Genomic DNA, 230546 nt, shown 5'->3' with positions numbered 1-230546 from the left:
AAAGTCAGTCAGATTGTCCTACTTTTCAGTTGGCCTGTCTAGTATAGTTTTATTTCTCTTAACAGATACGATCTTGGCTTCTTTTTTTTTTTTTTGAAAAATAGAACACATCTGGAGGGAATGGGATCCCTTGAGTCTCTGATAAAATATGTATCTTAGTGTTGGACTTACAGAGGAAATAAGATTTTCTGAGGAATGTGAAAGAAAACATCTAGGTCCTAGATGTTGGGCGACAAGAGGAAAAGAGGTGAACAGTATTTTGAATCATGCTTTGTAAAGCTTAAGGAAGAATAGGACTGGAATAAACATGGGGAAATATACATTTAACCATTTCCATTATTACACAGAAGAGGAACAGAAGTAGGCTTTTTGTGTTGTTAAGGTGGAATCTGTGATGAAACTTCTCAGTGGTTTGGTCGAGCTACAGCCACTGTTCCATGCTCTTACAGAGTTAGAGTACTGACTGTGTGGCCTTTCTCTAACTACAAGTCGAACAGGTTTGATTTCTGCTTATAGAGTGATGTTTTGTATTGCCTAAAGGTGAAACATGGAGAATGCAATGGCACCCCACTCCAGGACTCTTGCCTAGAAAATCCCATGGATGGAGGACCCTGGTAGGCTGCAGTCCATTGGGCCGCTATGAGTCAGACCCGACTGAGCGACTTCACTTTGACGTTTTCACTTTCATGCATTGGAGAAGGAAATGGCAACCCACTCCAATGTTCTTGCCTGGAGAATCCCAGGGACAGCAGAGCCTGGTGGGCTGCCGTCTGTGGGGTCGCACAGAGTCGGACACAACTGAAGCGACTTAGCAGTAGCAACAAAGGTAAAACATAACCAGAAAAATTAACAAAGATCTTGATATTCTGTAATCCACCTTATTTTATATACCTGGAAATTTCTAAAATAGTTCTTGACAGGGCTGCTTGCTTCTATTTTTTTAATGTTTGATCTAACACGTCCCAGGATTAGAAAGGGGATATTTTAACAGTCTCACTCAACTTGTATTTCTCTGGCTTAAAATATTTCCAGCAACTCACTAAAATGCCTTGGGTATTTTTGGCATTTATGTGTATGTATATGGCATGTTGGGATAGGTTGTATATCTTACTCCCATTGTTTGGGTGAGAATGATGGGAAACTGTTTACTTTCAACAAGGGTGAGCAGACAGATTCTTTCTGTCCTAAAAGTAGACCAGTCTTTGGGTTGGAGGAAAGAGGGCAGGGCATTTCTTAGTGTGAAATCAGTTTCATATCATTACGACCACTTCTTTATCAAATTGTTTTTATTAATTTTTAAGATTGGAATGAAAATCAGAGTTAATATATGAAGTGTTTAATAAACATTGCTACATTAATAGGGATACTTTTAGAATAGGGACTATATATTTATGTGTTAGTATGATCACCACTTAGGCATAGCATTTACTGCTTGGGAAACATTTTTATATGTATCTAATTTAATCATCATAGCAACCCTTTGAGATAGGAAATAATTATTCCTTTATTAATGGTGGAAAAAAATAGGTTCACATTGATTCAGATCACTTTGCTAGGTGAAAAAGACATGGTCTTAGGAGTTCCCTGGTGACCCGAGTAGTTAGGATTCGATGTTTTTGCTGTGGAGGCCCAGGTTGGATCCCTGGTCCTGGAACCATCCCACATGCTGCACAGCACAACCTACGTTAATTAATTGAAAAGAAAAAGACATGGTCTTAACCTCAAAGAACTTGAAGGGAATATGAGGCCCTTCCAAAATAAATAACTAGATAACGAATCTCTGGTGACTATCAAAGGAACTTTAAATATAGAAATATTTGGATTCACAAGACCTGAGTAGGTCACATTTGTCACCAGTTTACTTGAAAACATACAGGACAGAAAACAGCCTGCTAACCCAGCATCATCAAGTGTTCCTCTTCCACGGGAGTGAGTAGCCCTCATGGCAGTTCAAACAGCCATCTAAGCATTATCCTCTGCACATACAGACAAGTGGTAAGTCAGGTGCAAGAGACAAGACAGGTAAGTGCAAGGACTACCTTGGCTTAGAAGCCTTGTATACAGCAGGAGCCACTGTCCATAGACAATGCTTGTAGGTCACTGCAAGAGACGTGCCTCTGTTACAAGAGTCACCGCATTTAGAAAAACAAACCTGTCTCTTACCACCAGTGTAGGTATAAATTACCAATTAGAGGTCATTTTCACCCCAAGTAGTTTTGCCTAATAATACATTCCACCATTATTTTTCCTTAGAAACAGAGCTAGAAAGTCGCTAAGTCGTGTCTGTTCTTTGCAACCCCACAGACTGCAGCATGTCAGGCTTCCCTGTCCATCACCAACTCCTGGAGCTTGTTCAAACTCTTATCCATCCAGTCGGTGATGCTGTCCAACCATCTCATCCTCTGTCGTCCCCTTCTCCTCCCACCCTCAATCTTTCCCAGCTTCAGGGTCTTTTCCACTGAGTCAGCACTTCACATCAGGTGGCCAAAGTATTGGAGCTTTAGCATCAGTCCTTCCGGTGAATATTCAGGGTTGATCTCCTTGCACTCCAAGGGATTCTCAGGAGTCTTCAACACCACAGTTTGAAAGCATCCGTGGTTCTGTGCTCAGCCTTCTTAATGGTCCAATTCTCACATCCATACATGACTACTGGAAACACCATAGCTTTGACTAGACCTTTGTGACAAAGTGATGTCTCTGCTTTTTAATATGCTGTCTAGGTTTGTCATAGCTTTTCTTCCAAGGAGCAAGTGTCTTAATTTCATGGCTGCAGTCACTGTCTGCAGTGATTTTGGAGCCCAAGAAAATAAAGCCTGCTAGAAAGTTAACCCAAGGTAAATTGGTGTATATGGCAGAAAGTTTTGTTAATCCTTTATCCACAAATATTTAAAAAGTGTGAAATGAAGGAGGTAACATTTGAGCTGGACTTGGAAGAATGGCTAAATTTTGACAACAGGAAGATAGGAGTAATGAGGTAGTAAAGCACTGGGGCTATTTGAGGAAAACAAGTGAGCCATGTGGCTGGAGTACAGTAAGTTTTGGAGAGATGGTATATATGGCATAAAGGCCAGGAAGGTTGGTATTGGAGTTCCTTGAACTTGAAGCTACAGGGTTTATTTCAAAGGCTATGCATAGTCTAAAGGTTTTTAAAGCATAACCTGTCAAATCTTTGCATCATGAGAATTAAATTCACTCTTCTGTGTAGGCCAGATTAGAAAACCAGAGAATATAATGTCTCAGAAGCCCAGTCAAGAGACTTTTTCAGTAAACAGGTAAAGTGAGGAATTATATTAGTAAGAAGTCTTAGGATTTGGAGTTTAGAAAGTCTTTTTCACTGGTTTAATATGAAGACAAAAGCCAAATTTGCAGGTAAAGAGTAAGGGAAATAGTGAAATATAAGCAGAGAAGGCAAGGTTCATTGGAAACTTGAAAGAAAAAGGTGGCAATGTACAATGATCTGTTGGAAGGACACTTTAAAAGGCAATTTGTTACTGTAGATAAGGAAAAGTCTAAGATTAAATATATATATATATAGTAATTATATAATTGATGAAAGATTCAGTGCCAGTTGAAATATATGTTTAGGTGAGCTGGTAGAATGGTTACACTCAGAAGAAAAAGAAGATGCAGAGAGTTTGTGTTAGATGATCTCAATCCATTAAATAGGTAAAATTGGTTACCATCTTGGAGAAAGGGAAGAGTAGATACAAGGGCACTGAGGATGGCAGGAAAATGTAACAGCTATGGGAGGTGTGGGGAGGTTAACGTATTTTTAGTAGAACGAATCAGCACATTTTGTGACTTTCACCAGAAGCATTCAACCAATGAGAAAAAGGAGAGAGATATTGAGGGCTTTTTTTCCCCCACAGTAATTCCCTCACCCACAGGCATTTGTTATAGAATATCTAGTCTGTTCCAGGACCTCCAGAACAAAGAACAGGTGGTCAAACATAACAAATAGCAAAATGGTAGATTTAGACCCCCATCCTACTGTTAATTACATTAAATGTAAATAGTCTTAATGCTTCAGTTAGACTGGATCAGTAAAGCAAGACAAAACTACATGTTCAACCCAGTTTAAATAAAAAAATAGGGAATTCCCTGGTGGTCCAATGGTTAGGACTCTGTACTACCACTGCTGGAGGCCCAGTTCAACCCCAATCGGGAAGCTAAGACCCTGCAAGCCATATAGTATAGCCAAAACAAACAAATATTATATGTGTGTGTGTATAAACACAAATAAGTTAAAAAGATGGGAAAAGATAATCCATGCAAACGCTAAGCATGAGAAACTGACATAGTATCAGACAAAGTAACCATCATAATGAGGAATGTTACCAGGCACAAGAGGGCTGTTTTTATAATTATAAAAGTAAATTTACCAAGAGACATAATCTTAAACAAGCACTTAATAACAACTCAAAAATATGAGATAATTTTTTGGGAGGTTCTGATGTGTTGGCACTGCCTCTCATTCTGAATGTTGCACACCTGAGTTCTTGCACCTAAATGTGCAGCTCAAGTGCAGATGTAGGTCTGAAATGGACTTAACAAAGTTTTTCCACATTTTTAACAAACTTCCATGTGCCTACATGTTGAGGGGCAAAATATACCTATACCACACTGCTTTCCATGAGATAACGTAGGAACAGTATGAAAAGGCAAAAAGATAATGACACTAAAAGATGAACTCCCCAGCTCTGTAGGTACCCAATATGTTACTGGAGGTCAGTGGAGGAATAACTCCAGAAAGTGAAGGGACGGAGCCCAAGTGAAAACACCACCTGGTTTTGGATGTGACGTGATGGAAGTAAACTCCGATGCTTTAAAGAGAAATAGTGCATAGGAATATTTCTGTGGAGGAATTTTGTGGAATGTTAGGTCCATGAATCAAAGCAAATTGGAAGTGATCAAACAGGAGATGGCAAGAGTAAACCTGGGCATTTTAGGAATCAGCAAATTAAAATGGACTGGAATGGGTGAATTTAATTCAGATGACCATTATATCTATTACTGTGGGCGAGAATCCCTTTGAAGAAATGGAGTAGCCCTCCTAGTCAACAAAAGAGTCTGAAATGCAGTAGTTGGGGGCAATCTCAAAAACTGTTCATTTCCAAGGCAAACCATTCAATATCACAGTAATCCAAGTCTGCCCCAACCACTAATGCCTATGAAGCTGAAGTTGAATTGTTCTGTGATAACCTACAAGACCTTCTAGAACTAACACCAAAAAAAAAGATGTTCATTATAGGGGACTGGAATGCAAAAGTAGGAAGTCGAGATAGCTGGAGTAACAGGCTAATTTGGCCTTGGAGTACAAAATGAAGCAGGGCAAAGGCTAACAGAGTTTTGCAAGAGTCATAGCAAACACACTCTTCCAACAACACAAGAGACGACTCTCCACATGGACTTCATCAGATGGTCAATACTGTGATCAGATTGATTACATTCTTTGCAGCCAAAGATGGAGAAGCTCTATACAGTCAGCAAAAACAAGACAGGGATCTGATTGTGGCTCAGATTATGAACTCCTTATTGCAAAATTCAGATTTAAATTGAAGAAAGTAGGGAAAACCATTAGACCATTCAGGTATGACCTAAGTCAAATCCATTACTATTATACAGTGGAAGTGACAAATAGATTCAAGGGATTAGATCTGATAGAGTGCCTGAAGAACTGTGGACAGAGGTTCATGACATTGTATAGCAGGCAGTGATCAAGACCATCCCCAAGAAAAAGAAATGCAAAAAGGCAACATGGTTGTCTGAGGAGGCTTTACGAATACCTGAGAAAAGAAGAGAAGCAAAAGGCAAAGGAGAAGAAAGATATACCCATCTGAATGCAGAGTTCCAAAGAAGAACAAGGAGAGATAAGAAAGCCTTCCTCAGTGATCAATCCAAAGAAATAGAGAAAAACAATAGGAAAAATTAGAGATCTCTTTAAGAAAATTAGAGATACCAAGGGAACATTTCATGCAAAGATGGGCACAATAAAGGACAGAAATGGTATGGACCTAACAGAAGCAGAAGATATTAAAAAGAGGTGCCAAGAATACACAGAAGAACTATACAAAAAAAGACCAGATCACTGGTCTAAGTGATCACTCACCTAGAGCCAGACATCCTGGAATGTGAAGTCAAGTGGGCCTTAGGAAGCGTCACGATGAACAAAGTTAGTGGAGGTGATGGAATTCCAGTTGAGTTATTTCAAGTCCTGCTGTGAAAGTGCTGCACTCAATATGTCAGCAAATTTGGACAATTCAGCAGTAGCCACAGGACTGGAAAAGGTCACTTTTCATTCCAATCCCAAAGAAAGGCAATGCCAAAGAATGTTCAAACTATTGCACAATTGCAGTCATTTCACATGCCAGCAAAGTCATGCTCAAAATTCTCCAAGCTAGGCTTCCAACAGTACCTGAACCAAGAACTTCCATATGTTCAAGCTGGATTTAGAAAAGGCAGAGGAACGAGAGATCAAATTACCAACATCCATTGTATCATAGAAAAAGCCTGGAAGTTCAAGAAAAAATCTACTTCTACTTTATTGACTACACCAAAGCCTTTGACTGTGTGGAAACTGTGAACAATTCTTAAATAGATGGGAATACCAGACCACCTTACCTGCCTCCTGAGAAATCTGTATGCAGGTCAAGAAGCAACAGTTAGAACCGGACATGGAACAACAGGCTGGTTCCAGATCGGGAAAGGAGTATGTCAAGGCTGTATATGTCACCCTGCTTATTTAACTTATATTCAGAGTACATCATGTGAAATGCCGGGCTGGATGAAGCACAAGCTGGAATCAAGATTGCCGGGAGAAATATCAATAACCTCACATAGGCAGATGACACCACCCTCATGGCAGAAAGAGAAGAGGAACTGAAGAGCCTCTTGATGAAAGTGAAAGAGGAGAGTGAAAAAACTGGCTTAAAATTCAGCCTTCAAAAAACTAAAATCATGGCATCTGGTTCCATCACTTAAAGGCAAGTAGATGGGGAAAAAGTGGAAGCAATGACAGACTATTTTCTTGAGCTCCAAAATCACTGCAGGTGGTAACTGCAGCCATGAAATTAAAAGATGCTTACTCCTTGGAATAAAAGCTATGACAAACCTAGATAGCAAATTAAAAAGCAGAGACATTTGCCGACAAAGGTCTGTCTAGCCAAAGCTATGGTTTTTCCAGTAGTCATGTATGGATGTGAGAGTTGGACTGTAAAAGAAAGCTGAGTGCCAAAGAATGGTTCAAAACTGTGGTGCTGGAGAAGACTTGAGAGTCTGTTGGACTGCAGGGAGATCCAACCAGTCAATCCTAAAGGAAATCAGTCCTGAATATTCATTGGAAGGACTGATGCTGAAGCTGAAACTCCAGTGCTTTGGCCACCTGATGTGAAGAGCTGACTCATTGGAAAAGACCCTGATGCTGGGAAAGATTGAAGTCTGGAGGAGAAGGGGATGACAGGATGAGATGGTTGGATGGTATCACCAACTCAGTGGAAATGAGTTTGAGCAAACTCCGGGAGTTGGTGATGGACATGAACGCCTGGCGTGAGGTGGTTGGATGGTATCACTGACTCAGTGGAAATGAGTTTGAGCAAACTCCAGGAGTTGGTGATGGACATAGAAGCCTGGTGTGCTGCAGTCCATGGGGGTCATGAAGAGTCAGACACGACTGACTGAACTGAACATAGGAAAGTGCCTGGTGTGAATTAAATGTACAGTAAATAGCAAATCTGACTAAGCATTGCAAAGTAGATAATTGATCTCAAAATGAACAAGAATCATCTTAGGCAGTATAAATCTCACCATCTAATAGAAGGTAGATAAAAGCACAACTTTAGTACAAGAAACAATATCTAATTGTTATAGGAGGGAATACTAGGATGGGAGAGGAGAGAGTTAAGGTGACAAGGAATCATACGTCACAAGCGTAATATCAAAAGGCTAACCAAGCTCTGGACCAGACACAAAGGCAAGTGAATGATGGACTAAGAGATTAGGAGGGGCCGAGGGACTGAAATCAAGAGGACAGCTGGGAGATGGAGAGGTTGGAAGAAACTAGTTGATGGTCTGAAGGGAATTTCAGTGAAAGGAACCTTGCTGCTGCTGCTGCTAAGTCGCTTCAGTCGTGTCTGACTCTGTGCGACCCCATAGACGGCAGCCCACCAGGCTCCCCTGTCCCTGGGATTCTCCAGGCAAGAACACTGGAGTGGGCTGCCATTTCCTTCTCTAATGCATGAAAGCGAAAAGTGAAAGTGAAGTCGCTCAGTTGTGTCTGACTCTTAGTGACTCCATGGTCTGCAGCCTACCAGGCTCCTCCGTCCATGGGATTTTCCAGGCAAGAGTACTGGAGTGGGGTGCATTGCCTTCTCCAGACAGGAACCTTAGAGGGTGATAATTTCTTGTGACTCACTTTCCTTTCTTCTCCACTACATAGTTTGACTTGTAAGCCTGAGCTAAGAAGATAGTTTACCTTTGGAGACAGTAGTGATCCTTTCAGCTACATTTAGAGATCCTGGGTCAGCTTCTCTAGCCCACTCCTTTCTGTTTTGTAATTCAGTGCTTCAATGGGATAGTCAGTTTAAGGTATACTGTGAAGAGCTTGGCTTAAAAGCCTCTTCTGTGCTAAAGGTAATTTCCTTTATGCTTTTCAAGAGAATGGGGAGAAGGCTAATGACTGATTACATCAGTTAACTGAGACAGACCCCGTGTCAACAGATGTTTGAATTTAAGGTTTCTGGACTGTAATTTAAGAGAAATGGGATAGATCATGGTTTCTTCCTGGGAAGCCTGAGATTGGAGGGGTTGCCATGGTAATGCTAACTCCTACCTTCACTCACTGGCATGTGTTGTGGAGTATCTGCTCTGTTCCAAGACTCCCAAAGCTTGGCCAACTATATTGCCCTCTAGTCTTTAAGGGAAGGAGTATGTTTGAGTTTTTAGTACTGCTCCAGGGCGAACAGTGTGACGGGCACCGGATCATGCTAGGGCCCTTCTGTCCAAAGGCCTGTTCATTCCAGAGACTACTTTGTCCTTGACATTATCCTTGAGTTCCAAAGCCTGTTAGAAGCATGGTCATCCACTTCCTTCTACCTATGAAGCAATTCCAGAAAGGAAGATCTCTCTGCTTTTTTAAAATTTATTTTTGGCGGCAATGAGTCTTTGTTCTATGTCCAGACTTTCTCTATTTGTGATGCATGGGCTCCAGGGCAGTTTTTGTGGTACATGGGTTTAATTGCCCTGAGGCTTAAGGGATCTTCCTGGACCAGGAATCAAACCCATGTCCCCTGCATTGGCAGGCATATTCTTAACCACTGGACCACCAGGGAGGTCGCTCTTGGCTTTCACATGTGCCTGAAATTTCCCATAATGGAAAGTTGGAAAGAAAATTGATAACGCAGTTACAATCCTGTCCTGACTACTGCTCCTGTGGATAGAGGTAGCTTAAGGCTGATCATCTGTGGTGCTGGCATCCAGCACTCTCTCCTCACCCCTCTGTAGTGCTTGGCCATTTACAGCACCGAAGTATGCTCTTGCATTCCACCTGCCCAGCTCCCTCCCTGCAACCTGAGCTCCCAGGAGGGCAAGCCAGTGCATTAGCATTCTCAAAGCAGGACACATTTGGATCACGGAGGAAGACTTTGCTCAGTACCTTGGGGCCACTGGAGCAGGAGGAGCTTACTGGTAAGCCTAGCTAGCTGTACTGTGTGAGGCTGGCATTCCCAAAAAACCAAGAGCAGCTTGGGATGTCTGGAGCCACTGAAGCTGTATTTCTGACACATGCTAATGAGCTTCGCTCAGGGGTGTAAACAGAGTCAGCACTTCAAACTAAATTCTGGTGGAATTTAATAACCTATCTCCCTAGACTGCTTCTGGCTGGACATAGTATCAGTCTGCCTCGTCACTTCAGTCGTGTCCGACTCTGTGCGACCCCACAGATGGCAGCCCACCAGGCTCCCCCGTCCCTGGGATTCTCCAGGCAAGAACACTGAAGTGGGTTGCCATTTCCTTCTCCAGTGCATGAAAGTGAAAAGGTAAAGGGAAGTCGCTCAGTCGTGTCTGACTCTTAGCGACCCCATGGACTGCAGCCCACTAGGCTCCTCTGTCCATGGGATTTTCCAGGCAAGAGTACTGGAGTGGGGTGCCATTGCCTTCTCCAAGTATCAGTCTAAGAGGGGGCATTTCCCACCCCTGACAGCTTTCCAATGCCAGTTTTTAAAGAGCTGCCAACTACACCCAGCCTGAGTGTGGGTATTTGTGTTGACACATTGTTCCCGTTAGAGAAAAGCAAATGTGTTTTCTGAATACCCAATTTCAAACTTCTCAGCCGATTCCATAATCTCTCCCAAGCCGGTTGGGAGTAGACTGTCATACAGGGACCGTGAAGAACTGTGCTGGGAGTCAGATGGGCTCATTAGGCTGGCACTGGACTGCTGATTTTTGTCATGCTAATTTCAGACCATTCCTAATCAAGGACCACCAGTTCCCCAGGCAGTTGTGGTCACTGTCTATTTGCCGAATTAGGTCTTTCGTGAGCCCCATAAATAAGACTTTGAGTGCGTGTAGCTGCGTCCCTCAGTTACATGGTCAGAGCTAAGGCAGACAGTGACAGAGACATCCTCATGTAAACAGGTTAACATCTTTGTTTCCTAAGACTAGCCACTCCTCCTGAAAACACTTGCCAGTAATTCAAGACCAAACTCATCACCCTTCCGCTTGACTCCCTCCAAGGCAGCATTTCCTGTCTTGAATAGGGCTGCCAGCCAGCCAGTCATTCAAGCCTGAGACCTGAGTACAATTTACTTCTCCCTCTTTCTCATTTTCCATGTCCTGTCAGTCAGCGAGTCCTGCTTTTTCTATGTCTTCCTGCCTTCATTCATTCATTTCAGCTACTTTGTGCCAGACACAGGGTTAACCTCTGGGAGTACAATGATGAATAAGATAGTCCTGTACTGTCCCTAACATCAGTGCTTATCTGTTCTCCTGTGTGGACCCTGATCACCCTTCCCAGCACCCCAGGTCAGCCCCTCATCAGCTCCCACCAGATTTACTCCGTTTCCCGCCTCCCCGTGTGACTGCATCAGTGAGTCAGCTGTCATTTTTCTTGTTACAAATGACAAAAACCCATCTGAATTACCTTAGCAAAGCTAGAGGAGGTGTTGTTTATTGATGCATATAACCAAACTACAGGAATGGCCAGAGCACAAGTGGGGCTTGGGATCAAATGCAACCAGAAACGTGGAAAGCCCACTACTGCAATCGGGAAAGTCTACTCTTTCTGGTTTCTGCTTCCCTTTCAGTGTCAGCTTCATTCTTTCCACAGACCAGCTTCTTCCACTTGATGGAGAACATGACTATCCATAGTCTTCAAGCTTCACCACTCTATTTTTTTGTTTATAAAGTGAAAGTGAAGTCGCTCAGTCGTGTCCGACTCTTTGCGATCCCATGGACTGTGGTCTACCAAGCTTCTCTGTCCATGGGATTTTCCAGGCAAGAATACTGGAGTGGGTTGCCATTTCCTTCTCCAGGGGATCTTCCTGACCCAGGGATCAAACCCAGGTCTCCTGCATTGCAGGGAGACGCTTTACCCTCTGAGCCACCAGGGATATATATACATACACAAACATATTTTTAATTGAATTATTTTATCTTTAAAATCATGTATATGTACATGGTTTAATTTGACTTTTGGCTGCGCTGGGCCTTTGTTGCCGCATGTGGGCTTTCTCTAGTTGTGGTGAGCAGAGGCTGCTCTCTGTTTGTGGCACTTGGGCTTATCATTGCAGTGGCTTCACTCGCTGCAGAGCATGGACCCTAGGGCATGTCCCCTACATTGGCAGGAGGATTCTTAACCACTGGACCACCAGGGAGGTGCAAGCTTCACTACTTTAGAAAGATTTCTTCTTTCTGACTGAGTGCACAGATCCCAAGGAAATGTTGTAGTTGGCCCAGCTTGGGTCAGCTGGCCTAATTAATAATTCAGCCGTGTGGTAGGCAGTCCCTAGGATGGTCCCCCATGATGGTCCTCCTGGTAGCTGTGCCCTTGAGTAAAGGCCTGCTCTCACGTGTGGACTTATTGATGCTGCTCTTCTAATAAAAAGATACAGCTGAGATGATGGACTCTCACTTCCTATGTTATGTTATAAGAAGGCTGTGGCTGCCATTTTAGGCACGCTGTCTCTTGGATTGTTCACTTGGGGGGCAGCCAGTTGTCATGTTGTGAGACAGTTCGGTAGAGAAACCCTGGTGAGCAGGCTTGGAGGCAGATTATCAGAGGCCTGCCAGAAGTCATGTGAGTGAGCTTTGGGAGTGAATTCTCTGGGTTTGGTTGAGCTTTGAGATGACTGCAGCCCTGGCTGACACTCTGACCGCAACCTCGTGACATCCCTGAGCCAGAACCATCCAGCTAATCCATTCCTGGATCCCAGACCCACAGAAACTATGAGATAACAAATATTAGTTGTTTGCAGTCACTAAATTGTGAGGTAATTTGTTACTCGGTGAAAGAGGACTAATATATTCTAACAAAATGGAAGCTTTATTCAAACCACAAGAGAAGGAACACTTCCCTGGAAAAGGAGGGGACTGTCCTGCTGATAAAAGAACAGATTCCACCACTATTCTTTCCTAGTCCACCCTCTTTCTTGCTGTGCAGCAGAGATTTTTTCCTATAATAAAAGTCTGATCATGTCGGTTTCCTGCTTAGTATTCTTAAAGCTCTCTATTACTCTTAAAATAAAAATCCAAGTTTGTAGCTTGATCCCCGAGGCTCTTTATGATTAGCACCTGTCAAACTTAGCTCCCACCCATCCCCTCCCTGCTCCCACCACACTTCTGACTGTCAGTCCCTTGAGTACACCATATGAGCTCTTGCTTGCCTTTGCACAGGCCCTTCCTTTTATGAGCAGTCTAGTTCTGCAAGGCCCACACATTCTTACCCCTGATCATAGGTTAAGGCTCAGCTCAGTATCACCACATCCAGGAAGATCTCCCCAATCACCTGATCTCTCCACTCACTCCTCTATCTTTTAAGCTCTAGTAGCATTCTCTGTCATGACTCTTAATCACACTGTGTGGCATTGTTGGGGTGATTGTCCAGCTCCCTCAATAATCTCTGCTCTTTGAAGAAGAAACCCGGTCTTTCATATTGGAATCCCTAATGCCATCTAAATAATAGAGTCTCAACATGTTTGTTAGTTTCAAAGAGTTACTCTCACCTGCACTTACCTATTAATCTGGTTTCATTATAAAGTAATGTGGGCTCAGAGGTCAATTCTCATTTTATTACCTCAATGAAGTTCATAAATGAATGAAGCAGACGTGACCCCAATCCATGATACCTTCATGGTGCTTACAGTCAAAACTAAAAACTAATGTGGCTATTACTATGAAGGAAATCATCAGGGTTTTTTGAGAGAAAATAATATTTCAAGTTACTTGAGCTTGCAGAGGCAGAGACCCTCCTTTAAAGCTTGACATTATGCTGTGATCTGAAAAATGAGAAGGAGCCAGCCAATCAGAGTGAGGGAAGCAGGTAACAGGCAGAGGCTCTGCAGTGCAAAGGCCCTAAGCAGGGAGAAGTTGGATCGGTGGTAAGGAATCCACCTGCCAAGGCAGGAGACATGGGTTTGATCCCTGATCCGGGAATATCCCACATGCTGAGAACAACTAAGCCCATGTGCCACAACTATTGAGCCTGTGCTCTAGAAGTCCTTGAACTGCAGGCAATCAGCCCACGTGCCACAACTACAGAAGCCTGTGCACCCATGAACCCACCACCACAAATAGAGAGTACCCACTGCACACCGTAACTAGAGGGAAACCCTCACAGCAACGAAGACCAGTGAAGACCAACGAAGACAGTCCAAAAAATAAATATAAAAAACCAAAACAGTGGAGTAAAGACTGGCAAAGTGACTGGAAAGGGGGAGCAGAACAAAATGAGACAGACAGGAAGGTAGCAGGCAGAGCTCAAGACTCTAGCTCATCACACAGGAAACCCCGGTACAGGGGCATCCCCTAGTTACCTGTTTCTTTCATTCTGGCCAAGTGAAAAGCCTTACACTCACTACTCCCTCTGCCAGAATGCTCTTCCTCTGGCTGCCTCCTAGCACTCACGTCTTACATCAGTGCTAACTCCTATCCTATTTAATAGAAGCCTTTACCCTCCTAGTAACTCAATCACATAGGCCCTATTGACTTATGTGTAACACCTATCAGCATCTCTGAATAATCTGATACATCTTGTGGGTTACTTGTTTTTCACTCCCTCTAGAATGTATGTCCTGGAGGGTCAGGGACCTTGTAGGTATTGTCACTGCTATATTCCCTGTGCCTAGAGCATGGCTTGGTATATAGTAGTAGATGAATATTTATTGCGTTGCTTCGTTCAGTTAGCCAACAGTCTAAATGTCTGTCATGTGCCAGACTTAATGCCGGGTTCCAAGACGAAACAGACATGTTTCCACTCGGAACCCCGACTCAGGACCAGCTTTATGGGTGTGCAGTGTATGCAGTTGTTCAGGGAGCTATGCTTAGAAAGACCCCACACTGCTGTCACTGTTTTTGAGATTCTTAGCAGTTTATGCATTAGGTGACTGCCTGGTACATTTAGAGCTCTGTAAAGGGTAAGTGATGTACAGAGATAGTATGATTCAAGGATATCATTCTGGAGCCAATCATTCTTGGAGTCCTGGTCCTGCTGTTTCCTAGCTCTGTGACCTTGAGCACAACTCACATAACATCTCCTAAACTTGATTTCCTCCTTACAAATAAAGATAATAATAAGGTCAACTCCCAGAGAGTTGGCTTGAGAATCAAATGAAATAATACTTAAAACACTTAGGTCTGGGGACTTCCTTTGCTGTTCAGTGGTTAAGACTCCTTCCAGTGCAGGGAGTATGGGTTCATTCCCTGCCTCAAGGCTGAAAAACCAAAAAACATAAAAAACAGAAGCAATAATGTTAACAAATTCAATAAAGATTTTAAGATGATCCACATAAAAAGTCTTTTAAAAAAAGAACCACTTAAGTCCCATCCTGCATGTTCTATAAGGCAGGTTCCATGGCCCAACCAGCCACGCCTTTCTTTGCTCCACCTTCCTTTGGCTCCTCCCACTCCTGTACACTCCAGGGGTGGAAAATCTGGGTCAATGTGAGTGACTGCTAAGTGAGATGAATATTGAGGAGAAAAACCAAGGAATTATATCCTTCAGGGAAGCAATAATATTTTACTCAAAAATTGCTTGAGCAAAGACTTTGTAGATGTTTGCAATTTGTATGCAAATAAACTAAGGACTCCAACACCAGGAGCCGAGACATGGCCCTGGGCAAAAGCTTCAAGAAGACCAGGGCTTCGACCACAGAGAAGCCTTTGTCAGTTTCTCTCTGCTGGCAGTTTAAACTAAAACCTTAATCCCAAAGCTGCAGTTCTCACTGACTTAGCCTTTAATGTATTCATTAGTATGTAAGGCAGTTTTCTAACAAGGTAGGTGATCCCCATCTGAATTTGCTGCATTATCTCTGCTGTATTATCCTTGTTCTCACATTCGTTGTCTGTTTAATCAAGCACTGATTTGGCATTAACGTGCAAATACTGGGTCTCCCCGTGCCTGCTGAAAAAGTGTTCTCACTGGTCAAACCTCGCCTGATTCCTTGAAAACCCAAATCAATAACCATATTATATAAGAAAGCTGAGAACAATTGACATGCCCCCTCCAACCCTGCTAAGACTACCCTCTCAGAATAGAGAGAACAGCAGCCTTCTTGTTCTTGTTCATTCATTCAACAAGCACTTCTTGAGCATCTACATGCGCTAGGTGCTGTGCTAGGCGCTGTCTCTATCTTCACGCGGTTTGCATTCTAGTGGGAATGGAAGAAAGTCAGGTGATTCGAATATAGCCCTGACTCAAAGTAAGAGGAGGAAATACCGACCCCCAGGAACCTTTAGGAAGGCTCCTCCCCCAGCGGCTAGGGATGGAGGCGGAGAATCTCAGGGAAGTTCCCAGCTTTCTTGCCCATGAATTACATCCTTTGTCCATCTCTCAGATCAGTGCCTGCCCGGACTCCTCTACCTGCAAACTGTGCAATTCTGACACATACCTATCTTGAGCACATGTACCCTTTTGGAGTCCTGGGAAATCTGGACCAGGGCTGGGGCTGAGGATGGAATCAAGGGCTTCCCAGGGAGACTTGTTTGCCTCACACAGAGCTGCACTCATTCATTCATTCATTTATGAACACTTATTGACCACATTGGCACCCCACTCCAGTACTGTTGCCTGGAAAATCCCATGGACAGAGGAGCCTGGTAGGCTGCAGTCCATGGGGTCGCTAAGAGTTGGACAGGACTGAGCGACTTCACTTTCACTTTTCACTTTCATGCACTGGAGAAGGAAATGGCAACCCGCTCCAGTGTTCTTGCCTGGAGAATCCCAGGGACAGGGGAGCCTGGTAGGCTGCCGTCCATGGGGTCACACAGAGTCGGACACGACTGAAGTGACTTAGCAGCAGCATTGACCACATCCTCTGCGTCAAACTCTGGGGGTCCAGCTGCAAACAAGACTAACACTTCTTCCCTCACAGGCTTTGGACACCCCGGTAAACACCATGCCCTGTTTTCTTTGTTTATTCCGGCCCATTCACAAATGTCACCTCGTTCAGCTCTCACTACATCCCTCAGAAGCAGGTAGTTTCATCACTGTTTTACCAGGTAGGGGACTGAGGTTCAGAGAGGTGAGCTGACTTGGGGCAGGTTGCCCAGTTAGCCAGAGGAACAGCTGGGCCACCTCACCGGGCAGAGTGGACCCTGGGCTGGGAAGCAGCTTCCCAACAGGGACACAGGGGCTTCCTCTGTGTAATCAGGATCTGTGGGGTCTTCTCAAGGGGTGGCCCTGTTACTCTCCCTCAGGCCTGCCGAGAGTGGCGAGGCCGTGCCCTGTGTGGCTTCTGCAGACAGAGGACCCTGGTCATCACAACCCCCATCGCCTCTGCTCTAAGCGGCACACCCCACAAGCCCTGGTGCATGTCAGCCAGGGGATGCCGATGAGAGGGGCAGCTTTGCTCTGAGGACCCCAGGTGGAACCCCGCTTCTGCTTCACAACCCTCCCTCGGGCTTCCCATCCTGCCTTCCCCACCAGTCTGAAGCTTCTCAAATCCTTGTTGAAATATCAAGCCCGCTGCTGAATTGGCTTTCTCTACTTCTTGAAGGTCAAAGCAAGTGCCACCAGAAAGGTTTTGGAGCCATATCAGCAAGGTCCAGCCAGGAACAAAGTGGATGCTGAGATTCTGCTTCTCCTCTTTTCCTGGTTGGCTTCCCTCTCCCACGTGCCCCAGCAGAGAAGCTGCTAGGTCTTGTCCTGATGGCTGGAAAATGTCCTTAGCAGCTGGGAAATCCACAGCCTTGGTGTCTGGCCATTCTGGCCTGCCCCAGGGTCCAAAAAACACTCCCCTATCATTCCTGGATGGCTGTACGTGCTTTCTAGTCTGGGACCTGACCACAGACATCTCATTTGACCTTCACCCACATCACCCCCGTTTTTCAGTTGAGGACCCTGAGGCTCAGGAAGCCTAAGCCGCTTGCTGGAGATTACCTGGCTCATAAAGGGCTGAGCCAGAGCTGGAGCGGTTGTTCTCTTCCTGCCAGGCCGGGATGCTCCTCTCCACCCCTGCTGTCGCACAATATAGCAGCCAAGAAATAACCGGGATGGACACACTTGGTTATAAATTTAAAATAAGCCCAGCTGCTTGATGAGCATACAAAGACCCAGGTGCCTGGTGAAAACTGTGGATGAACCTACCGGGCTCTGCAAAGAACCAAGTCCTCAGCCCAGCTGGACGAAGCCACAGAGTCTGGTGTGCAAAAGGAGGGGCCGCCTGACCAGGCACAAGACTAGCATCTAAGGATCAATAATGCAGAACAAAGAACCTTAAGGCCAGGAAAGCACATGGAAGTAGTCCTGGTCAGGATGCAGGGAGACAGCAGACAGTGTATGTAGCAAAGAGCCCTGGCCTGGGGGGCTAGGTCTTTCAGGGGGGTCTCACCTTCCTGACACTTGGCACCAGGCAGAGCCGTCACCAATTGCCCGTTGCTGCGTCACGGAACGTTGTGTTCTCAGGTCTCCTGAGGCTCCCAGTTTCCTACCTTGTGACTCTGGGTGTCTCAGCCTCTCAACCTGTGTCTACATCTGTAGAAGGTGATAGTAGAGCCAACCCCAGCCCGCCCTACCTCTTTGGTGTCTAAGAATCAGCCATGGAAGGATGCGGGTGTAGGGGGACAAAATTTGGGATCCGGGATAAGACTAAGAGCTTTACAAGGGAGCTTACTTTCCTTAACTGCAAGATGGCAAAACAAAAATACAGAAGTTGGTACAAGGATATGAACTAAAATGTGAAAGGCAATGAAGGGCAGGAAGAAGCCTGGACCCTGGGTCAGACTTCATGAGTTCAAATTCTGGCTCTACCTCTGACTTAGCTGGGTAATCTTGGGCAGGTATGTTAACCTCTCTGGGCTTTAATTTCCTAGTTTGTAAATGGGGTGATAATAAAACACCTACCTGATAGAGTTGTTGTTAGGATTAAAGAAGTTGAAATGTGTGACTCAGTCACTGGTGGATAAGTGATAGTATTGGCTATGGAGGGGCTTCGCTGGTGGCTCAGATGGTAAAGAATCTGCCTGTAATGTGGGAGACCCGGGTTCAGTCCCTGGTTTGGGAAGATCCCTTGGAGAAGGGAATGGCAACCCACTCCAGTATTCTTGCCTGGAGAATTCCTTGAACAGAGGAGCCTGGAGAGCTATCGTCCATGGGGTCACAAAGAGTCGGACATGACTGAGTGACTAACACACACACACACACGCACACACATTGGCTATGAATGTCATCAGTTGGCTGATCCATAAAAAGGACTTAATTGTATAACTCATGGTAAAAAGTATGCCCATCCTGTAGGCTTGGGAGGTGTAGCGCTGATTTCCTGATTAATGAATCTTCTGCAGTAGAAACTCTTCTGTAACCAAGTCAGCCATGTGTGATTGGTACTGGGGAAGAAACTCATAAATCACACAGAGCAAGGTTGGCATGCGGCATCTGGCTCAGCGGCAAGCCATGGCCCAGGCTTGTGCCCACCCACCCTCTGCCCCAGAGTCATCCATCACAGCCCAGAGCTCTGCAGCCTGCTTAGCAGAGGCCAGGCCTGCTGCACACAGTGTCAGCTCTCTGACCCTCGGTGCCAGGTGGTAACCCACGCCCTCCAGGAGGACACCAGGAACCATCTCAGTCATCAAACCAGTGGCTCTCAAACCCGAGTGTGCATGAGAATGCCCCAGGGGCTTGTTAAACTTAGATGGCTGGACGCCACTCCCAGGATTTCTGATTTAATAGGTCTGGGTGGAGTTCAAGAGTCTGCATTTCTAGTAAGTTCCCACACATTGCAGATGCTGCTGGTCTGTGGGACCACCTGCACTTCTGTGGAACTGAGTTTAAACCTTGCTATTTGTCCTTGGGCAAGTTTCTTCTCCTGACTGAGCCCCCACTGCCTCATCCCTAAAGAGGTCACACCAGAACCTACCTCACGGAAGCGTGGGCACGAAATGAGAAAACTCACATGGTAGCCCTGTTCTGTTCTGGGATCCCAGGAAATGCTCGATCCCAGGAAATGCCCCCCGCGTCCTCCGTGTTTCATTTTGTGGGGCTCAGAGACTAATAAGCAGGAAGCGTGGAGCTGTGAAGATGCCAAGCTTTTAAAGAAAAGTGAGAGAAAAAATGAACAAATACAGATTGGGTGCTTTCTGAATGCAATGTTCTGATTCCTAAATGCAAAAACACCTTATCACTCACAAAAAAAACAAGCAAAACCCAGCTACAATCTTTCATTTCATTCATTCAACAAGCCAGCATTTACCGGGAGTCCAAGAACCAGGCTCTGGGATCCGGCTGTGGGAAGTACGAGGCTGAAGCAGACACAGGTACTATAGTCACGCTTCAATAGAAGAGAGAAGACAAGATCACCGGCATTAAGGAGGCATAAGGAAGAAGGTGCTCACTGCAGCCAGAGAGGAACATTCAAGATACTGAAGAAACAGTCCAGAGAGATGTTTTCAGGCAGGTGGAAGGTAGGGCAGGTTTCCTTACAGAAGCAGCATTTGTCTGGAAAATGGGTAGCATTTGATCCACGGGGATAAGTAGAGGGTAGAAGGAACACAAAAGTACAAACAGGAGAAGACAAGCTACAATTTCCAGAAACAGGACGCAGGGCAGTTTGGCTGGATTGCAGGGTGAGGGACGCTGGGTGGGAGCTCCCATTTTCTCACTGTGACCTGATTTCACCTTAACAACCGCCGACACTCCCACCCCTAGGGAGAACAGGCTCTGGAGAGCAGCGTCCATCGGGGCTAGAGCCATCCTTGACCGGAAGCAGAGGAGCCTGGAGCTCTGCAACTGCCCTAGAGGGCTGGGGGCCTTCAAGCCACATGGGCCTCAGAGAGCCTCCTGGCTTGCTGACAGCCGCTTCTCACCCAGATGGTGGCAGAGGCCCCAGCGAGGCCCCTTGACTCCTCTCCTGGTTCTGGACTCTCCTTCCCAGCTGGGGGCATTTCTCCTTAAGGGGGAGCAGGTTCTGGCTCTGCTCTGGCCCCCAAACCTGGTCTCCACATTCATCCGGCTCCCAGGGAGTCCAAGGGGCCGCGTGCCTTCCCCTTGGCCTCTTCCTCTCGCAGTGAGGTCGAGGGCCAGTGTATTCAGCGTGCACAGTCTGCAGCCAGCTGGCCTGACTCTCCCCAGCACGGCTTCCCCACTCCACACTCCCCCCCACTTCAGAGCAGTACAAACTTGATGACCATAGTGTCGCCTGGGGCACCCGTCATCACACAGATGAAACTGGGAGTCAGCAGATCTAGGTGGGAGCCTGGACACAAGCACACTTACAAGCACAGGTGATTCCAGCAGGTTATCTGGATGCACCTTGACAGACAACTTATTTGAAAGAAGAATTGTTGAAAGACAGGTCTGATTTTCAGATTGCTTAAGGGGTCAGAGATAACCAGAACCAGGGAGCAAGACAGCAAGAAGAAATCGAGTCTTTCTGAACACCTGCCCGGTCATTTGTATTCATTCTCTCCATATAAGGATCACTGAATTTTCCAGGCCATCTCTTCCCACCTTTTCCTTGGCCCTCCCCAGACTGAGAAAACTGAGCCCTGGAGGAATAGTCACTGGCTCAAGAAGAAGAAGACACATCTGTTTGGGTTTAAATGGCTCCCGTAGTTCTATCTAGAATTCTTCTCTGATTACAGCCTGGTCCACAGCATCACCATGCTGCGTGCACTGGGGGAAAAAGTCAAGACCACTGGGTAATTGCCGCTGAGCCTCCTCCGGCTGGCCAGTATGGCCCGCTGGCTTTATCAGGCCTCACCCAGCCCACGCTTTACCTGGCCCGAGACAGGTAAAGCCCAGAAGGTCATGTCGGTGTAGAGCCCAGCTACTCAGGAAGCATTATGACTCCCTGGCTCCCAGGCCCCTCTGTGGTGCTCCCATAGCTCCTGCCTCCCCTGTGGTTTTATCATCTAGTACCTACGTATCTGTCCGGGCTTCCCCGGCGGCTCAGATGGTAAAGAATCCACCTGCAACGCAGGAGACCTGGGTTCAATCCCTGGGTTGGGAAGATCCCCTGGAGAAGGAAATGCAACCCACTCCAATATTCTTGCCTGGAGGATTCCGCGGACAGAGATGCCTGGCAGGCTACAGTCCATAGGGTCGCAGAGAGTCAGACATGACTGAAGAGACAGCACGCACGCATGCCTGTATCTGTCCATCTCCTCTGCTAGAACAACAGTTCTAGAATGCTTCTGTCTTGTTTACATTTGTGTCCTCACCCTTGGCAAAGTGCCTGACATGCAGCGGGCACTCAGAAAATGCTTGTTAATAGCAGCAATAACACACACTTACTAAGCAGTATAAAGGGCCGGGTACTTCGTGGTCATTAAATAAACCAGTCCTCACAAAACCCTCAAGAGCTATGAGTGAACCCATTTCACAAAGGAGGAAACCAAGGCTGGGAGATGAAGTAACTCTTCAGCTAGCTAGTGGCAGACTGGCATGGCTCTAGGCTGACTGGGGTCTCTGGGTCCCCACTCCTGCTACACCCTTCCCAGCTCTCCAAAGCCTCCACCCAGCTCAGCTGCCCGCAGCCCAACTGCCAGGTCAGGACAGAGTGGCCCCTCCCTGCTCCACCGCAAGGTCTTTGCTAAGAGCCTGACGGTGAAGACCTTTTAAGATGAGAGAAGCTGCCTGGGTCCCCCCCTTTCCTGTTCTGAGGAGGAAAGAGACCGTCGCAGGGGACTGAGAAATACCACAGACACTGAGAACATTCACGAGGATAAAGTTGTGGACACCGTGAACTCCTGCCCTTCCTCTCCAGGTCTCCTTTCCTGTTTCTTTGATGGGAAGAGGACCACACCCCACTGGAAACCATCCTCCACAGGCCTGAGGGCGCCAGACCCATGGGAGGACGGAGATGTTGCCTGGGTAATATTCTCCTAGCGGTGAGCGGAGATACCCATCCGGGGGGAGCCAGGAGTCTCTCCAAGAGAAGCCTTTGTGAAGGCAAGTCACAGAGGCCAGGGACGGAGAACCCCTTGCTGCTGGCCCCACGCAGACTCCCCTCCCCGCCTCCCCTCCCTGGGTGCTCTGGAAGACTCCTCTTTTCTGATGGGTTCGGGTTACATAAGGCCCAAGGCTGTTCGTGGTTAATGGCCAGCCCCGGGGCTTTACTGAATCCTCCAGAGGCTGTTTAACAGCAGACAGCCTTAGTTCCCAGGGGAAAAAAAGAGAAGGGTGAGAGAGAGAATGGGGTGAGAGAGAGAACGGGCCTCTGGAGAGGCTTAGAGGAGGGCAAGAGACAGCACCGCTCAGGAGAAGCCAGCACCAGAGCCCTTCAAGGGTGGGAGTGAAACTAGACCCAAATGGAAGGAACACTGACTCAGCCAGGCCGGGAGGGTGGCCCGAGAAGGCGACAGGCCGTGGGCTAAGCTCCTTGAGAGGACGAGGGACAGACGGACTCTGCAGCCACGTCGTGTGCTTGGAACCGTCACCAGCCAGAGCTTTGCTCCGGGCCCATCGGGGCTGGTGGTCAGTTCTGGAGAATCCCAAATGAGCCACCCTGAGACCAGGTCGGGGTGGGGGTGAGAATGACTGTGTCCTGGGAGGCTTAGTCACGTGCTGGCCTGCCCACTACAGTTGATCTGTGCGCTGAGGCCGTGCTTATTTTCACCTGAGTAGGTTCAGTTTCTGATCACAGAAATGGTGGGGGCTTTCCATTGGTTTCTATGGAAACATTAGACAGAGCATCTGCTACCCAAGCAAACAAGGCTAGGGTGGTAAGACTCATGCTGGAATGACTCGCTGTTCTTACTTAGGAAAATTGCCCCACCTGCATTTTTACTGCTGCCTTCTTGTGTGGCAGGGGAGAGGAAGGGCAGTTCAGAGGGACCAGCTGGCACCTAAGGAAGGAGAGAGGGCTGGAGAAACCGAAAGACAAGCATTCAGAGAAGCCCCTTGGTTTCCACTTCGAAGCCCCAAAGTAGGGTCCCATGATGAGGTCACAAGAGCCTGGGCTCCCGTCCCAGTTGCCCCATCTCCTGGCTTCCCCCAGGGCGGCCAGCCTGTTGTCCAGGAGTCCCTGAGGTCCCACGGAGGGGGACGTAGGTGGAGGAGCAAGCTACCAAGTGCAGGAGGAGGTGAGAGTTGAGCATGCTCAGTTTTCTGGAATACAGGGCGAGAGGGAGATGCTGAAGGGCCTGGCTCTGGAATCAGAAAGGAAGGCACTGGTGCACATGCCCATGTGAGAAGTGGTTTTATTCCAGGTGTTTTTCATAAAGACGAGGTCCTCAGGGACAGCGAGTGGCACATGCTTTGGTCAAGAAGAGGAAAAGCAAAAACAGAACAGGGCTGAGTCCCAAAGGAGGCTGACAGGTGCTGAGCCCGGTCCAATCACAGGGAAGGAAGGGGCCCTCTGAAAGGCTGAATGGCAGTCCTCTTACTTTCAGTAAGAGAGGCCCAAGATTCCCGTCCCAAAGGCCCACGCTACCTGCCGGGGTAGACACACACACAAGGGAGATGGCGATGGATAAACATCTCACAGAGGATGGCAAAAGTGTGGCTCTGGGGGCCAAGGGCTCCTCGCTGTGAGCGCAGGGGGTGCAGGCTGAGGCCCAGGAGCACTGCGGAGAGCCAGGAGGTGAAAGGAAACCACTGAGAGCCCTCCAGGGTGGGTGTGGCAGACCACAGCCCAAGGCTGTGCAGAGGGAGCGGGGCCAAAGCAGTTGAGGCACACTAGGGAAGGGGAGGGGCGCGGCAGCTCCAATCCAGAAAAAGCCAGACCCTCCGGAGACCAGAGGCCTCTGTATGAACCTGGGACAGTCCATGGATCCTCTCCCCAGGACAGTGCATATATGCACACACATGCACTATTTGGGGGACCATTTCAGGAGATTCCTGAGCCCCCCAGAATCTATCAACTCCTTAGGCATTCCAGGCTGATTTGCTTTGGGTAGGAGACAACCCCCACCGCCGCCCCCCGCAGGAATCCTGGTATCACCAGACTTTTGCCTAAGATCACTTGGCCTAAGCCAGTGGGGCGGGGGAAGAGGAATGTTGGAAATATTAATAGCAGAAGCGGTTCCAAGACCAGGCCCTGGGGGAGGGGGAGAGAGGCCCAGTGGGTGTGAGAAGGAACTGGGAACTCTGTACAAACTGGGGCCGCCAGCCAGCCTGCTGGCCGCTGCAGTAGCCGAGCCCCAAGGGCCTCCCTCTGGCAGTGGGGAGTCCAGCCTGGATGACTTAGTCCTCATGGTTTACCGATGCTCCCCGTTCTTACCGCCCTGCGCCCCGACCCCATAATGATGCTGTATTTACAGAGGCAAGGGCTTTAGAGAAGGCAGGAGTCAAAAACTAGCGGGAAGGACGGGGCTGCTCAGTGGTGCCTGTCCTTATGGGGGTCCACCCGGTGCGCCCAGGCAGGGGCTCCGGGAACCCGCTGGTCTTTAAGGCCCAAGGGAGAGGTCTGGTCTTGACACATATCCAAACAGAAGTGGGATCCGTTTAATAAACTGGGTCCCGAGGCTGCCCCTGGAGGTGCTCCTGCAGCGCCCTGCTGAGAACGTGGGAAGCAGAGCGCGGGACTGGAGGCACTGGGCCCTGGGAGGAACTAGGCCCCCGGGCGAGACCAATTCTTTTCCATGCTTTGCAGCTTTTCTGTTCCCATCTTTCTGCAGCTCACCCATCCTTGGCCCTGGCTCCCATCCCTCCCGCACCCAACCCAGCGCCTGCCTGGGACAGACCCCTGAGCGGCTCACTTCTTCCTGTTCCCCACCTACCCACAGGCTGCCCCTCCCTCTGCCTTCCGCCTGCCTCCTGTTCACGGCTGCCCACGCTCTCCTCTTGTGCCCGACCCCACAGGCAGGCCCCCGGGGCCCAGCAAGACTCGGGGGAAATGCAGTCCTCCTTTTCCCCAGCCCACGAGGAGAGGCCCCAAACCACTGTCCAGGCCTTGGGAGGGTGAAGGGCAGTAACAAAGGGCCAGGCTGCCCAGTCGCAGTCCAGTTATCCCCAGGCAAGGCCAGGTGGTGGCCAGGACAGCAAGCAGGGCATTCCCCCTGCGTCCTCCCCGTCCAAGCTTTGCAGCATCGTGTGTCGTGGCAGCGGTGTTGGCTGATGATTCCGGCAGAAATGTGACGAGATGGAGACGGCCCGCTTTATACTCCCCCACCCCAACCCCCTTCCGGTCCCAAAGTCTCATGCAAAAGGTACAGGAGGCCGGGGGCTACGGTCATGTGTGCGGCAACAGCTGCCACTGCTGGGCTGGGATGTCGGCCTGGCACTTGCTGGTCACCAGCTGGGCGGGCTTGGCCTCCAGGCAGAGGCCGCTGACTGAATGCTGGATGAAAGAGGCTTTTCTCCTCCATCTCTGAGGGGAGAGGCAGAAAAGGGGCGGGGGAGAGAAAAACAAGGATTAATAATAATAATAACATCCGTACCCGCACTACACATGGGTGTAAATGGCCCTAGGACACAGTCCCATTTAAATAGTCCGTGTCCTTTGCACTAAAGACAAGAGGCACTGCACCCCACATACAAGCTTTAAACCCAGCCCTCCTGATGTGTTCTTGCTTCCATAGGTTGGCATGAAGTTACTGTCTAGTCAGAGGTCCACAGGCTGAATGGAATCCAGAGGTGGATTTTGTTTGGCCTGCACAGCGCTTATCTAAAGTTTGGCTTAGTCGTCACATAGAAATCTGCCTTTCCAGCTTCCCTTTAGACACAGGCAGTCTCTTTGGTTGCAGCTGAAGATCTGCTGCAGGTGGGGTCCTAGTTTCTGGGTGGGAGGGGCCAGGTACTTGCTGGAGCCACAGTTAGAAGGGAGATGAGCAGCCCCAGTTGCAGGGGGACACAGCGTGGGCAGAGAAGGGAACCATCTGGGAGGTGGAGACAAGGCGGAAGGCGTGGGGGCGGAGCTGCAGGGTCTGGATTTCCCCTAGGAGTGTGGGCTGGGGGATACAGATCGCTGAGAACCAGTCTTTCTTGCCCATGTGGTCACAGTAGAGAGGGATTCCTGGCTTCAAGGTCCTGGGCAGTGGGCAGGACAGGGCCTTTGGTCCCTCTGGAACTCACAGCATCCTACTGCCTGTGGTCTTCTAGTCTCTGACCCCCTGGGAGGGGCTGGCCACATTCCCCGGCTGGCGATGCTGGGCCATGCCATTCTTTCATCCATCTTTCATCTAGTTTTGTTCTATGAAGAATGAATGTAAAGACTGAATCGATCAGTCATGAGGAAGTGCTCCCCAAATCATGTGATTCTCATTTCCTGTTGGTGCCATCAGACAGTCTTGGGGTCCCTCCCCCAGAGTCTCCTGGTCACTAGGTTCTAGCCTGGCCAGAGAAAAAATACCATCTCATGGTGCCCTTCCATCGCCACAGTCTCAGTTCTTGTAGATTCCCTACAAGGGACAGCAGGGAGGGAGCCCTTCATTTCATCAGTGAGGAGATGGAGGCTCAGAGAGGTGAAGAGGATGACACCACTCTACACAGGTATCTCTCCCACAACTGATACCCAGGTGGCCTCGGAAACGGGGTCAACAGAGGACTAGGAACTGAGACCCAGACTTGAGAAGTCACTGGTAGTGGGAGAGTTGCTCACCCTTGTCCTCTGGAAGAGGGGCTCCACTGTTGGGGGCCCTGTAGGACCTGCAGGGCAGAAGGAATGTAGCCAAAGAGATTCCTAGGAGTCCTGGTCAGCATGAAGGGGAACACAGAGAGGGGTGGCTGCCCTCAGAGCTACTGCCTTGACTTTGGCCTCAGCAAGGAGCAGGTGGGAGTGGGCTCAAGGCTTGACTCTCACAGAAGCCAGCACCCCAGGTGAAGGGGACCCTGGAGACACACATCCCTGCAGGGGCAGTGAAGGAAGGGGCTGGCAGGATGTGCTGCAGTGTCCCAGCCAGCGAGCAGACCATGGCGCCCAAGCCTCTCTCTCATACACACACACAGACACACACACATGCACACACACACACACGGAGGCTGGAGGGAGAGGAAGGATCTGGTTGCTTTTCCAGAATGAAATAGCAAACTGCCAGTCATCCCTAAAGAAAGAACTGACCCATGCAATCGAAAAGGGGGAGATAAGAAAACGCTGGCAGCTGACTGAGAGGCCAGGCGCCCTCCTGCCCCTGCAATGCCCTGCAAGCTGGCCAGGATCAGGCACAGTGAGGGCTATAGGGAAGGGGTGGGCAGAGGAGGGGCTGAAGCAGAACTCTGGCCTTCTGGTCCATTCCCGGGCAGATGAGCAGCCCTCCCAGCCAGGAATGGAGCAGGGCTGACTCTGTCGTCGGCTGCTGTGTGCCCTGAGCAAGTGACTGCATCTCTCTGAGCATCTGTTTCTTCCTCAACAGGCGAGCCTGATCTGTCTCCCAGGATTAGTGAAAACAGGGCAAGTGAAAGTTTGACAAGAGGAAAAGGCAGTGTTCACAGGATACTGGCATGCCAGCTTGGAAAGCACCATGGTTGGGTCTCAGTTTCCCCAACCAGCCATCAGTCAGGAGATACTTACTGAACACCTACTATGTGCTGGGGCAGGACTGTGGCCTTAGGAGTCACACTGGGTTTGAATCTCAGCTCCACCCCTTCACAGCGGTGTGATCTGATACATTTCTTAAACTCAAGGAGCTTCAGTTTTTCACTTTTAAAATGGGGTTAGTACTAGGGCCTGGGGCTTCCAGGTGGTGCTAGAGGAAAGAACTTGCCTGCCAATGCGGGAGACATAAGAGATGCAGATTTGATCTCTGGGTTGGAGAGATCCCCAGGAGGAGGGCATGGCAACCCACTCTAGTATTCTTGCCTGGAGAATCCCATGGACAGAGGAACCTGGCGGGCTACAGTCCACGGGGTCGCAAAGAGTCAGACATGACTGAAGCGACTTAGCACGCACACATGCACACACTAAGGGCCAGATTGCTGGGCTGCTGGGAGGATTAGATGAGATGATCTACGTAAAACCCCTGGCACAGGTTCTCAATAAAACCTCACATTTGTTTTGGCTGTACTGGTTGTCAGGGACTAGGGATACAGTGTTGACAAGATAAAAATAGTGAGCCCGCATGGAGCTCACAGGATGCGGGATGGACATTTAACAACTGTTTACCCAAAGTACTTCCTCATGAGGAAAACAACAGACTTGCCTGGATACTGGCTTAGGCATCCCCAGTCCTCACTCTGGAGGGCTTATTTGAATCTATATGTCACACCTTCACTATGTTCCCCTGGGTTGCTGGTCAACCTGTGCCTGGGGGCAAGGAGGCTTACCTGCCTGCCTTCTCTTGGGTTGCACGCCTGCAGTACGACCAGGGATCCTGGGGAGACAGAGGTGGAGGTGGCAGCGAGGCACTTCCCCTGCTGCTGGATGAGATGGTCAGTGAAGAGCCACGCCTGCAAGACAAGGAGCAGAAAGTGGAAGTGAAGTCGCTCAGTCGTGTCTGACTCTGCGACCCCGTGGACTGTGGCCTACCAGGCTCCTCTGTCCATGGGATTCTCCAGGCAAGAATACTGGAGTGGGCTGCCTGAGCCAAAAAATACAGCAATGAATGGATAGATGGGTAGATAGATGATAAAGCAAATACACTGTGTATTTTGGTAGAATTTTCTACAAATACTAGGGATGGGTGGATGGCTAATCACTGTACAATTCTTTCAACTTTTCTATATGTTTGAACTTTTTCATAATAAAATATTGGGATGGAGAAGCTTATCTGGAGCCAGCCAGAGGATGTATGAAAGGATGCTCAAGGAATGGGAAGAAAGATAGGACATGGGAGCAGGGCAGCTGGGGTCAGGTCCGTGCCGGGGGTCTCCACGACCTGTTCTAGTTTGACGTGAGTGCATCAACTCTCATATGTTGGACACGTGTTCACAGGAGTCCTGGACACTCTGATGCCTGTCTGTGCAGGCTGCCCACAGCTGCATCTGGGGAGAGTACTGGGTTCTGTTTGGGTGGCATTTCTGCCCCTGCAAGCAGAAAGCAGGTGGTGCTCAGGGGGCAACTGTGTGACAGGCTACAACGTGGGTGGAGTGTGGCGGGAGCAGACCCAAGGAGCAGAGTGTGAGGGGGCAGCTTGCAGGGTCCTTGGAAAAGTGGGTTTGTGGAAGGTGTAGACAAGAGAGAGGATGAGACTGGGCAGATGGAGGCCCCTAAGCCTTCTCCTGGGCCTGACCCGGAGGTCCCAAGCAACGTACCTGGGCCGCTGGGGGGTTCTTGGCAGACCCTCTGCAGATCCCCATTCCGAGCTGGAAGTTACCAGCTGTGTCCTGGCCCTGGGATTCTAAACAATTAGTCCCCTGCTTAATGATGCCCGGGAGCACTTCCTTCACGGGGACACTGAAAGAAAAGGCAGTGATCAGGCTTGGCCTCTGCCCTTCCCGGAGTAACTCATGCTTACCCAGAGAGCAGGGCCCCCACCCCGAGGTGACCCATGCTTACCCAGAGAGCAGGGCCCAGGCAATCCCAGGGCACCCAGGTCTCCATGGGGAGGGACACTGAGAGGCAGGCCTGGCAGCAGGGGAAGGTGAGCAGGGGATGGTGAGGGAGCAGGGGTCCCCCTGGGAACACTGGGCCTTTCCCCCTCTGGGTTCTGGGCAGCTCTGGGAGCCCCAGGGACTGCTCTTCAGACCAGGCCTGAGAGGAGCTGGTGGGAGAGAGCTCAAACCAGAAGCCAGAGCTCCCCAGTCCTGAAAGAGGAAAGGCTGAGACTCAGATGTGGGCTCAGTGGGCAATCTCGAGAGGATAGGAAGGAGTTGCTTTGAAGAGGCAAATGTAAAATATACAAATATAAAGATGTGTTCAGTCTCACTAATAACTAAGGAAATATGCATTAAAGAGTTACCATTGTTTGTTTGCCATATATGTATATTTATTTATTTTTATTTTATTTTATTTTTTAACTTTACAATATTGTATTGGTTTTTGCCATATATCAACATGAATCCACCACAGGTATATTTATTTATTTTAAAAATATTTATTTATTTGGCCATTCTGAGTCCTGGTTGCAGCCTGCAGGATCTTTGAGCTTTGTTGTAGCCTGCAGGATCTTCAATTACAGCATGCAGTCTCTTATTTGCAGTTTGTAGAATCTAGTTCCCTGACTAGGGATTGAACCCAGGCCCCCTGCACTGGGAGCATGGAGTCTTAGCCACTGGACCACCAGGGAAATTTCTATATATTTATATACATAAAATATTTAAGTGTATATATATAAGTGAAAGTGTTAGTTGTTGAGTTGTGTCCGATTTTTGCGACCCCATGGACTGTAGCCCACTAGGCTCCTCTGTCCATGGGATTTCCCAGGCAAGAAAACTGGAGTGAGTTGCCATTTCCTTCTCCAGGGGATCTTCCTGACCCAGGGATCGAACCTGGGTCTCCCGCATTGCAGGCAGATTCTTTACCATCTGAGTCACCAGGGAAGACCATATAATATATAAACAATATACAAATTATACATTTAAGTGTATGTGTGTATATATGCATATATACATATATGTTAAATATTACTACCTAGTGTTGGCAATGGCTTGGGATTGGATCTTTTCATATCCCACAGATGGGAGCATAAACTGGCCCACCTTTTCTAGAGGACAGTGTGGTACTATGTATCAAAGGCCTTAAAAGTGTGCATACTGCTGCTGCTGCTGCTAAGTCGCTTCAGTCGTGTCCGACTCTGTGTGACCCCATAGACGGCAGCCCACCAGGCTCCCCCATCCCTGGGATTCTCAAGGCAAGAACACTGAGTGGGTTTCGGGGAGCGAGCTCCGCCCCTGGCAAAGGTCATGAGGAAGGAGGCTTGGCATACGCAAAGGCGGGATCAAGCCTCAGGAGTCTCCCTGGAAATTCTTGAGCAATCTACCCCCAAAACCAGAGTCTGCCTACTTTCTGCTTTGTGCTTTCACCTACACCTCCGACTTTACGGGGGGCTGTCCCCCACTACCTCTCTCTGAAAAAAGAGTTAGCTTACAGATCCAGTTAATAATTCCTGGGTGTGACAGTGTTTCAACCTACAAACTCCTTTGGAAGTCCTCTAGCCTGCCTGGTTAGGTTTTTCCGGCCACATGTGATTGCTCAGAGCCTCCCAACTGTGAGAGGCATGAGATGTTCTAAACTGTCTAAATACAGATTCCTTTGAGCAGTTAAAAGATTGATTAGAAATTGTATTGGTGAAGGGATTTTCACTTGTTGGGCCAATGTTTGCTGCTAAGTTTCCATATCCCTTACCTGCTGTGTCCCTGGCAGTGTATTGATTAATATAATTGGTGTAAGTAGTAGCTTTAATGTTTGTAACCTGGGACCCTTGAGTTAATTCTTTTTCTTATTATAGCTCACCACACCTTTGCTCTGTAGGAATGTAACTTCATCTAATGCTTTTTGGAGGCTGGCACCTGCCTTTAGAATAATCACCTTTAGAGAAAAATAAGTTTCTTAAAATGTTAACAGGCCTCCGGGCCAGAAGATGATGCAAATCACCTAAACTTTTGCATATGATAAGTTTGCAGGAAGAAAGCCTGGCTTACTGCATGACTCTACCCCTTCCCCCATTATCCTCTATGCATAACTTAAGGTATAAAAACTACTTTGGAAAATAAAGTGCGGGCCTTGTTCACCGAAACTTGGTCTCCCCATGTTGTTCTTTCTCTTACCTTCTGGCTGAATTATTCAGCCTCTTTTCTCCACTGAATTTTCCTACTGAGCTATCCTCATTCTATTACTCTTTATATCCTTAATTAACGTTTAATTAAGCAGTTGTTTCCTGATCCTCGCCGACGCTGTCCCCGATTCGAATTCCCTGGATCCACCGGGGCTGGACCCCGGCAGTGGGTTGCCATTCCTTCTCCAATGCATGAAAGTGAAAAGTGAAAGTGAAGTCACTCAGTCTTGTCCGACTCTTAGTGACCCCATTTTGACCTAATGATCCCACTTCCTGAAACTTATTATTCTAGGGCAATAATTATAGATGGGTGCAGAGATTTAGTTTAAATGATACTCATTCAGAGTGACTGGTTATACTGAAAACACTGGAAATTCCTAGATATCCAACAATAGGTACAGGACTAAGTAAATTCTGACTCATCTGTCGAAATCCCTTCAGCCATTAAAAAGGACTCTGAGAAAGAACATCTGGTAATATGGGGAAGTGTTTATAAGATACTGTTAAGTAAAACAGGTAGGTTTTGAAAAGAGTGTATTATTAGAACATTTTATATGCACAGGAAAGTATATTTAAACACATACACATACATACGCATACACACACACACACACACACAAGCTCAAATATAAGACACACTGCCTTACCCCATGGGTAATAAACCCAAATGGGATGCTGGCCCCAGCTGACACGGGCTTGTATTCCTGGGTTTAGAAGGTTATATATGCACTTGGATTATGGACCCACAGGTCAGGTGATGGGAAATCAGTGGGGCTTATAGTCTGACCACATGCCTAATTTATCTGTCTCTATCACATCTGTTGAGAAGAGAACCTGGTTGCAGGTGCAGATCAGAACAGTGCTGGCAGTCTCTGATGTGGACATCAACCAAACCAGGTCTCCCTTTCTCAGGGCTGACAGGAAGCCCCTGGAGCTCCAGAACCAAACCGCTCTCCTGGAGGCTCGTGGAGAACTTTCCAGTTTCTCTACATATTCCTGACAGCAGTGCCCCTTCAGAACTGCTCCCCTGTCTCTTGCAAGAGGTCATATGCAGTTCGAGAACAGAGGCTGCGAACTGTTGGCCCCCAAGCTAAATCAGGCCCTGGACAGGTTTTGTCTGACCTGCACAGTGCGGTCGTTGGTGCTTTTAATTAGTTGGCAGTATTTCAACATTACACAGAAAAATCCAGCTTCTCTCAAAAATACAGGAAGGTCAGGTCACATCAAACCTGCATTCTGGTTCAGCACTAACACATTGTCAGGAGCAGCAGCTGTCCACCCTATGGGTGGGGCTTGCCCATTTCAGTTTGCCACAGTCCCCTCCACTCCCTATTGTGTCCTCACTCACTTGACTTATTTACATTACCTGTCTGATCACTGTAGGATTTAAGTTTGCAACCTGCTAGGTGCAAGACTGTTGAGAGGCAAAGCTCCACCCCCCGCCGCTTCATCCAGGGGCAACGGACTGTATTTCCCCTCTACACAGAGGCAAGGTCCCGCGGGGCCCTCTTTGAGAGGCCAAGGTTGTTCCAGACCTTTCTCTTCTCTTCTCCTCCCTACCTGCTGTTGCTTGGGAAGATGTGCAAGATGACCAACTTGCAGAGATTGAGGTGGGCATTGTCCAAGTGTGGCAATGGTCATTGACACCAAAGCTTGCCCACTGATGCTTATGGAGGAAACCTGGGGCTCAGGCAGCAATCTCAAGACCAGATGCAGGGGCTTCCCCGGTGATCTAGTGGCTAAGACTCTGCGCTCCCGATGCAGGGGACCTGGGTTCGCTCCCTGGTCAGGGAACAAGATCCCACATGCCACGACTAAGGGTTTGCATGTGCCAGCTAAAGATCCCACATGCCACAACGAAGCCCTGGTGCGGCCAAACAAATTAAAAATAAATAAATAAAGACCAGATGCAGCTCCTGAGGTGTCTGATGTGGTAGCAGCCCTGGAGCAGCTGGGATGCCCATCACCACCCTTCCCCTGCTTCCTGGCAGAGCCAGGCTAAGCTCCCCTATTTGCTGGCAGCCCTCTTAAGTCCGTATATGCTTTCCTCTCTGTGGACCACCTCGAAGCTGGGCTGCCAGGGCTCCCATTAGCCCTTATGACGCCTTTCTAGAAATAGCAATAGGCATCCTTTTTTCAAGACACTTCACTTATGTTAGAAAACCATCATAATATACTGATTTTGTTAGAAGACTTTTACTATCATTTGCCAGGAATTATTGTAATAAAGGTACAGTACTGTGTGACTAGCACCCTTCAAACGTGGTGTGCTTGTACAATGCACAGCCTGCACAACTGTTCCTGACCATCCTAATAAAAGTATATATAAGCAGTTGCTGAAGCCAGCCACAGAACTCTGATCTGGAAAAGCGGCCAAGCCATAGCAGGACTGCAGGCAGGCCTAGGAAAGCACAGGCCTCTCCCTTCAGCCTCCTCAGTCTCCTCACTGACCACGTTCAAGTGTGGCCCAACTACTGGGATCCCGTGTGGAGGAAACTTGGTATCATTTGGGCCTGTAAAACTCCTTTCTGTCTAACAATCTGATTCACTCCAGGCCCCCGAGAACCGAGGCAGAACATGAAGGAACAGACTGACGATGAGTAACCTGGGTAAGAATGAACTGCAGTTTCTACCTTAATAGCAAAAATTCATTTTTTTTAAGCTTCCACATGGTGACAAAACAAATAAGATGACTTATGCTCCTCATTTAGCGCGGCTGGTTTCATCCACTCTCCTGTCTTGTGATGGATTCAGACTGATGCTAGTTATAAACCATCAGTACTTCTTCCTCTTGGTCCTCAGGGGATGACATGGGGCACTGTGTGAGGACTGGGGTGTGGGAGGATCCCCTTCCACGGCTCCCTAACTCCTGCCTGAGGCTCGAGTCCTTGGCTCCAACCAGATCATACGAACTCTGACAGAACATAAAGACGTGACTATGCTTGGTTTGCTCAGAAATGGCACGTCTGAATAAAACTATCCTTTTCAAAGTGGCCACTTGAGGAAGCTGTTCATTTATTATACTTTCATAAACTAATGTTCTTCCCTTCACAGCCATCGTCTAGGGAGTTGGGGCTATCCAGGCCGCCAACTTTCTCCAAGGATGCTGCTGCCGTTCAAATTGTTTTGGAATTCCTTGAGCATTGCTCACAGTCAGTTTATTCTTGTTACTTGTTTCTGTCTTGTCACCCTGTGTTTGGGACCCAGAACTGTAATATCTGGGTTAATCAACTAAGTTATTCATTGGACTTGGTTATAACCTAACCATGGCTGTTTTCCCAAAATCAAATCTTCCCTCAAAGATTTGCCTCCTTTGAGGATATGCAGGCTCTGAGCGGTGGAATGTTCTGGAAAATCATGACAGCATCCTTTGGGAGACAGCTGTTCCTGAGATGACAGTTCTAGAAGGGAGAATGCTAATTTCAAAGTTATTACTGAGCCTTATTGACTATGCAATTTATTTAGTTAAAAACACCTACAGATCTCCCTGGTAGCAATCTGCCTTCCAACGCAGGAGAAGCAGGTTCCATCCCTAGGCAAGGAACCAGGATCCCACATGTCATGGGGTAACTAAGCCCTTGAACCACAACTAGCGAGAAACCTGGGTGCCAAAAGGAAGGACCTGTGCACCAAAACAAGACCTGGGACACCAAAATCAAATAAAATAAAACTATTTATTGAGTGCCCATTCTGTGACAGGCATTGTTCTAGGGGCTGGAGATAAGGCAGTGAACAAGACAGATAAATTCCTCTTGCCTCATGGAGCTTACTGTCAAATGTGGGAAGATGACAATAACATTAATTGCCCACATAGAAGCTCCGTGACGATAAGGGTGACGGAGGAAAAGAAGCAGGGAGTGCTGGGGAAGGGTCAGTCTGCAAACGCAGAGGTCAGGGGGGTCTCCTGCAGGAGGGACAGATGACTCAAGACCTGGAGGAGGTAAGGAGTGACATAGGCAAGATGCTGAGAAGGATGCTGAAATAAAAAGGATCGACTCTGCCCAGCCTCAGGCCCCCAGTCATTACAGCTTACTGTCCTGTAGCCTACATACATACACCATTTGCATGTTGGCTCCTCATTTGCTCATTCTACCCTGGGTCGCCAAGATCTCCTGGAGAAGGCAATGGCACCCCACTCCAGTACTCTTGCCTGGAAAATCCCATGAACGGAGGAGCCTGGTAGGCTATAGTCCATGCGGTCGCAGAGTCGGACACAACTGAGCGACTTCACTTTCACTTTCTTTCCTCATTTGCTGAAGCAAACATTTCCCCATGTTTTACTCAGTTTATGATTATAATATTAATTGACACATAATATTTGTTTAGGTCAATGGATCACGATTCACTAAACCCGGCCTCTATTGTTAGTTGTGTCTATTTTTTTCACAGCAGAGAAGCCAACAATGGTCATTTATTTGTCAAAGGGTTTTTGCTTGTTTGCTCTATTTCCTTGGGATAAACTCCCAGAAGGGAGAGAAGAGAGTCAGAGGAAGTGAATGTTTCTGTGGCCTTTGCTACATAATGTGCTGTTGCTTTCCTAAGGGGACAATGCTCATTTCTTTTTTTCAAGATTATTTTAATTGATTAATTTTGGCTGTGGGTGGGCTCCTAGTTCCCGTGCCCCCTTCAGTGGAAGTGCAGAGTCTTAACCACTGGCCAGAGAAGTCCCAACAATGCCCATTCCTAGCTCTAAGGCCCAGTCTGTTAAACTCTTCGCTCCTACCACACCTCACTCTTCACTCCTGGTAACATCCTCCAGGTTCCTCCAGACCCGTCACATGAAGACAAACACCAACAGCTAGAAAGAGCCAGGCTGCCTGGGCCAGGGAGAGATCAGGGTCAAGGGTCCCCATGCCGCTGGCCCCCACCCAGGCCAGATGCAGGAACTGCAGGTGGCACTCACGTGAGCTCTGGGTAGACGTTATCCAGGTACCAGCGGAAGGACTTGCAGTTCATCTTCTTCCTCTGCTCGATCCGCGTGGCCACGCTGGAGAAGGAGGAGGAAAGGCTTAGCAGTGGGAAGAAGCCTGGGAGGTCAGCCCCCTCCCCGGGGGGAAGGTCCCTTTTCCCGGAGCTAGCTATCCAAGTCTGTCCTCCAGCCTTACTTCATTCTCTGACCTGCAAGCTCGCCCCACGGCTCCTGGCCATGCCTTATATCTCTCCTCAAACTGGAGCCAAGCTTTAATCTCGGCTTCTTCCTCCTTGAGACCTCAGGGAGCGTACCATGGCCTGGTGCTTATTTTCACAGACAGAGCAGAGCCTTAATGTACTAGCAGTTTTCCTTCCCTGCATTCCAGCTGAGCAGAAAGCGTCTACCACAAGAAAACCATGTTTCAAACATTTTTCCAAAAATTGAGCAAATAAGAACCGTCTGATGTGTTCATGGACATCTTGCTCAGCTCCAGGGATCATCATGGCCACTGAGAGAAGACCAGCACTACCCTCTGAGCCTGTTTGTTCTCAGTAAAGTTGGGGTACAACCATCCACCTCCAAAGGTTTTTATGAGAGTCAAATGAACAGACATAAGTGCCTAGCACAGGGTAGGCCCTCAGCAAATGTTACTTCCACACTAAAACAAAGAGTGACATAACTTTTATTCTTTAAGGGATAGATACAAATAAATAGAGGAAAATTCATTGATGGTCACTAATAATGTTTTCAAACATTTCTGACCACAACATTAAGTAAGAAATATATACATCTTACACTGTGACCCAGTATACCCATGGGCATATATGGACATACAACTAAAATAAGAGTTTCACAAAACAGTATCTATCCTCAACTGCAATCAGCTGTTACTTTCTGTTCTAATCTGAAATGTTCTAGTTCTCTATCACTTAAAAAAAAAACACTGGTCACGCCATACTCAATTGATTTTGAAAATGCTTAATTAGACTGTAGTCATAACAGTCCAGGGCAGAATAGCTCACAGATCACCGTCAGATTGACACAGCAAGGAAGCCAAAACCCCCAGTGTTTTCTGCAGACAGCCCTCCTTAAGCACTTCCACAGACATCCATCCTGCAGGCAGCTGGTGGACGGGCAGTGCTTGCATAAGTAAGCCCTCTCTGGTGATTTCTCCCCACAAGGCTGCTGCTTCTTCCAGGACCAAAACCTTGTCTCTGTCTCCTACACCCTACAGTCTCCAAAGAGCCCAGGGGTGTGGGGTTCAGTTGCTCAGGACACCCTGAAGGCTTCTCTGGAGTACACATGATTTAGTATTTCACTAAGGTTGTGAGCAAAGGCACAAGGCTAGGGAAGGGGCCCACCTGCCGAAGGCCTTCCCGATGGCCGACGGCCGCGCCTCATAGTAATACTGCTTGAACTCATCCATCCACACCTCTGCGGTACGCTTGGTATTCCTAAAAGGAGAGGAAGAAGCAAAATAAGGTCACCAGGTTGGGGACAGAGTTAGGGTTGGGATCCAGATCAGCTCTGAGCAGAACCGGACGAGGAGACGTTCAGGAGTGCGTGCAAAATGGCACTGATGTGGGAGTATCCATGAGAACAGTCTTTTTGGAGGATAATCTGTCAGCATCCATCAAATCTGCGGGAATGGATACTCTCTGACACTCCACTTGGAGGAATCTATTCTACTGAAACACCAGCACGTGGGCAAAGGGATGTATACAAGAATATTTGTGTCATAAAACATTGGCGACAACCCTAAATGGCCATCAATAGGAGAATAATGAGCTACGTCCACATGGCAGAGTACTAGGCAGCCTTGAAAAAGACCGGAAATGATAGGCTTGAAATCTGTTAAGAGTAGTTTCTTTTGGATAGAATAAGCAGATAGGTGTAAGACTTGGTGAAAGGGACTTTCACTTTTTTCTGTCTATGTGATATGAAGAGTAAAAATTATAATGTACAGTGTATGTACAGATATATATATACATATATACACACACACAATATACATGGATACAGCTTGAAGTTTTAGTGACCATGTATTACTTCCATAATTATAAAAACGGTAAAATGGAATAAGGGAAGCAAAACAAAAGGCCATTTGATAAGCTAGACTCGAGGAGCCCCCTCTGCCAACAAGCAAGTCTGACGAGACAAAGACGCGTCCTCGGAAGAGGAGAGTGCTCATGGCACTCCTCCCACCTCCCCTTGCCTCCACCATCTGGAGAGTGGGTGAGGGGGTGGTCTTCCAGGACCTGCCCACTCCCTTTCAAGATGAAGTGCACGCTGTGGCTGGGAACACAGATGGGCAGACGCTGACCAAGTCAGAGTGAGGATGCAACATCCATGACCAGTACTTGGGACCCAGTGTGTGGAGGGCCGCTCCCAGTTGGTCATTTCACCAGTTTTCCAAGACCTTCATGAACAAATACAGTCAAGACAAGACAGGCCTGGAGGAGACGCCTCCAACTTCATCTTTCCAGCTCTGAAAGTACCAGGATCCCAGAATGGAAGGGACAAACAGGGAGACTAAGACTGGGGTAGTTGCTCAAATCACAGGAGTCACCGACAGGGCTGGGCTCTAGGTGTCCTGGCTCCTAGTGTGATGCTCTCTGCACTGTGACCTACCTGATGTAGGTGAGGGCATTGCCCTCGGGGAAGTTGTACGGGTGCCGTTTCCTGAAGACGTGGCCCACCCGGCTGCAGGGCACGATCTCTAAGCTCCCGCCGCACATCCACACCCGGAAGGACAGCTCTGCAGAGACAGCAGCCATCAGGAGCGGCTGGGGCCCCTTGGCAAATCCCCACAGAGTGAAGGTGGGAAGGAGCTGGCTTCCCTTGCCTTTGGGGTCCCCTTGGAGGCGCATGCTGGGCTGGAGCTCCTGGGGTGCACCCACTCCTTGCATGTGTTCCTGATTGCTCCCTCCATAAATGTGCACACACACATCCCACAAACCCCCTCCACACACACACACACCACATACATACCCTCCACACACACATACCCTCTACACACATACATTCCACACACACACATTCCACATACTCCCTCCACACACACACACTCTCCACAGACACTACACACACATACCACACATCTCCTCCACACACATACTCTCCACATATACATCATACATACACACCACACGTACTCTCCATACACACATCCCACATGCGGACCCCCTCCACACACACCACACACATTCCCCACATCTAAGCCCTGGCAGAGCAGCAGGAAAAGTTCTGAAGGAACACCAGGACCATGAAGAGAAGGAAAACTGACTTAAAGGGCAGCATCAGTTATTTCCAGCCTCTGCCTAGAAAGTCCTATCCAGACATAAGCTAAGGATGAACACATCTGCTTGTCAGAACGGAGAGGCTAGAAAACCAACACCAAGCAAATGAAAGGCTGCTCCAGTTGGCATTTTTCTGGCTGGCCCAGACCGCCCTCTTGGCCCTCGTGGTCTCTATTTACAGCTACCACTGGCCCTACTGGGGACTTCCCAGGTGGTCCTAGTGATAAAGCGCCCGCCTGCCAATGCAGGAGATATAGGAGACACAGGTTTGATCCCTGGGTTGGGACGGTCCCCTGGAGGAGGGCATGGCAACCCATTCCAGTATTCTTGCCTAGAGAATCCCAGGGACAGAGGAGCCTGGGGGGCTACAGTCCCTAGTGTCACGAAAAGTTAGACACGACTGAAGCGACTTAGCACGCACACACGCGTGTGTTGGCCCTACAGAGACACACTTCCTGTTGGTGGTGGTGGTGATGCTGAAGGAGCTCTCACAGATGACCGGTCCCTAGCGGAGCTAGGAGATGCTAGCGGTGGTCATCCTGCCTCCCAGAAGGGGACGTCACAAGTTTCTCACTCCGTTCTCCACTCAACAGTCCTTCTGTCAACTTCTGGCAAGCATCCACCTTGGTAGCTGGCTGAACCTCACGTAATCTCCTCTGATTTCTTCCTCTCTTTCATTTTAACCCTACAGAGGACTCAGGACTACCTCCTGGCCAGCCTGTGTGCACCAGGCAACTTCCCGATATGGTCCTGGGACCAGGACTGGATATTTGGCATATCTGGACCTGCCTTCAGGGTTGGCTATATTAATGGGCTTCTCTAGGTCTACTTGCTAACTGCCAGGCCTCTCTCTTCTCCTGGTCAGAGCTCTGCAACTGGTTCAGCAACTGAGATTCAGAACTAGGGACAGAAGATCTGCATTCTAGTCCCATTTCTGCCAGGCTAACATTGTTACACTATTAATAGTTAGGGCTTCCTTGATAGTTCAGTCGGTAAAGAATCCGCCTGCAATGCAGGAGACTCTGGTTCAATTCCTGGGTCAGGAAGATCCGCTGGAGAAGGGATAGCTTACCCACTCCAACATTCTTGGGCTTCCCTTGTGGCTTAGCTGGTAAAGTATCCACCTGCAGTACGGGAGACCTGGGTTCGATCCCTGGGTTGGGAAGATCCCCTGGAGAAGGGAAAGGCTACCCACTCCAGTATTCTGGCCTAGAGAATTCCATGAACTATAGTCCATGGGGTTGCAAAGAGTCGGACACGACTGAGCGACTTTCACTTTTATCCCACATACCCCTTATTGTCATATTATTGTTTACTTATTGTCATTACTAGCAACAATGGCAATAACAAAAGCAGCTAACCATCATGCATTTACTGAGCACTTTGTGCTCTTTATGGCTGATGTCTAATTCTCACAGCTACCATATGACATTGGTGTTATGATCCTTGTGTTTTTAATAAGGACTATGATGGACAGGGAGGTCTGGCATGCTGCGATTCATGGGGTCGCAAAGAGTCGGACACGACTGAGCAACTGAACTGAACTGAACTGGTGAAGCTCAAAGATGTTAAATAACCTCTCCAAGGTCACCCCCCGACTCAGTTGCAGAACCGTAATGTAAAGTCCATACTTTGTTCAGCAAGTCCCATTATTTGAACCAGATTCTTTAGTATATTCAGCAGATTTTTACCAAAGACCTATTTATGACCTATCAGATACTGTTCTAGAATCCCTCACACTCTAGTAAGAGAAGACAAGAAGTAAAATAAGAAACAAAAATGCAAGTAGACAAGAAAATGAGTAGAATACATGGTCTAGTTGTGTTCGACTCTTTGCAGCCCCATGGACTATAACCCTCCAGGCTCTCCTGTCCATGGGATTTCCCAGGCAAGAATACTGGAATGGGTTGCCATTTCCTCCTCCAGGGGATCTTCCCGACCCAGGGATCGAACACTGGCTCCTGTGTGTCTCCTGCACTGGCAGATTCTTTACCACTGAGCCCATAATGTCTGTCTGATGGTATTATAAGCACAATGAAGGGGACAGAGCACGCAGAAAACTGGGGACAATGAGTGGAGTTGGGGGTGGGGCCACAATTGTAGTGAAGCTGATTAGGGGTTTTCCATGAGAGGAGACAGCTGAGTTGAGGCCTGAAGAGGGGAGGAGGAGCCACGTGGCTCTTGGGGACAAGCACTGGAGGCAGAGGGACCAGCAAGGGCACAGACCTAGAGGTCGGAGCGCAGTCGGCAGGGGTGAGGGCGAGGTTGGTGGGGTGTCTTGTGCGGGAAGGGCAGATGGTCTGAGGACTTTGGGTTTTGCTCTGAGTGACATGGGAGCCCTTGTGGGGTCTTGAGCAGCAGAGTAACATGATCTGATGCAACTTTAAAAAGATGCCTAATGAGAATCCCAAGGTTTTCACATTTGCCACCCCCGCTCAGGGCGGCCTCTGAGCGCCTGCCTGCATTTGGCTCTCTCAGGGGAAACAGGAAGGAGTCTCCGTTTGGGCACCTCCCATCCTTCCACAAAGGAACAGAACGAAAAGCCCAAACCCACCAGCGGTGGAGTCTCCTGGCTCAAAACTGGTCCCAGCAGTTGAATGTCTGAGCTACAGGGCTAGCCTGGGAATTTATTTGAATTTCTTCGAAGAAACAAAACCTTCCCTAGAACCACTGTGTGGTTCACCTTTCAAGTTCCCCCAACCACTGAGCCCTGGCCTCAGGCAGAGTTTAAAGTTAGCTATTTGATCGTTGACTTGTTTCTCTATCAGGCCCCAGCCTTTAAAAAAAAGAAGGAAGGGAAAAAGAAAAAGGCCTCTGGACACAGCAGAGATCCTTAGTTTCGCAGCTCTCTGAGACTTTACAGGAAACCAGCTTTGCCAAAGCTCCCTTCCGGCTGAGACCGAGGATACAAAAGAGGTCACTTTGGCCCAAAACACATGAAAGGAGGTCAGAATGGAAGGGTCACTGCACCCCAGTTCCCAGCATTGACTCCTCCGAATGCCTGCCTAGAAACCATTTCCAAGAGTAAGTTACAAAGGGGAGAAAATTCCATGCCTGTTCCCACTCCAGCTGGTTCTGAGTCAAAGCCCCAGTGCCCGTCTGCCCCACTGTCCCAGTCCGAGAAGGAAGACAGACCTGGTCCTCCCAGCCCAGAAGCACAGACCGTGACTCGGATCACACCTCACCACATTGAAGTGATCCCTCCAGCAAAGGTGCTTATCCTACACCTGTCAGATGTGGAGTTTGCTGACTGAGATCTGGAAGGTGGCATCCACCTCAGTTTGCCCACCTGTCAGATGGGTGAGATACTGGCCTGTTTACTTCTCAAGAACCCGGGTCAGGATGAAAAGAGAAGCAGTGGGAAAGGCTCTGCAAAGGACTGAGTGGGTCCGGGAACAGCAAGGACGGGCCTTTGTCTTTTATGGGCTTTTTCGTATCTCTCCCCCCAGCTCCTGGAGAACCTCTGGGATTGTTCTCTGCCCTATTCCACACTGCTCTTCATTTGGAAGGCTACTGTGTGGGCCACACCCCTGGCTTCCTTCCTGAGTTAGGACAGGTTCAGCCTGCAGTCAGGGGGAGAGTGAGGGTGGATGTTCATCCCCGACAACTTCCACCTGGTGCGTGGGCTGACTGCAGGCACCCCAAGACCATAGCTTGTACTGGGGAGTGCTCTGTCCCCATCTTTCAGACCTAGAGGTGGCTGCACCTCCCAGAAGTCACGCACCTAGCCCTACCCTGTCCCTTGTGGTTCCCTATAATTTTTCCACACCACGCAAACAGGCTCTTTCATAAACCCCTACATCAAGTGTTCCATCTGTATCCAGCCTTTGTCTCATGAACCTCAGCAGCAACCCTTGAGGTTCACTGGCTCTTCTCTTTCGTTGTGGGGCTAAAGGATTCCTATGGTATCGTGTATGTGTGTGTGTGTGTGTGTGTGCACGTGTGCTCAGTCATGTCCAACTCTTTGCGACTCCACGAACTGTAACCCACCAGGCTCTTCTGTCCACAGGATTCTACAGGCAAGAATACTGGAGTGGGTTGCCATTTCCTGTTCCAGGGGATCTTCCCAACCCAGGGATCGAACCTTAGTGTCTTAGCATCTCCTGCATTGCAGGCGGATTCTTCACCACTGAGCCACCTGGGAAGCCCTATGACTTCATAAATAATAATAATGGCCATCAGTATCTTCATCCATCCTCTTCCTTAGTGCTCATGACAGCCTCTTGGGGAAACTGAGGCTCCAAGAGGCTTTCACTTACCAAGAGCCAAACAGCTTGTAGGTGGTAGGGCCAGGGTTTGCACCCAGTAATAGGGTCTGACTCTATTACTTATGCTGAACCATCACCCTCTACTGCACACCACCTCTCCTTCAGAGTTTCTGGTAGGGAAGCAGCCACATAGCTCCTCCACACATGTCTAGCCACGTGGCCACAGGTTCTCCCTGACCACCTCATTGCTTTGTTTACTAGATACGTGGCTCTGGACAAATTACTTAACCTCTCTGTGCCTTAGTTTACCAGTAGAAAGGTACTTCAGAGATTCATTGTGAGAATTTAAGTAGTCAATATGTATGAAGTCCTTAGGGCCTTACACATAGAAAACACTCAATCTGGGTTTGCCTACTATTGTTATTGTGGTTATTCCCCAACTTACCAAAATTTTCTCCCCCCCAGATGTCCATCTGAGCATCATACTTTCCCAAGTGGTTAAACCAGGACTTGTCAATCACGAAGATTCCTCCAGCAATGACAGGCGTCCTGGGAGCAAGGAGAGGAAAGAGGTAACACATTAGAATTTGAGCCCCTCTAGATGGCCCCAGGGCTCAGGCCATTTACCCTACGATCACCCACTTGCAGAGTCACTGGGGCTGGATGTCTGGCCCGTCCTTTGGTCTATGATCTCTCTCCCCAGGGCTCAGAACAGACTCAGCCCTTAGATCATGCACCTCTAGGAGCCCTGGTGACTGAACCAGCCCCCAGCACCCTCCAAAGCCTGTGACTCAGGGAAGGGATGGGTCTCCCCAGAACCCACAGCAGGTCTGACCTTATGGGCTTGGTGGGGTCTGTCCGAGCAATCTTCTGCTCCAGAGGGATCTGCTCCCACTTGAAATGCAGGCTCCAGTCGAATCCTAAGGGTCAGAGTGGGGTGGGGATGGGGCTTAGGGCTCCTGTCCCCTCATTCTGCCCCCTGATAGTCTCAGCTTGCAGAGGGCCCTGGGCGATTGGTGTAGTCATTCCTTCATTCAGAATGAGACAGATCCCTGTCCTCATGGAGTTTCAATCTAATGGGTAAGACAAAGACTTACAAAGATAAATCAATAAATGGATAATCTGTCAGTTGGGGTGAAAGTGCTAAAAAAAACAAAAGAAAGAAAGAAAAGACAGGAGACATGTCCATGCTATTCTAATAAGTGTACCCAGGGAAGACTCTGATGAGGTCACATTTGAGTAGAAACCTGAATGAAGGACTGATCCATGCAGACCGATGGGAAAAGGGAATTCGAGGTGGGAGAACAGCAAGTGCCAAGGTCCTGAGGTGATTTCCCAAAGGAGAAATGCCTGGCTCCCTCCCATTCATCCTCAGCATCTAACTAAAGACTGTGTCCATTGGAAATCTGAGCCCCAGAGAGGAAATCCACTCTGCTCATTAGCTCCTGGCCACAGATTCTCTAGGGCCGCTTGCCCAGTAGGCCTTGCTGCACTGATGGAAGGGGCCTACATCTGCCCTGTCCAACATGGTGGACACAAGTCACATGTGGCTATTGAGCACTTAATGTGCTGCTGGGGCAATTTAGGAACTGAGTTTTGAATTTTACTTAATTTTAATTAACTTAAATGTACATAGCCCAAACCCAAAGTGGCTACACAACATGGCTCTAAAGTCTAGATCAGAGCTGTCCAAAAGAAATACTTTGCAAGCTGGAGATGCAAGCCACATATGCAATTTAAATTTTTCTAGTAGCCATATCTAAAAGTAAGGACATATGAAATTAATTTGAATAATGTATTTTTTATGCAAGATCATCCAAAATACTATCATTTCAAACTGATGATCATATTCATAATGAATACAAAAAATTACTAATGAGATTTTTTTACATTTTTCAAACTAGGTCTTCAAAACCTGGTGTGTATTTTATCTTACTGCACATCTCAATTCACACTGAAAATGGAGTCACATTTCAAGAGCTCAATAGCTAAATGTGGTTAATAGCTACTGTATTCAGCCAGGTCTACACCATTTTCGGGGGTACAAGTCAGGAATCCATGCAAAGTTGAGGGTTCCCCCTTCCCCACTCCCAAGATAGTTGTCATATCATGTTCTTCTGCCAGGACTCGTGCCCATCCTCTCTGGGCTAGCTGTATTTGAGAAGGATATGTCAACGTTTGGGGGCAGGGAAAGATTGGAGACTAGCTTGACTCTGCCCTCATCATGCCAGGAGCCTCCCACTGCCAGCTCTGGTCCTTCGTCCCCAACTCCACAGCTCTATACAATCTCCTTTCATTTTCTGGAGGTAAAGGGCAGGGAGATGCTGTCTCATTTTCTGGAGATGCTCTGGACCTACCTCCACGAAGATCAGCAGATGCAGCAAGGTAAGCGAAATTATCTAGACTGATGACATCAATGATGGGGCTCACCACGCGGGTGTGGTCCTAGGGGAGGACACATGAGGTGGTGTGAGGTCAGGGACTCTGTCAAAAAAGCCCCGACTGCCTGTTTGGTGAAGTTCTCTCAAGGCATGAGGTACCCAGCACCTCCTGAAGGACATGTCAGGCTCCCAGGAGCTGTCCTGCATCACCACACCAGGCTCACAGAAGGTCCCACTTGGGTCTCACAGCTACAATGCTCTCCTAGCCTCTTCCTCTAACACCATGTTGAGCCCTGCTGGGATCTCACCTCCTCAATGAAGCCCTCCCTGATTGCTGCAGGCAGAGGATTTCTTCCTCTTTTTAAGCTGCTCTCGCAATTATAATCCAGACAATTCCTGGGACAACGAATCAGATGTTGCCTGAGGTGGCTTTTCTGTTCCTGGTTTGAATGGTTGTTTTACTAACTGTCGTCCATTTTTGCACATGTTGGTGTTGAGTCTTCCCAACTGGACCACCAGCAGCTTGAGGGTAGTGACCCTGTTGTTGTAGTTGACCCTGGGGAACCTGGGTGGCACTCCTCTCATGCCACCCAGGCATGAGAGGTCAGACTCATACTCTCTTCATCACCTCCTAGACACAAATCCACCTCCAAAATATTGGTGGGTAATGCCAATTTTACTAAAGGGTTTTTTCCTGAGGTGGGGGATGTGGAGAGAGTGGTGGTGGTGGATTTTTATCATATACCACGTGCAAAACTTAATCGCCCTTCATCAGTAGGATGTCTGCTCTCTTCTTTTCTCCCTCCATGGAGGGACAAGGAACAGAGCCTCTTCTTTCTTCTCTGTCTGCACTGACCCTCAAAATGCTCTTGTCTGCGACTTTGAATCTAGCTCTGTCCCTCAGTTCACACCCCGTCTTAGGATGACAAAACTGTGGGACGTGGCAGATCAGAGGAGACCATCCATGGTCTCACAGTGTTCCGTGGGGGCTTCACTTTATCCTTTTTATAGACTTGTTTTTGTATTGAGATATAATTCACACTATATAATAATTTTATTAGACATAATTGACATACTATAAAATTCACCATTTAAAAGTGTACAGTTCTGTGGTTTGTAGTGTATTCACAGGGTTGTGTCACCATCTGCTGCTGCTGCTGCTGCTGCTAAGTCCTGTCAGTCGTGTCCGACTCTGTGCAACCCCATAGACGGCAGCCCACCAGGCTCCCCCGTCCCTGGGATTCTCCAGGCAAGAACACTGGAGTGGGTTGCCATTTCCTTCTCCAATGCATGAAAATTGAAAAGTGAAAGTGAAGTCGCTCAGTCGTGTCCGACTCTTAGCAACCTCATGGACTGCAGCCTACCAGGCTCCTCCATCCATGGGATTTTCCAGGCAAGAGTACTGGAGTGGGGTGCCATTGCCTTCTCCGTGTGTCACCATCACCACTATCTAAATCCAGAATACTTTAATCACCCCAGTAAGAAACCCTGTACCCACTAGCAGGTACTCCCCCATTCCCTTCACTCCAGCTCCTGACAACCACTAATCCACTTGTTATTTCCTCAGATTTGTTTACTCTGGACATCTCATACAAATGGAATCATATAATTTATAGCCTTTTGTGACTGGCTTCTTTCACTGAGCATGGTTTTCAAAGTTCATCCATACTATAACACGCATCAGTACTTTATTCCTTTCTTATGGCTGAATAGTATTCCATTGTATGGCTGTATCACATTCTGTTTACCCATTCGTGAGCTGACAGACATTAGTTTGTTTCATGTTTTGCCTCTTTGGAATAACACTGCTCTGAACACTTGGATACAAGTTTGTGTATGGGGTATGTTTTCATTTCTCTTGAGTATATATCTAAGAGAGGAATTGCTGGGTCATATGGTAACTCTATGTTTAAACTTTTGAGGAACTGTCAGTCTGTTTTTCAAAGTGGCTGCCATTTGACATTCCCACCAGCAACGCACAAAGGCTCCTATTTATCCAAATCCTCACCAGCAGTTGTACTGTCCATCCTTTGAAGAGCCCTCCTAGGAGGTATCAAGTAGTATCTCATGGTGGTTTTAACTTGCATTTCCCTAATGACTTAATGTTGAGCATCTCTTCATGTGCTTGTTGACCATTTGTCTATCTTCCTTGAAGAAACATCCATTCAAATCCTTTGCCCATTTTTAAATTGGGTTCTCTGTCTTTTATGGTTGAGCTGTAATCACTTCATCCTTGGTTCCATGTGTCCAAATCCTCCCCATTCTAAAGAACAGTGGGTGCATGGGAAGGCCCTCTGCTTGAGAACAATGTCCTCTCCTCCCTCCTTCACAGGCTTCCCAGTCTGACCCACCACCCTCCACTCCTCGTCACTCACCCAGGAGGAAAACAACACCACCCATTCACAGAAGGAGTTCCATGGCTCACCCACAAGTGAAGTCCCTCAGGAGGGAGCAGATCACGTAGTTTCTAACTCTGCCTGTCCAGCTCTCAGAGACAGTTCATACCCTCCCCACCCACAATGCCAAGAACATGGTGGGAGTGTCCTGAGGGACAGAGGTCCCCCAGGGATAGACAGACTTACCTCCTTGACCCGCTGCAGCATGGGCTGCAGCCACTCCGTGTTCACTTCGCAGTGGCTGTCCAGAAAAGTGAGGACGGCAGCTGCCGCCACGTCTGCCCCACGAACTCGGGAGCGGATCAGCCCTGAAGTGGGAGGGACACGGTGGTGCTGGGTGGGACTCAGCCAGTTTGCTCAGCCGTCCCCTCAAAGGCTCAGGGCTCTCTGCCCCTTAGGGCTCAGGTTTCCTCTGAGTTACTGTGATTTAACTTCTCTTTGTATTTGCTGATTTCTTCCCTCTTTCTTCCTTTCTCTTATCCACCCATCCATCAACCTCTGAATGCCCCCACTCCCCAATGTAGAGGCCAGACACTGGGCTCTGGGGACACACTGATGAACAGTCAAGAGTTTAGTGAACAGAAGTGGCAATAAAGTGTGGTTTGGTACCTAAGGGGAACTAGAAACCAAAACCCTTTCCCCTTCAACATGGAGGAACCTCAGGGCGCTCCTCTCTGGCTGCACTATGCTGTATGACTTGCAGACAGTCTTCCAGACTAAGACCGGCTGGAGTCAGAGCTCTCTGCTTTATCAAATCTAAATGCCTTTCTCTGGCTTCGAGCCCCTCCATCATCTGTCCTCACCCCACTCATTCCCTGTGCTGACCAGGTCTGATTCTCCCAGGGAGGGAGACTAAGAAAAGGAAGGTTAAGAGGCTGGCTCTGAGTATGGGCCCCCTGGCTGGGGGTGAAATCCTGGCTCCTCAGTTCATCACTCCAGGCAAATTACTGAACCTTCTTACACCCTAGTTCTTTTATCTGTAAAACAGGATGAAGGGCTGTTATGAGGACTGAGTGTGAGCATGTGAGCAGAGATGAGAAGGTAGGAAAAGCAGGAAGAGGCTGTTAGTACTACATGTACCCAGGCCTGACTGATGCCTTTGCTCAGAGTCTCTGGGCCTAGAATGCTCTCTCTTGCGCTCCATTCATCTCTCAACACCCTCACCCAATCCAGGCTCCCTCCCAGATCACTCCCTTCTCCTTTAGCTCCCTACCCCTACATACTTACACCAGCCTTGGAATCCATAATAAACTCTCCGAGGGCAGGGACCACGTGTAAACTTCTTTTGTGTTCCCTAGAGTGTCATGCACAATCCTATGCCATAGTTGATGCTCCAAGTATATCTGCTGTATATTGCCCTGTGCTTTTCTCAAAGCATTTAATCCTTACAATAACTGTGCAGGGCAGAAAGAGTATATTATCAGTCCCATTTCTCAGAAGAGATAACTAAGGTGCCAGAAGTAGAGCTTCTTGCCTACAGTCATGCTGTGGTAAGGGCTGCTCCAAGACAGCAGGAGGGTCTTTCCGCAGACCTTGGTCTTGCCACTAGGCATGCAGCAAGACTTCATTTGGTTGGTATAACAAGGCATCAAAAGGGAGCAGAAGTCTAGACCAAAATGGGTCTACAGTAGCACCCAGGTTTCGAGGACATACCTTCCCGCCGGTCATTGCGTAGGCACTTGACCTTGGGGATCCTGGTTAGCAGCAGACAGTCTTCGGCTGAGGGTGGAGAGAAGGAAGCAAGACTGTTCAGATATGGACATCAGTCCACATATACTTTGACCAGGCCCAGGGAAAGGGCTGGGGAAGGCGAGGTATGATCGTCTCCATGGGGGACAGGTCATCTCCCCATCCCCTACTCCCAGGACAGACGGAGGAATGCCTGTACTTGTGGCATAACCCCCAGGGGGTGCCACAGAGTACCAACAACCTCTCCAGTCCAACATCCTCTGACCTAGATTGCGTGTTAAGTTGCTTCACTCGTGTCGGACTCTTTGCATCTCTATGAACCGCGGTCCGCCAGGCTCCTCTGTCCATGGGATTCTCCAGGCAAGAATACTGGAATGGTTTGCCATGCACTCCTCCAGGGGATCTTCCCAACCCGGGGATCAAACCCACTTCTCTTGCGTCTCCTACATTGGGAGGTGGGTTCTTTACCACCAGCACCACCTGGGAAGCCCATTTTGTGGGGACGATATTCTGCACACGGCAGCTGTGATAATGAAGGATGCTGTGGATGTTTTATTTTTTAAAATGTCATCCCATTGGTGTCCCATCAAAGCAGCACCACTCCTTTGGCACCAAGGAGCAGAGCCAGGAAAGGCACTTAGTACAGACTGAAGATCCCGGTGAGGAACAGACATCAGCCTGTGGTGGCCAGGACTATTTCAAGAGTGCCTCCCTCAGCATTCTGGAGAAATGGGGTGTGAAGTGGTGCAAAAAAAGAAGACGGATACTTACGATCTGAACTGAAGTCATCCACTAGAATGATCTCCTGGATCAGGCTGGCAGGAGTTCGGTTCAGGACGCTGGAGTAGTGACCAAGAGAGATGAGCCCAGATTTAGGGGCCACCTTCTACTTCCTTCTTCCTACCATCAACTCCCTCACCCCCCACCTCGGGGGGCCAGCACACTGGCCATAGGCAGCTGCTAGCAAACCCTTCTTGCCCTGGTCAGTGACTGAGGGGCAGGATGTTCCTCAGGCTCCTCCAAGCACCTGCCGACCCTGCTGCCTGGACCCTCGGGCACTTGAAATTCACCCCAGGTGGTGGGTGGGGACTGTCCTAGTTTAGTTGAGGCAGGACCCATAGCTGCTCTGGCTGCCTGGGCTTAACAATGGCAACAAGGCCAGATCCCTGCTGGCCTGGATGTTGCCTGCTTTGGAAAGCTGGTGAGGCTCCTTCTGACCTGATGGGTCAGGATGGGTGTTCTCAGAAAGCACCCCCACCCCAGCTTTTCCCTCCCAACAGCCCTCCTCTTCCTTCACTCCCCGTGAAGAAAGCCCAAGCCTCTTTAATCCTTGGAATACCACTGGGTACTCCATTCCGAATCCTATTCTTATCTATGTTCATTAAAGAAACAGGTGATTAGAAGTCAAACTTGACCACAGGGCCAACCTTAGGAGGACAGAAGGGGTATCTCTCTCTGAATTGCTCTCAGGTACCCACTGGGCTGGCACCCACCCACCTGGAAGTGAGGCCCCACTTCCATCCTTGCCTCCATCGGCTCCTGGCCCCTGCGTTTCTGCCGTGTCCTGGGGACCTGACCTTGTGTTTGTGCATCTCACTAACAGCTGGACTTCTTGGGTCCTGACCCTGATTCACTAACCCCAGCTTCTCAGAAGGGCAGAAACCCCCTCCCAAGTGCCCACCAGTCTTCATGCTTTCTGGCCACAGTGCCCATCTCAGTGTCCCTTGCCAGGGCCCAGCAGATCCCCGAGGCCTGGGGGAGCAGCACCACCGAGACAAGGGATGAGGCAGGGCTCACCTCTTCACTGTGCGCAGGAGCGTAGAGCGGGCTTCGTTGTGGAAGGTGATGATGACGCTGGTGGCCGGCAGGTCCGAGGAGTAGGACACGGATGGACAACTGAGGAGAGGGCAGAGAGCACACAGGGCATCTGTGGGACATCCTGGGGGCATCCGGGCTTGAGGCTTCTCTCTGTCCAGTCTGCTGCCCTTGAGGCCAGGCGCAGGCCCTGCCCCCCGAAACCCACGCCCACCCTACTCAGGCTGTCCAGCCTGGAGTCCCCCGAGGGACAGCACAGGCTGGGGGAAGTTCCCAGGCCCAGGGGCTCTTCACCCTAGTCCTAGGATCACTCGGAGCCCCACGGTCACTGACGTGCTAAGGGAGGCTCTGACGTGTGTAGGCACACAGACAGAACCAACCTGGACCAACCGACAGAACTCCCTGCCCGATGCAGCAGCCGAGACAGAAAAAATGGCAGCAGGGAGAAGAGGGAAAATGGCCTTTCTTTGTCTCTGTAGCTTCTTCCTTCTTGTTGCCTGTCTCCTGACATCTGGTGGGATCTAGGGAGGAACTGCCCGCATCCTGCCCTCCCGTGAATCTCTCCCTCTCACTGCCAGCGTGAACAGCCAGGCTGGCAACAGCAAGTAGGGTGCCCTCGCTCTTCCCAGGGTCCCTGGGGCACCTGAGGGGTAAACTGAAGTCTCTGAGGAGACACCAAAGGCAGTTCCCCCCAGCCCACTCCCTCCCCCAGCAGCTCTGTGCTCCCACCTTCTCCAGACACCACATTTTGGGCCCCCTGGCTCCCCTGTCTTCTGGAAAGGGAATTAAAACAATCCATCCCCGCCAGCCTCCAACGCTGTCATTTCTGAGAATGCTTCTGTGAATGCATTTACTCGTGCTCCTGGGGCCGGCGGGAAGGCAGCCGCAGAGCTGGTTTTCATAGCAATCTTCTTTATTACAATTGCTCCCTGACTATTCCAGCCACGACCATTTTTTCATTACAGCATTCATTCCACTGACAGCGGCTTACGGCCAAATTCCCAGGCCCATTTCCTGTCCAGCAGAGCAGACAGGGTCAGACAGGCAGGAGTTCCACTAGCCTGGGACCCCCACAGGAGAAGTCGTGAGAGGCCTTAAAATAATTCCCCTTGAGATGGGGTATGGGGGAGGAAGAGGGGTGGAGAAGTTCATCTCTGCCCGGGAAGCCAGGCGTTCCAAGCGCCTCTCCTCCCGGAGGCTTGTGGATTTGGGGGCTGGAAGGGGCTTGGTCTGCTGAGACGGGGAGCCCTGGAAGAAGGGGTCAGCCCCCTGCACTGACCTCTAGGGCCCCCGTTCTGTATCTCTGAATCCTAAGCACCCAGGAAGGAGGGAATGTGGATAGTGATGCCCATTCTCCACCTGAAGGTGGCCAACCTGCCCACACCCCATCTGGACAGTGGACTTGACCTTCTCCCACACGCCCCCTTCAACCCTCTCCACCCTGCATTTCTCTGGGAATTGTATCTGTGATGATAGGAATTCATGGCTCCTAGGGACCAGGAGCCTCTGAACAGCTTTGTCTCTCATCTGTGCTCTGAGTTTGGGGCTGGTGGGGTCTTCTCTGAGGTGGAGCCTCTGAACAGCTTTGTCTCTCATCTGTGCTCTGAGTTTGGGGCTGGTGGGGTCTTCTCCGAGATGCTGGTAGGTCTGTCTCTCATAGTTTAGGTATCATTGGAAGACCTCCCTCAAGGGGGCTCCCTGGATTCAGGGCTGCATCAGGACCTGGCCTGACAGTCTGGGGTCCAACAGGAGCTGTGGCCTGGAAGGGGAAGAGCGTGGCTCACCCCACACCCCAGGGTCCGCCAGGGGAGGCCCTGCCCACCACTGCCAACACCTTCTTTGCTGCCCCTACAGACATACGTGTGCAAACACACACACACACACACACACACACACACACACGCATGCACCCCCTGATCCATCTCAGGCTTCTGAGAAGGCTGGGCAGAAGCACTGGGGCAAGAGGAGAGGCCTTCCACCAACCACCACTGGCCTGGATTTGAGGAGTCTTGTTTTAAAATGTGTGTAGCCCCAAGAGGAATTCCGCCCTTAAGTTTCCTGGTGAACACCAGAGAAAGTTCAGAGTCGGGGAGGATGCGGGGAAGGGCAGAGGGGATGCAGGCCAACCCCGCAGTGCCCAGATTTGGGTCAGGGGAGCCTCCAAGCCCTGAGGTCCTGGTCTAGGGCCTCTCCCATCTACCACGCCGGGAGAACAAACAGCAAGACTGGGAGGCATTTCTGGGAGTTGCTGAGGAAGGGTGGGAGGCAGTGGGGCAGGCAGAGAGCAAGGAAAGTGATGCCTGTGGGGTGGTGCACAGCACCCTACTGTTTGCACAGGGCAGGCAGGGCTGGCGGCCCCGCGGGCACCACCAGCCAGGCACCAGGAACTCCAGGCTCACCCGCCTGCTGCAGACCTCCCCCTGATCTCCTGGCCGGTCACTCTCGCTTGGACTCTGGACTGAGGTACTGAGGGGCCTCTGTGGCCTGGCCTGGCCAGGAGACCCTCAGGAGATCAATGAAACTAAGAGGAGCCAGGAAAACAACAGATAGGAAGGGTTTGTATGTCTCAGGAGCTGGACTGAGTCTGAGGAAATTCTCCTCATTTCTTAAACCCATGTGACTCAAAGAAAAGCCAACTGGGGTCGGCGCTTCCCTCCACCTTTCTTTCCCCACCAGCACAGCAGAGGCCACACCTGTAATGGCGGGTGTCCCGGATGGGCCGGTCAGGGCTCAGCTTGTCGCTCTCCAGCTGGTTGAAGGCATGCTGCCTGTAGGGGTCCTCTCCAGGCTTCAGCTGCTTGGCTGCCAGGTACGCCTTCTCATCAAAGCCTCTGGAGGGTGTTCCTGTCACCTGAGACAAAGGTCAGCATCAGAAAGGCCACAGGCAAGAGGACAAAGGAGCCACTGCGTGGTAAGTACTTATGACAAGGCGGGAGCCAAGCATCACCTCATTTGTACCTGAGCAGGAGATTATTATTTCCCCCATTGTACAGGTGAGGAAACTGAGGCTCGAGACAGTACCCCCACATGTGGGGGCAGGGAGTATCTGGGAACTCTCTGCACTTTCCACTCAATGTTGTGTACCTAAAACTGCTCTTAAAATGTAAAGCCCATCGGACTTCCCTGGTGGTCCAGTAGTTAAAGAGTTTGCCTGCCAACGCAGGGGACACAGGTTTGATCCCTGGTCCAGGAGGATCCCACATGCTGTGCATCAACTAAGCCCGTGCAGCACAACTACTGAGTCCATGTGCTGCAGCAACTGAAGCTCGGGCGCCTAGAGCCCACCCTGCAACAAGAGAAGCCACTAAAATGAGAAGCCCCAGCCCTGCAAGGAAGCGTAGCCTCCACTTGCCGCAATTAGAGAAAGCCTATGTGCAGCAGTGGAGACCCAGTGCAACCAAAAATAGTAAGTAAATCAATATTAAAAAATAAAAATTAAAAAAACCTATTAATAAAAAAGCTCAAGGTCAGAGCTAGTAAGTCTCAGGTTTCTGGAGTCAAAACTGGTCATTCTGACTCGGAAGCCCACACTCTTGACCAGCGCTCTTTGCTGAATGTGGAGATGGTGACACTTTGGAGGGCACCAGATCCCCCAAGATAAGGGGACCACTGAGGGGACCACCAACCAGGCTGGAGGTCACCAAGCAACCGTCAGATGGACAGTCTTCTAGGTATGAACTTGGGCTTGACACTGGGGCTAGGCATGTAGGAGGTGCCTGATCAGTGCAACACCCAGGGCTTGGACAAGGTTCTGCCCAGAGGACCACCTGTGAGGATAGGTGGTGAAGCATCTTCTCCAGGACTCGTGCTTGCTGTTGAAATGGCCCACGTCAGACCTCTGGGGTCCCGGGTGCTAAGTGCTGGGAAGTGATGGATGGCGGTTGCTGTGGCCCAGCCCCCCTCCTCTTAGCCACACCCTGCTCTGTGCTCCCAAAGTCCCCCCATGAAAGACACTGGGGAAGGACACATCTGAGATGAATGGTTGGGTTGATGGATCCTGACATCTCATTATTTGAGCCACACTGCTGCCCGATGGTCCCTAGAGTGCCCGGAAATATCACAACTGTGAGTCCATCTCGACTCCACCAGGCAGGAGCTGTGGGCCCGCAGGGGCAGCAGGAAGGTGGGTGAGAGCTGTCCAGAGATAGAACCCCTGCATAAGAATCCTGCCACAGGCCTAGTCTCTAGAGGGATGGTCCCAGGAAGGCAGCTTGGCCTGCGGAGAGGAGACCAATGTGTTAGGTGATGCTGGGGGGCTTCCACCAGCAGCCCAGGACCTCCACGTTCCCCTGAGAACCTAGAGCTCCAGGGAGTGCCTGCTTCTTTTAGGGCTGCCTCTCTGTAGTGTTCCCGCCTCCTAGGAGCCAGTCCTGAGCTCCCTGAGGTCAGAGCCAGTGAGGGAGATTTCCTCGGGTCCACTGGGCCCAGCCTCATGCCACACACATGCTTCAGATGGTGACGAGGCTGTGGCAGCCGCGCTGTGGTGTTCTGATTTGGTGCCATGCCAGGGGCTGGGCAGATGGGTTGGAGTCCTCATGGACTCAAAATCCATTTCAGGAAAGAGAGAAGGAGGCATGGGAGGAGGAAGAGGGAAGGAGAGAGAAAGGGAGAAGGTTCTGGCTTGAACCTTGAATTGCTAGAAGGACCCAAGCTGTCAACTGTGAAAGTGGGAATGAGGGTTCTTTTGTGTCCTTCCCACCCGGGGAAAGAATGGGTGGTAATTATGCCCCCCACTTCTTCTCAGCCTAGGGGTCAAGGAAATGGAAATCAGCCTCCAGTTGATGGTAGAGGAGCTAAAATAAGAAAAAAAAATTGCAGAAGCTCTCATAGGGAGAGTATGTTACCAAATTATCCTGCAAGTCAAGTGAGAGAAATAACCATCCCATGCTTATTTATTTAGGACTTATGGCCACCCTGTGGGCTCAGGAAACCCCCAAGCCCTCATCCCACACTCACCCATCACCCCAAAAATATTGATCGAAAGCCACCCATCTACCAGGCACTGGGACACACTTCTAGAAGTTCCAAACATCACCTGATCATTCATTCATTTTATGGATGCTTGAATCCACGCACTCCTTCATCCATCCATCCATTTATTCAGAAAAGCTCCACTGAGCACTTCTTTGCACCAGAAAGAAGAAGGATTGCTTCTGACACTGTCCTCTGCTGCCTTCCTTGCCTCATTCAAAGCTTCCTTGGGGCCTCAGAGAACGTTGTAGAAGAACATCTCTAGGGAAGTTCCTCTCGGGGCCTCAAAACTGAGCTGCTGCTGGTGCTGCTAAGTCGATTCAGTCGTGTCTGACTCATTGTGACCCCACAGACGGCAGCCCACCAGGCTCCTCTGTCCGTGGGACTCTCCAGGCAAGAATACTGGAGGGGGTCGCCATTTCCTTCTCCAATGCATGCATGCATGCTAAGTTGCTTCAGTCGTGTCTGACTCTGTGTGACCCCATAGACAGCAGCCCACCAGGCTCCTCTGTCCACAGGATTCTCTAGGCAAGAATACTGGAGTGGGTTGCCATTTCCTTCTCTAAAACTGAGCTACACATCTTCAAAGATGCATCAACTGTTCCCTTCCTCAGACCATCACTTCTGATGGTCCTACCCTCCTCCGAGGTTAGACCCTTCACCCGTGACACACCTTTGTGAAGAAGGGCGCCAAGGAAACACAGGCCTGCTCCCTCTAGAGGTCTCAGCTCTGCTTTCCCATTGACCCAGCATCCACAGGGTCTGGAGCTGAAACAGTGGCCCTGAATCAGCTGAGTGGAGGGGAGACTGAGGAAGGGTAAGATGGAACTCTGCACCCAGCCCCTCCCTGGCCTCAGCCCAGTCACCACCCGGAGCTCTTCTCCTGGGCACCTAAGCAGTACACACACACCCCCCATGGCTCACTTCCCTCCAGCTCTTGAACTCTCCTCTCCCTCTGGCCCTGGCCTTTGATCCTGAGACTTCCGGGCCATGACCACCTCTAACTCCATGCCTCAAAATGAATTCTTCATCAGTCCCCAGAGCAGCTGCTTCTGCTGTGCTTCCTGAGGCGGACATGAGCAGTCCCACCCTCTGGGTCCTCCAGGTGATAAGTCCAGGGGTCACCCTTGGTGCCCTCCCATTCCCGGCTCCACAGTCTGATGCAGACCCCAGCCCTGGGTCCCACAGGCAGCTGTTGATGCACATCCCACTAGTGTTGAAGCAACAGGTTATTCACTGAGAGTCTCGTTTGTGTTAACACTGTGCAAGAAGCTGGAAGGATGGAAATCAAAAGGACAGCTCCCAGAAGAGAAATCTAGGGATCTAGATTGCCCGCTTCTCCTCTCCCATCCCACACAGGGCATGGCCATGCAGGATCATGAAGAAGCCTCCATCCTCAAACTTAGATCACCAGTGGCTGGGGAACTGGCCATGGGACCTCATCCACCCTACCTCGGCTGGGGCAAGAGTCCTGTGATGGCACAGGAACCAGGCCCTGGTTCTCCCAGCCACACTGCCTACAAAGCACACTGGCGAGGAGTAAAGCATCCTTTGGCTCTAGGCTGCGGGACCATAAGGAGCTATATCTCAATCAGCTTCAGGGACCCGAGATGCTGGACTCAGAGCCAGCAGGAGCGACAGGAGGTGGATGAGGGCACAGGGGCTGTCTGTGGAATTCTTATACCACAAGCCACTGACATCTTGCTTTATGTCTCTTTCTTTTGCACTAAGTTGTGGGCTCCTAGCACCTGGCACATAGTAGGTATTAAGCAGATGTTTACTGAATAAAAGGATGAATGAGTGAGTGAATAAATGAATGAATGGGTGAATGGATACCTAGACAGTGTCCCTGCTCTCACCTTACTTAAAATCATCTGATGAGAAAACCACAGTGAACCTCTGACATAGCACATGGCCCCCAGTGGCTTTTGCCCTCCCTGAGGACGGGCCCCAGAGCTCACAGTGGCCCAGGAGACTCCGGGAGCCAATGCCCTGTCCCCTTGTTGGCCTCAGCTTCTACTGTTGCCCCTCTCTGGCTCTGCTCCAGTCACACTGGCCTCCTAATGTTCCCTGAGTCTGCCAGTACCCTTCCCCTCTGCCCCTTTGTTCATTCTGCCTTCTTTCCAGAAGGCTCTTCTCCCAGATGTCTGAATAGCTTGCACCTGCACCCCCTGCAGGGCTCTGCTCAAACCTCACCTCCTTGGTGAGCCTTCCCCAACCACCATCTGTAAAACCCCAGCCCCACACTTGCCTTCCATCCTTCCACCTGCTGTTTCTCCTTACAGTGCTTAGCACCATCGGATATTCTATGTGCATTTTGCTTATCAATGTTATATCGTTGACTGCTTCTTCCCACAAAAATAAAACCTTCACCAGGGCAGGGATTGTCTGTTTCATCTAATGCTGGATCCTGAAGCCCAGAACAGTACCCAATGGGACTCGAAGACAATGGCTAATGAGTATGTGAGTGATGGAGTGATGAGCTGTCATGACCACAAGCATCTCCTGCCCCCACACCACACTCCCCACACTCAGCTAACACAACACTTGGAACTGTAATCGACCAAGACGGTGGCAGGGTAGTTTTTGCCCATTTTAGGGATCTCCTTACTCACATGCTTCTGGCAGGGCTGCTAATCACTTCCCTCCCACCTGACCAATACCTCAGTCACCACCATGAGGTGAGCACAAGACCCAGGCTAAGCTGACCTTGTCACTGCACTCCCAGACACAGGGGACTGGTTCAGAACAGTCATTTGACTTAATCTGGGCTGATAAGAATTGAGACTGAGTGCTGAAGAATTGATGCTTTCGAACTGTGGTGCTAGAGAAGACTCTTGAGAGTTCCTTGGACTGCAAGAAGATCAAACCAGTCAATTCTAAAGGAAATCAACCCTGAATACTCATTGGAAGGACTGATGTTGAAGCTTAAACTACAATACTTTGGCCACATATGCAAAAAGCCAACTTATTGGAAAAAACTCTGATGCTGGGGAAGATTGAAGGCAGGAGGAGAAAGGGGCGGTAGAGCATGAGATGGTTGGATGGCATCACTGACTCGATGGACTTGAGTTTGAGCAAACTCCGGAAGACAATGAAGGACAGGGAAGACTGGCATGCTGAAGCCCATGGGGTTGCAAAGATTTGGACATGACTTAGCAACTGAATAACAACAATAATCAAAATCCACCCTGAGACTTTTCTATGACGTCTTTTTGTTAGCACTGCTAAGCCTGGGAAGTGGGAGTCTTCCTGCCCACAGAAATCTTATCTGGAGAATGAAACCAAGAACAATTAATCAGACCCAAGACATGGAAAGAAAGAGCTCCAATGATATTCTTTGGGGTCCCTGAAGCCAATTATTTCTGATCCAAATTCAGTTTTTTTTTTTTTTTTTAATCTTTCTATATCTGTCTACCTACCTACCTTTTTTTTTTCTTTTGAACCAGTTTGAGTTGGCTATTCGCTCAAAAACAAACCTTCAGAGATATCAGTCCTTTGGTCCTTCCAGTGAAAAGAAAACCACTCTCCAAAAGTAAGAAACAAAACTCAAAAACAAAAACCAACAAATGGGCCACCAGTAGCAATGACGCAGTTTGGGTGAAAGCCATCCATTTCAAGATTTTCAAGCTAGTCTCTGCAATCTGGCCCAGGGACTTGAGCCCAGAGCGGGGTGAGGCATTAGTAGCCTTGTCGAGGAGGCAGGGCTGTGTCAGACTTCAGGAAGGGTGGGGGTTGGGGGGAGTCCCCATCTGGACCGTGACTTAAGAGGCCCTCGAGCTGCCACTGTAAGCTCCACTGTTGAAGAGATTAGTGAGTAACAGCCTGATGAGCCTCCCACAGCCCTCCAGCCTCCTCCTGAGAGTTCTTGGTGTTGTTTAAGAAACAGCCTCCCCTCTAGTCTGTGTTTTCAGGAAGTGGCAAATCCAGCACTTCCATGTCCGATAAGGTCAATCATATCTTGAAATTGTTTAAGCTGAAAGAATGACTCTGCTCTATAAACTGGGGAGAATTATTTCTCATTTTTTGGAGACTTTTATTTTCAGTCCCTTACTTCAATTAAACTTTGAAAACCTGCCTGACTTGCATCAGTTTGTTCTTTTTTTCCACCTAGATTTGCTTATTTCTTCTTGACTGCTAAATTTAGGAAACAAACAGCCAAGGGGAAGTTTTAAAATAAGAAAGGAAAATATTTTCCATGTCATTTTCATCAAAAACAGTTCAACCCAAATCTCCAAGCCTTGTAAATTTTCTTTTAAAACATACACATATCCCTAAATTTTAGATTTAAACAACTCTAACTCCTTTTGAATAACTGCTGCCGAATTTCCTTTTACGACCAGTAAAACAGGTACCTGCTGGGTTTGCCTTTCACTAAATTGACTGGAACTGCAAATAAAAAGACTCTGGTCCTTTTTAATGGATGACTCTTGACTTTTTTTTTTTTTTCCTGAGGCTGCTTTAAACTCCAAACACCTGGTGAACAAAATATAATTCCCAACCACTCCCGACTGCCCTGGGAACAAAAATCTCATCTGATGCTGTGTCTCACATTAAAAGACTGCCATTCATTAGGAGAGCTGGGAAACAGTGCATGAGTCACCATCTCTGAGAACACGGTCTTGCGTTCCACCTCTCCCAAATGAAAAGGCGGGCCCCCTGAGTGTCTCCGCATGCTGCTGGGTTCTGGGGAAGCAGCCAACTCCGCTTGGACTGCCAGTGCTCCTGCCAGTGCTCCTGCTCAACCAGACAGGATGCTGAGGGCGGCACCAGGCTGGCAATCTCAGCTTGGGCACAGGGGAAGCTTGCCTGGGTTACTGAGCGCCTGCCCCAGACATGTCCCCATCTTCCCTTTCAAATTGCATGTATACCAAGTCGTGTCCAACTCTGTGTGACCCTGAGGACTGTAGCCCACCAGGCTCCTCTGTCCGTGGGATTCTCCAGGCAAGAACACTGGAGTGGGTTGCCATTTCCTTATCCAGAGGATCTTCCTGACCCAGGGATCGACCCTGTGTCTCTTACATCTCTAGCATTCGCAGGCAAGTTCTTTACCACTAGGGCTACCTAGGATGTCCTTTTCAAAAGTAGTCATTTATTATAGGATTACCAGCCTGGGCTTCGAAATCTGATGGCCCTGGGATTGAATGCCAAGTGCTTACTGCTCTCTGGCCTTGGAAAGTCACCTAGCCTTTCTGAGCGTGCTTCTTAATCTGGAAAATGGGGATTACGGTGAGGATTCAAGAAGATAATGTAGATGATGGGTTTAGCACAGTAACTGGCATATAAATTATATATTAATTATCATTAGCTTGCCTGCCTTTTTAGCAGTGGCTCTCAACCCTGGCTGAACATTAGAATCATCTGGGAAGATTTTTAACATCCTAACATCTAGGTCCTACCAAAGACTAACTACATCAAAATCTCTGGAGGTGAGTGGCAAGCATCAGGGGTTCTTAAGGCTCTCCAGATGTTCCAATGTGCCACCAAGGCTGAGCTGCTGCTTCCAGCGAATGCAGGGAGGTGAGCGACTACTAGTCACAAGCTACTGAAATTACAGGACCAAGAGTCTGGAGGGACCTAAGCCATCTCCCCTGACCTCCTCCCAGGAGCAGCACTGTGAGTCTGGTTTTCTGGCCTCTATTTGTACTGACCCAGAGTTTCACCATCAGCAAAGCCAAATGCAGGTCAGCTAGAGCCTCCAAGATTACTCTAGAAATGCCACCTTGTAACACTTATGTTTCCAGGCCTGGGAGGTTCTAGTTCAATTACATACCAAGGAGCCCAAGGTAGGGGCTGCCTGGGAAGGTCACTTTGAACTTCTAGTTAGATTTCCCACCATGGCCTGACTTCTCCAGGGTGCTGATAACTGCAGAGCTTTATGACATCAGTGGTCTCACCAAGAAAGGGAGTGGGGGCACATTACCCATTCTGAATTAGGGTCCTCCATTCAAGGATGGGACAGGGCACCAGGTCCACTGTTCCAGACCACCTCTGCTCAGATCCAGGAATATGCCAGTCGCAATCAAGCTCTCTGGGTCTCATTTCCCACTCTCTGCTCAGCCCAGAGGCCATCTAGGGATGGAGGGATTCTAAGGGTGGTCCATGCTAGCAATGTGTGGTGTGAAAGCTCAGTTTCCACCTGCTTATCAGCTTACCCAAGTTGAGTAGAGCATTCCTGGGTCTGTAAGGGGTACCAGAACTCTGGCTGACCCTTCCAGCCACCACTGCTGCAGAGTATGAGGAAAGATTAGGCCTCTTCTAATCTGATACTATCTGCTCACTGAGAGTCTACAATGACCTGGATGCAATCTTCAAGTAGTCTTGCCAAATAGGTGTTTTTTTAATCCTTATTTTACAGAGGTGGAAACTGAAGCCCAGAGAGGTAAAATAACCAGCCCAAGGTCACACAGCTTCTGACTGGCTGGGTTGGGACTAGAATTGAGGTTGTCTGGCTGCAAAGCCTAAGGACAAAGCTTCCTCGGGGTGCCTTCAGACTACTCCGGGGCCAGATGAGCTTGGCACCCGCCTTCCGACTCTGAGTCCCTCAGCTCCCAAGCAAGCTGGCCTTCAGTGCCTGGACCACAAACAGGCCCTGACAAGCACAAGTTAGGGGTGGCCTCCCTCCTGGGCTCAGGGTTCAGAGCATCAGTTCATGGCTTTAATGGGGACCTGCCCAGTGCTGTCATCTCTTGGCCTGACATGAGGATGGAAACATTTCTTTGCTTAGGGCTAGAAAGAACACGGAAAAAATGAGAAGTAGAAGAGCTTGTATTACTCAGACCTAAATAGCACATAACCAGATTTCCTCAGGTCAGCTCAGGCTCTCCTTAGTCTTTCCAGCCAGGGACACCCTCAGGGTCTTGATGGACTTCAGCTGCAGTCACAGTTCAAGGGGGACAAAACTGATTTCCAATCAGATTCCTGTCTGCTGGATTGTATCAATCCTCCAAACAACATTGCCACGCTCTGTGGCTGAGAGCAAGGAGGCCAGCAAAGAGAACTGCTGTGACGGCTCTCAGGGCTCCCCAGGCCCAACACACACCCTCCCCGCCAACATGCGGTATAGGTCCCCACCTCGTTCTGCTCCAGTAACCAAGTGTAGTATGTCACTGTTTGTAAGTTATTGCACTTCTGGTGTTTTATACTCCGAATCTATTGAACTTGAACTTGTCAGATATTAATTGGAAAAATAAAGCAATAATGGGTCACGTAACAGGGCTTTCCTGGTGGCTCAGGTGATAAAGAATCTGCCTGCAATGCAGGAGACTCGGGTTCCATCCCTGGGCTGGGAAGTTCCCTGGAGAAGGAAATGGCAACCCACTGCAGTATTCTTGCCTGGGAAATCACATGGACAGAGGAGCCTGGTGGGCTACAGTCCATGCGGTCACAAATAGAACACTGAGGGTTACAGTAGCCTCCACTGAGATTGGGACCAGCTGGGCCAGGATCAAATTCTATCCATTAGACTCAGCAAGGCCCTGACCACGGGGTGGGCACCTTAGTTTGAGACACTTTTCAGCACAGAGAGCCAAATTAGAGCCAATAGTGGCTGAGGCAGTACATTATTGGCATTGTGGGTCAAGTTCAGAAATACATTACCTGTTGTTCATGACTAATGTGATTAAACAATTAGGTTAGACCCATCAGTAGGAGAAAGCAGGACAGAGACAGACGTTTAAAATCAGGTTAAACGGAAAGAAAAAGGAGGCAGGGAAGGGGAACTGGAAAAAGCAGTCTGCCTCCTGGGTGACTTTCTTAAAGAGCCACTGCCAGGGTGGGTACAACTTGTCCTCTCAGCAGGACCATGCCCCAGGACTGGCCCTCCCCTGCAGCCCAGCATTTTATTTAAGTACAATATACTAAGTGGCTGTAAAGTCTGGAAACAGGGATAATAGTAATATTTTTTAATGGATAGAGACATTTTGATGACTTCTGGGATACGCCAAAGATGTGGTTTTATTCAGTGAGAAATCAGAGACACAGATCATCTGATTACAGATGGATGTGTTGGGATCCAGGGCAGTGCGGTCTTATGTACCGTATTCGTTGCAGCTCTGCACAGTGCACCGAACCATACGTTGTTAATGAGCAACAGCGAACAACCATTTCATGCAATCTAAATGAGCCACTTACTATATATGCTCATCCATGTTTTCCTAGATGTCCACCCCGTGGCTAAACAGAATCTTAAAGAGAAAATGCAGTTCATTCTTGAAAAAGCTTCAGTGATATTAAGATACACATTTTCCCTGACTTAATCTACAAACTCAGGGCAATCCGACTAACAGCAAATAACAACTGTGTTGGGGGTGGGGGGGCAGTGGTAAGGATTCAGCTAGGAGAGTTTAAACATGAGTGAACAAACAGTGAAAATCTGAAAAAAATTAAAGATAGAGAAATAGACCTACCAGATATTAAGACATATCAAAGACTGTAGATTTTGTATGGCAAGACACTACTAGCATAATACCAAACAGATCAGTAAAAGAAAATGGAGAGATCAGAAATAGATCCAAGTAAATATGAAGGGTTGTCATAAGATACAGTTGCATTTCAAATGGCAGGGGGAAGGGGAAGGATGTGCTATTCAGTGAATGATGTTAGCAACGCGACGAGATGCCACAGAAACAAAGAAAGCTGAATGCATTTCCCAAACCAAAATTAATTCTAGGTGGCTCAAAAAATTTTAATTTAAAAAAGGAACTGAGAAGTGTAAAGAGAAAATTGCTTACTTTTTATTCTATTTTTTGGCAATCTTCAACATAAAATTCAAATGTTATTTTTAAAACTACATAAAGACTTTTAAAACTAGAAATACCAGAAATTCAAGATACAAATATCGCACTGGGAAAAAAGTATATTAGCCAAATATATGCCAAAGAACTAACTTCTTTAATATACAAAGAGCTCTTATGAATCAAAGAGCCAACAATTCACAAGAAATGTAGACATACTACAAACTACAAATGGTGGAGAGGGTGCAGAGAAAAGGGAGCCCTCCCACACTGTTGGTGGGAATGTAGGTTGGTGCAGTCACTATGGAAAACAGTATGGAGTGACTGATTGAGGGACAGTCTCTCAGGAGGTACCTCAAAAAAACTGAAAATAAAACTATTAATACCATATGACCCAGCAATCCCACTCCTGGGCAAATGTCCAGGTACAACTATAACTCAAAAAGATACAGGCACCACTATGTCCATAGCAGCACCATTCACAATAGCCAAGACATGGAAGCAGCCTAAATATCCATCAACAGACGACTGGATAAAGATGTGGCACATATACACGATGGAGTATTATTCAGACATAAGAAGGAATGAAATAACATGATTTGCAGCAACATGGATAGATCTAGAGATTATCATACTAGGCCAGAAAGAGAAAGACAAATACCGTATCAGTTCAGTTCAGTTCAGTCACTCAGTCGTGTCCGACTCTTTGCGACCCCATGAATCGCAGCATGCCAGGCCTCCCTGTCCATCACCAACTCCCGGAGTTCACTCAGACTCACGTCCATCGAGTCAGTGATGCCATCCAGCCATCTCATCCTCTGGCGTCCCCTTCTCCTCCTGCCCCCAATCCCTCCCAGCATCAGAGTCTTTTCCAATGAGTCAACTCTTCGCATGAGGTGGCCCAAGTACTGGAGTTTCAGCTTTAGCATCAGTCCTATGATGATATACCATATGGTATCACCTATATGTGGAATGTAAAATATGACACAAATAAACCTATTTATGAAACAGATACACAGATGTAGAAAATAGACCTGTGGTTGCCAAGGTGGGCTGAGTCGGGGAGGGATGAGCTCAGAGCTTGGGGTTAGTAGACGCAAACTCTTCCTGGAATGGATGCACAACAAGGTCCTACACTATAGCACAGAGAACTGCTGTCAACATCCTGGACAAACTATAATGAAAAAGAATATTTAAAAGAATATAGGGACTTCCCTCAGTGGTTAAGAATCTACCTGCCAATGCAGAGGACACGGGTTCAATCCTTGGTATGGGAAGTAGGATCCCACATGCCACGGGGCAACTAAGCCTGTGCACCACAACAACGGAGCCCACAGCCTAGAGCCTGTGCTCTGAAGCAAGAGAAGCCACTGCCATCAGGAGCCTGTGCACCACAACCATAAAGTAGCCCCTGATCACTGCAGCTACAAAAAGCCTGTGCACAGTAATGAAGATGCAAAACAGTCATACATAAATATTATTTTAAAAGATGCCACCTAATTACCAGGCTTCAGTTTCTTAAAAATTAAAAAAAAAAAAGAAATGTAGATGTAAAAGTTTGTATACATGGCTGTAAACTACCACCCTGCTTATTTAACTTATATGTACATCATGTGAAATGCTGGGCTGGATGAATCACAAGCTGGAATTAAGATTGCCAGGAGAAACTTCAAGAATTTCAGATATGCAGATGACACCACTCTAAGGGCAGAAAGTGAAGAGGAACTAAAGAGCCTCTTGATGAAGGTAAAAGAGGAGAGAGAAAAAGCTGGCTAAAATCTCAACACTCAAAAAACTAAGATCAAGGCATCTGGTCCCATCACTTCATCCCAAATAGAAGGGGAAAAAATGGAAGCAGTGACAGACTTTATTTTCTTAGGCTCCAAAATCATGATAACTACACCATGAAATTAAAAGATGTTTGCTCCTTGGAAGGAAAGCTATGACAAAACTAGACAGTATATTAAAAAGCAGAGACACCACTTTGCCAACAAAGGTACATCTAGTCAAAGCTATGGTTTTTCCAGTAGTCATGTATGGATGCGAGAGTTGGACCATAAAGAAGGATGAATGATGAACTGATGCCTTCAGACTGTGGTACTGGAGAAGACTCTTGAGAGTCCCTTGGACTGCAAGGAGATCAAACCAATCAATCCTAAAGGAAATCAATCAACTCTGATTATTCATTGAAAGAACTGATGCTGAAGCTGAAGCTCCAATACTTTGGCCACCTGATGTGAAGAGCTGACTTACTGGAAAAGACCCTGATGCTGGGAAAGACTGAAGGCAAAAGGAGAAGGGGACAACAGAGGATGAGATGGTTAGATGATATCACCAACTCAATGGACATGAATTTGAGCTAACTCTGGAAGACACTGAATGGCAGGGGAACCTGGCATGCTGCAGTCCATGTGGTCACAAAGAGTCAGACATGACTTACAATTGAACGACAGACATAAAAGGTGTCAACAAGTAGTCTGTAGAAATATGACATACAAATGACCAACAATAAATGATAGATGTTCAATGTCACTGATTATTAAATAAATACAAGTTAAAACAAGATACAACTTATTGCCAATTTAGTAAGTCAGTTCAGTCGCTCAGTTGTGTCTGACTCTTTGTGATCCCATGGACTGCACACACCAGGCTTCCCTGTCCATTCCAACTCTTGAAGCTTGCTCAAACTCATGTATCACGTCGGTGATGCCATCCAACCATCTCATCCTCTGTTGTCCCCTTCTCCTCCCACCCTCAATCTTTCCCAGTATCAGGGTCTTTTCCAATGAGTCAGCTCTTCACATCAGGTGGCCAAAGTTTTGGAATTTCAGCTTCAGCATCAGTCCTTCCAATGAATATTCAGGACTGATTTCCTTTAGGATGGACTGGTTGGATCTCCTTGCAGTCCAAGGGACCCTCAAGAGTCTTCTCCAACACCACAGTTCAAAAGCATCAGTTCTTCGGCACTCAGCTTTCTTTATAGTCCAACTCTCACATCCATATGTGACTACTGGAAAAACCATAGCTTTGATTAGACAGACTTTTGTCAGCAAAGTAATGTCTCTGCTTTTTAATATGCTGTCTAGGTTGGTCATAGCTTTTCTTCCAAGGAGCAAGCATCTTTTAATTTCATGGCTGCAGTCACCATCTGCAGTGACTTTGGAGCCCCAAAAATAAAGTCTCCCACTGTTTCTATTGTTTCCCCATCTATTTGCCATAAAGTGATGGGACTGGATGCCATGATCTTAGTTTTCTGAGTGCTGAGTTTTAAGTCAGCTTTTTCACTCTCCTCTTTCACTTTCATCAAGAGGCTCTTTAGTTCTTCTTTGCTTTCTGCCATACTGCTAAGTCGCTTCAGTCATGTCTGACTCTGTGTGACCCCAGAGACGGTAGCCCAGCAGGTTCCCCTGTCCCTGGGATTCTCCAGGCAAGAACACTGGAGTGGGTTGCCATTTCCTTCTCCAATGCATGAAGGTGAAAAGAGAAAGTGAAGTCACTTAGTCATGTCCGACTCTTAGCGACCCCATGGACTGCAGCCCACCAGGCTCCTCCATCCAATGGACTTTTCAGGCAAGAGTCCTGGAATGGGGTGCCATTGCCTTCAAGGGTGGTGTTAATCTGTGTATCTGAGGTTATTGATATTTCTCCCAGCAATCTTGATTCCAGTTTGTGGAAATTAAGTAAATTCAAAGATAATTATTACTATAATGTATTTTGAAAGCTTGAAGAAATAGGAGCCCTTATATGTTGGTGGATTATCAACCAATATGACCAAGGCTGACAACATCAGCATTTTTAAAAAATATTTACTTATTTGGGGTGTCAGGTTTTAGTTGCAGCACTTGGGCTTTCCAGTTGTGGTGCACAGGCTCCAGAGCACACAAGCTCAGTAGTTGTGGTTCGAGGGCTTACTTGCCCCACGGCGTGTGGGATCTTAGTTCCCTGACCAGGAATTCAACCCACATCCCTTGCATTGCAAGGTGAATTCTTAACCACTGGACTACCAGGGAAGTTCCAACACCAGCATTTTAAATGCTATTAATGCCATTTGACTCAGTAGAAGTTTCAAATTTATATAAACATATACCTGATTTTCCTGAGACAGTCCTAGTATTATTTCCTGAGTGTACTCTCAGGACCCCCTCTGATTTAGAATTTGTGTTAGTTTATGTGACAGATTATATGATCACCTTACATTTCTAGATATTAACTCTATAATTAAACTCACATGAGTATTTGAAATGTACAAGTACCTTAATTACAGTATCATTTATTTAAAATACTGGAAACAATTAAAATGTCCATCAGTAGAGGACTGATTAAATTACAGTTTATTCTTACCATAGAATTCTAAACAAATGTTAGGAGGAATAAGTTATGTATGAATATTGTGATTCATTTTGTATAAAGAGTTCATAAATATATGCATATATAAATGCATAGATCTATTTGCAAAAATATATAGTAGAGTGTCAGGCTTCTTTCATAGCTCAGTTGGTAAAGAATCTGCCTGCAATACAGGAGACTTGGGTTTGATTTCTGGGTCAGGAAGATCCCCTGGAGAAGGAAATGGCAACCCACTCCAGTATTCTCACCTGGAAAATCCCATCGACAGAGGAGCCTGTCAGGCTACAGACCATGGGATGGCAAGAGTCGGACACAACTTAGAGACTAAACCACCACCATGGTAGAGTGCTAAATAGTGGTCATTCCAGCAAGTGGCACTTCCAAGAGTGGGCTGGAAAATGAAGGAATTTTACCTTTTCCTTTATACAAATAAATACAAAAGTATTTATTCTTTTCAGTTCAGTTGCTCAGTCGTGTCCGACTCTTTGCGACCCTATGAATTGAAGCACACCAGGCCTCCCTGTCCATCACCAACTCCCGGAGTTCACTCAAACTCATGTCCATCGAGTTGGTGATGCCATCCAGCCACTCATCCTCTGTCGTCCGTTTCTCCTCCTGCCCCAATCCCTCCTAGCATCAGGTTCTTTTCCAATGAGTTGACTCTTCGCATGAAGTGGCTAAAGTATTGGAGTTTCACCTTCAGCATCAGTCCTTCCAATGAACACCCAGGACTGATCTCCTTTAGGATGGACTGGTTGGATCTCCTTACAGTCCAAGGGACTCTCAAGAGTCTTCTCCAACACCACAGTTCAAAAGCATCAATTCGTCGGTGCTCAGCTTTCTTCACAGTCCAACTTTCACATCCATACATGACCACAGGAAAAACCATAGCCTTGACTAGATGGATCTTTGTTGGCAAAGTAATATCTCGGCTTTTCAACATGCTATCTAGGTTGGTCACAACTTTCCTTTCAAGGAGTAAAGGTCTTTTAATTTCATGGCTGCAGTCACCATCTGCAGTGACTTTGGAGCCCAGAAAAATAAAGTCTGACACTTTTTCCACTGTTTCCCCATCTATTTCCCATGAAGTGATGGGACCAGATGCCATGATCTTCGTTTTCTGAATGTTGAGCTTTAAGCCAACTTTTTCACTCTCCACTTTCACTTTCATCAAGAGGCTTTTTAGTTCCTCTTCATTTTCTGCCATAAGGGTGGTGTCATCTGCATATCTGAGGTTATTAATATTTTTCCCAGCAATCTTGATTCCAGCTTGTGCTTCTTCCAGCCCAGCATTTCTCATGATGTACTCTGCATATAAGTTAAATATAAGTTTAACTCTGCATATAAGTTAAATAAGCAGCCTTGACGTACTCCTTTTCCTACTTGGAACCAGTCTGTTCCATGTCCAGTTCTAACTGTTGCTTCCTGACTTGCATAGAAGTTTCTCAAGAGGCAGGTCAGGTGGTCTAGTATCCCATCTCTTTCAGAATTTTCCACAGTTTATTGTGATCCACACAGTCAAAGGCTTTGGCATAGTCAATAAAGCAGAAATAGATGTTTTTCTGGAACTCTCTTGCTTTTTCCATGATCCAGCGGATGTTGGCAATTTGATCTCTGGTTCCTCTGCCTTTTCTAAAACCAGCTTGAACATCTGGAAGTTCACGGTTCACGTATTGCTGAAGCCTGGCTTGGAGAATTTTGAGCATTACTTTACTAGCCTGTGAGACGAGTGCAATTGTGCTGTAGTTTGAGCATTCTTTGGCATTGCCTTTCTTTGGGATTGGAATGAAAACTGACCTTTTCCAGTCCTGTGGCCACTGCTGAGTTTTCCAAATTTGCTGGCATATTGAGTGCAGCACTTTCACAGCATCATCTTTCAGGATTTGAAATAGCTCCACTGGAATTCCATCACCTCCACTAGCTTTGTCCATAGTGATGCTTTCTAAGGCCCACTTGACTTCACATTCCAGGATGTCTGGCTCTAGGTGAGTGATCACACCATCATGATGATCTGGGTTGTGAAGCTCTTTTTTGTACAGTTCTGTGTATTCTTGCCACCTCTTCTTAATATCTTCTGCTTCTGTTAGGTCCATACAATTTCTGTCCTTTATAGAGCCCATCTTTGCATGAAATGTTCCCTTAAAAGCCAGATGAAACTTAATTCTGTACCTAAAAGAGTTGAGCTAATTACTATCATCATCAACATAAACATTTTCAGAGTGAATTTCAGAATAAATAAATTGATGAAAAGTAAGCCCTTCCTCAGCTGTAACAATCTGGGGCAGAAGTTTCAGATGGAGAGGAGAAGAAGGGAAGTTTAAGGGAGGAAAAGTAATTTTCCTCTATCCTTCTGAGATCTTAGCTGAGACCCTTGATATAAAAGAGATACGAAGGATTCTGGGACCCAATTCCAAGGTGCAGGGGGTTTTCCCCAAACCACCAATGAGCAATTCTTGGACACCAGCTGGGTGTCCTACCATTCAATTCAATCCTGACACCATCTACCTAGAGGTGGTATCAGATTCCACAGGTTGAGGGCTCAGTCCCACAAGACTGCCTTCCACTTCAGACACAATTGCAAGCCCAGACTGTTACTTGTGCTTCTGACCTACTGGCTAAAAACCACAAGTTCCTACAGCCCCCTCACTGGGTTCAATTAATTTGCTAGAGCACCTCACCAAATTCATTAGATTACCAGTTTATTACAAAGGATATTGAAGGAAACAAATCAATAGCCAGATGGAGACAGTACAAAAGGTGAGGGAAGGGGTGGCTGTTGCAGGAGAATTCAACATTCAGATGATGCTTGAGACCCAGCTTGATTTCTCCCCAAAGTGAGACTCAACAACTAAAAATGGGATGTGGGGAAAATGCTAAGAAGCCAAACCCTGGTCAAGGCCATTAACCTCAACTGTACTCGAGGAACCAACCCCGAAAATACACTCTGAAAAGATTGGTCCTCAGGCTCATGGGCGACTGGTGTCATTTCCTTTTTGTTCATTCTATTCATTTTTTGCTTTTTTAGCCTTTTAAAGGGCTTCCCAGATGGCTCAGTGGTAAAGAATCTGCCTACAATGCAGCAGACATGGGTTCGATCCCTGGTTTGGGCAGATCCCCACATACCGTGGGGCAACTAAGCCCATGCGCCACAACTACTGAGGCCAAGCTCTAGAGCCCATTCTCCACAACAAAAGCCAACAAATGAGAATTAGCCTCCAACTAAAGTAAATAAATTTTAAAAAATAAAAAATAAATAAAAAAGAAGCCCATGCATGGCAACTCGAGAGAATACCCTGCTTGGCCACAACTAGAGAAAGCCCGTGGGCAGCAGTGAAGACCCAGCACAGACATAAAAAAAAAAAGTGTCTGGTGTTGAGTGCTTAACTTAGTAACTTGGTTGAAAAGGGCAGGCAGGCCAAGGAGGGCTGTGAAGAGCTGTCGGTCGAGTTTCTCAGGCTAGCTCACAAGCCACTCTGCAGAGCCTGGGTTAACTTCTGAGTACAGCAGTTTCCACAGCTGCAGAAAGAAGGTGATGACACTTACCACCCAGAAGTATCAAGTGTGTTTTATACAATCATCACATCCGGGCCACAGGAGGCCCTCACGAAATGATTGTATAAAAGAAGGGGGGTTGAGCAAGATGGACCCCGAGGCGTCTTCCACCTTGAACATTAAACGAACTATAACTATATCCATTCACTTCATCATTCTTCAAGACATATTTATTGCAGACTGTAGAGAACCTTTAAAGAGCCAAGAGCGTCTTCTTATGCGACCTTGATACACAGTAGGTGCTCGGGGGTGTTTGCCACATGAGCAAGGTGTACATTGTGTCCCAGAGATCTCAGTTCGGTGGGAGCTGGAGGAATGACCAGCAACTCTGATTAAGTGTCACCAAAATTGTCCGTGCTCCTTCTGGGGCCTTGAGTTTGGACAGGAGGTAAGAATACAAAGGCTATCTAGAATGGAGAAGCTGCAGGAAGCAAGTTAACCTGAGACCACCACTGGTAACTTCTGCCAAGTGCATGGACTAGGCAGATGGGCCTAGTTTGGGTCCAAGAGGAACAGAAATGTGTGTTTTATTGTGGTTTGAGAGTCATTTGTGGAAAATGACATTATGGTGGGTTTATGACGGATTGTGCTTTTCTTCCTCGACTAATATCTTTGACTCATATTAAGTTGTTTTTAAGTTTCCTGAAAGTTATTAAATTAGCACCTTTTTGGAAAACAGTCCAGCAGTACATTTCTAGTGCTATATCTTTTGGCACATGGCCTTTTCTATTTTATTCTGTCCATTATCTTCCCCTAGTCATGGCAGGGTACCAAATGGGCTCCAAATCTCCCATATATTCAGAATATTTAAATTTAACCTTTGGAAGAAAGGAGTGATGTATAAATATGCCTTCTCATCTCATATTCCTGTTTTAATCATATAATTGCATGCGTGTATGCTAAGTCGCTTTAGTCATGTTCAATTCTTCGTGACCCTATGGACTGTAACCTGTCAGGCTCTTTTGTCCATGGGATTCTCCAGGCAAGAATACTAAAGTGGGTTGCCATGAGCTTGTCCAGGGTACTTTCCCTGCCCAGGGATCGAACCTGTGTCTCCATCCTAAGGAAATGATTAACAAAGGTTCCATTTATAATAGCAAAATTGTGGAGGAAAATCCCATAAATTTACAGTAATAGGGAATTGGTTCAATAAATTTTGGTATACCCTTTCAATAAAACACATTGCAATTTTTCTTAAAAGTTGTAGAAATGTATTTTTGTAACACAGAAAGATGTTCACCATACACGGTTATGTGAAAAAAGCAGGCCACAAATTAATATGTGCATTAATTCCATTTTTGTTTATCTAGATGTTCTAATTTGTCTTAATGAATAATTATTACCTGTGAAATCAAGAAAAATACCATTAGCAGTATTAGCCATGAAAGCTGTGCAGCAGCACAGAATATTACTTGTACAATAATGGGAGGAAAGAGCAGGATAAAAATTGTATATTCTGTGATTGCAGTTATGTAAAAATTATGGAGCTTGACAAGAAAGGCATATTGAAAAATAAAAACAGCTATTTGTTAGGATGGGGAGATTATGGGTGATTTTCCATCCTTTTGGTTAATACTATGTTTATGTAATTTTTCTTTTTCAACTGGAGAAAAAAAACTTCTAGACTTTTTCCTCTAGCCTCTCCCCTGCTTAGAAGGGTTGTCTTTAGGGAACGCAAGGCTGCTTACTAAAAATAATGCCTTAGAATGGGCCTAGCTCTTTGCAGCTTCCCTTACTTCTGCTGGGTGAAGTCTGTCATGAAGAGTCCTTCTGTTTTAACCCTGTACATCTCTACCCTACTGCTTCTCAGACCTGACCCCTGAACCCAAGCACCCAGATGCTACTGAGCTAACCAGCCTGTTTTGGCTTATTTTAGACCCCATGGATCAAACTTGCCAGCTCTGAACCTTAATGTCTCAGGGTCTTGCAGGGGCAGAATGAACACCTAATATACACCACTGAAAGTGGATGGACACGTTTAACATCTCCTGGAACACGATGCTTGCATACACAGCTCTCCAGAGTGCATTCCTTTGGGGAAAACAACTTGGCAAACGTATTGAAAGCCTTTAAAGCATTTTCAACGCTTGGTCTGGCAATTCTGATCCTAGGGTGATATAAAATAATAAGTATATGAAGATATGGGTACACAGATATACCGTTCAATATATTTCATACCAGTAAGACATTGGAAATAATCTCAATGTCCAACAATGGGATGTGATAAGGTTGCCATGTAAGATGCAGGTTGCCCAGACCAATAAAAACACAGTTATATAAAAAAATGATTCATTTTTATCTGAAATTCCAATTTACCTGGATATCTTATATTTTTATTTCCTAAATCTAGCACACATTCATATAATAGAATACTACGTTAAAACTTGTAATTTTTAGAGCGGTGGCTTTCAAATTGTGTTTCTTCTTTCCCTATGCTCTAGCTAGAACATCTCATCTTTTATTTATTTTATATTTTAACCTTCTGTATAACATTTGGTTTGAAAATAAGGGTTCTGTTACCAAAAGGAGGTTGAAAAACACTGTTTTAGAAAACTATTTAACAATGGGAGATGGTGGTTTAAAATAATAAGTAGAAAAATTGATGTTAAAAATCAGTATGATTCTAGGCTTGCATATGTATTCATGCTCACTCGTGTCAGACTCTTTGCAACCCCAGTGACTGTAGCCCACTAGGCTCCTCTGTCCATGGGATTTTCCAGGCAAGAATACTGGAGTGGGTTGCCATTTCCTTCTCCAGGGGATCTTCTCGACCCAGGGATCAAACCTCCATCTCCTACATTGGCAGGTGGATCCTTCGAGCCACCTGGCAAACCCAGGTTTGCATATACACAGGCACTTATGTGAAAGAGAGGATGAGAGAGTGTGAGAGAAAGATCCAAACACTCTGGAAAAATCCTTAAAAAAAAAAAAGTTATTATCTCTGGCTGTTGGGATTATAGGTGATTTTTAGTTTTCTAGAAGATTTTTTCAGTTTTCTATGCTGAACTAAATGCATTCATTTTGAAAAAATTACTATTAGAAATATCTATGCTCTCAGATGATATACGTATATTACATTATTAAGCCTCTGTATGTGTGATTCTTCAATTTTGGAGTCATGAACTTTGGGAGCTAATGAAATCTCTCTGTCCTAGTCTTAGAAGGTCTCACAGAAAATTCCACATACAACCCCCTGCTGCATCTTTGCTTGTTAAGAATCCCTCCTTTAGACTCTAGATTGCCATTCATTTACTCTAACTCCTCACAAAGCTACTTTGTCCCTGTGGCAGTCGTTCTTCAACTTTCTGAGGCAGTGGTCTCATACCTGCTCTGAAATCCTACTTGAAGCTGTGGGGAAAAAAAAAAAAACACATGAACCCAAATGCCGCGGCTGCAGGCGGTTGCTGAGGCTCACAAACTCCCTGAGGTTCATTCTCAGACTCCAGGTCAGAACCTCTGGCATAATCGCAAGCTTTTGGCACTCACTGGAGCCCTGACTTGGCTAATTCCCTTTAGGACCAAACTGGTTAAATATAGACTTTGAAAAAAGGGACAGAGCCAGGGATAGAATGTAGCTCAGCACTCCCAGGGCACTGTCACACAGCAAGCACTGCAAAAGCACTGTGTATGAGGGTGTGTGTGTATGTGAGAGAGAGAGAAAGAGGGATGTAGAAGAGTTTCTTGCATCCTGGGTGCTGCCGAAAAGCATTAGAGTTGAGAGAATTCCTCAGACAGGAAGAAGAACCAGAAGGGAGATCCAGAGTTGGTACCTCTTGCTTTGTATGATCTGTGACCCTGGCATGGATGAAAGGGGCAGGGAGAGGGTGTGGGAGCGGAGTACAGAGTATTGTGTCAACTCCAAGTTTGCCACCCACTCCTTTTAATAGCTCTTAAGCAGCTATTTAAATAACATGAACCAACCTCTTTTATGGCCCTGAAAACCAAGCAGGGGGGTGCAGGAGCAGGGAGCAATTGACAAGGCCTGGGGAGAGGGCTGGGAGCCTGGGAGGACAGCCCCATGAAGGGCAGGGTAATTTGGCAATAGCTATTGGAATGTTGAATGCGCAAACCCTCCTATCTCAAAACTCTACATCTTGGCATCTCTTTAAAAAAAAAAAGAAAAAAACAACTTAACCTACCTACCCCAGGAGGCATGGGCAGGGTATTGTTTTCAAGCACGGCACCCAACACAGTTATCTCTGATCCATTATACATTTTAAACAAAAACATAATCACCAAATGCTATGAACATAATATGAATTTATGTTTCTTTTCCAAGGGAACACACAACAATATTCTGCACAGGGAAAGTTCCAAGCTCAGGTTAAAGCTGCCTCATTTTTTCACCTCATTTCTATGAACTCACAGGATCACAAGACCAGCAAACGCCTACAACAGCCCTATACTGTGGCAGGCATGGGCTTGGAAACTCATGAGAGACCAAAACGGAGGTCCTGCCATTGGGAACACCAGGTGCTTTTTCTCTTTGCTTTTATCTTGACAAAAAGATCTTAAAGTTCATTTGAAAGAATAAACATCTGAAAAGACCCCTGACCTCTCTAGAATAGACCACTCTCCACACCCACACCCCCAAAGAAGACAAACGACAACGGAACAGATCTGCCTTGCCAGTTATTAAAACTAACTCTAAAGCCGCTATAATCAAAGCAATATGGTACTGGCTGAGGAGAAGACAAGCAGATGAGTGGAACAGAATATAATCTAGAAATAACATATATGAGAGCTCAGTATATGACATATCAGCATTCTGATTCAGTGAGGAAGATAGTTTGACATAGTGTTGACACAACTGGTTACTCTCATGGAAGAAAACAAAATTAAGACTTCTCTTCAACACAGATACTACAATTGATTCCAGATGACTTTTAAATATAAATATTTAAAAAACAATAAAAACATTATAATAAAATTAGAATAAATGAACATTGAGGATGATTCTTTTGGAAGACAGGAAGCCTTCCTTAAGCCATTAAGGATAAAGTAAATAGATTGGCTTTTATAAAAAGTAAGAATTTTCCTATGGAGAGATACTATTAAGTTCAGAAGACAAATAACATCCTATGATTTAATAATTCACTATTTATTCCACACTTAACAGATAAAAGTTATTCTCTGAAAATATGAAAAAGACAACCCAAATAATAACTAAGCAAAAGATATGGACAATTTCATCAAAGAGGAAATACAAATTGCCAATGAACATATGGAACAACTGATAGGGAGAAAATAAAAATAAAACAACATGTCATTTTCATCTATCAGGTGGGCAAAAATCAAAAAGAATAATAACATCCAGACCTGATAACTGGGTGCAGGAAACATAACTAGCAGAAGTGTTCGTGTCCACCACGTGGTGGAAAATGATTTGGCAAGGTGTATTTAAATTCAAAATATACAAAACTTTCACCAGAGATCCCAGTTTGGGAACTTCATGCAACAGAAATGAAAGTATGAGTGTGTAAAGTCCTACGTATAGGAGTATTTATTATAGCATTATGTATACTGGCAAAGATTTAAAACACCGTGGCTCAGAGGTTAAAGCGTCTGCCTGGAATGCGGGAGACCCGAGTTCGATCCCTGGGTCGGGAAGATCCCCTGGAGAAGGGAGTGGCAACCCACTCCAGTACTCTTGCCTGGAGAATCCCATGGAGGGAGGAGCCTGGTAGGCTACAGTCCATGGGGTCGCAAAGAGTCGGACACGACTGAGCAACTTCACTTCACTTCACTTCAAATGCCTATTAGTGGGGAATGGGTAAACCTCTGTTAAGGCCACTCCAAAGGAGAGGTAGACCTAAGCACACTGTCCTGAAGAGATGGTCCCAATATTTTACAGGGAAAAGCAAGTTGAGGAATCACATATAAGGTGATTCCAATTTCTGTGTAAAGAGAGAGCAAGGGAGCGAAAACTTGCTATATATGTGTGTATGCGAAGATTATGGCATCTGGTCCCATCAGTTCGTGGCAAATAGATGGGGAAACAGTGGAAACAGTGTCAGACTTTGTTTTTCTGGGCTCCAAAATCACTGCAGATGGTGACTGCAGCCATGAGATTAAAAGATGCTTACTCCTTGGAAGGAAAGTTATGACCAACCTAAATAGCATATTGAAAAGCAGAGACATTACTTTGCCAACAAAGGTCTGTCTAGTCAAGGTTATGGTTTTTCCAGTGGTCATGTATGGATGTGAGAGTTGGACTGTGAAGAAGGCTGAGCACCGAAGAATTGATGCTTTTGAACTGTGGTGTTGGAGAAGACTCTTGAGAGTCCCTTGGACTGCAAGGAGATCCAACCAGTCCATTCTGAAGGAGATCAGCCCTGGGATTTCTTTGGAAGGAATGATGCTAAAGCTGAAACTCCAGTACTTTGGCCACCTCGTGCGAAGAGCTGACTCATTGGAAAAGACCCTGATGCTGGGAGGTATTGGGGGCAGGAGAAGAAGGGGACGACAGAGGATGAGATGTCTGGATGGCATCACTGACTCGATGGACGTGAATTCCAGGAGTTGGTGATGGACAGGGAGGCCTGGTGTGCTGCGATTCATGGGGTCGCAGAGTCGGACGCGAATGAGCGACTGATCTGATATGATCTGATCTGATGCATTTCTATGAGCATAGAGAAAAGAATAGGAAATTCCATGTAGACTCAGGGAGATGGGATTGGAGTGGGGTGGGGAGAAAGGGCAGGAAGAGAGAATTTTAACTTTTTCTTTAGATAGCTCTGTATCATCGGACCTGCTAAAACAGGCGTATGTTGCTTTTGTGACTTTTAAAATCAATAATCCTTTCTAAAGAAGAAATAATATGGGCTTCAATTCTTGATTCTGCCCCTCATGAGCTGTCTGACATGACATTCTTGCTATAAAATAGGCACAGTTCCTGACTCTCCTCAGGCTCCCGGGAGGATTAAATGAGGTCATGTGAGCAAATTGCTGCCCTAGAGACCAACAGAGGAAAACAAAGCCCAGCAAACATAGGTACTTCATCTGAGGCTATGAATGAGGGAGTGGAAATAGGGCTGTCAGAGTTCCCCAGTTCTCAGGGAAGCCACTGGGGGAAGCTGCTCTTTTCTATTGGAGGCTCTACCAAGCTCCGGGAGCTTCCCCAGTGGCGCAGTGTCTGCGAATGCAGGAGAGTTGGGTTTGATCCCTGGGTTGGGAAGATCCCCTGGAGAAGAAAATGGCAACCCATTCCAATATGTTTGCCTGGAAAATCCCATGGACAGAGGAACCTGACAGGCTACAGTCAATGGGGTCACAAAGAGTTGAACACAACTGAGCTACTGAGCACGCACACACACACACACACACACACTAAGCTCCAGTCCTTCCTGTATCCTCCAGTTGGACCAAGGTTGGGGAACAGCCCACAGCCCTAAAACCAAGCACTGATAATTGGCTTTCTCAGGGTTGAGCCTCCCAATGTCCTCAGCCTCTGCTACTGAGCAGTCACTCCTTCCTTCCCCTGTCTGGGAAAGACACCATCCCAGGGTGTCCAGAGTACCAGCCACCTCCTCCACTTCCAGCTTCCACCACCCACCAAGAGCCTAGTCCTCAGCCCTCCTCCCATGGGCCCCAAACTGACACCCAGGACTTCAGAAGCCAGTGAAACTCAGGAGATGGCCTCTGGAAGCAGCCCACCCTCCCTCCCTCCAGCCTCACAGCGGATGCTCTGACCAGTCCACAGGTGCTCCATGACCATCCCCCACATCCACATGCCAAGCTTCTCCTTCAGACTTCAAACGTCACCCTGGACCCTGAGTGGGCAAAGGCAAGAATAGCTTTCTGAGAGATCAGAGAATGTCACTTCGATCCCTAGTGACTCCAGAGGTAGCAAAGGAGAGAATGGCTTTACTCTAGTCAGAGTTTCTATTCCGAGTCTATACATTTGTATGAGTACCTGGGTGCATATGTCTGTGTACCGGCTTTTCAGGTGGCTCAGTGGTGAAGAATCCACCTGCCAAACAGGAGATGTGGGTTTGATTCCTGGGTTGGGAAGATCACGTAGAGAAGGAAACGGCAATTCTCTCCAGGATTCTTGCCTGGAGAATCCCATGGACAGAGGAGCCTGGCAGGCTACAGTGGTGGTGGTGGTGGTGGTTTAGTTGCTAAGTCGTGTCCGACTCTTGCGACCCCATGGACTGTGTGCTCAGGTATACTGCTGGGTGGCACAGATGCCCCATGTATATACATGGGCTCAAGCTGTTGAGGATGTGGGCATGTTTGCGTGCATCAGGACGTACATGTATGTATGTGTGCACACACAGGCGGGCTTGCTTATGTGTGGCACGTGCATGTCTACCTTAAACATAAAAGCTCTTTAAGAAGGTGAAGGGGTTCACCCCAAAGGTTAGAGATTTGCTTATTTTGGCATGGAGTTTTTTTGTGGGTAAATTTCTGAACCTTTTGTGACACATGGCTGCACCCTAACTTCCCTCCCTGAAGTCTGCACACATATGTGCTGAAAGCTACCACCTGGGTCTTCAGCCCTTCATTTTGCTTCTGGGGCTGTCTGAATTCTTTCATCAACCAAGAACTCCTCCAACAGATCCTGAAACACAGCCACCTTGGTGTCTTAGGGACAGAATCCAGGGGAGGCCCCTCTGGCACTATCCTCTGCCACCTCCACCCCCAACCTGACAGCCGCACCAAAAAGCTGGAGGTTCTCGGCAGCCAGCCCAGGGCAGAGTGAGGCACAGCGCCTGGAGATAAGGGAAGAAAGGAAAGAAGAATGGAAGGAGGGGTTTACTTGCTCCAGGACTAGCTGGGGGGGAAAATCTGCCCATCTGCCCTCATTATCAGAGCCCGCGTCTATTAAGTAAAGAGGGAGGTCTATGCCTATCAAAGGAGGGCTTGTGAACCTCAAGAATATGAGGTAGTCCAGCCAAGGATACACAAAGATATGAAAAAATCACAGAGCATCTTCCATTCATTCAAAGATTTAGGAGCTAGGACATTATTTTTCTATAATACAGGATGTAGGCACAAACTTCTCACGCATCTTTAAATGAAGCAGGAGACTCCCACAGCTTTGTGGGCCTCAGGTATTGCCCCAGATTCCCAGAGGGATGTATCCCTTTTCAGAAAGGTGACAGGTTCTGAGGACAAGCCCTGGGAGCCCTGCAGGGGTGCATTCCAGGATGTCAGTGGTGAGGGGAGTAAGTGGCAGGGCTGTGAGCTCTGGAAGGGCCACCAAGGACCTGGCTCAAGAGTATTCAATATGCTTTTTTTTTTTAGAGGCTCTATGTAGGGTTCTGGGAGGCAGCCAACGTGGAGCTGAGTCCCAGATCCTTGTAGTGGGCACTTTGGATAACTTCACCCAGCCTCAACCTCTGTACCTGCAGAATGGGGACAGAATCTGCTGCATGACGGCTTTATGAGAATTCACTGAGATAATTCCTGCAAAGCACAGTGCCTGACACTCCCCGGATCCCAGCCCTGTTGGCTCAAGCCTTTGCTGCAAGAGCATCACAGTTCAACTTCTCTCTCTGCGCTCCCAGCATCCCTCACTCCCTTACAGGTGTTGGTCCCCAGGCACTCCCAGCATGCAAATCTCTGGCTCAGAGCCAGTTTCCCGGGAACCTAAGAGTCTAGGCAAGATCCCTTAGGGAGCTAGAGAAGACAGAACACATAAGAGGACAAGCCCTGAGCCCTGGCCCTCCAAAGTTTAAGGGTCAGGGAGGAGGAAGCCGCAGCACAGAGAGGGGAGGGAACGGCCTGTGGAGTGTGGTCTCTCAGAAGCCGGGTGACAAGGTAAAGAGAGTGACTGACAGTGCCAAAAGCAGCTGACAGAAAAGGAGGAGGACTGGGAATTAACAATGCGATCTAGTCACATGGGGGGCTTCCCTGGTAGCTCAGACGGTAAAGAATCTGCTTGCAATGCAGGAGACCTGGGTCCAATCCCTGGGTCAGGAAGATCCCTTGGAGAAAGGAATGGCAGCCCACTCCAGTATTCTTGCCTGCAGACTCCTACGGACAGAGGAACCTGGAGGGGCTACAGTCCCTGGGGTCACAGAAAGGAATCTGACACGACTGAGCAACTAACACTAGTCACGTGGAGGTCCTCGGTGACCTTCACAAGAGCGTTTCAGAGGAATAGTAGGAACAAAAACCTGACTGAAGTGGATCAAGAAAGAATGGAAGCACAGACAACTCTTTCCAGTTTTGTTATTTCAATAGTAGCACAGAAACAGCATGTTGCTTCCCCAGGGCCGCTGCACACACTGAGATGGGTCCCTGGAGTGGACACTGGCCGTGTCTACCTCGGTCTCGACCTTGCACAGAAGTCCTGCATGCTTCGTCCAGATTTTCCGGTTGTTCCCCAAGGGAAGGCTGCTCCAACACCTGATAGCTGGAAGCAGTAGTGCAAGACCTTGGCCAGACACTCCTAGGTGATGTGGAGAGCGGAGTCTCAGGGTGTCTGAGGACACAGGGTGTAGCTCTCATCCCCGGGCCTACCTCTGCAGGACAAAAGCTTCCAGCCCTTCTCTGGCATACCCTCTGCCGCAGCCCAGCGCCACAGAAGATACCCAATAAAGCCTGTACCAGATCTTCCCACTGGGCCCCCAAATTTAGTTTATTAAATTAAATCTTCTGCCAAAAAGACCACTTACTCACAACAGCTGTTGCCATGGCAACCAAGCAGCCAGCCTGCTGTTCGAGCTAACAGTTACAAGCCTCCCGCGGGCTATTTGGCTCGGTGAACCCAGGGGAAGGTACCCTAAAAGTGTCTGAGAAGCTGGAGCACGGTGGGGGGGACGTGGGAAGTGAGAGAGGGGGACGCGAAGGGGTTTATGAGGTGCCAAACTCAGTGCTTTTGTAATTGTTCCTTGTACTCAGTCACTTCAGTTGTGTCCGACCCTTTGTGACCCTATGGACTGTAGCCCTCCTCTGTCCCATGGCTCCTCTGTCCGTGGAATTCTTCAGGTAAGAATACTGGAGTGGGTTGCTATGCCCTCCTCCAGGGGATCTTCCTGACCCAGGGATCAAACCTGTATCCTCCTGCGTCTCCTGCATTGCAGGTAGATTCTTTGCCCACTGAGCCACCTGGGAAGTCCTATAATTCTTCACCAACAGGCTGAGGCTGGGGAAGCTGTAAATAACTTGTGCCAGCGGGGTCCCCAGCTTTCTCACGATGTAGCCATTTCTCCAGTAGTACCTGCTACACCCTCCACTCTCTTTCTGGACGCTCAAGGAAGGAGGGGCCCTCCAGGGGCTGAGAGGGGACCACACAGAGCCAGGAGAAAATCCTGCAAAGGAAGGTGAAGCACTGAGCCTGGGACAACCCTGCCCTGAACAGAGTGTGCTTGTGGGCCCCAAGGTTGTCCTTGCGACGTTGGAACCCCTGGGTCCTCCTGACTGGTCCCAAGAGAAGCTGTTTGAACCAGTCCTGAATGTCTTTCTTTTTAAAAAAAAAAAAACCTATCAAAGATATTATTTATTTTTTTAATATCTATTTATTTATTTTACTTTTGGTTGCTTTGAGTCTTAGTTGCAGCATTTGGAATCTTCCTTGCAGCCCACGGGCTTAGCTGCCCTGCAGCATGTGTAATCTTAGTTCCCCAAACAGGGATTAGTCCTGAGCATCTTTAATCTGAAGTACAGTATAGTGACCAGGAACTTTGCAGTATACAGATAGGAGTTCAAGCCTCAGCTCCTTCACTTGCTACCTATTTAACATTAGGCAAATTACTTAACCTCTCTGAACCTTCGGTTTTTCAGCTGTAAAATGCAAGCATAGTACCAAGGTCACCAAATTATTTCCAGAGTTAATTGAGGTTGAGCCCATAAAGTATGCAACACACAAGTGCCTGGCACACAGCAATCTCACATTAAGTGAGGAGTACTGTGTTTATTACTGCTATTGTTACCATCATCAATGATAATTATGTTGATTAACAGACATAGAATATTGAAGACATAATTGAGAGACTTAAAAGAACGGAGGGGAGGGGGGTTCAGGATGGGGAACACATGTACACCCGTGGCGGACTCATGTTGATGTATGGCAAAACCAATACAATATTGTAAAGTAATTAACCTCCAATTAAAATAAATAAATTTATATTAAAAAAATAAAAGAACTGAGAATGATAAAAGCAAATCCAAGCACAGTATATACATTAGCTATCATTTTTATTTTAAAAACATGTTAACAATGGAAAATAGTACGAAGGTTCCTCAAAAAACTTAAAGAGTTGCCATAAGATCCAGAAATCCCACTCCCACCCAGACAAAACTATAATTTGAAAAGATACATGCATCCCTACATACATAGCAGTACTATTACAATAGCCAAGACAAGAAAACAATTTAAATGTCCACTGACAGATGAATGGGAAAAAAAAGATGTGAGAGATATATATATATTCATGGGCTTTTCTGGTAGCTCAGCTGGTGAAGAATCCACCTGCAATGCAGGAGACCCTGGTTCAATTCCTGGGTCAGGAAGATCCCCTGGAGCAGGGATAGGCTACCACTCCATTATTCTTGGGCTTTTCCCTGGTGGCTCAGACAGTAAAGAATCTGCCTGCAATGTGGGATACTTGAGTTCTATCCCTGGGTTGGGAAGATCCCCCGGAGGAGGGCATAGCAACCCACTCCAGTATTCTTTTTTATTATTATTATTAATTTATTTATTTATTTTAATTGGCGGCTAATTACTTTATAATACTGTAGTGGTTTTTGCCATACATGGACATGAATCAGCCATGGGTGTACATGTGTTCCCCATCCTGAACTTCCCTCCCACCTCCCTCCCTATGCCATCCCTCTGGGTCATCCCAGTGCACCAGCCCCGAGCACCCTGTCTCATGCATTGAACCTGGACTGCTAATCTGTTTCACATATGATAACACACATGTTTCAGTGCTGTTCTCTCAGATCATCCCACCCTCGCCTTCTCCCACAGAGTCCAAAAGACTGTTCTTTACATCTGTGTCTCTTTTGCTGTCTCGCATATAGGGCCATCGTTACCATCTTTCTAAATTCCATATATATGCATTAGTATACTGTATTGGTGCTTTGCTTTCTGACTTACTTTGCTCTGTATAATAGGCCCCAGTTTCATCCACCTCATTAGAACGGATTCAAATGCATTCTTTTTCATGGCTGAGTGATACTCCATTGTTGGAGAAGGCAATGGCATCCCACTCCAGTACTCTTGCCTGGAAAATCCCATGGATGGAGGAGCCTGGTAGGCTCCAGTCCATGGGGTCGCTAAGAGTTGGACACGACTGAGCGACTTCACTCTCACTTTTCACTTTCATGCATTGGAGAAGGAAATGGCAACCCACTCCAGTGTTCTTGCCTGGAGAATCCCAGGGACAGAGGAGCCTAGTGGGCTGCCCTCTATGGGGTCGTACAGAGTCGGACACGACTGAGGCGACTTAGCAGCAGCAGCAGCAGTACTCCATTGTGTATATGTCCACAGCTTTCTTATCCATGCATCTGCTGATGGACATCTAGGTTGCTTCCATGTCCTGGCTACTGTTAACAGTGCTGAGATGAACACTGGGGTACACGTGTCTCTTTCAATTCTGGTTTCTTCGGTGTGTATGACCAGCAGTGGGATTGCTGGGTCGTACGGCAGTTCTATTTCCAGTTTTTTAAGGAATCTCCACAGCTCTCCATAGCAGCTGTACTAGTTTGCATTCCTACCAACAGTGTAAGAGGGTTCCCTTTTCTCCACACCCTCTCCAGTATTTATTGTTTGTAGACTTTTTGATAGCAGCCATTCTGACTGGCATGCAATGGTACCTCATTGTGGTTTTGATTTGCATTTCTCTGATGATGAGTGATGTTGAGCATCTTTTCATGTATTTGTTAGCCATCTGTATGTCTTCTTTGGAGAAATGTCTGTTTAGTCCTTTGGCCCATCTTTTGATTGGGTCGTTTATTTTTCTGGAACTGAGCTACAGGAGCTGCTTGTATATTTTTGAGATTAATTCTTTGTCAGTTGCTTAGTTTGCTATTATTTCCTCCCATTCTGAAGGCTGTCTTTTCACCTTGCTTATTGTTTCCTTCGTTGTGAAAAAGCTTTTAAGTTTAATTAGGTACCATTTGTTTGTTTTTGCTTTTATTTCCAGTTACTCTCCACTCCAGTGTTCGTGCCTGGAGAGTCCCCACGGACAGAAGAGTCTGGTGGGCTACCGTCCATGGAGTCGCAAAGAGTCGGACACAACTAAGTGACCAAGCACAGCACAGCATATACATATATATAAAATACACTGTGTATAATGGAATATTGCTCAACCATTAAAAAGAATGAAATAACGCCATTTGCAGCAACATGAATGGACCTCAAGATTATCGTACTAAGCAAAAGACGACACATGATATGACTTATCTGTGGAATCTAAAACATGACACAAATGAACATATCTACGAAACAAAAGGAGAATCGGGGTCTCCTGCATTGCAGGTGGATTCTTAACCAACTGAGCTATCAGGGAAGCACATTCACAAATATAAAGAACAAAGACTTGTGGTGAAGCAGAGGGATAGATCAGGACTTTGGTATTAGCAGATGTAAACTATCGTATAGAGAATGGATAAACAACGAGGTCCCACTGTATAGCACAGAGAACTATGTTCAATATCCTGTGATAAACAGAGGGGAAAAGAATATGAGAAAGAATATATATATATATATATGTATAACTGAGTCACTTTGCTGTACAGAAATTAAACAGAGCATTGTAAATCAACTATACTTCAATAATTTATTTTAAAATGCCAACAGTGGAATCTTCAGGTGATGGCACTATGCTTTCTTTTTTTGTTTGATTTTTGTCTTTGCAAGTTTTCTGAACAGAACAGGTATTACTTCTGTAATTAGAAAAAAAATGCTTTTTTAAAAGGTTAGAGATAAACATTAAAAATGAGCTACAGGCTAAAAACCATTGAAGAATATACTTTAAATGGATGAATTATACAATGTGTGAATTATATTTCAAAGAACTGTTGCCCAAAAAAAGCCTTAAAAACGATACAAGGTAGGCAGGAAATAACTCATTAAAAAATTCTTAACAAAGAACGTATAAACTAAAGCAAAACAAGAAGGACAAGAAAGAAAGAAAATGAGGCAAGAGCTGACAAGCAACTATTAGGTAAAAGTTTGAAACTGGGTAACGTGCTGTTGGTGAGGCAATGGGGTTGAAATACTTGCATAGATTGCTGGTAGCTGTGAAATGGTACATCTGTCAAACAGGACAAATCAATGAAAATTACAAATGCTACAAATGTAATACACCGTCTGGCCCAGCAATTCAGTTTCAGAAATCTATAGATATTCTGTGTAAGTGAGAAATGATGGATATACAAGTTTACAGGCCATGGCATTGCCTTGGACAGTAAAAAACTGGAAACAGCTCAGCTGTCTACCAGAAGGCGGCTGTTTGTCTAAGCTATGGTGCAGCCATACAATGGGATAGTATGAAGCTATAAAAATAAAGACACAAGAATAAGGAAACTATCTATATTCTGATATGAAAAGATTTTGAAGCTATATTATTAAGTTAAAACCACCAAAGTACAAAATAGTGTTATAGTAAACATGCTACCATTTATAGAAAACGTAGGCAAAGACTACATATTCCTGTTTTCTTACATATGCATTCTGGAAGAATACATGAAAATAACAGAAGCTGGAGGGCACAGCTGAACAGATGGGGAACAGAACTTTCCAGAATGAAACGTTTCACTGTCTATCTTTTCATTCTCTTTGATCTTAGAATCTTATGAATATATAACTTATTAAAATTGAGTAAAACTTCACATGCTTAAAGGAAGAAGTTAAAGACGGCAATGACATGTTTTCCGGGAGAGGTCTAGATGAAACAACGGTGGTAGATGTTAACACTAAATCTTGACGCTGATTGATGGGTCTGTGGCAGTTCACTGTGTGTTTGAGAATTTTTCACAGTGAATTATCAAAAACGTAAAAGATATTCATAATAGCCAAATGCTGGAAACAACCTAAATGTTTCTTAGCTAGTAAACAGGTAAACAAAATATGGTCTATCTATACAAGGAATACTAATCATAAACAAAATGCAACAATCAACTGATAAGCAAATTGCAAACTGGATGAACCTCAAAAACATCACACAAAGGGAACGAAGCCAGACACACGACCATATATAGTATGTGTATACTATATATATATAGTATAGTATATATATTGTATAGTATAAACTATGATTCCATTTCTACGAAATGCCCCAAAGGGCAAATCCACAGAAACAGAGCGGATGAGTGGTTGCCCGGGGCTGGGAGTGAGAAGGAAAAAGTGAAAGTGAAAGTCGCTCAGTCATGCCCCGAGTCTTTGCAATCCCATGGAATAGTCCATGGAATTCTCCAGGCCAGAATACTGGAGTGGGTAGCTGTTCCCTTCTCCAGGGGATCTTCCCAACTCAGGGATCGAACCCAGTAGATTCTTCACCAGCTGAGCCACAGGGAACTCCAGTATTCTTGGGCTTCCCTTGTGGCCCAGCTGGTAAAGAGTCTGCCTTCAATGAGGGAGACCTGGGTTCGATCCCTGGGTTTGGAAGATCCCTGGAGAAGGGAAAGGCCACCCACTCCAGTATTCTAGCCTGGAGAATTCCATGGAGTATACAGTCCATGGGGTTGCAAAGAGTGAGAAAGAGAAATGACTCCAAATGGGCAGAAGGGATCTTTCTGTGATAATAGAGATATTCTAAACTTGATTGTGGTGATCTGTGCAACTCTATACATTTAGGGAAAGTCATTGAATGAATTTCATGGTGTGTAAATTACACCTAAGCAACTTTAAAAAGTGAAGGGATCGGGGCTACTAAGGGGTGGTAGTGGTTAGAAGCAAGGGTCCTGGCATTCGACTCACTGGGTTAAAATATCAGCTCTCCCAGTGCAGCTGGGCAAGCTACCTCCTTCCAGTGTCCATACCACAGAGTGGGTCTGTAGTAACTAATGCTTACTATTAATGCCAGGCATGATTCCAAATACTTTACATATGTTTTTCCCGTTAATAAGCCTTACAATTCTCCCTCAGTGATCATTTAAATCATTTTTACAAATGAGGAAATGGCACAGAGGGGTTAAGTGACTAGCCTGCCCGGTCACACAGCTAACCAGCAGAAGAGCAGGTAACCTGATTTTAAGAATCAAGTGCTTTAACCACCTGACTGCACTACCTCCCAAAGACACTGCCTAACTCAGGTTCTTATGAGAACTAAACAAAAATAATTAATACAAAGTGCTTGACCTAAATTAAGTGCTCAGTAAATGCTAGCCAGGGAAGAAACCACCATCTAATTGACTCAATGGTATGGGTTTGTCCAGCTGAATTTTGAAATGTTCAGACAATAAAAAGTCAACCCTGTTTAAGAAATAGTCTGAAAGGAAAGTGCTAAACCCTGCAGAGTAGCCATAAAGAAATCTCTTTTCTATCTGGTTTAGAATATTAACGGATGGAGAGAGTAGAGAGAAGCCAGTGCTATTCCTAACGTGCATTTAAGTGCTTGAGTTTCTTGCAAGGCAATGGGACAGTGTGCTGAGGAGTTTGGAGCCCAGTCTTTGGGGCAAAGCAGAACCAGTTTGACCTCAGCTCCTCAACAAATTTGGCCAGCCAGTGACAAGATATTTAACTTCTATTATGTCTCATCTTCCTCATCTGTCAAACAGGTTTTTAAAAAAAGGTCCAGCTTGGGGGATGTGAGGATTACATACTGTAACATGTATAAAGTGATCAGCCCAAGTTCATGACACGTACTTAGTACTTAATAAATGGAAGTGCTTGTCTTCCATCTAAGTTTCTTATCACCTACAGGTATATTTCTCATTGTAGATCATTAAGGGAGCATTGCACTTGTCGTTTGGTTGCTAATCGTGTCTGAGTCTTTGCAACCTCATAGACTGTAGCTCCAATTCTTCAGGCTCCATTCTTCAGGCTTCATGCTCCAAACCAGGCTCCATTCTTCGCTATCTCCCAGGGTTTGCTCAAATTCATGCCCACTGAGTTGGTGATGCTATAAAGGAAGATTGACCAAATGTCTTGTGCTCCTAGCACTGTGATCTGACCCTCTACATTGGGACAAGGCTGCCCAGTGGGCCAGTCCTGTCCTTAACCTGCAGGGGAGCCGGGAACTGCAGCCACTGTCCCCAGGAGGCATCTGCCAGCCTCTCCATAGGGCCTGCAAACCAGATGGGTGACGGGAAGCCAACCCCTCTGAAGACCAAAGGAGGAGTGGCTTTAAGTACGCCTGTGAATTTGGCAGAAGAAAGATTATCATGATTAGGAGAGAATAATTCTCCATCTCCCCAGAGAGCAGAGACAGAGCAGCTGGGTCTAGGCTGGGCCAAGAGGCTGGCCAAGTTAGGCACAAAGAAGGACTTCCTGTGACCTTAAGACCAGCGAAGGGTGTGGAAGGAGCTCTGCCTTGGTGTCTTCAGGGGACAGGGGACAGCTGAGGGGAAAATACTCTACCCTGGGCCCTGGAATGGCGCTCCCACTCTCTGCCCTGCCTGCTTCGGTTTCCATCTTCCCTCCCAGGAGGAGCAGTGGTAGTGGTTTAGTCGCTAAGTCGTGTCCAACTCTTGCGACCCCATGGACTGTAGCCCGCCAGGCTCCTCTGTCTGTGGGATTCTCCAGGCAAGAATACTGGAGTGGGTTGCCATTCCCTTCTCCAGGGAGGAGCAGAGGCATGGGCGGTACCATCAAGCAGCTAACCTACTTCTTCCCTCTGTCCCAGAACACATATCATAATGGGAATCAAAGAGGTGCTCTAGCCAACGGGCTAAAAGCACTAACTTAAGAATGAGACAAGCTGTGTGGGAGCCCCAGCTCTGCCACTGACTAAACTGTGCAGCCTTGGGCAAATTACTTAATTTCTCTGTTGCTGTTTAGTTGCTCAGTTGTGTCCAACTCTTTGCAACCCATGGACTCAATCCACCAGGCTTCTCTGTCCATGGGATTTCCCAGGCAAGAATACTGGAGTGGGTTGCCATTTCCTTTTCCAGGGGATCTTCCCAATCCAAGAATCAAACTCCTGCATTGGCAGCCGGACTCTTTACCACCGAGCCACCAGGGAAGCCCTAACCTCTCTGTAAGCATAATACCTATCCCGCAGAGATGCTGGGAGAAGAAAAGGAGATCATGTGTGTAAAATGCTCAGGCCGGTGCTGGGCACAGGGTTACTGCTCCACAAATAGCTCTGTTATTAAGCTAGTGTTGAGGCTGAGACAAAGCCAATCATGGGTCCCCTTCCCTGTCTTAAAGAGGAAGCCGGCAGGATACCATCTGGGCTCTGCCCGGGAGAGCATCCAAACCCCTTCCCAAGTCCGCAGTGCCTGTGGGGTTCTGCCCACCAAACCGACCACAGTGCCGACTCTGGTTCTTTATGCTTTTATAGCACTTGGACAGTTGGTGAAGCCGTTTCATATACACTGTCTCATCTGATAAGCCCATGTATATTATAATTGCAATTCTACAGATTAAAATTGGAGAGATTTAAGGTGTGGGTGGATTCCACAGCTGGTGAAGGGAGACTAAAGCTCAGGGCACTGAACTTGTGTTCTATATCATTCAGGGTCTTCCTGGCAGAGGTGAGGGTTTGTCCTGCCCTGGCATACATTCCCTCTCCCGCCTGAGCTTCAGGGCCCTGTGGTCTGTGAGCTCAGGCCTGGAGGCCAGGGTCAAGGTTAGGGCTTGGTGCATGTCTGTGGGAGGGGTGTCCCCTCTCACTGCGCTGACCAAGAGCAGGAGAAGTGGGGACAGGCCCTGTCTCACTGGGTTGTTTCTCACCAAGCCAGTGGTCCACACAGCTGGTCACCTGGGATCACCCAGTGTAGACACATGGGAAATGGAGTTGAGTCCTCTCAGGAGATTTGGGGAACAAACCTCAAACATTTCTATGAAAAAAAATTTTTTTGGTCAGAATTTTAGGTGATTTTTATTTTCCTTATCTCATCTGTATTTTAAACTATTTACAGAGACTATAATTTTTTTTATTGAAGTATATATGATTTACAGTGTTGTTAATTTCTAGTGTATAGCAAAGTAATTCAGTTTTATATACACACATATATATATTCTTTTTGAAATTCCTTTCCATTATAAGTTATTGCAAGGTACTGCTCTATGTAAATTTTCAAAATATTAAGTCTTATTAAAAAAAACAACAACAAAGACCAACCCTTCCTTTAACCATTGAAGTTGAGAATTTAAATATGAAAATAGGGTCACTGAGCCCCCATGGGTCTGGAAGTCCCTCTCTCCCTCCCTGTGGGCACAAGCCCCTCCTTCGAGAATCACAGGCATCCATGGGCCCTGAGAGCTGCAGGGATCTTGGGGGCCCTGAGATCTGCATCTGAGAATCACAGGAGCTCCATGGGCCCCGAGAGCTGCACGGAGCCTTCCCAGTTGAGGCTTGCATCTCTAACACAGTTTAACTGTCATCAGTAACGTAAGCAGGGGGAGTTCCCTGGTGGTCCAGTGGAAAGGACTCCACACTTCCACGGCAGGGGGCATGGGCTGGACCCCTGGTCAGGAAACTAGGGTCCCGCATGCCTAGTTCAGCCTAGTGCAGCCATAAATAAATAAACAAATAATAAAATAAATGATGGAACTGGGATGGAGGGTTTGGGCAATTAATTCTTTCCAGATAGAGCTGAAACAGCATTTTCATCCTCCATGCTCATTTCCAAGGGCTGGTCATTTTCTGAGACCATCACCACTGGGGTTGAAATTCTGTTCCCAGCCCAGAGGGAAAGTGTACATGGAATTGCCCTCTGCAGGTCTGCCTGAAGGCAGGTGCTCTCGGGAGCCACATTCTTAACGTGAATCTTTCAATCACTCTCCACCGCAGCATCTGGAGGTCAATTGAGAGCCTTACTATTTTTATAATCTTTTCATTTGGTTCTGTCAGTTTAAAATCATCAACAGTAAAAAAATAAAAATAAAAAATAAAAATAAAATCATCAACAGTGAAACCAGAGGGTAAAGCCCATGTCAATGTCTGGGCTCCTCTGGGGAAGCACCAAGGACGGATTCTGGGAGCCCGCCCCTGCAGAGCTGTTCCCCATGCACGTGGCCTGGGTTCAATTCTCATATCTTGAGACAATTTTCTCTTCCCCCGCCTTCCTGTTTGCCTGCAAGGCCATCCAAGTTGTTGGCTTCCTGAAGCAAAAGGTCCTTCTCCTGGGAGCATTGAATCCGGTAAAACTGCCTCTCAGGGACCTTGCCAAGATCAAGCAAGATGATGTGGGTCAAAGTGCAAACTTGAGAGTATCTACAGATATGAGTTCTGAGGACAAAGATGCACATGTGGGTACGTAGCAATAGCTGGCACTACGGCACTGTCTCTTGCTTTTAAGAATCTTACACATTACATCACTGACAATGACCAACAGAACATATGTTCATATTAAATTAATTAACAAAAATAGCTCAGAACGATTTCTACATTGGATATGGAAGACAGCTTTTGTTTTGGGAAGCTCAGCATTCATTTCCCCTTCTGAGGATCACTCTGGTTTCCTTTTAGGGAATGGCCTCTTATCTCTGAAGGCAACCTCTCTGGGAAGGTAAACCATCCAAGGGTCTCCCCCGACCCACCAACATCACTACAGAGGCCAGAGGGGTGCCTGCAGGCCTCTTTGGAGACATCTCACTTCTTCCCACAAAAGGGCAACCCTCAGAACTTAAGTGGGCCAACAAGGCCTTTCCAGGCCTCAGGCTTGAGACCAGCATCAGAGAAGTATAAATGGTGGGGGGAAAAAAATGTGAAAGTGTTAGTTGCATCTGACTTTGCAATCTCATGAATTGTAGCCCACCAGGCTCCTCTGTCCATGGAATTCTCCAGGCAAGAATACTGGAGTGGGTTGCCATTCCCTTCCCCAGATAGATCTTCCTGATCCAGGGATCGAGCCCAGGTCCCTGACATCACAGGTGGATTCTTTACCACCTAAGCCACCAGGGAAGTTGTAGATGGTGAGCCTTCTGGCAAAGTAAACCCTTCAGAGGTTTTGATCACCTGAAGCAGCTGGCTCCCAGCCTCTCAGGTATCATCATAGCAGTATATTCACCTACAACTGAGGTCCACAATGCTAACAACCAGAAACTCTAAAATGGAGATCCCATCAAAGTGATGACTTCCACATGGGCTTAGCCACTCAGCTTCTCCAAGGCCTCCAGCACCTCAGCATCCCTCAGGTGCTCCAAAGGGAAGATAATTAAGGGCCTCTATCCACTGGCCAGAAAAAAAAGCCGTGCCATTGTCAGACCCAGACATGAGCCTGGACCACATGTACTCTTTCTCTAGGTGCTGACTTCTCCAGACCTTGGGTTGAGTTTTTAAGTTTCTGAGGCTGTGGAGACCAACTATTTTCCAACCCACAGAGTTCTGGGCTGATGGAAAGCTGCTGGAACCTTCTGGTCCTTGAGGATGTACCCTGCCAAAGGCCCATGAATCTCGTCTCCAAGTGATTCCAGGTGGGAAACTAGTGAGGTGTGGGGCCACAATTCTCTAGGCCAGCTAGGTGCTCACTCAGCTCAGGAATAAAGGCAATGCCACTGGCCACAATGGGCCTTGGGGACACACTGGTGCTGGGGTTACTGGCTGGAGCGCTGGGATCTCCGGGGCCTGACATGATGGTGTAGGAACAATTTAGTAGCATCTCCACTAGACTCACCCACCACCAACTGCATCAGAGGGTTCTTGACAGCCGGCTGTCAACCCATTCAGACTGCTTTCTGGTTCACCCTAATGCAGAACAACTGCCCTGTGGCTTTGAGAAAAGGCAGCGTGGTAAAGGCAGCGTGGTGTAGGGTGAAGAGTTGTGGCCAGGAGGTTGGAAGCCTGCATCCCAGCCCTCGTCTGCACAAACAAGCTGTGTGGCTTTTATTCAGGGGACACCCTCTCCAGCCGTCACTTCTTCCCTGTAAATCAGGCCACCAGGTGGCCTTCCAGGTCCTTTCCTCAGATCTGACTGGCTGTTCTAGGTGTGGCTGGAAAGCAGGGGACCCGAGTAAGGCAGTGGCACTTTGGCTAGTTTGTTGTGGACGTGCAGGGTCACTGATTCCAAGAAACATTTTGGCATCTTAGCACCACTGTCTTCCAGGACACGGGAGACTTCAGGGACAATCCAGAGCTCCTGGTGCTATGGAGGCTTTTCTGTGAGTCCTCAGAGTTATCTTGGAAGGAAAGCTATGACAAACCTAGACAGTGTATTAAAAAGCAAAGACATCACTTTGCCAACAAAGGTTGGTATAGTCAGAGCTATGGTCTTTCCAGTAGTCACGTACAGATGTGAGAGCTGGACCATAAAGAAGGCTGAGTGCCAAGGAATTGATGCTTTCAAATGGTGGTGCTGGAGAAGACTCTTGAGAGTCCCTTGGATAGCAAGGAGATCAAACCAGTCAATCCTAAAGGAAATCAACCCAGAAAATTCATCGGAAGGACTGATGCCGAAGCTGAAACTCCAATACTTTGACCACCTGATGTGAAAAACTGATTCATTGGAAAAGACCCTGATGCTGGGAAAGACTGAAGGCAGAAGGGGAAGAGGGTGACAGAGGATGAGATGGTTGGATGGCATCACCAATTCAATGGACATGAACTTGGGCAAACTCCTGGAGATGGTGATGGACAGGGAAGCCTGGTGTGCTACAGTCCACAGGGTTGCAAAGAGTCGGACACAACTTGGTGACTGAACAACAACAATAACCCAGAAGAGGATCAAGTGGAGAATTTTCTACTGGATTTGGACCCTACAATTAGGATTTTCAGTTAGTGTATCTCATTTAGAGTTGCATCATTTCCAAGCTATAGTTTCGCCTCAGTCCGAACACAAGAGGCAGTGTGATCCAAGAGAAAGAACTGTGGCGGCAGAAAAGGCCGGGTCTGTGTCGGCTCTGCCACCCAGTAGATTGCTGTTTGCCAGGTCACTTCACCTCTGAGCTGTTTCCCTCGACAGCAGAATGAAAGAATTGGACTTGACTTTACTCATTTATTTATTATGTATTCCCTATAGCACTGCTGCTGCTAAGTCGCTTCAGTCGTGTCCGACTCTGTGCGACCCCATAGACGGCAGCCCACCAGGCTCCCCCGTCCCTGGGATTCTCCAGGCAAGAACACTGGAGTGGGTTGCCATTTCCTTCTCCAACGCAGGAAAGTGAAAAGTGAAGGTGAAGATGCTCAGTCGTGTCTGACTCCTAGCGACCCCATGGACTGCAGCCCACAAGGCTCCTCCGTCCATGGGATTTTCCAGGCAAGGGCACTGGAGTGGGGTGCCATTGTCTTCTCCCCCTATAGCACTAGACACAGGAAAACAAAACGTCCAGGGCCATAAAAGGGAGGAAGCAAGTCACTTTCCTACTCCTGGTTCGGGGACAGTTGTCATTACTATGCTAAATTTCTAGCTGAAACAAAAGGAAGTACTGTGCACTGCTTCATTCTCAGTTTGCTTAAAGAAAGCTTACCCATCAGTCAGGACACACTTCTTTCCTTCCCTGAATTCCGCAATTCACCGTCTTGTGTTTAACCAGTAAACATGTACTGAGCAGCTAGGAGAGGCCTACTGAGCTGGGCCTACAAGAGCAAGCACACCTGAGGGCATTTTACCTCGGGGATTCTCCCACAGTGGAAATACAACAATGATGCCAGTGCTGACGGTACCAAAGATGCCAAAAGGGGCTCTATAAAAGTGAGGGTGGGATTGTTGTCGTTTAGTCGCTAAATCGTGTCCGACTCCTTGCCACCGCATGGATTGTAGCCTGCTGGGCTCCTCCGTCCATGGGATTCTCCAGGCAAGAATACTGGAGTGGGTAGCCCTTTCCTTCTCCAGGGGATCTTCTGGACCCAGGGATCAAACCCGATTCTCCTACACTGGCAGACAGATTCTTTACCAGTAAGCCACCAGGCGCAGTTGTAATTCTACAAAGATCAACAGCGAGCAAGATCACAAATCCTGGCCAGGTATGCCCCTTCCTGGGGACCTGGCTTGATAAGGGGACTTGATCTCAAAACCAGGAGTGGTGAGCGACTCACACATCCTGGAGACTCTCAATTATTCATCAGTTCATTTCAGCTTTTGACAAGAGTTAGGGGCTGGATAAGAGATGCTCAGCATTCTGTAGCAGCCCCGGGGCACTGGTCTCCTGTGTCTCTGACTGGAGAGAAAAAATTATGCCAGGCAGAGCCTGCCCACTCACATACCTTTTCTTTTTTTTATTAAGACTTGCATTTTATTGTAAAATTTTTCAAACATACTGAGAAGTTGAAGGAATTATATAACACTCAGGGAATTATATAGTGAACACTCTGCTCAATTCTACAACATTTTGCTATAGTTGTTTCTGTCTAGCCCTCCATCTATCCTTTCATTTGTCAATCAATCCTCCTTAACTTTTTGATATATTTCAAACAAAGCTGTAGACCTCAGTTTACGCCACCCTCTCAACACTTCATGCATGCATGAAGTGCATATCATTAACTAGAGTTCAAAATATATTTAAGGTTTTGGGTGCAGATGAAAAATGCACAAATCTTAGGCATAACTTAGATAAATTTTGATAAATGCATACACCTGTTCATTCAAATCCCTCACCAAGAAATACAACATCAATACCACTCCAAGAGAGTGCCCTTGTCCACCTCGTTTTTAAGAGACCCATCGCCCACCTCATCCCTAACCTATGTAACCTGTGCCCCATGACTCTGGGTGCTTTGCCACAGTCCAGGGTGGACACTGAGCCCTAGGCAGCCCATCTAAGTGCTAGCTAGTGACCTTTGACCTCTGTGGTCAGGCTCGGGGGATGAGCTGGGTCAATCTGAGGCTCTCACGGAAGGTAATAAGGTAGGAGATAAATGTGCTCTTGGGCTGGACAACTAGTGTTTGTCAAGTGGGGTAAAACTCAAGCTTTGTTTTCCCCCAGTCACCCCAAGGACAAACTGGTGTTCTGCTAAAGTGAAGAGATAAGATGACCAATTCTGAGGTCAAGGAAAACTTCCCTGTCAGCACATATGCAGGAAGGCTCCTTGGAGATCAAAAAGAGAGGGGGCACCCCATAATAAGTGTGGACATACCCCCACCGCCTCAGGGGTGGGATCCATCTTACTAAAAATTTGCACATATGTATTGGGGAGGGTCCTGGAGAAGGCAATGGCACCCCACTCCAGTACTATTGCCTGGAAAATCCCATGGACGGAGGAGCCTGGTAGGCTGCAGTCCATGAGGTTGCTAAGAGTCGGACATGACTGAGTGACGTCACTTTCACTTTTCACTTTCGTGCATTGGAGAAGGAAATGGCAACCCACTCCAGTGTTCTTGCCTGGAGAATCCCAGGGACGGGGGAGCCTAGTGGGCTGCCATCTATGGGGCTGCACAGAGTCGGACACGACTGAAGAGACTTAGCAGCAGCAACAGCAGCAGCAATGGGGAGGGTCCTAGGGAAGGTCAGGTGTGAAAAAAGAAACAAGGTAATTGGTCCAAGGTCAACGAAGACAGGAAGGTCTGTCCTATGTAAGTGGTTTAAATCGCCTCTTCACTGTAGTCCTCCTCATTAGAGAGGCCGCCCAGACCCTTTCTCTCCCAGTGAGTACTTCTGCTTTCTCTTTTAAATAAGCAAACTGCTTCTCTGTGTGCTCTCCCACTTGTTCTACTGTGTCTCTAATAACAAACTTTGTACCTGGTTTTATAGTTTTTGCCTCCTTGAAACATCTTGCTTTCAAACAAGGGGCAAGAGTCAGGGCCATTTTGCTTCTAGCCTCTGGTGGCTCAGTCAGTAAGGAGCCTGGTGGGCTATGGTCCATGGGGTCACAAAGAGTCGGACACAACTGAGTGACTAACACTTTCACTTTCACTTCTAGCCCCTAGTGGACTAGTAGCTAGGATTCCTGGTTTTCATCCAGGCTGTGTGTGTGTGTGCTAAGTCACTTCAGTGTCTGACTCCTTGCGATCCCATGGACTGTAGCCCACCAGGCTCCTCTATCCATGGGATTCTTTAGGAAAGAATACTGGAGTGGGTTGCCATGTCCTCTTCCAGAGGATCTTCCCAACCCAAGGATCGAACCCATATCTCTATGTCTCCTGCACTGGCAGGTGGGTTCTTTACCACTAGGGCCACCTGGGAAGCCCTCTCATCCAGGCGACCCAGGTCCTGGACAGGGAACTAAGATCCTGCTCCAAGCCACCACTCACTGCTGTCTCTGAGATCAGCGGAACACTGAGAGACCACACTGGTTGGGCAAAGACACTGAGCTGCAGGCCGCAAAGCAGATCTGAGGCTGGGTAAGCAGGATCCTGGGCCACATGCCCGTAGAAGTACAGAGAAGCCAGGGCTAGCAAGGAATACGAGTGTGTATCCAGGAGAACAAGCCTCAATGTGAGAACAACCCGGTCCCTGAGGGAGGAGGAGAGAGAGGGCCTAGCTCCCTTCAGTTGCAGCTGCAATTCCAGGTGTCCAGGGTCTGTGGAACTTGGGGGCCTCTCCTCCATGCAACTACCACAGCCCCCCAGGAATGGAAATGCAGACAATGGTGTGTCAGACGGTTAGGAAAATGAAAGGATCTTTCTTACATGAGATCCTGCTTCTGTGTGGGATGGGCTGTAGGCATGACCTAAATGTCCCTGGAAAATGATGACAACAGTAAATGACACCTGCATAATACGTGATAACAAAGCCAAGCCCATACTACACGTTCTAATGCGTCATCTCACCTGATCCCCACAACTGTCTTCTCCTATGTGAAGAAAGCACTTTACTTTCATTGTCCCCATTTTGCAGTAGAGGAAACAGCCGCAAGACAGAGATGTAATCGGCCCAAGGTCATGGTTAGCCAAGGAACCTGAGCTGTGGTACAGAGCAGGGGTCCCGGCGTGTGCTCACGTGTCTGCTCAGAGGAGGCCCCTGCATTGTGTGCAAGGCTGGGTGGCAAGTTTTCTGCCCTGGAGCATTTGTCACGAGTGCACAGGCATGTAAAGAGCCTCCCTGCTCTAGCTCGCAACCATCCCCTCCTCAGAACACACCAGACAGGGCGAATCACCTGAAGTGCAGCCCAGGAGCTGACCCAGTGTTTGGGGTTCCTTAGGTATATGCAACTGTGTGCCAGCATCCATCCGACCCTGCTCCCCGACAGCTGCAGTCCTCTGTCCTTGCTGACGGTGACAACCTGGGGGACTCTTGAGGCTGGAAGGGGGCAGGATGGCCCACCACCAGCGTCAAGAAACTGACTGTGTTCCCTGTGGCTGAAGAGGGGGCAGCCCTTCCTAGAGGAACTGCAGTGGGGTTGGGTGGGAGAATAAAGAGATACAGGTCTCCACAGCCCCTGCCAGCCCTGGGAAGTCAGGATGACTCTAGCCCCAGGAGAGAATCAGAAAGATATTCAGCAGGGCAGGTGTGAGTGCCCCAAGACAGGAATCTATTTTTCCCAACAGGACAGGGCGTGGCTGAGCTGAATCATTCTTCCGAGGTCCATCCTCCCCTGGCGCCTATCTACGCCTCTGCCATCATCTATTCTCCCACCTGACTGGAAGCACCTTGAGGACAGGGAGCAGGATACTGGTTCACCTTTGACTCCTTGGTACCCTGCACAGTTCCTGATGCATTGCAGGTGCTCAGTGAACATGTCGTAGTGAGTGAAGACACAACACAGTGAAGCGGAGAAAACAGGGGGATAATAATGGTAATAGACTTAACATAGCACTTAGTAAGTGCCAGGCACCACTCTAAGAGCCCCACTTATAGTAAACAGTCAGATCTTCATGACCAGCCTGTGACACAGGGACTGAGGCACGACAGGTTAAGTAACCTGCCCACGATGACACAGCTAATAAGCAGTGAAGCTAGTTTTAAGGGCTTCCCTGACAGCTCAGCTGGTATAGAATTCGCCTGCAATTCTTTACCAGGAGACTTCAGCTCGATTTCTGGGTCTGGAAGATCCCCTGGAGAAGGGATAGGCTACCCACTCCAGTATTCCTGGGCTTCCCTGATGGCTCAGAGAGTAAATAATCCGCCTGCAATGTGGGAGACCTGGGTTCGATCCCTGGCTTGGGCAGATCCCCTGAGGAAGGCATGGCAACCCACTCCCGTATTCTTGCCTGGAGAATCCCCATGGACAGAGGAGCCTGGTGAGCTACAGTCCATGGGGTTGCGAAGAGTCAGACACAACTAAACACCTAAGCATAGCACAGCTGGACTTGAATCCAAGGCAGTTAGACTTCAGGGTCCATGGTCTTAACTCCATTGATGACCATCACCCCATCTAACCTATCCTGGAAAAGCTTCCTGGAATATTATACCAAGCTCCTTACCGCCTGAGTCCGAGAATCAGGACTTGTAAGAAGCCCGGCGTGAATCTCCCAGACACATCAATTTCCTTTCAACCAAGACATGGGTGATACAGCCCACAAAGGGCCGAGTTGTGAGCAAAGAAACAGCAGCCTTACCAATAATGGTCAGCTTCCCGCTGATTCAGTCAATGTTGACTGGTAGGTTCCAGGCACTCTCCTGCATGATGACACAGACATGCTCTCTCCTCTCAAGGATCTCAAGTGAATGACATTTGTGATGTGCCTGTGCTTTGCCACGTGTGTATAGTATAGCTCTTTTTTAAAATTTCAAAAGCAGAGACATTATTTTACCAACAAAGGTCTATCTAGTCAAGGCTATGGTTTTTCCTGTGGTCATGTATGGATGTGAGAGTTGGACTGTGAAGAAGGCTGAGTGCCGAAGAATTGATGCTTTTGAACTGTGGTGTTGGAGAAGACTCTTGAGAGTCCCTTGGACTGCAAGGAGATCCAACCAGTCCATTCTGAAGGAGATCATCCCTGGGATTTCTTTGGAAGGAATTATGCTAAAGCTGAAACTCCAGTACTTTGGCCACCTCATGCGAAGAGTTGACTCATTGGAAAAGACTCTGATGCTGGGCGGGATTGGGGGCAGGAGGAGAAGGGGACGACAGAGGATGAGATGGCTGGATGGCATCACTGACTCGATGGAGGTGAGTCTGAGTGAACTCCGGGAGTTGGTGATGGACAGGGAGGCCTGGCGTGCTGGGATTCATGGGGTTGCAAAGAGTCGGACACGACTGAGCGACTGAACTGAACTGACTGAACTGAAAATTTATTTATTCTTGATTGTGCTTATTTATAATCAATAATTTATTATAAGATAATGCTTTGCTTGGGCTTTCTGTAGTTGTGGCCAGTGGGGGCTACTCTTTGCTGCATGGGCTTCTTATTGCGGTGGCCTCTCCTGTTGTAGAGCATGGGCTCTAGGGTACACAGGCTCAGTAGTCATGGCGCACAAGCTTAGTTGCCCCGTAGTATGTGTGCAATCTTCTTGGACTAGGGATTGAACCTGTGTCCCTTGCACTGGCAGGCAGGTTCTTATCCACTGTGCCACCTGGGAAGTCTGGTGTATCTCTTTCAGTGTAACCCTCCTGACTAATTACGCCACTGCACAGATGAAGAAACAGAGACTTAGAGAGCTTAGAGAGGTCCAGTCACCTGCCCCATGGTAACTACACATATTTACAGGTAGCTGCCTGGCAGGCCATACTCTGGTGGTACAAAAGGGGGCTCTCAGGTAAAGGGGATGAGCTGGAGAGCAGGAAAGAACACATAAACAAGACCATTTCCAGGAGTGATAAGTGTGGGGAAGGCAATAAAGCAAGGTAAAAACCCTGGAGAGAGGTGCTGTCACGGTCAGCTCTGGGGTGGGGATGCGGGCGCTAGGCCAAGAGGCCACCTATGCAGGGGACCTGGAGCAGGGCAACTCGACGCGCTGATGCAGACAGGAGGGCAGTGTGGCCACGGCACAGAGAACAGAGGCAACAGTAAGAGGTCAGTAAAGTGGAAGGTCCAGCCCTGGGCATGGCCGACTGCAGGCCCGGGGGGTGCTCCAACACACACCGTGTCCAAGCAGATGGTACACAGAGGAACAACGCAAGGAATCGCCTTTAGAGGACAAGCGTGGTCCCAGGTTCCAAGCCCCTGTGGAGGGTACTGACCTCACTATGCAGCTTGAATTGTCCGCACGTGAAGTAAAACTCAGCTAGCAAGTGCAAGCTCGTCTTTGTCAATTCTGACATCTCTCTGAGGTCCTCTGGGGCAAATCCCCACCACACAACTTATGGAAAATTAATAGTCCTAACACCTGGTCTTTGACACACTCTGTGTATGCAAGTGCTCAGCAGACCAGCAGGAAGTGATTTCAGAAGGAATATCATTTCTCTAATAACTATCTTGGTGTCTTGGGGTTTAGATGGGCCCTGGGGACAGGCTCAGCTGCAACACCCATGTGCTGGGACAGAAGACTGGAGTGATGGTGGGTGATGAGTTGTTGGCTCCCTAGGACTGTGAAAACTCAAGTCTCAGTAATGCCATAGGCCTGAATCCCGGGAGAAGAGAGGAATGTCAGTGTCTTGAGCAGCCAGGGTGCCCCAGCTCACAGAAACACGTGGAGCCCAGAAGGATGTAGAGCTAGGCTGGTGTGAAGACCACACAGCCCTATTTGCAACAGAGCTTTTCCCACCGCCAGAGCTCCCAGAACCCTGCAAAGTGGAGAGGGAAGACCAGCAAGGAACTGGGGTCCAACAGCTTTGGAATCACCCCTCTTTTCCTCCCTCTTACTCTAGGGATTTAACTGGGGGCTTCAAGTGAGACCTCCCAAACCTAACAAGTCTGGAGCTGAAAAGGATTTCCCTCTTCTGTATGAGTCCACCGTGAGCAGCCCAGATGCCTGCTGCAAGTCCCAGCATTGCAAAGGATTGGCTGGAACAGCAAACAGGTCACTCGCTCTCTGGGCCTAGCTTCTTCATCTGTCAAATGGAGACGCTAACAGTCCTTAGCTCACAGAGTCAAGTCAGAGAACATGAGTCAAGTTCTTTACCCTGGGCCCAGCACCCAGGAGGCCCTGTAGGTTTAGAGTGCTCACCATAAGCAGGCACGATGGAGGTCTGGTACAAATGCTAACCCAGTCTGCCCAGGTATGCAGGATTAGCTAAGAAGAAGCAATCTCTGGCTAGGCTGGGTTCATGACACAGTGGCAGGTGTCCGGGCACTCGGGGAGTGGCGTGGGCATGGGACAAAGGCTCTGAGTTTTTATTAGTCATAAGCTGCCCAAGCTGATTTCTACATTTGCAGACAATTCAAGTTGCATAGTGAGGTCAGTACCCTTCACAGGAGCTTCCCTTGTGGCTCAGTTGGTAAAGAATCCACCTACAATGAGGGAGGCCTGGGTTCAATCCCTGGGTTGGGAAGATCCCCTGGAGAAGGGAAGGGCTACCCACGCCAGTATTCTGGCCTGAGAATTCCATGGACTGTATAATCCACGGGGTCGCAAAGAGTTGGACACGAACGACTGAGTAACTTTCATTTTCACTTTCCGCCCAAGCTGATATTTTTCTCCTGAACTTGGATGATGGAAGCTGGACCTGCCAGCCCCTGTTTTTCCTAAGAGTCACAACTATCATTGGGAACTTTGCAAATAATTGGTGCACAGGGTTGGGGGTCTCCATAAAGGCCGTATCCTCTGCTTCCGCCCCAAAGGGAGGGAAGGGGGAAGAGAGGGTGAGACTCCTCCCAGAATGATGAGAGCCAGGCCTCTCAGGGAGCAGGAACAGCCTGGAAATAAAGAGCCTTCGGCCTCTGGGTTTGAATTTGTTCTGACCTCACCCTCTCATCCCCTCCAGTTGTGGAGCCTGGGGCAAGTCACTCAACCTCCAAGAGTCTCATTCAGTCAAGGAGCTTCTCTTGAGGTAGACAACGCACTGGGTGCCTCAGCTCTCTTATCTGGTAAAAATAGTAAGAATAGGAGAACAGGATGGCAGTTCTTCAAAATATTAAACATAGAATTACCATATGATCAGCAATTCCATTTCTGGGTATGTACATGGAGGAACCGAGGGCAAGGTCTTGAAGAGACTTGAACACCCACGTTCAGAGCTGCATCTCCATTATTCCCCATAGCCGAAAGCTGGGAACAACCCAAGTGGCCGTCAATAAACGAATGGAAGAGCAAAATGTGGTATATGCATATAATAGAAAATATTCAGCCTCAAGAAGAAAGGAAATTCTGACATGTGCTATAAAATGGAGGAACCTTGAGGAAACTATTTTAAGTGAAATAAGCCAGTCACAAAAAGATAAAGACTGTATGATTCCACCTATGAAGAGGTGTCTAGAATAGGCACCTTCATTGACACAGAAAGTAGAATGGTGGTTTTCCAGGGCTGGGGAAGGAATGGAGATTCAGTATTTAATGGTGTTGAGTTTAGGATGATGAAAGGTTCTGGAGATGGATGGTAGCGACAGTTGCACAACAGTGTGAATGTACCTAATGCCACTGGGTACATCTTTAAACGGTTTATATGGTGAAGTTTATGTTATGTGTATTTTACTACAATTGAACGTAAGAAAATAAGAAGTCAATATAAAAGCATCAGTATTGCCATATTTGTTACCTAGGGAAGGTGGCACCCCGGGAAGTGCCAGTGGACCATTCCAGGCTGGGCGCTCCTGTGGTCAGTGTGGCTTGGGGACAGAATCAATATTTGGCTCAGGGCGGAATCCCAGGGTCTGCCCCCACCCACCCAGTCTGATTCTTGACCTACTTCCCCGCATTCCAGGCTAAAACCTTAGAAAATGACAGAAATGCTGTGCCTTTGCAGGCCACACCTCCTGTCTAATGTCCCCTTTCTCTCCATGTCCAGCCAAGATATGCTCATCTTTCAAGTCTCCGCCACCAGAAGCCTTCAATAGTCATTTCCCCACAAGACACACAGATGGCCAATAGGCACATGAAAAGATGCTCAGCATCGCTGATTATTAGAGAGAGGTAAATCAAAACTACGATAAGGTATCGCCTCACAGCAGTCAGAATGGCCATCATTAAAAAGTCTGCAAATAACAAATGCTGGAAAGGGTGTAGAGAAAAGGGAGCCCTCCTACACTCTTGGTGAGAATGCAAACTGGCACAGCCACTGTGGAAAACAGTATGGAGGCTCCTCAAAAAAGTCCAAAATAGAACTACCATATGACCCAGCAATCCGGAACATACATCCGGACAAAACTGTAATTCAAATAGATACATGTACCCCTGTGTTCATAGCAGCGCTATTCACAATAGCCAAGACATGGAAACAACCTGAACGTCCATCCACAGATGAATGGGTAAAGATGGGTGTATACATGCAATGGAGTACTACTCAGCCATAAAAAGGATGAAATCATGGCATTTGCAGCAACACAGATAGACCTATTATCACCCTAAGTGGAGTAAGTCAGAAAGAAAGAGACAAACACCATATGATATCACCTAGATGTGAAATCTAAAATGTGACACAAGTGAACCTATGTACAAAACAGAAAGAGACTCATAGACTTGTGGTTGTCAAGGATGGAGGGGAGTGGAGGAGGGATGGATTGGGAGCTTGGGATTAGCAGGCACAAACTATTATATATAGAATGGATAAATATATATAGAATGGATAAACCTTGTTTATCCAAGGTCCTACTGTATAGCACGGAGATCTTTATTCAATATCTTGTGATAAACCATAATGGAAAAGAATTTTAAAAAGAATGTATATATTTGTAAAAAATTTTTTTCATTGAAGTTGTCTTATGAAAAGAATGAGGCCTTAGCCACATCATCATGCCCTCAGTAAGGGCTCTGCTTAGTGCATGCCTTGTGATGGCACCCACAACCTTCCCCACTCTCACCACTTCCCTTCCAAGCCCAAGCAACCGGAGGGCAGGAGGCGGGGCTCATTCACTCTTGCACTCTAAAGTCTAGCTTTCTGAATGGAATTGGACATAACATCTACTGAGCTCACTTGCCATGAATGTTGTTTTGAGAGGTTTATATGCAGTCAATCATCAGTTCAGTCAGTTCAGTTCAGTCGCTCAGTCGTGTCCGACTCTTTGCAACCCCATGAATCTCAGCACGCCAGGCCTCCCTGTCCATCACCAACTCCCGGAGTTCACCCAGACTCACGTCCATCGAGTCAGTGATGCCATCCAGCCATCTCATCCTCTGTCGTCCCCTTCTCCTCCTGCCCCCAATCCCTCCCAGCATCAGAGTCTTTTCCAATGAGTCAACTCTTCACATGAGGTGGCCAAAGTACTGGAGTTTCCAGCTTTAGCATCATTCCTTCCAAAGAAATCCCAGGGCTGATCTCCTTCAGAATGGACTGGTTGGATCTCCTTGCAGTCCAAGGGACTCTCAAGAGTCTTCTCCAACACCACAGTTCAAAAGCATCAATTCTTTGGCGCTCAGCCTTCTTCACAGTCCAACTCTCACATCCATACATGACCAGAGGAAAAACCGTAGCCTTGACTAGAACTCAAAAAGGCAAACACTACTGTTATCCTGGGCTGGGATTAAGGTGAGGGAAGCGAGGCACTCAGCCTAGGTGCAAAACTGTAAAGGGGCACCAAAAAAAAAAAACACTTAGGTATCAACATAGATAATATTTTACTGAAATATCTCCTTAATTCAAATATCAACATTTTAAAGACAGGATGCAGCTTTGCACTTACAACACCTGCTGCCCCCTAATCCCAGCCCTATCTGATTATGTCTTTATTTTCCTATACTTTATTCAACAACTCCATTTCTAGGTATTTATCTAAGGAATTCATCAAGGCTATGTGTAAAGAGTTACCTACAAGGATATTATTCATTTTCATGCTGTTTACAAAAATAAAAAACAGGAGAACATTTGGTTGAACCATATGAGACTGCCAACGTTTGATTATTTCGGACCTAAGAAAAACAATTTCATATTGTTCAGTCTAATCTAAGTATCTATCATCTATGAACTGTGATTATACAATCTATGGACCACTCACCCTCTGGAATTTCTAGGCAGCCATTAAAAATATTTGGAAGAAGACAATGACATAGAAAGGTGGCAAAGAAAGATAAAGTGTTATATGAAAAGAGCCAGGTACAAAACAGGATAAAGATGTTTGATTTCACTAAGAAAAAGCCACCAAAAAAGATCTGAATTAATTATTCACCAAAATGTTGATAGTGGCAAGCCTGAACGGTAGGTTTGGGGGTGATTTTCATGTCCTTTCTGATTTCCCATCTCTTGTATATTAAACATGTACCATGTCCGAAGGGAGAAAAAAGAACAATCAAAAATAATCTGCAGGTCTTTGATCTCACACTTTTCTCTCAAAAGAATTTTCATCCCCTCACCCTGAGAGGGGGGTAGGCACATCCATTTTTATTTATTTATTATGTATTTATTTAATACTTATTTTGGCTGCTTTGGGTCTTGGTTGCTTTGCACTGACTTTCTCTAATCTTCCTGGACCAGAGATCAAACCCATGTCTCCTGTATTGGCAGGTGGACTCTTATCTGCTATGCTACCAGGGAAGTCCGACACATCCATTGTTCCTATTCCTGTCCTTTCACAGATGGGACTCCCAGTTTCTAGCATCTGATCCTTTGCTGACCCTTCTTTTCCTCCAGTCCCTTGCATCCCCAAACTTAGATTTTGCTGAAGAAAGTGCTTTCTCTACCACCCCCATCTCCCACCCCAGCACCCCTGCCCCCAGTCCCCACCCTCCAGATCCCCATGCCTGTCTTGGGGCTGGTCTTCAGGTACAGAGCACATACACCCCAACATCCAGCATAGAGAATGGATAATCACTTTGCTGCCCGCCAAGGCAATGGCACCCCACTCCAGTACTGTTGCCTGGAAAATCCCATGGACGGAGGAGCCTGGTAGGCTGCAGTCCATGGGGTCGCTAAGAGTCAGACACGACTGAGCGACTTCACTTTCACTTTCCATTTTCATGCATTGGAGAAGGAAATGGCAACCCACTCCAGTGTTCTTGCCTGGAGAATCCCAGGGGCGGGGGAGCCTGGTGGGCTGCCGTCTATGGGGTCGCACAGAGTCGGACACGACTGAATCGACTTAGCAGCAGCAGCAAGGCAAGTGAAAACAATGCTGTGTGGGTGACAGGCTTTGGTGGTGGGGGGCGAGGAGGAAGTTTTGTCGTCCACCACCCTCCTTCTCCATCCTCATGCAGTTGAGACCCAGCAATCCTGAGGTGCCAGCTTTTCCTTTTCCTTTTAAAATGTTTTTAGAATTAAGAGGGGTTTTTTAATTCCAAAACATACAAAGATTAAGAATCACCTACATCGCCCCCCAAATTAACAACTCAACATATTATCAGATTGGCTTTAAGCTTCTCTCTCTTTTTAAGTTAATTTTTACTGGAGTATAGTTGCTTTACAATGTTGTGTTAGTTTCTGCTGTACAGCAAAATGAATCAGCTATATGTTTACATATATCCCAGCTTTTTTGGATTTCCTTCCCATATGAGTCGCCACAGAGCACTGAGTAGAGCTCCCATGCTCTACAGTAGGTTCCCACGAGTTATCTGTTTCATACATGGCATCAATAGTGTACATACGTCAATAACAACCTCCCAACTCATCCCACCACCCACTCCTTCCCCCTTGGTGTCCGTATGTTTGTTCTCTATCTCTGTCTCCATTTCTGCTTTGCAAATAAGATCATCTAAGCTTCTCTCTTCTATTAATATTTTAAAAACCTGAAATAACACTACAAAGATAGTCGGAACTCTCTGTTGGTCCCCTCCCCCGTCTCCTCCGGGAATGGGCTGTGTATCTTCTTTGGTCCATTGTTATACTTTGAGATATACAGGCACACATACACACACACTTTCAGGAACAATAGATGGAATTGTTTTATATTACTCAAATTTGCATAAATGTATCATACTATGCCATCTGCAATCTGGTTCTCTTTTCCCTTCTAACATCACGTTTTTAAGCCTCTTTCATGCTGATGTGTAGTGATCAAGTTCATTTATTTTACTACCACAAATAGTCCATCCCAGCTGGGTAGGTCTGATGCCTTGGCATGGTACTCTCTGGGGCACAGGTAATACCAAGGCTTTCCCTGACTTCAAAGGTGCTGCTAATTTGGAGAGACTAAGCCAGTCACAGGGAGTCTCCCCAGCCCACAACCTTCTAGTCCATAAAACCTTTCAAACTTGCCCAGCCCCTCGTCTTTTCTCCAGCTCCAACAGATGCCAAGATCACCAGGTCCCACCCCACTCCTCTGTCTGATCTGTGAGTATCTCTTGACCTTCTTAGGTTCCCCATCCTGATTTCAAGATATGAGGGAATTAAGATCCTTCACAAATTCTGCTTTCCCCTTGTATGCCATGCCGTCAGGCGGTGGGCATCCTGAGAAGTCAGTGTTTCCTCAGGTTTGTGTTGCCAGGCTAACCTGGCCACATCCTGGCTCTGTCAGCAGGTAACCCACCCTCTCTGAGTCAGGTTCCTTGTCTGTAGAATGGGGACAGTAATACTCAGCTCACCAGCCTGCTAAGACAGTTAGAGGGGAAATACATGAAACACAATTGGCAGGCTCCTGGGACGTTGCAGGCAGAAGAAAAAAGGTTTCTGTCTCTGCCCTTTTTGTTGGTCTCTTCTCAGACCAACAGTCACAGAGGTCTCTCAAAACGTAAGTCAGACCTCATCACTCTGCTGCTTATGTGAATCCCTGGGTTAGGTCAAGAAGGCTTTACAGTATGCATCTTGGGCTCCTGGTTTGCTTGTTCTGGGGAAAGCCAGCCACCACCCCCTGCAGACTGTCAAGCAGGCCTATAGAGAGGCCCACGTGGGGAAGAACTGAGGCCTCCTGCTAACAGCCAGTAGTAACCTCACCGGAAAACCCCAAGCTAGAACCACCCAGGCCAAGCCACTCCCAAATACCTGACCCACAGAGACAGGGAGAGACAATAAATGACTGTCGCTGTCTTATGTCATACATTTTATGGTGATTTGTGATGCACGCAGCCTTAAGTAAATAATACGGAAATGAACTTATAATAACTTGTATTGTTAACCTCTGTGCTAACGCTAGTATAGTACTTACTATGCGCTTGACACTAATCCAAGCACTTTACGTCTCTGCAATTGAGTGCATATTTTATACTTGTAGCACATTTCAGAGCAACCATCTGAAATGGAGACTATGAGTATCCCCATTTTACAGGTAAGACAATGAAGGCACAGAACTTAGCTTAAACAACTTGCTAGGGACAGCAGGGCTTGGAACATGCACCTTGACACTGGCTCCAGCGGCTGTGCCCGCCACCGCTGCCTCATGCTGCATCCCAAACAAAGCCACAACCAGAACTCTGGTACCAAGAAGAGGGGAGTGTTCTCAGATTCACAAAGCCTGCTTTTAAAGGAGGGAAGAGGAAGACGTGAAAAGGCAAAGAGGCAACTCTCTTCTCTTCGCCCAGACTCCCCAGGTTTTACCCTTCTCCAAGATGGTTTTAACCATCTCCAATGCTGCCAGTACTCTGGTCTGACTCACCTCTACTGAATAAGTGAAAAATGTTACTAAAACTTGGCGCAGTGTTTTAAAGTTCTTGTCACATCTCCTTAGTTAGGGTTCGAATCCCTGGTAATGACCAGTTTCTCCTCTGCACAAGTCCGCAAGCCTCATTCTTGCTTCTTCAAAGTGGCCAATATTTTTAACGCATATCTTTCAAGTGGAGCGAAACTGCTCAAAGAAGGCAGCTCTGTGGATGTAGGATCAGGAAACACGGTGTACATTTCTACAGCCCCCTTCCCTGCCCTTTACAGACATGGCTAATCAACTGCCTCTTTCCTATCAGTCTGGATGCAGCTTCAGAACCCTTCTCCCCACAGTGCTCCAGGATGCCACTTCCACAGGTTCTGAGCTGCCAAGTAGAGCTGAGACCTATTTGTCATTCTGGCTCTAACAGGACAAAGACGAAACACCAAAAGCAACAGACTGGAACTAATCTCTCTAGTTTCCAAAGGAGTAAAAGGCTCCCTGCCTCCACTGCTATTACCCGCCTCCAAAACCCATTTTCATCACAGCGAGAGCTTAGAAGGGATTTTTAAAAAGAGAAGACACGGCAAGAAACATTGACCTTGGTTTTAATGATGGTATAAAGATGAGGGTCCAGGCTGGGAGCTGTCCGTGCCCATAGATGATGGTGAATTAGGAACTAAAGAGTCAGCAGCAGCTGGACCAGAAGGCACACATCCTGAAGTCAAGGTAAACTAGGAATGTAGCCATGTCCTTTACACATAACCTTCTGCTAACAACCCCCCAGCACTTCAGTAAGCAGTCACGAACACATGTAACGAGAAGCGTGGTCCAAAGAAACAGAATACAAGCCACATAAAGTAAAAAGAAACAGGTAAAATTAACTTTAATAATATATTTTATTTAGCCCATTATACCCAAATATTAGCATTTCAACACATAATACAAAAAATATGAGTGAGGTGCTTTCATTCTTTTTTTCTTGGTACTAAATCTCTGAAATCCAGTGTATATGTTACACTTACAGCACATTTCAATTTAGATACTAAACTTTCACCAGAAATACTTTATCTATATTGAGATTTCATAAAATTTACAGCCGAAAGTGTGGATTCCCTATACTGAAACGCTTCTAAACACTCCTAGGCATTTTCCAATAGCTGAAATGAGTGTCTGATTTTATATTTAGATCAATTAAAATGAAAGAACATTTAAAATCTAATTTTTCCACATTTCGAGCATGCAATAGCCACATGGCTACTCTACTGGTTAGCACAGGTCTGCACCCTGCAGGGCTCTCCCTACCTGTGGGCCGCTGTCATCTCCCATCAGCATCCCTGTGACTATACTCAGGAAACTTGGCTTGGCTCTTCTGAATACTCTTGCTCAGGCTGGGCCTCACAACAGGTTTCATTTTCTGATCAGGCCCTTTATTACTCTCTCTGCTTGGCTTGCCAAGCAGCTTTGTCCCCATACAGGCTTTCAGATCTCCCAGGCCCCAACCTGGCTCTGAACCCCTGCCCAGGTGTGGATCAGGGACCCTGCTTGACTGGAAGGGCTGTCTAGGTGATGCTGTGTTCTCTACTTTGCAAAAAACCAGGAGTGGGCAATTTGGGGGTACATCCAGGGGCAAGTTCATTTCTGCTCAGTGTTTTAGAAGAAGGCCCTTGTCATTTCCCTGCTCCTATAAGATGGCACCAAGCCTGTACTAAAGCTTTACTGTAGGCAGCTCTGCTCTCTACCTGGAATCACTCTTGGCTTATGACTCCAAAAGGCCCATCGCCTTCCCTGGGCCCTGCAGTATGTGTGCTCTGTCCCTTGGTTCCTTCTCTTCCTCTGGACTCATGGCTTGGTTGGCTGTCGTTCAGTCCTATCACTTTATCCCTTCAAGGCACCAACACCAGAGCAGACATCACTAATCGATCACAGGTTCTTTCTCCCTGAGTCTCAGGCTGGGCTCTACCCCAAACCCTGGCATGATGCCTCTAGCCTCCCACACTCCTTCCAGCTTCCCCCAAGCATCCAGTAAGGGATTTCACAGGAAGGGGAAAAGATGGCTTCCAAGCCAAGAATCTGGTCACAGACTTGTGAGGTGCCAGAAGCTAAGGGCCCTGGAAGTGACTTGGCAACTTTGGAAGGCAACACTCATTCCCTCTGGCAGTGGCATCAAGGCCAGACTCCCTTGAAATGAAAGACCTTGAAATGTCAGACGCTCTCCCCAACAGTTTGTTTAAAGAAGCTAAAAGCCAGAGCCACTGTGAGAAGATAAAGGGATGGAAATCTGAAGTCTAAATGGACATGACTGACAGGGGTCTCGGACTGTGGGTGACCTGAACCACAAAAATAGAGCACCTGCGGGTTGCTGGGCACACGAAGCTGCATCATACCTGGGCACTGGGGAAGCACTGAGCATCAGGGCACACAGCCCCAGGCCCAGGCAGAGCCCACTTCCAGAAAGCAACCCCTTCATCCACCTCCTGCCTGGAAAAAAAACAGCTGTGCGGGCTTGTTGATTCTGCCAGTGCTCAGGTCTCTACCCTCCATGTCTGAGGGAAGGCTCTAGATGCTTCAGCCTCCAGGATCTGTTTGTACAGAAGTGGGCAGGAAAATGCAAGAATTCCAAGTTCCCGCATTGCCAGAAAACATCCTCTCTCCAGAGTCCCAATGCACCTGAAGAGAACACGATGAACCAGATGAAGAAACAAAGGGGTGTCTGATCAGGTACCACCGCACAGCGGAATTCTCCCTCCCACACAAAACTCTCCCCCAGAGCCCTCCCCCGTCCTCCCCTACTCCAATATTTCAACAAGGGCCCCATTATCTTTTGTTTTTTAAATCTCTTCAGGCACTAGCACCCTCTGTTCCCCCCCACCAGCCTCACCACGCACACATACGCCTACACATACACACCTACACACACACACACACACACACACACACACACACACACTCAGGACACACAAGTACCTCACTGATCTCACACTGTAGGGAAATGAAGTGTTCCAGCCACAGCACATCTTTCAAAAAACCTAGGTTTACCTCTTTAAGAACCAACACTTACTAATATATTTGACCACACTGCTGGAAATTTTTCTGAACTGAATGACATAAGCTCCCTGACATCCCAAGCCGGTACACTGAATGTAATTGATCACTTCCTGATGACTCAGGGACATGTTTCCGAGCCCATCTTTGCCATGGGCTAGAGGGCCTAATGAACTGGACTTTCACCTCGGGCCATTTTCCCCCTCGCTTACCCTGCAGACATACTGCCCTGGGCTTTGGCTGTCTGGAACACTTTCTCCTGAGATGTCTGCCTGGCTTACTCTTTCCATTCTGCTGTAGCTATAGCTCAAACACCATCTTATCCAGCAGGCCTTTCCTGGCCATCCTTCTCTCATCTTTCTGTCCCCCTTTGCCACTTTATTTTATTGTTACAGTATTTCCTATCACCTAACACATAGTAAGGACTTCCCTGGTGGCTCAGATGCTAAAGCATCTGTCTACAATGTGGGAGACCTGGGTTCGATCCCTGGGTCGGGAAGATTCCCTGGAGAAGGAAATGGCAACCCACTCCAGTACTCTTGCCTAGAAAATCGCATGGACAGAGGAGCCTGGTGCAGGCTACTGTCCATGGGGTCGCAAAGAGTCGGACATGACTGAGTGACTTCACTTTCTTTTCTTTCTTTAACACACAGTATATTTATCTGTTTATGGTCTGTCTCCTCCACTAGAATGTAAGCTCCTTTAGAGCGGGACCTTGCCTGTTTTGCTTTTCCCAGAGCCTGTAACCATCCTGGCACACAGTACATGCCCAGTAAATAACTGTCAAGTGAAGGAATAAATGGTGCCTGCAGCGTTTCTGACCAGTGTGCACCTGGTCAGAGGGGGAAGGGGATGGCTTCATCTTCACACAGCTGGTTGGTCCTCTGCTGTCAACTGTCACTTCTCGGTATATCAGCAGCTCCTAACAAGGCTCCAGCTTGCTCGCTCTAATCTGCTGTATATGTAACCTATGAAAAGCTGAAGGTTACCAAGAGACAGACAACCTTCTGAACTCCTTAAACTGATTTTTACAAACAATGTGGGTTTCTAGGCTGTGGCCAAATTCCAAGCCTGTCTTCTGAATAAAGTCCAAGAGCTTGAAGCTGTGATTTCTTTGCTCAGGGGTCTTTGCAGCCTCATTCCGCATTGCTGAGAGTCTGAAGTCCACCCGAGACACTCCCGCAGACGTGTCTGTGTGCCTCCCGGACACACACGGGAATAACATAGGCTTCTCCTTCAGCAGAAGGCGAGCTGCACCGTCCCATCAGTGTTTTGAGAGAAGAGAACACAATGGGTTTGGTCCACTTTATTTCTTGTGAGAACTGGCTTCACGCTTTTCTGAACACAAGTGGTCTGGTTTTTGTATGCCTCACCCTCTGGCCTTATTCTTTTTAATGCCAGCACCATCAGATCATGAGTCCTGGCTTGGGGCCACCTCACTCTGGCAGGAACGATCAACAGGGTCAAAGGTGGTTTGAGCTGAGAGCGACCTCAGAGATCCCGTAGTTCAAGTCTCATCTGACAGATGAGGAAACTAAGGGCCTAGAGATAGGAAATGACTCACCTAAGGACACACAGCCCCCTGGGAGCAGAGCTGAACCTAGGAGAGAAGGTCATCTGTCCTTTATTCTGCATCTTCTCTCCACCCCTCACCCTCTCATCCCTGGCAGCCAACATCTGCTTCCATCCTGGGCCATTCTGTTCTGCCTGTGGGGGAAATCCCACAACAGCAGGGCTCACAATTCAGAGCATATTAAGAGATGTCACCTCCTCTCCGAGCTCTGAGACAATGCTGTCCCGATCTGCGTGGAGCCATACCTCACTTTATGGAATGGCAGGAAGATGGCACTGGTGCCTTCAGGCTAAACTTGGAGCTCTTCCTAATGGGTCCAGAAAAGCGGAAAGGCTATACCTGAGGCAGGCTTGCCTCCGTGTCTCCCCAGACAAGGCCTGAGCCTTATCTTGCCTACAGAGTATAATGATGCCCTGTCCCCAAATGTCCCCAGTCTGCCACTCCTGCCTGTTCTGAAATGTTCACAGAAGTCCTCCGATTGCCTTGCTGTCTCTAACCAGATACTGACAAAGGGTGTGGCTGAAATTCACGGTGTTGGGGAGCCAGGCCTCCTCCATAAACATAGCTCAGGGCACTGCCAGCCGGCACCACCCTGGAAAGCAATGGTCAGGGCCCCCAGGGGACAGGACAGGCCACCTGGAAACTCTCCCCAGGCTGGATGAAGGAAACAGAAGTGGCATATGCAAAGGTCAGATTCAAGGGGACTCAGGTGGGTGGAAAACCTCTGTGGACCTTGTTCTGGGGAGCAGGAAAGATCCTGAAGACCAGCACTTCCGACGCTGTGGCCTTGCCTCTGACCAGCCTCGGCCTCCTTTCCTTCCCTTCTTGGCAGCTCCAAAGGAACAGGGAGGGGACAGCACAGTGGCAGTTATGGCTTTCTTTTCGTCACTCTCCTCCCTGGCCTCGGGGGGTTCGGCCAGCCCTGCTTCCCTGGGTGTCAGGCCTCTGGTGGTATAATAATTGGGCCCTATTTCCAACTCAGTTACAGAGCTGCCTGACACCTTTGGAGACAGTCAGGACCACGAGCCTCTTTCTCCTCCTCCAACTGCTGCCGGAAGCAAGCACTGACCTGACAACAGGGAGTGTGAAGAGAAACCCTGGCCAGCTTTCAGACTATTCCAGGGACGGTCAGCTCAACAAAAAAGTGTTCCTTCTGGTAAAAATAAATTTCCCTCTCTCTGCAACTTTCACCCATTAGCGTGTTAGTTGCTCAGTCATGTCTAGCTTTTTGTGAACCCATGGACTGAAGCCCACCAGGCTCCTCTGTCCATGGAATTCTCCAGGTAAGAATACTAGAGTGGGTTGCCACTTCCTTCTCCAGAGGATTTTCCTGACCCAGGGATTGAACCCAGGCCTCCTGAACTGCAGGCAGATTCTTTACTGTCTGAGCCACCAGGGAACCCACTAAGCCCAGTTCTATTCCTTGGAGGCCTACAGAATAATTCAAATAAGTCTCTAGCCTTTTCTGTTAGCTCAGTGCTAAGCATTGATGTGGGACTCAGAAGCATGAGACATGGTTAAGAAGTTTACACTTTAATCAAGGAGTCAAGAGTGATTTTATTCAGTCGTTGAATATTTTTAAAATAATTATCTTGATTGGCTTTATCATTATAACATTAATAGATGTTTATTACAGAAAATGCTGGAGAAAGCCAAAAGTTGGACGGGAAGATTATCCATAATAATACTTTTCCTCCTGCTAACATTTTGTTCTGTATGGTTTTTGCATTTTTTTTTTCCCCAACAAATGTTTATGGAGTGAATGCAAAGTAAGGTGCTGACCTAGGTGCTCTCCAGGAAAGACATGCTAATGTATCAGACTTGGATCTTACCCTGAGGATGCTTCAGAGAAAAGACAAGAGCATGGGCTTCAGAGGCAGACACACCTTCAGATCGAGCACTTAACTCGGTGCTAGATCACGGGCAAGTCACCGGCTCCGTCTGAGCCTCAGTTTACTCATGTTAACTGGGCAAGATAATGGCGCTGACCTCATTAGGTTACAGAAAGGAATCTAGGAGGTTCAGGCCTGCAAAACACCTAACACGGCACTGACGTGTCCCACGAACGCGGTCACCAGAAACATAACACAGAGGCAGCAGTGATCACGGAGGCTAACAGGCGTAGATCAAAGACTACAGAGTTCAGGGGAGAGAAGCTGAGACCGGTTCCAAAGCAAGCTACACACCGCCTGGGGCGGCACCAAGCATGCTGTCTGGTTCAGTGAACCGCCCGCGTGGACTCATCACCGACCTGAGTCTCACAATTCTGCCCCCCGCTCCTTTCCGAAACCCTTGGGTCTCCTGTCTGTTTAGCCTCACTGTGTCTTTGCCCCTCCTTTTCACATGGTGAGGGGGAGGTGTTTCAGGTCTCAAGAAGCCGACAGGGATAAATCTGCAATCTTGTAACTGTAATGAACTGCTGGGCTCCAGGCTCCCCTCTGACCCAGAGGGGTTTCTTCCATTACAGCAAGACAGTCCCAGGGCCCAGCCAGGCCCATCAGTGCCCTTCCACGCCCACTTTAATGGCACTTTCAGACCCCAGGGCTTCCTGTGCCCACAGAGCTGACAAACACAGTCACCAAAGAGGAAAGCCAGGCCCAACACCCTCAGAGCAGCCGGTGTGGGAACTGCTGTTACAACAGCAGCGGAAGGACGAGCAGAACCCTGAAACTCATCCTGTGTCTTCGGCACTCGGGTCTCCCAGGAAGGGGACTCTTGGGCTGTCAGGGCCCTTACCAGTCATGCGGCCTCAGTGTGGTCCCCAGGTCCTACAGACAGGTCTCAACATGATCCAGGCTGGGAGCCCAATAAGAGGAAATTGGGTCCTTTCAATTCAAACATTTTGGCAAAAAGAACTGGGGATTCTCCCTCCCCACCCTCTATCTTGTGTGGTACCTACACAAATTAAATATAACATCATTTTCTGTCATTTAGGCAAATCATAATTCCCACAGTTCTGAAATGCACACATTATAAATAAAATATAAACCTATCCAGACTGAACTGAAGCCTCTGCTCTCAGAGAACAGTGCTGGAAAAGTCATCATCTATATTCCCTTCTGCTAGGTAAGCAGGGATCCCTGTGCAGGCTCTAAGGTTACCAGGGGAACTACTCCAGACAGGGGTAGCCCCTCAATTGGCCATAAATCTTACAACTTTGTTCAAAAGAACTCCCTTAAAGCCATTTATCTGCTTCTAGAAATGAAACTATCATCAACTTACCCAAGGGTCAACACACCTTACAAATCATTTCACCCAAATTTATTTATTTAAATAAATCCCAAACATAGCAGGGCTTGTGAGACTTAGTTCCTGGACCAGGGATCAAACCCATGCCCTTGGTATGGAAAGCGCAAAATCTTAACCACTGGGAATTCCCTCACTCAAATTTAACATACAAAATAACTAAGGTCCAGAGATACAAGTTTTTGTCCATGCTCACTGAGCAGTACCCCAAAGGTAGGATAAAGAACTCCGGCTTGGGAAAACTCTTGCCTAAAACCTCCATGGTTTCAAATAGGAGACCTTACAAAGAAGTACACCTATCCTAAAAATACCCACAATAGACAGTCTTTTAAAAATATGTCTGTAAAGTGAAATTCCGTGTAACACCTTAGTATCCCGCCCCCCTCTCCATGCCTAATAGAGACTTCACATAAGGAAAACCAAACCAATCACAAATGTTCTTCCCGGCTGTGAGGCCCGAAGACTGAAGGCCAGCTGTGTCTGCTCCACCTCCTGCTTTGGCTGCTGTCCAGAGCTAGCGAGCATCAGTATAGGTTCAAGTGGATATCCTCAAATCCACTGTCTTGCCCATAAAGCACAGCATGGAGAAAATCACAGACCCTGCCACCTCGCAAGCAGCCATTTACTGATGAAGTCAGTATCTCTCTTTCTTTAGTTTGACAGATTCCATAACCAGTTTTGCACATCAAAATTTATGACACATGGGCTGACAGCAGGACAGAATATTAAAAATCAGGACCTCCCCGAGAAATCTGGGCCATCCCGTTGCCATGCCGACACCCCACAATGCCAAACAAGTGTCTCCAAGGTCCAGAAACAACTTGGCTGGCTTCAGATCACCCAGACACTGTGAAGCCAGAGCTGCCTCCTGGCCCAGGCTGTTATGCAGACCCTCCCTTTCCCAGCTCAGCTCTCTGATCCCCCAGGGGAGGGATGATGATGCCTGTCTGAATTTTCTTAGCCTCTGTCAGCAGAGCTGGCTGCATCATTCCCTAAGAATCTGAAAATCCATGTGCGGTGCGTTCTGGCCCAACTAGACAGGGACATGTTTTGAAATGGCAAGACGACCAGTGAGAGGTTAACCACGGATTTCAGACAGAAAGCAAATCTTCAGCTGCACCTGCCCCTTTTAAGCTGAACAAAGGGTTTATCTCCCGGAGAAGCTGAACATACATTCCTCTAGCTCTCTAGTTAAGAGTCAGGCTGGAGCTGGAATAAAGTATTAGTGGGATATGAAGCTTGGATCATTGATGGCTCCCAGAGATGAGCAAAAATCCTTCTTCACTCATTTAACAGTACTTCTAAAGTCTTGCTGTGCTCATCAAGGTGGGGTTGCATGAAGCTTCCTGCACAGTCCCTGAGTGATAGCTGCCACTCAGTGAAGAGACAGGCCGATAGCTGAGAATCCCAATGAAGTGAAATACCCCAGAAGATGGGAATGCAAGGCTGTGTCAAAGGCAGGGTGTGACTGGGGATCAACACCCAGGGAACAGACATCCTGGGCTTAAAGCCTAAGAACAGCGAGGGAGCGGGCTATGCCTAGAGTGACCAGAGAAGGCTCTGCAGCTCACTGCGAGGAACTTCCACTCTTCCTCTCTTCCTGCACCTCCATTCCTGGCTCCCTGTTTCTTCTTCATACTTGAAACCCAGCTTCCAGTTCACAGCCCTCTTCTAATCTGCTGCAAGTCCAACCGCAAGGGAACAAGGAGAGGACGTTCACTGCAGCCCCCATGACCTCCAATTTCCACCCCCTCAAAATGAGTGCCACCCACATTCAGCAGAGCCCCCGCAGCCCCTGACACCCTCCCGGGCTCTCAGTCTGAGTGGCCTGGCCTGGATTTTGAAGCACAGGCACCTGTGATGAGACCAGCCTGGAGCTCTGAGCAGCAGTTAGCTTCTCTGTGCTCTTCCCTTCCATTCTCCCTCATCCCCTCCCCCTCCTCCTAGAGCTCAGACCCTCCTCCCATCACGTCACCACAGAGAAGGACAGAACATTTGGGCAGTCTGCGCCTCCCCTGCCACTCCAGCCCGCCTACCCTGGACCAGAGCTGGCCCTCTTGGAGAGCAGGAACGTGGCAGCTTGGATGAGTCCTTGCTGTGGAAGCTCCCCCGGGGGTCTGTCAGGGGCCGCTCCTGCTTTGCCCAGTTCTGACTCTGATCTGTCTGTCCACCCAGATCCCAACTCTCCGGGATCTTGACCCAGGAGGCTTTTTGCCTCATCAGCCTGTCTGTCCAAACTTCCACAAGTGCTTTGGAAACAGGGTGCTAGCGGCAAGGACCCTCAGCCCAGAGCAGAGCGTTTCACCTAATCAGGGCGCAGTCCCAGGGAGTTCGACCAGAGCGGGAGCTGGGCATGGGAGAGTGGAGCTGGGGGAAAACCCACGGACCCCAAGGTCTCCTCAGGCACAGCCTGGAAATGCTCTTTTGCAGGGGATAGCTACTTCTTTCCTGGTAGGTAACAAGACAACGTAATCTGGGACAGGATGGGAACACGACAGCCCTTCCACACAACGACAACCTCCCTACAGACAACACTCGGTTTTCCTGGGGTTCAGCTGCCTTGGCACGAAGATCTCAGATTCTCCTCCGCACAAGCCTTCGCCCTCCTGACCCTGCGCCTCCCAGGGGGGCTCCTCAAGGCTAGGCCTTTCAGAATGGCCACGCTGCTGCACTCCCCCACCCTCAGCCCCACACTCCGCTCCCCCAGGCGGCCCCGCCCCTCCGCCCAGATCCGAGGGTCGCCCAAGGGTCTCGCCCACCATCCGCCCCCATCCGAAGGACGCGTCCTGCCCGAGGGCGCCTCTCGCGGGTCCCGGAACCTCCCGTCTCAACAGGTGCCCCTGCCACACACTGCTGTCACCCGGGGCCCAGGAGGAGGCGGTGACAGGCACGCCCCAGTCCAGGCCCCTAGCGCGGGAGGGCACCCCTGCACCTCCATCGACGCCCCAGCCATGCCCTGCCATTCGCACTGACGTCGCGGGGCTGGCCGCAGACACTGCTAGTTCACCCGTGGTGATGGACTGATGTTGGGGCGAGGGACGCCTTCAGGACGAGACCTTTCCCCGATCCAGAGAACCCTGGGAGTAGTCATAGGGAGTCCTCATGACAAGGTTCAAGTTGACCGGGTCTGAGAAGGGGGCTCGAAGTCCAGCACAGCCCCTAGCGACCGTGCCTCACCCAGCGTCCCCAATCCATGTCCTTTGCCCCCAAGAGACTAGGGGGAGAGCACGGCCACCCACGCGCTTAGCAGCGTGCGGTTCCCACTGCCCGCTTGCGGTGCGCAAGGGCCAGCTGCCTCCGCCGACGGGTGAGGCGGAGGTAACCCCTAACCCCCAACCCCCGGCCCCTGCTCCCCGGGCCCCGCGGCGCAGTGCCGAGAGCGCCGCCACGTTCCCAGTCGCGCGCGCACGCCGGGCCCACCAAACTTGCAGTACTTTCTCCCAGCCCCCACCCGCTGTCACCCTCCCTCCATCCTTGCGCCCTGGCCCCGCTAGCCCGACAGAGGTTGCCATAACAACGGACAGGAATGCTCCAACGTATACAAAGCCGGCGGAGCGCGGCGGGCACGCAGCCCCCGGCCCGGCCCCGCGCCCTCTGCAGCCGCGCGGGGCTAGGACGCGCGCCGCGGCTCCCCGGCCGCCCACCCCGAGCGCAGCGCGTACTCACAATGAGCGGGATGGTGCGGTCCTCTCGGAGCTGGTCTGGCCTCCCGCCCGCCCTCTTTGCGCCCCGGCCGCCGGAGGATGCTGCGTGGGCTCGGTTGTCCTGCCATAAGTAGTAGAAAGTGCCCAGGATCCAGGCTACGGTCAGAATGGCGATGGCATTGGCGCGGATCTTCCTCATGGTGGGCGGGCGGACGCCCGGAGTAGGGGCCCGGGCTGGCGTGCTCTCGGGGCCGGGGCGGGGGCACTCTCAGCCCCAGCTGTTTGTTTTCGCTCGCGCGGGGCTGCTCGGTCCTGCAGAGCAGAAAAAGGAGAGAGGTGGGGGGTGGGGGGGTGATAGGGAGAGACAGGAGCGCGGAGCGATCCTCACGGTCCTAATGCCCTTTCAGCCCCAGGCGCGCGCCTCCCCCGGGCGCCCATTCATTCGCTCGCAGAGCCCGCCCAGCGCTCCAGCCCCGGCGGGTTGCCGGGCCGCTGCGCCCGGGGAAAGGAGCGCAGCGAATGCGAAGCGGCGCAGGAGGAAGGCCCGGCGAGGCAGACGCCCGCGGCGGAATGGCGACGGGCCAGAGCCAGTCTCGACTCCAACTGCTCCGCGACCGAGCTCACGGCGCCTGCCCCCGCGCGGCCCGGGTCTGTCCCGCCTACCTCCACCCACTCCCGGACCGAGCGGCCCTGAGTCACCGGCTGGAGATGCGCGACCCCGGCCGGAGCCCGCGCCGCGGAGCTGCAGTTCTGGGGCTGCGCTCTGGACAGGGTTTAAGGTGTGTTCGGCGAGTCCTTGGGAAGGGGCAGCTGGGTGCGAGGAGAGTCTGGAGTTTGCACCGGGATCCTCCGCAGCCTAGGATGCCGAGCCGCCAGAGGGCCCGCCCCGAGGAGGGATTGGAAACCGGTGCACTTGACATTCGAAGAGAGCGAAGGGGAAGAGACGCGGCTTCACAGCCAGTGAAAGGAGATTGTGGGTACAACCACCTCACCTCATCCGTTGTCCTGGGGCTCCCAGCGTTCACGACGCTTCCCTCCACCCCGCCTCATTGTCCGCTGGACAACTCCAGGGTATCGTCATCACCGTTTCATCAGGAAGAAGGGAGGAGGCCAGAGAGGCTGGAAGATTCGCCCGAGGCCACACGACTAATTAGTGGCAGAGCCCAGTCTAGAAACCACCTCTCCGTCTGACACTTAAAGCAAAGTTCAAAACACGGTGCTGAGAGACACGGACACAGAAACCAGTGAGATTCTGCCCCGGCTGTATGTGAACTACTGTCACTTCCGAGCAGAAAGCAAGGTGGACTAAGTTCTAGGAGACCAGGATCAGGCATGAAACAGACATTCAGGGAATAGATATTAAATTAACTAACCAAGCAGAGGTCACAGAGGAAGAAATACTGTACCGCAAGGCAGTCTTAAGGAAAGGCTTCTTAAAGAAAGTGGATAAATTCTTCGAATAAAGTCTTAAGAGGCAGGAAAGGGGAGGACAGGGCAGGGTGTGAGCTCCATCAACAGCCTGAGCAAAGGTCCAGAGGATGAAAGTGCTTGATGTTTTCAAAGAAGAGAGGTACCTGGCGGTGCTGGGCACCAGGATCTGGAAAGGGTGGGAGTTGAGGTTGGCAGGCTGAGGGAATCTGGACCCAGGAGGCCCTTACATGTGAGAGGCAGGGTTGTCAAGGAGTTTGTGTCCTGCTGGTGCTCCTGGACACTGGCTGGTCTGAAAGACCACCTCAGGTCCTGGCCTCTAAATGAAGCTGGCAGATGGTATGGTCACAGCTCATGCTTTATCCTACCACCTCCATCAGCACCCCTCCTTCCCTGTTTCTCCAGCAGCAGGACTGAAATGTGCATGTAGTAGATGCTCCATACATTTCCATTGGAGTGAAGTAAATTGAAGGAAGAAAACCTGAGTAGGTTTTCTGGCTGCAGAAAAGTCATCATTATAACTGCAATATCCTTTCCTCACTCTGAAGTCTCACCATGAGGACAAATCCAAAAATGACCCTACCAAGAATGTGACCCTAAGAAGGGTCATGGACAAAAAAGGATCTCACCAAGAGCTCTGTAAGAGTAGCAGGGAATCTGAGGCAGGAGGAGATGGTAACAGGAGCAGTAGGAGAAGGTGGGGGGATACCTGCCAGCCTTACTGTCCCCCGTCTGCCCTGCCTGGAGAGTTTAATTAGACTGCAACAGGGACCAGGATTCATTTCCACAGACCAAGAAAACCGCTATCCAGCCACTCTCTGGTTTCTGCAGGAATCATGGGGCAGATCCAGGGGTCATGTTCTCTCTGGGAAGCCAGGGAGACCTTGCTCCTTAGCAATCAGGCCCCACAGGCATCTCCAGACAATGAGAAAATGTTAGGGAACTGCCATCCTGGTGTCCCCACCTCCGTCCAGGCTCTCAGGTCAGCCAGATGGGAAGACTCAGAGAATGGCCTTCTGTTGCTATAGGCTGCTCCCTCCATCAGCCTGGTCTTTGCATGTCTAGTTGCCTTCGGTCATGAAGAACCGGGTGAGAGGATGTGGAATCCAAAGACATCCCATCAGCACCCTTCAGCATGGGGGATGAAGCTGGATCAGGCCAAACTGAAATCAGGCTGATGGGTTTCTGATGGCTCCAGAAGGAGGGCTCCATGAGAGGAAGGGAAGGAGGATCTGGGATTTGTCAGGATTTCTGCAAGTCTCACCCCTTATTCCCCAGGGCTCAGTGGGGAGGATGCCATACATCTGCCCCAAATTATCACTGCCTGGTAATTCTGTCCCGAAGACAAACTTCCCCATTCAGTTCAGTTCAGTTGCTCAGTCATGTTTGACTCTTTGTGACCCCATGGACTGCAGCACGCCAGGCCTCCCTGTCCATCACCAACCTCCCAGAGCTTACTCAAACTCATGCCCAATTGAATTGGTGATACCATCCAACCATCTCATCCTCTGTTGTCCCCTTCTCCTCCTGCCTTCAATCTTTCCCAGCATCAGGGTCTTTTCAAATGAGTCAGCTCTTCGCATCAGGTGGCCAAAGTACTGGAGTTTCAGCTTCAACATCAGTCCTTCCAATGAATATTCAGGACTGATTTCCTTTAGGATGGATGATTGGATCTCCTTGCAGTCCAAGAGACTCTAAGAGTCTTCTCCAGCACCATAGTTCAAAAGCATCAATTCTTCGGTGCTCAGCTTTCTTTATAGTCCAACTCTCACATCCATACATGACTACTGGAAAAATCATAGCCTTGACTAGACGGACCTTTGTTGGCAAAGTAATGTCTCTGCTTTTAATATGCTGTCTAGGTTGGTCCCCACTCAATCCTCATCAAAAAAAGAAAAAAAAAAAAAAACCAAAACACCATAGGAGTGTAGCCTCTCTGGGGGGTGTTAGACTTCACAGGCAGCCCCTCTTTAAAAATAAGCACAAGAAACTTCCCTTGGGGGTGGAGGGTGGGGGCAAGTGATTTCATGCTCATTTGACCCCCAGAAATTTGATATAGACAGAGGTTGAGTGATGAGTCATTAGTCACAGGCACACTGGAAGAGTTGGGAACTCGCAGCTGCCACCGTGGCTACAGTGCATGGTCATTCTTCCAGATTCTAATCCCAAATAGACACAGAGCTGAGGCTCAGCCCTCCCTGAGATGGATTTCAGTGTTCAGAGATGACTGGGAACATCGTTCCCTCTCTGGGCCTAGCTAGGAATGACTCCACAGAACCATAGAAGAAAAGCAACACCTAAGAGACTTAGTGGTGCCTAACATCAGTGAACTTCGAAACCAACAACGGTGATAATAATAGCTACAGTTCGCTGAGTTCCTAGCAGGTGCCAGCTGCCGGGCCGGGATCTCACACACATTATCTCTAAAGCCCCTGAAAACTGCAGGTGGCTCAGGGAAGCTCTCAGTTGCAGAGAGTCACACAACAGGTGGGCAGAGGGGCTGGGTTCAGTCCCATTTTCTATACCAGTGTCTGGGCACCAGTGCCTGGCTTCTGAGGCCACTGGGGAGTTTGCAGGGTGGTCAGAAGTCCTGTGTGCAGGGACCTCACTTCGTGCTCTGGGCCTCCATTTTCTTTTCTGGAAAAGAAGGGATGTAGAGAGATGACCTCCAGGTCATCCATTCTGGACTCCAGCTGTGCCATTTCGGACTTGCAGTTCCTTGGGCATTGTTTTTCTTGTGACATCCCTCTTGGACACTGTCCCCTTCTCTTTAAAAGTGCTGAAGCCCATGTAAGCTGGGCAAAGTGCTGCATGCTCCTGGCATTCCAAGAGGTCCCAGGGAACTGTCTGCCCCTGTGAATTTGATGCATGGATTTGAGGGGGGGGGGCGGTAACAGAGGGCAGAAAGGATATAGGTCAGTGTGAGGCCCTAGCTCTGGAGTTCAACAACGTGAATTCAAGCGCTGGTGCTGTCACATGTGAGAGTGGTTTGGGCAAATTCTTACTCCCTCTCTTAGCCATGGTTTCCTCAACTAGAAAATGGGGCAGTGACACCCCTTAACTTGTAGCATTGTTGGGAAGGGTCAGATGAGATGAACCAAGTAACACCCAGTGGTTGGGAACCACTGGTCCTCTGAAATCCCATCCTCACAGGCCCTGCTGCTGGCTGCCGGGGTGAGGGGACTCTGGAAGGGCCTGCCAGGCACATGCAGGGGACTGCTCACCGGGGCTGCAAAGAACAGATCCCAGGTAGGCCTCTTCAAGGCCCGACAAGGATGACTGTCCTGCCCCACAGGTATGTGGCTCTCTTCCAGGCCCTCTGCTCAGCGGGCTGGACGGAGGAGAGGGGAGAGGCAGCGTGGGGCCCCAGCTTCTGCAGGTGTCCATTCTTGCCAGCACCGCCATTACCCTAGAGATGCTGGGTCACCTCCGAAGCCTCTTGCCCTGCCTGCAGCTGCAGCAGGGGCCCAGGAGGTGGGTTAATCAGGGGACTGACTAGACTCCCATGTCTGCTGTAAGCAGGAAAGAGGAGGCAGAGATGGTGAACAGAAGGCATGTTACCGTGAAACAGGCACTGTGCCGATAACCGGATCTCAGAATGCTCTCGATGACCCTGTGAGGAAGGCTTGACACTCTCCATCTCACAGATGGAGAGACTGAGGCCGGCAGAGGTCACCCAGCCATCAGGTGGCACAGACGCTACCCACTGCCTGCTGTCCCCACTTAACATACCAGCTTGTCTGAGGAAAGGTTATTTATAAGTTAGGTTTCTACAAGCCATTATACGTCAAGGAGGGGACCTGGCTCTTTGAAGGAATGAGAAGTGTTTTTTTTTAATTATTTTTATTTTTTTAGTTTGGGCTGCATGGGGTCGTCCCTGCTTCACATGGGCTTTCTCAGTTGCAGGGAGCGGGGCCACTCTCGAGTTTCGGTGCGTGGGCTTCTCATTGCGGTGGCCCCTCTTGTTGCGGAGCATGGGCTCTAGGTGTGCCGGCTTCAATAGTTGCAGCCCATGAGCCCAGATGCTCTGCAGATGCTAGATGCTCTGCCGAATGTAGAATCTTCCCAGACCAGGGATCCAACCCGTGTCCCCTGCTTTGACAGATGGACTCTCAACCACTGGACCACCAAGGAAGTTCTCGAAGAGTTCTTTATCGGTGATCATTCTATTTGACTGGAGAAGGAAATGGCAACCCACTCCAATATTCTTGCCTGGAGAATTCCATGGACAGGGGAGCCTGGTGGGCTTCAGTCCATGGGATCGCAAAGAGTTGGACATGACTGAGCACACAGTACATTCTATTTGACTGAGAACATGGCTTTTTATATCAGTTTCTGCCCCTGGAGTGTAAGCTCCCTGAGGGCAGGGGTTCTTGTATGTTTTGTTCACCTGTCCCCCCAGTTGTTGGTGTACCATGCATACTTGTTGAGTATTTGTTGGTGGAAGAAAAGGGGAAGAAGATGGGGAGGAGGGTACTCGGCGCTTCTCTGTTAAAGCGAGGGCCTGAGAGACGGTGCAGGACTAGAGCCCAGAGAAAGGGCATGACCCACCTGGGTCAGTGTGGGCTGGTGTAGTGAGTAACCCAGGCTTCCTCACAGGACTTCCGCAGCAGCAGCTGTCTGCCCCCCAACCGCAAGGCCAGGCACTAAGCCCCGCTGCCCCAGATGATAGGGTGAGAAAATCCTCTATGGTCCCACCAGAAGTCAGGGGAGGAATGACCTTGATTTTGGTGACAAACTGCAGGAACTACAAACATTATTACTGATCATGAGATGACCCAGCTGCTACATTTGGGAATAATAGGACTGCAGAGTCTGAGGGCTAATTAGAAATGTGTCAAATGCTTTTTCTTAACAGCAAGGAATTCCTTCAAAGGAGAAGTGCATAAATAAAGCCAGCTAGTCAGCAGGATTGGTCCCGGAGGCAAAGCCCTTTGCAAGCCCTCCTTGACCTCCCCATCTCACTGCCTGTCTCCTTTGCCCTGTCCCCTCCTCCTCAGCCTCTGAGGATCTGAGCAGCACAGGTCCTCAGAGAGGACCAGATGGCCCCAAATGTCAGGCCACTGCCTGTTACATGCCTCTGTCTTGCCTTTGAATGAGCACTCCTCTGAGCAGGGCCTGGCAGTCTTCTTTTGTGTATCTCCAGTGTCTAGCACAGCGTTGGGCATTGTGGCAGCGCTCACTAAGTGTCTGTGCGATGAGTGAATGAATGAATGAATATCTAGGGTGGCAATCTGCTGCTACTCCTCATTCTGTCCTAAAATGTCACCGAGACCATTCTAATAGTAAGCCAATGCCTGTTTTCCCATTAGGGTGGTATTTCCAGCCTTTCTTTCTTTCTTTTTTTTTTTTCCAATTTAAAAATGGTATTTATTTGTTTGGCTGTGCCAGGGCTTTAGTTGTGGCACGCAGATTCTTAGTTGCAACATGTGGGCTCTAGTTTCCCCACCGGGAATCAAACCCAGGCCTCCTGCATTGGGAATGTGGAGTCTTTTTAGCCACTTGCATCACCAGGGAAGTCCCTTCCCTTTCTTCTTGAATACCTACCACGCCAAGCCCTTCTAGGTGCCAGGAATACAAGCATGAGCAAAAGCTGATTCCAGCTCCTGAGGAGCCCAGTCACCGATATTAGGGCAATAGGCACAAATGGTCACCACGCGGTATAATAGACTCTATACAAGCACAAAGGCGCCTTCGTCATATGGAAGAAGTCATCTGAGAGCTGAGTCTTTTAAAGGGTAAGCAGGTGGGGAAGATAGTGGTCGATCGTTTGGTGTGTATGGGGGAGGGGGTGGTGATGGTCACCAGGTTAGAGAGATAGATGGGCCAGTTAACAGGCGTCTTGTGTGCTGTTGTAAGTAGTTTGGACTTATTCTGGAAAGCCATGAAGAACTACCCAAGATTTTTAATAGGGAATGACACGATCAGTTATTAGTTTTAGTGACGAGGCTGAAGACCACTGGCAGGGGGGCACAATGACATTGCAATAGTCCGAGCAAGCAATGCTGTGGGCTGGACTAGGGCAGAAACACTGGAGCAGAAGAGAAGGAAGGTAGACTCAAAGGATTTGGTGACCAGTTAGAGGCGGAGGTGAGAGAGACGATTTGAGGATAACACGTCCATTTCTTGGTAGGAGACAAGTGCTTGGTTTAAGGTAACCACTAACTGAAAGAGAGAGCACAGGAGGAGGAGCAGATTTAGGAGACATGTTCTACTGAACTTGAGTTCTCTGTGATCCACCCAGAAAGGAAGTTTTAAATCCAGGTCTGGTGCTCAGGAGAAGAGTGGAAGAGGTCAGTTAAGCAGAGAAAACCATAACACAACTGGGGCAGAAACAGCTGGGAGGCTACCTGTACCCAGCACCTAGGAACGGGGGAGATGGCATGTGCACCAGAAATCAGGACCTCTGGATTCCTCGTGTGAAGACAAAGAGACAGAATTAGCTTTTTCCCCTGTCAGATGCCCTGTTTCAAGGCCCTGGACCCAAGTTCTTAGTAATACTCATCTTTTTGTCAAGGACTTCATCATTTGGTACATGTTAGGACAGACCTTTCCACCTAGGTCTGGAACAAAATTTGCCTCATAAACAGGTCAGTGATAAGACCAGAGAGCATCTGAATTGAAAAGAGGCCTTAGTCCTGCATTTCCTTCCATCTAATGGTGCCTGTCGGAGAAGGCAATGGCACCCCACTCCAGTACTCTTGCCTGGAAAATCCCATGGACGGAGGAGCCTGGTGGGCTGCTGTCTATGGGGTCGCACGGAGTCAGACACGACTGAGCACCTTCACTTTCACTTTTCACTTTCATGCATTGGAGAAGGAAATGGCAACCCACTCCAGTCTTCTTGTCTGGAGAATCCCAGGGACAGGGGAGCCTGGTAGGCTGCCATCTATGGGGTCGCACAGAGTCAGACACGACTGAGGCGACTTAGCAGCAGCAGCAGCAATGGTGCCTATAATTGAAACCTCCATTTTCCTTGAGAACTAGGAAGTGGAAATTAAGGGAATGTTCCCAGGATTGGTATACATTTTGAAGCTTTCAGCAGGCTGAAAATACCCGTCGATATATTTTGAAGTGTAATTTCCACTCCCTTACCAGCCAAAATAATTGAACAGGAAGAAAAAGCTGTTAATGCAGGAGGCATATGACATCAGATCCACATTGCCTGCAGATTTACCATTTCAAAGCAATTGAGGGTTTTTACAGCCAATGTTTACAGTCATACATGTCCCCGCTCACTGGAGCCACCCTCTGAAGCCAACAAAGGGCCCATCAATCTGGCTTGGACACTGAAATTGTTCACAGTGTCTGCAGCTGATGTCAAAGCAGAGAGAATTTTTTAAACTTATGATGCTATTTTGTCAGTACATAAATCGTAGGGTGTTTCGGCCTGGTAGGTGGTATAAACCGCTGGGGCTGCCAGTACTCACGGAGCCAGTGGAGGCAGGGCTCCACAATGGCCTGGCCAGGTCCAGCTTCCTTTCTCACTTGGCATCCCTGACCCCAGGTTCCTGCACAGATTGTCCTCTTACTCTAGTCCGAAGTGATTTGTGCCTCTTGCCCAACCAAAAATGCCTGCCTCTGCCTCCAGCCCAGCGACAGTGGATCCAAGAGGTGTAGATTCTTCAGCAGAGGGTCATGCCGCTTCTCACAGTCTCTGCTGGGCTTGGCAGGAGAGACAGACAATAGACTTTATAGGTGTTCATCTTCCGTCTGCTGCCAATGCCTCTGCGTGTGTGTGTGTGCACGCACATGCTATTTTTCAGGTCTTCAACTTCAGATCTTTCCTGGAATTACTGATTTCTTTCACTATATTTGTGTCCAAAGGAAGTTTCTAAACCCATGTCCAACATTTGCCTTTCTTTCCATTTCATCACTTATCTTTCCGAAGGCCCTTACCTACAGACAGAGCATCTGGTATGTTCTTGGGCACTTGGAATGATTAGGAGGCGACAAGCTGGGGTTTTAGTCCTGGTTATGCCATAAGCCAGCTTGGTGACCCTGGAAAAGTCACTTATCCGAACTTCTTTCTCATGTTTAAAATGAGGGGTTTGGTACAATAAGACTCAGCAGGTCCTTTCTAGTGGTAGCATCTTATTGTTCTGTTTACTTATTTTAATTTTTTAAAACCATTCTGTGCCCCAGCAAGAATTATTGGCAATGAACTGAGATGCAATTTTCTTCATTATCACTGGGTCCCCTGGCACACATTACATATATACATACGCATCCAAACAATTGCAGATGGTCCATTGCCTGAAGAATCTGAAAATTTCCAGGATATAGAGACCTAAAAAGGAGATATTGGAAGAATGTGCAAGAGATTGTTACATCCAGGGATACCTCTGAGGAGGGGACCTTGAGGTGAACAGGAGTGGGAGATTTCACTGTATATTCATTGTTTTATAGCTTTGGGATGTTTTGCCACATGCACTCATCACCTCTTCAGTGTAAAACTTTTTTAAAGCAAGAGTGTTTTCCTTTCTCTTTCTTCTACCGCGGGCCCCTCTGCAGCTCAGCTCCTAGCTGGGGAGGAGGAGCCCCTGGTGGGGCTGGCGTCAGCCTCTGGAAGCTGCCCCTAAGCCCAAGCCCTCGCTGGCCAACAGCCCAGCTCCCCCGGCGCCTGAAGAGGGTCTGCGGACGCACAGTGCTTCCGGCTGCCCTTGCTAGTGGCTCTCCGGCTGTGCTGTCAGAGCTGGTACAGAACCTCCATTCAAGGGCAAGCCCTGATGACTCCAGCAGCCAGACAGAGGCAGAGGGACCTACGAATTCGGCAGAGAGGGAAGTGCATCCAGCCTTCAATCCACCAGATCTGGCTATTCCCTTTCAAAGACAGATCGCCTTTTGTGGTGTGTTTTCTGCTGCTAATACAACATGAAGACAGAAACATGAAAGAAAAAGAACAAAAGGGCCAGAGATGAGTGGTGAGAAAGGGTTTCTAAGGCGCCTCCTTCTCCCCACGCTGCCCGCCTCTGCTGGGCAGAGCTGGGCTGTGGTCCCACGTCCCTGGTTTCTCAGCCGCGCGACCCAGCTCCTCCTCATGGCATCCACCCGGCCTTCCTCTTCACCTCCTCTTCCGACTGTCCCCTTCAGTGGGTGCTGGGCCGTCCACCCCTCCTGTCCATCTCCTCCTCCTCCGGCTTGCCTACTGCACTGCCACTCTGCCCAGCAACAGCTGCCGCGGCTAAGGGCAGCTTAGACGTTTCCCAAGACGAAGGCTGCTACCTGCCCCACCACGTGGGGTTGCTCAAGGTAGGTTCCTCCAAGCCTCCCTTCTTTCTTTCCAGGGTCAGTAAAGCCCGGGTGAGGCCAGGAGGATGACTGAGACGCGGAGACAGACAAGGAGCCGCAGATGGAGATGCACTCTTGGGAGAGATGAGAAGATACAGGGCGTGAGGAAAAGCAGCCTCGGGGAAGGAAAAGGCAGAGAGCGAAAACCAACAAAAGCGTAATAAATCCGAAAACCAGAAGGGCCTGAAGAGAAACTGTCCAGAGAGAAGGGGTGTGAGGTCAGAAGGGAGAAGCAGGAGGGGTGGGGATGGAGGCCGAGGAATGGCGCAACAGAAATCTCTCAGGAAGGGTCACTCACCTCCCGGAGCTGTCGGGCTTGTTGGCTGCAGCGAGCCGAATCTATTTAAAAACACACCAGGCATTTTGCCTCGTTCTGTTTCCCTGCCCAGAAAGGGCTGGAGCCAGAGGCTCAGGGAACCGTTCCAGCCTTAGGACCCTGCACGGGCCACAGGGCTGAAGACCCGCTTGCCCTTTCTGGGAATCACCCACCTTCGCTTGCGAGTTGCGGGGGCCACTCAACGCGCAGCATCCTGATGGCAGTCCCTAAGGTTACCGGTGTCATCCGCTTCCCACTGGGAAAGACTCGACCATGTCCTTCATTCTGTCTTCAAGCTAGTTGAAAAGCAGATGCTGCTCAAATGGACAGCTGCTCTAAAGGGATGCTCCAAGAGAGCTCCCTGACCCGTGGGAATACACTTAACGATGACTGGAGGGGCCTGGGGTGGATTGGATTACAGCGAGACAAAGTAGAGAATGTGAAAGGACATCAAGGATAAAATGGCCCTGGGGAAACCATATGGGACTTGAATGGGAAAAACCTGTGCATCTTTTGGAACGCTCTGACCTGGAGATGATCCGACTCCTCATCCACCTGGCACAGAGGGGTACAAAATTAGAAGTGGCTAGGAGTAGTGGCCAAGGAAAGCCATCCGTGCAGACTTTGTTTTCTCCCCTGCTGAGAGGGTGGGTCTGAGAGGTTCTTCCTTCCCTGGCTCTGGAGCCCATTATATTGTGTAAAATACTTTTCAAGGCTGAATATAAGTCCTCTGCTCTGCATGAGATTTACATTCTTGAGAAACTTAGTGTACAAATCACACCAAATTTTGCTTGCCACAGGAGTTGGCTTTTCAAAATAAATTTGAGGTCAGCCCTATGTTTAAAAAGGATGGCTTTTGAAGGTGAATAATCATCCTGGTTCATGTTTGTAACTTTGGAATTTTAAATGTCGATTTGGGTGGTCATGGCAGTTACGGGGGAGGGGATGGGGTGAGGGGGGCTGCCTAGAGATCCATCTACAGTTTCCTTTTAAGTTGCAGTGAAACAGTACGTTAAAACAAACCCAAAACCTAAGTAGATAAGTGTGTTGCAGGAGCTACTGCTGAAGAAATAAGACATTAAAAAAATTTATTACAGAAACTTTTAAATATATATTAAAAGAAGTAGAAAGCCTAATGTAAAAAAAACCCAGCCTAGACACTTAACAACTCATGGCCGATCCTATGAGAAACATGGACTTTGGGCCAGATGACAGATCCAGAGGATGAGCTTTGTATAGTGTAAGACAAATAGGTTGGTTCTACTGAGGCTGCAGGATCCAGATTGCTATACAAATGCCCTAGACCAGAGCCTAGAAGACTAGAGCTTAGAGTATGAGGAGAAGGGCAGAGACATTCTTATTTAGCAAAGAAACCTAAGACTTAAAAGCAAACTCACACACATTCGCATTCCATTTCTGCCCCTCTGAAGGATGCACAATGCACAAGTCATAGTTAACAGTGGTTACTGTCAGGAAGGGAAGGACTGGGGAGGAGGTCCTTGTTCATTATATGTTTAAAAACAAATTTTGTCCTACGTGCACGTAATATTTCTTCTTAAAAGCAACTTGTTAAAAACAAACATGAAGCTTCGCTGTACCCAGTTCCCCTGGGAGTGACAAAAAACCTCCAGACTGCCTGGACTCAGACCACCAATGTCATCACATTTTGACCTGGATTTGCTGTGTTACACTAATCTGCTCAGCCACCTGAATGTACACCCTCCCAACCCCAAGCTGTACATCATCAGGATGTATGTTTCATGTAATACACAAACTCCAGCCCTTCATGATTACATGAATTAGTCGCTATGTTTGACCCCAGGGACTAGAGCCCACCAGGCTCCTCTCTGATCATGGGATTTCCTAGGCAGGAATACTGGACTGGGTTGACATTTCCTTCTCCAGGGGATCTCCTTGGCTTAGGGATCAAATCCATGTCTCCTGCATTGACATGTGGATTTTTTACCACTAAGCCACCAGGGAAGTCCCCTAATGACATAGGTGTGTATATATATATATATATATATATATACCCACACACACACATTTGTCAAAATTCACCGAGCTGTACTTGTAAGATTTGTATGCTTTATTGCATTTTCACTATATTACACTCCAATAAAGTATTATTAACAGCAGCAAACATTTCAGCCCTTGTGTACAAATAAACCAAAGAATCACCATTTGGGGGTTTATTGGGTTGGTGGTTCAGAGAAAACAGTTGTTTTGAGAAAACAACATGATGTGGACTTTCTGCAAAAACTTGCTCCTTGGAAGCTACCGCGACAGCATGTGCTTTTGGTTAAGCATTCCATGGCTGAAACGCAACTCGATGCTAAAATGCCGAGAGGATGAGGCAAAATCTTGGCCAAGGTCAAGCTCTGCTGATGGTTTGAGGGGGGATGGCAGCCAACTCTCTGCACTTGTATAACATTTAAAAAAGAAAAACTAACCCCAAGTCATCTTCTGTTCCGTTTCGGAGCCAACTTTAGTCTTGCTCATTGTATCCAAGAACTCAGAGGAAGCCATATGGGCTACAGCTCGGGCTGACCAAACCTCCAGGGCCAAACATACAGATCTTGATTGGAAAGGAACTGAGCCAACTGACTGGGGCTCCAATTGGCGCTGTGAGATGTAACAAAGTGAAGTGAAAGTCGCTCAGTCATGTCCGACTCTTTGCGACCCCACGGACTGTCCATGGAATTCTCCAGGCCTAAACACTGGAGTGGGTAGCCTATCCCTTCTCCAGGGGATCTTCCCAACCCAGGGATCGAACCCAGGTCTCCCCCATTGCATGTGGATTCTTTACCAGCTGAGCTATCAGGGAAGCCGGAGATAAAACAAAAGATGTCTACATTTTAGGAGAGGGGAGAGATATATACGTTAGCCTCCTTTTTGGCAATCTGTTCGTTGATCCAGAACAACAACAAAATGACCCCAATATGGTAGAAAAAGGGGGACTCATGTCTACATTGAAGTGATTATTGTGAAAAGAGCTTCAAGTTTAGCATACTTGGTACAAAATTTATGCAACACAAAGCCAATACACCATAACCTCTTTGGGACCGAAATGAAGCACAATGATGGACTGGAATATGTATCTTTTGCCAGGTCACAGAGAATGGATACACAGAGGGCAAAATGTCTCTTGGTAGCTTATAAAATACAATCTTTACATTTTGCATGTGTCTGTCTCGCTGGTGGCCAGAAAGGTAAGCAGGACAAAGGCCCAGGTGGGTCAGGGTTATAGAAAGGCAGGCCCTAGAGACTTCTCAAGTGTCCCTGGCAGTTAATTGTCTTAGGACGCATGGATGGAGAACAATGTGTTAACACAGTGGACCCCTCAAATTTTCTTAGGTAGTCCTGACAGCATAAAAAGAGAATATTAACTTACTGATTTAACGTTTTCCTTTCCAAGTGCCCAGTTCTATTCAATTCTCTCTCTATGGCACAGCCTCAACATCTCCGATCTTTAAATGAGAAACCTTGTTTTCTTCCTCCCCAACATCCTCCCATTTACAACACTTGGCAAAGATGCCTCATTTCTATTCCATGCCAATTTCTTATTAAGCCTTACGGCACTGGCAATGTGGGTGAAGATAAAGATTTCTCTTCTTTACTGTCAAATAGTGAACGGAATAGAAATGTGAGTTCCTTAAGGCCACACTCAGTGCATCTCTGGTGAGAGGAGTACTTTGACCCCAGGTGGAGCTCCGGATGGAGGGAGCAGGCTTGGCCCTAGTCAGCAGGCTGAGAGGACACAGCGTGGCATCCTGGCTTCCTCACCCCGCTTCCCTTCATGCACAGCTGCATTCCCGGGGCTGGGATGGGATGAGAATGTGAAACCAAGCAGAAGGTACACAGCACCCACGGGAGAGCGCCACATCAAACAACAGGGGGATGTATTACAGAATGCCACGCTAGTAGGCCCCTTACGGCACAGCTAATTCAAACTCCTAGTTTTATCGGTACAGAAAGGAATCCAAAAAAGTTAAGTGATTGGTCCAAAGACACATAGCTGATGGCCAGAACCAGACACTATCACCAAGGCCTCTTGATCCTCCAATACACTATACAATTGAGTTTGAAGTAAAGTCAAAGTCACTCAGTCGCGTCTGACTCTCTGCAACCCCATGGACTACACAGTCCGTGGAATTCTCCAGGCCGGAATACTGGAGTGGGTAGCCTTTCCCTTCTCCAGGGGATCTTCCCAACCCAGGGATCGAATCGAGGTCTCCCACATTGCAGGCGGATTCTTTACCAGCTGAGCCACAAGAAGCAAAATATAAAGGTAAGTCCAAAAAAGAATACATTTGAATCCGTTCTAATGAGGTGGATGAAACGGGAGCCTATTATACAGAGTGAAGTAAGCCAGAAAGAAAAACACCAATAAAGTATACTAACGCATATATAAGGAATTTAGAAAGATGGTAACGATAACCCTGTACGTGAGACAGCAAAAGAGACACTGATGTATAGAACAGTCTTTTGGACTCTGTAGGAGAGGGTGAGGGTGGGAGAATGGCATTGAAACGTATAATATCATATGTGAAACAAATCGCCAGTCCAGGTTCGATGCATAATACAGGATGCTTGGGGCTGGTGCACTGGGATGACCCAGAGGGATGGTATGGGGAGGGAGGTGGGAGGGGGGTTCAGGATGGGGAACACGTATACACCCGTGGCGGATTCATGTTGATGTATGGCAAAACCAATACAATATTATAAAGTAATTAGCCTCTAATTAAAATAAATTTATATTTTAAAAAAAAGGTAAGTCCATGGACTATGCTCCCATCCTCCCCCACCAACCAAATAAATGTACATTCTTTAAAACTGCCCATGTCCCAGTCTCCTATTTCTTTCCACCCCTACCAGCTCACTAAGCTCAAATTTCGGATTCTCATCCAGGACTTAATAGATACCCTGGTGGTCTGAGCAGTCAGAATCCCAACTTTACCCCAGCATGTTGCAACCTGAGAAGGGAGATCTTTGGGAAGCAGGTGTAGCGTGTAAGTAGCCTCTAACAACTCAGGAATATCTGGACCACACATCACGTTGATAACGCTGACTGTAAACTTAGCGGTTCTTGAAGCTTATGCTGGCAGGAAGGCAACAGGCTACCCATCAGGCAAAAGAGAAAAAATCAAGAATTAAAAGCAAATAAGGAAGTTGCAAGGAGGGCAAACGCCTTGAGTTCGGTCTGGAGGATGTGAGATTAACTATCTCCACTCAGTCCGACAGTGACCTTCTAAGGCAAGTACCACTGCCTTAGAAGAGGGAACACCCAGGAAGTGTGGACTAGGGCTTCCAACACTCCCTCTTCCTGTGCACAGGAAGTCAGCTCCTGCTTATCCCACAGGATTGCCCATTTGGTGACTGGGTGCCAACAACCAAGTTGGACACAGACAAGGCTAGTGAGGAGGAAATAATGGTCTAATGTACTTCCCACTTTCCCAAATAACATGTTGCTAGTTAAGTAAGGGCCGTGGTGCCACAGGCAAAGGCATCTCCCTGGTAGAGTGGGTGGAACAGGTACTTTTGAACAAGTGGAATGATCATTTGGCTGCGTGTCAGTCCAGCTCCATCACCTGATGCAAAACTGCCCCAGGACTGGGGACAGACGGAAGGTATTTGCTCCAGCATGAGGGGGCAACTTGGGGAATACCTAAAAAGAGTAAGTCGGTTCCAAAAAAAGTATTTTGAGGATTCCAAAAAATGTATAATTTTTACATTATCCAATCAAGAGTCCACTATATGAGAACTGGGGCTTCCCTGGTGGCTCAGTGGTGAAGAATCCGCCTGGCGGTGCAGGAGATGTAGGTTCGATCCCTTGGTGGAGAACGTCTCCTGGAGGAGGAAATGGCACAACACTTCAGTATTCTTTTTTTCTTTTTTTTTTCACTCCAGTATTCTTGCCTGGGAAATCCCATGGACAGAGGAGCCTGGACGGCTACAGTCCATGCGTGCTCGCTAAGTTGCTTCAGTCGTGTCCAACTCCTTGGAAATCTATGGACCGTGGCCTACCAGATTCCTCTGTCCATGGGATTCTTCTGGTAAGAATATTGGAGTGGGTTGCCATGCCTTCCTCCAGGGGATCTTCCCAACCAAGGGATCGAACCTACATCTCTTAAGTCTCCTGCACTGGGAGGCAGGCTCTTTACCACTAGCGATACTAGGGAGCCCCGGTTGTAGTCCATGGGGGGTGGTAAAAACATCAGACATGATTTAGTGACTAAACAAAAACAATACAAGAATAATTCTTACACCCTCTTACAGTTTATCTCATCCAAGAAAAACTGATTCTCAACTGCATTCCTGAGGGATGAGGTACTCTAAAAATGACCAAGTAAAGAACAGAAAAAACGAGACCAGAAAGAAGAATCCTTTTAAAATACGTAATAATTAGCAAACTAGTAAACTGAGAAACTATGGTACCTCTTAGAGGATGAGACATAATGAATTGAAAAAAATAGATGAATGAATGAAAAACTCAGAGAGGTAAGATAACAAAGAATTTAAATAATAGTCAAATGTTAGGGCCCCAAACATTAGAATAGGAAGCTGAACAAAAGCTCTTTCTGTCTGCTGGGCTCCTGAGAGTCTAAAATGAGGGATTAAAATGGCTTTATTTCAACAGAACACATTTTGCCATCTGATCTCTGTCTGTGACATGGATAAGAATAAGTAACTTATGGCTGCACTCTTAAGAGGGAAACAAATCCCTGAATATCATGCTTTGTTCGCTTTAGGATGGCAAATCAGTAATTGCTTGTTTATCCGTGGGGGGGAAAAAAGGCCATAACCTTTATTTTAAAATAAAATTTTTTATTTTTAATTAATATTTTTTACAATTTTCTTTTAAAACAAACAGTATTTCCAAAAATCACTGCTGCAAGGAGGAATGAGGCAAGGAAGGATGGGAGCAGAAGGGAAGCAGAAAAAAGACTCTGAGGCTGCAATCGTAATGTTCAGGCACATCAGAGGGGCCTTTGCTGTGACACTGTCTGCTCACTGCTGCTCACAGAGAAGGAAACTCAGCGAATGCCCTAGGGCGTGAGGGAAAGGGTCAAAGGCAAACATTCCCATCACAGAAACCCCTAAAAATGGATATCAATTTGTACTCACTCCAGCAACATGCCTCCCCCTCCTTGCAATCCAATTTCTAAGGTTCTAACCTAAATAAGTTAGCCAAGTTATAGTCAAAGATTTACACACAAAAAAGTTCATTGCATACATCATTGATATTAGCAAAGGATCCAAAGCAACCAAAAATTTCAACAGTGTGGGCATGGATAATAAAGTAAGGTAGAGTTACTGGAAATCTACTTTCAAAGATTTAAAGAGACAAGAAATTACTTATGATACCAGGTTAAATGAAGGAAAAATAGGATACTAAGCTATATATATGACTCTCAAGCCTGTTTAAATACTACACACAATATATGCATTTTTAAATACTGAAAGGAAATTCATAAACATACCTGCAGAGATTAGGTTTGTTCTACACGGAGGGATGATGGATTTTCATTCTTTCTTTAGATTCATCTCTAACAAGCATACACATGACTTTTATATCAGAAGAAAAAATTATTTAAAAATATGCCTACCCTAAAATGACTCATTTGAGATAGCTATTGTCAGTCTTAGGGACAGGCTGCTAAAGTCCAAGGCTGATTTAAAAACACGAAAAGATTCAAATCTAAACAGCGTGTGTTCTAAAAAGGACAGAGATTGCGTGTGCCATAGTCCAGATTTTTCCTCTGTCTTGGCTGCTGGCTCTGTGATATTAAGCTCTGCAGGGAGTTCTACTGGAGAACCCATTCCTTCTACCCTCAGCAACCACAGCTCCTTAAACGACCTCTTAGGACATGATTCTCACCTCTAAGTGTGAGGATACAGGGAAAGAGAAAGGGAGTGCCCTACTCTCTTAAGAGAAAGAGGTTTTTCTTATAAAACTTATCAAAATGACTCAAAACCAGATATACACAATCTGAAACATAAGTCGTGAGTTATGTCCAAGGTTCGGGTATAAAAGCCACTTATTTCTCAAGAATGCTTATAAAGCAAGAGCTACAGGCGCCCCCTTGTGGCAAGCTTGACTACTACGACGACCACCCATCAGTTTGGTCCTCTGCCGCGGGCTCCAGTGAAGTGACAGCCCCATAACAACCTAGTGTGCTGAACACAGGGCCCCCAAAGCAGCTGGTACTATTTGTTTTCAAGAGTTTTTGATTTAGACCCCAAAAACACCTATTTGAGGACGAGTGGGAAGGGAAGAGGAAAAAAATGCAAGATGTGCATGTGTGGTGGGCTGCTGTCCAGGGGTCAAAGCTAGGGGTGGGGGTGGGAGGCGGGGTGGGGTGGGGTGGGATGGGATAGGGGAGTCTGTGCATACATACCATGGGCTTCCCACGTGGCGCTAGTGGTAAAGAACCTGCATGCCAATGCAAGTTAGACATAAGAGATGTGGGTTCGATTCCTGGGTGGGGAAGATCCCCTGGAGAAAGGAATGGCAACTCACTCTAGCATTCTTGCTTGGAGAATCCCACGGTCAGAGGTACCCGGCAGGCTATACAGTCCATAGGGTCTCACAGAGTCGGACACGACTTAAGTGACTTAGGACACACCATGGGCTGCCACACAGCAGGGACCTATAGGATAAAGATCTCCTTCCCCAAGAGTATTCACTGATTTTACAAAGTTATAAAGCAAAAAGTTTTACATTTACAATTCATGAACTTTGTGCTTAGAAGTTGTTTTACTTATCAATGTTAGAGCAGCCATCACCAACTCAGGCACAGCTCCAAAACAGAGTTCCTGTTGAATTATGGCCATAAAAAATTTTTTTAAAGCTTGTTAAAATCTTGTAAGGTAAGAAAGTTTTCCTTATACTTTAAAAAAAGATCCTAATCACTAATAAGTTGATTTCATGCTCAAAGTGGTGGCCTCACATTTAGAAAGATGAGAAACACCACCGTTTTGAACATCAAAACGGATTAATTAATCCCAGTGTCCCAGGCAAGATGGGAGATGGAGAAATCCTCTCACTGCAACCTGACCAAATGGCTCTGGGAGAGAATTAAAGAGCTTAAAAGAGGTCAGTATTGCAAATCTGATAGAACACAGAACACTGAAGGGACCAGATACTGATTCTGAGAAAAGATAATCTTCCTCTCAGAAAGGGATTACGCTAAAAACCCTGACGTTCTGGGCAGGATTGCAACAAACAGCCAAAAGCTGAGCAAATCATCCAAGTTCTCTAGGGAGGTGGTGCTCGTGCTTCTCTGTGGCCCACCCAGGCCTCTTTCCAAAAAGAATCCCCTCCAGGGCTAGGGTGAAAACACGTGGCAGGAAGCTGCTGCCTTGGCCCTGAACAAGTAAAGGGGAGCATTTTCAAGGATGTGTATTAAACCCAAGCAGCCCAGCTGGGCCAGATCCCCATCCAGGTGAGCTCCAGCACAGCATCAAGCCAAAGAACTTCTAATCATGAGGCTGAGCTGGGAGTATGAATCCAACCCCCTTCTACCTCTCCAACCTCTAGAAGAACGTTTTATTTTTTTCTCCCTCCTAACCAGATGGGATTGAAATACTTGACAGCTCCTGTTTGAGATAAACCAACATGCTGGACAGGGAAGAAAAAAATATTAAAAACTTGAGAGTCTTGACAAGACACTTCAGGAAGAATCCTTCATGTGTCGCCTGTACAGGGAAAGCATTATAGGGAGAGGGGAAAAATATGAAGGCCAAGGTTCCCGTTTGTCCAGAAAAGGGTGGAATAGAGAATTCTCACTCTGCCCAGCTGAAATTCAAAACCAGGAGCACCCCTGAAAGCAACAGCCTTGCTCCACCAGAAGCATCCTGGGATGATCACGACGGGTTAGTATTGTGAGTGTGTCACCAGAATCTGACAATGACATTAAAACAGGAAGAGGTGACTTGGCACCCCCCGGCTCCAGCTTCCCAGGCGTCCTAACCCGGAAGGGAGGCGGCGATCACGACAGCTTGATGGGAAGGTCCTCCCCGTATTTCCGGAGCAGCTTCTGATGGTTGTGGTCCACCGACCACTGCTGGGGCAGGTGCCGGGGCTGCATGGAGTCCAGGAAGTGCTGCCGCCAGCGGCTCTCCAGCTGCATGAGGGAGCGCAGCCCGCCCTGAGTGTGGCGCTGCACCACCTTCAGCCCGTGAGGAATGTAGTTTTCATTGGAAATCCTGCCAAGACACGAAGGACAAGGGTCTGAGGAAAGCAAGCACAGGACAGCATCTCAACAGCTCCAGGTGCTGTGGGCCAAGGGGCTGCCATGGGGTACAGAGAGAGGCTATGGACTCCTGAGGGGTGGCTACTTTGATGCTTTTAAAAACATCTTTCCCATATCTGACTTTCTAAAAATAGTTCGAACATACTAAGCACAATCAATCCCAGAGAAGGCATCTGGGGATTCTGAGCTATACTTATGGGAAGGCCACTGCACAATGCTCAACCCTACTAGCGGGGGCCCACTGCCTAGCGGATGACGGGTGGAGAACAGAGGTCTTTCACTTACTCAAGGGTTTCCTTCCTATCGGCTCACCCTTCTTTTTTTTTTTTTAATATTTATTTATTTGACTGCACTGAGTCTTAGTTGCAGCACGGAGGATCATCAATCTTATTGCAGTGTGTGGAATCTTTAGCTTCGGCCTGTGGGATCTAGGGCTTCCCTGGCAGCTTAGATGGTGAAGGATCCATCTGCAATGCAGGAGACTCGGGTTCAGATCTAGTTCTATCAGATCCAGGGATAGAACCTGGGCCCCCTGCACTGGGAGCGCAGAGTCTTAGCCACTGGACCACCACGGAAGTCCCTCGCCCTTCTTTTAAGCTACTCATTCTGATCGATACTTAGTCTTTATATGAGCTCTTCAATCAGCCCACATGTTCCGGGTTTTCATCACAGTGTAATACTTGAATGTAAAATAAAGGCGACATATTTCTTTGGTGCCTTCATTCTCATACAAAGAAATGCCAAACCACATCCACAAGACGTGTTTTGGTCACAACGAAATGCTACCGTGGTTGCTCAGTTGCACAGCTCGTGCTGTTTAATGAGAAGATGAAGCCCTGCTTCCTTTCTCACTAAGATGCCTTGTGAACAGTGCCACCAGCTCCTGTGAATGAAAGGCTTTCTCTGTCTGGGATTCAGTTCTTCTCCCTGCGTCTACACCCCACTCTCAATCCTCCCCATCAAGCCTGTTCGTGCCCTCCAGGTATTTGTGGGGCATTTTCTTATTTAGCTCACAAGCATACCATTAACTTGCCTAACTTCCCTCAAACAGCTGTTCTTCTTGGTCCTAGACATCCAAGCCCAGCACCCTCCCATCCAAGGCAGCAAGATGAATTTACTAGATAGGCTGGTCACCAAAAGGGGAAATGTAGCTGTTTTAGGAAATACATTTGGGAACTGGTTAAAGGAGCCTGTCTCCTTAATTTGTAATATAATCTTAACCTTAATTTTGAGGTATCTAAAATAAAGTTTGGAAAATAGTCTTAAGAATAATTTTTAAATCTTGAAAGATTTAAAAAAATACAGGATACAATGTTAGCAGAAACCAATAAGAAATCTAAATCCTACCTCACAGGGTTGTTATAAGAAATAATTAAGGCAATTAATATAAAGTTTATTAACTGGGCTAAATAGATTAGCATATCTATAAAAATTTGTTCAATAAATATTTGTTGCTATAATTAAGTTTATGGGGGTATTTTTAAAAAATAACAAAACACTATAGGCAACCAGCAGGACTATCAGGACTTGTGAACTTATCAATTACTTCAATCCCTGGAAAGAACTGACAAGTTGGGAAGCAAACTATAATAGGCAGCCCAGAGTTTTTATCATCTGGGCCATGTTGCCATTCATTTCTCAGGACTATAAAATGCCTCTCATCTAGGGACACTGAATTAAATGATATGAATTCAATGAATTCGACTAGGTACTCAGGGGGAAAGAGAAAGCAAGCAAGGAAGTAAAAACATAAAAAGTAATTTAAATACTAACAGCAATCCTGGCCAACATGCCATTCAGCAGGCCAATACCCTGGAGGGCAGGTTAGAGACAGGAAACATGAACCGCTGTGTCTCAATTCCCACCGACCTGGATATGGGAAAAGATGCAAAACCACACACACTGTACTTCACAGGCGACTCCAGAGACTGGAGGGGTATTTCTTGACTCTGATTTTCCTCTTATGTGCTGACCAGAAGATTTCCTTCTGCAGAGAATGCATAAGGTTCAACTCCAGTGCCTTTGAACTCTCCTGCTCATTATGAAAATGGCTGGACATATGGATATGATCTTAAAAGGTCAAGGACAGAAGGCAAGTCTCCTCTAGAAAGTTAATCAGCAAACAGATTGCTCTGTCCTAGGTGCTTGGTTATCTTGAGCCACACAGACTTAGTGGGGTGAGCCCAAGGCTGCCGCAGGGTACCTGCTTCTGCCGTAAAGGCACTCAAACCAAGCAGCTGGCGTAAAGACTCTAGACCAGTCCTCACTCCCCTCTGAGCAGGACCGCAGATCATACCTGGTCTCCAGGCTGGCTGCCTCCTGAAGCATCTCCTCCGTGACCCTGTCTGTGCGGTAAAACTCTCGCAGCCCCTGCAGCAGCTCCTCCTTCCGGTGCGCAGGCAGGCTCTCGGCGTTGAGCAGGGCCCTGGCCCCCGAACGCACCTGCCGGCGCTCAGGATCCTCCAGCAGGCGCAAGCCCTCCTCGGAGCCAATGGGGGCCTGGAACTCCCTGGCCAGCTGCTGCTTCAGGTGGATGTCGTAGTAGTTGGAGATGGCGTGGCAGGAGGTGCAGAGCAGCAGCACATCGTGGGAGTTATGGTCCTTCATCTCGATGGGGAAGTGCTTCCGGTACTCGTGCGGGATCACGTTCTTCCTAAGGGAGCCGGCACAAGGCAGCGCGCATTAGCCGACAACACAGACGGAGCACGGAGTCGGCAGGTGCCCCACTGGGATTCTGATCTGGGCCTAAACACGACTGAGGAGCTGGGGCCCCGCAACCCAACAGCCATGACGTAAAGGCCCGACTACCTATTCCAGTCTCCACCCACCTGCCTACGGCCCTTGGGTCCCCCTCTCCTTGAAGTGAGCGCAGACCACCGGCTCCCCAACTCCTCTGGCAAGCCAGGGGTAGGACGAGGCTAAGAGCCACCTCTGGGAAGGCTGTGCTCCCCAACGGAAAAGTATCTGAGAAATGAAAAGAAATTCTAATGGCCTTTAACATCTGGAAAATAACTCTCTCAAAGCACGCAGCAGGTAACCACTACTCCCGAAATTTTGGAAGCCTGGTGACCTGTAAGAGCCCGTGTCCTTCATCTGAAGAATCCTTTACCCTCAAATTATTTCCCTGGTTATTCATCGAAGTCCATCACTGTCTTCTAAGGAAAACTAAGCTCTCAGGGAAAACTCCTGGCCACCACAACTGTTTGTCTCACTTTGCAAGGAGAGATAGGAGCCAAGTGAGTTACCACTCCTCAGTAGCCAGGGAGAAAGCCCAGGTGTCTGCGTACCCGGGCCCAGTGGTAACGTCACCTTCATTGCCTGGGGACCTTGACGCAGAATAATCTCAGACTATTCCAGAGGGTGCCTTCAGGTCACCTGGATACTGATGTACGCAGGGTCACAAAGCCTGTGAGCCACTCAGGGGAGGATCGCAAGGACACAGAGAGGCAGCTTCTGAAGGAACTGGTCTCCGTTCCTTCATGAGCAAAAGGGCACGACTCTCTTCATGACAAACTGTTTTGACAAGCGTGTTTCATTCTGAAAACCAAAAACTGGCTCTGGTGGGGGGCAGGGGGTCGTGGCAGGCACCACTACAGCAAGGCCAGGCAGAGTGTCGAAGCTCTCGGGGACACTGAGATGCCCCCTGGGGACAAGTCTCTAAGCCAAAGGGGCAGCCTCAACCAAGCCCGCCGAGGGCCCTGCATGTGGCTTGAAGGGCTACTTCCATCAGAGGCAGACAAGAGGGCAGCCCCACCCTGCTGGACACTTACCGAATGTACGAGTCTTTCTTGCCACACACCACACACAGATTCTCTTTAACCATCAAGTAGTAGTCTCCCGGGGATTCTGGTCTGCCCGCAGGTTCAAACTGCAGCTTGACCACAAAAGGTTCTTCGCTCACCAGCTCTTAGAGGAAAGAGGCAGCGTTAGAGCATGACTGCCCGCCCACCTCTCCCCCAGAAGAAGCACCACCTCAGTGGTTCTCTGCTGTATTCTGGGCAGAGATCACTATTTCTGGGCTTTGAACAGCTCCATCCCACGTGTCTCTAGGGCTCTCTGCCTTCTATGCATCACAACCCCCTCCCTTATCTCAGCCCCACTCCAGTCAGTACCCACATGCTCCCAATTATAAATCAAATATGACGGCTGAATCTCAAACCTCCGATGCCTTTGTCCAGGTACCACTGAGCTTTTCTTCGATCACAAGTGCAGAGGGGCTGTCCATCTGGAGCGTGGAGAAAGCAGTTATCGTACAGAGGTGATTTTCTGGGGGGAAGGGAGAGAGAAATCTAAAATTTGGAGCAAACTATTGATCAAGGTATCAGCTACCTTCCTATATTCTGAGTGACCCAAGCCATTCATAGGGTCATACGTTACATTTATGGGGGGAAAAAAAAATGGTGAGAAACCATGTTTATTCCTCCATCAACAATGGGCTAGGAAAGAGAAATTAAAGTGAATTAGTTTATACCATTAGTTTTTATATTTATAGATTGGGAAATTAGTGTTTACATGGTTCTACCATCAAAGCAAGCAGGAACAGAACATGAAGAAACTTCCCTGTAATCCCTTGATTAAACCAAGTCAATTAAAATTCAAGCTAAAATGATGAATGCCTTGTGGATTTATTTCTGGCCCATACGCAATACTCGCCTCACTCTAATCATCTAATTCCTAAAGGCATTTTGCTTAGAGGAACCAAACTTCCACTCCAAAGTATTTATTAGTCATCATTCTGCAATAGAGACATAAAAATTTCCTGTACAGGAAAATTCTCATTGACTAGAGAATAACATAAGTTTAGGGTCTGGATACCATTCTAAATAACCAAATACCAAATGAGTAAGAAATCAGATGATGCATTTCTCCTGAAAAGTCTGAGGCACTTCATGTTACTTTGCTCTCCTGAAGCAAGCAAGGAATAATAATTATACCCCCTGGTGGCTCAGATGGTAAAGAATCTGCCTGCAATGCAGAGGATCCAGGTTCAATCCCTGGGTCAGGAAGATCCCCTGGAGAAGAGAATGGCAACCCACTTCAGTATTCTTGCCTGAAGAATCCCATGGACAGAGGGGCCTGGAGGGCCACAGTCCATAGTGTTCACAACTGAGTGACCACACTTTCACTTTTTTCATCTATAATAGAATACAGATCTAAGGTTGTATCGAGGTCAGTGACGAAGCTAGGCTAAACACTCCTCATTTCCACTGCTCAAAATAAAACAGTAGAAGGGTAAATAAAAGGGAAAAGTACACAAATAAAGGCTAGCTCCAAATGTCCCTGAAGGAAAGGAAAAATAAAAATCCTTGGAGAGCCTTCTTCCCAGACCCAGGGTAAAGCATCATGCCTTTTGCTGCAGGCCGGGGAACTAAACCTACCAGACACAGAAAAACTCAGTTACCTGGCAGAATAGCCCACTCCCAGGGGCTTTCTTTTATGTTTTCTGGGGTCTCTCCCTTGCTGGTTGCCTGGCATCATTCCATCAGCTTTCGACTTCTTATTTCTTGTCTTCTGCTGAGATTCTGTTGCTTCCCCATTAACCTCTTCTCCTGATCGGCTAAGCCCTTTACTTCGGAATGGGATATCTACCACATCCTGACATTTCTCTAAGATTTTTCTCCAGACAATGTGGTCATCGTTTTCTTCTAGAGTCGAATTCCTAGAGAAAGGGTATCCAAGAAGATGGAGAAAGAGAGCCACTGAAATCTGGGCATCCCTGGCAGCATAAATTACCTGAAGAGAAAAGTCAGAGATCAGTAGAATCCAGAAGGCGAACCAGAGAGAGCAAGTTCAAAGTCAGTCACAAAGACAAGAGACCGCTTCCAGATTCTAACTCAAGATGCACAGTAACTCAGGCACCATCTACTCCTTAACACCTTTTCATTCCAAAGAAAATTAAAACTAGACAAAAAAAATCAAATGGTATAATGAACCCTCATGTAACATAGATAAAATAATGACTTATTCTACATGCTTGAAATTCCTATCTATACAAATCAGTGAAGTTTCCTTCTATCTGCTATCTGTCTTCTATCTTCTGTTTTCTATCTTCTATCTGCCCAAACCTGCTGGACACATTTTCTTCCAGCTTGGGGTAGGGTACTTATCACAGGTCTGACAGCTAGTACATGAATTTCACTTCGGAAATGGTGATCATCTAGAAAAACTAACACCAAGATTCATTACGAGGCCTGTGTGACTACTGATCAGAAGCAAACTGCTGTACACATCAATACGATGTGTAAAACAAGAAAAACAGCTTCAAACATGGACCTCAGATCAAAGTCACAAGGGTCCATCTCTGGAATTTATGTATTTAACAATAGTAAGTCATTCTCTCAAGCAACTAGGCACAGGCAAGCTGGTCATAAATAAAAGTAGTCAAAACTATTAATTTTATTAATAGCTCTTCCTAACAAAGCCTCTTGAAAGTGAAAGTGGAGAGTGAAAAAGTTGGCTTAAAACTCAACATTCAGAAAAAGAAGATCACGGCATCTGGTCCCATCACTTCATGGCAAATAGATGGGGAAACAGTGGAAACAGTGTCAGACTTTATTTTTGGGGGCTCCAAAATCACTGCAAATGGTGACTGCAGCCATGAAATGAAAAGACGCTTACTCCTTGGAAGAAAAGTTATGACCAACCTAGATAGCATATTGAAAAGCAGAGACATTACTTTGCCAACAAAGGTCCGTCTAGTCGAGGCTATGGTTTTTCCAGTGGTCATGTATGGATGTGAGAGTTGGACTGTGAAGAAGGCTGAGCACTGAAGAATTGATGCTTTTGAACTGTGGTGTTGGAGAAGACTCTTGAGAGTCCCTTGGACTGCAAGGAGATCCAACCAGTCCATTCTAAAGGAGATCAGCCCTGGGATTTCTTTGGAAGGAATGATGCTAAAGCTGAAACTCCAGTACTTTGGCCACCTCATGCAAAGAGTTGACTCATTGGAAAAGACTCTGATGCTGGGAGGGATTGGGGTCAAGAGGAGAAGGGGACGACAGAGGATGAGATGGCTGGATGGCATCACCGACTCGATGGATGTGAGTTTGAGTGAACTCCAGGAGTTGGTGATGGACAGGGAGGCCTGGCATGCTGCAATTCATGGGCTTGCAAAGAGTCAGGCACGACTGAGCGACTGAACTGAACTGAACTGAACAAAGCATGTAAGGACTTTAATTAAAATTCCTTTAATTCACCTTTAATAATCAAGCCTGGTAGATAACACTATTAGTATGGATCTTTTTTCTGTGTGTACTTTTAGAACAACAACAAAAAAAAACCCAGAATACTAGAAAAAGAAATTTGGATAAAATTTTCCACATAGACTTAACCATCTACATATCTGTCAGCAAGCAGTCTTGGAAAAGAAGGTGTTGGAATGTGAAGAGTGCAGAGTACTTTTTTAACAAATTATTTTCAAATGATAAGGAATCCAATGCACTTTCAATGGTGCATTGAAAATTGAAAATTGAAATTCCAGCACAAATGGTGCTGGAATAGCTGGGTATCTACATGCAAAAGGATAAATTTGGACTCCTACTTCAGACATCACACAAAAATTAACTCAAAATGAATTATGAACCTAGGTGTAAGAGCTAAAACATATGATTCTTCAAAGAAAACATAAGAGTAAGTGTTCATGACTTTAGGTCAGGCAACAATTTCTTAGATATGACAGCAAAGGCATCAGGAATAAAAGAAAAAATGGATAACTGGACCTCATCGAAATGAAAACTTTCATGCTTCAGATGATCCCATCAAGTAAGTGAAAGGAAAATTTGCAGAAAATGGGAGAAAGTATTTATAAACTATATATCTGATAAGAGATTAGCATCCAGAATATATAAAGAATATGTATGCATACACACACATTGATCTGTTAAAACTCAACAATTTAAAAACAAACGACACAATTAAAATGTAAGCAAAGGATCTGAATAGACATTTCTCCAAAGAAGATATAACATTAGCCAATAAGCACATGAAAGATGCTCAGCATCATTGGTCACTAGGGAAATATAAATTGAAACCAAACCAAACACAATATGGAAAATTGGAACCCTCATATATTGCTGGTGGGACTATAAAATGATACCGTTACTTTGGAAAATAGTTTGGCAATTCCTCAAACAGTTAAACATAAAGTTATCATATGACTCAGCAATTCCATTGTAGGTTATTTACCCAAGAGAACTGAAGATGTATGTCCACATAAAAACTTATACACAGATATTCAGAGTGGCATTATTCATAACAGCCTAGAAAAAGGAAAGCAACTCAAAACTCTACCAAATGATGAACAAATAAACAAAATGTGGTCTATCCATACAATGAAGTATTAGTTAGCAATCAAAAAAAAATGAAGTACCAGGTCCCATGAGTTACTGCAATCAACTCATATTACTGCTTTGTTTTACTCAGTGTACAGAGTTTGGGTTTTGACAGGTGTACGTTATATAGTGGCTAAATCACAGAGGATCTGGACCTAGTAATATCAGGGGTGGCAGAGGTTGGGGGCAAAGTGTCATCAGGCAAAAGAGGGATTATGGGAAAATCTACATATTAAATAATGAGATAACCAGCACCACCTCTTCCACTCAGCTACCAGAATATAGGCTGTGGGCTTATACTTCTTGGGTAGAAGACTAGAAGATTCATGTCTGGAAAAACTGAGTGGCCTGAGAGAAAAGTCTTACAGTTACTGACATTTGATTATAATTTATAGTTACTGATAATAAAACCCACTAGTCAAAAAAATTTGGTTATATGTGCTGTGCTCTCATTCCATTTCTTTAAATGTCATTATGGTTATAATTTTAAAAAAAAATAAACATTTTGAATGAATAAGAGTCTCTGGAAATTCTGAATTTTCATAACAATATGGATCACAAATCTGGTTTCAAATTTGGTGGCAATTAACCTTTTCTCCCCAGTGTTTTATTTTGAAAGTTTCAAACCTACAGAAAAGAATGGCAACTAACATTCACAGCTGCCAACATGTGCTTTCTCTCTTTATACACATACACCAAATACTTCTCTTCTGGCTGAACACATTTCCATATTAAGTTGCAGCTACTATGATACTTCATCCTTAAATACTTTAGTGCATATCTTCTAAGAACAAGGACATTCTCCTACATAAGCACACCACTGTCACACCCAAGAACTATAACACTGACAAAATACAATAATACACGGTTGCATTCTAATGTCTCCAACTGTCCCAAATATGTCTTTTAGAGATGCTGCATGACTCAGGATTTTTCGTATATTTACAGAATTGTGCAACCTTCATCATATCAATTTTCGAACATTTTCATCAGCCCAATAAAAATTCTTATATCCTTTAGCAGTCATCCCCTACTTGTTCCAGTCCTAAGCAACCACAAATTTGTTTTCTGTCTCTACAGGTCTGCCTGCTCTGAACACTTCATATAAATGAACTCATACAACATGTGATCTTATGTAACTGGCTTCTTTCACTTTTTAGCATAATGTTTTCAAGACTCATCCATGTTGTAGCATGTACCCTTTTAACTGTTGAATAATATTCTACTGTATGGATATACTGTATTTTATTATTCATTCATCAATTGGCACTTGATTCAATTGGCCAGTAGATTCAATTGGTGCTTTAATGTCTCCTTCATAAATAAAAATGGATACGCAAGGATCTAAACATTTCAAAAAAAATCTTTAACATGAAAGTCAAAGACCAAATCAAACATTTAAAATTAGAAATTCAGAGGAAAAGGACGCAATTCAGGAAGGAAAAAAAAAAACTTCAGAACCTTCAATACTCTAAGATAATAGAAGATATTATCAAACAAAAATGAAAAGTTATTTTAAAGGTGAATATTCAGAGAAGACCAGAAGCTCTTATAACAATAGGGATAATTAAAAATTTGAGTGACATATTGAAAGATAAACTTGAAATTTCCCAGAAGATAAAACAAAAAATATAGAGATGGAAAATCAAAGAGAAAACATTTTACTAAGACAATAAGAAGATTAATTCAAGGGATCCAATATATATACAATATGAATTCTAGAAACAAAAGAAAGGGAAATTTCCTAAGAAATGTTATGAGAATGATTCCCTGAACTGAAAGACATAAGCTTCCAGATCGAAAGGGTCCACTGAATTCTAAGACTATAGGGGAAAATGTCTCACACTAATGTATATCATCATGAATTTAAAAACTAAGAATAAAGAAGATTTTCCAGAAAGAAAAACAAGTCACATACTCAACATCAACACTGGAAGCTACAAGAAACACTGTCTTCTAAGTTCTGAAGGAAAATGATTTCCACCCTAAAATGCTATCCTCAGCCAAAGCATCAGTTAACAGAGAGGAAACAAGTATCTTTTCAGATGTGCAGGGCGTCATAAATTAACCTCTCATTCTCCTTTTCTCAGGAAGCTATTTTCAATGTACTCCACCAGGACAAGAAAGTAAAAAGACAAGATCTGTAAAACAGAGGACCTGCTATAGCAGAGAGGTGATGAGAATTCCCACTCTGACGGTAAACACAAACAGGATGAGAGTCTGGCAGGCAGGGCTACAGAGCAACCGGTCCTGAAAGCAACAGGAAGACCAAGGACTCCTCGAGGGCTAGCTCCAAGGGAAACTTAAATGACTAAGTTACCTGACTGTGTCTGAACCAGCAGAGGAGAGTCTGGAGTAGACATAGTTAACAGGTATACAGAAAACTAAGCAAATGAAAATATGAATTACTACTCCTGGGAAATCAAAGAGTTGTATAAGAAAAATACTTAACTGCAACTGACTATGTGGAGCAGCTATAAATAATATCAATATAAGTAGATATTAATCTGATAAAAATGACGATTTACCTCTATTGGGAGCATGGGGGAGGGAATAAGTATCTGGGGATACAGGAATTGCAAGAGCACTAAATCACGATTTCCACAGCAAGAAGTGAGAAAATAATATGTAGAAAAGGAAAGAGTAATATATGCATGCAATTTTAAAATATAATGATAATTATCAGAAAAAAATGAAATTGGTTGCCTCTGAAAAGAAGGAAGAACAATTAAGAATGGGGGAGGAAGGCAGGAGAACTACTTGCTGTTCCTTATAATAAGTCTTATAACACTGTTTTTTTAAAGTATGCATTTTTATTCATGATAAAAATTTTACATTTTTCTGAAATCCCTGGCATATAGTAAATGCTCAAAAAAAAAAAAAAAAAAAGAAAGAACAGGGAGTCTTACCCTTTTATTCAAGCAGCATGTACATTATTATAGAGCATTTATCTTGAGTATCATCAAGGAGGCTATTTTAAGGCATTTCCACCCAACATATATCATTTTGAGGCTTAGAGTTTTTTAAATAATTATACTTTACAAGCAATGACTCTTCCACTCTTCAACTACTCTGATAAGAGAAGTACCTGGTCCTCAGTAAGATTCTCAGCATCCCAGTTGCTGCAGCGAAGCAGAAGGGACTTGTCAAGAGGAAAGTTCAAAACAGTCTCAGAGAGTGATTTCAGGCTAAGCCCATTAGAGAGCAAATTGTTTCTACAAGAAATAAATAAAATCAAGTGTCAAAAATGGGCAAAGGACAAGAATAGGACAATCAAAAAAAGGCATATAAATGGCCAATAAACAAATGAGATACTCAATCTTACCACATCAAATAAAACAAAAAGTGTATACAATTTTAAACTCTCTCAGATTATGAAGATCTTTAAAAATAACTAAATCTAGTATTGTGGAACATGAAGAATTACAGTCTAATCTAAAATTTGTGAGCTGAACATTTGTTCAATCTTTATGAAAAAGTTTGTCAATAAATGTTGTTTGTTGTTCAGTTGCTAAGTCGTGTCCAACTCTTTGTGACTCCATGAATTGCAGCACACCAGGCTTCCCTATCCTTCACCATCTCCCAGAGTTTGCTCAAACTCGTGTGCATTGAGTCAGTGATCATATCCAACCATCTCATCCTCTGTCACCTTCTTCTCCTCCTGCCTTCAATCTTTCCCAGCATCAGGGTCTTTTCCAGTGAGTCAGCTCTTCCCATCAAGTGGCCTAAGTATTGGAGCTTCACCTTCAGCATCAGTCTTGCCAATGAATATTCAGGGTTGATTTCCTTTAGGATCAACTGGTTTGATCTCCTTGCTGTCCAAGGAACTCTCAAGAGTCTTCTCCAGCACCATAGTTTGAAATCATCAATTCTTCAGCACTCAGCCTTCTTTATGGTCCAGCTGTACATGACTATTGGAAAAATTATAGGTTTGACAGTACGGATCTTTGTCAGCAAAGTGATGTCTCTGCTTTTCAATATGCTGTCTGCTGCTGCTGCTACTGCTGCTAAGTCACTTCAGTCGTGTCCGACTCTGTGCGACCCCACAGACGGCAGCTCAACAGGCTCCCCAATCCCTGGGATTCTCCAGGCAAGAACACTGGAGTGGGTTGCCATTTCCTTCTCCAATGCATGAAAGTGAAAAGTGAAAGTGAAGTTGCTCAGTCGTGTCCGACTCTCAGCGACCCCATGGACTGCAGCCTACCAGGCTCCTCCATCCATGGGATTTTCCAGGCAAGAGTACTGGAGTGGGGCGCCATTGCCTTCTCCAAATATGCTGTCTAGGTTTGTCATAAACCTAGGAATGTCTAGGTTTCCCCATTTTTCCAAGGAGCAGGCAATCTTTTAATTTCATGGCTGCACCCACCATCCACAGTGATTCTGGAGTTCAAGAAAATAAAGCATGTCACTCTTTCTATTTTCCCCTCATCCATTTGCCATGAAGTGATAAAACCAGATGCCATGATCTTTGTTTTTTGAATGCTGAGTTTTAAGCCAGCTTTTCCACTTTCCTCTTTCACCTTCATCAAGAGGCTCTTAAATTCCTCTTCACTTTCTGCCGTTAGGGTGGTCTCATCTGCATATCTGAGGTTGCTGATATTTCTCCCAGGAACCTTGATTCCAGCTTGTGATTCATCCAGCCCAGCATTTCACATGATGTACTCTGCATATAAGTTAAATAACCAGGGTGACAATATACAGTCTTGACTCCTTTCCCAATTTTGAACCAGCCCGTTGCTCCATGTCCAGTTCTAACTGTTGCTTCTTGACCTGCATACAGATTTCTCAGGAGGCAGGTAAGGTGGTCTGGTATTCCCATCTCTTTAAGGATTTTCCACAGTTTGCTGTGATCCACATAGTCAAGGCTTTTTTAGCTATCAAAATTTTGAACAGGAATCTTCTGTGATTTGATAATTCTACTTCTAGTAAATTATCCTCAGGCAAATGTACATAAAACAATCTTCATTACAGCACTATTTATAGTAGCAAAGAACTGGAAACAATCTAACACCCTCAATAGAAGACTAATTAAATATCCATGCAATTAAATTCCATATAGCTGTTAAAAATAAGGATGTGGATCTATATTGATGTGAAAAGACGTCCATGACATATTAGCGAAGTAAAAAGAGATTATGAAAGAAAACATATGTTATGAACTCTTTGTATTAATATATATACAGTACACAATAAATGTGTGTATGTGACTCTAGGTATGTGAGAGAGAAGAAGCACAAAGAGTTAAGTAGAAAGATATTAGTCAAATGTTAGTGATGCTATCTCTAGGTGTAGGGTTTGGGGTGATCAGAAATCCTTACATTTTTTATATTTGAATTGGCTAGTGTTTGTGCATTATTTTTCAAATTTGAAAAATATGATCCTTCACTGAGGGAGTGAAGATACCATAAAATAAAATAATCTTCTACTCTTTTAACACTTTCTGATTAAAATAGCTGCAGGGAGGTGAAAAAAAATTAATTTAGCCAAAGATCGGAGAGTTCAAATAAAGGTTAATGTAAAATTAAGAATATATCAGTCCAAAAATAAAAAGAACAAATCAGTCTACACAAGTGGAGCTGACTTCCTGGTTACCAGGTGAGAGCTTAGAAGTTTTAGAGGAAGCTAGGAGATGAGGTTCCCGTCAGTGTTAAAATATACAGGACTCCCTCGGTTACTCTGAAAAATGAAATCATTATAATGATAAAGAAAAGGAAGTCTTTCCTTACAAAAACAAGCAGTAACTTGATGGATTTCATCACCCCCTAACAGCAGCACTGACTAAAAAGTTTAAAAAGATCCAGATATACTTAAGTAAAATATATAAGGTCACGGTTCAATTCACGGAAATGAAGACTTTGAGGTAGACAAACTACTTTCTCTTTAAAATCTTTTCATGTTTTCCTTTATAATAGTAACTATAAAAGAAATGAATGCTTATCGTTAAAAATACAGACAACAGAGAAGAGTAATCGGTGAAAAGTAAAAGTCCTCCACCCCCGCACTTCCGCGCCTCAAGGATAATGACCCTTATGAGTTATGCTGTGGCCCTTCCAGACACATTCTACAGATAAACAAGCAAAGAGGTGGCTAGATGGAAGAGCAGATACAGTTTTTTAGATTTGCTCGGTGTTGTTCTGAAACTTGCTCAATCACTTAATGCACTGGGGACCTCCTTCCATGACAGTAAATACTTACTTTATCCTTTTTCATTTTATTTATTTTTTTAAATTTTATTTCTGGCTGCACTGGATCTCGGTTGCTGAGCATGGGCTTTCTCTAGTTGCTGCGGGCAGGGGCTGCTCTCTAGCATCAGTGTGCAGGCTCCTCACTGCAGTGGCTTCTCTTGTTGCGGAGCACAGGCTCTATGCAAGTGGACTTCAGCAGTTGTGAGGTACAGGCTTAGTCGCTCTGTGGCACATGGGATCTTCCAGGACCAGGGACTGAACCTGGGTTCCCTGTATTGGCAGGGAGATTCTTGCCACTGAACCACCAGGAAAATCCTTATTTCAATCTTTTTATTATCTATCCAATTTATCAAGCCTTGGTATTTTGTAATTTTTGAAATCATTACCCTCATTGAAAGACAGCACTTGGTTTTTATTAATTCAATTCCATTTAGGTCATTAATCTTTTTTCAAATGTCATATTTGGGCAAGCTTCACATTTTTTGAGGATGACTTGAAAACAAGAGGCCATCTTTGCCACTTCAAAGTTTCACTAGGAAAGATTCCAGAATCATACACAACAGTCTCAATAAAGAATTATCTTCTGCACAGAGTCGGACATGACTGAAGCGACTTAGCAGCAGCAGCAAAGAGCATGAAGAAAAGAGAACAGCATTACCAAGAAAATTTTTGTTCTTTTCCAAAGTCAAATGAAAGTATCAACCTCTTACAGCCGACATCAGGGACAACCTATAGCTAAAAGTGTTAAGTATAATGTCAAATTTCTTCTACTATAATGTCAAAATTTTTATATTTTACTACTAAAGTATTCAATAATAAAGAATGTTTAAAATTTTGTAAGATTTCATTAAAAATTAAAAAGCTGAATGCTTCATTCTTATATCTAGAGAAGTTTACAGTAATATTCCACTTTGGCCAAATTTTTATTTTGACACTTGGCCATTCTGCATTTAGCCGTGTAAGTAAGGGTACTTATAACTTCTATATACTTACAATGCATGGGTGTGTGCTCAGTTGCTAAGTCGTGTCTGACTCTTTTGCAACCCCATGGACTGTAGCTCTCCAGGCTCCTTTGTCCACGGGATTTTTCAGGCAAGAATACTGGAGTGGGTTGCCATTTCCTTCTCCAGGGGGATCTTCCTGACCCAGGGATTGAACCCACGTCTTCTGCATTGCAGACAGATCCTTTACCGCTGAGCCATCAGGGAAGCCCATATACTCATAAAGAGGACTGTAACTGGATAGAAAGTGATCTGGAAGGACAAACCAATTGAATGATCATAGTGCTGAGGGTGGTAGTAATGATAAGGATGATGACTGAAATTTACACAGCACTCTGACTATATGTCAAACACTATTTCTAAATTCTTTACATAGTTTAACCCGTTCAATCCTCACACCAATCCTATGAGATGGGAATATTGTTATTTCTACTTTTTACAGACAAGGGAACTGAGGAACAGTGAGGCTCAGGAACTTGCCAAAGGTAACACAGCTGGTAAGAGGAAGATGGGGACTCCCACCCACATAGTCCGCTCCAGAGTCAATTCCTGGCCACTATACACACGTCCTCTAATAGCAGTAACTGTGGACACTATGGTGACCCAAGGACAAAAGAGCAGATAAAACCAAGGAGGGTCTTGGAAAGCAGGAATGGAAAAATCAGACCCTTATTGCCTTTCCCTCCCCCATGAGGTAACTATTAATGGAGCAGTATAACCTGTCTCCCCTCCTACCCCATAGGGAGGAGGTATTTGCCTTAATCTTCCCCCCACCCAGTATACGTACCTCATCCAATCAGCAAATGACCCGCAAGACCCCTATCCCACTCCTTGTACCCTGGGTATAAAAGTGGACTAAGGATCCCCAATCAACTTCGGTTCCCTTGAGCTGGTCCGTTAACAGCGTCTCCCACTCTAATAAACTTAATTTCCCTCTCATTCTGTCTCATGTTTGGAAAAATTCTTTTCCAGCCCACACCCGGACCACGACAGGCACCTCTGGGGAGCCAGTGCCAGGGGGAGGAAGGCCTGATGAAAAGCAGCTTTTGCTGGTAAACTCCAAATACTTTTACAGAGCTAAAAAAAATTATACAGTAAATATTTTAATATATTATTAGAAAAAATTGACACTTTATGAGTTTTACTTACTAAGCCAAATTACTAAGCCAAAATAGAATTTCATTTAATACTAAAAAAATTATGATAAACATAGATTTTAATCAGGCTTTCTCTTGATTTATCAAATCCTCCAAACTTTTAGTATCAGTGCCATGGAGAAAGTCAGGGATAAAGGCTGTTTCAGTTCACACTATTAAAATGTGGACCACAAATATACATGAAAATATACCTTTAAAAGAAGGTAGAATTTCCCTAATAATAAAATGCCAAGGGAAAGGACAATCTCTTCCTCTCGGTGCAGCATTAGGTTTCATTATTTTTGGCCTAAAGCATGGTTTGTACGTTCAAATGTTTATCAGGATGAGTCAGGGGTTACAGCAGGAGAGGTGGGGACTCTGGCAAATTGAAGAAAACACGCTCATCTAAAGAGGACAGTGCTGCCCGCCAACTGTTACCACCCAGAACTGACTTCATGTAGTCAAATCACCCAAGAGAAGCTAGAAATACAGATTTTTACATTAAATCTTCTGGACTTATACTAAAATTCCCCCAAATATCATACAGGCAAAAAAAAAAAAAAATCTGCAACTCTAATTTGCCCAAGGAGCTCATCAGTTTACAACCTGTAGCTTATAGAGACACCTTATTAATGTTTCACTAAAAAGACCAGTTCTAGGTAGCTAAAGTTTTACCAGAAGGTGGAGTATTTCCTCACAAATTCAATAGGCATCTCGGATGCCTCTAAGCTTCTAAAGAATTTTAGAGGCTTCGTTATTGAGTCTTAGTGACCTACAAGTTTTGCTAAAATATTCGCCCCACAGCTACAGGAAGCCAAGTGTTCATACAAACCACACCTCTGCCTCATGGCCAGGTAGCGGAGGTCCAGGCATCCCTTCACGACGAGGCCATAATCCTGCAGAAGCTTGCTGGCGTCTTCTGAACACCCTACTCCGACTTTTAAAATTGTGCCGTCTGCCAAAATGTCCAATAATGTTTTTGGTAGTGTTTTTCCTCCACAGATCAGCTTGGGCAAGCGAACCAAGACACAGAAGCCACTTGGAGAGGCCATCTGAAGGAGTGACAAAGGACTGGCTTTGCCTTCGGAATTCACCTGCAACAGAGGAAAACAGGGCCACACTCACACCCAGCACGGCACCAGGAACAACGTGGCACTGCGGCAAAAGCGTCTGAGAGGCACATCCTTGACTTCCCCGAGAGAAGAGCTGACCAGTCTGGCTCAAACCTAGGGATGAGCCTTTGCTAACAAATGCAGTGGACTCCGAAGCAGCAGCCTAAACAGGTTCCTGAGGGCTGAAATATGAGCAGGCCTTAAATAGTGACCAGCTGACCTGGAGGAGCACTGGAACACACACACTGGCACAGTCATGTGAGACACATTGGTTTTAAAAAGCTAAGGAAATGAGTGCCAAATGAGAATACAACATAGACTCTTTAACGTGCATGCTAGTAAACTGACTCATTTATAGGGCATCACGGGCTGAAGATCTGATTTTCACAGAGAGGCAGGAAATACAGTACTAACAATAAGCGGGTACCTGCCAATATAATAAATCCTTGCAGCACAAAGTGCTTTCTCAGCATTTTATGTTCATGAGCTGTTCATAAAAATGTATACTGAGCATAAGCTAGGATGCTTATATCTTAAGAGATAAAAATAACTTTACATATTAACTGATTTAGTTTTTTTTGAAGTAATAGATAAATTGGAGAAAATGCTTACAGCTAAGGAAATTATTCCTAGAAAAGTTTACATACAAAACTCACATTAATTCAAGGCCCCCTAAAGCTATCCACGGAACCCAAGTTAAGCATTCAATAAATTTCAATCCTTCTCATTTTTCAGGAGAAGAAAGGGAAGGCCTACAAATGAGGTAAATTGCCTAAACACGGAGAAATTGGGGCAAAGTCAGAACTGGAACCTGAGTTTCCCAATCTGTAGAATGTAGAAGAAATAGTCTAGATCAAGAATCATAAAATCAGGAGGGACTTCATCCTCAGCTTCTACTTCTATGCTAAGTAAAACCATGGTTTAACTCACAAAAGCTTTAGGAGTTCCCTTCTCAGGCACTGCTTTATCAGTGAGCGCTACTCCATATCCTCAAATAAAACCAGGTCAGTTTGATCTCCAATGTGTCTGTTTCTTGGGGCTCAGCCAAAGTCAACAAGATCTAGAAGAAATTCAACTACTGGCTCCTGTTCTATAATAATTCACCTGGATGTGGCCAAATCACCTTTTTTTTTTATTAGTACATAATTCCCTCACTGTATAATACAAGGTTTCTCCAAGAAAAAGTAGAAAATCTCCACTTCTAATATTTAGCACTGCTGCTGCTGCTAAGTCGCTTCAGTCGTGTCCGACTCTGTGCGACCCCATAGATGGCAGCCCACCAGGCTCCCCTCCCTGGGATTCTCCAGGCAACAACACTGGAGTGGGTTGCCATTTCCTTCTCCAATGCGTGCAAATGAAAAGTGAAAATGAAGTTGCTCAGTCGTGTCCGACTCCTAGCGACCCCATGGACTGCAGCCTTCCAGGCTCCTCTGTCCATAGGATTTGCCAGGAAAGAGTACTGGAGTGGGGTGCCATTGCCTCCTCCGTTAGCACTGCTAATTTGATATAATACTCACTGCTAATTCCTAAGGCCAGGGATCTTTGAAAATCTTTTCAATCAAGTTCCACTGTCTAAAATACATTAAATAGATAGATAAGTTATCTTTTTAATACTGTTTCTGGATTGTGCTTAATATCTACTGAATGATAATTAAGGTTTTTCCACTAGGAATCCAAATGTTTATGATTCCAATAGGTACCCAATTTATACTGAATATATAATTGGAGGAATAATGCTTCTAGCAGAATCAATTTGACATAAAGAATAAGCTATCTAGTTTTAATTTCTTATATTTCATCCTCTGCCAACATCTTTTTGCCCTGACATCACTTACTACCCATGGAAAACAATGAAATTCTTGGTTTACCAATGCTATATTTAATAGGAAAAAAATACACCATATTTTAATTTTGTTAGTCTTATGCAATCCAGTGGTCAATGTCTTTTTTCTTCTTTTTGGATTAGTCAACTCATAAAAAATATTTGGGACATACACAATAAATATACACATGCATTTTAAATCGTATAAATGTGGTACTATACTAATGATATAGATGTTATTGAATAAACACAAGAGCAAAAATTTTAAATGGATGATGCCATCAATCATTGTAAACAAAATTTCTAACACTTTTCCCATATTTCAGTGATTTACTTAGAATTGGTTTAGAGATTATGGAAAAGTCTGTGATTCTTTAAATGACCCCACGATGGCAGCAGGGAGCAAAGAAGAATCTGAAACCATATTTATGGGCTGGAACAAAGTTAACTAGCGGTAAAGAATCTGCCTGCAATGCAGGAGCTGCAGGTTCGATACCTGGGTTGGGAAGATCCTCTGGAGGAGCGCATGGCAACCCACTCCAGTATTCTTGCCTGAAGAATCCCAGGGACAGAAGAGCCTGGGGGGCTACAGTCCATAGGGTCGCAAAGAGGACACGACTAAAGCGACTTAGTGTGCACACACATTGAGCACCCCCTCTGTGGAGTTAATGTATCAGTTAAATTAGACCATGGCTTTGAGACAGGAATGAGCTTGTCCATTCGGGTAACAGAATGAAGGCCCAGTGAGGCTGGAAAATAGTAAGAAAGAGGATGGAAAGAGAACAGGAGACAAAATGAGAGATGCTGAGAGGCGAAAGAATGTGAGTCATTAAGAACACATAAGTAATTAAGACATCTTGGTTTTATACAATGCAGTGGAGGCTTTTTTTAGGCAAGGAACTGAGATGATCAAGCATGCATTTTTAAAAGATCACTTTGCTAACTCTGTGGAGAAGGGATCGTAGGTATATAAGAGTCCAAGTAGGGAGGCCAGTCAGGAGGCATTGCAAAGGTGCAGATAAGAAATACTTGAGGCTTGGACTAGGAGGGAAATAGAGGAGATGTAAAGATGTAGACGATGTAAAATCTATTTCAGAGCTAGCATTGGTAATACTTCCTAAATGGAAGGGAAGGGTTAATAGTAAGGAAAAGGGAGGTGACTTCAGGCAAGCCTGAAGCCTAGGCCTGCAGAGGGATGCTCTTGGGAAAATGACCTTCACTTCATTCAGTCTTTATTACACTAATTATTTGCATCTGTTAAGCAAGGTTGTCTATAGTCAGAGACTCCAGAAAAAATCAGGCAAGAGTCAGGGGTCAGAAAGATATTTAACATCTCCATCCCCTGCCTCCAGGAGAAAGGCAATAATAGCTTCTAAAGCATGGCAGAATCCTCATTTTGTACAGAATTTATCCATAGTTGCACATCACCATGGGTAACTCGGGGAATCTGGAAACACATACCTCTATCTGGGAGAATGCTGTGTTATTTCCTGCTTTCTATAACTGCTTCTTTGAATTTCCATATATTTTGCCAATAAAGAAACTTAACATTCTATAACTGCCTGTTTGTGTCTGATTTTCAATCATATCACTTCTGTTAGACAACCTGTAAGGGGGAGGATGTCTCTCTGATTTTAATCTTAAAGGTGGAGAAGACTAGGGATAATACAAGTGTGGGAAGAAAAATCAAGAGCTCTGTTAGGAACATATTAAGTCTGAGATGACTATTAGACATTCAAGGGAGGATTCAAGTAGATAGATGGATATAAAGAGCTGGAGTTCTAATTTTGAAAGTCTTCAGCTTATCATGACACTTAAAGCCACAAAACTACATGAGATCCCTTAGAAAAAGAATATAGAGGACATAAGTTAGAGATGCTGACCCACAGATATGTTTAATATTTTTTTTTTGGTCTCCACATTTTAAAAATGGTGTCAGAACTTTTAAATTAGTGGAGCTCACATTTTAAAAAATCTATTATGTTGAGTTTCTTTTTAAAGAACTGGACAATCTGGCAACACTTGGCTTGAACTGCACAGCAGCTTCTTCATTTACATAAGACACAAATTCTCTAATTCACCATAATGTCTTCTCAACACTGAAGCCAACTGTCATTTCCTATTTATCATTGTAGCTGTAAACCACTGTTTCTCCAATACAGAGAAATATTTCTCAGTCCATGTCCCTATCAAAAATAGGAAAATGGAAAATAGATCATAGACCTTGTGTTTAAAGAAAAAAGGAAGGGAACATATTTCTTTATGAAATTGAAAACTATTCCTATGCCTTCAAAAATGCAAAACAATCACTCTACATCATTCACTGACATTTCTTATCTGGACCTTGTAGGCATCTGAGTTTGAACTGGGGTGGGACAGAAGAGACCAAGCATAAGTCATCTCAATATTTAGATATGAGGTAGAAGGGGGATCAGAAAAGGAAAAAGAGGAAGACTAGGGGCTTCCCTGGTGGCTCAGTGGTAAAGAATCCACCTGCTAATGCAGGAGACATGGGTTCGATCCCTGGTCCAGGAAGAGCCCACATGTCTTGGAGCAGCTAAGCCCATGAACTATTGAGCCTGTGCTCTGAAGCCTGGAAGCTGCCACTACTGAGCCCATGTGCCTCAACTACTGAAGCCTATGCACTCTGGAGCCCGTGCTCTGCAGCAGCAGAAGCCCCCGCAGCGAGAAGCCCTGCACCGCAACTAGAGAAAAGCCTGCGCGGCAGCAAAGACTCAGCACAGCCAAAAACAAAAATGAATTAAACAATTTTTTTTTAAAGAGGAAAGACCAGTAAGATAGGAAATAGGAGAGTGTGATGGCATGAAAGCCAGAGAGAATGTCTCGTGCAGGAATTACACAGATGCTCTGGAGAGCTAGCATAACATGATTCCAAATAGGTGTCCACTGGATTGGAAAACAAGAAAGCCATCAACTTCATCACTTTCAGTGCAGCAGTATGATAGGATGTCAGATTAGAGTAGGTTGAAGAATAGATGGAGAATAGCAAATTATACTCAGGCAAGTAGAAGAAAAGAAATAATGAAGAGCACAAATTGGTGTAATAGAACAAACAAACAATAAAGACCAACAATGCCAGAAGCTGATTTTTTTGAAAAGACTAATAACATTGATAAACACATGGAAGGAGTAATCAAGAAAAAAGAGAGAAGCAAATAAGCAATGTCAAAAATGAAAAAGGAGCCGTCCTCACATATCCATCTGATAGGGAAAAAAAATTGTTAGAGGATATTATAAACAATACATCTGTAATTTAAAATTTTGAAAAAAAAAGATTTAGATTAAAAATATAATTTATCAAAACAGACATGAAGAAATAGGAAACATGAATAGCCTCCAAACTATCTTAATATTGTATTCATAATTCAGAAACCTCCCTTAAAAGAAAATTCCAGATGGTTTCACCAGTAGATTTTAATCAAACATTTAAGGAAAAAAGAATTGACAATCTTACACAAACTTTTCCAGAGAACACAAAAATAATGAACATCCCTAACCTATTGTATGAAGCCAGCCTCATACTTTAATCAAACTCTGACAAGGTAATTTCTAGAAAGTAGAATTATAAGCCAGTATCCCTCATGAATATAGATTTTTTTAAAAAACACTAGCAAAATGAAATCAGCAATGTATAAGGAGAATAAGACATCATGACCAAGTTGGGTTTATTCCAGGAATTTGAAAATTAATGTATTTCATCACAGCAACAGACTAACGGAGAAAAACGACATACTCATCTCAAGAAATGCAGAAAAGGCACTTGATAAAATTCAACAACTATTCATGATTTAAAAAAACCTTTTAAAAAGTTGAAGTATAATTGATTTATAAAATTGTTAGTTTCAGGTGTAGGGCAAAGTGATTCAGTTATATATATATTTCAGATTAATTTCCATTATAGGTTATTAAAAGATATATAATAAACCTTTGCTGTTTATCTATTTTATGTATAACAATTTACATCTGTTAATCCCACACTCCTAGTTTATCCCTCCTCCACCCCCTTTTCCCTTTGTTAAATAGAAAACTGATTTGTTGTCTATGTATGTGAATCTATTACTGTTTCGTATATAGATTCATTTGTATCATATTAGGTGATATCCTAGAATATCTGCCTTTGTCTGACTCAGTATCCTCTGGGTTCATCTATGTTGCTCCAACAACAATATTTCATTCTTCAAAAAAAAAAAAAACTTCTAGTGAATTCCCTGGCAGTCTGGCGATTAGGACTCCATGCTTTCACTGCCAAGGGCCTGGGTTCACTTCCTGGTTAGGGAACTAAGATCACACAAGCGACCAGAAAAACAAAACAACATAAAAAATCTTAAGTACCAAGAATAGGGACTTCCCTGGTTGTCCCATGGTTAAGCCTCTGTGCTCCCAATGCAGGGGGCCCAGGTTTGGTCCCTGGTCAGGGAACTAGATTTCACACGCTGCAAGGAAGATCCAAGTACTACAACTAAGACCCAGCACAGCCAAATAAATTAAAAAGAAAAAGAAACCAAGAATAGAATTGAATATATTTAATCTGTAAACAAACCTTACTGCAGGTAACATTTGTTGTGTTCAGTTGCTAAGTCATATCCGACTAGGTGAGACCCCATGGACTGCAGAACGCCAGGCTTCCCTGTCCTTCACTATCTCCCAGAGTTTGCCCAGACTAATGTCCATTGAGTCGATGATGCTATGCAACCAACATACTCAATGAGAAAATGTTAAAAGCTGTCATTCTACGATAGGGAATGAATCAAGGATGCCTACTATCACCACTCATACAGTAGAGCAGGAAAAAAAATACAAAGTGTAAGGACTGGAAAGAAAATTCTCACTTCACAGATGACATAACAGTTTACACAGAAATCAAAAAGAATCTACAAGTAATTAGAATTAATAAGTGGGTTTAGTTAAGTTCTTTAATAAAATGACATTTCTATCTATCAGAAACAACATCTTTTAAGATTTCACTTATAATAGAATTTATTAAATCTCAGAAAACTACAAATACATTACTAAGAGAAGTTAATGATCTAAATAAATATTTTTATATTAGAAAACTCAATATTAGAATAAGGTCAATTCCTCACAAACTGATCTATTAGATCCAATGCAATCAAAATATCAAGAATTTTTCTTTGTTAGAACTTGAAAAGTCGATTCTAAAATATTTAAGGAAATGCAAAGGACTGAGAATATCCAAGACCTTCTGGGAAAATAACAAGATAGAAAGTCTTGCTGGGACTTCCTTGGAGGTCCAGTGGTTAAGACTCTGTGCTTCCACTGCAGGGCGGGCACAGGTTCAATCTCTGGTCAGAGAACTTAAGATCAGGACAGGAAAAAAAAAAGGAAGTGTTGCTGTCACAGATATCAAGAGTCATTACGAAGCAACCATAACTAAGACAGTTTGTGACCACCGGTGGAAGAACAGAAAATTAGATTACTAGAGTGTCCAGAAATAGATAAACTCATATACAGATACTTGTTTTATAGTAAAGTATCATTGGAGAAGGAAATGGCAACCCACTCCAGTACTCTTGCCTGAAGACTCCTATGGACGGAGGACCCTGGTGGGCTACAGTCCATGGGGTCACAAAGAGTCGGACACGACTGAGCAAATGCTTAGTAGCACTAGTTAGTATCATTGCACAGCAGTGAAGAAAAATTTTATCTTTTCAACCAATGGTGCTAGGACAACTGAATATCCATGAGGGGAAAATGAAACTCAACTATACCTCACATCATACACACACACACACACTCAATTCCAGATAGAGTATAAAATCTAAATATGCAAGGTTAAAACTACAAAACTCCAAGAAAATAATATAGGAGAGTACACTCATGACTAGAGAGATAAGGTAAGGCTTGTTATACAGCACTATATAGATTTTTTGATCATCAAGCTTTAAAAGAATGTAAAGGCAATCCACAGAATGGGGGAAGACATTTACAACACATTTAACTCACAAAGCGTTCATAACTATAATATAAAAGAACTCCTATAAATCAGTAAGAAAAAGGAAACTTGATTAAAAAAAAAAAAAAGGAGGCAAGTGACTTGAACAGCTACTCCATTAAAAAAAGATATCCAAATGATCAATAAAATTTTTTTAAAAAGATGCTCAATCTCAGGGCTAATCAGGGATATGCAAATTAAAACCACAATAAAATATTACTACACATCCATTAGAAGAGCTAAAATTTTAAAATCTGATAGTACCAGATATGGACAAGGATATAGGACAAAGGCAGTTTTCATACAGTCTTAGTGAGAAGTTAAATTTTTAGAACCACTTCTGAAAACAGCTGAAAATAACGGGTACACTCATTACTACTGATGAGGGTAAACTAGTTAAAACCATCTGGGAATACAATTTAGCATTATTTATAAGAGTTAAAGATATACATAAAACTCCAAGACCCAGGACTCCACTCATAAATACTGTACGCCCAAAAATAAGTGCATTTGTTCACTTCACATTCTTCGAAACAGCCCCAAACCGTGAACAAACCAAAAGTTCATCAACATTAAAATGGATGAACAAATCAGGATATATTCCCACAATGGCCATATGGTAATGAAATCAGTCACTCACAACAACAGTAAACATCACGAGCATAATGTTGGAACAAAGGAAGCCAGACACAAAATACACACTAGATATTTTCATTTACATTAAACTTTAAAAGCAGACAAAACTTAACTACAGTGTCTAGGGATGCATGTTTAAGTAGTAAAAGTATAAAGAAAGACAAGAAAGTAAATACCATAAAATCAAGATAACAGTAACCCTGGTGGGGGGGACAATGATTACAAGGGGCCACAAGGGGAGCTTCTGGGGTGGCTAGCAAATACTGTTGCTTAACCTAGTCTCCAGTTACACACTGTTCTCTTTAGATAAACCATCTAACTGTTATATTAATATTTTTGTTCCAGGCACTTTTCTTGATGTGTTTTATTTCACAATAAAAAAAAGGTTTAAAAAAAGATTCAAGGAGTAAGTTAAATAGCAGATTACACAAAATGAAAGAAATAAAAAGGGAACTGAAAAGAGACCTGAAGAAATTGTGCAGAATAAATCCAGAGATTAAGACATGTTTAATATAAAAGAGATTACAAGACATGTAGGAGAGCAAAAAAGTTCAGAATATAGCTGATCAAATTTCAGCAAGAAAGAAGAGGTGAAAGAGGAGGGGTGAGAAGAGGAGGAAGAGAAGAAAAAACAGGGTGAAGGCAGCCTTCAAAGAGAATTTAGAACTGAGGTGCAACACCAGTCACCATATCCAGATCTCTCTCTGAATCCCAAGCAGGAAGTACAGAAAGACAACAACACTTAGTCTCTCTTAGATTATTAGTGAATCTTCAGAATCAGCAATTCAAAAAGAAGATATTAAAAGTGTCTACAAAAAATCTGAGTACGTATAAAGAATCAACATTTAGACAGACAGTTACTTTCAACAGCAACAATGGAAGCCAGAAGACAGTGGAAAGCGACCTTGAAACTGATAAGCTGCTAAACGAGAATTTTGTATCCAGTGAAAATATCTTCAAAGATCAAAAGCAAAATAAGGACACTTTCAGAACAATGGGGTTCCCTGATGGCACAGACAGTCAAGAATCTGCCTGCAATGCAAGAGACCCAGGTTCAATCCCTGGGTCTGGAAGATCCTTCGGAGAAGGGAATGGCAACCCACTCCAGTATTCTTGCCTGGAGAATCCCAAATTCAGAGGAGCCTGGGCGGGCTACAGTCTATGGGGTCGCAAAGAGTCAGATACGAATGAGCAACTAACCCTTTCACTTTCACAGAATAATAATAATTAATTTACTATCAATGAGCCCTCAAAAAGTGAACTTCTAAACAACAGCCTTAAAGAGGATGATGCCGGAAAGTTCTGAGATACAAGGAAAGATGAGCAAAGAAAAAGGTAAACACTTTGGTAAATCTAAACAAATACTGACTGTATAAAACAAGGACAAAAATAATAACTAAGCAAATACACAAAAGCAAACGAAAGAGAAAGGGAATCGGAGATGGAAGAATGGAAAGGAGGATGGATGAAGGTTTTTCTGTGGCAGCAATCAGGGAAATGCAATCACACCCGAAGGGAGGAGTGGCATCAGCAGAAGTTCAATACACTGAAAGCTAAAACAAAGGGGGTTTTGGATTATTTGCCACTTTAACTCACTCTGCTGTAGTAAACATATCACTATTAAATCAATAGCTGTTACTAACTATTCACTTCATCCTACCCTATTGTTTCTGCAGTTACACTTCATTTGGTTGGAATAATCAAGGTGTTTGACAAATGAGAATTTTCCTAATCTACTAAAGCTCAATGTTTACTAATGCTTTCTTCTATTGTTGCTGGTGTAAACATTTCTAAAATAACATAGAAATATGTTAATATTTCTAAAATGACATAATTCTTATACACAATCAACTAAAAATTCCCAATCCTTTCCTGATGGCCCAAGGTCACTGGTATAAACTACTACTCAACTATTGCTGATATAAAGAAATCCCCTCAGTAGCTCTGTAAGGCCTTGTGTGAATACTAAACTTTTCCCACAGCATCAGGTGTTCTCTTCTTGGTCATCACTGTATTGGCGTCTTTAGTTCCTCCTACCACCTGTGATCTGATTTGGTGGCAGCTATTCTGCTTGGGGCCTCCTTTGATTACATTTCCTGGCTCCTAACTGTACTCCAGATATCCAGAACACAGAGATAACAGAATCTTGGCAAGGTAGTATGCTGAATTAATAAGAGATGTGGAAAATTCTTAAGAGATAGGAATAACAGACCTCCTGACCTGCCTCCTGAGAAATCTGTATGCAGGTCAGGAAGCAACAGTTAGAACTGGACATGGAACAACAGACTGGTTCCAAATAGGAAAAGGAGTATGTCAAGGCTGTATATTATCACCTGATTATTTAACTTACATGCAGAGTACATCATGAGAAATGCTGGACTGGATGAAGCACAAGCTGGAATCAAGATTGCTGGGAGGAATATCAATAACCTCAAATATGATGATGACACCACCCTTATAGTAGAAAGGGAAGAAGAACTAAAGAGCCTCTTGATGAAAGTGAAAGAGGAGAGTGAAAAAGTTGGCTTAAAGCTCAACATTCAGAAAACTAAGATCATGGCATCCAGTCCTATCACTTCAAGGCAAATAGATGGGAAACAGTGGAAACAGTGACAGATTTTATTTTGGGGGGCTCCAAAATCACCACAGATGGTGACTGCAGGCATGAAATTAAAAGATGCTTACTCCTTGGAAGAAAAGTTATGACCAACCTAGACAGCATATTAAAAAAGCAGAGACATTACTTTGCCAACAAAGGTCCATCTAGTCAAGGCTATGGTTTTTCCAGTCGGAGAAGGCAATGGCACCCCACTCCAGTACTTTTGCCTGGAAAATCCCATGGATGGAGGAGCCCGGTAGGCTGCAGTCCATGGGGTCGCTAAGAGTCAGACACGACTGAGCGACTTCGCTTTCACTTTTCACTTTCATGCACTGGAGAAGGAAATGGCAAACCACTCCAGTGTTCTTGCCTGGAGAATCCCAGGGACGGGGGAGCCTGGTGACTGCCATCTATGGGGTCACACAGAGTCGGACACAACTGAAGTGACTTAGTATAGCACAGCATAGCATAGCATGGTTTTTCCAGTAGTCATGTATGGATGTGAGAGTTGGACTATAAAGAAAGCTGAGTGGCGAAGAATTGATGCTTTTGAACTGTGATGTTGGAGAAGACTCTTGCGAGTCCCTTGGACTGCAAGGATATCTAACCAGTCCATCCTAAAGGAAATCAGTCCTGAATATTCATTGGAAGGACTGATGCTAAAGCTGAAACTCCAACACTTTGGCCACCTGATGTGAAGAGCTGACTCATTTGAAAAGACCCTGATGCTGGGAAAGATTGAAGGCGGGAGGAGAAGGGGACGACAGAGGATGAGATGATTGGATGGCATCACCAACTCAATAAACATGAGTTTGAGTAAACTCCGGGAGTTGGTGATGGACTGGGAGGTCTGGCGTTTTGTAGTCCGTGGGGTTGCAAAGAGTCGGACATGACTAAGCAACTGAACTGAACTAAGAACAAGCTAATTCTCCTTTAATCTTATCCTCTATTTGACTACTCAAGACCTCTGGAAAAGTGGAAAATACTTGTTTCAGTTTTGCTTTTTAACTTACCCACTCACAGTCAATTCCAAGCACTGGAAAATCTTCTATCTCACTCCTAAGTGAGGGCTCAATTTGATCCCACTCCGCCTCCTGAGACACAGTCATCACCTTTGCTCCGAGGATCCTCTCTTCCCATGAGGCTCTGGGGGCAATGGAGTGCGGCTGGTCCTCTCCTGGAGCGGGCAGCTCTCTCCCGCCTGGCACTTGCTGCTGCTGCTGCTGCTGCTGCTGCTGCGACAGCCGCCGCCGGGTCACCGGGCTCGATTTACTCCTCCGGCGCTGGAAGCCCTTCCACAGGACAAACCCTCCGACAGCCACACCAAGAAGGGTGGTCACTGTCAAGGCCACTAAGTGTTTAGACATCTTCAACTTTCCTGCTGTTTAGGAAAGCATATCACTAACCCCGCAATCTGAAAAACAAATGGCAACACTATATTTACAAACAGAATTTGAAGCTACACGGAAACAAGTACCCCCTCCACCCCGCAAAAAAAAAAAAGGTTCCATTCACAATCCACGTAACCACAAACTTAAACAATCGCCACAAATTTCTATGTGAAACAGTGCTATTTTAATTTTCCCCCCTTTTGGTATGTCCTGTACTCTACTTCTGGGCTTCCCAGATGGCTCAGCAGCAAAGAATCTGTCTGTCATTGCAGGAAAATGCAGGAGAACAGGGTTCGATCCCTGGGTAGGGAAGATAAGCAGGAGAAGCAAACAGCAACCCACTCTAGTATTCTTACCCGGAGAATCCCACGGACAGAGGAGCCTGGAGGGCTACAGTCCACAGCGTCACAGAGAGTCGGACAGGACTGAGCGATTGAGCACACACGCAGGTGCTCTACCTGTATCTCCATCCTCATCCAAGGAAAAAAACCCTGCCCTCTATCAGTTGCCCAGGGCTCTCTTAATCCTACAAAATCAAAATAGAAAAAATCTAGACTCTTACTTCCGCTTGCTGATGTAATGTGAGTAAATTTTAGTTAATGGGTCTTCCTTGGGTTGTTTGTGCTTAAACCCTCAATTTCTAACAGTTGAACAGAAACATCTGCTTTGCAATTTGAAAAATCTAATCACCAGCAAGTTGGTGGGGAGACTTTTACTTTTCTAGAAGGTGTGAGCTGTAGGGGATGGAACACACAGGCCTGAGTAAATGTGGACTTTCTGTTGTTTCAGAAGTTCTCAGTAGTTCTCCCATAGAAAACACATTCAATTACTGAGGATAAACTAGGGCAATGCAAAAGAGAAGACAGGCTAGAATGAAAAAGAGCAGAACTTAGAGAGCCAAGAGGGGGCTGCAATTTGAAATGTTCACAAGGTCAAAACAGGGTAACATAAATAAGTGAAGCAAGCCAAGTGCAAGAGAAAATTGACACAGATGTCCTATTAAATATGTAGGCACTGTCTTCCTTTCTATCACAAAATAGTTTCTTCTACATTTTTCATATGTGAAATAAAATTCATTATTTTAGGGCAAGACAAGAAAACCAAAAAATTTTTTCTGTCCTTTGGCCTCCTCTCTCTTCCCACTGTGCATCATGTATCTGCACTATGCATTAACCTAAACTTGCCCATCGGCAGAAATACCTGCTCAGTCATAAAGAGCAATATTCTCCTAGCATCAATAAGACAACTCCTCAGAGATAACATTCCTTCTTGATCTCACAAGGGATCACATGGCACTTAGATCTTGGTAATATAAATGGGCAATAATACAACATCTGATGTACAGCCCTAGGTCCCAAAAATCTTTTATAACTGTGCCTTGACTTCTCAGTGATGGAACAATTCTCAGCTTTCTGAGATGTTCTTCCCAGGTTACAATCCTCCAATTTGGCTCAAATAAAACCTTTCATTTCTTCCTTGGATTAACTGATTAACTTTTTTACCAATACTTACAATATGGTTTTTGACCACCTATCTTTTGCTTTCCTATTTTTGATAGAAAACATAGGTATATACTACTATTTCTGTACTATTTTTAAAACAACAGTAAAAGTGGAACAATAGGGAACGGCTATCCACTCCAGTATTCCTGTCTGGAGAATTCCAAGAACAGAGCCTGGCAGGCTACAGTCCATGGGGTCGAAAAGAGTAGGACACGGCTGAGCGACGAAGACTTTCCCTTTCACAAGGGTAACAATAAATGCCAAGTGGCCTTTGGACTCCATAATGGAGGGAAAACGTGGGAGAGCAATCATCGAGCACCAGCTGCTGTGCTCTTCCTCACCTATTTGCGAAGTAGACCCAGTATATTCAGATTATCTTGATGACTTAAGAGAAGTTAGATACCTGAATTTTATGTGAAATGTCACCGTTTTCAAGTGTCAGCAACAAATTTAGTTTCTGACACCCTGCCAGCAAAATAAAAAAAGTCTGAGGTTTCAATAAATTTTAAAAATAATTTAAAACTTAAACTATTTTGGGTTCTGGGGCTATCCATCTGTAGTCTCTGACCTAAAATCTACACTGTTCAAAGACACAGCAATTTGCTAGACCCCACCTATACTTTTCAAATAGCCATGTATAAATGTGAGAGTTGGACCATAAAGAAGGCTGCTGTGCTTAGTCACTCAGTCATGTCTGACTCTTTGCAAACCCATGTACTAAAGCCCATGAGGCTCCACTATCCATGGGGATTCTCCAAGACAAGAATACTGGAGTGGGTTGCCCTGCCCTCCTCCAGGGGATCTTCCCAACCCAGGGATCGAACTCAGGTCTCCCACACTGCAGGCGGATTCTTTACCTTCTGAGCCACCAAAGTAGCCCAAAGAAGGCTGGGCACCAAAGAATTGATGTTTTCAAATTGTGGTGCTGGAGAAGCTTCTTGAGAGTCCCTTGGACAGCAAGGAGATCAAACCAGTCAATCCCAAAGGAAATCAACCCTGAATTGGAAGGATTGATGCTGAAGCTGAAGCTTCAGTTCTTTGGCCACCTGATGCAAAGAGCCGCAAACTCTAGGGGATAGTGAAGGACAGGGAAGCCTGGCGTGCTGCAGCCCATGGGGTCGCAGAGTCGAAGAGGACTTAGCAAATGAACAACAATACTGCTCTGTGACTCTTGGTTTCCATTCAACGTGTACTTGATTTTGTTTCAGCCACACCACATGGCTTTTGGGATCTCAGTTCAAGACCAGAGATTGAACCCGGGCCACCAAAGAAAGCCCAGGATCCTAACCAAAAAGCCACCAAGGAACTCCCAATGTGTACTGTTTTTATCAATTTTTATAAGTTTCAACAACAAATTTTTTTAAATACTTTAATATTTACAACAACTGATCATTATGCCTACAGAGACATTCAGCACTGGAGAGAAAATGGAATCACAACAGTTATTACAGTACTAATGAAAACAATAAAATGGCTATGCTTCTCTTAAAATACATTTTTGCAGAAAAATAACAATAACCTCAGATATGCAGATGACACCACCCTTATGGCAGAAAGTGAAGAGGAACTAAAAAGCCTCTTGATGAAAGTGAAAGTGGAGAGTGAAAAAGTTGGCTTAAAGCTCAACATTCAGAAAACGAAGATCACGGCATCTGGTCCCATCACTTCATGGGAAATAGATGGGGAAACAGTGTCAGACTTTATTTCTCTGGGCTCCAAAATCACTGCAGATGGTAACTGCAGCCATGAGATTAAAAGACGCTTACTCCTTGGAAGGAAAGTTATGACCAACCTAGATAGCATATTCAAAAGCAGAGACATTACTTTGCCAACAAAGGTCTGTCTAGTCAAGGCTATGGTTTTTCCTGTGGTCATGTACGGATGTGAGAGTTGGACTGTGAAGAAGGCTGAGCACCGAAGAACTGATGCTTTTGAACTGTGATGTTGGAGAATATTCTTGAGAGTCCCTTGGACTGCAAGGAGATCCAACCAGTCCATTCTGAAGGAGATCAGCCCTGGGATTTCTTTGGAAGGAATGATGCTAAAGCTGAAACTCCAGTACTTTGGCCACCTCATGCGAAGAGTTGACTCATTGGAAAAGACTCTGATGCTGGGAGGGATTGGGGGCAGGAGGAGAAGGGGATGACAGAGGATGAGATGGCTGGATGGCATCACTGACTCGATGGACTTGAGTCTGAATGAACTCCAGGAGTTGGTGATGGACAGGGAGGCCTGGCGTGCTGCAATTCATGGGGTCGCAAAGAGTCAGACACGACTGAGCGACTGATCTGATCTGATCTGATCTAGTTCATTAGAGCCTGTGGCCCTACCCAATAGCTTGTAGGCACCAACGTTGGGATGCCTCAGGCCAAACAACTAACTGGGTGGTGACACAGCCAGGCTACCTAAAGACTTCCTGAGCCCACAGCCCCCTCCAGACACTAAGAGGCAACTAAGAATTTGCATATGTGCATGCGTGCTCGTCCAAGGTAAGGAGCAGCGGCTGCGCCTTGCTGGAGCAGCCGTGAAGAGATACCCCACGTCCAAGGTAAGAGAAACCCAAGTAAGACGGTTAGGTGTTGCAAGAGGGCATCAGAGGGCAGACACACTGAAACCATCAGAGATCAGATCAGATCAGATCAGTCGCTCAGTTGTGTCCGACTCTTTGCGACCCCATGAATCGCAGCACGCCAGGCTTCCCTGTCCACCACCAACTCCCAGAGTTCACCGAGACTCACGTCCATCAAGTCAGTGATGCCATCCAGCCATCTCATCCTCTGTCGTCCCCTTCTCCTTCCTGCCCCCAATCCCTCCCAGCATCGGAGTCTTTTCCATACTCACTGAAACCATACTCACAGGAAAGTAGTCAATCTAATCACACTAGGACCACAGCCTTGTCTAACTCAATGAAACTAAGCCATGCCCATGGGGCAACCCAAGATGGGCGGGTCATGGTGGAGAGATCTGACAGAATGTGGTCCACTGGAGAAAGGAATGGCAAACCACTTCAGTATTCTTGCCTTGAGAACCCCACGAACAGTATGAAAAGGCAAAATGATAGGATACTGAAAGAGGAACTCCCCAGGTCAGTAGGTGCCCAATATGCTACTAGAGATCAGTGGAGAAATAACTCCAGAAAGAATGAAGGGATGGAGCCAAAGCAAAAACAATACCCAGCTGTGGGTGTGACTGGTGATAGAAGCAAGGTCCGATGCTGTAAAGAGCAACATTGCATAGGAACCTGGAATGTCAGGTCCATGAATCAAGGCAAATTGCAAGTGGTCAAACAAGAGATGGCAAGAGTGAATGTCAACATTCTAGGAATCAGCGAACTGAAATGGACTGGAATGGGTGAATTTAACTCAGATGACTCTTATATCTACTACTGCGGGCAGGAATCCCTCAGAAGAAATGGAGTAGCCATCATGGTCAACAAAAGAGTCCGAAATGCAGTACTTGGATGCAATCTCAAAAACGACAGAATGATCTCTGTTCGTTTCCAAGGCAAACCATTCAATATCACAGTAATCCAAGCCTATGCCCCAAACAGTTAACGCTGAAGAAGCTGAAGTTGAATGGTTCTATGAAGACCTACAAGACCTTTTAGAATTAACACCCCAAAAAGATGTCCTTTTCATTATAGGGGACTGGAATGCAAAAGTAGGAAGTCAAGAAACACCTGGAGTAACAGGCAAATTTGGCCTTGGAATACGGAATGAAGCAGGGCAAAGACTAATAGAGTTTTGCCAAGAAAATGCACTAGTCATAGCAAACACCCTCTTCCAACAACACAAGAGAAGACTCTACACATGGACATCACCAGATGGTCAACACAGAAATCAGTTTGATTATATTCTTTGCAGCCAAAGATGGAGACGCTCTATACAGTCAACAAAAACAAGACCAGGAGCTGACTGTGGCTCAGATCATGAACTCCTTATTGCCAAATTCAGACTGAAATTGAAGAAAGTAGGGAAAACCACTAGACCATTCAGGTATGACCTAAATCAAATCCCTTATGATTATACAGTGGAAGTGAGAAATAGATTTAAGGGCCTAGATCTGATAGATAGAGTGCCTGATGAACTATGGAATGAGGTTCGTGACATTGTACAGGAGACAGGGATCAAGACCATCCCCATGGAAAAGAAATGCAAAAAAGCAAAACGGCTCTCTGGGGAGGCCTTACAAATAGCTGTGAAAAGAAGAGAAGTGAACAGCAAAGGAGAAAAGGAAAGATATAAGCATCTGAATGCAGAGTTCCAAAGAATAGCAAGAAGAGATAAGAAAGCTTTCCTCAGCGATCAATGCAAAGAAATAGAGGAAATAGAGGAAAATGGGAAAGACTAGAGATCTCTTCAAGAGAATCAGAGATACCAAGGGAACATTTCATGCAAAGATGGGCTCGATAAAGGACACAAATGGTATGGACCTAAGAGAAGCAGAAGATATTAAGAAGAGATGGCAAAATACACAGAAGAACTGTACAAAAAAGATCTTCACCTCCCAGATAATCACGATGGTGTGACCACTGATCTAGAGCCAGACATCCTGGAATGTGAAGTCAAGTGGGCCTTAGAAAGCATCACTACTTGGAGAAGGAAATGGCAACCCACTCCAGTATTCTTGCCTAGAGAATCCTGTGGACAGAGGAGCCTGGTGGGCTGCTGTCCATAGGGTCACATAGAGTCGGACACAACAGAAGCAACTTAGCATGCGTGCCTTGGAGAAGGAAATGGCAACCCATTCCAGTATTCTTGCCTGGAGAATCCCAGGGACAGAGGAGCCTGGTGGGCTGCCGTCTATGGGGTCGCACAGAGTCAGACACAACTGAAGCGGCTTAGCTGTAGCACCAGCAATGCCACAAAGTGAAAATATAGGTCACTAACTACAAACCACCAAACGGTTCCATTTCCACTTAAACCAAGGTCATACACTTTATGTCTGAACTTTTTTTATTTTTTGTTTCATTCGTATCTTGGTAGTCTTCCCTGCTTTCCAATAAAGTTTTTCTATGAGGGCTATTAAAAAAAAAAGAAAGAAAGAAAGCATCACTACGAACAAAGCTAGTGGAGGTGATAGAATTCCAGTTGAGCTATTTCAAATCCTGAAAGATGATGCTGTGAAAGTGCTGCACTCAATATACCAGCAAATTTGGAAAACTCAGCAGTGGACACAGGACTGGAAAAGGTCAGTTTTCATTCCAATCCCAAAGAAAGGCAATGCCAAAGAATGCTCAAACTACAGCACAATTGCACTCATCTCACATGCTAGTAAAGTAATGCTCAAAATTCTCCAAGCCAGGCTTCAGCAGTACGTGAACTGTGAACTTCCTGATGTTCAAGCTGGTTTTAGAAAAGGCAGAGGGACCAGAGATCAAATTGCTAACATCCGCCAGATCATGGAAAAGGCAAGAGAGTTCCAGAAAAACACCTATTTCTTCTTTATTGACTATGCCAAAGCCTTTGACTCTGTGGATCACAATCAACTGTGGAAAATTGTGAAAGAGATGGGAATACCAGACCACCTGACCTGCCTCTTGAGAAATCTGTATGCAGGTCAGGAAGCAATAGTTAGAACTGTACATGGAACAACAGACTGGTTCCAAATAGGAAAAGAAGTACGTCAAGGCTGTATATTGTCACCCTGCTTATTTAACTTATATGCAGAGTACATCATGAGAAACGCTGGACTGGAAGAAGCACAAGCTGGAATCAAGATTGCCGGGAGAAATATCAACAACCTCAGATATGATGATGACACCACCCTTATGGCAGAAAGTGAAGAGGAACTAAAAAGCCTCTTGATGAAAGTGAAAGTGGAGAGTGAAAAAGTTGGCTTAAAGCTCAACATTCAGAAAACAAAGATCATGGCATCCGGTCCCATCACTTCATGGGAAATAGATGGGGAAACAGTGGAAACAGTGTCAGACTTTATTTTTCTGGGTTCCAAAATCACTGCAGATGGTGACTGCAGCCATGAAATTAAAAGACGCTTACTCCTTGAAAGGAAAGTTATGACCAACCTAGATAGCATATTCAAAAGCAGAGACATTACTTTGCCAACAAAGATTCGCCTAGTCAAGGCTATGGTTTTTCCTGTGGTCATGTATGGGTGTGAGAGTTGGACTGTGAAGAAGGCTGAGCACTGAAGAATTGATGCTTTTGAACTGTGATGTTGGAGAAGATTCTTGAGAGTCCCTTGGACTGTAAGGAGATCCAACCAGTCCATTCTGAAGGAGATCAGCCCTGGGATTTCTTTGGAAGGAATGATGCTAAAGCTGAAACTCCAGTACTTTGGCCACCTCATGCGAAGAGTTGACTCATTGGAAAAGACTCTGATGCTGGGAAGGATTGGGAGCAGGAGGAGAAAGGGACGACAGTGGATGAGATGGCTGGATGGCATGATTGACTCGATGGACGTGAGTCTGAGTGAACTCCAGGAATTGGTGATGGACAAGGAGGCCTGGCGTGCTGCGATTCATGGTGTCGCAAAGAGTCAGACACTACTGAGTGATTGAACTGAACTGAACTGAACTGAATACGTGCTCAGTTGCTTCAGTCATGTCTGATACTGTGTGACTCTATGGACTGTAGCTCACCAGGCTCCTCTGTCCATGGGATTCTCCATGCAAGAATACTGGAATGGGTTGCCATGCCTTCCTCCAGGGTATCTTCCCACCCCAGGAATCGAACCTGCATCTCTTAAGTCTCCTGCACTGTCAGGCAAGTTCTTTACCACCTATGCCACTTGGGAAGCACAAGAGTTTGCATGCCCCAACTAAAGATCAAGCATGCCACAACGAGGAAGACTGAAGATCCCATGTGCCACAACTAAGATCTGGCACAGCCAAGTAAATAAAAATATTTAAAAATTAATTTAAAAAATATCTTTAAAAAACTTCATTCCCTGAAAGAGTGGGGGTGGGGTGGGGTGCTTCCCTGGTGGTCCAGTGGTTAAGAGTCTGCTTACCAATGCAGGAGACATGGGTTCAATCCTTGCTCCAGGAAGATTCTACATGCTGCAGGGCAACTAAGCTGGTGTGCCACAACTACTGAGCCTGCGCGCCTAGAGCCCACGGTCTGCAACAAGAGAAGCCACTGGAATGAGAAGCCCAGGCAGCACATTGAAGAGTAGCCCCTGCTCACCACAATCAGAGAAAGCCTCAGCAACGAAGACCCAGGACAGCCAAAAATAAATAAATCTGAAAAAAAAAAAAGAACTACCCTATGACCCAGCAATTCCACTCCTGAGTGTATACTCCCAAAAAACTGAAACACTAATTTGAAAAGATACATGTATCCCAATGTTCAGTGAAGCAGTATGTACAATAGCCAAGACATGGAAGCAACCCAAATGTCCATCACCAGATGAATGGATAAAGAAGATGGGGTATATATACACAATGGAGTATTATTTGGCCATAAGAAAGAATAAAATAATGCCACTTGCAACAACATGGATGCACCTGGAGATTACCATACTAAGTGAAGTCAGACAGAGAAAGACAAATACCATATGATATCACTTAAATGTGAAATCTAAAAAAATGAAACAAATGAACTTATGGGCAAAACAGAAACACACCCACAGAGAAAACAAACGTGATTACCAAAGAGGAAGGAGGAGTAGGGATAAAACAGGAGTTTTGGATTAATATACATACATTACTATACATAAAATAGATAACTAATAAGGATCTACTGTATAGCATAGTACATAAAATATACTCAATATTTTCTAATAATCTATAAGGGAAAAGCCATATATACCTGAATACAAGTGTAAAACTTTTGAAAACTGTAAAATACTATAGAATATAAAGATTCTTTCATTCAATTTAAGGAAAGAGAATATGAACAGAGTTCCCCCTAAGAGGACAACCCCTCAAATCTGCACTCTGGACTGAAAACAGGGGCTGAGTTCATGTTATACTTACAAAAGGAAACTCTTAGCCAAGAAACTAAAACCAAAGATGAGTTCTGTTAGAAAAGGACAGAGCTGATCATAAAACTGTTTCCACCATGCAAGAAACATTCAGGACTGGCACGGAAGATCAGTCCCTACAAGAGTGTTCACAAATTAAAGAAAACAACACAAAACCCCAAACCCTAAAACCAATAAAAATCGCTCACAGAACCAGAAAACAAACAAACAAAAAAAAACCACAATCATATCTGAGATGTGAAAGAGACTTCAAAGTAACAATCAGGGAAATTCAGGAAAATAAAATCTAAAGCATGAACAGGAGACAACAAAAAGTAGAATTTCTAGATATGAAAAACATTTGTTAAAATTTTTTTAAAAACTCAATACTCAACAAACAGTGGATCAGAGAGCGAGAGAGGAAGAGTTACTGAACTGAAGATAAATCTGAGGAAGTCACTCAGAATGCATCACAAAGATAAAGAGATTAAGAAATATAAGAACAGACACAAAGGATGGATTCAGAAACTCAATATCCACAAAAGGAAGATTTGGAAGATGAAGGAGGTCAGATTTGGTACAGTTCTCTGAGTCCAAGTTGGATAAATTAAATATATCCACAAAAAGACTTGTATAAGCATATTCATAACAGCTTTATTCATAACAGCCCCAAACTGGAAACAGCCCAAGTGGTACATCCATACAATACAATGTTAATCAAGAATAAAAAGGAACTTATTACTAATACATGCAACCTGGATGAATCTCAAATAACCTTAGGCTGAGTGAAAGAAGACAGATATAAAAGAGATACTATATAGTTCTATTTATATATAAAGAACATCTATTTATATATATATTTAGAACAGCTAAAACTAATCTATGGTAGAAAAAAAATCTGAACAATAGTTGCCTCGGAGAGGTGGGTGCAGAGAAGAGACATTTAAGCCGTGCACTGCATGACAAAAAGGAGCCAGTTACGCCCAATTCCAGGGAAAAGCATTTCAGATAGGAAGGAAACTTCTGAAATTGTAGTAAAGTTCCGTATGTTGATGGAGCTGTGGGTTACACAAGTGTATGCAATTTTTTAAACTTAGGGATATTTCTGATTTTTCTCCTGTTGGCTTGACTTATGAATTAATGACTGCTGGTTCATTCACTGTCTATCTTTCCCACCAGAATGTAAACCCCATGAAAATAGGGACCTCAAATGCTTCTTCACCTTAACTGGCTTCTTAATTTATATATAACTATCTCCAGCAATTAGCACAGAGCGGATAACAATAAACAGTTACTAGATGAATAAAACAATTCAAGGTATTATATGCTAACATTTTATGATAGATATTTCTAATTCAATTATCAGACTACAAAACTGTTTATTCACATGAAACTAAGAAAAATGTCTTCCCTTATTGAGCTATGATACTATAAACAAGCAGTATGGTTCAACACTGGGCTAGGAGTGAGAAAAATCAAATCTTGGGTTATAAATGGAATGTCTGTGTCCCTCTGAAATTCATGAGGAAATCTCAAACTCCGGGGCCTCTGGAAGGTAATTAGGATCAGATGAGATCATGAGGGTAGAGCCCTAGTGAATAGAATTGAAAGTGAAAGTGAAGTTGCTCAGTTGTGTCCAGCTCTTTGTAACTCCATGGACTGTAGCCTACCAGGCTCCTCTGTCCATGGGGTTTTCCAGGCAGTAGTACTGGAGTGGATTGCCATTTCCTTCTCCAGGGGATCTTCCCAACCCAGGGATCGAACCCGGGTCTCCTGCATTGTAGACAGACACTTTACAGTCTGAGCCACCAGTGAATAGGATTAGTGCCAGGAAAAAGAGACCTTGTTTCTCTCTGATCTCTGCCACTATGGATACAATAAGAAGTTGTTAGCAGCCTGTAGCCCAGAAGACCCAACCATGCTGGCAATCTGATCTTGGACTTCCAGACTCCAAAACTGTTAGAACTGGTGTCTCTAAGCCACCCAGTCTGTGGTATTCTATAAATACAGACTAAGATACCTCGCTAAGGACTGGGCTCTGGGATCCAAAGCTTTCAATGCTTTACCATCTTCAGTGACAAAGGATCTGCCATTCTTTTTTAAAAAACTGTATTAAAAATTATATAAAATAATAGCATAAAATAACTGTTATCACGTCCAACTCTTTTCCAACTCCAATTGGAAAGACTTTTTTTTTTTAAGGACTGATTTTTTATTTTATTTTATTTTATGATATTATACATGTTTTAATGCCATTCTCCCAAATCATCCCCCCCTCCCTCTCCCACAGAGTCCAAAAGACTGTTCTATACATCTGTGTCTCTTTTGCTGTCTCGCATACAGGGTTGTCGTTACCATCTTTCTAAATTCCATGTATATGCATTAGTATACTGTATTGGTGTTTTTCTTTCTGGCTTACTTCACTCTGTATAATAGGCTCCAGTTTCATCCACCTCATTAGAACTGATTCAAATGTATTCTTTTTAATGGCTGAGTAATACTCCATTGTGTATATGTACCACAGCTTTCGTATCCATTCATCTGCTGATGGACATCTAGGTTGCTTCCATGTCCTGGCTATTATAAACAGTGCTGCGATGAACACTGGGGTACACGTGTCTCTTTCAATTCTGGAGAAGCATGTTTTTTTAAGTGGTGCTTTTTAGAGATGGGCTTCCCTGGTGGCTCAGACTGTAAAAAAAAAATATCTGCCTGCAAAGCAGACTTGGGTTCAATCTCTGAGTTGGGAAGATCCTCTGGAGAAGGGCATGGCAACCCACGCCAGTATTCTTGCCTGGAGAATTCCATGGACAGAGGAGACTGTCAGGCTACAGAGCACAGCATCGCAAAGAGTTGGACATGATTGAGTGACTAACACTTCATTTTCACTTTTAGAGATAGGCAAAGTAAGTTTCCCACTTTTTCCCACTTAACACTTAAGACTTATGATTATATTCCTGAAAGAAATCTCATTTTAATGAATTAAGCAATAAGTTAAAATGTTCAGAGAGCAGCAGAAGGTCAAGGATAAAGACATAAGCCCCAGAGTCAACACCCTGGGCCTCTGCCACTTGCTATACTGTTGTTGTTGTTTTACTCCGTTGTGCTGTCTCTTTCGTGACCCCATGGACTGCCAGACTCCTCTGTACAAGGGATTTTTCAGGCAAGAATACTGGAGTAGGTTGCCGTTTCCTTCTCCAGGGGATCTTTCTGACCCAGGGATTAAACCCTCGCCTCCTGCATTAGCAGGCAGATTCTTTACCACTGAGCCACCATGGAAGCCCTGGTGGCTATATAAACTTGGGCAATTCACTGAACTGCTAAGTCTCAGTTGCCTTATCAGTAAAATGAGAAGGATAGTACCTACCATGTCGGATTATTGTAAGGCTTAAGTAAGATGACGAAATAGCTTGACTTAGCATATTGGCTAGCACTTTAGAGTTCAATAAATGTTCAATATGACTACTACTGGGTTCTAAAACCACAGCAGTCTTATTAAAGGGAAACAAAGAACTAGAGTTAAAATCTAAAAGCCAAATTCAGCTCTCACACAGTTCAAGATTTCTTTCCTTCGTAATCCTGACAGATCATGACCTGATCTCTACCTGAATACTTCCAGAAACAGAGTTCATTACCTTAAGAGGCAGTTTTTGTTGAAACGTTCTTGCATTCTGTAAAAGTTCCCTACATGGAAATTTTTCTCTTTGATGTTCAGTCTGGCCTCTGAAATGACAAAAGTGTTTACTCTTTCCTAAGAGCTTGTGAAATATGTGAAAACAGCTCTTACGACTTCCCTTGGTACATTCTACTTAATCCAATCAGTCTTCCTGGGACCTAGTTTACAGACCACTCGCCATTATGGCTAGATCCTTCTGAATGGCTCCAAGCTTGCCAATGTATCTCTTAAAATGTGGCACCCAGGTCTGTATTCAATACTTGAGACATGGTCTAATTGGTGTAGTCTACATTGGTACTATTACTTCCCAGGCTCAGGGCCCTATATTTTATTTACGCTGGATGAAATGATAGGTGTTTGAACAGCAGAATCGCACTGATGATTCATACAGAGTTTGTGGTAAGTAAAGTTCACTGAAATCACACTGAATTCCCCATTTTCTATGCTTGTATACTTCGCACTCAATCCAAAATTTTACGTTTCTTTCTTCTAAATTTCTTCTTGTATGTTTCAACCAAACATTTTATCCTTTGAGATTAATCTGGATTTAAAAATATATATATTTGTTCATTTATTTATTGCACAAGGGCTTTCTCTAGTTGATGAGAGCAAGGGGAGAGTGGGGGCTACTCTCTTCCTGTGGAGCACAGGCTCTAGGGCATGGGCGCTTCAGCAGTTGTGGCCCACTGGCTTAGCTGCCCAAGAGGGATCCTCCTGGAGCAGGGATCAAACCCGTGTCCCCGGCATTGGTAGGGGGATTCTTAACCACTTATCCACCAGGGAAGCCCCTCAATTTGCATCTTGATTGTGCCTTCCCCCCCAACTTACAAGTTTTTGTATAGAAAAGCGAATTTTTGTTTTCTGTGAAAATAACATCTTCTAACATGTGTTTTTATTAATTCATTTTTCAAATTTATTTTTGTATTTCACACTACCTTCATGGCTAATAATGCTAAAATCAGGTTATGTTAAAGCAGAATACTTAAAAAAAAAAACAAAAAACAGAGCATTATTGATTTGCTTCCATTGAGAAGGGCTCCCTCAGACCTGGAATTCCCAAGCAGCCAGGTTCCCACTTATTATTTACCATCATGTGGCCTGTGAAAAAGAAAATCCTAATAGGGAAACTGAAGGAGCAAGTAGGGTACCTCCATATGAAGGAACTCTTGGCAACATTCAAAACAGTTCTTAATTCATTTTTATATGGACAAATTTTGTGGGGTATTTTTCCCCCCAGTCAAGGGATTCATTCAGTAAACACGTACACAGCCCTTTCAATAAACCAAACACTGTGCTGGACTCTGAGTAAAAAGAGTTAAAAGGCCAATCTGCTTTCAAAAATGCAGGATTCAGAAAAGGAGAAGTGGGTACACTGAACAATTTGCAATATAGTGAGGTAACACAAACCACAGAAGCACACACGAGCACACGAGTACAGGATGGCCAAGAAGAGGAGTGGGAATTATTAAGAGAAACACTTGCTGAGAGGGGTGAGCTCTGAGACTGGTACTGGTGTTAACAAACAAGCAAACCAGGGCCTTCCCCGGGGGTCCAGTGGTTAAGAATACACCTTCCAGTCCCTGGTCGTGGGACTCAGACCCCACATGCCTCAGGGCAACTAAGCCCTCACACCCGACTAGAGAAGTCTGCATGCTGCAACGAAGACCCAGCACAGCCAACAATAATAAATAAATATATTTTAAAATTAAAAAAAAATTTTAATGAGCAAGCATTCTCTAGGTGCACCAGGCAGAAAGAAGGGCACTCCAGGCAGAGGGAACAACAGCACGTGCAAAGATAAGAAAGGCACGAAGCGTCATGGCACAAGCGGAAAAGTTCAAGCAAACTTAACATGCACCATAAGCGCAAAATTCTGAATTCCAAAGACTGACTCTTAAAAAAAAATAAAAACTATCTTATTGATAATTTCCATATTGTTTTTTTTTAATACTCATTTTTGGCTGTGCTGGGTCTAAGCTGCTGCACAGGCTTTTCTCTAACTGTGTTGAGCAGGGGCGACTCTTCAATGCGGTGCGAGGGTTTCTCATCTCGGTGGCTTCCCTTGTTGCGGAGTACGGGCTCCAGGGCACTCGAGCTTCAGTAGCTGCAGCTCCCGGGTTCTAGAGAACAGGCTCCAAAGTTGTGGCACACGGGCCTGGCTGCTCCGCAGCATGTGGGATCTTCCCGGACCAGGGATCAAGCCCGTGTCTCCTGCACTGGCAGGTGGATTCTTCACCACTGAGCCACCAGGGAAGCCCTTCCATATCGACTTTTAAGGTGACCTTTTATTTCATTGTAGTAAAACATACACAAAATTTACATTTTAACATTTTTAAGAGTATCATTCAGTGGCATAACTGCATCCACAAGGTTACGCAATCATCACCACTATCCATTTCTTTCTTTTTTTTTAATTTTTATTTATTTGGCTGCATCATGTCTTGGTTGTGGCAAACAGGCTTAGCGGCCCAGCAGCTTGTGGGATCTTAGTTCCCCAACCAGGGATAAAACCTGTGCCCCCTGCATTGGCAGGCAGGTGCCCAACCACTGAGCCACCAGCGAAGTCCCATCCCTATTGATTTCTAGAACTACTTCATCATCCCAAACAAACTCTGTACCATTCAACAGTAACTTCCCATTCCTCCCTCCCCAACTCTCAGTAACCTCTATTATACTTCCTATCTCAAGTAATTCCATACTGATTTTTTATATCTCACGTTGAAATGATAGTTTGGATCTACTGGGTTAAACAATACCTGTTAAAATTAAGTTCACCTGTTTCTTTTTATACTCTTACTGTGGCTAGTAGAAAGCTTTAAATTATGTATGGGGCTCACATAATATTTCAACTGGACAGCACTGTGCTAGAGCATAATGTGTAAGTAAGGAGACAGAGAGGAATGATGCTAGAGGGAGGAGATACAGGTCAAGTCATGAGAAGCCCTATATTACCTGGTAAGATAAGACCTTACAGGTAACGGAGAGCGAGTAAGAGACTTAGAATCAAAGTGACAGGTCTAGGCTCATATTTCAAAGAACACTGTGGTCACTGTGCATGCGCTAGACTGGATGAGGGCAACGCTAGAGGCAGGCAGACCCATTAGATTAAGACTCACAATAGCAGAGCCAAGATGAGAAGAAGATTCAAATCAGGGCAGAAGAAGGCAGAATGCAAAAGAACACTAGTTCCTATCAGAACACTGGCGTCGGAGTAACCTGGATTAGTAAACAAGTCACAACTTTTACAACTTAGAATTTTGAAAGTGTGATGAATAGAAAACTAATAGCTTCCCAAACCCATTATAAAAATATGAAGGAAAATCTCATTCATAATAGAAATATACACTATTTTAAAACTACAAACCACATGTTTTTAAACAAATATACACACAAAAACATTAAGTATAAACTCAACAAGAAATATGTAAGATCAACTGAACTGATCTGAACTGAATACGAAGAAACAAAGAAAACCTTACTAAAGGTATAGAAGACTGGAAGAGCAGGGATATAACAGGTGTCACTTACAGAGCACGTTATCAAGTGCCAGGCTCTTTACACACATATGCCTATATATTTATGAATACATTACTCATTTAATCCTTTTTAACAATCCTCTACAGAAGGTACTATAATTACTGCATTTTTCTTTAATAAAGGAGAGCAGATACAGAAATACTCCAAATGTACTCTAGAGCCCACACGCCACAACTAGAGAAGCCTGCATGTTGTAATGAAGACCCAACGCAGCCAAAACAAAAAAATAATTAATGCTGAAAAAAGAAATACTCAGAATAATGTAAATTAAATGCAAACTTAATTGAAAAAAAATTTTTTAATGAATTGATGATCAAGAAAGTGAAAAAAAGCCACAGGATGGGAGAAAATATATTTGCATCATCTATCTCATGAGGGCGTGTATCTAGAACATATAAAAAACTATTACACTTCAATAAAAAAAGAACAACCAATTTAAAACAGGCAAAGATATGAATAGACACTTCTTCAAAGAACATACACAAATGGCCAATAAACACGTGAAAAGATGCTCAACATCATTAGCTATTAAGGAAATGCAAATCAAAACCACAATGAGATACCACTTCACACCCACTAGGATGGCTTTAATTAAAAAGACAGCTAATAAGTGCTGGCAATAATGCGGAGAAATTAGAATCCTCATATACTGTTGATGTTGACATAAAAAGGTACAGCTGTTTGGAAAATAATCTGGCAGTTGCTCAAATGATTAAACACAGAGTTGCCACATGAGCCGGCACCTCCACTTCTAGGTATATATCCAAGAGGAATGAAAACACGTGTCCACACAACAGTTCATAGCAGCATTATTCATAATAGCCAAAAGTGGAAACATGTCCAGCAGCTGATGCACAGATAAATAAAATGGGGTATATCCATAATGTTATGTGATTCCCCCAAAAGATATGTTAATGTCCTAACTCCCATTACCTATAAACATGACTTTATTTGGAAATGGCCTCTGCATACCTAATTAAGTTAAAACAGGGTCCTGCTGGAGTGGAGTGGGCCTTTAATTCAATAACTGGTGTCCTTATATGAAGGCGAGAAAAGACTGAGACAGACTTTCACAAAGAGAATTACAACGTGAAGACAGACACTCTGGGATGAAGGCCAGGTGAAGACAGAGGCAGAAGTTGGAGTTATGCAGCTGCAAGCTAAGGCATGCCAAACAATGCCAAGGACTGCTGGCAAAGTCAGAAGCTAGAAAAGAGGCAGGAAAGGATTCCCCCGTAGAGACCCGAGAGAACGCACTCCTGCTGGCAACTTGATTTTGGACTTTATAGCCTCCAAGGCTGTGAGAGAATATATCTGTTATTTTAAGCCATCCAGTTTTCGTTACTTCGATACTGTAGCCCTAGGAAACAAATACACCACAGAATGGAATCTTATTCAGAGATAAAAAGGAATGAATACTGACACATGTTGCAACATGGATGAACCTTGAGAACATTATACCAAGTGAAAGAAGCCAATCACAAAATCGTACAAAAATTGTACAATTCCATTTATACAAAATGCTTAGATCTATAAAGGCAGAAAGATTAGTGACTGTCTAGGGTGTTCTTTTTCACTTTCATGCATTGGAGAAGGAAATGGCAACCCACTCCAGTGTTCTTGCCTGGAGAATCCCAGGGACGGGGGAGCCTGATGGGCTGCCGTCTATGAGGTCGCACAGAGTCGGACACGAGTGAAGCGACTGAGCAGCAGCAGCAGCAGGGTGTTCTTTGGAAGGAATGATGCTAAAGCTGAAACTCCAGTACTTTGGCCACCTCATGCAAAGAGTTGACTCATTGGAAAAGACTCTGATGCTGGGAGGGATTGGGGGCAGGAGGAGAAGGGGACGACAGAGGATGAGATGGCTGGATGGCATCACTGACTCGATGGACGTGAGTCTGGGTGAACTCCGGGAGTTGGTGATGGACAGGGAGGCCTGGCGTGCTGTGATTCATGGGGTCGCAAAGCGTCGGACACGACTGAGCGACTGAACTGAACTGAACTGAGGGCTAGGGCTAGCAGCTTCCCTGATGGCTCAGATGGTAAAGAATCTGCCAGCAATGCAGAAGACCTGGGTTTGATCCCTGGGTCAGGAAGATCCCCTGGAAGAGGAAATGGCAACCCACTCCAGTATTGTCTGGAGAATCCCATGGACAGAGGAGCCTGGTAGGCTATGGTCCATAGGGGCTACAAAGAGTCGGACACGACAGAAGCGACTTAGCATGCACAGGGCTAGGATATTGGGGAATGGGTATTGATAATAGGTATGGGCTTCTTTGGGCTTTCCAGTTGGGTCAGTGGTAAAGAGTCCACCTGCGATGCAGGAGCCGCAGAAGACGCAGATTCAATCCCTGGTTGGAAAGATCCCTCAAGAAGGGAATGGCAACCCACTCTAGTATTCTTGCCAGGATAATCCCATGGACAGAGGAGCCTGGCAAGCTAGAGTCCTTTCAAAGAATCGGACATGACTGAAGCAACTGTCTTTGGGGGATGATAATGATGTCCAAAAATTAGGCTGTAGGGACTTCCCTGGTGGTCTAGTAGCTAACACTCTGCACTCTCAATGCAGGGGCCAGGGTTTGATCCCTGGTTGGGGAACTAGATCCCACATGCTGCAACTAAGCCTGGCACAACCAAATAAATAAACTTTTAAAAATAAAACAGAATTAGGTTATAGCAACGGCTGCTTAACTGGAAATATACTAAAAAATCACTGAATTGTGTACTTTAAAGAACAAATTATGTGAATTACATTTCAATAAGACCATCTTATTTTTAAATGCAATTATTTTTTTATTAATTTTTATTGGAGTACAGGTGCTTTACAATGTGTTAGTTTCTTCTTGTAGAGCAAAGTGTATCAGTCATATGTATACATATGCCCACTCTCTTAGATTTCCTTTCCATTTTGTTGCAGTCACCAAGTCGTGTCTGACTCTTTTGGGACCCCATGAACTGTAGCCCGCCAGGCTCCACTGTCCATGGGATTTCCCAGGCAAGAATACTGGAGTGGGTAGTCATTTCCTTCTCCAGGGGATCTTCCCAATCCAGGAATCAAACCCATGTCTCCTGCATTGGCAAGCAGATTCTTTACCACTGAGCCACCAGGGAAGGCCCCCCCACCGCTTCCCATTTAGGTCACCACAGTAAACTCACTTAAAAAAAGAAAAAAACTACTTGACAAGCTGATTCTAAAATTAATCTGGGCAAGAAACTGTAAGACTACCCCCAAAACACTGATTAAATAATGAGTACATAAGCTGATAAAGTATGACTTCCAATAAAATAACAATAAAAATAATCATGAGGGACTACTTACCCTACTAGATACCCAAGTATAATACATACTTAATGTAGAATGCTATGGTATTGGCCCAGCAAAATAGAAGATTCGGACATAGGACAGAAGAGCGTACAGAAAAGACACCGTGTGGGTGAGACATTAGTACGTGATAAATGTGGTATTTTAGATTAATGGGGCACGGATGGACTGATATTCAGAGTGACACTGCTTGGAAAACAAGAAAAAGGCACACACCATTCTCTCTCTCTCTGACACACACACAAAGGAATTAGAGAAAACCTCTAACATGTAACAATTTACAGGAGAAAACAGTGGTAAGAGAAAGCGCGGCCCCAGGGTAGCACAGGGTTTTTCAGCCTCAGCACTACTGACATTTTAGGCCAGAAAAATTCTTTGCTTAAGGGCTTTCCTGGGCACTGTGGGGTATTTAGCAGCATCCCTGGCTTCTACCCACTGGATGAGAACCAAAATACATCTCGTGACATTGCCAAGTGGCTCCCAGAAAGCAAAACAGCTCCCATTTGAGAGCCACTGGGATTAGGAATGAAAGCCCACTAAATACACAAAGTGAAAGACTGATACATTTAAACACAGACTTTGATTGATTGATTCTACAAAGATGCCACATGGTTAAGAGATAAGAAACAACTTCAAAATGTTGGGAATAAATATTTCAAATGTATATGAATGATAAAAGATTAATATATAAAGCATTACCATATATAACCAGACAACCCAAAAGAAATGAGGCATTTCTCAAAAGAGGAAGGAATACAAATAGCCAACGATCATGAAAAGATGCTCAATCTCACCAATAACCAGGGAAAAAGAAATTAAAACACCAAATTAGAGTCATTTCCCACCCATCAGATTGGCAAAAGCAAAAAAGGCTGATACCATTAAATGTTTAAAAGAGCTGGGAAAGCAGAGATTATTATACACTGCTGGTGGGCAGTTTGGCATAAAATATCCACACCCTCCCACCCAGCAATTCCACCTGCAGGTTTCTATCTTTGAGAAATGCTCACTCAAGCTCACAGACGCTGTGGGAGGATGTTCTCTGCCACACTGTGCCTAAGACGGAAAAACTAAGCAACCTATGGAATTATCTCACATATTATGGGACTGTAACATGTTCTGGAATTTACAGAGCAAGTAGACCAAATATGGCAGATGTCTACTTATTAACAAAGAAAAAGTTCCAAGACCCATTTTTAAGCACAGGAAGTTTAGTTGTTGAAGAGGTACAATATGCCACATTGGTAAAAGTTTAACCCAAAATTTTACACATGTATCTGTACAAACACGTGTCAATAAATGTAAACCAAAAAAAAAAAAAAAAAAGAAAAAACATGCCAAACTGATAACAGTTTTTACCTAGGGACAAAAGATTAAAAAAGAAAAGATGGAGATGGAAAGAGGTCAAAGAGGATCTATTTTGTGTAAATGACATGGGCTACATGACATGGGCTACAGCTAAAACAAATATAAAAGAATAAATACATTTTTTAAAAGCAAACTCAACTTGACCAAAATTCATAATTCCTTCCCTTCTCTTAAATAACCCCTTTTCTCTCGAACTTCGCAACTTTGATATTACAAAACCTTTCACTGCAGTTGCACGGTGTAAATATTTTAGTGTTTTCAAGAAATGAGTGTCTAAGGGAGTTTATGTTCGTTAATATATCAAAAGCTTATAAAAGTTTAGGTTTCGTTTATATTTTAACAAGCATGTATCAATTCTGTAATAAATCAACATTACGGTTCTAGTCCTGATCTATATTCCAGGGTTTCGAAAAGAAAAAGAGGTGCCTCCCAACAAGGTCCATAGCAGCGGGTGTGGTCTGGGAAGAAAGAGGTGGTAACAATGGGGGCGGGCGTAGGTCCCCACGAATCGAGGGCACGAAACTCATCTGTGGACGCGTGCAACACGCAGCCCCTAAGGAGCTGCCAGATGTTGCGAGCGGTGCTTCCTTTGTAGCTAACTGGGTCAAGAAGCCAGGAAGGTTTGGTAGGTACTCCTTAAAGAGAGCAGACGCGGGTCCGAGGAGGCGGCCCCGGAAGGCCACCGGGAGCCAGCGATCGAGGTGACAGCCCCCGCGGCGCACCTAGGTGCTGAACTGCCCCCGCCACCGGCGAGGAAGGCGGGGAGAGGGGCAGGGCCAAGTCGCTCGGGGACAACGAGGTCCCCGCAATCATTCGCCCCCGCGCACGGTGACCTCGCCAGCATCTTGAGCCCTCTCCTCAGTCCGCACGGAAAACCGCCTCCACCATTCGCACAGACCCGGAGAAAAGCTTCGCCGGCCGCCGAGCCTCACTTACCTGCGGCCCTGGACCCGACCCGAACACCTGCGGCACCCCACGCTGAATATCTGGAACCTCTGTGACCACCTGCGCGCACCCACCCGAATCCTCTAGGACGGAAACCACTTCCGGTTCCGTGACGTAACCCGAGCAGGGGTGTACAAGTGGGCGACGCCATCTTGTACGGAAGTAGCTGCGGTCGCTAGTGCCTTACCAGTTTCTACAGTGCTGAACAAAAGCTTTGTTAAAATCGGAAAGTCTTAACATCTTTTCGGATAAGTGGTGCCCTTTTTTTTTTTTTTCTTTTCCTGGGTGATATTTTTGTTTGTCTTGGTTTTAAGGAAGGAAGCCTCTGTAACCGTCACAAATGCAATCTGGGATTTGTGACTAACTGTCCTTACTAATTAGCTCGGGTGGTGTTTCTCCACCGCACTGATTTTCTTAGTTGTTAAATGAAAAAGGTAAACAGAAGAGACACTTGTTTAAATAATACATTCCTCATTAGAAGTGCCTTTTATACTATATGCATTATAATACGTATGCCATCTTTTATAACAAGAACCACAATACCTTCCGTTTATATTTAAAAACTTTCATCCAGTCTTTATCAGTAACTGACATTTGTGAGGCACCTTATGTGTGTTTTATGTGCTGTTGCTTTGTCCTAGAATGTGTAAAATAGAAATGAGATGTGCATAAACAATATAAGGAAAAAAAAAAAAACAACAATATAAGGGATAATAATAGCTGCCATTTGGGGACTCTGTGCTAATAGTATGCTAGGAACTTTGCAAAACGTTTTACCTATTTTATCTCATTTAATCCTCATAATCTCATGAGAGTACTATTATTAGTGCCATTTTACATAATGTAAGAAAGGTTAAATAAATTTCTCAAGGTAATTCAGCAAGTAAGAATTGGAGCTGGTATATCTGCTCCCATATATATATATATATCAAAACAGTATATCTGATTGCAAAGCTTGTTGCCCTCATCGCTACATCGTTTGGCTTCCAGTACAGGAGAAAAGGTTCTAAGTTCCATTACGTAATGACCCATTAAGGGAAATTTTCTGGCAGATATACAGCATTAACCCTCTGCATTTTCATCTGCTCCATCCTAAAACACCTAAAAAACAAAAAAGTAAAGGGGAAATGCAAATTAAAACCTCAGAGAAGGACTTCTTGGGTGGTTCAGTGATTAGGAATCTGTATTGCAATTCAAGGGTTGTGGTCCATCCAGTTTTGGGGACTAAGATCCCACACACCATGGAGCAAGCCCTCGTACCACAACTAGAGCCCATATGCCACAATGAAAGATCTGGCACGTGGAGATGAAGATCCCACAAATAACATATTTAAAAAAAAACCTCAGTGAGACACCTTTACGCACCCACGTACGTGCGTGCATGCTCAGCCATTCAGTCATGTCTGTTTGTGACCTCCATGAACTGTAGCCCGCCAGGCTCCTCTGACCATGGGATTCTCTGGGCAAGAAAACTGGAGTGGGTTGCCATACCCTCCTCCAGGGGATCTTCCCCACCAGGATTTGAACCCATGTTTATTAAGTCTCCTGCTTTGACAGGTGGGTTCTTTACCACTAGCACCACCTGGGAAGCCCTTACATACCCAACAGAAAGGCTAAAATGAAAAAGAGAGAAAATACAAAGTACTGCCAAGACTGTGGAGCAACCAGAACTCTCAGGCTACTGCTGCTGCTGCTGCTAAGTCGCTTCAGTCGTGTCCGACTCTGTGTGACTCCAGAGACGGCAGCCCACCAGGCTCCCCCGTCCCTGGGATTCTCCAGGCAAGAACACTGGAGTGGGTTGCCATTTCCTTCTCCAATGCATGAAAGTGAAAAGTGAAAGTGAAGTCACTTAGTCGTGTCTGACTCTTAGCGACCCCATGGACTACAGCCTACCAGGTTCCTCCGTCCATGGGATTTTCCAGGCAAGAGTACTGGAGTGGGGTGCCATTGCCTTCTCCCTCAGGCTACTGAAGGGAACATAAATTGGCCCAGTCACTTTGTTAAACTGTTTGGCAGGATCAGCGAAAGCTGAAGCTATGCATAGCCAAATATGTGTACATATGTTCACTTAAAGGACATGCACAAAAAAAGCTTATGCTTATACTTAGTAATAGCATTAAATTGGAAACTATGCAAATACCCATGCTGTTAGAAGTCAGTGTGTAGGACCTTATAATAAGCAGGACCTTATTGGGCCTCCCAAGGACAGAACCCCTTGTTCCCCATGTTCTCTGCCTGCCTCTTGTCTGTAGAAAAACCTTAGCCTTCTACACTTTACCTGAATTCTAAAGAATAAAATTAATCAGAAGTGAGAAAATGCAGAAAGAAGGGGAAACACTCAAGCAAGACAAAATAATAATGGTTTAGCCATTAAACAAAGTCAAGGACCTTCAGTTACTCCTCAAGGGAGGAGGAGAAGGGGGCAACAGAGGATAAGATGGTTGGATGGCATCACTGACTCAATAGACATGAGTCTGGGCAAACTCCAAGAGACAGTGAAGGTCTCAGAAGCCTGGTGTGCTGTGGTCAATGGGGTCTCAAAGAGTAGGAAATGACTTAGAAACTGGACAACAAAGGTTATAGATAATATTCTAAGCTATGTCCTTTGGGCTATTTTGCAGATCCAAAACCCCTAGCAGGTAAAGAAGTTAACTATATGCTGTAATAAGCATTAGATCCCAGACCAGTTGTAAAAGAAGGTTGATGTTGACTCCTGATTACCTCATCACCAACTAATCAGAAGAATGTCCATGAGATGATCACGCACCCCACCCCAATCTCCCTCACCCCATCTTTAAAAACTCTTCCCTGAAAGCCCTCAGGGAGTTCAGATCTTTTGAGTCCTAGCTACCTAGATTCCTTGGCTTGGTGCCCTGCAATAAATGCTGCAGTTGCTCCACTACAGCCCTGTGTCAGTAGATAGACTTTACTGTGCACAGGTGAGTGGACAGAAGTTTCTTTTGGTAACAAATGTAGCGCTTACTCTTAGTGGAGTAAGGACTCTGGAAGAGAACATGGGAGCTTCTCGCTAATAATGTTCTGTTTCTTAATCTGAGTGCTGATTTACATGTGTGTTCAGGTTGCATGTTTGTGGACACTTTTCTGAAGGTATTTATACTTCAATAAAAAGTGGGGCTTTTTGTGTGTGGGGCTGGCGGGGGCGGGGGTGGGGAAGGGGCTTTTATTTAGAATGAAGGTAAAGGAATGAAAAGTTTATAAGACCAAAGAAGAAAAAGAACAGGAGAGGAGACAAATAGCGGTATAATTTTAAAAGACAGAAATTAGAATGGAAGGATACATCATTTGAAGGGTCCCGTAATAAGCTGTCTATATCCACAAGCAATCACCCTACATTTAAGGTCTAGTCAACAAGCTCCATCTGTGCATAAATAATTTCCAGTCAACTTGTTAGTATCTCACGCTTTGTTTTAGTCCCTTTGTACTGTAATTAAAAATTACTATTGACTGTGCTAAGTTGCTTCAGTTGTGTCTGACTCTTTGCCACTCTATTGACCCCAGACTCCTCTGTCCAAAGGATTCTCCAGGCAAGAATACTGGAGCGGGTTGCCATTTCCTCCTCCAGGGGATATTCCTGACCCAGGGATTTAACCCAGGTCTCCTGCATTGCAGGCAATTCTTTACTGTCTGAGCCACCAAGGAGGTCCCTATTGGATGGGCAGCTTATAAACAACAAAAATTTACTTCTCACAGTTCCGGAGGCTGAAAAGTCCATGATCGAGGTGCCAACAGATTTATTGCCTGGTGAATGCCTACTTCCTGTTTTATAGACCAGGACCAGACTGTGTCCTCACTTGGCCTAAGAGATAAGGCGCTCTCTTGGGTCTCCCTTATAAGGTACTAATCCTACTCACGGTGACTCCACCCTCATGTCCTAGTCATTTCCCAAAGGCCTCCCCTTCCTGATACCATTACGTTGGGAGATAGTTTTCAACATATGAATTTTCAAAGGACACAAAACATTCAGCATACTGCACACTTAAACATGAAAAAACATCTAAGACACACAGTAGTTGCAGGCAGATTCTTCATTGAGCCACCAGGGGAAGGAATATGTATAGAACTCTTGCACCCAGCGTTTTGAGAGAGCACATACTTTAAAAACAGAAGATTTAAGCAAATTAATTTTGATTTAGGTCATTGAACAACTTTATACATATTGAAAAAAATGCTGTTAAGAATCTTTTAGTAAAATATTTTAAAAATTCTCCAAATATATGGAGTTTTTAAAATAATCATTTTTGTATTGTTTTTAACTTAATTGTAATGTGGTCAGACAATACAGCTCTCATTCTCTGGCCACAGAGGAAAATGCTGTAAAAAATCTTTTAGTAAGATTTTTTAAAAATTCTCCAAATATGTGCTAGTGCTGGGCCATTTCAGTCATGTCCGACTCTTTGCGACCCCATGGACAATGTAGCCTGCCAGGCTCCTATGTCCATAGAATTTTCCAGGAAAGAATACTGGAGTGGGTAGCCATTCCCTTCTCCAGGGGATCTTCCAGACCCAGGGACTGAACCTAGGTCTCCCGTGTTGCGGGCAGATTCTTTACTGTCTGAGCCACCAGGGAAGCCCCCTCCAAATATATGGAGTTTTAAAAATAATCATTTTATTATTGATTTTTAACTTAAGTGTGATGTGGTCAGAGATTCCCTGACCACATTACACTTGTTAAAAATCAATAATAAAATGATTATTTTTAAAAACTCCATATATTTGGAGAATTTTTTAAAAATCTTACTAAAAGTTAAAACAAGAAATCCCAATTAAAATATATAATATTAGATTTGAGAAGTAAAAAAATGCTATACATATTTTTAAAATTTACACGATACATGTAAACATATGCTTTTTACACTGGAAAATAAGAAATACTGAAAATCAATTATATAAGTGACTAGCTAATACATTAGAAAGAAACGAGAATAAATTCAAAGTACTACAAGGAAGAGGATAACAAAATCATAGAAAAAATTAGTAAAATAGAAAAAGACGTGATTCATATGGCCAACAAAACTAAGATTAGATCTTTGAAAGTCACTCAGTCGTGTCTGACTTTTTGTGACCCCATGAACTATACAGTCCGTGGAATTCTCCAGGCCAGAATACTGGAGTGGGTAGCCTTTTCTTTCTCCAGGGGATCTTCCCAACCCAGGGATTGGACCGAGGTCTCCCGTATTGCAGGCAGATTCTTTACCAGGTGAGCCACAAGGGGAGACCAGATCTTTGAAAACACTAGTGAAAAAAGTTCTGTGAGTCTGATCCAGATAGAAGAGAAATAGCAACAAATGAATAATGTTAGGACTAGAAGGGGAAATATAACAAAGTACAACAGAGATACAAGAAATCAGAAAATATAATGAACAAATTCATTTCAAAAATGTTTTATACAAAAGAAGAAAAGACAAGTCACAGACTTGGAGGAAATCTCAGCAAAATACATAGTTAATAAAGGACTGTTATCCAGATTATAGAGAGAACTTTTGAAATTCAGTAACCCAATTAAAAAGGGAGCAAAAGATCTAAATAAACATCTCAAAGAAGTTATATGATATCCAAGTAAGCATATGAAAAGATTATCAACTTTACCTGTTGTTTGGGAATTGTAAATTAAAACAACAATGAGATACCAGTACTTCATTGAATCACTAAATTATATTAGAATGGCTAAAATCCAAACACTACAACAGCAAGTGCTTCTGAGGATACCCAGCAACAGTAACTCTCATTCATTGCCGGCTGGAATGCAAAATAGTACAGTTCCTTCTGAAGATAATTTGTCAGTTTCTTAACAAAGTTAAACATAGTTTTGCCACTCAATCCAGCGATCATGCTCATAGATATTTACACAAATGAGTTGAAAACGTAATCCACACAAAAACTTGCACATAAATGTTTACCACAGCTTTTGTCATAAATTGAAAGCAACCAAGATGTTCTTCAGCAGGTGAATGGGTAACCAAACTGTGTTACATCCATACAATGGAATATTATTCAATGACAAAAAGAAAAAAAACTATCAACCCACAAGAAGGAATCTTAAATACACGTTGCTAAGTGAAAGAAGCCAATCTGAGCAGGGTACATACTGTGTGATTCCAACTACTGTACATGACATTCTGGAAAAGGCAAAAGTGTGGTGACAGCAAAAAGATCAGTGGTGGCCAGAGGGCTACCCAGTGGTGGGGAAGAAGAGCGGGTGCACAGGTGGAGGGAGCACTGAGGATTTTTAGGGCAGTGAAACTACTCTGTATGGTACTGAAGGACATGGAATTCTGTATGGTTCTGTATGATATGATGCATGTGTCAAGACCCATAGGATTGTGCAACACGGGAAAATCCTAAACTATGGACTTAAGTCAGTAATAATGGCAATATTGGTTCATCAATTGTAGCAAACATACCACACCAGTGGAAAATGTTAATATTATAATAGGGAAGTTGTGTGGGGTGGGCTTAAAACTCAACATTCAGAAAATTAAGATCATGGCATCTGGTCCCATCACTTTATGGCAAATAGGGAAAAAATGGAAACAGTGAGAGACTTTATTTTTGGGGGGGCTCCAAAATCACTGCAGATGGTGGCCGCAGCCATGAAATTAAAAGATGCTTGCTCCTTGGAAGAAAAGCTATGACCAACCTAGACAGCATATTAAAAAGTAAAAGATCCATCTAGTCAAAGCTATGGTTTTTCCAGTAGTCATGTATGGATGTGAGAGTTGGACTGTAAAGAAAGCTGAGGGCCAAAGAATTGATGTTTATGAACTATGGTGCTGGAGAAGACTCTTGAGAGTCCCTTGGACTGCAAGGAGATCAAATCAGTCAATCCTAAAGGAAATCAGTCCTGAATATTCATTTGAAAAATTGATGCTGAAGCTGAAACTCCAATACTTTGGCCACGTCATGCGAAGAACTGACTCATTGGAAAAGACCCTGATGCTGGAAAAGATTGAAGGCAGGAGGAAAAGGGAATGACAGAGGATGAGATGGTTGGATGGCATCAGCGACTCGATGGACATGAGTTTGATCAAGCTCCAGGAGTTGGTGATGGACAGGGAAGCCTTGAGTGCTGTGGTCCATGGGGTTGCAAAGAGTCAGACATGAAATGAGTGACTAAACTGAACTGTAGGGGTTGGGGGAAAGGCATATAGGAACTCTGTACTTTCTATTAGAATTTTCTCTGAATCTAAAACTGCTCTATAAATAAAGTCAATTAGTTACAAAAGAGCGAGTGATCATGCTATGAACTGCTTGATTTATCTGAAATGTAATTAATTGATTCCAAGGACAACTTAATGCCAAGCACAGGGATGTCATGTCCAGAAAATTCAAGAGGAACTGTGGCAAAAGTGCTAGTGGCCTACCCAATATCCATTCTCCTCTCTACTTAGTAACAGTAGTAGGTATATTACATGTATTAAACAATACATTTTTCTGTCTCCATTGTGATTAGGTATGGTGGCCATGTGACTAAGTTCTGGCCAATGAGGTATAAACAAGTTATAAATAGGTTTTTGCATTTGACTTTGGGTAAAGTTATTAAAAAGGTCCTTTTTGGTGGTAGGGGGTGCTTTTTATCATTATCCTTCTTGCTGAGACTAAAACCTGATGGCTAGAGCACCACAGCCCTCTGCCACCACAGTGGCACCTTGAAGATGGAAGCCACATGCCTAGAAAGGGGGAGTGGAGAGGTTGAAGAAGCCTGGATTTCTGATGTCTTCTGCAGTTTCTAAGTTTAGGTTACTTCTGGACTTCTTTTACATGAGAAAATTAATTTTTTTAAGTCATGCAGTCGTCTTTGCTACTACCAATAGAACCCAATCCCTAAGTGATACAGGAAATGAAAGATACTAATAATGAATGCACATCACACAGGTCAACTAAAAGCTGCTGAATACGGTGCCTAGTAGATGTACAATAAAGGTGAAAAGCATTTATTCGATTTGTTTAGTGTGTTGAAGATAAAGGTCAAAACTTAGAGGAAACCACTAAATAGGCTTATTCAGTATCCTGTTTCCTTCCATTGAAATTCTGTCATTCCTTTCTGCCCACTGATCCCTTCTATAAACTTTTCTAATATTTTAGGTATTATACAGATTATAAAAATATGCAGCTATGCACTCAAGAAGCTTACAAGCTAGCTGGGGACGCAAAAAAAAGACTTTACTGTCAGCAAGTGAGAAAAGGCATCCTTTCTTGGTGGTTTAGAGAATCAGAACTCTTTTTTCTCCTAAGGAAGTGGAATGAGACTATCTCTTGGGGAAAATGCCCATATTCATTTAGAAGAAATTCATGAAGGCCCCTTAGAGTAAGGGTGAGATATATACACCCCCACAGTGAGACAAGTTCATCTAACAACAGGGGTTGAAAGCTGAATCTTCCTGGAAGAAAGACATCTGGGAGGAGAGACTGTGGAAGAGAAAGAGTGTTTAAAATGTTCGGAGATTGGATTTTAAGTTGCTTATGAGAAGTGTGTGCATGTTATGCAACCTCATCTCTTCCTCGTAGGTAAGTGTCCATAACGTCTGTATCATTCTCTAACGTTTTTGTTCCAGGAGATTCATTAGAGGAATTTGAACAGGAATTGAATTTTGCATCCAGGTTTGCAGGAGGAAAAGACAAACATTATTTATGGGGCTTTTTTGGATCTGGGGGTAAAAAGTAGGGTAGACTCTAACATCTAGGTCACAGAGAAAAGAGCACAAAAACAGACCTCCAGTTAAATGATGGATTGAGCCATACGTAACTCCACTTCCTCCTGAAATCTCTCTTTAAAAATGGGAAAACACAAACCTTCAAGGTAAAAAGATACAGAAAAAAAAAGAAAACCCCCTAAATGAGAAAAAAACAGAAGCTATTTATTCAGAACTTGCTATAGGAGGGAGTCAGCCACCATCACTTGTGTTTGGCAAAGACCCAAAGGCAGGCAGAGAATTGGGGAATCTTTATAATGAAAAAATGAGAAGGCTTTAGATCTATTCTGAATGGAGGTCATTGTCCTGGGGAAGTTCAGTTCAGTTCAGTTCAGTCTCTCAGTTGTGTCTGACTCTTTGCAACCCCATGAACCGCAGCATGCCAGGCCTTCCTGTCCATCACCAGCTCCTGGAGTTTACCCAAACTCATGTCCATTGAGTTGGTGATGCCATCCAACCATCTCATCCTCTGTCATCCCCTTCTCCTCCTGCCCTCAATCTTTCCCAGCATCAGGGTCTTTTCAAATGAGTCAGCTCTTCACATCAGGTGGCCAAAGTATTGGAGTTTCAGCTTCAACATCAGTCCTTCCAATGAACACCCAGGACTGATCTCCTTTAGGATGGACTGGTTGGATCTCCTTGCAGTCCAAGGGACTCTTAAGAGTCTCCTCCAACACCACAGTTCAAAAGCATCAATTCTTCTGTGCTCAGCTTTCTTTATAGTCTAACTCTCACATCCATACATGACTACTAGAAAAACCATAGCCTTGACTAGACAGACCTTTGTTGACAAAGTAATGTCTCTGCTTTTTAATACGCTGTCTAGGTTGGTCATAACTTTCCTTCCAAGGAGTAAGTGTCTTTTCATTTCATGGCTGCAATCACCATCTGCAGTGATTTTAGAGCCCAGAAAAATAAAGTCAGCCATTGTTTCCACTGTTTCCCCATCTATTTGCCATGAAGTGATGGGACCAAATGCCATGATCTTAGTTTTCTGAATGTTGAACTTTAAGCCAACTTTTTCACTCTCCTCTTTGACTTTCATCAAGAGGCTCTTTAGTTCTTCTTCACTTTCTGCCATAAGGGTGGTGTCATCTGCATATCTGAGGTTATTGATATTTCTCCCAGCAATCTTGATTCCAGCTTGTGCTTCATCCAGCCCAGTGTTTCTCATGATGGTGGTATGTACCTAAAATGGAATATTATTTAACCTTAAAAAGGAATGTAATTATAATACATGATACAACATGGATGAAGCTTAAATATACACTATGCTAAGTGAATAAGCCAAACACAAAAGAACAAATAGTATATGAGTTCACTTATATGAGGTAGCTAGAATAGTCAAATTCATGGAGTAGAATGGTGGTAGCCAGGGGCTGTGGGGAAGGCATGGGGAGTCATTGCTTAATGGTAGACAGTTTCAGTTTGGGATGATGGAAAAGTTCTGGAGATAGTGATCACAGTTGCAAAGCAATATGAATGTAGTTAATGCCACAGAACTGTACACTCACAAATGGTTAAAATGGGGACTTCTCTAGTGGTACACTGGATAAAAATTCACCTGCCAATGCAGGAGACACCGGCTCGATCTCTGGTCCAGGAAAATTCCACATGCCGAAGAGCAACTAAGCCCTTGTACCACAACTACTGAGCCTGCATACTATAACCACTAAAGCCCTCAGGCTCCATAGACAGTGCTCTGCAACAAGAGAAGCTACCACCGTGAGAAGCCTCTGCACCGAGAAGAGTTGCCCCTGCTCACTGCAACTAGAGAAAGCCTGTGCACGGCAAGGAAGACCCAGCGCAACCAAAAATTAATTAATTAAATTTAAAAAGAGAAAAATGTGTTAATGGTTACAATGGTTCAATTTTAAGATATTTATTTGTGAATAGCATTGAAATATGTATATTACCATATGTGAAATAGATCACCAGTCCAAGTTTGATGCATGAATCAGGGTACTCAAAGCTGGTGCACGGGGACAACCCTGAGGGATGGGATGGGGTGGGAAGGGGGTTCAGGACAGGGGACACGTACACCCGTGGCTGATTCATGTCAGTGTATGGCAAAAAACACTACAATACTGTAAAGCAGTTAGCCTTCAATTACAATAAATAAATTAATTTTTTAAAAAGATTTTTATTTGCCTAGTAATTTAAAATAGGATTAAAATGATAACTTTTATCTTATGTGTGTTTTGCCACAATTTAAACAATTATGTATTTATTCATTTATTTAATTTTACGTTTGGCTGTGCTGAGTCTTTTTTGCTGCATGGGTTTTTCTCTCGTTACAGTGAGTGGAGGCCACTCTCTAGTTGCAGTGCATAGGTTCCTCATTGAGGTGGCTTCTCTCATTGTACAGCATGGTCTCTAGGCACACGGGCTTCAGTAGTTGCAGCATATGGGCTCAAGAGTTTTGGCTCACAGGCTCTAGAGCACAGGATCAGTTGTGGCACACCGGCTTAGTTGCCCCTTGGCATATGGAATTTTCCCAGATCAGGGATCAAACCCACGTTTCCTGTGTCTCCTGTATTGGCAGGCAGATTCTTTACCACTGAGCCACCAAAGAAACCTTGCCACAATTTTTAAAATTGCATATTGGCTAGAGACACTTTGAATTGTATTATATTAGATTCCAGGTTTCTCAAACTAAATTTATCAACACAACAGATTTTTTTCACACACTACAAACTACCTCCTCTCTACTCCTCACTCCACATCTTTCTCCACTACTCACTTGGTTACTAATACTAGAAACGTGTGAAATGTTCTAGAACCCTTCCTTTCCCTCATTTTTGTGTATGTTATCTAATCCTGGTTGTCTAACTGTGCTGGTTGTGAAGAAATTGTTCCTCAGCTTCAAACTCTCCCACCTCTACTCTCTTTTTTGGTGCTGGGCTAGGTCTCTGCAATTTACATATTTCCTTTGCCAGTCTGGCTCTCCGTTAACTTCTGCCAATAGTGGGAGATCTGAGGCAGGAATGAGAGAAAAGGCTCTTGCTCCTTCTTGTTCACTTCCTGTTTCTATCAGTGTCACCCAGGCAACAGTTGTCCATGCCAGCAGTAACAGTTGGTTCCATCTTTGGACTTCTTTCCATATTCCCAGAAGGAGCTTCATCACATTCCTCAGAGACACCAGTACCAGCCAGCCAGCCACCTTCCTCAGAGGTCTGAGTCCTGAAATGCAGGCCCTCCCCTGAGCCACGGAGGTACCAGAATAAGTCAGTATAAGACAGCGTGTTCTCCTCAAGGTCTGCATTCCACCTCTCTAAGGCCCCTCCTTCAAGTGTTTGGTCCCAATATTCCCAACCTTGACCTTTATTTCCCCATCTAATTTTTGCAGCTACTACTTTCCTGTTTCATTTTCCTTTTTCAATTCTCCAATACCTGTGATAGCACTAATAACTCTTTGTGTTAGTTTCCTCAGTTAAATAACTGCTGTGGTTTCTGTTTCCGCATTGAATCCTAACTAATAAGAAAATAGTCCTAAGCGTGGTTCTAGGAAAGAGACTTTCAGGTATAGGATTTGGGGTTGATTTGATCATACCCTTACATTCAAACTCAATGTTGAGCAATTAATCAATGGGAAATGAGATGCAGTAACATAATAGATAATCAACTTATCACTTTAAGTCTTTTGTATTGAAGTGCCCACTAAAACAAATGCTTTGGAGCCATGCTTGACTATTTGATGGTAGTGGTGATTATCATGGGGCCTCAGCAGTATTATCATAGGTGGCTCAGTGGTAAAGAATCAGTCTGCCAATTCGGGAGACATGAGTTCAATCGCTGGGTCAGGAAGATCCCCTGGAGTAGGAAATAGCAATCCGCTCCAGTGTTCTTGACTGGAAAATTCCATAGACAGAAGAGCCTGGCAGGCTACAGTCCAAGCGGTTGCAAAGAGTCAGACATGACTGGGTGATTGAGCAGGCATGCACACAAGCACGGTGACTATAGGTTGGGAGTAACTTTATTTTCACGCACTGAAGAACTTACATAAAGAAATGGAAAGTCCAAGTCATTAAACATTCGGTTCAAGGTACAACAAAAGCTTCTATGGCAGCCCTAAAAGAACCCTTTCCTTTTTGTACCTGGACTAAAACAAATAAAAGTTTTATTGTGCAGTTTTCAAAATAACAACAGAAGTTATCTCATAGCCTTGCCAAAACTCTCTAGTGAAAGACAGAGCATTACTTGGGAAGAATATAATACTGAAACTTGGAATGGGGACATTAGGACTGACTCAAAGCTAAGATTCTAGAATGCCCAAATCTCTCCAGTATCAGTGGAAACAGCCCTCATCCCTTGCTTAAAGTCCTGTAATTATATCATCTAAAGGATGCCTATTTCCCTCCAGTTTCACTCTCATCACTCACTGTTAACTGTAGGGTTTCTCGGTGCCTGTGGATAATTCTTTGCTGTGAGATGATGTCCTGTGCACTGTAATATATTTAGCAGCGTTCTTGACATCTACCTACTATATTCAGTAGCACCTTCTCCAGACTGAGTTGTGACAACTGAAATTATATCCAGACATTTCAAAGTGCACCCCAGGAGGAAAAAATCATACCAGGTGAGGACCACTACTCTAGATTCATAACTAGGGTCAGATCTCAACATTTTCCACAGATTGACTGGGAAGAAATCATTTTTGCTTAATATTGCAATACTTTGCTGATTTATATTTGCAGAAACTTGGAGAATGTGTGAAACAATGGATCCTTCCTTTCCAAGAAGGAAATAAAGAAGATAGAATGTAATATTAGATTTGGTTGAATTGTTGATGTGGGCACACTTATCACCACTCTAGATTTAATGTGTTAACTGTGCAGCTGGAAATGGTTCTGATAGTTGGTTGAATGAAACTTCATTTTCATGGTGGCCTATATTCAATAAAGTTGAGATGCAAAACCTTCTGGCATAACTTAGAAGGAATCCAAAGTCTTAAGAAGACAGAAAGGTTGGAGTGGCTCTATCATGTATGAACTGCCACCTCATCACTATTGCATCTGAGAAATCCCAGAGGACACTCCCTTCTCTAATGCATTGAGAAATATATCAGTGAATGGGTACCAGTGTGCCTGTTAACTATTTGGTGACTGTTTTCTCTAGACAGGTTTGGCGGAGGGAGAAGGTATAGTTGAGTCGGGTTTCTGGATTTCAGTGGAGAGAAGAGATGGGATCCTGGAGTAACAGAGGTCAAGTCAGTGTGAATGAAGAGACAACGTGTGGACTTTCTTCCAAAGAGTATAGTAGGGAACAAGGAGGAAAAAAGAGTCACTTTACAGTGCGAAATCTTGACAAACACTACCTCATTGAGGGAATCAAGGCAGTAAGTCATGATGACAGTACATACTTCCCTAAATAAACTAGGGCTGCCATAACAAAACAGCTTAGATTGGACCGTCTAAAGAACAGAAATCTACTTATAATGCTGAAGGCTGTGTCAGCCGATTCTGTTTCTGCTGAGACCCCTCTTCCTGGCTTGTGAATGGCCACCTTCTCACTGCATCCTCACATCATGGAGACAGAAAGCTCTCTGGTATCTCTTCTTATAAGGACACTAATCTTATTGGATCAGGGCCCCTTCCTCATTACTTCATGTCAAACCTTAATTACTTCTGATAGGCCCTATGTCCAAAAACAGTCAAATTGGGGCTTATGGCTTCAACATATGAATTTGGGGAGAGTAGACAGGGCAAGAAACAATTCAGTCCATATAATACCCTTGATATAGTTTGATGAAAATGTCACTTTCCTTCTGTGCTCTTTGTCCCCAAAACATATAACCCCAGTCAAATCATGAGGTAAACATCAAATGAATCCCAATTGGATTATATTCTACAAAATATTTAACCAATATTCTTCAAAACTACTAAGGTCACCCATGTACTTATGGTCAATTAATCTATGACCAAGGAGGCAAGAATATACAATAGAGAAAAGACAGGCTTTTCAATAAGTGGTACTGGGAAAACTGGACAGCTACATGTAAAAACAATGAAATTAGAACATTCCCTTACACCATACATAAAAATAAACTCAAGACGGATCAAAGACCTAAGTGTGAGGCTGGACTTTATAAAACTCTTAGAAGAAAACATAGGCAGAACACTCTTTGACATAAATTGTCACAATATCCGGAGAAGGCAATGGCACTCCACTCCAGTACTCTTGCCTGGAAAATCCCATGGATGGAGGAGCCTGTTAGGCTGCAATCCATGGGGTCGCTACGAGTCGGACACGACTGAGCGACTTCACTTTCACTTTTCACTTTCATGCATTGGAGAAGGAAATGGCAGCCCACTCCAGTGTTCTTGCCTGGAAAATCCCAGGGACGGGGGAGCCTGGTGGGCTGCCATCTATGGGGTCGCACAGAGTTGGACACAACTGAAGTGACTTAGCATAGCATAGCATAGCCACAATATCTTCTTTGAACCACCCCTTAAAGTAATGAAGATAAAAACACAAATAAACAAATGTTTATTTATTATTATTAATTTGACCTAATTAAACTTAAAGGCTTTTGGGAAGTGCCCTGGTGGCCTAGTGGTTAGGATTCCAGCTTTCACTGCCAAGAGCCTGGGTTCAGTCCCTGGTTGGGGAACTAAGATCCCACAAGCTGTGCAGCATGACCAAAAAAATAGTCCCTAAAAAAACAAAAAAATAGCACTACCATATTATCCAGCAATCCCACTCGGGCATATATTTGGAGGAAATCACAATTTGAAAAGATACACACACGCCAATTGCGGCTTCCCTGGTGACTCAGACAGGAACTGTCTCCAATGCGGGAGACCTGGATTTGATCCCTGGGTCAAGAAGATTCCCTGGAGAAGGAAATGACTACACACTCCAGTATTCTTGACTGGAGAATTCCATGAACAGAGGAGCCTGGTGGGCTACAGTCCATGGGGTCGCAAAGAGTCGGGCATGGCTGAGAGACTGACAGTATTCACTGAAGCACTATTTCCATGTGGAGGCAACCTAAATGTCCATTGACAGAGAAATGGATAAAGAATATGCGGTACAAATACACGACGGATTATTACCAGCCATAAAAAAGAACAAAATAACTGAGTGAAGTAAGAAAGAGGAAGACAAATATCATATGATATCACACCTATGTGGAATTTATTTAAAAAATGAACTTATTTACAAAGCAGAAACAGACTTAACAAATACTGAAAACAAATTTATGCTCACTGAAGGGGAAACGTGGGGGGAGGGATAAATGAGGAGCTTGCGACTGACACACACACACACACTACTATATATGAGATACAGCCAGCAAGGACCTACTGTATAGCACAGGGAACTGTATTCAATGTTGTGTGATAACCTGCATGAGAAAAGAATCTGAACAAGAATGAATATGTATGTATATAACTAAATCCCATCGCTGTACACCTGAAACTAACACAACATTGTAAATCAACTATACTTCAATAAAATTTTTAAAAAATAACTGCCAAGATCATCAAAAACAAGGAAACATCTGAGAAACTGTCACAACCAAGAATAGCATAAGAAGACATGTCGACTGAATGTAAAGTGGATCCCCTGATGAGATCCTGGAACACAAAAGTAATCTGATGCATGGGTTTTAACAATTATGTAATGATATTGGTTTATGAGTTAGGACAAGTGTGGACTTTCTTAGTGGTCCAGGGATTAAGAATCTGTCTTCCAGTGCAGGGGACACGGGCTCCATCCCTGGTCTGGGAAGATTCCATTTGCCGCAGGGCAACCAAGCCCGTGTGCCACAACTACTGAACCCAAGTGGCTTAGAGCAGGTGCTCCACAATAAGAGAAGCCACCACAGTAGGAAACCGCAGCTGGAGAGTAGGCCCCACTTGTCGCAACTAGAGAAAGCCCGCACGAGCAACAAAGACCCAGCACAGCCAAATATAAACACAGAAATAAAATTTAGGAATAAAAGAAAAATGTGTTATACTACTTAAAAAAACATGACAAACGTACCATACTAAGATAGATGTTAATAATAGGGGAAATTGGATATGACATAAAGGAACTCTTTATCCTCACAAGTTTTCTGTAATCTACATCTGTTCTAAAGTAAAAAAAATTTACTTAAAAAAAAAAATGTGGGAAGAATTATCATAATGAGCAGCAGGAATGAACTTTGATTTTTGGGCAGTGACTGATTGATCCTGGTGTCCCAAGTTAAATGGACAGCTTAATGAAATGTTACTGGAGTTCCACTTATGAAAACCCTTGGAGAAGCCAATGGCACCCCACTCCAGGACTCCTGCCTGGAAAATCCCATGGATAGAGGAGCCTGGTAGGCTGCAGTCCATGGGTTCACTGAGGGTCGGACATGACTGAGCTACTTCACTTTCACTTTTCACTTTCATGCATTGGAGAAGGAAATGGCAACCCACTCCAGTGTTCTTGCCTGGAGAATCCCAGGGACGGGGGAGCCTGGTGGGCTGCCCTCTGTGGGGTCACACAGAGTCGGACACGACTGAAGTGACATAGCAGCAGCAGCAGCAGCAGTAAAACCCTGTGCTGGACCTGACATGGACTCTGGACAAAATATACCACAAACCAACTCTCTGAAGGCACTGGAGAGTGATTTAAAAAAAAAAAAAAAAGGCAGATACATTTTGACAGGGGGTCAACACCTAAAATGTAGCAAGCAATAGCATGGGTTGAATTTTCTATCTTTATAGTCTTGAACCTGAAGGCAGGCTTCATCCAGGGCTACTTACTTCAAGCGCTAAAACTCTGATAGAAAATTCACAGTCTTTCTGACCCAAAAGACCAGAGGAGAGACCTGGGGTGGCGGGGGGAACCACAACTGTTGGACAGTGAGAGGAGAATCCAAGAAAGGAGAGAACCAGAGAGAGTGAGCCATATAATTCGTGTTTAAACACTGTTCAACTTCTGGTGAACCCCTGAATTGGATATTTTGAGGGCAAACTGCAAGCAGCCCAACCAAAGATAAAAAAACTGAACTGAAATTTGTGCTGCAGCCCCAAAACAGAATTTGCAGTTTGAATCATCCATAACTGCTAGCTGCTAAGTCACTTCAGTCATGTCCAACTCTGTGCGACCCCACAGAGGGCAGCCCACCAGGCTCCCCCATCCCTGGGACTCTCCAGGCAAGAACACTGGAGAGGACTGCCATTTCCTTGTCCAACGCATGAAAGTGAAAAGCGAAAGTGAAGTCGCTCAGTCGTGTCCAACCCTCAGCGATCCCATGGACTGCAGCCTACCAGGCTTCTTCATCCATGGGGTTTTCCAGGCAAGAGTACTGGAGTGGGGTGCCATTGCCTTCTCTGAATCATCCCTAATGGCAAGCTAAAACAACAAAACCACAACAAAACTGACACTCTTTAAGAAAAACAACTATCAGACATCTAATAGAGACTAGACAGAATGTAGTCTCCACAACAATTCAAAATTACTTGATGTATGAAGAAACAAGACCATGTATCACATCTTCTCAAGAGAAGAGACAATCAACAGAGGTGGATACCAGTATAATACAGTTGATGCAATCAACAAAGATTTTAAAGCAGAGATTATAACCACTTTAAATGATATAAAGGGGAAATGCCCATAATGTACAGGAAAATAGGACATCTCAGCAGACAAACTGAAATGATAGAAAAGAACCAAATGGGAATTTTGGAAAAGGAAAAAAAATTTTCTGAAATAAGAAATTTTCACTGGGTAAGTATAACAACAGAGTAGAGATGATAAAAGAGTCAGCTTAACTTGAAGACAGGATAATAGGAATGATCCAATATGACAAACTGAAATGAAAAATCATTGGAAGGAAAACAAACAGAGCTTCAGAGGTCACTGACAATATAGAAGAAAAACCTAATGTATACTAAACTAGAGTCCCAGACAGAGAGGAGAGAAAAAGAGGCAGAAAACAATATTTGAAGATACAATGATCAAACGATCAAAAATTTCCCAAATTTGTTGATAGACATAGATTTACAGACCCCAAGATCTCAGTAAGTGCCAAGATGTATAAATTCAAAGAAAACCATGCCTAGGCATAGAATATTCAAACTGCTGAAAACCAAAGGGCATATTCTGAAAGTAACTAGAGAAAAATGACTCATTACACACAAGAGAATGAGTCAAAAACTATGAATTTGGGGGCTTCCCTGGTGGTCCAATGGTTAAGAATCTACCTTGCAATGAAAGAAACATCAGTTTGATCCCTGGTCCAGAAAGACCCCACATGCCATGGAACAGCTAAGCCTGTGCGCCCTCACTTACCGAGCCCACGCACTGCAACTGCTGAAGCCTGCGTGCCTGGAGCCTGTGCTCCGCAACGAGAGAAGCCACTGCAATGAGAAGCCTGCACACAGCAACTAGAGAATAGCCTTACTTGCTGCAACTAGAGAAAGCCCAAGTGCAGCAAATACATCTTAAAAAAAAAAAAAAAAAAGACAGCCTACTACTTTTCACCAGAAACGATGGAGGACAGAAGACAGTGGTTGTGCCGTGCACAACTAAGTGGGATCTTAGTTCCACGACAATTTCAGTGAATTCTCTACAATTTAGTCTTTGGTTTCAATATATGCAAGTAGGACCTTGAACTGAATGTGAGAGGTAGATAACATTGCCTACAGATAGATATTCTAACTATAACTCCATGGCAAGCCTTCTTCCTGCCTCAGGATATTTGCACTTGCTATTTTCTCTGCTTGCAAGGCTCTTCCCAGATATCCCTGAGGGTTTCTCCTTTACCTCTTTTTAATCTTTATTCAAATGTCACTTTTCTTGGTGATGCTTTCTTTTTCCACCTTATTTAAATCTCAAAGTAGTTATCATCATATACCATATAATATAGTTTACCTTATTGACTTTTTGTGTCCACTGGAAAGTAAAGCAGGGAAGAACAGGGAATATTATCTAACTTGTTCAATGCTATACCCTCAGTGCATAGAACAAATAGATACTCAAGAGATATTTATTGACCATAGAACACTATGCTATGCAGAAATTTTAAATAATGAGGTAGAGTTAAACTGTTATTCATGTTTCCTCTCAGACATTGAGGAAGAGCAGAAATACAGATTTTAACTTATCTTGGTTTACAAATTTTTTTCAGTGTTGGGAGACACTTGAACATATTTGCCAACTTAGGGGGAAAAGCCAATAGAATTGGATGGGTTAACATACACAAGAAAGAGAGGATATTTAATGGAACAAGGTACATGAAGAGATAACAGGAGATGGTTCTAGAGCACAGTGAAAGCACTGTGCTCAGGTAAGAGGAGCTTTGCCATGAAAAGACCTGAAACTGAAGGAGTTGTCAACCAATGGCCTCCATGATCCTGGTGAAGGGGATGGAGAGGCCAAGGCTAAGGGCAAGGACTTGAGGAGTGTGCTCAGTTTATGAGGGTTTAGGAAAGGTGGTACAGTTGTATTAACAACAATATTTCATTTAATCCTCCCATCAGTTCTATCAGGAGTTATTATCTCCACTTTACAATACTATTCTATTTTACAAATACAGGAACAGAAGCCCAGAGATTATGTAACTTGCACAAGACTGCACAGTTGATGAATGATGGAGCCATTTTAGGAAGCTCTAACCCAGGTCTTTCTGACTTCAGTCTGCACCTGTCTTCACCTTATGCATCTCAGCAAAGAAATAGGAATGGTCTCCAGCTACCCCATCCTCTAGTGTAATGGCCCCCACAGTGGAGTAGAACGGGCACATCCAGGGTATGGGATGGTCTACTGGGATGTTAACAGAAAGTGCTAGATTTATATTTATACTTTTTAAATCTAAAAAAAAAATAATAGAGAAAACTCAGCTTTGCTACTATTTAATATACAGATAGACTCTGGCATCTTTATTTGGTCTAGATGCCAGCTGGCTATGGGTCATCTCAGTATCTTCAGGGAGACATAGGAGCTCCACAGTGCGAACAGATTGATAGTGCTTACCATATTCTATTTTTTGTGTTTAAGCGATGACATCGGTGTGCTCAATTTTGTAGAACCAAGACCTTGATGTAGCAGAATCTTTATAATTCATTCTTTCTTTATTCACTTATGGCTGTGCTGGGTCTTCATTGCGGCCCACAGGCTCCTCGTTGCTGCTCGTGAGCTTTCTCTAGCTGTGGGGGTTACTCTCCAGTTGTGGTACACGGGCTTCTCATTGCGGTGGTTTCTTTTGTGGAGCACAGGCTCTAGGCAAGTGGGCTACAGTAGTTGCAGCGCATTGGGCTTAGCTGGCCCATGGCATTGGGATCTCAGTTCCTGGACCAGAGATCGATTGTTTTCCCTGCCTTAGCAGGTGATAGAATCTTTATGATCCAGTGGTTTATGGTGAAATGGGGATTGATGACAAAGATATTTGGCTTCACTCAGATTTGCTGAGTGTTTGTTGTTAGAGTATTAAAATTGTTGTCAGAACCTATAAATAACTCACATTTCTTTTTCTTTTTTCCTGCTGGGGAAGACAGTGGTGAGGGATAAAATACTTTTCTTTTTGCAAAATATAAGCATTCAAATTTGCTGACTTTTTTGACAATGATAGTAGTATGCAGCAGTATAGATGTGAAAAAGTAATGTTTTAAATTCTCTTCCTTCGAGAGAAACTTGATAGTATAATGAATGACAAATAACTGCTTTTTGAAAGCTATTGTAAACAAATATTTTGAAAAATGATATTTAGAAGTGTTTCTATTTTTCTTGCCAAAAAACATAGAAGAATGTCACTTATAAAATATTCATATTCGCATGCATAAAACCTTGGAAATAGTTTTCTACTGTGTTTAAGAATCTTCCAAATAAAAGAGATTCAGTGAATTTTAAATATATTTGCTAAAAACACATCTATTGATTAATTTGCAAATGCAACTGATTAATATCACAGAAGGTAAGAATTAACTAGATGAATTTCAATAAAATTTAATAGGACTGAAAAATGTTTCATGTTTGAATAAGCCCAACCAGGTATTTTTTCACTTGGATCCTTTATATATTTTTGTGTTTCATTTCTGTTAAAACCAAGTAGTAGTCAGATCATACAAACTTTTGAAATCATAACATCATAGTGTGTTAAACCACCATTTCAAAAGCAAAGCAAAGTCAATCAGATCGCCCTTGATTTAAAAAATAACGTTCATGGGAGTAAAAAGGACTTTTTGTATAGATAATAAACAAAATTTTATATTTTAAAATAGTGTGTTTATTTCAGTTTCATCTCATCCTTTAGTTTTTTTGGTTGCACTGGGTCTGTGTTGCTGCGAATGGGCTTTCTCTAAGTGGGGACTTCTCATTAAGATGCCTTCTCTTGCTGTGGAGCACGGGCTGTTAGGCGCTTGGGCTTCAGTAGCTGTGGCTAAGGGCTCTATCTAGAGTTTGGGCTCAGTAGCTGTGTTGCACAGGTTTAGTTGCTCCTCAGCATGTGGAATCTTCCTGGACCAGGGATCGAACCCATGTCCCTGCATTGGCAGGTGGATTCTTACTCACTTTACCACCAGGGAAGTCCTCATTCTTTAGTTTTTAAATTTTAATATTTTTTGTGATTGTACATAATATATTAGGACCATATAACATTGACAAAGTTTCCCTTAGGGTTGCCAGATTTAGCAAAATAAAAACAACATGACACACTTGTGTTTTTAAACCTCTATTCTTTGTGTTTTAAACTTTTATTTTGTACTGGGGTACAGCCGATTAACAATGCTGATTGTTTCAGGTGAACAGCAAAGGAACTCAGCCATAGGTATACATGCATCCATTCTCCCCCAAATGCCCCTCCCATCCGGGCTGCCACATAACACTGAGCAGAGTTCCGTGTGCTATACAGCAGGTCCTTGTTGGTCATCCATTTTAAATATAGCAGGGATGCATTTTATATATATCCCAAACACTCCATCCCTTCGTTCAATTCTTCACCACTCCTCCCTGGCAGCCATAAGCTCCTTTAAGAAGTCTGTGAGTCTGTTTCTGTTTTGGAAGTTCATTTGTATCATTTCTTTTTAGATTTCACATATAAGGTATGTTATATTTCTCCTTCTCTGCCTGATTTACTTCACTCAGTGTGACACTCTCTAGGTACATCCATGTTGTGGCAAATGGCATTACTTCATTCTTTTTACTGACTAAGTAATATTTCATTGTATATATGTACCACATTCTTCTTTATCCATTCCTTTGTCAATGGACATTTAGGTTGCTTCCATGTCTTGGTTATTGTAAACAGTGCTGCAATGAATATCGGGGTGCAAGTATCTTTTTGGATCATTAAACTTCTCTTTGTATTTGAGATTCAAAAATTAACTGCTGGTGTTTTATCTGACAAGCTTAGGTGTGGAGGGCAACCCCCTCCCCCACTGAGAATCAACGTGCTAATGTATTATTATGCCTATATTACTCTCTACATCCTTGCCTTCCTCTCAGCCTCACCCTACCTTCCAAACTCTTCCACTGTGCCCTCTGGAACTTATCATCCACAACCTGCAAAAGCCCCCGTGTTGTCAAAATTTCTCTTCAATTTCTTATCATTATTAGAACCCGACTCTCCCTTGAGGACACTATTTTCCTGCTGCCCCACCCCAATGGTGCTGCTCATACTCTCAGGTCCCACAAACCTATGGGGTGACAAATGTACTGAAATCTGAAATAAGCAGATTGATGTTTTCAATGGAAAGCTACACATTCTTCAGAGCAGACCTTTCCAGGTTATCTGATTCTAGACTTTTATGGCTTTTGAGGTATTTTATGACTTATGTAAACTGTATCTAACTGATAACAAGGCAAGATAAATTCTTTCCAGTGGAAGTTTAATTGACTTGCCTGAGAAAATAGGAACTGTCACATGGGCATTTCCCATCTTCTTACTACTAAACTGATAGTCTACTTTCACCTGTACCCATTCTGCTTCCCTTCCCTTCTGTTGAAATGGAAAGCTGTCTTTCCTCTTAATTAGAGCCAAATTCTTTGCCTGTGCTTTGGATTCCTTCCACCCTGTCTTCTCAGGACACTTTCCTGAAGACTATAGTCTGGTTTCATCTATATATCTTTTTCAAATTTTTTCCCTCTGGATCCTTCTCAATAGTTTTAAACAATCTCAACTCTTTTTTCTGTTAAAGAAAACAAAGCAAAACCCTTCCTAGATCCTAGGTTCCCTTCTAGCTGCTCCTCTAACTGCCTTCATTTCCTTTCCTTCCACTCACCGTTCAGCCAGTTCTCTGGGGCCCCACACTGTCACACCCCTGAAGAAACTCTGATTAAGGTCACTTCTGTCTCACTGATAAAATCTTGGTGTCAACAAATCCAACATTTCCCAGTTATCTTAATGACTTTCCAACAACTGACACAACTGATCACTCTTCTTTCTTGAGATGCTGTCTTCTCCCAGCTTCCAGGACAATACTCTCCCAGTTTTCTCCTTAAACTTTTGATCACTTCTTCTGACTCCTTATAAGCATATCCACCTCTATCCAAGCATTAACTTCAAGCATCTCTCAAAGTTTGGCTCTTGGCCTTCTGTTCTTTTCTTTCTGCTTAATATTTCTGAATATTCTTGTCCATGCCTAGAACTTTACTACCACCTCTATATCAATGACCTCGGCCTTGACCACGCGTCTGAGTTCAGATTACTTGTCATTGCTTCTTGGAAGTCTCAGAGGGATCCCAAATTCAATGTATGTATAATTGAACCCATGATTTTCTTCCTCAAAACCTGGCCTTCTCTATGAATTTTATTTCAGGGAATAGTAATAAAAAAACCCGGAGAAGGCAATGGCACCCCACTCCAGTACTCTTGCCTAGAAAATCCCATGGATGGAGGAGCCTGGAAGGCTGCAGTCCATGGGGTCGCTGAGGGTGGGACACGACTGAGCGACTTCACTTTCACTTTTCACTTTCATGCATTGGAGAAGGAAATGGCAACCCACTCCAGTGTTCTTGCCTGGAGAATCCCAGGGATGGGGGAGCCTGGTGGGCTGCCGTCTCTGGGGTCGCACAGAGTCGGACACGACTGAAGTGACTTAGCATAGCAATACAAAAACCTAGGCGTTTCCCTGATGTTTTGTCCCTCAACCCCTAATCTCTCTAATCCATTAACAAATTCTATCTTTTTATATTAAATCTAGTTACTTCTAACTCTACTTTCATTAGACTTGTCTAAGTTACCATCTTCTCTCCCCTGTACTACTGGAAAATCTTCCTAACATCTACTTTAATCCACTCTTAGCCCCCTCCAATCCTTTGTCCTCTTAGTAGCCAAAATAATCATATAAAATGCATATTTGATCATATAAGCTCCTGTTAAAAACCCCTCAGTGACTTTTACATAAAAACTAAAATCTTCAACATGGCCAGGCCCCTGCAGAATCTAGCAACTTTTCAGCTGCATCCTCATCTAATATCATGCTCCCCATCCCATCTGGGCTTCAATCGCAATGGCTGCCTTCTAGGTCTCCCTCACCCCCACTCTCTGTTCTCCCCTCCCCCTGAGCCTCTTTGCATGTGCTGCTACCTTTGCTTGGAAAACAGCCACCCAACCACCCACTTGGCCTCATTTACACCTGCCCCTCCTTCAGATCATAGCTCCTAGTTAAATGTCTCTAACAGGATTCTCCCAACAGGATTTTAATCTCTCACCATCATAATAGCTAATACTCAGACATGTTTACTACAAGTTAGTCACTGATCTAAGGACTCTACTGATAAGAATTTGTTATATGTGGATACTGAGTTATTATACACTTATGTGCCATAACTGTCATTTTCCTCATGTGCAATATAGAATAATAGTACTTTGTTCATAGGGTGATTAAGAACATAAAATGAGGTTATTATCAGTAAAGGATTTGGAACAGTGCCAGCCACATAATAAATGCTCAAAAAATGTTAGCAACTGTTAGTATTGTTGTAATCTTACACTTGCATGATTATCTGATTAAAGTTTGTCTCTCTCCTGTAAGTACCATGAACATTGGTCAAGGTCTTCTTTTTTTTACTATTATTTCCCTTGTGTCTCCCTAGAGCACTGGCACATTGTAAATACTCCAAACACATTACCCGAGTGAAAAAATAGTAATTCTGGCCAACCACACAGGATTGTTATATTAAAAAAAAAAAAGTATGTGAGGTACTTTTTAAAACTACATGGAGATACTGAAATATTAAACATTTAAATGGTAAACTATGATGCTAACTGTAACCATAACAGAAATCTTAGGAAAGGAAAACTACTGTGGCCTAAAGTTGTCAGAAAAGGGGCTCGTGGAAGAAATGGATCTCAGAATATATACAGGATTTTGATGGATGAAGTGGACCTCAGAGTATGTATAGGATTTGTTAGAGTAGTGTGAACATATGGGTATGTAGGGAAAATGGGCTACCAGCCTACTTGGTGGGTGTATGATGAGGAGTAACAGGAAATCTAATTATAGATATGGTGGAGACAAATCATGGAGGGACTTGATAGGCAGATAAAGGAGGCTTGACCTGAAATGACAGAGAAAAGAGAATCCTGAGCAGAGACATTTCAGGAAGATTCTTTCACCCAACAACTAGTGAGCCAGGATCTCTTGTTGATGCTATTGATTTAACAGTGGTCAAAATAAACCATGAATCGTGAAGGGATCTGACCAGGTGATTTCTGAGATTCAATGGGCTTGACCATTTTGTGATTTGAACAATGATTATTTTCTAGCAAGCTCATGGATAGCCAGGTACTTGACCAGCACTTGACCAGCTCCAACTTAAGTGAGGTCTGTAGTCAAGAATACTGATTATATTTACATCCTGAGTTCATGTGGTGTGTTCAGAAGAGAGGGGAAACAAGTTTATAAACACATGCTGTGGTCAGTTCATTTTCAAGGAGCCTGTTCTCAATTACCACTGAACCCATAATGACAATTTATATTTGATCTCTTTACCAAAGAATCTTCTTGCTTCTCCTTGATCATATTTTACTTTGGGGAAGGGGCATTGCCCAATTTTATTTTCTAAATGGTATTTAGCAGACTGAAGATGCTCAATAAATCTTATATATCCATGGAACTATTTCTGGAAAAGAAATTTTGGCTATGTGACTACATATCCAGTGCAATAAACAATAACTGTTTAAACAGTTTCTCATACCTCTCCCCAGGGGTTATTCATGTGGAAACCTAAAATTTAAAATAAGTAAAAACAGCTGGTTCATGATAATTCCATCAAGAAAACTTCAAATATACAAAACCCAGATAGTTGGCATTGAATAGCACAGAAGATACCACTGAGTAAATATCAAATGAATAATCCTGGCCATTGAGGATTTCTGTTCACTTTCACTCCATTAACGGTTATTTCAAACTGAATTTCTTCATTCATCATGAAGAATGATGCATGGAAAACTTGAACCAAATATCTGGAAAGTAAGTTGGATGTGATTTGAATATTCTAGTAACAAATGTTACTCTGACTTTAATTACTGAATTCAATTACTTCACAAGCTGGAAACTCACTTCAAAACCTGTGAAAAAATGCCCCTTTAAAAAATGTATTAGAAATCAATAACAGAATTTTAGGAAGTTCACAATATGTGGAAATTAAACAATACACTCTTAAATTACTAACGGGCCAAGGAAGAAATCACAAGGAAAATTAAACACCTCAAGGTGAATGAAAACACACAACATACAGAAACTTACAGGATGCAGCTAAAACCGTGCTTAGAAAGAAATTAATAGGTGTAAATATCTATATTAAAAAAGGAAGATTTCAAATCAGTTAACAAAACTTCTATTTCAACATATCAGAAAAAGAAGACCAAACCCAAAGCAAGCAGAAGGAAGGAAATAATAAAGCCTAGAGCAGAAATAAATAAAGTAAACAAACAAAAGGGCCAACAAAGGTTTGTCTAGTCAAGGCTATGGTTTTTCCAGTGGTCACGTATGGATGTGAGAGTTGGACTAGAGAGAAAGCTGAGCGCCAAAGAAATGATGCTTTTGAACTGTGGTGTTGGAGAAGACTCTTGAGAGTCCCTTGGACTGCAAGCAGATCCAACCAGTCCATCCTAAAGGAAATCAGTCCTGAATGTTCATTGTAAGGACTGATGTTGAAGCTGAAACTCCAATACTTTGGCCACCTAATGCGAGGAACTGACTAATTTGAAAAGACCCTGATGCTAGGAAAGATTGAAGGCAGGAGGAGAAGGGGATGACAGAGGATGAGATGGTTGGATGGCATCACCGACTCAATGGACATGAGTTTGAGTAAACTCCAGGAGTTGGTGATGGACAGGGAGGCCTGGTGTGCTGCAGTCCGTGGGGTTGCAAAGAGTCAGACACAGCTGAGCGACTGAACTGAACTGAACTGAAACAAAAAACAATAGATAGAATAAACAAAAAAACAAAACTTTGTTCTTTGAAAATATCAACAAAATTGACAAGTCAGCTGGACTGTCAAAGAAAAAAGAGATAAGATTCATGTTACTAAAATCAGAAATGAGATGCTATTATAATCTTACAGAAACAGAATTAAAAGGGAATACTATCAACATGACAACAAATTAGACAACCAAGATGATTCCTAAAAATACCCAAACTACCAAAATTGAATCAAGAAGAAATAGAAAATCTGAATAGAATTCTAACAAGAGATTGAATCAGTAATCAAAATCTTCCTACAAAGAAAACCCTGGGCCAGATGACTTCCCTAGGGAATCCTACCAAATGTTTAAAAAAGAATTAGCACTAATCCTTCACAAATGCTTCCAAAAAATAGTTGCTGGACTGCCATCTCATTTTGTAAGGCCAGATTTTCCCTGACACCAAAACCAGACAAAAACATCACCGGAAAAATAAAAACCAACATCTCTATGAGTACAGTTGAAAAACAACAACAACTCAACAAAATACTATTGAAGTGAATCCAGCAATATATAAAAAGGATTAAACACCATGACCGAGTAGGATTTATTGCAGAAATGAAAGATTGATTTAACGTATGAAAATCATATTAGTAGAATAAAGGACAAAAACCATATTATCATCTCAACATACAAAGAAAAAACATTTGATAAAATCCACCGTCTTTTCATGATAAAAACATTATAGGAATAAAAAGGAAGTTCTGCATAAGGGAATCTTATAAAACTCACAGTTAACATAGTATGTAATGGTGACTAATATGCTACTGGAGATCAGTGGAGAAATAACTCCAGAAAGAATGAAGGGATGGAGCCAAAGCAAAAACAATACCCAGCTGTGGATGTGACTGGTGATAGAAGCAAGGTCCGATGCTGTAAAGAGCAATACTGCATAGGAACCTGGAATGTCAGGTCCATGAATCAAGGCAAATTGCAAGTGGTCAAACAAGAGATGGCAAGAGTGAATGTCGACATTCTAGGAATCAGCGAACTGAAATGGACTGGAATGGGTGAATTTAACTCAGATGACCCTTATATCTTCTACTGCGGGCAGGAATCCCTCAGAAGAAATGGAGTAGGCATCATGGTCAACAAGAGTCCGAAAGGCAATCTCAAAAATGACAGAGTGATCTCTGTTCGTTTCCAAGGCAAACCATTCAATATCACAGTAATCCAAGTCTATGCCCCAACCAGTAACACTGAAGAAGCTGAAGTTGAACGGTTCTATGAAGACCTACAAGACCGTTTAGAATTAACACCCCAAAAAGATGTCCTTTTCATTATAGGGGAATGGAATGCAAAAGTAGGAAGTCAAGAAACACCTGGAGTAACAGGCAAATTTGGCCTTGGAATACGGAATGAAGCAGGGCAAAGACTAATAGAGTTTTGCCAAGAAAATGCACTAGTCATAACAAACACCCTCTTCCAACAACACAAGAGAAGGCTCTACACATGGACATCACCAGATGGTCAACACCGAAATCAGATTGGTTATATTCTTTGCAGCCAAAGATGGAGAAGCTCTATACAGTCAACAAAAACAAGACCAGGAGCTGACTGTGGCTCAGATCATGAACTCCTTATTGCCAAATTCAGACTTAAATTGAAGAAAGTAGGGAAAACCACTGGACCATTCAGGTATGACCTAAATCAAATCAAATCCCTTATGATTGTACAGTGGAAGTGAGAAATAGATTTAAGGGCCTAGATCTGATAGATAGAGTGCCTGATGAACTATGGAATGAGGTTCGTGACATTGTACAGGAGACAGGGATCAAAACTATCCCCATGGAAAAGAAATGCAAAAAAGCAAAATGGCTGTCTGGGGAGGCCTTACAAATAGCTGTGAAAAGAAGAGAAGCGAAAAGCAAAGGAGAAAAGGAAAGATATGAGCATCTGAACGCAGAGTTCCAAAGAATAGCAAGGAGAGATAAGAAAGCCTTCCTCAGCGATCAATGCAAAGAAATAGAGGAAAACAACAGAATGGGAAAGACTACAGATCTCTTCAAGAAAATTAGAGATACCAAGGGAACATTTCATGCAAAGATGGGCTCGATAAAGGATAGAAATGGTATGGACCTAACAGAAGCAGAAGATATTAAGAAGAGGTGGCAAGAATACACAGAAGAACTGTACAAAAAGATCTTCACCTCCCAGATAATCACGATGGTCTGATCACTGGCCTAGAGCCAGACATCCTGGAATGTGAAGTCAAGTGGGCCTTAGAAAGCATCACTACGAACAAAGCTAGTGAAGGTGATGGAATTCCAGTTGAGCTATTTCAAATCCTAAAAGATGATGCTGTGAAAGTGTTGCGCTCAACATACCAGCAAATTTGGAAAACTCAGCAGTGGACACAGGACTGGAAAAGGTCAGTTTTCATTTCAATCCCAAAGAAAGGAAATGCCAAATAATGCTCAAACTACAGCACAATTGCACTCATCTCACACACTAGTAAAGTAATGCTCAAAATTCTCCAAGCCAGGCTTCAGCAATACGTGAACCATGAACTTCCTGATGTTCAAGCTGGTTTTAGAAAAGGCAGAGGAACTTGAGATCAAATTGCGAACATCCGCTGGATCATGGAAAAAGCAAGAGAGTTCCAGAAAAGCATCTATTTCTGCTTTATTGACTATGCCAAAGCCTTTGACTGTGTGGATCACAATAAACTGTGGAAAATTCTGAAAGAGATGGGAATACCAGACCACTTGATCTGCCTCTTGAGAAATTTGTATGCAGTTCAGGAAGCAACAGTTAGAACTGGACATGGAACAACAGACTGGTTCCAAATCGGAAAAGGAGTATGTCAAGGCTGTATATTGTCACCCTGTTTATTTAACTTATATGCAGAGTACATCATGAGAAACACTGGACTGGAAGAAACACAAGCTGGAATCAAGATTGCAGGGAGAAATATCAACCACCTCAGATATGCAGATGACACCACCCTTATGGCAGAAAGTGAAGAGGAACTAAAAAGCCTCTTGATGAAAGTGAAAGTGGAGAGTGAAAAAGTTGGCTTAAAGCTCAACATTCAGAAAACAAAGATCATGGCATCCGGTCCCATCACTTCACGGGAAATAGATGGGGAAACAGTGGAAACAGTGTCAGACTTTATTTTTTGGGGCTCCAAAATCACTGCAGATGGTGACTGCAGCCATGAAATTAAAAGACGCTTACTCCTTGGAAGGAAAGTCATGACCAACCTAGATAGCATATTCAAAAGCAGAGACATTACTTTGCCAACAAAGGTCTGTCTAGTCAAGGCTATGGTTTTTCCT

The 230546-nt window shown here is 45.2% G+C and overlaps 2 protein-coding genes and 1 long non-coding RNA gene across 7 annotated transcripts; 1 reads left to right on the top strand and 2 right to left on the bottom strand.

Moving 5' to 3' along the window:
• Nucleotides 1–23830: 23830 nt before the first annotated feature.
• GALNT16 (polypeptide N-acetylgalactosaminyltransferase 16) lies at nt 23831–126491 on the bottom strand. Of its 2 annotated transcripts, XM_015473233.3 has the most exons (16): nt 126404–126491; nt 125434–125723; nt 55629–55786; nt 52918–53016; nt 51892–51959; nt 51085–51150; nt 49618–49739; nt 47012–47099; nt 45490–45574; nt 45100–45203; nt 39779–39905; nt 38509–38601; nt 37139–37222; nt 29774–29915; nt 28847–28969; nt 23831–25955 (listed from the first exon to the last, which is right to left on the bottom strand). In XM_015473233.3, exons 2-16 carry the CDS (start codon nt 125608–125610, stop codon nt 25818–25820), a joined length of 1674 nt encoding a protein of 557 aa, XP_015328719.1. In that variant the 5' UTR covers nt 125611–125723; nt 126404–126491; the 3' UTR covers nt 23831–25817.
• Nucleotides 125486–136303, top strand: LOC112448518 (uncharacterized). 2 transcript variants are annotated; one of them, XR_009496238.1, is made up of 4 exons: nt 125486–125572; nt 129993–130134; nt 135354–135763; nt 136127–136303. It is a non-coding gene; the product is annotated as an uncharacterized lncRNA (long non-coding RNA). The 2 variants fall into 2 exon arrangements; XR_003036897.2 differs by having other exon boundaries at nt 129993–132577.
• EXD2 (exonuclease 3'-5' domain containing 2) lies at nt 132168–199219 on the bottom strand. Of its 3 annotated transcripts, none has more exons than XM_059890905.1 (10): nt 198599–199219; nt 189955–190042; nt 176514–176914; nt 164195–164451; nt 158124–158250; nt 152107–152438; nt 150865–150971; nt 150476–150611; nt 149002–149358; nt 132168–146658 (listed from the first exon to the last, which is right to left on the bottom strand). In XM_059890905.1, the coding sequence occupies exons 3-10, from the start codon at nt 176865–176867 to the stop codon at nt 146442–146444; spliced, it is 1887 nt and encodes a 628-aa protein (XP_059746888.1). In that variant the 5' UTR covers nt 176868–176914; nt 189955–190042; nt 198599–199219; the 3' UTR covers nt 132168–146441. The 3 variants fall into 3 exon arrangements, with proteins under 3 accessions (XP_059746888.1, XP_024853867.1, XP_002691029.1); XM_024998099.2 differs by having other exon boundaries at nt 199159–199219; XM_002690983.6 differs by lacking the exon at nt 189955–190042 and having other exon boundaries at nt 199159–199219.
• Between the last annotated feature and the right edge of the window lie 31327 nt (nt 199220–230546).

This window comes from Bos taurus, chromosome 10 (assembly GCF_002263795.3).
Source record: "Bos taurus isolate L1 Dominette 01449 registration number 42190680 breed Hereford chromosome 10, ARS-UCD2.0, whole genome shotgun sequence".
Taxonomy (NCBI): Eukaryota; Metazoa; Chordata; class Mammalia; order Artiodactyla; family Bovidae; genus Bos; species Bos taurus.
The sequence above is the reverse complement of the archived record's forward strand: the minus strand, read 5'-3'. Positions and strand labels throughout refer to the sequence as shown.

Excerpts from the sequence above, each read along its gene's own strand:
- GALNT16 (XM_015473233.3), bottom strand. The coding sequence starts at position 125,610 with ATGAGGAAGATCCGCGCCAATGCCATCGCCATTCTGACCGTAGCCTGG. Across the intron at positions 55,787-125,433 it reads ACCGCACCATCCCGCTCATT|GTGACAGGAACACCCTCCAG; the intron begins GTGAGTACGCGC and ends CCTTTGTCTCAG. Across the intron at positions 29,916-37,138 it reads AACGTCTACCCAGAGCTCAC|TGTCCCCGTGAAGGAAGTGC; the intron begins GTGAGTGCCACC and ends CTTTTCTTTCAG.
- EXD2 (XM_059890905.1), bottom strand. The coding sequence starts at position 176,867 with ATGTCTAAACACTTAGTGGCCTTGACAGTGACCACCCTTCTTGGTGTG. Across the intron at positions 164,452-176,513 it reads TTGGAATTGACTGTGAGTGG|GTGAATTCCGAAGGCAAAGC; the intron begins GTAAGTTAAAAA and ends CCTCTGTTGCAG. Across the intron at positions 149,359-150,475 it reads AAGAAAGACTCGTACATTCG|GAAGAACGTGATCCCGCACG; the intron begins GTAAGTGTCCAG and ends CGGCTCCCTTAG.